Source organism: Pseudonaja textilis, chromosome 2 (genome assembly GCF_049901715.1).
Source record: "Pseudonaja textilis isolate UNSWEBS1 chromosome 2, rPseTex1.2, whole genome shotgun sequence".
NCBI lineage: Eukaryota > Metazoa > Chordata > Lepidosauria > Squamata > Elapidae > Pseudonaja > Pseudonaja textilis.
Window position 1 is genome coordinate 202,776,303 of NC_141991.1, and position 227,585 is coordinate 203,003,887.

The 227,585-nt window shown below is 36.1% G+C and overlaps 1 protein-coding gene across 1 annotated transcript; it reads left to right on the forward strand.

Annotated features, from left to right (window-relative positions):
- Window positions 1-108,448: 108,448 nt before the first annotated feature.
- FBN2 (fibrillin 2) lies at window positions 108,449-224,614 on the forward strand. The gene is made up of 65 exons (XM_087926889.1): window positions 108,449-108,785; window positions 111,093-111,175; window positions 115,695-115,793; window positions 117,471-117,566; window positions 122,148-122,243; window positions 129,929-130,126; window positions 134,542-134,667; window positions 140,719-140,844; window positions 142,853-143,005; window positions 144,168-144,374; window positions 146,046-146,183; window positions 147,839-147,958; window positions 149,384-149,509; window positions 149,831-149,953; window positions 150,818-150,940; window positions 151,447-151,599; window positions 152,752-152,805; window positions 153,533-153,658; window positions 155,835-155,960; window positions 161,209-161,328; window positions 162,671-162,808; window positions 164,909-164,959; window positions 166,715-166,840; window positions 168,865-169,092; window positions 172,969-173,094; window positions 176,238-176,366; window positions 177,590-177,715; window positions 180,482-180,607; window positions 181,467-181,589; window positions 182,697-182,822; window positions 184,410-184,535; window positions 185,741-185,863; window positions 186,848-186,970; window positions 187,267-187,392; window positions 188,858-188,980; window positions 192,410-192,532; window positions 193,918-194,079; window positions 194,306-194,374; window positions 195,184-195,309; window positions 196,300-196,425; window positions 197,369-197,521; window positions 199,174-199,242; window positions 199,566-199,691; window positions 200,601-200,726; window positions 201,094-201,219; window positions 203,627-203,743; window positions 205,271-205,399; window positions 206,086-206,205; window positions 206,774-206,899; window positions 207,450-207,602; window positions 208,002-208,067; window positions 210,691-210,816; window positions 210,936-211,055; window positions 211,790-211,912; window positions 212,303-212,434; window positions 213,691-213,816; window positions 214,158-214,364; window positions 215,280-215,405; window positions 216,115-216,237; window positions 217,209-217,325; window positions 217,794-217,922; window positions 218,890-219,009; window positions 219,279-219,510; window positions 220,567-220,732; window positions 222,727-224,614. The coding sequence occupies exons 1-65, from the start codon at window positions 108,568-108,570 to the stop codon at window positions 223,090-223,092; spliced, it is 8,661 nt and encodes a 2,886-aa protein (XP_087783015.1). The 5' UTR covers window positions 108,449-108,567; the 3' UTR covers window positions 223,093-224,614.
- Window positions 224,615-227,585: the final 2,971 nt, after the last annotated feature.

Here is a 227,585-nt window from a genome sequence, read left to right on the forward strand (position 1 = left end):
CCATTAAATTTTCACCCATTATCTCTAAATAGGCCCAGTTTCTCTATATTTTGTTTCTGTCCTTTATAACTTCTTTTCCTTTCTTTCTTCCCTCTCATCTTCTCCCTCCCCCTTTTACCCCCTTGTCTCTCTACTTCTAATTCTCTCTTCTGCATTTCCCTCTTCTGTTGCTTTCTGATTTTATACTTATTTTTCACTCTCTTTTTTTGTAGTTTTTTTCCCCAATCTTAAACTTTCCATTCTCTTTCCCCCCTTTCCTGTTTTCCTCCCATCTAAGATTACTTGTTCATTAAAGATGGCTTCTTTTTTGTCACAATCTTCTTGTTCTGCAGGCATTTCTTGTTGTTTCTCATAATTCCAAATCTCCATTTCTACAAACTGAAATACGAAGCCAAAAGAACCTCTCCCTTCTTGTGCATCTTCTTTTTAAGTTCCATTTTCAGTTCTTCTAAAAGTGGAGCCATTTTAAACAGTTTTAAACAACCACCTGATTGATTTTAGTCATTCAAATACAATAACCAAAAATCCAGAAACCATCAAGTAATCCAAATAGTCCCAAGTTATTTCTTCTTATTTCTTTTTCCACTTTCTCTTCCTGGGGTTTTTGTTGTGATATTTCAGTTAAAATGTATCTTTTGGAAGTCTTGTTGAGATTTTGCTGTAAGTTCTTTTTAATTCCAGGCAGTCTCCTCCCTTCCAGATCCTGCCCTTTTATTCTTTTTCTCTCCTTTCCTGTTTTCAAAAGCTTTTGATTATCAGAAATCTTTATTATCCCTTTGACTTTTTATTTTCAGCATTAAATGCCTATTAATGTCAAAGTGGATTTTTTTCCACTTTCTTGCTTAAGTCTCTTAGCTGTCAGTATAGGAAAAGGAGGGGGGGGGGGAAACTAAATCTTTTCCCTTTTCTCTCTCCTTCGCAGCTTAAAAATCTTCTTAGGGAACAATGTTATTGTTTTTTTTTAATAGTTTCAATTCCAGAGTACCTTATTTGTTGCTTTTGCTGTTTGACCCAGTCAACCAAAACTTTCTCATCTTCCTCCTGCACATTCTTTTCTAGTGGACTTCTTTGTAGTGGCCATTTCTGACCACCGCTACAACCACCTTCGGGAAAGGGAGTAATGGCCAGCTGGGGAGGAGAGATGCGGCTCTCCTCAATCCTGCAGGCAGTCTCCCCCTTCTTTACCACCTCTACGTGGTGGCTTAGCCCTGAAACCAGCTGGCTCAGGGAGCTCCAGTGGCGAGCATGGATCGAAGCCTCGCAGAGACGAGATTTTGATCTGTCACCAAAGAAGCGCAAACCAGAAGTCCCCCAGGCTTCCATCCTTCTGAGGTCAGAAAAACTAAGACCCAGATTTTCCGCTAATAATCTATAAATCACTTAGAAAGGGCTATAAAATGCTATAAGTCTAGGTGCTATTGCTATTGCCAATAATTGCTTTTTTCTGTTTTCTTGATATTTCAATATTTTAACAATAAATATATGGATACAAATGGAGGAAAATTGATACTATCACAATCAATTTGCTGAACTACCACCCAATAGTTTAACAAGATTCAAGGGTCCTAGACATTTAAATTAAATTTAAATCATATACTTTAAGCTCTCTGCGGCAAGGGATTTATCTACAATTGTAGAGAACAGAACCAGCCTACAATGTTGTGGTGCCTGAGCAGGAGACCTGAAATGCTTTTTCTGTAGGCCTTCATGTGTGCCAAAATTATGAAAGGTCTCAATTTACCTTGTTTTTGTTCTATTCTTTAGATTTTCAAATCCCTTCCCTTGCTAGTCTTTTCCCCATGAGGAATTCCTGTCAACGTATTATCATGCACAGTGGCAACTGTGAATTGTTATCTGCCTTCCTTATTCAGGCTTTATCCCCCTGCCATGTGGTTTTCTTAGGCATTCACTGGTTTGAGAATCAGATAGAATGTCTCCACATGTTGCTTCAAAAATCTGCCTGTAGTAAGGTAGTGCTTTGATTTATCCTAAAAATCCAGCAGTCTTTCTAGCGACTAATGAAGTATAAAGATTGCATGGAATCAAACAAGCTTGAGAGCTGAAATCTCAGCTCTGACTGCACCTCTCTCTTCTTTCATTTCTTTTGGCACCATTGTTATACCTCCCCATGACTTGTTAGCTGTTACAATTCCCTGTTCATTGCAGCATGTTAAGGCATACATTTGTTGTTGTGAAGTCAATATCAATATATTCTATAATAAGCTATCTGACAATCAGCACTGTAACAACATTTACAGACCAATAACGTCATTATCAGCTGTGCAGTTCAGAGTAACAGGGCTTGTTGACTTTCCCAACTGCCAATAACGTTTGCATGATTTTTGTGGTCAGTATCTGCATGATCTCATTTTAATTTGTTTTTCTGAAGTAATGAATTATGAAGATTTTTTTGAATATCAACTTCATTCATTAATACATTCTAGAGATTTATATGGACAACTGGTCACCAAAGGACTCCGGGTGGTTTACATCAGTAAAATTAAAAACAATATTACATTAAATCAAATATACACAAAACAGCAAAACCACCACATTGCATACAGTGCTCTCAGAAAACAAAGCAAACTATATAATCATCACATCAAGATGAGTTCATCCAGCAGCTTAGTCCAGTGCTCTGGGAAAAAAAGCTGGGTTTTTACAATCTTACAAAAAATACAGCAAAGTCAGGTCCATCTAAATTTGGGAGATACTCCATTTCCCTGGGGTTTCTGAGGAACAGCACTGAACTTAACCATCAGCTCCACAATTTTAAGAAAGTTTACATTGTTTAGTACATGCTTCCTAAATCCCATAAGATTGCAATATTTAAGGGTCTAGGATTATCTCCATCCCATCTGAACTGATAGGACAGGTAGAGGTATTTAGGAAAAGGTGGTGCTGTAGATAAGCTGTTCCTGTGCCATACAGGGCTTTAAAAGAGATAACCAGCATCTTGAGTTGCATCCAGAAAGAAACCGGGACCTAGTGCAACTCACACAAATAAGGCGTTATATAGATACCTCCATTGCTATATGTGGTGCCGCTTTCTGAACCAAATACAGCTTCCAGGTGGTCTTTAAGGGCAGCTCCACATGTAACACATTACAGTAATTCAAGGCATGAGTGACCATGAGTAAGGTCTCTTGGTCCAGGAAAGGCTTCAATTGGTGCAGCGGATGAATCTGTGCAAAGGCCGTCACAGCCATGAATGCTACCTGCTCCTGAAACAGATTGTGCCAACTCAATCCAGAGGAGTGTCACCCCATCCAGAGGCAAAAATGAAATACCTGGACTCAGAGCCAGTCCATCTTGTCAGAGTTGAGTTGAAGCTAATTCTTCCCCATTCAGACCCTTATAGCCTTCAGAGGCTCAGCCATATCCTATCTGGTGGAAGCATACAGTATATTTGAGTATCATCAGCATACTGATGACCTCCCGCCAATAATTTCATTTCCCTCTTCCACCAACACTGACTGGAACTGGCCATGGAGTAAAAAAGAGAACCACTGTAGTGCAGTATCCCATTCACAATCCTTGAAGCCAGTTCAGAAGGATACCATGGTTGATAGTATAAAATGTTACTGCGAGGTCTAGGGGGGGCATCCAAAGGTCATCAACAAGTGCAACCAATGTTGTTTCCATGCTTTGTCATACTGAAAAGCATCCAGATGACCCACTTCATCCAGGGCCCTTTGTACTTGCATGTCAACCACTCTCTCAACAACCTGCTTTAAAAAGAAAAGATTATAGACTGGACAAAATTTGTCTAATATTGTTGGGTTAAAGGATGCATTTCTAAGAAGGAGAAGCATCACAATATCCTTCAGAGCAGGCAATACTATCCCTTCCTACAAGAGACATTAATCACCACTTGGATCCAACTACATACTATCTCTTCACCAACCAGGAGAGACCTGCGTGCAAGTTGCCATTTTCATGGCCCTAAAGACTCTGCCTACTTTTTCAAGAGTAAGTAAATCAAATTCTTCCCATATAACAAGGTTCAGGTGTGTCTCTGTTACCTCCAAAGATCTGCTCAGCCAGAGCCAATTCTGAGTGAAGTTGAGCAACTTTATCTGTCAAATGCTGAGAATATTCCTTAAAGCAACTGAGCAAGAACACTCCCAGTTCTTCCTTACCCTGGAGCAACCTGAAGATGCAATAAGGGCTAAGAAATTATTACATTTTACCATCCTTATCACTACAAAGTATGTCCTAATATGTTCTTTTACCTGTCCCCACCTGACCTCACTCTTTGTCTCCTGCAGTGGTGCTCTAGATGTCTTCTGTGTTGCTTCACCTCTCTGAGCTGCATGGGGCTATATGAGATCTACGTACACAGGTTTGCACAGGTGCAATTCAGTTCTTGGCCCTCACCATTTGCTCATTCCAAGGTGTGACAAGAGCCTTTTTCCAAAGGATGAATTTCAAGAAAAACCCCAAGCTCTCTATGAAACCAGCTGCCTGGGGTGGCCAAACAAATAGAGCCTATCTTTCTTCGGTGGGAGACAGCTGTATAGAATTCTAGGGCCAAAAGAAAGTGGTCTGTCCATGCAGGGACTGATGTTAATGCCGAAGCCAAACAACTACACAACTGCCTGTAGGCAAACATCAGATCTAATGTGTGACTCCCTGTGTGAGTAGGGCCATGAATGAGGTTGGCCAGATCAACGGCTGCCTGGAACTCCTGCACTACCTCTAACCCCGAGCTTAGAAAAGACTGAAGTTTCCCAGAACCATAAACCCGGGGAACTGCACTGCCAGCCCAGGGACGCCACTGCATTGCAGGAAGGTAGGTTAGTGACCAACAATCCTCACTGATCCCTATGGCCCAACTTCACAAAAAGGCTTTCACATCCAGTGTTGTCTGAGATTGAGATCCTCCTGGCCACCAGAGATTGACAATTACAACAGCAGCAGCACCATCCCTACCCTGGAGTTGTAGTTGGTGCCACGCTCAAAATCCCAGAAGGTACACTTCAGAAATGGGGACCTTCTCCTTCCATGCCCAAAAAGGTCTCAGTGATACAAGCCATGTCAAGTATTGTCATCCAGCATTAAGTGAACGAAAAAAGCTTTATTACTAACCTTATACTTCTCTTATACTGTAATGTTTTCAGACTTACATTTTGTTTAGAAACACAGTATGTATGGGTATTTCTTCTTCTTTATTATTATTATATTATTGAGTTACAAATATAGATGATGAAGTTCACATTGAGGCTAGAAGGCCCACTGTGTGCATTTCTGCCTGTGTATCTCTGAACAGCTTTTGCCTGTCTAAGAGAGAACAGCTTAATTGGCTCTTTTTTTTTTCATTGCTGCCCCAGAGGAATGTTTCTTTCAGTCGTGACTGCTATTTGATGCCTGCATCCCATCGAAGAGGATAACAAGAGGGCTGGTAATAGGACCAGAGGGAACAAAAACTAGCATCTTAAAGGCTTAACTGGTTTTTACTATCTCTTCCTCTGTCACTGAGCAGCTGACCGATTGTTTCCCAGTGGGTCAAGGGAGCAGCATTAGAAAACAGATATGTATGCAAACTCCTGGGTAGTTGGTGTGAATTAATCTAAAATATAAGGGGTTACTAGAGAGGTATGAAAAGATTGTGTCTCCTGTCTCTCGCTGCTCCTTCTACTGTAGTTTATTCTCACAAGCTTCCTTTCTTGCGTGGCTATGATGTGCTATCCTTCCTCCAGCTAAACATTCCAGTGTCTCCATGCTTCTCCAGCAAGAAAACTCACATCCACCACTAGCACATACAGTTTTCTATATTATGGGTACTATTAGAGATCCTTTGCCTGTAAACTCCATCTCTGATACTTGAGCCTGACAACTAAGGTTTCATCTTTTGGTACAGCCAGCCCAGCTTGAGAAATTACATATCTTAATAACATTGTATAAAAATAGATAGTAATAATTACATTTGTTGTCTTGTAGTTGTATGAAGGAGCAATCATCCCTCAGGTTTTGTTTTAACAGATCATTTTCTGTCCTTTTATCATCTACAGAGAGGAAGTTTAGATAAATGGGGAAAGTATTAATCATTTTTGTTGCCATTTTCTTCTCAAAATCATATATATAGAAGATAAATCTTGTAACATTGAATTACACATTATATAACTGTACTTGTAACTCAGAGGAAGCCTGTGATTCGGGTCTCATTCTTATGTAACAATCTTAAAAGTTTAAAGTATATATTTGTGGCTATACCCCTATATGCTGATATAAAAATGAGTTCTAAAATCCAGTAACCCAACTTAGAAAACTAAATAGAACATCAATTAATGGCTGTTTTGTGCAATCAGATACAGCTCCTCATTTTATCCTGTCCCCAGCCCCATTTTTAAATATGTCTTGAAACCGTTTTGTAGTAATCTTTGGAGGAAGCTATCACAAGAAAGAAATGTCTTAGACTGATTCTTCTGCTGCTAATGGGTACTTTGCTACTGAGCAGTGAAGAGCAACCAAGCATTCTAGATCAATAGTAGATTGCGTTGTCAGCTTGTTGTCTACAAAAGTCATTAATCATGCCAGCCATTGATGCCTGACCTGGATAACATTGACATTTGCTACAATTGCTCATGCCTGCAAACCATGGTGTTATTGTGATGACACTGACAATAAAGCAACAGGGAGGAGAGCCAGAAAATGAGAAAAGGTTTGAACATTAATAAACACAGGTTAATGTGTGAATCTTGTTGCAGTACTTGGCCAATTTTGTCAGCGCTTGAAAGCTAAGCACACCTGAGCTTGAACATAACTTGGGTACTACCACAGCAGGTTGAGATGCAGACTAGATTGAAAATTCAGAAAATATCCTTCAAGTGCATATCACTTCCATATTGTTGCCTTAAAAAACCTGATTAAATATGTCATATAATAACCTGGATTTAAAGCCAGTTAGAGAATTTGTTTATCCTGGAACATATAAGGATCTGTTTTATGGTATTTCTGCCATTATATTAACATTCTATGGTACCCTGCTAAAGATAAACAGTGCAGATTCAGTATTTGAAGTTGGCAAGAATGTGGACAAAAATACTAAAAAGCATATAAAACTGGGATTAAATTTTATTTTATAGCATTTAAAAAAATCACAATCCCTGCAACCGGGAAGAATGTGCCATCATGACAGCCTAGTTTTTCCTATCTCTTCTGCCCCAGAAAACCTACTGCCAAATGCCTCCAGGCCTCAAGGACATTGCCAGCTCCATTGCTGCCACTGCTCTATTAGCTACCAAACATGATCAATATGGCAGCTATCCCTTTATGGGCTGCAGTTATTGTTAGGTTATTTACGTGGCCCTTCCTCCACAAAAAAAAATTGTTTATGCTGCTTAACAAGTGTGTTGTTGGGTGAATTTATATAAATGTATAATGATGGAGCAAAATTAAAATTATATTGATGAATAAATTCTCAAACAAAATACAAAATAAAACAGTGATGAAATCATTACTCTTCTTAACCCTATTATGCCACCCATTCTTTAATTTTGGGTTGATTCCTCTTAAAATTATAACTAAGGGGGGGAAAGGAGGGTTTAAAATAGAAGGAAAATAGCTTTATTGCATTTATATGATGACATCTGCTGGCAGGATTTAGTAATGCTCAATAAACAAAAGATATTTGGTTAAACTCATCTTCCCATTGAAAGTAACCCCTTGTAAACTTAAAGTATATAACAAATGATATTGAAGTATATTTGGAAAATACTTCATAGCCAATGCAATATGAACCACTTATAAGAAATAAGGACCATATAATAAGCATATGATTGCAGTGCATTAGTAGAGGCAGCTAGTAAGATCTGCTACAGTGTGAATATTATTTTCCTTCAGATCCATGTGCTGCTTTCTATTCTTCCAGCCAGACATTTTCTTTTAATTAGCATTGCTTAAACAAGTGTTTTATTCATAACATTTTAGCAATGACTATTCTTTGAATAGTTTAAACTCATAGACACATTTGTCATTCAGAACTCTTTACAAAGTAAGAAAGTTTTCAAACTGACTGCTTTCCAATAAGGCTCCCAGATCCAGACTGTAAAATAAAATCTGGATAACAATTAGAAAACAGAAAAGAGTTAATGTTTTCAATACCTCTTTGCTACCATTTGATGATTGTCCAGATTTTTGCAGGCAGACTATGCTATAAACATTCTTCCTTAACATTCTGCTTGGAATTTTTTTTCAATAGCTATAGTATGGTGGAATCAGAATCATTTTATCAGGCTTTCCAGATATTAAAATTTTCACAATTGATCATTTTCTTAATTTTAAGTGCCCCTGAATAATAGTATGAAATCTCTGGTAATCTATATCTCTCTTTTAAAAAACTTTTTAAATTATTGCTGTTAATGTAGAAACAGAAAGAAACATTACTCAGACAGATAAAATAAGAAACAAAAATGGACCCTCACAAAGAATAGAAAATAAATAAATGCATATTAAATAGAAAGCGCAGCTCTTAAATAGCAAATTACACATTCATCCCTTTGAACAATATTGACTGAATTTTCAGAAATATTGATGGAAAGCTAATTCATACTTCCTTTACAATAACTCTTTTCTTGAGGAACTGCACCTTCTGGCTGTCTTCTTCATTTCTATCTCCCCCCACCCCAAAAAAGAAATTTTCTTGCTGGGTTGATTGGAGATGGGATGGAGAGTGCATCTGAGGATCAAGCAGCTAAAATTATTTTAATGTTGGGTGCCAAAACATTAGCTAGTCAAAAAGAACTGAAGCCATCCAAAGGACAAAGAGGATAGAGGTGATTTCTCTATTGATGGAAATTTTTTCATTTACTATAATTCAGATGACCAAGTAGGGTTTAGGAATCTAGAAATAATATCTTCACCACAGAATAGGGCTTCCGCTCAAGATGCTCTCCCAAGGAAAATTCACATTAGATTGTCTTATCTGTGCACATACCACTCAAGAGTTACCTAGTTTCAATATATTTATTTAAGACATTTCTCTTCCACTGTTCTCCAAAAAGGTGCTCAAATTGGCTTATAAAAGTAAAAGAATTAAACATCGTAAAAATGCATAGAAAACAAAAAACAGCAGCAAAGAAAAATAAAATCAAGCAACGTAATTCAACAACATAGGGTACTTGATGGAACACACACACACAGAGAAGATATCATAGGAAAAAAGTAAACTAGAGTATTTTATTTTATTTATTTGATTTGTCAAATCGCTTACAAGATAATAGGTATAAGGCTAAACATAGTTATGAATACAAGAAATGAGTACATATAAGAAAAATAAAAGAAACAATAGGACAGGGACAGTAGGCACGTTAGTACGCTTATGCACGCACCCTACAGACCTTAGGAAAGGGGTGAGGTCAATAGTAGAAAGTCTAAGGTTAAAGTTTTTGGGGTTTGGGGAAGAAACCACAGTCAGGTAGAGTATTCCAGACATTGACCACTCTTTTGCTGAAGTCATATTTCCTCCAATCAAGTTTGGTGTGGTTAACCTTGAGTTTGTATCTATTGTTTGCTCTTGTATTGTTATGGTTGAAGCTGAAGTATTCATTGACTGGTAGGACATTGCAATGTATGATTTTATATACTATACTTAGATCGGACCGAAGATGGCATAGTTCTAGGTTTTCTAGGTCTAGAATTTCAAGTCTGGTGGCATAAGGTATTCTGCAACGAGTAGTAGAGTGTAGAACTCTTCTTGTGAATATTTCTGGACTTTCTCAACTGTGTTAATATCAGATATGTAATGTAGGTTCCAGACTGATGGACTGTATTTGAGTATTGGTCTGGCAAATGTTTTGTATGCCCAAGTTAGTAGTGTGATATTACCAGAGAAAAAGCTACATAAGGTTAGGTTAACAACTCTTAACACCTTTTTGGCTATGTAGTTACAGTGGGGTCTAGCACTTAGATCATTAGAGATGAGTACTCCAAGGTCTTTGACAGAGTTTGGATCATCAGCAAGGTCTTGACTGTTGTATTTTATTTTCTGATTATTATTTTTTGCCAATATGTAAGACAGAGCATTTATTCGTTGAGATTTGAAATTGTGCCATTTGTTTGACCATTCTGATACATAGTCGAGGTCTTTTTGAAGGGTAGCAGTATTGCTCTTAATATGATCGCAGAGGTCATTTATGTTGCCACATTTATGTCATTTATTTATGTCATTTATGTTGCCACAGAGGAAGTCTTCCTTCACATGGTAATAAATGATACCACTGAGGAAAAAGTGCATGTCTAAGAAGGGCACAATAGTTGACTTTATAGGATTTTAAAGGTTAAAATTAGCATATTGATTTGCCCTAGGAAATATGCTATCCATTGCAAATTACCCAGCATATAGCAACAGAAATCTATTACATTGCTGGAACAGCATTCTGATTTAGTTGAAATTCCAGCCACTCATATCTTTCTATCTGGCTGTTAAAATATAGCTTTTATCCATCTTCTGACCTTCCTCTCTTGTCTGCTATCCTTTCCTACCCTACATGATTGCAAAATACATGAAAAATTAAAATCCTATGGCAGCCATCATCTTAATAGGCTATGTATATAGCACAGGGTCGCCAACCTTTTGGACCTCAGGGACCACCAAACTCATAATTTTAGATCCCAGGGACCACTAACTGGTTCTGTGGGTGTGGCCTAATTTATGAGTGTGACTTGGTAGTCTTGTGTCTGGCTGGGCATGGCTTGTATGTAAACATTATAAATATTTATATAAATATTGATTTTTTATTAAAAAAAGAGCAACTTTTACTCAAAATCAGGCAAAGCAGGCAGATTGAGTTGCTCACAGAATCATTTAGTGATCTATCTATCTGCCATCGGCTAGCTCAGTCTCTCAAATTTGCTTGCCGTGAGTCTGCACTGAATTTGCTTGCAAGCAAACCTTCAATCCTAAGGGAGGTTTGCTGTACTTAAAAGCAGAGCCGAAGATCTAAAGATTAGCTAGAAAGCAAGAAATCCAACCATTTCCCGTTTCCTAGCTAATCTAAATCTCCCGGCACAGCATAACAGATGATGGTCGGAAAAAGGAAAAATAGAAATTTAGCAGGCAAGTTTGCAAGATAAGGAGTGAGTGGGCGGGGAGGATTCCTGCGGGCTATGTGGGAGGCGCAGCCTTGTGTTTCTGTGCAGCCTGGATTAATTGCTTTGGAAGGGTGCTCTGGGGTGAGATTTCTCTACAGCCCACCAAAATTTTCTCACAGCCCACCAGTGGGCTGCGGCCCTCCAGTTGGCGACCGCTGCATTAGCACACTAAACCATGTGCCACAGCTACAATCAGATTGTCAGTCTTGTTCAGAAACATCCTTTTGAGCTACTCTAAACATTTACTACATATAGCCTGATACTTCAGTTGCATGACAACTCCTAAATTTAGAAGGGCTTTGTCCTTGCCTGGACTCAGTACCCTTCAATCAGCAATTGTTTTTTTTAAAAAAAAAACAAGTTTTATTCGTTTACCACATTTTAACATGATTACAGGTTTCACCTTACATACAAATATGACCATAATTACATATGCAATTTTTGTATTCAGTTTCTTATCTTAATAATACCTTTATGCATTTTCTATTTTATTATATTATTCCAAGTGTTTTTTTATTATTTAATTCACATATATTAACTTCATAATTATTATACTTTAGTATTTTTAACTGTTATATTTGTTTAGTCCTCTTAAATTTTAGTTAATAACACTTCTTCTGTAAATTAGTTTCCTCTCTAAAATATCAGTTTAAGTGTGCCAGCTCTAAGTTACATATTCATTAATTATCTCCCCTTTTAAATCCCATTAAGTGTTAATTAATAATCCCATTTAAAACTAATAATCCCATTTAAAACTACATCACATATGTAAATCAGATTCTGCATGGTTTCCCCTTTAAGTTCCATAAAGTTTATCTACAATTTCAGAAAAAAACAAAAGGACATATAATCTACTCATTTAATCCTAAACCTTGATGTTAACCATTTCAGCTCTCCTCCTATATCATTTCATTTATTTCAATATATTTAATGCACATATTCTATTAATTATTCCATTCATATTTAAACAAGAAGAAAAAAAATCAGCATTCCAATCCTAAAAATATGCCAATATATTTAATAAATATATTCCATATATTTATCTCTTATACATAAAGGAAAAGAGCATTACCAAAAAATAACAATTCCATTTTCCATCTATATATTCCTACTTCACAACTACAAATATATTTATATTATTCCCCAGCACCTTGCAGAATCCCCTCTTGAAATATCATTCAACCGTTATCTCTGTGTCTAGTTAAGCAGCTTCCCCCAATTTTTTAAAATTCCCATATTTCTTTGTTCCCAAATCCTGTTTCTTTTCCCTTCTTTCCCCTAACATTTCCCCCTTTTTTATTTCACACCAGTTTTTAACCCCTCTCTATTTATAACTCCCTTCCGCCCTTCAAATTTTTGCTGATTCTTTTCTCCTTTATTAATTTTCCAGATGTTTCCCTCTTTATTCAATCTCCCAAACCTCCGGTCTTTATTTCCAACTCTTTTTCTCTTTCTTTCCAATTTCTTTTGTTCTCGATGATAATTAAAAAAGGCCCCTTCTAAGATTTGCTCCTCCTCGTCTTCTGTCCTTTGTCTTTGTTGTTCGTACTCTGCAATCATCTCTTCAAAAAATTTGAAAACAAAGCCCAAAGTTTCACCTCTGTCTTGTAAAGTTTCTTTCGTGTTTCTAAGTTCCATTTCAAATTACTCCAAATAGTATCTTTAAAGTTAATTTTCAACAGTTTGCTTTTATTTTCTTCCTGTCAAATTTTAATCCTCAGATAATCCAATGCCAAGTCCATATCAGAATCAACAATTAGTCCAAGGGCAGAATCTTCATGTATCCTTCTTTGCTTCAATATTTCAATTTTTCCTTGTTTTATTGTATCAATTTTCCCTGTATTTTTAAGAAACAGAGTTTTTTTAACTTTAACTTTTAATTTTAACTCAGATGACACTCTTTGTTCTAACAAATCTACACCTCCTCTTTTCTTTTCCGTCCCAATTATTCACAGGTTTTTAAACCACAATCTTCCAAAAAGGTCAAATCCAATTGATATAAATTTTTTCTTTAACGATCTATAGTTTAGCTTTATTAGTGCCCATATAAAATCAAAACATACTTATCCAAGTTGATTAAATAATTCCTCTTCCAGCTTCTATCTCTCTCGGTCCGAAGCTCCGTTGCTATTTTTCACTCTTTCAATTCGCCACTTTAAATCCTTTCTTAAAGATTCTTTAAAATGTCTAGAGGGTACTTTCCATTTAATTATATTGTCCCATTCCTCCTGCTGTTTGCTTCTTTCTCTCTCTCCCGCACAATCTTATTCCAATTTAATCCTCCCCTTCAGGGTGGCCATTTTAGACCACCGCTTCAGGAGTCTTTGAGAGGGAGCAGTTGCCAAGCTGGGGGAGGGATTTGCGACTCCCCTCTACCTGGCTGATGGTCTCCCCTTCCTCTGCCACCCCTATGAGGCAGCTTCTGCCCCAAAGCTGGATGATCAGGGCTCTCCAACACCGAAGCATGGACCAAAGCTGCACACGATCATGTCTTTGGGGAGGCTCAAAACCGGAAGCCCATCAGCAATTGTTGAAGGGAGATATTGAAACAACCATTTTAAGCAGACATTGTATCTATGCAGTGAAAAAGTGATTGAAACACTGGAATATGTTATATTGCAATGCTCTTTCTAGGAATGATTATTTCTATTTATCACCAAACACTCTGGTCTCTCTAATTATTATTTTTTATCTCTAATTGCTATTAACAAACCAATCTCATTCTATTTTGATGAACAATGCTATGGAGATGGTTGACTGTTGTAGAGGGGACTGCTAATATTCAGAGATAGACTCAAGGTTCAAAAGGACATTGATAAAATTGAACACTGGGCCATAGCCAGCAAAAATCAATTTACTAGAGAGAAATGTAAGATTCTGTACTTAGTTAGGAAAAAACATATGCACAGGTAGAATATACATGATGCCATACTTGGCAGTAGTATTTCTGAGAAGGATCTAAGTGTCATGGTAGACTATAAATTAAACATGAGCTGGCAGTATGCTGCAGCTGCCAAAAGAAGTAATGCATTCTTGGACTGCATCAACAGACATGGTACGGAGATAAAAGGAAGTGATAGTTCTACTCTAAACTACATTAGTCAGACTAACCTGGAATATTGTTTCTAGTTCTGATTATCTCACTTCCAAAAAAACCCCAAACCCTGAAAAATTAGAAAGTGTTCAGAGAAGATCAATGAAGAGTTGGATGTTGGAAGCTACATGCTATGAAGTTAAAGCCTTATATAGTATGGGGCCCAGTTATCTGATCACCTGTTCCCAATTACATCTATCTCATCAGATCTACCAGCAGAAGCATGCTGTAGGTCCTGTCTGTAAAAGAGGCTCACCTGACAGGACCTAGGAGACTAGCCTTTTTCTGCCATGACACCTGCCCTCTGGAACATTGTCCCTCCTGAGATAAGATTAGCTTCATGGCCTTCTAGAAAGTCCTTAAAACATGTTGGCTTTTTTTCCCCCAACAAGCCTGGGGATTGTTTAGTAACAGAGAATCTATGCATTAGTTGTATCATATTTAATGTTTTCCCTCTTGTTATTTTGCTTGGTCTATGTTTATTGCTTTAATTGTTTTGTAATAGATTTTAATAGTAGGTTTTATTGTGTACTGCCCCGAGTCATTTTGAGTGAATTGAGCAGCCATATAAATTTGACAGACAAACAAATAAGGAAATGAAATGAGTTCTTTAGCCTAAAGAAGATAAGGCTAAGTGGAGATATGACAACAATCTTCAAAGACTTGAAGGGCTGCCACAGAGAAGAAGGCATGGTTTTATTTTCTGCTTGAGCAAGGATCAACAAGTGGAAGGTATAATCCAAACCCCAAATAAGGAGCAAGTTCCTGAGAACTATTAAGATGTGAAAATATTAAGAAATGGAACGCTTGATCCTCCATCACTTAAGTTTTACAAACAAAATTTGGATAGTATTTTACTTATGAACATATGATTTTGCTTTGGATTGGGCCTTTAACTAAATACTTTAATTTTTTCTTCCAGCTGTATGATTCTGTGATCAGCTACCATGAGGTCTCCCTACACGGTTTCCACGTATGTCTTCCCTAACTTTTCATGCCCCAATGGCAGTCTTCCCCAATAGTGTTTCCTTTCCCATTACACCTCATTTTTCCATGACTTGCTTCAGATTACTATTGTTTCTCTTTTCCCCTCCATTTCCCAATAGCATTACCAAGCTGATATAACCTAGCCCAGTTACTTCCTTTTTTTGTTTGTTTTTCTGGAAAGTGAAATATTCTGTGGTCAGGCAGTGAAGTAGTTGCCTCAAAAGGCTGACAATGAATGATAGGATTCACTGCAGAGGTGGTATTCAGCAGGTTCTGACCAGTTCTGGAGAACGGTAGTGGAAATTTTGAGTAGTTCTGAGAACTGGCAAATACCCCCTCTGACTGGAGATTTTACAGTATCCTTCCCCTGCTATGCCCACCAAGCCACAGTAACCTGTAGTTAAAAAGAAATTGAATCCCACCACTGATTCACTGTTCTCTGATGACAGGCTTATAGATCCCGTAGAACCTGCTCTATACCTATTAAGATGCACTGCAGTACTCAGGTAAAGTGAAGGTTGTTGTTTAATCACCAGTGTCAAAGTCTGGTGGGATGGAATATTTTTCAGCTTGTCTTTTATCCTAGGTAGCAAAAGTGCATGAGGGGATCTAATACACTCATTTTGATTTATCTTTTCCCTGCCCTTGAGTTAGTGAGCAAACTCATTAAAATGTGACCGGGTTTAAATGTACATACACGTTCTGCTTAATGTACTAGAAATTATAACATCATCTATTGATTTTCTGACAAATGAGAAACAAAGTGGAGATTTAAACTTTGAAATCTTAAGGCTTGGACTGTTTAGGTTCATATATACTCACAAAGAAAACTTCCGGAATCAAAATATATAAATCTACTAGTAGCTCTGACTGTTTGTTCAGAACACACCAGCCATCTCAAATTTAATTTTGATTTACATAACAGTGACATTCGTTAAAGTATTAGATCATGTCTGTCAAACTCTATAATAACTTTTCCCTTTTAGACTTCACAGTCTGTTACTTGCAATACAGTACAGCTCTCTGTAACTGGAAACAGAAAGCTAAAAAGGTAATTACTTTCAAAAGATTCTAATACTGTTGGAGCCCAAGCCTGACACCATGTTAAGCAACTTCTTTTCATTTCTCTTAGGGAAAGAGGCAAAGCAGTAAATAACCTATTGTGGAAAACAAGTGTCTAAAATGATTTATTGTAAAAAAAATTCTGAAAATTTAGAACTTTGGGTTTTTCTTCAAAACAATGAACACTGCAATCAATGTAAAAGAGAAATGAAACCCAGATTTTTTACATTTTGAATCTGATATAGTATTTCATTATTTTAAAAAACTTTATGTAATTTATAGTCATTTTCACATGCACTTGATTGTATAGTTTGTTACATATACTCCAGTGTACACATATACAAATAGTTCTTGACATATAACCACAATTCAGCCACAAATTGTCATTTCTAAGCAAGACAATTGTTAAGTAACTTTTACAAACCTTTCTTGCCAGAATTGCTAAGTGAATCATTGCAGTTGTTAAGTTAGTAACACAATGGTTAAGTGAATCTGTCTTCCCCATTGACTTTGCTTGTCAGAAGGTCGTAAAATCCCAGAATATTGCAATTGTCATCAATATATCTTGGTTGACAAGCAGCTGAATTTTGATCACGTGACCATGGAGATGCTGCAGTGGTTGTGTAAAAAATGGATATGGCACTTTTTTCAGTGCCGTTGTAACTTCAAATGGTCATTAAACAAATGTTATAAATGAAGGACTATCTGTACTTTTTGCAAGCAGTCTCCCTTCTATCTCTGATTTTTTAGGATGTATGACAATATGATCTGACTAGTATGTCTCCTTGCTCTACCTTGACAAAGGGACATGGATTGGTAATCTATCTCAGCCATTCAGCTAGCTAGGGTCTTCTCCCCATATATTTTGGATGTAGAAAAATTATTGTTACCAACCCACTAAATAGGATGCTTCTTTATGGAAACACTTAGAAGAGCCACTCAGATCAATAATATGAAATACTCTTTGAAGATCTGCTGTGTCCTATTATTTTTTTCTGCAGATTATTCATATTTGCATTCAATTTTCTCTATTAATTTTTGAATCTTTTAAAAATGGAAACATATAAATTAATACACAAACAAAATGCAAAACCTGATGCACTTGGAATTAAAATGGCACCCACACAATTTTCACTAATATCGCTAATTGAACCCAAAATTCATGGAAAGTTCTTTAATCCAGTAGAAGGATCCATGACTATCCAAGTTTATTTATGTGGATTCTGATTTCCTTTATAGTTTCCTGGGCAAAAATTATTCCAGTTACTCTCAAAAATACATTATTAATCCTACACTTCAGATCCCTAAAACCTAAATTATCATCATATACCAAGAAGATCAAATACAACTTTTCTCTATGAAGGAAAGAAACACTGCTTAGTTTACATATTAGTTGCAGATGTCTTTGGATTCTTGATTTTAAGTTTTGTGTTATTGGAATTTTTGGTATCATTCACATTATTTAATAGCACTGATTTTCTATATATGACTAATGTTGGGTATCATAGTCACACATTCTGTTTGGTGAATGATTACAGAGTTGCTAATACTTTACTTTTATCATCTCCCAAAATATAATCAAGTATAATCCATGATTACTAGTTTAGAACTTGATTTTATGTGAGATAGTATGGCATACCAAGTTCACATTTTTAATTTTTTTTTCATCTGTTTTAATCCAACTATTCAGTGGTTTGAGAATTGACTCATGTAATAATAGCTTCAATTTATCAATATAAATATGTCTGCAAATATACATGTATGGCCATTGAGATTAGAATTTTTGTTATTAAACAATGTGATCATGGTCACATCACTAAACAACAACAATCCCTGCGGTCATAGTTGCTGTTCTTAACTAAGTCCCATGGATATTTGGCAAGGAAATTTCCTGCCAGCTTCCCACAATCAAAGTCAGTGGGGAAGCCTGCAGGGAGTTGCAAGTCCCAAGTATTCAGGTAGTTAAGTGGCTCTGCTGAGAGATAAGAAAGGAATGTACAGAGATGCAGGGGAGGTTCAGAGAAGATGCACACGGATGCAAGAGAGGGCTTGGGAGGGCACATAAGTAACAATATGAGTGCAGACTGGTGGTGGAAGAGAGGGTGCAGGTAGAAGTGAGGAACACTTCTCCTAACAACTTGCAATGTTCCCTGCTGTCTTCCCCATTGATTTTCTAGGAAAGCTGGCAGGAAAGGTTGCAATCACCTGATCACAGGACTTTGCAACAGGTTATACATGTGAACCTTTTACAAAGTGCACAGATCACAATCATATGACTATGGAATGCTAGGATGGCCAGACCTCCAGGGACCACCAGTTGTAACCATCACTCATTCAGCACCATTGTAACTTCAAACAGTTGCTGAATGAATGGTTGTAAGCCAAGGACTACTTATATTCCTTTTTGTTTTCCTCATTGTTTTATATTCAAATACTTTACAAAAGGGGTTAATATTTTTTGCTGCAATCTTACATTCAGAACTAAATTTCACTCATTTTAATTGAATTATTCTGGAACACTGAAAAGAGAATTACAGCTTTAACTATGAACTTCTTGATTAAATTGCAGCATAATAATCAAGTTAGCTTTTGAATTTTTACCTTTTTTTAACCTACACTTATTATTTTTATAAAGAAGATCAAGACAGCAAACACACTAACACTCCTTCCTCCTCCTATTTTCCCCATAACAACTCACAGGTTTCTAGCTTGTGCCTTAATCAGTCTGAAATTTAAGAACATATTAATGCTTTATGAGGCTGAGATTTAATATTCTTATATTTTATTTAATCTTCATTTTTCAGATTTTTCAAGCAAGCTGTGGATGTTGGGTACTGTAAAAATAATGTAATCAGGTAATCTTTCACAGAATATACATATATAAATAATCATCTTAGAAGAAATTAATCCCCACACATCCAATTTTCCCTGTGCGATTGATGACAGTAATGTTTCTTTCAGTTGCTGTGTATAATTCACATATCTTGATGTCACCAAATTGGTATAAAAATTCTTTCCAGACATCTGTTTTTAATCCATTCCCAACTGTGAGGCAAATTCTGATTCTTTTATCCTCTTTCTACAAGACACTTTAAAATAACAGACACTTAAAATGAACCTGTCACTTCTGAATGTATGATGGGTTTCACTGACTGCTACAATAACTGCTATCAAGAGTCTGTCCCGCATCACCAAATGGAGTAATGAATTCATTCACTCTGTAAATCAGGGCTCTCCAAACTTGGCAAATTTAAGACTTGTAGACTTCAACTCTCAGAATTTCTCAACCAGCCATCACATTGACAGACCCACAATCTGGATTTTTTTTAACCCTTTCATATTTCTTTCCCACTTTCCTTTATATGAGGGCTGTTCAAACTTGGCAAATTTAAGACATATGGACTTCAACTCCCAGAATTCCCTAGCCGACACCCCTGCTGTAAATGAACGCACACATGGAATCTGTTCCACATTTCAAATGTAGAAGTCAAGGAAATATCTCCATTCCAAAGAAGAAAGAAATCTTTTTTGAAAAAAGATACCACAATACATATGTAAAAAATAGGAAAACTTTACTTTGCTTAACCAATTTCAAACTTTCAAATTTGACAATTTTAAGATGTGTGCAGTTCATTTCCAATTTGGAAAAAAAACTGCACCAGAATCAATCAATCGGCCTGGATGGAGAACAACAGGCTTCTCTGAAGGAGCGTAAAAAAGAATCAAAACAGGGAAAAAAATCATAAATTTCCAACAGCTGCTACTAGAATTAATTTCTTTAGTAAGAGTGGCAAAAATATATTTCTGAGGCTGTGGATGCTTTGTTCAAAATAGATAACTTTTCATAAATAGGGTTTTACCATAGCTCAAATTCAAAAGGCATAACGTTGTTTAGCAGTAATAGGGAGCATGACCTAGTTCCCAGATGAAATTCCTTAATACGTTTCAAACTTGGCAACTTCAAGATGCATAGATCTAACTCCCAGAATTCCCCAGCCAGCGTTCTGAGAATTGAAGTCAATGCATCTTAGGGTTGCCAAGTTTCAAAACACTGCCTTAAAGTAACCAAAGTTTCTGTCACAGCTGCATGCAATCACAGAAAAAGATATGTTTGGTTTAAGGAATTGGAGATATGTGTTGCATTTCTACATAAACATTCCAGTGTGCTATAAAATGTTGCACTGTATTAAAACACATTCCAATGGTCTTACTATGTGACTCAGATTTGTTATAATCAAGCAGTAAAAATATAAGCATTGTGCAATTTTTAAAAAAAAACTAGAATCGTAAAATCAAAAGTGCCCACTTTGGACCTTCCAATCCAATTCCTGGTAAATATTGAAATCCAACTTAAATAATTCCTGGAAGATGTTTTCAGCAGTTTAAATACATGCATAAAGAGGATCCTACCATTAGTCTGAGTAATTGAGTTTTCTGCTGCTTTCATTGAAAAAGGGTGTTTGCTTGTTTGTTTGATTTCTACCACATTTTTGTTTTGTATAACTCAAGGTAGCATATCTATAGCTCCTGCTTTCTGTATTCCCCACAACAACCTTGTGAGGTGAGATGGACTGAGAAAGGGATTGGCCCAAAGCCACCCAGCCAGCTTGTTCTAACGAAGAGAATCTCCCTTTCTACAACTTAAATCCATGATTCTAGCAAAAACCTCGGCCTTTTGAAGGAATCAAATGCCTTGTTTTCATTACCAAATATCACAGCTTCTGAAACAGTACATTTACTACTTGACTAAGTTTACTGAGTACTTTATGTAAATCATCCCTTATCTACCGACCCTTATCTAATTTTTTTAATGATTTTTATTGCACTTTTTTGTTTAGCAGTATGATCAAAGAAAATAGCCCAACTCAGGCTGACTGGTTCATTTGTGGGTTTCAGGAAGTTAAACTCTCTAATAGTCAACTTAACATCTAGGTAAACTCTGCTTTCATTTCTCCCTTTCATTAACAAAAGAAAATATTGTTGATTATAGACATTCCACTAGAACTCAGATAAATTCAAATAGTTTCTGTAGCACTCTTTCCAGTCTTCATTATGTAAGTTCACAGATGCTATTAAAAATCAGAACAAAGCGATTTTAAACAGTTCAAACATATCCTAAGGCACAAATACTTTGAACCAGGTTCAAAGCCACTGAGGAAAAGAGGTGTATATAGTGCAGAACTGCAGGAAAGTATTATTTTTAGGGTCAGGCAAAAACATGGGGAGAAGGGTACATGTTACCCAGATCCAGGACTCTGGTAGGCCCCAAACTAGTTCATTACAGTGAAGAAAAAAATTATTATAAGGTGCATAATTGAGATAATGTATAGGAATGTGTGTATATGTGTAGACATAGTGTCTGGATCTTCTGGGATTTGTTTCACAAAAAGCAGAAACATTCTGAATTGTATTGCTGGCTGTGACCATTGTCTAGAATGGCAAAGTATGGCTTTATTTAAACAATAACAGTAAAATAAATAAAAACATATGTTCTTTCCAATGTGACTCCCTCCCCCTTTCTCAGAAATTACCAAATTTGTTGTGCATGGTTTGGCAGGAGAAATAACTCGTATGAAGGAGAAAGCATTGAAAATATTAGGTTAGAGTAGGATGACCATGTTCATTTCTTGACATAAATACAATAACCTTTTTGAAGAGTAAGACATTCATTACGGTACAAATGGTTATGCACCAAAAAAAAAAAATTTCTTCTATGTATCACACTGAGGCATAATTTTCTCAGTTGTGGTTTAGATTTGACTAAGCTTATGGCACCATAAGCCATAAATTCTACTGTATCTAATGTCTGGGTTTAATATTCCACACTCATGCAATGTGTGAAGTGAACCGAGCCCATATCTTAACTTCAGTTGGCAGAGATATGAAATTCATGGCTATCTACTCCATCTGGTGAATGGATGGCCATGTTATTGAAAGCAAATGCTGATAATACGGATATAACGCATATATTTACATGTGCAAGAGCCCAACCCTCCCACAGAAAAGAAACTATGACTAGCATTAGTAAGCAGAGTAGCAGAGTTGTTGAGAGTCACCAGAAACCCCACACTGGGATCCTCAACTGCTACCATCCTATTAAACCTGCATCTTTCAGATGAAGTCTGTTATGTCTGGGAGGACGGTTCAAGAACGGAGGCAAGACTCAGATAGTAACTAAAGCTCTTTATTTGTGACTTCAGATCTGAGCAACTAACCCCAGCCGCAGCAGCCCCTTATATAGGGCTGGCTGCGGCTAGGCAGCCAATGAAGGCGATTTGAGTTTGCCGCTATTGGCAGGGCCAATCGCGAAAGCCCGTTTACTGGCCAATCACATCAGTCTATGGCGAGCAATCACGATCGGCTTTCAGCGGGCCAATCAGATTTGCAGGCTACGAGCCTGCTAGTCCGGAACACCCCTCCCCTCTCGGTTCTGTTTAAGGGGTGGAGTAATATAGTCTCGCAGGTAGGCAGGTCTTCACACCTGTCTGCCTGATTTACGCAGTTCCGCTTGACCCTGTTCAAACCCGGGTTCAGATGGACTGCTTGCTGGATCAAACAGGAACGGTGAACCAGTGTCAAGGTTAGGGCTGTCCTCTGGTGCTCCCGGGGTGATGGAGTCCTCAGCCTCGCTGTTACTGCCATGGCTCCCGGGGCTCGCTGAACCTGCCTGGTTGCTGCTTCTTGGCGAAGCGTTTGACTGTCCAGTCTCAGCTGCAGCTGGTGAGTGTTGCCAACCATGGTGCGGTGATCTCGGTGTTAGCTCGGAATAAGCAGGTGTTGGTTCTAATTCTGAGTTCACTGCTTCCCCTCCCCCCCAGTGTCAAAGTTAGGGTCAGGGTTGGAAGATGTGGTTAGGCTGGAGCGCAGTTGGTCAATATGGCGTTTCCATGGTCTGCCACCAGTGGTGAGTAGACAGTAGGAGCGGGGACCCGCAACTTGAGTTATCTGGGCAGGAATCCAAAGGGGGTCCCCAGAAATTTTTTTTGCGAAAACAAGGTCTCCTACCTTGAAAACACGGTGCTTGCTGCTGGAACCCAGGGGCTTTTCCGGGGTGTAGAGGCGATCTGAGTTTCCTGGCCATCAGGAGTTCAGCTGGGCTCTTGTTGGTCGTGCTGTTTGGTGTGATGTGTTGCAGGAGCACCATTCTAGTGACTTTGTCGTGGATGTTGCCTTGATCCATTTTCTGCAGGGTTTTCTTTGTAAACTGAACCATTCGTTCAGCCCTACCATTCGCCGCAGGATGAGCCGGCAATGTGAGTGCGTGTCGGATGCCCCGTTCCGCTAAATACTGTTCAAAGGCTAAGGCAGTAAATTGGGGCCCATTGTCAGAGACCAGGACATCTGGTAACCCGTGTGTGGTGAAGAGTCTGTTAAGTTTTTTAATGACCGCCTCAGTAGTGGTTGCTTTCATCTTATTGACCTCAAGCCAGTTTGAGTAGGCATCAACAATTATTAAGAAGGTGTGGCCTCTCGTAGGTCCCGCAAAGTCAATATGAATGCGAGACCAAGGACCCCTGGATGTTTCCCATTCTGTTGGTGGGGCTTTAGGTGGAGCTAAGTGATTTTCCTGGCATTTGTTACAAGAGGCGACCCAGGTTTCGATTTGTTTGTCTATACCAGGCCACCAGGTGTAACTTCTTGCCAGCGCTTTCATACGCACGATGCCCGGGTGTCCATCGTGTAGCACTTGCAAGACCCTTTTTTGTAACTTAGTTGGTACGACAACTCGGTCTCCCCACAAAACGCACCCTTTTTGTGAAAAAAAGTTCCATTTGTCTGTTTTTAAATGGCTTAAACAGTTCCTTAGTGTCGTAATCTGGCCATCCCCTCTCCACCTAGCCAAGAAGTCATGCCAAACAAGAGTCTTTTTTGGTTTCAAAGGCGATGTCTTGAGCCGTTAGTGGAGGCGATGGCATTGTCTCTATTTGCAGTACCGGGAGTGTGGGAGCTGGGTCTTCCTGTGGCTCGGGTAGCAGTGAGCAGCTCAAGGCATCTTCGTGAGGAATAGATTTCCTGGGGCAGTATTTTAATTGATAGTCCTAGGCGGCGAGAAATTCTGACCATCGTGTCATTCTGGGGGAGAGAATGTGTGGAGTAGGTTTGTCGCCTGCCAGGATCCCAAGTAGTGGCTTATGATCCGTTATAATAGAAAACGGTCTCCCATAAACATATTCATGAAATCGTTTTATTGCAGAGACAATAGCAAGGGCTTCCTTATCTAATTGGCTATAGTTTCTTTCTGTTTTTGATAGAGTTCGTGAAAAAAATGCAATTGGTACTTCTGAGCCATTTGGTAGGACATGGCTCAGGATGGCCCCGACCCCAAATGGTGAGGCATCACACGTGACAGTCAAAGGTAGTGTCTCGTTATACTGAATTAGTACTGCCTTTGAGGTAAGGAGGTCTTTTACTTGCTGGAAGGCGTGTTCCTCCCGACGTCCCCAAATCCAGGATGCCCTTTTATCGAGTAGTCTATGGAGGGGCTCAGCAACAGTCGCCTTCTGGGGTAGGAAGATGTTATAAAAGTTAATAAGTCCCAGGAAGGCTTGGAGGTCGGTTTTGTTTTTGGGACTTGGGGTGTTTTTGGTAGCTGCCAATTTTTTTTCTGTGGGGTGGATTCCTTGCTTGTCAAGGAGGTAGCCAAGAAACTCCACCCTTTCTGTGCAAAGCTGGCACTTTTCCTTCTTAACCTTGAGGCCAGAGTTTTTGAACCTCTGTAGGACTGTTCTGAGATGTTTTTCTAATTGGTTTTTTGTGGGTGCTGCTATTAATATGTCATCAAAATAGGGCACGACCTCTTTTATCCCTTGTAATAGTCTCTCCATCAGGCTTTGAAATATGCCTGGGGCTACGCTTACACCAAACTGGAGCCTTTTGCATTTGAATGCACCACGATGTGTGACTATAGTTTGGGCTTCTGCAGTCTCGGGATCAACTGGTAGCTGTTGATACGCTTGGGCCAGATCTAATTTTGCAAATATTTTGCCAACCCCAAGTGAATGCAGGAGATGTTGAACAACTGGCACTGGGTAGGCGCTCTGCTGTAGCGCGTGATTGAGGGTGGCCTTGTAGTCACCGCAGATTCTTATGGACCCGTCAGGTTTTATGGGGGTGACAATTGGTGTCTCCCATTGGGCGTGGTCAATAGGTTCTAACACGCCTTGCGCAATTAATTTGTCCAGGTGCTCGTCAATTTTGTATTTAAGAGCAAAGGGAACTCGGCGTGGCTTTAGACGAATGGGTGCTATGTCGGGGTGAAGATTAAATGAAATAGGGGACCCTTGTACTTGCCTAGGCTTTCGTTGAACACATCTCGGAAGTCGTGGACGAGGGCCGCCTCCCAGTCATTGTCTTCAGTATGATGGATGCCAGCCATTCCGATTCCTAATGGCGCGAACCACTGAAGACCCAATAGACTTGGCCGGTCTCAGTCTACGACGGTGAGTGGTAGAATTGCCTTATGTCCCTTGAACGAGACCTGCACATGGCGGGTACCTGTGACTGGAATTCGGTTGCCTTGATAGTCTTTTAGTATGAGTCTCTGACTGCTGAGGTCTTGGCGTCGGATGTTGGGGATTAGCTGCTTGAGTGTTCTCCAGGATACCATGGATAGAGATGACCCAGAGTCGACTTCCATGTTGCATGGTTTGTTTTCAATTGTGACCTCTACTCGGATCTTTTTAGCGTCAAGTGATGAAGCGTGGCCGATGGTGATGGTTTGATGAGCCTCCTCTCGTCTGGGGGCGTCATTAAACTATTGGGGTCTGCTGTACCGGTTCCACTGGTTGCTAGGGCAGTCCCTCTGTGTGGTGGCATTGCCATCGTTTCTCTTTGGGCTGCTCCCTCTCCGTCTGGGGCTGGAATTTCTCTTGTTTCTGCATACTTTTGTGATGTGTTCCCGTTTCTCGCAAAAACGGCATATGGCATCGAAGAATCTGCATTCGGATCTGGGGTGGTTTCCCCCACATCCGGCACATTGGTAGTTGGACTTGCGACCCCGCTGGTCCCGTTGCTCACGTTCTGACCGGAGCCTGTGGACTTCTTCTTCCTCTCTGTCTGAGGATGACTCGACGTCTTCGTGATGGGTGGTTGATGTGTACTTGTCTGAAGGTTTCCCAGCATCGTTGGTGGGTTGGCAGTTGGTCCCGCTGGTTTGACGCATTCGTGCTGCCGATTTATGAGTGGCTTCAGCTGCTGTGGTGTCTGCTATGGCATCTGCAAGCGAGATGTCCCCCTTGGCCATGATCTTGCTCTGGACGGTGGGGTCTCTGAAGCCAAGGACGATGCGATCTCTCATGGCTTCTTCGAGGTTGGAGAAGCCACACAAACCACCCAGGTCCCTCAGGTCTGCCACAAAATCCCCAACGCTCTCACCTTCACGTTGGTCCCTCTGGTAGAACTCATGCCTGCGAATGAGAGTTGGCACGGCTGGGGCGTAATGGTTGCGCAGGATGGGAGCAAGGGTGTCCCAATCCATGGTTTTAACTTCAGTTGGCTTGGCTAAGGCTTTAGCCATCTTAAAAACGGCTGGTCCACAATGGGTTAGAAAAACGGCTCGTTTCTTGCTGGGCGTGGCATCTTTGAGGTTGTTGGACTCCAGGAACATTTGAAATCTGTCCATGTATGAGTCCCAATCTTCGCTAGCTGGATCGAATGGTGTGGGTGGTATAGCGCTGCTGGCCATGTCGCCGTTGTTGCGCTCTGTCAGCCACGTGCTCCTTCGGCTAGCTCAATTTCAATAGCTTTCGTTGCCTCCTCATCCCATCCTCATCGCCAGTGTTATGTCTGGGAGGACGGTTCAAGAACGGAGGCAAGACTCAGATAGTAACTAAAGCTCTTTATTTGTGACTTCAGATCTGAGCAACTAACCCCAGCCGCAGCAGCCCCTTATATAGGGCTGGCTGCGGCTAGGCAGCCAATGAAGGCAATTTGAGTTTGCCGCTCTTGGCAGGGCCAATCGCGGCAGCCCGTTTACTGGCCAATCGCATCAGTCTATGGCGACCAATCACGATCGGCTTTCAGCAGGCCAATCAGATTTGCAGGCTACGAGCCTGCTAGTCCGGAACAAAGTCTATTGGATTTAAACCTATCCTGAATTTAGAAAATTAATCTCTATTATGTATTGCATATCACCAAATTAAAATAAGAATGAACTGCCAGTCTCTCTTTTGCCCATAAAACAAATAGTAATATATTTCCTACGTTAGCAACCAGGCCATGAAAATTATTAAAGCATGATAGAAAAGCCTTAGAGTGGGTTATAGCATGATTTCAGAAATGTGGAAGTTATAATTTCATGATGTCATTCATGAGTTTATATTGTGTCATGCCCCTGTTGGAGCCTGAATCTGCAGAGGAGGACAAGCCAGAGCTGGAACCAATGGAGACTGAGGGGGTGACTTAGTTGGCTTTGGACGAATGTGGGGAAGAGCAGGCCGAGACAGCCCAGGACCCTCAGGATTGGGATGGCTTGTTAGGAGGAAGGAACAGGGGCAGAATGACCAAGAGAGGGCAAGCAGTGGACATGAGGAATGATGGAGCTCAGGTGATGAGCAAGGATCACCCTCTCCTGATCCCTGAGCACGGAGAACGGAGAGAACAGCACGAGCCAACCTGACAACTCCGGAGAAGAGTGCCGCACCCCTCTTCACAAGGCACACCTGGGGACTGAGATTTAGGGGACGTGCATTTGTCGGGAACAAACGCTGAATTTGTAGAGTTTAGTGTGCTGGTACAGGCATTTGGAGTTTGCAAGACTGCTTGCTTCTTCCTTACTTTGCGGACTCATTGTTTGTTCCTTGGTTCGTGGACTCATTTTCCTGTTCCTTGGCTTTGCTGGACTAGGAGCAGCCAGAGGCTGGTGTGTGTGTGTGTGTGTGTGTGTGTGTGTGTGTGTGTGTGTGTGTGTGTGTACATGCTTTGCTCTGGGACTTGCCAAGAATGTGGGAGCATTTTGGGGAAAATTTGGGAGCATTAAAGCGGAGTTTGAACTCTCAGCTTGCTGTGTGACCTTCTGCCTTGTCATGGGTCATCGCATATTGTGGACATGGTGTAATATTGTATAGTAAATCTCTGGAAGACGATCCAAATGATACATGGCAGTTAGGGACATCTTGATAATCAAAATACAAATGATAAAATTAATAAAGAGCAACAGAAAGAAGAGGTATTTCAGAATGGGGGCAATCAGGTCATTCATTAATTTGGTTGATGTCCCAATGAGGAAGGTTCTCAGAATCTTCTCTCCATTCTAGACTGAATCTACCATCAGTCTGTCAGACTCACAATCTAGAATTCTTTTATACTTTCTCACTCCTTCCCATTTTTCTATATTATTTTACATATTTTTTTAAAAAATGAAAGAGTGTTTGACTCTCAGTTGAGCAATACAGATTTTCTCTTACCATGCCTTTTCAAGGCAGGCAAATTTATCCAGTTATAGAACTGTACTTAATAACTCTAGAGGGCTGCCTAAAAGGAAGCATATTATCGTAATAACATGTGATAAGGATGTCATTGTAGTAAAAATAAGAAAGAGACACCCAACTTTCAAAGGATACTATTTTTATTATGTCATAAGATTTAACAGATTAAAATCTATTCATAGACTGCAGCTAGCAAATCACATTATGGTTCTTACAGTTTCAAGTATTACAGGACTTCGTTCTTCTCACATCAGCAGTTGCCCACAGCTAAAATCAGTCCTTAATATGGAGGAAGCTGAACTATTTAAGATCTCTTCTTTCTGGTAAACAAATCAAAAGTAGACCCTACAGTTATTCAGAATGTCTGTGGGACAAATTTAAAGTCACGTTAGAAATAAGTTACACACCAATGTCTAACTGGTCTAAATCTTCCACCCAAAAAAGGTAATGGATAACTGAAAATCATGTATCAATCTTATTATTATTGTTTTGTTTATTCATTTATGTTTATTCAGAATATTTTACCATGGAATTTGACTACTTAAGTATATTTTATCTGCATTATTATAATGTATTCTATGAGAGGTATCCACAGGGTATGATATTTTCATCAAAATGATGAGAGCATTTGTCATATTTCAAGCTCCACCTTTTACATACATCTATCTGATGTCATGATGTATATACAAAAAGGTAAACTACTGCTTTACAAATTAAAGTTCATAGTGGGCTTCTAGTTGCAATTCAAGTTGCTGGTTTCCATCTAGAAATCCCTTCAAGCCACAGGCCAAGTTGCTTGTAGGACATAGTAATGTTTTCCATATTCAAATAGACAACCTCTGTTTCAAGGTAAATATCAGGTCTAATATGCAACTCCGGGTGTAAATTGGGACTGAGATAATCTAGGACAAATTCATGATTGCAACAAAGACTATAAAATCCAAAGCAGCATCCAAATTCATTTTCAAGGCATGGAACCTTGAATTCTTCCAACAATATCAGCCTAGATACTGCACTAGCAACACAGCAATGAAATTGAGGAGCTCTGGAAACTTGATGCAAGGAAGCATGCTGAATGTTACACCACCAATAGTCTCAGATTGTCCTTGCAGCGAGATCCTTTAAAAAGCACTTAGTCAGGTACTATGAGCAGATCAACCTTGATGCTATGTACAATCAACACATCCCTAGCATTGAGGCCTTGACTGCTGAAACATTAAAATATAGGGAAGCAAATATCTTTAAAAAGGCATATTCTCATCCCTGCCCAACTCTGTTTCAATAATATATGCCAGGTTTCCCTCCGCAGCCACTACCATATCATCGGTATCAGATTCCATTGAATAGACCTTACATTTACCAACAGTATCTTGATTTCAGAAATACAGTTCATTTCATATCACCGCTAATTCTATCATCATCAATGTTATACAATGAAACTGAAGCAATAGTATTCAATTGTATTAGCTAGGAATTAATGAAATAAACAATAATACTGTTACGAAGTAATGGTATAATACAACAGGCATACTATCACATTTTAAAAATGAACAGTACTGAATGGGTCCATATACGATCTAGTATGGAACAAGCCAGTATCTTCTAACTATTTAGGCATGCAGGTCTGTCAAGCTGGTGGCCCACAGGCTGGATGGACCATGCATAGGTCACACCCACCTGGCACTACAAAGGCAAAAATTGTCATGATACGTCACAATACGTCATGTCACGTGATTGAGTTTGACACTCGTGCTCTAGTGCATATATTGCTTCACTGCACAAAACATCTTGCTACTATAGATGTGCCACAAGCTACTGCTACTACCTAGCAATTCTACCAGACAAAGCTACCAAACTGGGGTTGCAAAATGTGTCAGCCAGTTAGAAGAAATTAGATATAAGAAGTTCTATTTAGGGGGTTATTTGGATTTTTACCCAAATAACCCCTAAATCACCTAATTCCTCGGCATATACATGTGTTTTCCCTTTTTTGGTACAATTACTGATTTTTAGTACAATACACAAAATCTAAGAAAGAACACCATACACTTCCCTGATCAAGGGGTTTGCAAGAGTCCTTGCACCACGGGATCAAGGCAAAGTGGGAAAAAATTTGTTCCATTCCTTCTCTCCTCTTTCTTTTGCAAACAGCCACGTGAAAGAGACTAACAATGAAATCATACTAACAGAATGAGGAGATGGGACCTTATAAAAATATTAAGTTATAACCAGCTGCTAGAGTTCATAACCCCTAAACATGGATGCACAGTAGGTGGTTGTAGCTGAATGAGAGAGAAGAGAGTGATGTCATTTCAGTTCTTTGCCAGTTCTTATACTTTTCAATTTCCTGTCCACCAGGAGGTAAAAGTAACACACTTCCTTCTTATAGATAGCAATGGAATCTGTGTAGAGTTAGAGCCTGTGCTGTTGTATGGGTCCAACAAAATGTTTGGGCAGGCGTGGAAGTGTGGGAGGTAGAATGCTTGGCCTGTGCCAAGAGAAAGCTTCGTTGTGTGGGAATGCAGAGTGGATGGGGAGACAATTTAGACAAGACAACGCATTCACATATAACAAAGGGGATATGAAGAGTTGATAATTAGAGCAATGTAGCATTGCATAAGCATGTGTATCCTTCTAAACTACCATATGTTTGTCTTTTTAAACTCTGGGATTATAGTCTTAAAGAGCTACACTGTCTGCAAGCAAAAAAAAAATGCATCATTTCTAATGCACTTTTAGGGTGGGTTGAAAGATGAGAAGCTGTTCTGTATTTTGTTTTGTTTTTTTATCTCCCCAATAGGAGTTAGCTACATATTCTATGCCAGTTGACCATGAGTGTACCTAGATGCTGAGACAGAGATGGATTAATTCTGTGAACACATAGCCTCTGTTCTGGCAGGCCATGTGGCAAACCTCCTTTTGCCTAATTCTGATATTTGTTGGAGTAGAATAATGACAGAAGAATCAAAAAGAGGGTGGTTTTTTTTTTTTTTTGCTAAACCTTCATAACAAAAAACCTGACTAGTCCAAAGGCTCATTTAGATTGATTGTTGCCCGGGCACAGAATTGTAATTTTCATTGTATAAAAATGTGCAAATGGTTATACCGAAAATTTCCATTCCCCTGTAAAAATACAAGAAATCTCCTTAAGGACTAAACTGCAAAATGGTAACTAAGCCCTTTTTTGCTTAGAAGTATAAAAATAGATAATCGCTTGAGAACAGTAGCTGACTTCCAAATCAATACCACTTAACAGTCACCAACAATCATTTTCCCATCTGGCCACTTATGAACTGTTTTGTCTTTTACTTAAACAAAACATCCTTTGCTAATCCTTTATTACATAATTAACAACTACATCAGGTGATGTTTTAAGATCTCAAAATATGCCTTAGAAGGAAAAATTTTATTGTAGCAAGAACTGTAACATGTAGAAGAGGAGGCCAAAATTAAACGACTGCTTATATCATAATTATCTTGGCGGATGTTTGAACATTTTGAGTGAACTATTTAAATATCTATCAGATTTAATTATCACTCAGAATTTTTAGGATCTCTAAAACTCACTACAACACAATTCTCTATCCCTGGACAATATGTACAATTGCTTCAGTCCTTTAAACCATAATAAAGTCTTGCTTGCTTGCTTTCTTACTTGTTTTATAAATGGGGACTTCAGAACTTAGAGATTAAGACTTTTGATCATCTCTAAGCTACTTATTTAAGAAAATATAAATTTATTTTTTTAGTTTCACATATTGTCACTTTGGGGAAGATGAGAATTTTATCTTCTATTTCTAATTCTGATTTCATCACAATGGAAAATGATGGTAATACTGTATAAACAATGTGTGATTTATGAGGGATTAGCTATTCATTATGTTGAAGAGGTTTTCTTGCCAAATAATTTCATTTGGATTTGGTATAATAACTGTATTTATGTTCTTGATGAATTATGGTGATCTGTGGTGGTTTTTATGCCAAGAGACACTGGATGTATAGCTGTTAAGGAAAAGTTCCTGAGCACAATAGCCAAGATTTTAAAAACAGGCAAAGACTTTACTGGAAGCACTTACAACTACATTTATAATACAGTTAAACACTGTGTAAGTATTTTTAGGGTTCAAAATATTATTCATATCTCAGAACTGTTATTTCATTCTCACTTTGAATGTATATAGAATATTGTTAATAGCAGTGCATTTGATTTTTATATTTGGGTTGGTTTTTGTTTTGTTTTTGGCAGATTGTGTTCATCAATCTGAACAGTGTATCCTGCACTTATGAGAACAACAGTAGGAAAATAATAAAGATGAGCATGAGTACATTTGAGTTTTCTCCCCTTTGGTTAGACCAGGATCCCCAACCTGTAGGCTGCAGCCATAAGGAGATTACAACCGGGCTGTGGAAAAGGCTGGTGAGATGGTGAGTGCACACACCCATACACACCCTCACTTACACAAGAACCCATATACACCCTCATTTACACTCATTTGTGTGACTGCAAATGGAGTTGTGTGTGTGTGCACTGGCCAGCAACTCACATAGAACCATCCCCTCTCTCTCCCCACTGGTCCGTAATCAGAAATGTTGGGGAACTCTGGTTTAGATTTTCCATCTCGTGTCAGTCATCAAAGTTAACTCTTCCATTAATCTGAAAATATTGTTATATGATTATTCTTAATTTTAAAAAAATTATCAGGAACACAAACCTATTTGATAACGTCTTCTCTATAAGAGTAATCTTAAAACAAATAACATTCAACATGATTCCATTAATTAACATTCAACCACACTTTGATTAATTTGATTCCAAAATATCGAACTGATTTTCCTTCTCCTTTCTGATAAACAGCACATCATCCTTCCCTCCAATTTGGTTGAAGAAAGAAAAAAACCCTGTGTTCTTTTTTAAAATGGCTGGCACCTTTTGCAAAAGCATCCCCAGAGTTATCTATCTATATTACTGAACAGAAAAAAGGCAATTTATTTAGGCATTCAATTATGGCCATGTTCCATCCCCCACCTGCCACATTTATGTTCTGTTCCCATAACAGCTGACAGTTCTAAGGCCACATTCTGCATGCATTCCTGAGTCCTGCAGCTATTGAACACCTGAGTTGGCTTTCTGTAACATGGGAGGTTCTTCCACAGGTACTTCATCCATAATGCCTAATTCTTGAGTAATTCCTCAAAGTGAAATATTGGCCAGAAATCGTTTAGGCAGGCCAGAATCTGGCAGGAGTTGGGCAAGAGACTGTAGTCTAATTAGCCTAATATAGACCTGTCTAGTCTATATTTTGAGATGGTGATCTAAGAAAGACGTTTTCCAAAACTCAGCTTATATCAACAGAACCTGACATGTATTTTTACAATTCCCATGTTCACACCATGTTGTTCAGTGATGGAATTCTAAAATATATCTATTATTTTTCACTCTGACAAGTCCTTGTCTAGCACTGACAAGCTCAGTTTGGGTAATGGGAAACAAACAAGCTCAGGGGCATCAAGGACCCTCATTTTAATCATGAGCTACAAATATTCTCCTTTATTGGTATTGTTCACTCTCTTGCTTAGTGTTCTTTTTTCCCCTTTTATTAAACAAATATTTTCTCAAATTAAAACATGTGGTCTTTTATCAATAGCAGGTGTCAGCACTAACCTAAATTACAGTTAGGGTTTCAACTTGTCAGAAGAAGAAAGAAGAATTCAGACGTGAAAGATGAGATCCATACATGAACATCCAATTAAGCTGTTTTATTGCAAAACAGGCTGTGCACAGCAGTCTTCTCAACTAATGGCTAGCACCTGCTTGGAATTAGATAAGGGTCCACAGAATTCAAGGGGGATTGGACTTAGTCTGTTTATGGCTATGTAGAAATTCTAGGCTGATCCCTCTTTCAACTCCATCCCCAGGTTCTGCTACTTCTTCTCTGATATTCTTTAAGTTGCAAAATAAAAACTAGAATATAAGATTTTTTTCCTGGACTTTTCAGACTAAAAATTGACCTAAACTATCACTAGTATCATTAGTGACAAACCAATTCATTCAATCAAAATGTTGTTCATTCTGAACAATTAACTAGGTTAATATTGTAAGTCATTTTTAACTTTCTAAGCTAAAAGTATAAGACACCATGGAATGCCATGTTAGGGTAGACGCTGTAATCCTTCTGTGATCATTTTTATGATCATTTTACTGCATTTGCCACCATTATGATATCTTGACTGAGGTGCCGAAAGTATAACTTTATATAGCATTTTACACAGTTTTAAAACAGTGCCACACTGTGGGAGTTACAAGAAATCAGGATTCTGAGTTCACCTTTTCCAGCTAACACATTTTCCTAAAAAGATGTAACTTTTTGTAAGCCCACTTCAATAGATATAACTCATAAAAACAAGTGTTCCTTTTGTTTGTTGTTACCATAGACCAGGGGTCTTCAAACTTGACAGCTTTAAGTCTTGTGGACTTCAACTCCCAGAATTCCTCCCCCAGTCATGTTAGCTCAGGAATGTTGCTTTTCACTCCTGGAGTGTGTTACTGTTATAGATATTCTAAATATAATAGAGGTACTTCTCAACTTACAATCATTCATTTAGTGACCATTTGAAGTTACACTGAAAAAATAACTTATGATCGTTTTTTAAAACTTATCATTGTGGGAGCTTCTCTGTGGTCACCTGATCAAAATTTGAACCCTTGGCATGTATTTATTATGGTTACAGTATTCCGTAATCATGTGATCCCCTTCTGCTACCTTCTGACAAGAAGAGTCCATGGAGAAACCAGATTCACTTAACAATCATGTTACTAATTTAAGAACTCCAGTGATCCAACCATGTTGCTAATTTAAGAACTCCAGTGATTCACTTAACAAATGTGATAAGAAAAGTCATAAAATCTGGGCAAAACTCACTTAACAAATTTTTCACTTACCAACATAAATTTTGGGCTCAATTGTGGTCATAAGTTGAGGATTACCTATATATCTAATTTGCTTCAAACCATGGCAACTTTCTTTTCATAGCTATTCAAGGCTGCTAATTCATAATGTTATGTTTTATCCCTGTTTAAATTGTTTCATTTTCACACTATGTATTATGCTCATAAGAATTTAATATCTTTGTCTAAGAAGTCTGCAATTAACTCTGAATGGTTTGAAAGCAATATACCTTAGCTTAGACAGATGTATAAATTATTGAATGTTGAAGCTAAATTGTGGCTTGTATTGTTTAAGAATACTCACTGTGTGTGTATCAAACTATGAAGATATTATGTGAGGAAATCATTAAAAAGTATTTGCTGAAATTAGATGTCCCATTATATTAAAGAGAGGACTAGCAAACCCTGTATTTTTCCAACAGCAATGATATCTGCATTAGAGATTATACTAATGTAATTGTCTTACATAAATAGCTACATAAATCTACCATATGTTAAAGGCAATTTCCCTTTTTCATTTCCCCAACTGCTATGCTGAGTCTGCCAAAATATTTGCCAATTAGTCTACTTGCATTGGCAAACTGGTGAGATAAGAGCCTTGCTGAGAAAGACCACCCAGGCATTTCACTGGTTGCCGAACATCTGCCAGGGGATAATAACCTTCCCTCACTTCAAATCTGAGCTGGATTCCAGCTCAGCTTTTGCTTTCAATGCCAGTATTTGCTATTTAAAGCAGGAAATCAAAGTAGAAACGGCTATTACATACGCTACTGAAAATGTTCTTGTTTTGTTCTTTTGTTTTGCCCCAAACCTCTGATCTGTTGTATGTTTATTTCCAAAAAATATGGATCTAGGTTTTATGAAGGCAGACAGACGCACGACCATTTTTAAAATGTTATTGAACCAAAATCTAGTGAACTTTAATTGAAAGTTGAAAATTTCACCTTTGATAATACATCAGGCAATACAGGATAGAACAAGTACACAATAGATCCTGATTCATGGACTGAATCAATGCCACATACGTTTGTGCAAGAGATGAAAAATATTGAATGCAAAATTCAAACATGACTCCATGAATCTTTGACATTATGTAGGTACATTGTATTTGTTACCAGTCAAACCAGTAGAGGGCACCCTTGTGTTAAAATCAAACATTTGGATGGAATGACGGAAATAAAAAAGGAAAGGAAGGATGGATTCAACCTGTTTTATTATGAATTTTGGCTGATATTTTTGGAATTCAAAACATCAAATGTAAAGAAATACAAGTTATTATAGCAAATATCCTTCCTGTGAATTGTGTGAGAATTTAAATAATAAAAACCTGGAAGACAGTGACTATCTGACTTTCATTCTGATTTTCCCTAGTGCTCACATTTTTAAATATAATCTCAATTTTCAAGAAGCTTCATATATTTTATCACATCTTTACGGAACAGTAACAGCTAATTTCACTGGCAAGCATGAATTAATATATCACTTAGCACAACATCTTTTTACTTGTATTGTCTCTTTTGTAAATTAACAAGGCCAAAAATACATGGCCTTTTGGAGTTTTCCTACCTTATGCTTGTTTTACAAGTTGCATGTATCCTATTAATATTTTTTGCATCTGGCACAGGTAGTTGTTGCTTAAAAGAAGTCACTGAACTAATCCAAGATTACTGCTGAGAATTGATGCTTTCATTACACCATTCTAGATGTTATACAGCAGCCTATGCTTCTGCCAATGTACCTAACTTTTTTTTCTTATTAAAGATAATTAACTAAAAAGAGAGAAAAACAATTGCTTCAAAATCTGTTGTGACTGAATGTTCTGTGGACCTTACAAATAGAAGATTCCTTAAAGAAGCTTGCTGTACCCTAGGAAGGGAGTTTAATAGGGTCATGATCACAAATATAAACCACCAAATATCTTGGGAACATTTCCAGTCATAGACATTAGGCCAGGGGTTGGATTCCACTGGTTCAGGTCGGTTCAAGTAAACTGGATGTTAATTTTTACATCCAGTTCAGTGAACTGGTAGTTCCAAAGACCAGCTGGTCCTGCCCCAACCGACCCCGCCCCTCGTAGGAGTCCCCATGTGCCTGGTCCTGGCTCCCAGGTAAGTGCAAGGAGGTTTGCTAGGCCCAAAATGGGGTGTGGGGTGCGACATGCCCCCCCATGCCCCATTTTGGCTCTCCTGGGGCTCCAGGGAGGATTGCTGGGTCCAAAATGGAATGCAGGGAGGTACGGTGTGCTCCTCCCCCATGCTCCATTTTGGCTCTGCTTAGGCTCCAGGGAGGATTGCTAGGCCCAAAATGGGGCACAGGGATGCATTTTGGACCTTGGAAGGCTCCCTTGAGCCTCCCAGGAGCAAAAATGGCATGCGGGAGGTTGCAGGGAGGCTTGCTAGGCCCAAAACGGGGCACAGGGATGCAAAGAAAGAAAGAGAAAGAGAAAGAGAAAGAAAAAAGAGGAAGGGATGGGAGAAAGGAGGGAAAGGGAGGGAAAGGAGAAAGAAAGAGAAAGAAAGAAAGAAAGAAAAGAAAGAAAGAAAGAAAGAAAGAAAGAAAGAAAGAAAGAAAGAAAGAAAGACGGAGGGAGGGAGGGAGGGAAGGAAGGAAGGAAGGAAGGGAGAAAGAGGGAAGGGAAAGTGAATGAGATAGGGAGAGAGGGATGAATGGATGGAAGGATGTATAGAGGGAGGGAGGGAGGGAGAGAGAGAAAAGGCAGAGGAAGGAAGGACCACAAACCCTGGCACCAGATGTAGTTTCAGAGGATGCTTTGAAACAGCACAGCAATGCAGGGCTGGAAGGCACCTCGGACATCATCTAGCCCAACCCCCTGCTCTAACAGCATTGTTAAAGTGAGTTTCTCTCTTTTGACCCACCTAGTCACATGACCACCTAGCCACGGCCATGGAACAGGTTGTTAAAAATTTTGAATCCCATCCCTGCATTAGGCTTGTTTTGACATAGATCACCTCACTTCTTCCCAAGACTGTACTACTTTTTGGTTTTGTTATCTCAATAAGAATAGGTCTTCAGGTGTTTCGCTGGAATTTCTTTCATTTCTGATCACTGGGCAATGCTGGCTGGTTGTCTGGCAGATGCCAAATCTAAAGGCATCTGGAAGGTCCCAGGTTTATCATCTCTGATTTATGGTTTTGCAAAAGCTTTTTAGGTTAAATGACACTAACATCAGTAGATTAGGGTTTATCCCAGATTCTGCCATGTGAGATCTAGTCCTTTTTATAACAAGAACAGGAAGATGCATCAACACAAGGCTTCCATATAATAGTCCAAAAATCATTTTCCCCCAAATGCTGCTGCTGCTGCTCCTCCTCTGCTTGATTCAGAAAGCTTTTGTGAAAATCAAAATCTAAAAATACTTTTTTTTCTGTAAATGCCATCAGATTTTGATTTTTAGCAACCAAATTGATAAATGTTCTGCAGGACAATCTGTCTCCAACTTGGTCCTTCAAATCTTTCAGTAGTGCAATCATAAGCTCTATAATTGACTTTATCCCAGTTGTCTGTTGGCCATCTTCTTTCTGTCTTTCCAGTTTCCCCAGCATTATAAGTTACTCAAGAGAGCAAGGTCTTCACAATAATGTGTCCAAATATGGTAATTTGAGCCTGGTAATTTGTGCCTCAAATGAGATCTCTGGATTGACTTTTTTCAATGAATAAGTAATTATTAATATTGTAAATTTTAAATGCTATAGCAATAATTGTTTTCAATTCAACTTAAAATGTGTAAAATAGTCTTTATCTGAGCAATCCAAGAGTTTCAGTACACTGTGATATGATATAAATATGAGAAATAAATAGAACATTTTAAGGAATAACAAAAAAAAACTGTAATCCTATGAAACTGTGTATTCATGTAATTTAATCTCCAATCAATCTGGATATTAGGTGGATCAATGCAGAATCGTTTTACTTGGATGAAATAAGGAGGAATTGTCATCTGACTAGCAGATAATGTCTTGTTAAGGCAAACAAGAAGACACTAAATAGAAAACATTATATCGGAGCAGAAATAAGATAATGCAATGTTATAAAATGAGGCTGCAAGGTAGCTTGAAAAGAGAGCATAGCAGGAATTATTCAATGCTAATATATTCATTTATTTCTTTAACAAGTTTAAAGTTTCAGAATTCTGTGTATATTGTCTTACATTTTCAAAGAGTATGTGATACCTACATTATTTTGATGTCTGGATTACAATATGGAAACATTTTTATCTGGATTCCTTTTGGATCATGCTGTAATTATGTTTTTAAGTCTCTATAACTATGCAATTACTTCATTTTGTTTGTTTTAATTGAAAGCAGATATTTCTCTTTTATAAAAGAATTACTTTGGGATTTAAGGCTTTTAGAAATCTCCCTGATTATAAGTCCTGAGGATTGTCCATTTTGCCCATTTGGACAAATGTTTGGATTCTCTGTCAAAAAGTGAGCCTTTCTGTCTGGGTTGTCTTCTGAATGAGGTTTTTTTAAATAAAAGCAAATAAATCAAGGCTTGAACCATACACCTTCTCTCCCTTAAATCCTATGCATTCTTTTGTATGAAGAGAAGAAACATCCCTGGTTGGATGTACATAAAGCAGATTTTTGGTACTACTTCTGGAATCTGTAATGAAAATATTTACTAATAATATATACTAAGATATATGACTGAGGTGGTTGGGTGACCATTTCTATAATAGAAAGAGGAAATAAAGATGAAAAATATGACTGAGGTTTATGACACATCAAGCACAAGATAAAAACCATCACCACTACCATGATTTGCAACAATTAATGCTAAAAAGAGTTTGCCATTTACTTCTTGAATAGTCTTCGAATATTCATTATATATACATCATACCCCATCTTTTTTCTACTGTATTATGAAATGTAATTCATAATCTTGGGGGGGGGGGGAATCCCAATATGTCACGCACCCACCTATGCTTAGCCATGACAATTATTTGATATTACAACTCCCCAGGCAGAATCCTCTAACTAACTGCTGTGAAAACCTCCTCCCAAGGTCCCTCTATCTATTTGTGAATAAAAACAAATATTACAAATCTATACAATATAAGTAGTTGCTGCAAAGGTGCAACAAATCTAGTGATCTCTACCTATTGTAACAAAGAGAGATCATTAAGAGAAGTCTTTTTACCCAACTGTACAATAGTAGAAAACACAGCATGAAGCTAACTGCATAGCTTTTGGTTGAAAGATCTGACTAGTTTATACCCACACATTGCCAAACAAGTTAACAAGATATTTATAAGTTAATACGTCATGAGAATGAAGATCTTAAAGTCTAAACTCAGTAGAAGAAATATTATCAAGATAATTAACACCTGGGCAATTCTAGCCATTAGAAATACAACTTAAATGGTGAACTGGACTCAAGCAGAACTGAAAATAATGACAATGAATCATGCCCTTTTTCCATGCAGTGACATTAACAGACTCTACTTACCAAGGAACTTAGATGGATGTGGAATGTTGCAAGAACACCAAACAGCTGAAGAAGAAAAGAGGGCATTTAAAGTATCTGAAGGTAAGTGAAGAAAATGCACTGAAGCTAGTATATCATGATGGCGTATTGAGTATTGGAAAGACTAAACTTCCCTACAACAAAGACCAAATGAATAATAGAAAAGAGATGTGGTAAAGCAAAATATTACATGGCTAGTATATAAAAATCCTAGTAGGCAAAACAGATAACAACAATAACCTGGAAATGGCTCAGACAGGAAAGGTGAAGACAGAGTTGATAATTCTGGCTGCATAAGAGCAAGTTTTAAGAACAAATGCATTAAAAAGCCAGAATTGAGAAGATAGCAACAGAAAGTAAATGCCGCCTCTGCAAAGATCTGCCTATCCCAGAACCTTGGGAAAGATTTAATAGTCAGATAAAAGTGCCAAATCCAACCCAAATATCTGCCTGATTTTGTCCAACAATAACAAGAAATAATTTATACAAACTATATTTACTTCTGCAACAAAGAGCATGGCTATCCGATTCAGGTTTCAAAAATCCACATGACCATTAAATGCAGATAAGTCTAATTCCTTGCTGCTACCAAGGACTGTCTAGTTTTTTGCATCACAGATTTGGTGTCACTAACCAAGAGAGATCTCATCATTCATGGGAGAATTCTTCCTCATTTTATTTCATTCCTTTGATTCTACCCATTTTCTTTCCTAACAGAATGTACTGTTTGTTATATATTCCAGTGTAAACAAAATCCCAGATGCTTTATCACGCTCGTCCAAAGCATATACTTTCTGTTCTTTATTTACAGATTCTAGCAAATATTTTACCAAGGAAATTGGTGAATGTTGACTAGTTGGAACAAGATTCTATGCTACACTGCTAATTTCTTTGTAAAGTTTTCTTCATTTAAAGGGATTTTGCTTTCTGACGACAATGACAAAATAGTAATAGCAATATGACTTATATACTGCTCCATATTGCTTTACAGCCCTCTCTAAGCGGTTTACAGAGTCAGCATATTGCCCCCAACAATCTGGATCCTCATTTTACCCACCTCGGAAGGATGGAAAGCTGAGTCAACCTTGAGCCTGATGAGATTTGAACTGCCAAATTGCAGGCAGCCGGCAGTTAACAGAAGTAGCTTGCAGTACTGCACTCTAACCACTGCACCATAGTGGCTCAAAATAATTTTTAAAAGAGAGTAACTCCTCCTATTCACCCAGTTCTTGATGTTATTTCACCTGAGAGAAAAAGAAAAATATAATCATCTGGCACAGTGTTTCATATTAATGTCAGTTGCTTCAGTCTGAATGGATAAAATAAGAACAGAAATGTCCCTCCCATGATGTTAGCAGGCCAGTAGAATCTGCCTTGGGTCCCCTTGTTCCCACAGAGCACTGTACCATAAACATCAGTTCAGATAATAAGTCAAGCTTGGCATATGCTAAGCATGTGTGAAGACTGTCACTGTCTGCAGACTTCAGCTCCCTACTGAACTCTGAGTGCTCCCATGCTTGCTGTATTTCCCTCATTTCTTCTGTTTTGATTGCCTGATCTTTCCCTTGAACCATGAGAAATTTGGCTTTTCTTCATGAGAAATTACTAGCAGAAATAAAGTCATGCCTCCAGTAGTAGAAGTGGGATGTACAACCAAATGCCAAGATTGCATCGTGTCATCCTCTTCTGACTCAGCAACAACCAACATTCTATGATATCTTAGCGTGAATTGCCTTTTCCTCTCTGACCATAATACCCATCATACCATATGTATGCAGAAGATCAGCTACTGAAGAACACCGAAATCAAGCCATATGTATAGGACTTGCCCCAGGCTTGCAATTCTAGGTTTTTTCCTCTCACCCTTTTGAGTCAACATAAACTTGGACATTTTCTTCCTGGCCTTAAAACTGGGAAACATCTGCTTAAAGTTTATATAACTGTATTGTGTATCCTAAGATCTGTTGCTTTTCACCTCACCAGAGCAAAAATTAAAGATTTACCTTCTCATAGCTCTGTCAGAACTGAATAATACTAGAGAACTATGGTGATAGGAAGCAGAACACAGGAAGAAGCTGCTGGCTATATTCCAATTGGGTAAGAAAATTCCTTTGATGTCATATGTAAGAAATATTACATATTTTTTCCAAATTGTAAAATGCTAAATTTAGGAAATATTGTAAATTTGCTAGCATGTCTGTCAAATCCATTTATACGGTAGCAGTTTACCATAGGCCCAGGTACTATTCCTCAGTGCGAACATTGGGGAAGTAATTAACAAAAAAAAATTGCTATACATTTTATTTTGTCTTTAACAGAAATAAGTATTCAGAATATATTTAAAGTTGAAAGTTATGCAACAATAAATAATCAAGAGTCCTTTTTCTTTCGGGAGTCATAATGATCAAGTCTCAAGTCAGCTGATAATTCTGAGCTGGAGAGATAATCCCCAGGTGGAAATTTTGAAGTCGAGGAGTTCCTGTTGTCAGAGGTTCATCCATAGCACACCATTACAAATCCAATAAACACTCAAGAGCTAACAATGGAAGAGTCAAGGACAAAGCTCAGATAATAAGTGGCTTTTATTGCAGACACAATGAATCATAATAATGGAAATCAGCTACTGAAGAATCTAGCCTGCTATATTTAAAAGCTCAGAACTGACTGCCAAGGTAGGTCCAGAGGAGGAAGCATCACACTGCTAACATCCAATAGATAATAGAAAATACAAAACAGTTGCAAAAATACATTTAATATTGCAGATAATGATATATAAGAAGTTTTATTGCATAGGCCAGACAAATTGTGAGACAACTTGGGTATCTTCTCCCAATCTATCTCTTGGAAGTATTTGTATGATAATCAGAAACAAGAGTCAGAATTGCTTTATTATTTATTAGTATTATATGCTGTCCAATTCCCAAAAACTCTAGGAAGTTCATGAGTAAGAACATTAAAAAACTAGAAAAAAAACAGACAACAAGAATAGAAAATGAGAAGAATGAGAAGAGAACATAAACCAATTCACATGATTCAAAGTAGGCCTCACCAAAGTCTGGGTGAAGATAATGACATATGAAGCAAGTAAATGGTTCTAGATTGGGAAGGAGTGTTCAATGGTTGCATATGATTATTTTATTTATTTGATATGCAAAGCATTTCATTAGAAATTCTAGACTAGAAGAAATAGACATTTGAATTTTATAAATTCACAATCTCATTTATGCTAATAATATCATTATAATTGCTGAAAGTGATCAGTTCAATTTCTTGTTGAAATTGAAACAAGCCTAAAAAAAACAAAACTCAATCTACATTTTTTAAATTAAATTTATAGGCCACCCAAATATATCAAAACTCTGAGTGACTTAAAGAATAAAAACAAAAATATATGAAAAATATATGAACAAAAAAATTCATGATCTCTGAGCTTGGTTGTTTTCTTGCAGATGTTTCATTAGCCAAAGTAGGTAACATCACCAGTGCTAGTAAGGAGTGGGGTTTGCTCTCAGTTTATAGTATATTCTAGTGCAGTGGTGCCCAATCTTTCTGGCTTTACAGACCAGAGGTGGCAGCAGTGGTGGCGGGGGAGGGAAGGAGACAGGATGGTTCCATGCAAGCAGCAGGCTCGTGCATGAGCATGAGCATTTGCTGCTTGTGCAAATGGAGCTTTTCACGTGAGCGTATGTGCATGCCCACTTGCCTGCTATTTACATGGCCTGGTTCCCACTGGGCCACAGCCCAGTACTGGGCTGCTGCCTGGGGATTGGGGATTCCTGTTTTAGTGGTTGCCCTGTCAGTGTTCATGGGGCTGGTACTAGAGATTCTTTGGTTGGGCCATTTACTGTTAGCTTGTTTGGCAGTTCCTTTATTGGGATATTGTTTACTTGATTGTTGGTATGATCTTGGAGTTGCTCTATGCTCATTTGGGTGCTAATTGCTAGTGGGGAGGTGTTTTGGTCTTTTTGTTCCCTTTTTGGCTTATTGATTGTCTCTTTTGTCTAGTATGTAGATATTGCTTATGGCTTTGTGGCTAATGGTGGCTAATTTGTCAGAGTCTGACAAATAAAAATAAGAATTCTTTAACAAGGAGTTAAGAATATTTTTTGCTACATTTCTTAATTTTGCAAATCAATTTTGCAAATTCTGTAGTCTTTGTCAATCTCTGTCTCCATATCACCTTTATCCAATTCCAAAATACTTCTTAAAGGCTGAACAACCTTTTCTCTTGTGCCTTCACCAGGATCCTTGGAGGTACTCTTAAGTCTCAGGAAAAAATATTTTTCACTCAATTCCAGTAATGCCATTTTGTCTAAATCCTTTTCCATCTCTATTATTTCTGCTTTACTTTCTAAGATTTCAATTTTGTCATTGTTTTACTTCTCATGTAAGTTGTCCTATAATTCTTTAATTTTTTTGTAACTTTTTCTTTCATCTCCTCTTTACATCCCATTCTTCCATTCTCACTTTAAAATCACTTTTAACAGATTTGACAGATTCAGATAATTGCTTTTCCATCTCTTCAAACATTTTTCGTAATATTTCTGAAGTCACCCCCTTTCTGTCAGTTGCTCCAATGATTCTCTTCTTCCTTTACCAAGCTTTGCTGGTGGTCACCATTCATTTCTTTATCATCCCGGAGTGAAAGTAACTCAGTTACAAATATAAAAGTATAAAGCAATTTTCTCTTTCTCCTCTTACACTTTTCCCTAACTCTTCTTAAGGCTTTAATCCAATCTTTCTTTCCATGGTTTTAATGGCACAATCCATCTCATGTTATACTTATGTCCTTAATTTGTAAAAATCCATCAATTGTCTTTTCCCTTTGATGTCAGACATTCCCATGTAGGTCTGGGCTCTTTATTTAATTAATTACAAACAACTCCAAAAGCACTTTTGCCAAAACATTAATATTTGAATGCATATAATTCATTTTATCTGTTGTAACTTTATTGGTCAAAATCTTGTTAAGCTCTTTGCTGTCATTATGAAATCGTTTAACAATGTTATTTTCCTCTTTATTTTCTGTAATTCAGAAGGAAGGCTGGCTCATGAAGTGCTTGTTTCCTTTACTCTGCTTTTTTTAAAAAAATACCTCTTTCCAACTGTAAATTTATAGTATCCAAAGGCAATTTCAAAAAGTGAGTGTTTGGCCAGACTTAGTATCAAGGCATTATAGGTACACACACACACTGTATCTCTCTTATCCCCCAGCTGTTCTACTCATTAGACAACTGCAGGATTTTCATCCTATGATTTCCTCATAAGAAGCAGCTGTCCAGGCTACAAGTGGACATTTTATTGATCTCTCCTTTATTTGAAAAGACTTTGCTGGCCAGAAATCACTGATGGACAACATGCACTTCCAAAGAGCCACCTTCACTCCTTTTGAGACATCCAGTTCACCATAGAACTTCACCCAGTAGCCTAACATACTGCGTTCTTAAAGCAAAACAGTAGCTTATCAATATCCACCCACTATCCTGCATAAAGAAGTAGAAGAAGCCAGTTTACCATATTAAATTTGTTACTTAATCTAGATAACTAAGGTGATTATGACCAAAATATGTAAAATCTATGTAACTGAATTTAGCTAATACCTTTCCCACTTAACAATTAGCAGCTTGAAGCAGAAGACAGCCACTTTTGAATATCATTATATAATGAGCCCTCACTTTGGAATGATTCTCTTTTTCTATTCATTTTTTAAATTTTAATTATAAGAATACAACACGGTTCATCCGTTCTGGCATTACAATTGTTATACATCTATAGATTTTACTTCACCATCTTATTTGATACATTGTTTACTAATTATTCTAATCATCACTGCTACTTATGTTCCGACCTTGTCTTCTTCTATGCAACCACTGATAGAATTTATTCCACGTTTCATAATACTCAGATTCCCCATTGTTTTTTAATTCTAGGGTTAACCTGTCCTATTGTGCATAAGCCTTAACTTTCCTTATTATCTCTGTTTCTGGCGGTATGCTTTCCTTCTTCCAGTATTGCACATATATTATTCTAGCTGCCATCAATACATCAGAGGTGGTATTCAGCCAGTTTGCACCTAACTGGGAGAACTGGTAGCGATAATTTGGTGTGGGTCACCGAACTTCTGGCTGGCCACACCCCTGAACCAGTTCCTGGTCATAGCTTCCTCACTTGCCCCACCCAATGCTAGCCCCGCCCAGTCACTCCTCACTCCATACTGGGTCCTTGTGGCTTAACCTGCTTTCCCACATGGTGCCTGGCCCTATGCCCCAACTGGGCAGCTCTGATCTTTCTGCTGAAAGATAAGCCTGCGAGTCGCGCTAGTCCTCCCACAACATCCCTGGAGCTTGCCTTCCCCTCCCCCACTGTCCCCTGAGCTTGCCAAGGGCACCCCACCATTCCCGGGCTCACTTTGCTCACTTCTTTGCTGGCGCGGCCTAGGTAGCTGTTCCCCCCCATCCCTGGGCTCATCTGGTGGGACTGGGAGGGCAGATGTCCCGGAGTGCACATGTGCGCAATTTGCTGTGGCCATGTCTTTCTTCATTTCCTCCCTCCAGGAGAAGGAGGATGTGGGCAATGGAGGCCAGAGCAGCAGCGTCACTTGTTTTTTTCCTTCTCCCAGGGGATGCGCCGCTTCCAGCCTGGCCTGGCCAGCAGGTGGGTAGCCTGCTGGCCCTTGAGGAGCATCTCTACTGTGTTGAGACTGAGAGGGATGGTGGAAGTGCCCCTGTGCAGCAGCTCTGGTACTTCTGCCCGCCCCGCCCTCCTGGAATACCACTGCTATGGATGTTCACTTATTTCCTTTTGTCCCTTGAGACCGCTGCCACCCGCAACCTCCTTCTCCCTGAGGGAAAGGAAGAAAGGCACGGGCATAGCATGCTCAAGCCTCCATTACCCTCTTCCTCCTTCTCCCCAGGAGGAAAGGAAGAAAGGCACAGGCGCAGCATGCTTGGGCCTCCGTTGCTCTCATCCTCCTTCTCCTTGGGGGGAAAGGAAGAAAGGCATGGGAGCAGCATATGTTTGTTTTCTTAAGTTTTTTTATATGTATGGTATTTTATATGTATGGCTTTGTTCGGGTATTTTCTCACGTCATTATAGTTGTGCTTTTAAAGTTGTAGCAACGTTTCGGCAGAATCTCATCTGCCATCATCAGGCTTCTGTATTATGTTCGTCTGACACAATTTGTATTCAAATAAATATCTATACTTTTATTAATTACTTTTATTAATTTATCATCGGTCCCTAACAGAATCTTATCCACAATGGTTAACTCTTTATTAATGCCCCATGTTTTCCTGTCCTGTGTGTATCTTGTTTGTATTTGTAAGTAAAATCACCATTCTACATTCATCTCTTGTGCTACCAATTCTAATCTAGTTTTCAGTTCTCCCTGTTCATTCAGTATGTCTCTATATGTTAAGATTTTCTCCATATTTATCAAATTTGGGTGTATAAATGCTTTTAGTGTGGAAAGCCAAATACGTGTTTTCATGTAATTTTGATATTTGATTTTGTTTCAAACTTTTAAAAGTGCCTGGCTTAAGTAATGCCTCTGGAAATATTTTGGTGTTGTAGCTTTTTCGTACCATAAAAAGGCATGACAGCCCGCTTCAATATCTTGGCCTTCTAGTTTTAACTTTCTTTTTCATTGTGGACTATTGAAGCAATGAACTGTGGCTTGAAAAGATATAGTCAAGTATACAGGGCATAGGCTGTCATGTGTCACTAGTGTTTGAAGCAGATAATGGTAGCTAGGGACAACATTTAGAAGAGGAAAAGGCAGGTTTATATATCAATGATTTCAAAACAGCAGGTTTTTAAATCATTGGATATATATGGATATGGAACCTGGCTTTTCAAACCCAGATATGCTATTTTCCTTTGTGTTAAGATGGAGAATATTTTGGAAACATATCAGGAAACTTGTCTGAATTTTTACTTTTCTTTGGAATAATGTGATTATCCATTTGGTTCCTGGTAAGAGAAGTTGGCCAAATATTTTGTGGCTTGTACTCAGTAAGTGAGGCCAGTAAAAACTACAATAGAATTGGTTTCTATTGTAATTTTGAAACAACACTGAATGCACAGTGCACACCTCCTCCTTTAAACACAAAAACTCCTTGCAGATAACCTGAAGCAATAGTGCTTCTAGGGATTTGCTCATAGAAAACTGACAAAAAGATACGAAAAATAGCCATTTAGCTTAAGGAAAATGGGAGGACCATGACATCCTGAGGTTTGGGACAGTTAAACTATACTAATCTTCACACTAGGGCCTCCTGGCAAAATTGCCAAGGCATCTGGAGTAGCCAGTGGTGGAAAAAGCCAGAAGCGTAGCATGGAAAGAAAGCTAAATATCAAAACTAGGTTAAAATTATATTTTCTGTATTGGCAACCATAACTTAATGCATGCCAAGCACATCTAAAAATGGCCACACATGCACTGATGACTGTGCCAGAACATATCAAGGAACAAAATGAAAATAGGAATACATAGTAGATACTGCAACTAGCAAAAAGAAATATAAGGAAAGTACAGTTCTGGAAATAATGTAGAAAGATACCTTTGCATTTCTATTTTCTTGTAACTTCCTTCAGCAGCAGAATTAATTAATTAATTAATTTCATTTAATCAGAAAGGACAGTTATTGTTAGTGAATCCAAATAAACATTAGTTTGGAAGTGTAACTGGCAGAGGCCTTGCCAATCATAAAACTCAAACATAATAATCAGATCTTGATCAGAAGATTGATTATTTTCCGTTTTTAGATTCAGCTAGTGCCTATTGTGAATCCAACCATTTGTGGTGAAAAGTTAAAAAGCAAAACAAGCCACCATAGAAGTTTACTATTATAATAAATAATGTAAATTTTTCAAATACTAGTTCTCAGCTAGAATGTCTGCATGTGTGTATACAAGCATAATTATGTTTGTAGCAATATCAGTTTCAGTTTTTATTAATAATCATTCCTCACAAGACAGAACTTCAGTGGAATTGTTTTATTATATTGTCTGAGTTGCATTTGAATCACAAGAATCTGCAAAGGCAAGTTCATATGGATCTAGTTCATACTGTCTCTCCATTGTCTTTGACAGAAGTTTTTCCTATCATTTTAATACTTTAACTCAGTATAGCCAGCCTTGTGCTCTTCATCAACCTCACTTAGCATGACTAATACCAAGGAATTATGGGAACTTTAACCATAACTTTGGAAGGAGATATGTTGCCTACCTCTGCTTCAATATGCATGTAGTGTAATATTTATTTCATTGGGTACTGCCTGACTTCAAATGAACTACAGGTGGATCAAAATATTGAATAATGATTTCTCATAATTCTGCTATATTTTTTACAACTTTTCCTTCCTCCTAGTGAGATCAATCTAGTGAGGAGTGTTAAGTTCCGAAGAAAGGGGAGACCACACCAGAGCATTCTGTAACACGCTTTATTCGAGGGAATAAAGGGGGCTGTCGCGTCTGCAGCTAACAGCAGACTAGCTAGCGAACAGCGACTGGCTCGACCTAGCAGCCGGCTTTTATAGCCGGCTGTCGAAGGGAGCCAGCCAATGGGGGTTGCAAACGCCCCCACCGGATGGACGGACCTGATAGAGAACTTGTGTTAGCCCCGGGGACATAACAAGGAGTTTGCAGAATAACAGAGTTGGAATGGACTTTGAAGGTTTTCTAGTCCAACCCCCTGCTCAGGAAACCCTATACCTGTGATGGTGAATCTATGGCATGTGTGCCACAGGTAGCACGCAGGGCCATTTGTACCAGCATGCGAGCTGCAGGCAAACTTACCTCACTGGGCATGTGCATGCCTCACAGCTGATTATCGGCCAAAAAGTAGACCTTATGGTATTTTTGGAAAAAAAACAGGAAGTGACAAAACGGGGCTAGTTTTCGGCCCGCAAAGCCTGCAAAAGCCTTCCTCAAGCCTCTGGGAGGCCGAAAAAGACCTCAAACTGGCTAAAAATCAGCTGTGAGGCGTGCAGTGCAGGTAAGGAGGTGGGGGGATGGGGATTACATGCGCATGTATAGCGGGCGTGGGGGGTGCGCATTACCTTCTGGGCGCTGGTACATGAGTGCAAGCATGCAAGCATGTGCACAATTTTTGGCACAGGAGCCCAAAAAGTTTAGCCACCACTGCCCTATACCATTTCAGACAAATGGTTGTCGAATCTCGTTAAAAACTTCCAGTGTTGGAACATTCACAGCTTTTGGAAGCAAGCCACTGATCAATTGTTCTAAATGTCAGGAAATTTCTCCTTAGTTGTATGTTGGCTGCCTCCTTGATTAGTTTCCATCCATTGTTTATAGTTCTGACTTCTGGTGCTTTGGAAAATAGGTTGGCCGTCCTCTTTGTGGTTTGAAAAATTAAACTATCAGTCTCTTTGGATTTAGCTTAAAATAAGAAAACCTTTTTTAGAAAAGACCAAAAATATGAAATTGTGTTTCTCACACTAGTCTCATCCAAGATTAAGAAACTGTTATCAGTGAGATTCTATTTTGTAGCATTAAAATAAAATAGAATTAGCTTATCTGGCTGTGTGTTCCTAAATGGTCCGCCTGGTCAACTGACAGGTACAAAGGCAGCATTTTTCTTTAACTAATATCCTCCAGCAATCAATATTAAGTCACATAGTGTCCCCACAAGATGACTTGATATGTTAACCAATATAATTTCAAACAGTAGTGAGCAGCCCCTTTCTTCTTCAACCCATGCCAACAGGATAACTGAAAAGCCAGTATCTGTAACAAGATTGTTTGAAGCAGGAAACATAGTGGATTCGTGGATTGTCTAATGGGGGAGGTTTCCTGCTGATATAGAAACCATCATTTATATGCAAGAGCTCCCCACCTCCCTTGCAGATAGTTACATAGTAGTCTAAAGCCTAGATCACTGTTTCACTGCAACCTTCACTCTTTGCTCCAGCAAGATTGCCTCCAATAAATGGAAAGAGCTTCTCATTTTAGTTCCCATGTCCTATCAAAGTCATAATAAAACACCAGCAAATTAACTAATTTTAGATCTCTTTAGACCTCTCTAATCTGATGGCCATTGTCATTAACCATGTGTTGTGTAAAGAATTGCATCTGTCAGCAGGCTTCTCACATAATTTGTCTGCAATTTGTCTACACTTTCCCTTTGCTGCAATTTAGACGTGTGTTCTAAGTTTGTTCTTTTCCTTGGCAAAAGTTATAACTGGGAGATTTCAACAAAGAATGCAAAGTGCCAGAATGGAGAGATGCAAACATGTCGGATTATGTCCAATGCTTGTCATATCATCCTAAAACCTTCTGCCAGTATAAGATCCATGTAATGTCCTTTTTATAATAACTAATAAATAGGGCAGTAAGATCCCCCTTGCAATTTTCAGAAAATTTCAGAATACATGTTTGCCCAAGTTCTAACAATAATTCATAATCCAATAATGTAATCCATATTTGAAACCTCTTCAATTGATACTTAATAGTATTGGTCAAATCATTTGAATAGCACTAGTGGTAGTCCTCAATTAATGACCAGTCATTCAGTAACTGTTCAAAGTTACAACAGTGCTGAACAAGTGTTGATTATGTTCAGTCCTCAAAATTTTGGCCATCCCAGCATCCCTGCGCTCATGTGATTGAGAGCTGGGAACTTGCCAACTGTCTCACACTTACAACAGTTCAGTGTCTCATTTCATTTCATTGTAATTTGTGACCTTCCCTGACAGATTCCTATAAGCAAATCAGTGTTGAAGGGGAAGGTCTCTCCCACATGAATAAACAAAATCAAATGAAACAAGATCTAAACTAAGAGCTGTGGTGGTGCAGTGGCTAGAATGCAGTACTGCAGGCTATCTCAATGCTCACACCAGGAGTTCGATTCTGACTGGCTCAAGGTTGACTCAGACGTCCATCCTTCTGAGGTCAATAAAATGAGGACCCAGATTTTTGAGGGCAATACGCTAACTCAGTAAGCCGCTTAGAGATAGCTGTAAAGTACTATGAAGTGATATATAAGTCTAAGTTCTATTGCTTTTGCTAAACTAAAATAACTTTAACTGTACAGTATGTTGAAATATATTATCGTTTTCATCCAACACATTCATGTATAATTTTATGCCAAAATATCCCTTAATTTTTTCTTAAATCTACGTAAAAGTATGTCATTGAATATATGAAATGATTTGCAGTAAATTTAGTTTCCTGGAATAACCACACTGTTAATTTGAGCTGAATGTCCTAGAAAACATTTGTCTTCATTTACAAACTTGTAAGAAGACTGGTGGACTAAAATGAACTTTTGTTCTGGCAGTAGACTTGTGATGTCACAATCATGTGACTTTCAAAGTTGGTATCCCCCTCTTTCATTACAATATTGACAAAGACGAACAGCAACAAGAATTTAGTTCCATTACACTCCCAAACACAATTGGTAAAAAATCCTTGTAACAAACTGTTTTTCAAAGCCATAGTTTTTCTGCTGAAGCATATTAAAATTCAAAAGAATGATATAAATAGTCTATTTCTATTACTGTATCAACAACACAAATCTTTTACAAAGCAGAAATGCTGTTTAAATACCTCAAATCTAAAATTACAAGCATGGGATAACGGATCATTTCCTGTGTCTCACCATCCATGAAAAAAAAAATGACCGTAAATGTAAAGTTCAAAATAGCAAGATTTGGCCCCACTCTGAAAAATAATTTGAAATGATGCGGTCTATAACATTAGCCAACACAGTTCTAAGTGGAGAGGCATGCTAAGTGTTGTTATTTACTATTCTCATATGGGTACACATTATTAGTTGCTCAAGTAGACCTATTTTTAATTACCTTTCAGGCTGCTTTATTACAGATTTTATTTTATCATCTGTTACAGTTTCACTTAATACTGATTGTCTCCCTTAGTGGCGGGATTAAAAAAAAATTACTACTGGTTCTGTGGGCACAGCTAGGTGGGTTTGGCCATGTGATTGGGTGGGTGTGCGACCCCATTTTTGGGGCCTTCCTGGCCTCAGGGGAGCCTCCAGAGAGGCGTTTTTGCTCCCAGAAGGCTCCCCTGGGGCTCAGGAAGAAAAAAATGGAGGGGGAGCTGCACCCCCTCCCTCCATTTTTTGCCTTCCTGGGCCATAGGGAAACCTCCTAGGCAAAACAGTAAGAAGTGAGGGGAATCGATTGTCAGGAGATTAAAAAAAAAAAAAAGAAATGCCTTAAGGAGTGACTGGGCGGGCGAGCATCAGGTGGACGGGGGTGAGCAAGCATTGGGCGGGCGGGGCAAGTGAGCGAGCGGTGACTGGGCGACTGGGTTGGGGGCGTCGCCAGCAAGAAGTTACTACCAGTTCTCTGACCCATGCCAAATCTTGCTACTGGTTCGCCTGAATTAGTGCGAACTGGCTGAATACCACCACTGGTCTCCCTGATGTCATTTGATGAGGGGCAAATTATAACTATTTAAAATAGATTTTTCTAATTAAAATGATTATCTATTTCTAACCTCAACAAGGGAAACTTGTATAAAATTCTGCTACGGATTTTAGCTTTATTTCTGTTTATGATTCTATTATGATCTTGGAATCTCAGGCTTAGAAGTGGAAGTTCTTAGAACTCATTAGATTTGTTAAAACAGCTTAATTGAGGACAACATGGAGGGCCCAAACGTTGAACCATAGTACTGTCTAATGTGATGGCCCAGACATAGAATGTTAAATCAATGCCTAAGTTCCCACAACATACTGAATTACCTGAACCAATTACAACCTTATTTAGTATGTAGTTCTAGGTTTCATCCATTTATGAAAAAACCAGCAAAATATAACAGATGAGAATTTCATCCAATACTTTGCAATGGTAATCAGATATATACATTTTGTGCTAAAAGGTCAATATGTATTAAAAAATCACACATTTCTCTTTCATGGGAATTAGTGGCATTTCAATCTTCAAAAAAAGTTCAAAGTATTAGCACAAACTATCTTTCTCTCTTTAACATATTATTTAGATAAACGTTAGGCCAACAATATGACTTAAACTGCTAACAAATTTAACTCATACTTGGGATGTATGTTTGGGTGTATTTCTGTCCCAATACAATTGTGTTGTTATTGGCAACAATTACTGCTAATTATTTTTAGTGGCCTGCTGGGGAACATCTTTAAGAATATCATCTACAAGTTTTTGTTTTTTGTTTTTGTTTTGTTTATTTAAGTACTACACTGAAAATAAAGCATCTATCTTTTTGAACAAACAAAAAAAGATTTTTTTTGCCAGTGCAATGCAACTCATTTATTTAAAATGCATGCATTTAAAATTAACATATCAGATTAAGTTTCTGAATGTTTTTCTGTGTTTTGGGGTTTTAATTATAAGGTACTGTTCCCTTGCTAGCAATTGGTATGGAATTGATTATAACTTGGAATCGTGCGGTATGATACTTCTAGGGATATACTTATTTTTTTCAGAAATAATACATCCTTGATGTGATATAAATTTCTAAGAATCTTGCAAATAACAATTCTAAAGTGGAGGTTTTACTTAAGACATTTTCTGATCACAACACTTTAATATTTAAGAGAAAATCTATAATTTTTAGATGGAGATTAAACGATATGTTATTACAGAAAGACTTGATGGTGGATGACTACAGGAAGATAACAACTGTATTTTTTTAATGACATTTGAGATAAATAGATGGATTTAAAAATTGTTTCGGATTTTATGAAATGCTTTTTATCCAATATGATCAAAATTAAAAAAGAAATCTCAAGAAAAATTATACATCATTTTGGATGAAATTAAAAAGAAAAATTTATAAAAGACACCAGTGAGCGCAACTATTTTATATCACACTAAACTTCTACAATTATCTATGCTAAACTACTATCTATGCTAACTGTAAGAGAAATACAGACAAAATTGTAATGCATGAAATAAAAAAATTGAATTTGTAAATAAACCTGGAAAATGTTTTTAAACTGAGAAAGACTAAAGAAAAAGAAATAATATTGAAAATTCAAAAAGGAGATAAGGTATTAGTGGTCAATGCAAGTCTACAGAAAACTTTGATTATTATTATTTGATTATTATTCCAATTTGTTTCAAATGCAAATTCCCTCAGGAAATATTGAGAAATAAGTTAAAAAAATAAAATTTATCAAAACTTTCACAATCCCAGAAACAAACTATAAACAAATTATAAATTATATACTACTCCTGTATCTACCGTGTTTCTCATATAATAAGGCCAGGTCTTTTTTTTTTTTGAGCCCCGAAAAAATGGCTAGGCTGTCTTTTCGGGGGTGACTTAATTCTACCCCCTTGCATCTTTGGGCGGGCGGGCGGGCAGCGATGGCTTGGATGTTGACCTCGGCATTGGTGGGGCACTTCATATTGGGGTCAACGCAGGCAGCACCATATCTGGGTGTGCAACAAAAGTGCTTCCTAATGGCAAGCCCCCCCACCATTCCCCCCCCAATTTCGCATGTTTTAATATAGGCCTTAATTTGGGAAGAGGGACTTAATTTCATTTCATGCCTATAAAACATGCTGGGACTTCCTATTGGGGAAAGCCATACTATTGGAGAAACAGGGTAGTACAGAAATATCAGAAGTTATAAAAAAAGATTAAAACAGGGAGAGCAGCAGGAATCCTTATTATAAATGTTTTTATAATTTTTATAATCATTTCAGAAAATGAAGAATTCTATTTTACAAGCATTCTATTAGATGTGCCATTTTAGGGAGGATTATTGAGTTACTTTTAAAAGTAAAAAAGGCAGGATAAAATTCAATCAATCAACCAATCAAATAAATAAATAAATGGTTGGCTCAATTCCTGTAATTACAAGGATTTGGCAACAATATAGAAGTGCTTCTCCTTCTCTTCTTCCTCATGTAGGATTTTCCTGATGATTCATCACAACTGAGCCAACTCAATTTAGCTTTTTTGAGATTAGACAAGGTAAAATATACTATTGCCAATAGTGACATAATGCATTCTAAACAGTCTCTCTCCAAGAATATGGCCAACTGTACAAGAAATTAGGAATATTTTTCCATGTTTTTTATAAACCTCCAATCACCAACTAATACCCCAGAATGCAAAGTACAAATACCACAAGGCAGCCTTGCCTCCTCTTTATACTCCTTGCACTGAAGAAGCTTCAGGGTAAAATGTCTACAGAAAACTTAATTAGTGCCTCAGAGCAGGAAGAATTTGAGTACAAGGTATGTACATCAAACTTGGGCTGCCTCTTTCAGGAAATTCATATCCCAAATGAGTTTTAGGAACCTTTCTGACACTGGAGAACAGTGGTTTAGTCAAAAAATGGAGCACAGGAGACCCTACATTCCATTTTTGGGCCTCCTGGAAGGCTTCCCTGGCCCAGGAAGGCAAAAACTCGAGTGTGGGGAGAGGGCAGGGGGTCATGCCCCCCGGTGCTCCATTTTTTGCCTTCCTGGGCCCCGGGGAAGCCTCCTGGGTGAAGCAGTAAGACAACGAGGGGGATCCTGGCCCAGCTGATCATCAGAACAGCTGATCATTGGGAGGGGGGAAGGAAATACTTTAAGGAGTGACTGAGCGGGGGTGACCTGGGAGGGGAAGAGGTGGGCAGAGAGGGGCAGGGCCAGCCAGGGGCACGATTTGCCAATTCTCCAAACTGAGCAGAATCATAACAATAGAACTGGTCCAAATTACATTCTCATGCTTTATATTAACTTTTATACTTTTTACATATATACATACATTTTTATATGCAGCTTTTCATGATTTATTTCTATTTTATTTTTATGGGTTTGCCCCCCACAATGACTGCATCCCATCCTTTAAGCTGGTGTATAAGCAGAGTAAAAATTTGATTTAATAGGTAGCTACCGCAGAGATGTTTCCTTAGGGTAATCACTCTCTAGAAATCTAAGGCTGTTCTCCATTGTTTGGTTATGCCAGGTGCCAAAAAGTGCCTTATCTGCGGTTTGCACAAATATTCAACAAGTAGAAGGGGGTTACTTTCAAGGAACAGGAAACTGTCTCTTTATGGGGGGAAGATAATAATGCTTGCAGTCAAAGGAATGAAGGCTTGCAGACAGTGATGCAGAAGGCTGCAGCTGCTTTTGTCTATTTGGGGCAGAGCGAAGACAGCTGTGGGTTGGAACTAAATATTTTTCACCATTTGGCCTAATTATCCTTATAATGTGATATAGAAGGTATGCAAGAATGGAAACACTGCTTTTATATTGAGGAAGGAAGTAAAATGGTTAGGCAAAGCTATCAGAAATGTATAGTAAATTGTTTCCATTTCATTTTGAATATGCTTTTGTCTTTATAGTCGTACAGAGTCAGACGCTTGGTTTCCTCCTGGGGTGACTGTGGAGAAAGTGGCTATGTTGGGATAGGTTACTTCAACAAATAAACATTGTTGTAGACTCTCTCTTTTTGCTCAGTGCCAAACCTTGAGTTGCCCGTCTTATAAGCTGTGTCAAGGCTGTGCAATTGAAACATGCACATTCTTTTGGCACTGTTCACTGTCCCCCATTTGGCAGTCAGAGAGTTTAAGAATGCTTTGCAGCTGCAACAATAAAAAGCCCAGGCAGGAGAGCCCTAGATTTTTACTTTTTTTTTTTTTTTTAAGAAAGCTTGATTTGTACCATTCTCTGCAGATCTTCAAGTTACTTTTTCTTTGGTACCTCCAGGCTGTGGAAGAATAATGCTTTCATTCTGGGACTATTTCTATTTTTCTTTCTGGATTTTGCAAGGCCAGGTATTAGCACTTCTTAAATCATCAATAGGGTCACAGGTATATAAGAAAATATAAATGGATATCAAGTAAGAAAGTACTCAGATTAAGATTATACATGAAGTTAGTTTTTTTTTTTTAATTCTATATGGCTAAGGAAATTGCTGGACGGAATCTGATGAGATAACTTTATGCTATTTTCATTCCCCTTTCCTTAAGTATTTATTATATTTGCAAACTACTCTTTCTTCTAAAAGGGACGAACACAGTTTTCATTTGTCTGAACTGATACAGGGTTTCTTGCTTGAGAAGGGTTTCTACTAGAAGACCTCCAAGGTCCTTGCCAGTTCTGTTATTCTGACACAGCTTTCCATTTTCATCATATAGATATCACTACAAAATGTTGCTTCTTTTGAAGGCCTGAACAAGATCCTTTAAGAAAAATAATTATTTTTGAATATTAGCCCATAGGCTGTCTTCTGAAACTGAATTAAAGTAGGTTTATGATTTATATCATAAATTTGTGATATGTCAGGCTGGCAGTTTTAACACAGATAAGTACTAATGTTCATGTACTTTCCAGATAATATTATAACAGCATCAGTCTTTTTAAAATCTAAATTACAGTAAATGTACTTAAAGCAAATTTCTTTAAGATAAGTTGATTTAGTGTTACCGAATATTAAATTACTTTTTGGCTCACATGATGGTGTGTCTTGTTATATTCAAGGACACACTGACCTAGATAAGATTTAAGAATTAATATCCTATCCAAAGTATATTTTTATCATCTTCCCAGACTATGAACTTTGCTTAGGGGGCGGATGTGATTAGAGAAACAGAGTTAAGTAAAATAATGTTTAGCCTAGTTTATATTCAGATTTTAACAGAAACTCTACATTTTATGGAGTCTAATGGCTGTGAACATCCAGTCTCTCTTTCCATTTTATTTTAAAACATTTATTTTTCCTGGAAACAATAAAAGAGAATAGTACATTCTATACAACAAACAATTTTATCTGGTGTGTCCCCCTTCTCATCATGGAACCCCACCATCCTGAACAACTTTTGTCCAGTCTCTCATCTTTCCATTTTAGGAGAGATGGTTAAGAAGATGGTGGCATTGCAATTCCAGAGGATTCTGGATAAAATGGATTATCTGGACTCTTTTCAGTCTGGTTTGTGTCCCAGAAACAGCACTGATTGCACTTTTAGATGAGCTCTGGCAAAAGCAGGATGGAAGTCTGCATCCATCCTTGCTCTTCTTGACCTCTCTCTCCAGCTTTCAGTATCATCAACCATGGTATCCTTTTGATCCAATTTACAGAGCTGGTAATAGATTGTACAGTATTATTCACCTCGCCTCCTTCCTCAGAGGCTGGTCCCAATTGGCATTGATAAGGAGTAAGAGGTCCATTTCATGGCCCCTGCTTTGTGTGGTGCCACAGGGCTTGGTGCTCTCTCTGCTTCTTTTTAAATCTACATGGCTGAGATCATCCATCAGCATAACATATCACTGGTATGCTGATGATAACCAGTTATATATCTCTGTCCTGGGTTAAATAAGTGATGCTGGGGATGTTCTCTCATGGTGCTTGAAGGCTGTGGGGATCTGTATGGGAGATCAATTCAATCAGGTGAACCTTAGTAAGAGACAATCAAGGTCCTTCTGCACCTGAGAATTTATCATCTTGGGTCCTGGATAGTGTTATAGTACTCCAGACAGACCGAATATGGTAGTGTTCCTGAACTGAGGACTCCTGCTAGAAGAACGAGTTGCAGTTTGTATCTAAGAGGGCTTTGCTCAACTTTATGTTGTTTGCTGGCTATGACCTTTCCTGGATATGGAGATTCTTCACTTAGTCACTCATGCCTTGGTCAATTCCTATCTGGACTATTGCAATTTACTCTACCGATACATAATGTGGCTACATGAGCATTCTTGAGTTCCCCAAGAATAGTGAATATAATACTTCTTCTGTGTGAACTGCACTGAGTGCTGGTTCGTTTCCAAGTCCAATTCAAGGTGTTGGTTATAACCTTTAAAGCCTCATATGGTATGGGGCCAGGTTACCTGAAGAACTGTTTTCACCCCATTACATCAGCCCATCCAAACCGGTGAGGCAGGGAAAATACATAGAGGACCCCATCAGTTAAAGAATTTAAAGAATTTTGACTGGCAGTTTCAATGACAAGAGCTTTCTGTGCTCGGCCTTTTGGAAATTTTAAGACCTATCTCTGCTCATTTGCTTCAGGCTGACAGAGCAGCATGCAGCTTTGGGGTTTATTAGAACATTGAAGGCCTCCCATCTTTTTAACTTTAATAATTTTAATTATTCTATTTTGTTTTGATTGTCTCCTAATATAATATTTATATGTTTTTATGATTTAATTGTATATTGTCCTGAATCATTATGTGAGTGTGATGGTCAGTTTTAAAGTTTATTATGAAAAGAAAGAAAGAGGGGGGTAGGAAGGAAGAAAGGTGTTAGCCATTTGATTTCGTAGGAATTCTAGCAATGAACTATATTACTCACAGGCTTTTTGTGAATAGGTATGTTTATTGTCACTCATTGTCCTTCAAACATGGCAACAACGGTTTTACCAGATAAAGTCAGCGCTGAGATCGTTCGCATCTCAGCACAATTTATCATGAAGCCCTACCCCGTGCAGCTAACTAACATCCACCCTCCCCATTAGTCCTACGCGCCTCCACCCCGCAATTCTAAATGCAACTAATTAACCAAGCAGTATGTGGTTTAAATCTTGAACTGAGACTTAATTCCCCCAATTCCACCCCGTTTCGGGAAATGAGATGAGTCAGAGCGATAAACCTCCTCTCACACCCATCCTTGTCACATGTCTGTAGCGATACAGGATAGATGAGTTGAGCCAGGATGGGATCTGCAGGAGTGGAAAACCTTCCTCGACCAAGTCAATATGTTGGAAACAGCAAGATCAGACGTTCCTTCCCCAACCAAGATAAAGTGTTGGGCTTCACTCCAGGGGATAAACCGGTAGGATCGTTAAAGCCGAACAGAAGGCAGGCAGGCAGGCAGGCAGGCAGGCAGGAAGGAAGGAAGGAAGGAAAAAGAAAGAGAAATTCAGCAATGGAGACTGTTGGGATTGCCATTGCTAAATGAGGCAGTCACGTGATATCATACTTTAAATGTGTTTCACAATGGGAATTCCAGCTCTTATTACTGTTTTAACCAAGAACCAGCTGTGTGGATAGTAGCCATGTCTGAGGCTTACAAAGCTACATGCGGTAGAGGGAAAATAGGTGTTTTTTAAATCTCATGATATTAGTACATGGAAGACTTCTAATAAGATCAGTTGAGATTAGGTACAGTCTAGAACAATGGTTCCCAAAGTGGGTGGTACCGCTCCCTGGGGAGGTTGAATGCCTTGGGGGGGTGCTGAGAGGCAAGGGGGCTGGCAGTGGGGCGCTAAGAGGTGGCAGGGGGGCACTAAGAGGTGGCAGGGGGTGCTAAGAGGTGGCAGGGGTGCGCTGGGGGTGAGCAGCAGAACACAATTCAGGGGTGAGAAAAAATCCCCCTGCCATATTCGAGGCAAGGCCCCGCAGGATCATCCCATTGACTTGCACACTCTGGTGCAAGGAGCTCCACCCCGAACACAGTCTTGGGAAAGGAGAGCAAAGCCAAAATGGCTCTCCTTTTCAAACATCCCATCACCATGTTCGGGGTGGCGGGGCATCGCCCCAAACGCTGTGTTGGGAATAGGAGACCAAAGCCAGAGTGGCTTTGCTTTCCTTTTCAAACATCCTGCCGCCGCGGCATTCCACCCCATTGAGCCCCTTGCACCGGAGGCACCTGCCCAAGCAAGTCCAAATGGAGCGGTGCACAAAGTCAATGAGGTGAGCCTGAGAGAGGGAAAGAGAGAGAAAAGAGAGAGAGAGAAGAAAAAGAGAGAAGGAAGAAGAGAAAGAGAAAAGGGAAAGAAAGAAAAAGGAACAAAGAAAGGGGGAATGGAAGGAAGGGACAGAAAGAAAAAGAAATAAAGAAGGAGGGAGGGAGAAGAAAAATAATGAGATATCTATTCTAGTCAAATCACCTGCTCCAGCAGGGTTAGAAGGGACTGTGTGTGTGTGTGTGTGTGTGTGTGTGTGTGTTCTTGTAATTTACCAATACATTTTGGTTTTGCCTTCTTCAGAATTGGCACTGTAATATATTGGGAAAAAGTAATTTTTTAGGGTGGAGATCTGGTCCAATGGATCCTGTTTAAAGCCTCTACAAAATGTGACAGCTTCCTGATAGTCTTGGCCATGTTTCATCCACAAAACCTTTAATTAATAGAAGCCAAAGATGTTTCAATGTGCTGGCAAAGATGCTGGCAAAGATGTTTCAGTGTGGAAAAGGGCCTCTAAACTAGGCCTCATTTCAATCTGATGCATCAGGTCTCTCTCTCTCTCTCTCTTTCCCTCTCTCCCCCTCCCCCCTCCATCCTTCCATGCCCTCCCTTTCTTTGTCCCTTTTTCTTTCTTTCCCTTTTCTCTTTCTTTTCTTCCTTCTCTCTTTTCTCTCTCTCTCTTTCCCTGTGCCAGGCTCATCCCATTGATTTGGTGCACCGCTCTCCTCGGACTTGCTTGGGCAGGTCCCTCCAGTGCAGCAGGCTGAATGGGGTGGACCTGCGGGGCCGGCACCTAGAACGCGACAGTGCCGGCACGTTTGAAAAGTAGAGCAAAGCCAGAGGTCGGTAATTTTTGCTGCAAAGAATCACAAAAGCTTCTGGGTTGTGCACAAGAAGGGACACACGTGTCAATGCAATTCAGCAACATAAAATATAGAAATACAAATAAAACAAATCAACAAGAATCGGCAAAGCATCTCTGATTAGATTTTATTTACTATTAGAATCTAATCAGAGATGCTTTGCCGATTCTAGTCCAATGACCTGCTCCAGCAGGGTTGGAAGGGAGTATGTGTATACGTGTGTGCATGGCTGTCAAAACTCCAAAAACAGGTCAAATAGTTCTGGGGAGGCCAGTCATAAATTAGAACACTTGCTAAGCAACCGGCCATTAAGTGAGGACCACTTGTATTTGGTTTGCCAGTCACCAAACCACGCTCATCCAGTCACGTGACCAGCAAGCCATGCCCACCCAGTCATGTGACCAGAAAGCCATGCCCAACCAATCACTTTACCAGCAAACCACATCCTCAAATTAGGCCCATGCCCACAGAAATTTGAATCCCGCCCCTGGGTGGGGGGCATTGAGGATGTTTGTAGCACCAAGGGGGAGGTGGACTGAAAAAGTTTGGGAACCACTGGTCTAGAACAAGGGAAAATATTTTTTCACAAAACACATAATTAGCACCACCACAGCTAATCATGATGGCCATTATCAGTGCCTGCCCAAGACACTTTTCTGCCTGAATTCCAGATGAAAATTCCTGCCTCTCAGGGGTCTGCTTATGCTGTAATCTTACCACTTCATTAAGATTGGGCTTTCTGCATTCCTTTGTCCTACCCCACTACAGAGCAACGATCACATTGCAATTCCATTCTATCTGAGGACTTGGGTTTTTAAAATTCACCAACAGTTACCATATGAGAAAAACTTCTACACCAAAACAGAACCTTAACTTTGTATACTTCTATGTGGGTTTTATTATTGATGCCACCATAATTTCTAGTGTGGTCCTTTCACCCCAATACAGACAGTGTCATACATGTGTCCCAGAACCAGAGGTTTATTTGAGTGTTGAATCCAATACAGATAGTCTTTGACTTATGCCCACAACTTATGAGCCCAAAATTTATGTTGCTAAATGAAACATTTGTTAAGTGAGTTTTGCCCCATTTTACAACCTTTCTTACTACAGTTGTTAAGTGAATCACTGCAGTTGTTAAGTTAGCAACATGGTTGTTAAGGGAATCTGGCTTCCCCTTGACTTTGCTTGCCAGGAGGTTGCAAAAGTTAATCTCATGACCTCAGGACATTGCAACCATCATAAATATGAACCAATTGCCAAGCATCTGAATTTTGAACACATGACCCTTGGGATGCTGCAGTCGTCGTAAGTGTGAAAATGATCATGTCATTTTTTCAGTGCCACTGTAACTTTGAACAGTCGCTAAACAAAATGTAAGTCGAGAACTACCTATATTTTAATCCTGCTTCGCATTTATTTATGTTGATTTTCTTCACTTTACTTCCAATATGCTGACTGACCTGAAACAATGCAAGTCATACAGAACTGATATGTTAATGATTCCTTTTTAGGCTTTTTTTTCTTAATTGAACCTCATATGAATAAATGCATTCCATATAAAAGAACATGCTTAAGTACAACAGCATACACAGTGGGGTTAAAAAAAAAGTCAAGATGGTTACCTCATGATCAAAGTCCTTTGTTACACTTTATGTCTCTCCTAGGGATGTTCCTACTTATAAGATAAATACTTAGGAATTGAAAAAAAAAAACCCTGCATTTGCAAGATTTGAACTTATTGAAGATAATTTACTTCATCCGTTAATATTTTGGAACATATGACATTAAATTGTAGGTTCTTGTCTGATTTAGTTATTGATCAGATTACATATTCATGGTAAGTTTGAAATTAATGTTACATTAAACATTGGTAATACAGAAGTTTTCAATGTGCTTTTCATCAGGCCAGTATGCTGTTTCCTTTATTTACATTGATGTTTTATATTACACTTAATAGATGTTTTGGTTTAGCTTAGCAGGTAGCTTAGCAGAGTTTTCCTCCTGTGGTTCTTTAGATTTAACCACTATATTTCTTATTTTTTAGAATCAGCCTTTGAATAGATAGCTGCTTTTATGGTTCATTTTTTAATTTATTGCAATAAATTAAAGTTCTGATTCGATACTTCTGAAATCTTTCACATTTCTCCTACATTTATATAAGCAGTGCACTTATTGGTTGTAATGTTAAGCTATCATTTAACTCTCTACCCCTGAGAAGTTTTTCTTTTTAAATGTCTTTTTGGGGGTCTATGCAGGGGTGGGATTCAAATTTTTTAACGAACAGTTCTATGGGCATGACTTAGGTGGTGGGTGTGGCTTGGTGGTCATGTGACTGGGTGGACATGGGTTGGTGGTCATGTTATTGGCTGGATGTGGCCAACTCAATTTCACTCACATCGAGGCACGCATCTCCTCGCCTGGCCTCTCATGATGGTGGGGATGCTGCAACAGTCATAAGTGTGAAAAATGGTCAGAAGTCACTTTTTTCAGTGCCATTGTAACTTTGAATGGTCACTCCACACAAGCAAAGTACCAGCAAAGGAGGGGGAAAAAACTCCAGAGACATTCCTGAGACAGGAAGTCTTAGTCCTGCCAAGAATGTAATAAGGGTTAATGGAGAGGCAGTTTCTGTAAGCAACACCAGAATGTTTCCTTCCCGCCTTCCTTACAGGATTAGGCCAGTAATTTCTTCTAACAACCAGTTCTCCGAACTGCTTAGAATGTTATCAACTGGTTCTACCGAATAGGTGCGAACTGGTAGAATCCCACCCCTGCGTCTATGATTCTTTATGTTTTTGAAGAAACAGTGATTGGGCTTTGAAAAGTGAAAAAAAAAGCATGTCAAACAGGAGAATCTTAATGCATGAATTATTCTCCTGCTTTATAGAAGCTACACTGCTTTGTACCTTTTGAAAAACATATAATAAAACCACAAATATTTAGAAAAACAGAAAATTTAGCCACCTCATTTTACTGGTATGATGGGGGATACTCTTAAGAACTGTAAATTTGAAAGAAGCTTCACATCTGCAGGCAATGGATTGGTTTACCTTGATTTACAGTTTTAAATATGACTCTCACCTACCCTATTTGTTCCTGTCCTTTCACAGCACAAAATTGGAAAAAATTGTTCTATTTCAGGATTTTCATATGATTCAAATCTGAAATGGAGCCGATGTTAACTAGGGTTGGTGAAAACAAGTTAGCTTTATCACCAACCATCTGAAATGGACTTGTTTCCACTAATTATTATTAAAATTATCCGTAATTTGCTTGGGTTTCAGTGTACAAACTGTGGACATCTAATACAGAAATCAAAGCTTCTGAGCTCTTGCTCATAGCCAGGTTGACAGAGGGATGGAAGACACATGTGAACTTGGCAAGAGGTTAGGTTCATTATAAAGACTATATTATAGTTTAGCATTATGTTTGAGCCAGGCAGTTGTTGCCTCTGAAGATGATTATTATTCAATATAAAGATTTCTTCCATCTGTTCTTCATAATAGCATATTTCTCATTCTTTTAGTATCAAGTATAGATGTATCAGTTTAATGTAGTCAAAATCCAGAGTATGTTATATAAACATAAATGACTTTTCCCAAGTAATACTGCACATTACTTGCATCTTTGTTCGGTTAAGGTCTTCAATGACAAGCATGATTACTCTGTAGACTTTAGAAAATTCCAGTATAAATAAAATGGAATTTTTTTTTTTGAAAATTGTACTTATATTAAAAGTTCATCAACTGGCCAATCACCATCTTGATATTTTATATGTATTTCTCCCCCTTCTCTCCTGTTCTCTCACTCTCTCTCCCTCCCTCCCTTTCTCTCTTTCCCTTTTTCACTCTCCCTCTCTCTCTCCCTTGCCTTTATTGTACATGTATATATCCATAAATAGAATATATATGTATATATATATTTTAATATACATGATCTATTAAATCCCCCAACATTAACATTTTTAAGTATGTGCACATTTTATGGAGTACCACTCATTTTGCCAACCAATTTTTTTTTTAAAAAAACCCCATGATTAAATCTCTTATGCTTTTTAAAAAAAAACAATACATTTGGATTCCTCCACCTTTTATTTCTTTAATTTACAGTCAATGTGGTTCTATTCAAAGGCATTTCTTTTTGACTAGTAAAGCTAATGGTCTTTTTAAAGCAAAGCTGATTTTTTAAAAAAAATTATATTATGTAACTACATGGTAAGGAGCTATTATAGAAAATACAAAAACAAATAAGCAGTGCAGTGAAGATAAGAAAATCTTTCTAATGTATTAAAAAGGGATTAGCTAAAGAGAATATTCTTTTAACATTATATTGGGTAGCATTTCTTCAAACATTCAATTTTGTTGTCCTAGAGCTCCTATATATTATTTACGTATATACACAACTTTGTCTGTATATGTGATTGTGTGCCTGTGTCATAAGAAGTAAGATCTTCATCCTTAATTATGTTTCAGGATATATTTGCATATGATAACCAGAATACCTTGCTGTTATCTAAGTGTTCTGTAAGGTACTACAATGAGGTAAATGCATTCAGAACACATTTAAAGGTCCATGTAAAAATTACTTGGGCTTGAATTTTGTATCTGATTAGTTTATCAGCTCTTACAAAGCACATAACCTCTAATGTAGCTTTTCCTTAAATAACAACTATGGTACCTAATGGATTGCACATGCTTGGTAATGAATAAATGAATGAGAATCTGTCCAAAGAGACAATAGATGTATTTATCCAACAATGCTAGAAAAGATATGAAATGAATTGTAATATTTTCCAGATTGGAGTGCTAGAACTCTTCAGTAAATTTAACCAGTAACCATAGATTAAGATAAATAATTTTATGTCTTTTTCTTATTATGCAGGTTACTGATATTGGGATCAATTCAGGCAATGTCTTGCTAATCTGCTAATCCAATCTGCACATGCAGAGAGACTCTAGTAGTTGATGGTTCTCTCCCTTTCTGAGGCTTATGTGATGTAAACCAAGCTTTCTTGCTTGACAACTCTCCTACCCCCTTGGAATACTATCTCTTTGGAGTTCATGATAGTCTCAATCCTGCCTACTTTCTGTAAAGAAGATAAAACCGTTTTGCTTGAATATGTTTTTGGTCCACTGCTGTTCTTAGATGCTTTATGCAAGTGTATTATTTGTTGTGGGAGAGGTTGGGCTGAATGTTTTATGTTACTCACCCACAGTATAACAGGATTAGGACAAAATATAGAAAACAGAACAGAATAACAGAGTTGGAAAGGACTTTGGAGATCTTCTAGTTCAACCCCTGCTAAAGCAGGAGACCCTATGCCAGAAGTGGCAAACCTATGGCTTGCATGCCAGAGGTGGCATGCAGAGCCCTCTCTGTGGGCACACGAGCCATTGCCGGCTGCTCTTCTGGTTTCAGGTGCGCACATGCGCGCCAGCCAGCTGGTCTTCACAGGCACTGCAGTGCCCGAAAATGGCCCCCAAAACAGCCAAAAAACAGGCCAGCTGGTCTTTGGGTTTTCAGCACTCTGGCATGTGCACATGCATACATGCACACGCATGCGCACATGCACACACATGCATGCGCTTTCCAGTTTGGGCATTCGGTGCCAAAAAGGTTCGCCATCTCTTCCCTATACCATTTTACACAAAAGCGACTGTCCAGTCTCTTCTAAAAAGCCTACAGTGATGGAGCAACCACAACTTATGAAGGCAAGCTGTTCCATTGGTTTAATTGTTCTCACTATTTTGCATCAAAAATTATAGTGATTTCTATCCCAGATTGAAAAGTATTAAGTGTGATTAGAATAATTGAAAGATTGTGTGTTTATTAACTAAGTCTAATTCCAGTTCAGAGACTGAAATGTTTTATTTTATATTGAATGTGAAAAATGTTATTTCATTTGGTTCAAATAAAGTTGTGTTACTTTCCTTTTCTGTTCCATTTTATTTCCCAGTCCCTTTGGCTTTTTTCCATAAACAATTGCCATGAAGTGTTATTTAGTTTTGAAATGGGAATATTCCTGACCAGCTGAGTCTAATACATGGTTTATAGAGTTTTCCAGAAGTAATAAGAATTTCATATTTAGTAGGTATCAGGAATAAAATACCAGACCCTGTATTACCTGTAGTCCCTATTTGGGGTAGAGTTGGGGCAACTGGATGGAGCTGAACATTTAGAGGCCAGATCCCTTCCTAATACCTACATGGAGTTTACATCAGATATTTGAATAAAATTGAGATTGCTTCAGTGGTTGTTTCTGTGGTTGTTTCAATCATTGTTTCAGTGGCTGCTTCAGTGCCACTGGCTTCTGCTATACTACTGGACTGCTCTGCAGTCATATGATCTTCATTTTCAATGTGTTGTGACAGTTTCCCAGCCAGTCTTGCAATCCCTCACATCCTCCCACACTCAGCAGCAGCCACTTTTCTGTCTGCTGAAAGGGAAGGGAGGAAAAGAAGGAAGGGAAGAACAGGCAGGAAGAAACATACTGGTATCTTTCTCAAACCATGCCACTTTCCCCATGTGGCATCACTTGGGCACCCCACACACATTCTTCCCGACTTACACCACCCTGCATGCATCTTCCCTGACTTGCATGGCACCTCTTGCATACCTTCAGGCACGCTTCTCAACCCACATGACTCCAACCCACCATCTCCAACTGGTGCAACACCTCTTTCACACACACACCTGCAATCCCCATGCACTCTTGACACATTCCACCTCATTATGTGCCCAACATGATTTATGCGCTACCTCTTACACAACCCCATGACCACCCAACACTCTTAATCCATGCTATCCCCTTGTGCCCTCCCCCAAATCCACACAGCATGTCTCTCGCATCCCTGGGCACTCTTCCTTACCTACCCATAAGCCTTTATGCAGCATCTTTGGTGCACGCTCGTATACCTTTTTCAACTCATGTGGCATCTCCTGTATATTCCTACGTACCATTCCTGACCCACACAGGACTTCTACATACTATTTCTGACCCACACTCCCTTAATCCCTTGTCCACCTGGCAGCAGCCATTTATCTGCCTGCTGGCCTTGGATTTGCAACTTCCTGATGCCTTCCACACTGACTTTCTCCTAGCAAACTTCCCACAAGCAAAGTAAATGGGGAAGCCAGCAGGAATTTGCGGGAGGGAGGGAGGGAGGGAGGGAGAAGGAAGGAAGGAAGGAAGGAAGGAAGATTTTGTTTCTCTATTTAGGCAAGAAAACATCTCTGAAATGATAACACAAGGGGGCCTAAATTGGGTAGTGTAAAATTGTAAATGACCATATTCATCTTTATGACTATCAGTTTACAAGTCTTTTTAAATACAACTTGTTTCGCCCCAATCTGTTAATTAGGAAGCTGGAATAGGAGTTAATTTAAATTTAATTTAAAATTGCTCCCACTCCATGGGTACTTTTACCATTTTTCATGCTGCATCGGGGTCCACCTAATATTTGCTTGGAATTACTGGTAGACTCTCCTTTTCACTAGCTTTCGTGTGGATTGCTTCCCAGTAGTTTTTTTTTATGGGCATAAAGCAGCCATTGCAAGATACTTAGACATTCTATGTTGTTTTGCATGTTGGTGATATACATAGGTGAGTGTATTGACTGGGGAAAGAATAGCTGGAACATTCAATTTCTATAACAGAAGTTCTTAACCTAGATTTTTGATGGTTTATAAATTCCGTTTATGCTATTTTTCACATATATTTCAGGCAGTCCTCAAATTACAACTGGTCACTTAGTTGTAAACTGGTCATTTGAAGTTCCAGGGCTACTTATGACCCAGACCTGAAGTTCCAATGGCTGGGTCTACCCAGCATAATCACATGATCACATTTTGGGTCCTTGGCATCCAGCCTGGATTTAGGGCAATTTGCAGTATCCTACAGTCATGTGACAATGATTGTTGACATTTTTTTGTTGGAAACCAGTGTTTATTTCTTTTTTTCTGGAAAAAAAATGCCCTTTGTGGACAATGTATTCCATTAAGAGCAGCAGCATTTGCTTCTCAACCACTGCAAAAATTGGATGTGGCCATGTGGTGGCCTCTTAATGACCATAACCTCAATTGAGCATTTCAAGCTCAATTAAGGTCGTAAGTGGACTACAACCCGTACTGTATTATATTTTAGCATGATTGGTGTCCTTTGTAATATAATCTATATCTTTATGTATTTAAATATATGTTTTCTGAGAAGAGCTCTGTAGGTTTCACAAGATCTTCAAAGAGACTCATGGAACAAAAATGTTAAGAACCCCTATGCTAGAATATTATTTTACATAACCAAATGGTCCTGATGTTTGTGGCCATGGGTGATAATTTCTGCCTTTCTAACAAGTGATCTATGGTATTAGTTGTATTGAAAAATGTGCTGTGCATACTAAATGGACTTCATCATGGGACCTGTTGAATGATGCTATCGTAGATGGCTTATGTGGGAATGTTATTGGTAGAGATGTCATTAGTGAATGGCAACAGTGTTGCTGCAGAACCTATGAAAGTACATTTTGTTGCCGTCTCTTCTGTGGAATCTGTCTTCCTTTTGATGTTCCTGGGGAAGACTGTTTCCTGTTACACTACCACAAGCTTAAATGCAGCAGTTCATATCTCATCTCAACATTGCTCTGCCCTTTGGAAATGTCTGTAATCTAATTCTGTAATCTACTTCTGCTCAAAGAAGTGAAGCATGTATTTTTTTTGAAGAAATGCCAAAGAAGTTAAAACAGGCATTTGTTGAGTGTGACTGTCTGAAAAAGAACTGTATGTAATGTAATGCCAAAGATAATTTGAGGCAGATTTAAGGATAGACAGACAGAATGCAGTACTGATGTTTAGTTATATTTTTAAACACACATACACATATGTGTATGTTGTCATTGGGAGAAAAACAAAATTTCAACTTAATCTCTTACTTTTTTTAGCCTTTGCTAAATGCATTAGCTGTCAGGTCAGGCAATTAATAATTTATCCAGACATAGAGGATTGAAAAAGAGGTTTCAATAATGTAGCCATATTACTTCCATATGTTAAATTAACTAGTCTGACGCATTTTTACAAGGTCAAGAACTCAATGTACTCAATGCTAGGTGAGTTAACCATCTATTCGGCTGGAAAAATATATGTGTTGAGTTGATGTTGGTAACCTGCCATGAAATCAGATCTAGCATCTCAGTCATGGTACAGTACAGACACAACAGGAAATAAGATTATTTTGGAACCTTGCTTCCAATCAAATGTTTGTAAAATGTAAATTATTTATATTTGCAACGTTTTTAGTTCCAGAGTTGATTGTAACAAAAATGATTTGGCCTTAGTATAATAAAAGAAAGTTTTCAGAGAGAGAAAGAAAGTTCTTTTTATTTAGAGGAATAAGTACCACATTATCTATTCACTCTTAGAAATAGTGAAAGTTTCTCCTCTTGAAACACCAAACTTAAAATGGTCATGCCAACTTATGTTTCATCATTTATCTGTAATATTCATTTCACTTTTCATTTTCAGAAAGACCCCCAAGCAAAAGATGCAAAATAAAACAATAAATGTCAATACATTTTTAAAGAACAGTAAAAACAAGTTTAAGCAGTGCAGATTCAAACAACAGTGTGAGCACACAAATATATCTTCAACTGGCAATGAAGATTTGTAACAACAGAGCAAAATAGAAAAACCCTGTTGCACTTAAACATTCTAGCCTCTTATTTTTCCCCAGGGGTTTTCTGGAATCATCAGGCAAGTTGGACTAATCATATGATACCGTAGTTGCAGGAAATTCTGGACAAAAAAGAAAATCTTTACCGCTGATTTAAGTAGATTAGTCTCTTTCAGCATAGGAGGAGCAGGAACAGCCCTGGATTAACCATTAAGGGAAATAAGTATGTGCTTAAGGAACTATGGAAAACAGGGCACCACAGAGTCCCCCCCCCCCCAGCTGTCATGCAATAACCCTTTCACTGCTACACCCAGCTTTAATTTTCAGCATTTGCTGAGTCTTGATGGCTTGTGAGTAGGGGAGGGTTTCTACTGGTTCTGTCCACCTCTATAGAACTGGTAGCTCTGAAGAGCAGCAGACATAGAACCAGTTCTATGTCTGCTGATGTTTTTGCCCACCTGGGCTGTTACCTGATCTTTATTTCCTGATTTTTCAACTTCAGCTGCTGAATGAGGCACAGCTGCAGTTTAAAAAGCAGGAAAAGAGGGCTGTTTCAAAGGCTGCTTCTCTGCACGCAGCGTGCTGATGACGATTTACAGGCGCGCACTCGCAGTGTGCAGGGAAGCACATAATAAATCACCGAACCTCGTAAATCCTGAACCGGTAGTTAACCCTGTCATATCCCACCCCTGCTTGTAAGTTACATAATGGCCAAGAGGCACCATTGTTCAGCTGAGTTTAGGGCATCAGTTACATTATAGCCATGTGCAGATCTGTACATTGGGGAAACGAAACAACCACTTCATAAACGCATGGCACAACATCAGGACTAAATTCAACAGTGCTTTTAAAAGACACAGGCCACTCTTTTGAAGACAACAAAGTCCACGTTTTTGACAGAGAAGATTGCTGGTTTGAAAGAGGAGTTAAAGAGGCCATCTATATCAAAACTGAACAGCCCTCTCTCAGCAGGGGGGAGGGATACGACATCATCTATCTCCAATCTATAACACAGTCATTTCAACAGTTCCAAGAAGGCTTCACACCAACTTGCACCACTCAGGTGACCTTTATAAACCTCTGGTGACCTTAATAACCTGCTAAAAGAATAAAAATGTCCAGCTGTCTGCAAGCAATATAAATCCTTCCATTCCCCACAATTCAGTCAGAGCTGAAGAAGCTTCTTTGATGAGAAGCGAAATGTCTTCAAAGAAAAACCAAAAAGTCCAGTTGCTTCTTAGAAAGAAAAAAAAAACACATTGGGTTCAGAATCACTTATCAACAGTGCTTCTTGGCTCTCGATTAACTTCTTATTTGTCTAGGATACAACTGTTCAGCCTTCATACAGTCTCTCTTGATCCAGATGGAGTTTATCACCATATGATTATCCTAGATAATTTCAACAATCTTTTGTATGGTCTACACAGATTCATATAACCTTCCCCACTCTACTAAGAAAGCAAAAGCTTCCTATTACACTGAAAGGCTTTACTAGTTTATTCTACCCTTAAAAAAACCAAAATGTCCAAGCTTTCTTGGCTGTAGAGTAAAGGGGGTCACTTTTATGGACAGTCATAAGTAATAGCAGGTTAAACAACCTTAACTCAGAAGACCTTCTGCAGTCTTCCAAAACCTTGGCTTCATCCCCAGGATTCCACTAACTGTTGCATCTGAGTTCCAATTTTTCTGTGATATAAGGAAAAGTTATTGAATATCTTGGAAGTAATCATATGTAACTTTAGTTGATTAACATGAAAAATTAAATCAGAATTGTTTATTTTGCTGTTCCCCAGCCATGATTTGAAGTAAGCTTACCATTCATAGACCAAAATTGGACTCCTGGCTATTCTAGAATGCGGCCTTATGTAAACAACACATAAACACGTAGTAGCAATAGCACTTAGACTTATATACCATTTTATAGTGCTTTATAGCCCTCTCTAAGTGGTTTACAGAGTCAGCATATTGCCCGCAACAACTTGGGTCCTCATTTTACCCACCTTGGAAGGATGGAAGGCTGAGTCAACCTTCAGCCTGGTGGGATTTGAACTGTCAAATTGTAGGCAGCTGGCTGCAGAAGTAGCTTGTAGTACTGCACTTTAACCACTGCCCCACAGAGGCTCTATAATACAGTATATACATAATACACAATATTTTTATAGACAACAGTGTTAGTTTGTTTGACTATTCTCAATAATCACTGTATGTACAGTAAGAGTCGTGTGCTATCAGGTGAAAAAGTCTCTTATGATAGCAGCATTTTAGCACTTTCTGTTTTCTTCTAAATACTGTATTAGATGAAGAGACCTTAACAGATGTGAAGATAGAAATGAAATGGAGTTCTTGTTTATCTATCCAGAACAAAGTGATATTTCTACCCAAAGCTATTTATTTAGTATGTTTTGGATTAAACTAATCTAGTCCAATTATGTGTCAGTGGAAATGTGAATCAAGCTACTCTAGGAACTGGCTGGGCTTCTTTACATTTTTAACTGAGTCTGTGCCAGCCCTGGCTTATTGTATGGAGCAAAGCAAAGACTGATCCAATATATCCAGCCGTAAACATTTTTAGATGGCAACTTGCCAATATATTGTAGAGCTTTTTCCCACCATTTTTTGGTCAAATCCTTGTTGTTGTTCTTACAGAAATTTATAGTAAGGGAACTTTATGTTCAATTTGGGGATAGTACAAATGTCACTGCAGTTTCTTTTCTTTGGCAACTATTAACATTTGAAGGAATCAAAATATTCATGTGAATCCTTTCTTACCCCTAGGGGTGGTATATATATTCTTCAGACTAAAGTCTTTTACAAGAGAGCTGAGAGTTTGATAGTTCTGTGTAGTATCTTAGCTGTTCTCAGCATTTTACTCTTCTGGACAGAGAGCTCTGGTGTTGTTCCTGAGATCTGCTGAAGTCACTCCCCCAGCTTAGGAGTTACAGCCCCAAGTGCTCCTACCACCCAGGAACTACTTTAGCCTTTCCTTTCTACAACTTTCTGGTTCCTCCTTTAGATCCCGGTACTTCTCCAGCTTCTCATACTCCTTTGGCTGATGTTGCTGTCACATGGCATTGCTATATCTATCACCACTGTTTTCTACTCCTGTCTATTACCACAGCATCTGGTTGATTGGTCAGTATTGCCTGAGCATCTATATTGGGATTCCCATAAAATCTTAGCCTTGTTATCCTCCATGACCTTCTATGGTATCTTCCATCTGGACTTGTGAGGATGTAGCCCATACACTGCACAGATGGTCCTGTACACAGTTCCGGCTACTTGGTTATGCCATTCAAAGTATGCTGTTCCTGCTTTATCTTATACCCTGCCATATGTGTTGCATAGTCTGCACTTCGGGTCCTAACTAATGTGATTTATCCCTGCTTCTGTGGCTCTGATGCTTAGTACATATTCTTGTGCTACTATGATCAGTGGCTCAGTGTTGTCTTTTAGTTCAGTCTTTTCCAGCCACTGATAGGATTTTCCAATATCTTCCCCCTCAACTATTTGTTGATGATACATCCCATGCAGGATTTTGTCTTGCCATGGTACTTGCTCTGCTTGATCTTTCTCTCATGTCTGCTGTTGCCTTAGGCATGGTCTCAGCAGCTTATCTTTGGGTACCAGTTGCTCTCCAGATCTTCACATTCATGATCCACTGTTGGATGTCTGCTACTGTGGTGGTAACTGGTTCCTATTCTGGGAGATTACTGTGTCTGTTCCAGTGGTGGGATTCAAATTTTTTTACTACCATTCTGTGAGCATGGGTAGGTGGGTGTGGCTTGGCATGGCTTGGTGCGCGTGGCAGGAGAAGGTTACTGCAAAATCCCATTCCCTCCCCACCCCATTAGCCTGCTTTCCACCTCCGTTCTCTTGTGCAGGGCAACAAAAGATGACCCATCCAATCAGCTGGGACTCGGGAGGCAGAGAATAAATGGGGCGGGGCCGGTCAGAGGTGGTACTTGGCGGTTCTCCTAACTTCTCAAAATTTCCACTACTTGTTCTCCAGAACTGGTCATAACCTGCTGAATACCACCTCTGGTCTGTTCTCAGGTCCGGAAACCATTTTTGCATTGACAGTATGTGTCTTCTCTTTCTCTCATCCTTTCTTCCAGTACTATTCAGTTTATGCTATTGGTGGCTCTAGAGTTTTTCCTGCTTTCCACTGCAGTTAGTAGTAACCCTTGGAGGGTTCATTGAAAAACAGGACATATATTTTCTTGGCCTGTAGTGTATCTTTTTAACTTTGGTAACCAGTACCATGAGCCTTAATTTAGCAGACTTTAGGTCTTCAGATGGCCAGGCTCTTATATTTTTTTCAATAATCAAGTCTTATTCTTAATTTTCACTTCTATAATTCCACCAAATATCTAATCTCTTTCCAAGTTGCCTTGCTCTTAACCTCTGTGTGTGTGTGTGTGTGTGTGTGTGTGTGTTGCTACGTACTTCTGTTCTTCTTGATCATGTAGCCAAACACCTCCAGAATTACAGTGGTTATAACATATACCAGTTCATTGGTTTGAGTTAGGGTTGTAGTAGGGATTGTTGCCGAGGTTGTATTGGCATCTTCTAGCATACCAGCTAATGGTACTTCTCCACTGAGACTTGAAAATCAACCTCAAGGGTTGACTATAGCTAGTTTATTCATGCTTTTAGTAAAACATTTTATTAGTAATATTTAAATAACACCTAATCCTGATATAGGTAGATTACATATTTTCCAACCTCAAGAGATCATCTACAGCTTGATTACAAGTGATTTTCCTGACAATCAGTTATAAAACCTTGAGCACAGCATTTCAGAAAAACATAAAAGCTTTAATTAAAAAGAAGAAATATAAATAAGTATATGACAAAAGCAGATGGCCAATTGTTAGGAAAGAACTTTATATAGGTTCCTTAATAGAAAACAGCCCCCGCTCTCCCACACAAATCCATCCCATAAACAAATTACAGGAAGTCCTTGCTTAACAACCATTTGTTCAGCAACCATTCAAAGTTATAATGGCAGTGAACGAACAGTAGTTAAAACTGGTTCTCAGAATCACAACTGTTGCAGTGCCCCTGCCAACGCATAATCAAAATTTGGGCACTTGGCAGGCCACCCACATTTACAACTGTAGCATGCACTTCAAATTCCCCCTCATCCTGTCCCTTTTCCATGGCCTTCACAAGCCCTTGCGTAGGCTGTGTGGAGGCCTTGTGCAGTATTGTGAAGGCCTTGAAAAGGAACAGCAGCTGCCTCAGCCAAGATTCTGAGTCACAAGGCCTCATAAAGAGCCAGCAGCTGCCTCAGTGAGATATAAGGATAGGGAGAACTTGCACGCTATCATGGAGATCTCACAGGGCCTTAGGAAGCCTGCCACGGCATCACAGAGGCCTTGCACGGCTTCACAAAGACCCAGCAGATTGCCTTGCAGGATCTGCCTTGCAAAGACTTTACAAAGGGCCAGCAACTGCCTCACTGAGCCACTGCCACAAGGAGGCCTTAGGGAGACCTGGAACTGTCTCAGTGAGACACTGCCCGAGGGAAGTTTTGCCCGCTGTCATGGAAAATTTACAAGGCATTAGGGAGGCCTGCCATCATGTCACACAGGCCTCGCATAGCCTCACCAAGGCCAACAGCTGCCTCAGCTAGGCAGGTCTTATCAAGCAATGGGACAAAGAAGATAGCAAAGGTGAGTGGGTGGCATTTGGAGTAGGCTGCAGCACCGGAATTCAGGACATCCCAAAGAGCAGAAATGAGGAAAGATAGATGGGTTGGCAGTGTTGAAGCAGAGATGAGCGCAGTAAGGCAGGAGAAGCATGTGATCCTCACCTTATGATGCTACAGTGTTTCGTTTTATTTCATTTTTGTATATGTTGGCCTTATTTAACTCAGCCATTATTTCAGCTTCCAATTAATTTTTTATTTCATTATTTTTTGGTATCCCACCTTTATTATTTTTGCAAACAACTCAACACAGTTTCCTCCTCCTCTTTTCCTACAGCAACAACCTTGTGAGGTGAGTTGGGCTGAGAGAGTGACTAACCCAAGGTCACCTAGCTGGCTTTCATGCCTAAGGCAAGACTTAGTCTTGGAGGGCTGCATAATATTGTAACTGACTGAGGAGAAGGTTGTTTCACAAATGCTATGCTAATGTTAAAACTGCTCCTCAGTTGTTACATTATGGAGTTCCTCAGTTTAAACAACAAACATGCCCCTACAAGAAAAATTTCTGATGGGTGGGAATTGGACTGTTTGTTTCTATTCTGAAAAAAAAAGTTCCATTCTGGCAATGGGGCAACCAAGCAATGTAAATAAATTTAGGTAAGCCATAAATCTAAGCAACCTGAGTGAAATTTAATCTGAATCTAAGTAGCTGGACTTGAAAACAAAAATAAATAGATCTTTGCTATATTATATGGGTGGTAATAGAGCAAGATTTATGCAGAGATTTTTAAAATAATGTAGGGCATACTTTCTAATCTAGAACACAGTACTCTTCCTTCAAAAAGCCTATACAAAGAATTTATTGTCCCTGGTACCAAAGGACCAGTAGTACATAGCACTAAATTTTTAATAAAAAGTGTAGATTTTGCTGCATTAAAATAACAATTCCATATGAAATACTTGATAGAGAAAATATTATTTAATGAGAAATAATTTATCAGATGTTGTAGTGACATTCATATCTGATATGCAACCGAACAACAAGCTGAAAGATCTTATAGATAGGAATTGATAAGTGGCATTAAGGACAAGGTATTGGATCTTATGCAATGGGATTGGGACTTTTGAAATTATAGCATCAAATGAATACAGTGAAAAAGAACCTAAAGATTCAGTAGTTTCAAGCTTAAGTATAAATAAGGTACATCATTCTCCAGAACTCCTTTGATTCAGATGATAAATCATCATCCTCCACTTTTATTTTACAAATTTTTGATGTATCAAAACATAATTAAATAAAGAATTCTCTCTCTTGTTTTGAAAATTTTAAGTTTTTGAAAACGTTTAAATTTCATCAAAAAATAAAATATAAGAAAACAAAAATAAATAGAAAATAAAAACCTCAGAAAAGAAACAAGTTACGAACAAAAAAGAAATGGTAGAAAAAGGAAAAGAAAGACTTTCTTTGGTACAGATACAAATATAAAATGTAGTAACCCTTTAGATTCATATTAACAATAATACACAATATTTGTATAATCATAACCATTTCTAATCATCAAATGCCAAAATTAAAGTTTCATGTCTTTTGATTTGAAAAAAAAAATCTAAAAGTGGTTTCCAGGTAGAAACACAACTTGTAAATTCTTTTTCTTTAATTAAAATAGTCCATTTCATCATCTTCATCAACTCAAATAGCTTCATCATCTATTCTTCTATTGTGGGAATCTGTAAATCCTTCCATCTATGTGCATACAAAAGTCTTGCTGCTGTTATCATATATAAAAACAAAGTTCCATTTTTTTTCAAGCTTTGTGTCCTAGTTTCAAATGTACATTTGCTCCAACAATTATCTGAATTAAAGTACATATCTAATCTCAAAATTTCTTGGTTTTTTTTACATGTGCACCAAAGATGATTAAAAGGCATCTTTAGCTTGATTACATTTCCAGTATATAATTGACACACCCTTCTACATCTTTGACAGCTTATCATGCGTTAAATACCAATGACATATTTTATAAAAATTCTGTTTCAAGTTATAATTAAATGTAAATTACAATCCTTTGCTCTACACATTCTTCCACTGATCATTAGAGTCTAGTCATACGATAGCATTATATTCAGAAAAAATATTCAGATATTTTAGCCATAAATTGCATTTATTTCCCATATATTGAATAATATCAGCAATATTCCCTCTGCTCCGAAACACATTTAATTGGACTGAAGTTAAAATGGCTTTTCCTTGAAATAATTAAGGAAGACAGAGCAATGTAGTGGTTAAGTTGCTGGACTAGTAACCTCGAGAGCCAGATTCTAGCTTAGACATGGAAACTAGTAGGATAACCTTGGATGAATCATTCCCCTTCAGTCTTTATCAAACTGTGGGACAAGCTGACTGAAAAAGAAATCTCCTTATCACATCAAGTACTCATGAGGTTTGCTGAAGAACTAGAATGAGCATGTGCAAAACAAGTAATCTTGCAACTAAGCAGGAGCTAAGAAGAACAAGAGCAACTTGCCTGAAAGTGAATGTGTTTGGGGTTCTGTTTAAAATACTTTGAAGATGACAAGTGCAATAAGAATTCTGGTTATTCTCTGCTCTCTCCCAGAGGTTAATTTGAGCCAGAAAGACCAAAGGCTTAACTCCAGAACCTGTTTTAAATACCATGGGCATGCAAAGTAGAAATAGAATACATATGTGCATATGAACAATGGCATTCTTTGCCACTAAATAACCACAACATCTCCCAGACATCTGGATTTACAGCCATCAAAGAGTGCAGCTTCTTGGCAAGACCATTCTTGAACCACAGCCCCTTCATTTTAGAATTCAAGCGTTACTCCATGAAGTCTTCTCAGCATCAAATATAACTTTCCATTATTTTCTATCCTATTTTTTAATCTTTGTATAAGCTATTTGCATTGCATATCTGTCCACTATTTACTTTCTCCCTTTTAATGAACTGGAAAATCACTAAGTATGCTTTTATTTCCAAGATATTGGGTGAAAAGACTATTTGTGCCACTTAGCAAAACAAAACATTTCTTTCCCCCAAATTCCAATATAGAGTAAAATAAAAAGGCAAAGCATCAACTCTGCTCTTGATCTAAGGCAGATTTTTCCAACTTAATACATGTTTTAGGACTGCAGTTCTTAGAAATATCTAGAATACCATGTCAACACGCCCTTTATTAAAATAGACAATTTGTTTACAGTTAAATAAATTTTCCCTGGGCCATTGTTTTCCTATGTATTTTTTAAGATTCTTCTAAAATGCAACTATTTTACTAAAAAATCCAAGCAGGTTTATAGAAATAGAATTGGCCTAGAAGATTATTAGGTAATATTAGCTAGAAAAATAATCAGTTTCAGGTAGGCCTCACTTAAAAATTGCTGTTTAATGACTGAAGTTATGACAGTGCTGAAAAAGTAACTTTACAATCACTTCTCATTACAATTATCACCGCATCCCCGTTTATCATGTGGTTGATATTCAGGCACTTTGCAGGTTTTACGACTGTCCCAGTATTCCTGTGGTCATGGGATTGCATTTGCATTCTTCATAGCCATCTTCCACAGAAGCAGAATCAATGAAGAAGTCCACAGTAAAATTATAAATTGCAATCACATGATATCCTACTTAATGAGCCATCATTGTCATATGATGTTTCATTTAGCAAGCACCTCCTTTATCAATGGATTTGCTGATCCCAATTGTGGTCACTAAGCAGGGATTATCCGTACTTTCATTTCCTAGTTTCCAATGAAGCAATAACTTAGAATATTTGATTGTGATGGTTTAAATATTGTGTTGCATTGTCCCAAAGGTGCTTTTTCAAGAGATGACTGGAGTTTCCGGTTTTTCTAAGAAACTTCACCTCAGAGCTGAAGAAGCTTCTTGGATTAGAAGTGAAACGTTTTCAAAGAAAAATCAGAAACTCTAATTGCCTCTTGAAAAATCATTTTTGGACAACCATGACCTGGATGACTAAGAATCTCTATACACATTAAGTTGTATTGTTCCGCTTTAGTTTTACCCCAGATTAAAACCTGTGTAGAGGTAAGTATGAATAATCTTGGGGAAAAAGAGAAAGAGCCACGACATAGACAACAGTCTTATAAATGAAATTTGAATCAGAAGGAGGAGTGGCAAAAGTGTCTCACAAGGACCCTCCCTGGTTTTCAAGAGTGTAAACATGAGGGCCAGGAAGGTGTCTTTCCGTTTTTTAAGATTCTGTTACTATAACCTTATAATAAAGATAGAGCTAGTACTTCAGAACTCATTTTTCTGGTATTTCAATGCAACTAGCAAGCTGGTCTTGCAATGAATGAAATAAGATATAGTGTAAGTAGTGTAACTGAGAGTAAATTTGGATAGCAGCTGATGAAATGGATAGGCAAGGTTAGGTAACCATGTATTGTATATTGGAGATGGAGACCCTTTGAGAGCTATATGTAACAAAATTTCATTTTAATGAATGCTGATTAGTGTATATTTAAAGTGACAATAAAGTTATTCTAAGTCTAAGTCTTCTAAATCCTTGGTCCCATTCTGGAAAGGCTTGAGGGAAGTTCAGAGTTCTTGTAATTCAGCTACTTGGTTAGGACAAGTATGTACAAGATGAAACTGCATGGGACAGTCTGTGTTCTAAGTATAAAGAGAAGTGAAGAGCCACATACTTCCAATGTATTACAGTTAAGCCTTATTTTAACAATCTGAGAGGAAAGGGTTGACTGTATTTCCCCAAAAATCTATAAAATGAAATACTGCATTATTGCAATGATGGAAATTATACAAAGTACATCATTGCTACAAAACAAATAATACAAATCATTCAATTTGTATAACCAAAATTATTTGCATAAAAACACAATTATGTCAATGAGACAATTTGAGGTCCATGCATGTGAAGTTCCTTGCACTGAAGTGAGGAAAACTGAGCACTGGGTTACATTCTTCGTTGTTGATGATGTTGTTGTTGCTCATAATATACGTATGCTTATTGTTTAATTCACAAAAGTATTGACACAAATGCTTGGAAGCAAAGATGTCAGTTTGCTTAGTACTAAAAAAGATCTTTTGCTTTATTCTTTTGGCAAAATTTAATTTCTTTTAACTGACCAAAATTTCATTTTATGTTCTCTGTTTTCACAACAATGGGAAACACATGAATTCATTGTGTCACGTAGCTCCTAGCACACATTAGATATTTTGCAACAGAATATATGGTAATAAAAAACATAAGCAATTAAGCAAACTGTATTTCCAACTGGTGTGACTAACAAAAGAATTTTCATCCATTGTTGTGGATGAAATATGAGCAAATCTGTTAAATTTTCAATTCAATCTACAAACTAGATTAACTGGAAGATTTGGCTTTATTCCAAATTCGGAGGGATCAATCAGCTGAAGTTGAGTAGATAATTTAGACTTGATTATCTCTGAGATTCATTTCCTTTATTTTTTTTTATTCATATTTTGGAATCTCTGTTTACAGATTGATAGGTAAAATTGTCCTTTATTTTCTCTTTGAAAGCTTTTTTTAAAAAATTACTATGAAATGTGAAAAACATAGTACAATCGTACAGCATAACCAAAACAGTACAGAAGGGTAGCATTAATGCAAGTTATTTTATAACCATGTTTGTTTGTTTACTGCCCTTATTATTTTTACAATTAACTCGAGATGGCAAACATATTTTCCTTTCTTATTACATTTATAATTTGCTGCATTTTGAACAACAGTTTAAATGTAAATTTTGGCATATTAGCTTAATGGAATTATACAATATTGTCAATATCTGATTTAGAAAGTATAATTTTATCTGAACAAGCTAACCTATTTCCTTACATTTCTAAGTTGCCAACATACTATAATTGCAGACTTGGCATCATCTTCTGACTTTTTCAAAATGCCAGATGAAATGAATGCTTTTATAAAAGTCAAGAGTTTTACTACTAGAATTTCACCCTATGGAATGCATTGCCTTTCATAATGTAGATCATTTATCCTATACTGTAGTTTGTTATTTGATCCTGTTAGATCAGAACAGTAATACAAAGTATTGATACAGATCATACAAAAAAAGTGTCTATACAATTTGCATCAGAGCTGTGTAAACAGTGCATTGTATAAGAAAACATACAAACAGTGTGTGAAGAACAAACTTTATTATTTTGGTAGCAATTACTATTTTGCTATGTTGAGAGAAGTTTCTATGAAAAATTATTTACAAGCTAATTTTTCACAGAAAAATAAAAAAAATATTGTACATCTAGAAAACTGACCTGTATTTTAATGACTTTTGGATAATATTTACTAATTTTTTTATTCTGTTAATAAAAAATGCCAGAATATTAAAAGATCGAATTATTTTTAACTCCAGTGATATGTCTCACCATAATTACTCATACCTGTGCTCACAGCATTAATAGTACATCAATCAATTATATCCAACTAAGTTGTCAATAATAAAGCCATGCATGATAAACATTTCTAAAGAAGTGCCAACAAAATCTTACTGCTATGCCTAATTCAATTTCTCTTTTAAAGGCTATGAATAAACTATAAAAATGTGTAGAAATAGCTTTTTAATTTTGCATTTCATATTCATGACTCCTTCCCAATCTTTGGGAAATCATTAGTGCTAATGTTCTTTATCAGAAAGGTTAATGACAACATTTTTAACAATGTGAGGAAACCTTGTTTCACTGATTAATTGGTGGCAGAGGTCCTTGTTATTTAGAATGTCCATTATATCATCCTAGCAATTGGTACCATGGTGATGTTACTTATGTGAATTACTTTATAATATGCAATTTATGCCATTCATAAATAAATAAGAGGCCGCCCGAGGCAGTGGCCCACCCATCTGTAGACAGGGAGGCAAGGCGACGGCCTGCGCCACGTCCTCCTCCGAGCTGAGCCCCGCCAAGTCAGGGCCTCTGCTTGATGCCCATGCCGCTGCAGCGTTTGGAGCTGCCGGTGCATTTGGAGATGCGTGGGGATGGGGATGGGCTGGGTGAGGGGTGGAAAGGATGGGCAGCTTCGGGCTCTCTCCGCCGGACCCACCGGCTAGGGAAGCAGCACTGCCATTGTCTCGCCTCCCTGTCCACGGACGGGTGGGCGCTATCACTGCCTCGGGCAGCCTCTCCCGGTGGTCCTTTTGGGTTCAGGCTAGAGGGACTTGGGAAGGAAGCCAAGCTTGGGTCGGCCTGGCTCTTTTGCTTGGCAGGCTGGCGCGCACCAGCAACTTGCTTTCCCGGCTCTGCCAGCCTGCACAGTTCTGGCGCAGCCCTGGCAGGATGAGTGGAGGGCCTGGAGGGGAGGCACTCACTGCCTTGGCAAGAGCTCTGCCACCGGGCAGGAGGGCCCACCTGTCAGCTGCACTGAGTGCCCCAGGCGAAGCTCTTCACGCTCTGCCCGGTGCCAAGCAGGGATGGTGGCTGGGCGCTTCTCCCAGGGTGGGCTGATCCTGCGCTGCAGCCCCGGGAGATTCGCCTCCCCACGTGGAGTTGGGCTGCCCTGTCGGGCAGGGGAGGCTTTGTTGTACAGGTAGTAGGGCGTCATTTTTAAAAGAATTGGCTTTGCCTTTGAAGGCGAAGGGAAGGCGGCAACAGGAGCACCTGAAGCCAAGTATCTCCGCTGGGCTGCCGTTGCAGGGAGGAGCCCTGGCTGGCCGTGCATGGATGTGCCAAACGCCACAGTGTTGCTCTAAACACTGCGGCAGCATGGGAGAAGGGAAAGCAATGGTGGTGGAAGGTCTCCTGATACAAAATGCCCCACCAACGCCGAGGTCAACATCCAAGCCGCCACCGCCTGCCCACTCCAGGATGCGGTGGGGGGGGAAATTAAGTCACCCCTGAAAAGACGGCATAGCCATTTTTGTGGGGGTCAAAAAAAAATAAGGCCCAGCCTTATTTTGTGAGAAACACGGTAGTATTGATTATATTGGGAAATCATTTGCTATCTTAAATATAAAGCTGCTCTTATAACAACTTGATATATAGTGGAGGGCAAGCTCTTTGTACAACTTCATTTATTATAAAAACAATAAATTAATTTGTATGCCTTTTAGGGAGCAGCTGCTGGACACACACACACACACACACACACACACACACACACACACAAATATTTCTGCAGATTTAGTAACAGTCCCTAGGCGAAAGTTTATTGTGATCACAATGAGTGCTATATATCCTGTCACTTTAATTCTGTATCTTAATTTCAGAATTCTCCAAGTATTTTGAGCCAGGAGAAAATGCATTCTAGTCCTGTGTTGGCACAAAGCCAGCTGAATGACCTTGGGCCAGTCATAGCTCTAGGAAGAAGGCAATGGCAAGCTAATTCTGAAAAACTTGTGAAGAAAACTGCAGGTACTTTTCCAGGTAGTTGTCAGGACTTATGAAGACTCAAAAGCAACAATAACAAAAAATGGAATTTTTTGCTGCAGTAAATCTTACATTTTCTATAAAGCATATATGATAGAGTAGTATGCAAGAGTGCATCTTTGTGTTTTGCCTTTCTAGTGTATATCACTTTAGACAAGTGCCCTACTGAGATGCATTTTAATCTCAGGCTAGTTTTGCTGTACACTTAATAAATAACAGAGCACTTCTGATGATGCCATTAGCTTCTGCTATAGATTTATACTAGAAATTAAATCAAAGCCTCAAAGATACATTTAAATATTGCAGTGTATTTTCCACCAGCAGATAGTTTCAGACTCTGGATCATTATACTGTATATAGTAGCAACAAGCCTTCCTGCTTTGATCTGTGTTCAGTCAGTCTAACAACTTCTAGTACAAAGCCCTGGCATAGTTTTTCTCCCATCACTGATAGTGCTTAAGAAACTGGATGTAATTAACTGGGTCATTTTTTTTCTACCCTTATTGAAAAATAGGAATCTCTTTATAGATAAAACTGGTACCTATGTAAAATATTTGAATATCTGCTTAAGAAATATTTTATTTATACAAAAATTTAGAAACATTTAATTGGTAGAGGAATTGCTGAAGTTGTTAGGAACAATGAATAATTGAACTACAATCAAGAAGGACAGAGACAGGAACTGGAAGAAAAAAATGACAGATGTAGGAGAGTAAGACTGGATAATTAAGATAAGTGAAGATAGAGATTAGTTATATGAGGAATACTGAGCTGAAACGCATAACTGAGGAATCTGTGAAACAATACTGATGTTTAATTAAAATGTGTGTTTTATCACTTTCTTTCTGTAATGCTAAACAATGAGTTGCTAGCTTGTTTTTATAAAAAAAAAGTTTGACTGGACCATCTGCTGACCTAAAACAGTATTGCAATGGCTTACTGTAATGTTTATGAAGTGCCTATTAAGCGGCACTTGGCAATATTAAATTAACATATTAAAATAATTAAACATTATTTTGTTATTTTTCCACCCCAGTAATTTATGAATGGCATTGTGCTATTTTGCAATTGATTTTTTACCCCAAACAATCACACTGGAAATCACTGTTGCTTGTATTATACACAAGTGAGTTTTAAATGTCTATTGCGTGCTGCACATTTTAAAAAATAAGCCAAAAAAAAATTCTTCACTATAGACCGTTTCAGCAGCTGTATTCAGTAGTTGGCACCGGTAGGAGAGCTGTGCAACATTAAACATTATGGCTTCCTAAGCATTTCAGGTGCTATTCCATTGTATCAAGCTTTCCATTATTTTTGGCAGGACACCTTAGGAATGTCTACTTCGTTCAACTGTAACTTGGATGCCAAGATCATGCTGGGGCATGATCTTTCTACAGTAGAAAGCAAAGCAAAGTAAAGCAAAGCAAAACAAAGCAAAGCAATACAAAGGAAAGGAAAGTAAATTCACTATTTTCAGGACCATGAATTCAAATAATCAGATTGTGATCAATCTGGCAACTAAGAAGATAGAACCTGTTTGCCAGACTGAATGGCTTCTCAAGGTCACTGCTTTATTTACTTGGATGTAATACTCAGAAAATTGTCAATCTATGGAGATAAAAACCAGACTTTACTTATGCCTGTGTTGGTATGAGGAAAGGAGGCAGACTGAGTATAAATTTAAGAAATTGCTTGTCAATAAAACACTTGCTTAGAGCACTTCTATATACTGTTGGCTGCTTAATAAACTTAATAACTTATTAAAGGTTACTAAAATTATAACTATAACTTGTTTTTAGAGAACAATTAAAATATTGTTAAAAGGAAAACCTGAACCTTATCTTCAGATTTACATCATAACTGGCACCCTTTGTTTGATATGATGCAAAAATTTTATTTAATCGTAGTTTCAATGTGAACTTTTGCTTAAATGCCCATGACATGTGGATCTTGTGTACCCTTTGCTTTAACACAGAAAGTATGTTTTCTGGTGGTAGTTACATTAGTCTGTGGTAACTTTATTATTTTGTGAGTTACGTGAAATGTTAGTTTGTGATTTTTATTTCATGTTTTCAAGAGAGAGAGAGACTACAAATAACCAACCAGTATTGTATGTCTAAAGAAAACCACTTTGGTCTAGTAATTAAGGCACCAGTATAATAACCAGGAGACAGTGAGTTCTAGTCTTATTCTGGAGACCGTGTAGTCTAAGGATAGAAAGCCAGCTGGGTGACTTTGGGTCAGTCAGTCTGTCTCCACACAATGAATCAGGCTCAGGCAACAAGCCAGTTGGTCAATTCCTTTGCAATCAATGGATCAATTCTTGGTTGATCTTGGGGGGGTGGTGGGGAACCAGGTTCTGCACTTGTGGGAAAATGCTAGGAAAAAATTGAATGAGGTCTAATGGTAAAAAGTATTAGGTTGTATTCAAATATTTATTTTTTGAGGTTCTCTTTTAAAAGATTAGTTTCAGGTCAGTTTCAATTGAAAGAAGCTTCTTTCACTCTGAAAGGGGAAACCAGACCATAGTGGCAACTGAGGACTATAATTTCAGCAGTAAAAGAAGAAAAGAGAAATTTGTAAGCCTACCGATTAGCATTTTGTATGCCTTCAGTTAAGAAATAGAGACATAGCATTTCTCAGGTGTATATATTCAAAACTGGAGTGGAAATGATGAATAAAATCCCTATCAGAAATTTCATCAACTTCTATTAAAATGAACCCAATTCTACTACATCCATCTGCGTGACAAAGCCTCTGTGCATCATGGCTGTTGCAAATCTTTAATATCAAAAATCCTAAGTGCACTGTGAGTTACAAAGACATTATATGGATCCTGATTATATGTGAACTGCCCTATGCACACAAAGCTTTTTCCTATTCTTCATTTTATTTGCCAATAACAGAACATTGTTTCTTCCAATAATTTATCATAGAAAGAAATTTCAGAGTTCGAGAGGACTTTTTTTCTCATACATCCCAAGATTCTTCTAACAGGCATATAATGGAACTTCCAAGCATGTTGATGACTTCTGGTTTATTGAAAGAGGTACCAATTGGAAAGTTTTTTTTTAAAAAAAATGGTTCTTCTGATTTGCATGGCAATCAATTTGTGCAACTGAATTGTTCAATTGTGTTTGGGATCAGACTTTAAGCTAACCTTTTAGTTCTAAAGTGATCCCAGTGGTGGTAGGAGCACATGGATCTGTGACTTCTAAGCTGGGAGAGTGGCTCCCTCAGATTCCAGGAACAATATCAAAGTTTTCTGTCCAGAAGTGTACAGTGCTTAGATACTGTTTAGATACTGCACGGAACCCTCAAATTTCCAGGCCTCTAGTAGAGGACCTGAGATTAAAGAAGACACATACCACTCATAGAGCTTTATTTTTTTAAAAAAATACATGTTTTTTATGTATTTACCTTATCTTTTATATTCTAAGGTCCTTTTTAAACTAGAAATGTGGATAGAGGATGAGTTACATTTGTACAGCTGCACTTTTATCCTGTCATCTAATCCACATCATATTGCAAGCCTACGTGTAATGTAGATCACAGATGGTTAGGTCTCAAGTCTATCTTTTTTAAAACAAGAAGCCCAATGTCCTGTAGGCTGTTACAGAGTTGAAGAACAAAAGTATACTGAACATATTATGATTCTGTTTGCTTTATCAAACATATTTTTTACTCTCATTTTTATGCAGAAATATTCCTTCTTCATTTTGACAGCCTAATTTAGATATAAGTAAGATATATAGTGCTTGCTTCAGTTAAACAAGTAAAAGTCAAAAAACAACTGTAATCACCCAGAAATTGCCCCCAAATCCACCTGTTGTCATTACAGAGTATGACAGATTTTCACAGAACATTTCTTCTCTTTTTGTAGTTTTGGTCAGACAAAATATTAAGTGGAATTTAATTGTGAATCAGAAGCATTACTTCTGCAAGCAGGATCAGTAAATCCTACTCTGGCAGAATAGAACAACAGGACAGAACAGCAGAATTGGAAAGGACCTTGGAGTTCTTCTATTACAACCCCCTACTCAAGTATGTGGTTTGCTATGTTATGTTTATGTGCAAATGGGACCTCTGGATTATTTCTCCTTGAACAAACCAGAACCAAAAATATGTGTTAGCGATGGCACTTCTGCTAGTCCCATCTGCTAGTGCAGTTAGGTGAATTGTTAGTTGCTATCATTAGTCAAGAACTCATGCTTCTCCTGCCTTGATACTGTCACTTCCATTTCAACTTTCTCTATCCATCTATCTCTATCTCTCCTCTAACGTTTGGCTGCCCTTCACTTCTCTGCAACCTACCTCTCACCTCTGTCATGGCTCCAGCTGACTATCACTATGTTCTTTATGTTAGTGATGAGGTGTGCTGAGCAAGGCAGCTGTTGGTCCTTCAGGAGGCCACCCCAGGAAGAGCAAGAAGTTTCCTTGGCCAGGTACAGTAGGAGGAAGAATTGATGAGAATCAGCTGGGGTTAACAAGAGGCAATAGATGTAGGTGATGGCAGAGTGCACAGCCGCCAAATGGATGGGGATAGGAGCAAGATGAGTGAGGCGGTTGAAGCTCATGTTATGATCATAAGTATGGCTGGACTGCCAAGTGAGGTTTTGTTCACATGACCAGACAGGCATTGCAATAGTCATAACTTCAAGAATGGCCATAATTACTATTTGTTCTATGCCATATTAATTTCATATAGGAAAGCAAAGATATAGTTGATTCATGTACTATAAACTAGTGAGCACAGGTGTGAGAAATGTATGTTGAGACATATCAGTGGAATTAAAAAGAATTTGATTTTTTTTAATATTTTGGCTTTTTATATCAAAAAGTTAAAAAGTTACTAAATATTATCCAAAAGTCATTAAAAATACAGATTAGTTTTATAGATGTACAATATTTTGTTTGATAAACATTTGTCAGCTGTAAAATTGTGTTGTTAATATTGGTAGAAAACTTATTTTTTAATGTGTAAACAACAATTCAATCTGTCATAGTAAAACTGTTATGCTTTTTCAACTGTTATGTTGAAAAAAATGTATGAAATCATAAATACTTCTGCTCTCATGTTTATGTTCAAGTCTTGAAATAGACAAGGCTGATAAAGGAAAAAATGAGTAAGGAGTAACTCTACATTTCATCTCTTTTCAATCTAAATGTTATAGCAGTTATGATTTTTTTTATTACAAATATAATTTACTTTTCTTCTAAGATTTTATTAGTGCATATAAATTAATAAAATTTAATCCACACATTTGGTGTTCAAGAATTACTTATCTCAAACCGCTCTGCATAATTTTATGTCTCAATTTTAGTTTTGGGGTGCCAAACACTGTTTGCTTGTTTTGTCTATTTTTTGATTCAGGAGTCCCCTGTGTAGATATAAGAACATACATCTAATTAATTAATTTGTACTAAAATTTGGCTCTTTATTTTTCTTAATGTTATGCTTTTAACATTTATTTTTCTCTATTGGAATGAGGAATGGTTAAGATGATACAGTGCAGAGACTAATGAATTCCATACGCTTGGGAGAGTCTTTAGATTTTTTTTTTCTTTTTTGTCATTGGAACAAAAGTGTTCTTTGTGGCATGAATAGTTGTTTACAAACTTGCACCAAGTTGTATCAGATGCAATCCTTCTTGGATAGACATAGCCATGCTTCAGTCATCCATGTCATAACAAATTCTTGTTTTAATTACTGAAGTGTGTTGCAATGAGGTTGCAAAATTTTTATTAATGCAAAATATGAGACCTAGAATCCGACTGGATCTGGATATTGTGCTGTATACCATCTCCATTGTCTTCTAATTTATTTGCATTTTCTTTCTTATAAAACTCCTTATTGGAGTATGTTATCTGAAAATATGATTCCTCTTTTATAGCCCTAAAATCAATTGCAGCAGCTCTCATATAAATAGACAAAAATGTGGCATTTTGAGTAGCCACTTGAGTAGACTTTTCTCATGATAGCCTTTGTGCTTGGCAGTATCTTACTAGTCCTTCCTTAGGCATGAATGCTGGCTGCGTGACTTTGGAGTTCTCTCCCCGCCTCCCCACTCCCTCCCTCTATTTCTTTTTCTTCCAATTCTTTGAAACTATTTTTAGCCTGTTTTTAGTATAGCATATTTGTATTTTTCCTAATTAAAATTTTATAGCTTTCACTCAGAGTAATGTTACTAGCATCAAACATTTAAAGTTATGACAGACTATATAGGAATTTGAAAGTATCCATGTATAGATTAGTTTTACTGAAAAATAATTTTACCCTTTCTGATCTTAGGCTGAAAAGCTAACTTATATTAAATAAATAGAAATGCTGTAGTTGAGAGTTTTGCCTTTTTCCCACATTAAATTTTAATATTACTATAATTCATTCTGAACTTGAGAGAATGCCTTTACAAATAGTTGAGAGAAATTGCAATGGAGTCGGTCTCTTTAGATCTAGATAACTGTTATCTCTGTTTACATAAATATCTATATTAAACTCTTGGTATTTGCCAAGTGATTTTATATGAGTGGCTTTAAAACTACTGGGCTCAAGATGAGGAGAAGTGCATATAGAAGATGAAGTCACAGTGATAAATGCCTTGTGCCTGATCTTCTTCCAAGCACAAATTATGGTTGTTGATTTTATGTGCTGAAGCAAACCACTCTTTAAAAAAATATATATATAATTTTTAGACAAACAAAGACAAACAAAACATAAAAACATCAAGCTATCTTCCATATATGTACATACAGTGTGTCGGTTGGTTTACAAATTGTTTTGTGCTTCCACTTCGTAGTCTTCAATTACAATTACATTGTATATATTCTCATATTGTCAATCAAATATTCCTAAATACATTAATATCATTATTAATCAATCATTTTACTATACTATTATTCATTCATGTTTTACAAGATAATCCATATTTTATTTAATTTGTTTTGTGACAGTTCATATTATCATCTCAGATCTATCCTACAATCATTTTGTAGATATAATAAAAAAATACATTTTTATATATTCATTATGTTCTAAAAATCTACATATTTCATTACCATGTTTTATTGTCTAACCATTGATAGAATAGACCCCAAATTTTATAAAATTGTTTATCATCTTGTTCTCTGATTTCAGATGTCAATCTACTCATTTCAGCACATTCCAATATTTTCTTAATAATTTCCTCCTGTGACGGTACTTTCTCATTTTTGGCAAATACAATCCTAGCCGCTGTTAATACATTTACAATCAGGTATTTCAATTCCTTGCTATATATTTCAGGTAAAATTCCCAATAAAAATATCTCTGGTTTCAAGTCTATATGCTTTTTTGTCATTATTTCCAACCATGTGTGGATTTTAGTCCAATATTTTTGGCATCTGCACAAGTCCACCACATATGGTAATATGAGCCAGGTACTTGATGACATTTCCAACATTTTTCAGATTTGTTCTTGAACATTCTTGCTATTCTTGTTGGGGGAAGATGCCACCTGTAAAACATCTTATACAAATTTTCTTGATATGCTGTTGACAATGTCATTTTATAATTTTGAGACCACAATTTTTGCCATTTCTCTAGATCAATCCTATATCCAAAATTCTTCCCCAAAACAATCATTGTTTCTTTAACTTGTTCTACTAGTTTAATTTCTAATAGATATCCATACAATGTTTAAATCACCTTTTCATCAGTACCTGTCAAAATCTTATCTAAATCAGTCAATTTATCACAGAAACCTGTTTTAGAATCTTTATCATCCCTTGAATGTATTTGCACATATGAAAACCAATTCATCTTTATACCTTGTTCTTCTAATTTTTGCATAGTTTTAAGTTCACCCTTTTCATTCAATGTTTCACCATATCTGTTTGTTCCCTTTTGTATATTATAGGATAGGAAAAAGCTTCAATAGTCGGTAACCAGACTGGAATTTTCAAATAACATTGCCTTTTAGTCTTCTCCCAGTTTAACCACAGACTCCCGTATATAATGTCTTCTAAAATACCCCTGTGTTTTAGTTCCTTTATACCATAAAAAAGCATGCCACCCCAACAACACATCATGTCCTTCTAATGTCAACAATCTAGCATTTCTTAATGTTATCCATTCCTTAATCCACATCAGATTTGTAGCTTGTTAGTACAACTCCCAATCAGGCAAACCAAATCCTCCTCTTATTCTAGCATCTTGCAAAAGTTTTAATTTTATTCTCGCTTTCTTACCTTGCCATATATATTTCAACACAACTTTATTTAAATCTTCAAAATAATCTTTTCCAAGCCTAATTGGAATTGTTTGGAACAAATATAAAATTCTGAGTAATATATTCATCTTGGTTGTTGATATTCTCCCTATTAATGACAGTTGTAAATTTTCCCATTTCGCCAAATCTAGTGCTATCTGCTGCTTAAGTTTAATATAGTTATTCTCTTAGTGTACTACATCTTGCTGTCAAATGTATCCCGAAGTACTTGATCTTATTTGTGACCTGGATTTTTAATACATCCGCTAGTTCTTCCTTTTGTCTTGATAGCATATTCTTTGTCAAAATCTTTGTTTTGTCTTTATTTATTTTCAAACCAGCCACCTTCCCATATACCTTTATCTTTTCTATCAATTTTGATGCTGTTTCTAGTGGGTCTTCTAAGATGAAAACCAGATCATCTGCAAATGCTTGCAATTTAAATTCTTCTTTTTTAATTTTCATTCCTTTTATGTCCTTTTCTTCTCTAATATTTCTGTTTAGAGCTTCCAAGGTTAACACAAACAACAAAAGTGACAGTGGGCACCCTTGTCTTGTTCCTTTTCTTATATCAATAGAGTCCGTTAATTCTCCCTCTATCATTACCTTTGCTGTTTGCTTTTGATATATAGCTTCTATTGCTTGGATGAATTTTTTACCAAAACCCATCTGTTCCAGCTGTAATAACATGAATCGCCAATTCACATTATCAAATGCCTTCTGTGCATCTAAATATATCAAAGCCATTTGTTTTTCAGGGTGTACCTCGTAGTATTCCAAAGTGTCCAAGATTACTCTCATATTGTCTTTAATTTGTCTCTTTGGCAGAAATCAATTTTGGTCAGAGTGAATAAAATTATTTAGGTATTTTTTAAGTCTTTCTGCCAATATTGAAGCAAAAATTTTATAATCTGCATTTAGTAGGGAAATAGGTCTGTAATTCTTGATTTGTAATGGGTCGACCTCCTCTTTTGGGATAAGTGTAATATAAGCTTCTGACCATGATTTAGGTATCTTCTTCTTTGACATAACTTCATTCATAACTTCTAGCAATGGAAGATTCAACTATTCTTGTAGAGTTTTATAAAATTCCGCCGGAAGTCCATCTGGGCCTGGTGCCTTTCCATTGTTTTGCTTCTTAAGTGCTTCAGTTTACTCCATCATCGTTATATTGCTTTCTAACATTATTTCAATCTCTTTAGGTATCTGGGGTAGGTTAGCATTCTGTAAATACTGTTTAACTGTTTCATCATCAATATTCTCTTGTGTATATAGTTTCCCATAATAGTCTCGTATAATTTCCTTCCTTTCCTTATTTCCATAGCAAACTTGGCCTTGATCATCTATTAATTGCAACATTTTCCTTGATTCTTTCTTCTTTCTCAGTTTATATGCTAACCATCTACCTGGTTTATTTGCATCTTCAAAATAGTTCTGTTTTGCGCCTCTGATTTTCTGTGCTATTTCTTCTTTTTCCCTTCGTCCCATTTTATGTTTAATTATATCCATTTTTAACTTAATGTCCTTTTTCTGTGACATTTTCTGTAACTCTTTTTCAAGTTCTTTATACTCATCCTCTAATGTCTTAGAGGCTAGACTTTTCATGGTATTTCTTTTCCTTGTATAGTCAGTCTATTGTCAAGCCTCTGGCATATGCCTTCATTGTATCCCATACATTCTGCACTGATGTGTCTTCTTTTTTATTTTCTTTAAAGAAAAAAGCCAGTCCTTTTTCCATCCTCTGTATGAAGTCTTTTTCTTTTAATATAGTATTATTTAACCTCCATCTAGATCTTCTTCTTTGTCCTTTCCATTTAATTGTCATTGGATTATGATCTGCCCAAATACTTGTTTCAATATTTATTTCTTGCCTATTGGCTAACAATTCTGTTGACATCCATATCATATCTATTCTGGGCCAGAAGCAAACCACTCTTTTTAGCAAGCTGGTTTTGGATAGAAAAATAATCCATGTAGGCAATCACTGGTATTGATTCTGATTCTATGCATGCAAATGATCTTTATCTGGTCATTATATTATCAGTTCTCTAAAGTTTGTGAATATTTCCTTGGGAAATATCATAAAATACCAATATAAGCTTTTCACATTGCCAATCTTAAAATAATTAAAGACTAGTGGCATCATGCGTGAGGGATCAACAGTGTCAAAATATTTGGTGCAATTGGGCAATTGAAGTTTTCTGCCTTTTTTTATAGGCATGCAATGCAAATGACACATTTTAAAAAAAGAACTGGGATTTCAATTGTCTGGTTGCAGCTGTCATTTTGATGCCACTGATCCCACCATCACAAACACGCAGATGCCAATATTCAATATGAGAATGGAGGAATGGGATTAAGTGATTCAAACCCAATCAAGCTATGAAATCCACCTAGATTTTTAAGTCGGGGGTTGTAAGAGAAAAAGAGCATTAAAGGCTAAAATGTATACTATATTGATGGAAAATAGACCATTTAACGAATATTTTGGAAGCAACAGAAGAAATGAAAATATACACAGAAAAATGTAATAGTTGGAAATGAAACAAAAGAACTAAGCAACAGAATGTCATAATCAAAACTAGCATCTGGATAAAAGCACTTGCTGGAAGAATCCTTCAGCTTTCTTGTCTGTTTAATTTATTGTCAATTTTAGTAAAGTACTTCACACTTGATTGATCATTCTCCACATCTACTCCAAGCTGTAAAGAGGAATGCTGTTATTTCACCAAGAAAATGTGGTAGCGAATGTGTTGGATAGAGTTTTGGGCAAATTTCTTATACATTTTTGTTGCTTGATAACAATAAATTAATAGTAAATATTTTGATTTGCAACCAATGAATCAGTTCTCCAAATAAATCATAAGTATAGAGCTGGGGGAAAATAGATATTATTCTTTTGGCTAATGGCACTGATTGAGCCCTCAGTCATTTAAGCCCTAGTCATCACACAGCTGGACTATTGCGACATGCTCTACATGGGGTCTTGAAGAGTATTCCAAAGCTGGCACAAAATGCAGCTTCACAGACAGTTCTTGGGGCCCCTAGGGTAGCTCATATCACACCCTGTTTTGCAAGCTGCATTGGTTGCCAGTTGCTTCTGGGTCCAATTCAAGATATTTACCTTTACAGCACTCCATGTCATGAGTCCACGTTATCTAAGGGACTGTCTCACCTCAATTGGATTGGTTAGCAAAAAATATCTCCAGATCTGGGCAAGAGGTATTCTTCAACTTATATTAGTGAAGCAATGTTAAATCTAAAATCACTATAGATCCCAATAGTTGCACCACAAGCAAGTCTAGCCCATTGGCTTCCTGCAACTTTTAAAATTCTTTCCGTTTTTTTATGCAATTCAGTTCAGTTTTGCCCATAGCACATGGAACTGGATGTACTCCTTCAACACTATCTTACCTTTGATATACATGAATACTAGTTTCATTCAAAGGTTCTTCATATCCAATTCCATCTTCAGTTTATTCTTGGTGGTCTCTTTGAAAGTAAGCATAACATGCTGACTATTGATGGAATCCTAATCCAGCAGACTTCTTCATCCAATCATGAACCCAAAGTGCTGGATCACTTGTTTTTGTAATATATAAGTCTAGGAATATACAGTACCTTGCTAATTATTATATTATACCAGGGGTCCCCAACTCCTGTGCAGCCTGCTAAGAACCAGGCCACACAATTGGATGTGAGTGAGCGAGCAAAACCAAAATTATCCCTCCTCCCAGGTCCATCGAAAAATTTTCTTCTACAAAACTGATTGAGTAGTGTGTGAGCACCCATTCTTCCTCAAAATAATACTAGTACTAAGATGAAATTACTATTGAATAAAAACACACTAAAATATTTTTGTTAATTTTTCAGTCTTACCTATTTCTAAAATCCTGTTTTTACATAGCCCATGGTTACCCAGCTGACTTTGTGCCTAAAGAGACACTAGAACTCATGATCTTCCTGTTTCTAGCCTCATGCTTTAACTATGATCTCAAATTGGCTCCGTAAACAAGTGTTAAAAAGAAATGAAGACAATAGAATTCTGCATATTCAGACAATAGAATTCTGCATTAAAAGTGATTATCTGGCCCAGTGTATTTAGATTTGGAAATACTGTTATTTGCTTTTTAAAATATATTGAAAGATGACTCGTCTGCATAGACCCCATTTGTAATAGCAGTTTACTGTGTATGTAAAGGAATTCAGAATATTTCTTTTTGCTTGAATTATGATCGGCTTCAAACACAGATGTAGAATTTAAAGAATTTTAATATAAAAAGTATGGAAACAAAACTCAATATGCTACAAAATCAAACATATTGTTATGGAAAACTGGGACATAGTTCTGCCAAATTTTCTTTTATCTAGAAAAATTAATAATGGGCACTTAATCAAATAGCTAATATATAACCATTATAATGATTTATAAATAATGAGAAAAAAGATGAAGGAATATATAATGCTCTTTATGCCTTACATTTTAAGGACATATAGTTCTCTTTTTTTGTACAAAATAGTATTGTAATATATTAATTTTTCTGCAATGAAGCTAAACAAATACTTACACCATCTGATTCTAAACATATTTTTTTTTTCAGCCATCCTACTTCTTTCATGATCATTTTTCAAGAATATATGTTGCTGCTGCTGCTTCAGTCTTAATTTAATGGTAATGAATCTGAAATTAATTATCACTGAGATATCTGAGATATTTGCAGGGGAGGTAAAAAAAAGTCAACGTCACAACCAAGTCATAGAACCAAAGCTCCATCCCTTTTTATGCATTGTGTATATATTTCTTTTTTTTTTAATCCTCAATGGTTTAAGTTACCTAAACATTAGAATGTTAATAACCTTTAATCAACACTGCACGAATACAACTGTATCAAAACAATATAATATATTAAATAAGTTTAGCAATAATATAATAAAAATATTACTATTTAAAAATGTTCTGCTGTGATAAATCTCTCAGCTAGAAAGATCTCCTTCATTGTAAGCTCAGCATCAAAAAGAGAAAGAGTTTCAAGCAATAAGACAATTGGTTACTGATCCATTTTTAACAGTTTTCTTAATTCATCTTGAGACAAAATATTGTTCATTTATTTTGGAGTGATCTTGCTGGGGGGCACTTGTTAGCTCTCCTGAAACAAAATGATTGATGAAATGGGTTTGTTGTGAAGCCAGACCTGCCTTCACAGTATTCTAGAGCGTGCTGGGCAGACATTCTGAATCCACCATTTGTTTGAGTTTGAATGTAAATAATTCAAAGGGACAGAGTTATTCAATTATTAGATTACCATCCTACAGGTGAAACTCGAAAAATTAGAATATCGTGCAAAAGTTCATTTATTTCAATAAAGCAACTTAAAAGGTGAAACTAATATATGAGATAGGCTCATTACATGCAAAGCAAGATAGTTCAAGCTGCGATGTGTCATAATTGAGATGATTATGGCTTACAGCTCATGAAAACCCCAAATCCACAATCTCAGAAAATTAGAATATTGTGAAAAGGTTCAATATTCTAGGTTCAAAGTGCCCCACTATAATCAGCTAATTAAGCCATAACACCTGCAAAGGGTTCCTGAGCCTTTAAATGGTCTCTCAGTCTGGTTGAGTAGGAATCACAATCATGGGAAAGACTGCTGACCTGACAGTTGTGCAGAAAACCATCATTGACACCCTCCATAAGGAGGGAAAGCCTCAAAAGGTAATTGCAAACGAAGTTGGATGTTCCTAAAGTGCTGTATCAAAGCACATTAATAGATAGTTATGTGGAAGGGAAAAGTGTGGAAGAAAAAGGTGCACAAGCAGCAGGGATGATCGCAGCCTGGAGAGGCGCACACTGCAAGATGCTTGAAGACCAGTGTGAAGTTTCCAGAGTCTGTGTTGATTTGGGGAGCCATATCATCTGCTGGTGTTGGTCCACTGTGCTTCATTAAGTCCAGGGTCAATGCAGCTGTCTACCAGGAAATTTTGGAGCACTTCATGCTTCCTTCCGCAGATGAGCTTTATGGGGATGCTGACTTCATTTTCTAGCAGGACTTGGCACCTGCCCACACTGCCAAAAGCACCAAAATCTGGTTCAGTGACCGTGGGATTACTGTGCTTGATTGGCCAGCAAACTTGCCTGACCTGAACCCCATAGAGAATCTATGGGGCATTGCCAAGAGAAAGATGAGAGACATGGGACTGAACAATGCAGAAGAGCTGAAGGCTGCTATTGAAGCATCCTGGTCTTCCATAACACCTCAGCAGTGCCACAGGCTGATAGCTTCCATGCCACGCCGCATTGAGGCAGTATTTACTGCAAAAGGGGTCCAAACCAAGTACTGAGTACATATGCATGCTTATACTTTTCAGAGGTCCGATATTGTTCTATGTTCAATCCTTGTTTTATTGATTGCATGTAATATTCTAATTTTCGGAGATTGTGGATTTGGGGTTTTCATGATCTGTAAACCATAATCATCACAATTATGACACATCATGGCTTGAATTATCTTGCTTTGCATGTAATAAGTCTATCTCATATATTAGTTTCACCTTTTAAGTTGCATTACTGAAATAAATGAACTTTTGCATGCTATTCTAATTTTTCAAATTTCACCTGTACCTTTCATTCAAGAGCTCAGAGCAATGCACATTGTACTTCATCTTAACTTTTTCCAAGAGAAGCCCTGCAAAATAGGTTGAACTGAGAGGGATAAATTGACCCCAAATCATCCAATTAGCTTCTGTGGATATGCGTGAACTAGAAATTGGTCTCCCTTGTCATAACAGAAACAATAGTATGGTGGCTCTGGGTGGCTTACAAAATTATAATATTCAAACCCTTTCGTCTTTCTTATTGTCTCTTCACTTCTCAATACCATTTTTAGATTCTGGAATGGGACCCAGGATTCCAAACTTTGCTTGGCTAAGACAAAGCAGACTGGGACATCACTGATTTTGAGGAGAACTCAATGCTCCTGCTAATACCTCCCAAAATGACACTTGCATTATTTATGGTAGTGGCGGGGAAGAAATAACTGACCCATTGATCCTTTGTTGTTTTCTTTTATTTCTAAAGCTTACATAGATTTAGTGTAAAGTGAAAAACTGGCAATTTAAAATTTTACCTGCCATTAAAAAATCTTAATTCATTATACTGTGATTTCTTTTGTAGCATCTGTAGTGGTGTTAGTGTCAAAGTGCAAGTATTTGTAGCTTCTTTTGGAAGTAGGGTTTGTTTTTTTAATGTGACAGGCCTTAGAATACACAATATTTTGGGTTTTTAATTTTCTATTCTATAACAGTAAAGTGCTATATTCTCTTTTGAGTAGCACCCATAAAAGTTTAATCTACAAAGACAAACAGGTCAATCACACTAGAATGCTCATAGGGCAGCTAAAATTATGTACTTACATGATGTAAATAATTTTTTTTACACAGACATTTAAAAACACCTAAACAGATCACAGTTCTTTTCTATTAGCAATTTTTACTAGCTTTCTATTTCAACATATTATTCTAAACATAGCCAATTGCTTTTAAAAGTTAAAACTACTGTATATAATTGGTAAATGTCTATGGAGATTCTCAGTCATCCAAATCATGGTTGTCCCAAAGGGGTTTTTTTCCAAGAGGTGACTGGACTTTCTGGTTTTTCTTTGAAGTTTTGCTTTTCATCCAAAAAGATTCTTCAGCTCTATAGCTGGTGTTTCTGTGTAGACAATAATGATAAAAATATGTAGCTGTTAAGTTTAATTCTACTGACTTCAGTTTTAATTGGACCTTTAACATTATTTTATATTTTTATTATAGAATTTTATGAAACATTTTCCTTAATTTAAATTATTTGGGAAGTTACATTTACTTCAAGGAATATATTCTTCTTCTTCCTCCTCCTCCTCTTCCTCTTCTAAAAACCTTTTTATTGAGTTTTGCAGGTCTTTCTCTTTGATGATTGGTGGTAGTCCATGCAGTAATGACAATTGGCTGTGCATGGTTTTAATCCTTCCCAAATCAAACTACGCATGGTGTTTACTTTGCTTTTTTTGTATGACATAGTATGCCTTCCACAGGATGGGTATTTGAGACATTATCTACCTCTTGATCACTTCCTGTCTACTTTTGCTGGCATTTTTCCAGAATGTTCCTGGCATCCCCAAATTCTTCCTTATTGATATTTTTTCTTATTTCTGATTATTTTTTCATATTTCCAAGTGCTCTGTTAGAACTTTTGCGTTGCTCTCTTGTTCCTTGCTTACATGAATTTGTCATTCTGTTTTGGTTTCATTTCATCTGTCTCATGACATTGCTTTTAACATATCCATCGGGTAATAGATTCAGTGTGCTTTGCTTGGCACATAGACACTTTTTTCATCTAAGACAGCTGTAGATTAAATGGAGAAGCCTTCCTCCAATGGCTGTACTCAATGTTGTGTAATATAACATTTTACTCTTTTCTTCCCTGATTTTGGCCCCTTCTCCCATAAATGGTATTGGTAACTTTAAAAACAAAGAATGGCAGGAAAGAAAACAGAGACAATTCAAACATATTCATACTCAAAATGTATAACATATATATGGGAACTTTAATCATGCCATGGTAACCAGCTATAACTTTCTTGTTATGTATATATGTAAACTTTGATCTTGTAACCAGATATATCTTTCTTGTTTCCATTCTAAAGATCAGCTAAGGTTGTTATGCCATACTATCAAAAGAAATTTTAGGATATCTAAAATTTGGATTTCTTCAAAAGTAATACCTATGTTTGCAGCATTTTTATAAATCAACCAACTTATGGAATCTTCCCAATAAGAATATATTTTAAGATGCAGTAATTCCTTATTAGGATTCCATCGGTGAGAGAAATGGGCAATTCCAAAATGTGATAAACAAACCCCTAAAACAGGGGTTTCAAACTTGTAGCCCACAGGCTGGATGCCTCATGTGCTGGCCCCGCCCCTGCCCGGTTTAGCAAAGGGGGAAAAAGTCCCGATATGTCATGTGACACCTCCGTGATAATGCGAGTTTGATACCCCTATATATGGGTTTTGGAATAAAAAGCTTGGCTTCCCATAAATGGGATCTATGTCCTTCCTGATTAGTTCAGACTTCCTTGGAGATGAAGTATAGTTGGGCCAGGACATGGTGAATTCATCCTTGACAGACAAGGTAGTTCTAAGGTTGGAGATAGTGGTTTACCTTCTCATCAAAAAGTCATCACTGTCCCTCATCATCTTTCTCTTTCTAGAGAAGGCTGTTGAGAAAGTAATGATGCTACACCTTCAGAAAATTCTGGAGGTTGATTATCTTGCCCCTTAAATTTGCGTCTGGGACCTGGATATGAGATGGGAATGGCAGTGATTGGATTTGAGGATAAGCCTGGGCAACAGAAAAAAAAGGATGGTTGATCTCTTAGCATTTTTAATGACATCCTTATAGATCACTTGAAGGAAGGGAAAGTTCCTCTGGAACCAGTTTTAGTATTAAGGGGGAAGATATCTACATTTGCAAGATAGCTCAGGATCAGGGGTGGGATACAGCTGGTTCGGGCCAGTTTGGGCGAACTGGATGTTAAATTTACATCTGATTTGCTGAACTGGTAGTAGAACTGACTGGCTGGTCCCACCCACCCTGCCCCTCCCCTCCCAGGAGTCTCCACACAGCCTGTTTTGGATGCAGGTAAATGCAGGGCCCACGCCGAGGCTCTGGGAGGGTGAAAAACGGCCCTCCTAGAAGTCCAGAAATGAACCTATTTCTGGCTTCTGAAGGACCTCCAGAGCCCGGGGGAGGATGTTTTTGCTCTCCCAGAGGCCCGAGGGAAGCCTCCGGACTCTGGGGAAGATGAAAGACGGCTCACCCTGAAGTTCCGGTAGGCTATACCCACTATGGCCATGCCCACCCAGCAACCGGGCAGAGAACCAGTTGCTGGGATTTTTGAATCCCACCCCTGCTCAGGACTCAACACTAGTTCTCACAATAACTTATCTTGTGTCATCCAATGGTACAAGATGAGGCATTTGTTTGATAATTGTATCCATGTTTATATTTACACCCCTGGCCAACCAGGTGATACTGTGGAAATTGTTTTTGGCATCAGTAGATTGTGGCAGTCTGAGCGAAGAACAGCTTCCCTAGCTAAACTGAGGGGTTTGAGGTTTAAGGCCCCTCTAGATCCAAGGATTTTCCTTCTTATTTTAGATAGGGTTGCACCATCCCATACTTAAAACACTGTTCAATTTGGGTGTCATCCTGGAATTGCAGTGGTAGCCATGACCAGAAAGGTTTTTGTCCAACTTCGTGTACTTTTTCCTAGACTGGAACCTCTGCTCAAGCTGATTCATGATTTGGTCACTTCCTGAGTGGGTTACTGCAATGCACATTTAGCTGCCTTGAGGAGCTTCTGGAAGGTGAGCTGAAGGCCAGCTTTGGAAGGTCTTGCTTTTAAATAGGCCAGATGCAGGTTGGCTCAGTTATGGTGTTTACATGTCTTTGTTTCTTGAGGAAAGTGCTTCGGTCTGATTTTCTGAAACTCCCAATGTATCCTAAAACAGAATAATCTGCTAGGATTGGATTCCTAATAATCTAACTCAGGGGTGTCAAACTCACATTGTTACGGCATGATCACATGACATATCGTGACTATTCCACCTTCGCTAAACCAGGCATGGACATGGCCAGTGCGTAAGGCATCTGGCCCATGGGCTGCGAGTTTGACAGCCCTGATCCTCCCATGTCTGCATGCATTGGTTGCTTCTTAAATAAATCTCAGATAGCTGATTGCACACTGCACACTGCACCAGTCCCACTCTTTAATTCTAACAAATTAGAAGTTATAATATATGAGGCCAGTCCCATCCTAATGAATTTAATCATCTGAATGAGAAAAGTTAAGCAAGCAGATGTTGCTCCTCTCCACATGCTTTGTCCACCTTCTCAAGAAAACAAGATGAAAATAGCCTGCATTTATTTATTTCTCGTTTCAGAAAAAATAAAAGCTTGGTTTTATTCCCCAGGCTATAAAGACCTTTGTGTTTGTATTATTTTATCACTTTATTACTAGATTTTTAAAATATTCTATTATTATCAGTTTTAATATCTCTAAATTATCTAGAATTCAAGAGGATGGAAGCACTAAATTGTATATGACACGAGAAATAAATTCTATTCAGAATGGAAAAATGTTGCTGGCAATGGTGCAAAGAGAGAAATCATTGTCTCATCATTGCATCCATTGGCACGAGACTTCAGAGAAGTCTTACAAAAGATCTCATTCTGATTTGACCCATCCTGAAAGTTCCTAATTTTTGTTCAGCCCTTTATTTTCAGCTTCATTGTTCTCTGCTTCCCATTAAAACAATTTTGTTCTGCTAAAAAGAAGGGGATGCTTAGGAGTAATAGCTTAAACTGACCCAGATATCTCATATTCCAGAGATTGGCCAGGGCTTGAGCAGGACTGCTGAGAAAAGATTCCTCAAAAGCATTCTGGAAACTATCTCTGAGCAAAATATCCATTTTGGGGGGAATAATACTGTCCTCCTTTAATGCTTTCTCGAAGTTGGACTAAAGGCAGTGGCCAAATATTTTCATATCCTTCTTTTTCAAGGAATTATTCTGTTTCCAAGATCATTTTGCCAACAACAGAGTTCTGGACATGGATATTTCTGAAACATTGCAACAACAACAAAAAATCCTCCCTTGTTTCTGTGTCTGCAGCTGCCAGCTTCCCTAATCAAAGCTGACCCAATGCTCTCATTGACATCAGTGGCAAGGGACCATATCTTGAACCTGTCAGGTTACTGAAGAATTGTTATGAAATCCCCCTTGTGCGTGTCAGAGAGAGACACACAGATGCTGACAAACTACCACACGCCAATTGTGTAGCCTAAACATATTTCGTTCAAACTCAGGAAGTGAAGGGCAACACAAAGTTTTACTGGCAATCAATCCTATCCATCTTTTTTGTTTTGATGGCAGTTGCTCTCTAAAAGAATTGAGAGAGGAAGAGGTGAAAGCGGGAGAAAGCCTCCTTTTTGTTGGGTACAAAAAGAGGATGCCAAGGTACCACGGCGCGGTACCGCTGTGACGGAGGAACTGACTGATTGGCGCCCACCTCCTTTTCCCTCCGTCAGTCTTCTCCAGCGCCCCCTTCCAATTTCCCGGCCTCAACTCCTCTCGCATCCCGGTTTCCAAAACTCCCCCCCCCCCTTCAGCCGATTACCAGGGCCGCGCGGGCTTTCCTTTTCCATCCTCCGCCCCCACTCGACTCTCGGCGCCCCCTTGGCGCAGCCTTCTTCCCGCCTCCAGTGGGCTCCTTTCCCACGTGTTTGGCGCGCCGCCGCTGCTCCCCACTGACAGGCAGGCAATCGCCTCCCCCTTGCCCTTTCTTTCCTCCCTCGCCGAGCCGCGCTTTCCTCCTCCCCTCATTCTTCTTTCCGTACACCGGATCGCCGCCTTTCCTCGCTCCTCGGGCGGCAGCGGCGTAGCAAGAAGTTCCTGGTTTTTTTTGTTTTGTTTTTTTGTCCCTGGGTTCGTCCGGGTGAAATCGGCTCGTGTCCGCTGTGGTTATTAGTAACTTTAATGTTTTATTTTTGAAGTGGACAATTCTCTTTAATTTTTTTCTTTGCAAAGCGTAGTTTTGCTCACTGAGGATTCTTTTCAGTTAAAAAGACTGGTTCAGAAAACGTTTCCCGCCCTCCTCCCTTTTCCTCCCCCACCCCGTCCCCTCGAAAGAAACTGGAAGCCTCACTTGTTGCTCTGACCAACTTTTTTGGGGGGGTGGGTGGGTGGGTGGGTGGTGAAATTTGCGCGCTTTCCAGTGGCTCGGGGGGAAGGGGGTGTGTGAGGAAGATGCATCGTGGAAGGCGAGCAGCAGTCCCCTTGACCGCCGCGACCCGCAAGGCGTCTCGCTGAGGGGGCGGAGGGCCAGCAGCAGGAGCGACGCTCGCCTTGCCGAGAGGAGGGCAGCGGGCGAGAGAGGAGCAGCAGCGGGCGCTCCCCTAGGAACAAGTCGGACTCGGTGCCGACACCTCAGGAATTCCTGCCGTCCGCGATGGGGAGACGGCGGGCGCTTTGCCTGCAGCCGTATTTCCTTTGGCTGGGGTGTGTGGCGCTCTGGGCGCATGGATCCGCTGGGCAGCAGCGGCAGGCTCGTCCGGCGGAGGGTGCGGATACTAGCCGCTACTCTATCTTGGGGAGTCTGGAAGGAGGCACAGCGCCAGCCGCCGCCAACCGCGTCCGCAGGAGAGGCCAGCAGGACATGCTCAGGGGGTAGGAAAGCAACTTTTGCTCGCACCCACGTCCGCCACAGGTAGGCCTGTTTCCTGCAGACAGCAGTGGAAGGTAGCATAAACCTGCGCTTGGATGGGATCACTACAGACGGCAGGTAGGGGGTGGCATGCTAAAATGTGCCTTCCCAGGGATTAAATCGATTCAATCCCTGATCAAAGAAAAGGAGGGGACTAGGACTGTAGTCTACCTACCCTTCTTGGCTCTGCTGCTATGTGCAGGAATTTCTTGGCTCTGTTCTCCCCCTTCCACTTAATGTGACCCTCCATCTCTGAAAGGGTTGTCTGAAGTGGTACAATTCAGCCACAGGTTTTCTTCCTCAGCTGCTGTTTGGGGAAAAATAGGCCACGTGTATATAATTATACAACAGTAATTATGTAGTTGATCACATCTTTCAAGTTTAGATAATGAACTATACAGGCCTTAATAACTGAAGGTAACTCACAGATGAAATGGTGTTGTTTTTCTGCTTCTGTAACTAGTCATCTTCCACCTTTAAGCATTATTCCCCAATACCAATAGTACAGGAATTAATTTTGTTCCTCCTTAAACTCATTGTGACATAGTTTGTAATATAGACAGACACTTTGTCTGTAATCATTAGGTCCTTCATCTATTTCCACTTTTCTAAAACTTTTCTTTAATTTTCCATAGCTTTAGGCAGGTAATTCACCTGCTTGAAATACAGTGACCATCTTCATTCTTTAGCCATGTAAGCCTGTTGGCCATTGATCAAGTCTGTGTTTCAGGTATATCCTCATTGGCTAAAATGCCATTTCAAGATTGTAGCCTTTAAAGGCACAGCATACTATTTTATTCTGTGTCCTTAAAGACTAAAGTAGTCTTGAAATCTACTACTAGTTACAGACTTACAGTCCATAAGCCTGTCTTGATGTCACATTTCTGCCAAATTATGTTTTTACTTCTAAACCCATTGTCTTTCTTTGATTTGATTATTAACCTTCTCAAGATCATGGCTAGGCCTACATGATACAGGAATGTCTATGTACCTAACTACCTCAGCGACCTGTGTCCAAGCAATTCATTTACCTGTAGGTGGCATCAATTCTAGGGCAAAATCACATTGTTTAAAACACACACACCTTGCTTCTCTAACAAATCTGTATGTCCAAAATTGGATTGTACTTTGATTTTAAATAGTTGTTTAAAGTATTGCCACATTGGCAATACTTCACTCAGTATTTGTGTGATTTCATGACAGAATCTTACAGCATTAAAAATAATTTTCTCTTATTTCACTGTTCCATAGAATTGCATATGATAAGCACAGTTCCTTATTTTAAAAGTACTTAAGTAGAAAGCTTGTTCACAAGTTTAAATTGGAAGTTCCACATATAATTTCCTTTCCTTTATTTCTATTTGTTAGTGTTCATTTTAATTGTGTTACAACAACCACTTCTTTAACTTGTTTTCTCAGTAAAATGCATCATATCTTAACATGTTCCCGTTAAAACTTTTAGTCTAAATACTTGGCAGGTATCTCAGTTTTCCTTTTGAACACTGCAATATGTCCTTTCCCATATTTATAATTGTTATTCCTTTTTAATTTTAATTTTGGTCCTTGTTGGAAAGTTTTCATGTGTCTTAAGGGTCTAAAACAAAAAACAACTGAGGGGTCCTTGGTTCTTTCTGAGCTTAGTTGTTTTCTTGCAGATGTTTCATTACCCAAAATAGGTAACATCAACAGTTACTTTTCTAAGAGCCAGTTGGTAATATCATACCAACAAGAGTACCAAATGTAGCAGACATTATCAAGTTTTAAAAGGTTTTGGTGTAGTAAAGTTGAAGAATCATTTCAGTTAAAACCTGATAAAGATACATGCTTTTTCAAAGGAAAGAAACTTAAAAGTGCCAATATATAAAATATGTGACAAATCCTTTCCATTTAAAGTCTTTGTAATAGCTTACTTGCATACCAGTTTGATAGACACTGTAATTCTTTCTCTTAAGATAGAAATGTTGCGTCAGACGTCTTTGATGTTTCACTCTTAATAAAAATAAAGTATGCATGAATTTGATCTATTGCTCACTATTCACAGAATGGTTTAAAACGGAAAACTTGTTGTTCATCTCCCCCTTTTTTGCTAAGAAGCAGGTTATTAATTTTAAAAGGATTTCTAGGAATCTTTTTTTAGAAATATAAAACCTATCTGAATTTGTCTGTCATTGCTCTATAGCCAATAATTTTTTTATTCTGTGGAGCAAATATTTGAATGGCTGCTCCAAATGACCTGTGTTTTTGTGTATGTATTTGTTTGCATGCAACAGACCAAATGTGTGTGGCTCCAGATTCCATTCCTACTGTTGCCCTGGATGGAAAACACTCCCTGGGGGGAATCAGTGTATTGTTCGTAAGTCTTCTGGAATATTCATTTTTAGTAGATACTTACATTTAAACAAAAATATGAATTTACACTACAGTAGATGAATTGCTAAATTTAGGCTTCAACTTTGAATTTAAGAAATAGCAATTGCTTGACAATTTTTAAAACCTAAGAACTGACAATATATACTAAAGTTCAAAAATAATTTGATAAAAACTCATTTTTGAAATTCATAAATAATATAGTACATAAATGATATGAATTGTTTAGGATATTTATATTTTTGTTATACTTAAGTTATAATAGATTTAGATTAGATGTGATAAGTGTATTTTAATAGATTAACAGTCTTGTTTGGCCAATATTATTTTTGTCCTGCGAAATGTGACTACTGATTTGTCTTGGCAAAATGGAATTTAGTTATACTATGCTTGGGATTCACCAAGCTAGACCTCTATAATCTGTGGCTGAGATCAGCTTTCAGCTCTAGAACATTTGAAAAATCATAAGTATTAGACAAAAACTGGACAGAATATTTTTGATCTCTTCTGTTTTTTCTATTTATCTACTATCTATAGATATATAAATTATATCTATTTTGTGGTAAATTGAATATTAACAGCAGTTAAATCCTATGTATATTTATTTATAGTAATTCTTATTAAATACAATAGAACTTATGTCTGAGGGGCAAACAATGGAGTATATTAAATTATGAGAATATGGTTGCTCTCCTTTTAAAAAAAATTAAACACAATGGATTGACTTAGATCAAGGCCACTGCATGGGTGGGGAAAGTTTTTCCCACAGACTTGACCTTTACTCTTCTCAATTATATGATGATTAAAATCAAAGATTCCCTTGGTTCCAGTAAAACTTTTCACCTCCATGTGTAGATAGGTACACAAAGATGAATTTTCAGAAATGTAGAATATGAGAGGATTAGTCTTCTTTATATGGTGCTAGTTTCTGATTGAGAAATAAAAATCCCAAAGGCATTTGTGTGCTACCCAATTAACATATTATATAATTAACCTGCTTTTATGGTTCATTGTTGTGGTTATAAGAGAGGCCTACCAGTTATTTCTCACAATATAATAACAATTCATGAAGCAAATACTAAGCTCATATACTAGCACAATCCTAATATTACCCTAAATCAAATAGCTTACAATCACACATGATGCATAAGTCTCAAAGAATCTTACAATGTCAATCAATAAAAGAGATCCATCACCAGGAAATAAATAAACATACAGTCCAGAGCAATGCCACATAACAGCCTCTAATCTACTAAAAGTACTCTCCATCTTAAGTTATGTTCATCAGTTTGCAACCTACCAACCCATTTTAGCTTCTCTCTCCCCTTCAGGGTATGCTTTAAAGAAAATGTTCCAAAGGAACTTTTCCAAGAGGCAACTGAACTTCCTTTGTTTTTTCCTTGAAGACATTTCAATTCTCATCCAAGAACCTCCTTAGATGATAATTGATAATTTTCCTTGTCTTCAAGGAAAAAACAAAGAAAGTCCAGTTGCCTCTTTAAAAAGCACCTTTGGGACAACCATGACCTGGATGACTGAGAACGTCCATAGATGGTCAGAAGTGTTGAACACCAATTATCCAGAGCTGTTTTCTAACTATACTTATGTTACCCAGAGTTGAGATAAAGGATGCATTGGAGCCCCCTGGTTAAAAATAGAAAAATAGAAAACTGAGGGAGATTGAACCTGATGGTTATCCTGTGAACATTATATTCCAGGTACAGAAACAGATTCAAATCATTCATTCATTTTTGCTCAGAATCCCTCTGACACTGCCCAGAGTCCCTCTGTGAGGGAGATGGGCACTTTTTAATGTGATAGATAAATAAATAAAATATATAGAGTTCACCTTTTTTTCCAGAAGCTCATTGCATTTAGTCCTCTATTTTTATCTTTGAAAGATCAATCTTGTGAGATTAGTTGGACAGAGGGATAAAACATGGCCTCAAATATATCAAGGAGAGTGGATTATAACTTTGATCTTCCCAGCCAGTCATTTCTTTCACCAAGATGCAATAATGATTCTCAGTGTATATATTTCCAACAACTCTTGAGAAACTCTAGGATTATACCTTTTGTAGGCATAATCATGCTAATTTATTATATCTCAAATTTGATATTCCATGCAATTAGGCAACTATTACAGAAAGAAATTGATATCATTCTGGCCTACCTCTTATGTTTCACTGTTTTTGTTTATCATATTACTCTTCTGATCTTAATATTAAATATGAATCAGTTTTTTAAGATTATAGGTTACGCTTACAAAAGATTGTTCGTTTAACGAAGGTTCAAAGATGGACTAGAAAAATGACTTTTAAAAAAGTTTTCTGTTGTATCTCTCTTGAGATTACGTTATCATGATTAGAGCACTTGGCAGCCAACTCACATTTATGACTGTTGCAGCATCTTGTGGTACTGTGTTCTCGATTTGTGACTTTCTCTGTCAGCTTATGACAATCAAAGTCAATTAGCGAAGCCAGATCATATGAATCACTTCACAAGTATGTTATTCATTTAGCAACTGTGGTAAAAGTAGTCATAAAGTTGAGTCTGATCACATGATACTTGTTTAATGACTACACCATCTAGTGACTAAAATTTTGGTTCTAATTGCTCATAAATAAATACTTGTAATGATATTAAATAATATTCAGAATATTAGAGATGATAAATTGAGATTTATCTCAAGATTTCATAGCAATTATATAACCGCACATATCAAAATACCCCATGATAACAATTTGTAAACAACAAGGAAGCACAGCATATTTTGTGATCCATGATGAACAATTCATCTATAGATAATGGAATATAGATAAAATAGTGTTTATAAAGGTCATCAGTTAATTATATACATATTGGATATGTTTACACAATATATTTCTTGTTATGTTTTCCTTATGTTTTTAATATTAAATTATAATTTCTCAATTGAAGCTAATGTATTTTTTTACACAAGGGATTGCAGTATGTATTCTATTTTTTTTTCTTTTTGGAAGCTCTGCCTCATCAGAAATTGGGTGTATGTTTTTTAGCATAGAACCATCACAACAACAAAAGTTAATTTTATGATTTTTTTTTTCCTATGTGCATTCAAACCAGTGGTTTGGCAACTATCTGGATTAAACTTTTTTAAAATGTGGTTTGCCATTGCCTTCTTCCTAAGGCTGAGAGAGAGTGACTGGTCTAAGGTCACCCAACTGACTTTGTCTATAAGCAGGAACTAGAACTCATGGTCTGCTGGTTTCTAACCTGGCATTTTAACTACTACATCAGCCTGGCTCTCAAGATAGATTTGAAGCACATCCTTTTCACAAATGTCCATAATTTCTTTCCACCAAAATACCAGGCTTGTCAACTTGTTTGATGTCATTGCTTAATGTGACTCTCATTGTCTAGCATTTAATTAAAATATTTCTGGCATGGGATATCTTGAAATAAACCTCTTTGAATTAATAAACTTCTTTTGAAAAAATAAAGAAATCAACTGTGAAAGAAAGGATGTATCTATAGTATTCATTGATGTATCACCTTAGCTCTGGTAATTTACAGTTTGCAAAGGTACAGTTAAAGCAGAATTAAAATCTCATTTTAGTATTTTTGTAACTGTAACCTGTTAACCAAGAAAAAGATATTGTTCTCTGAAATGAAACTAGAAATGCATTTGCAATTAGTGCATTGAAACAATGTCTAAACCAGGGGTGTCCAACCTTGGCAACTTTAAGACTTGTGGACTTCAACTCCCAGAATTCCTCAGCCAGCAAGGTTGGACACCCCTGGTCTAAACCTAGCATATCTCCAAAACACATGCTTTGGTTAGGAAAATAACATTACTGAAGATTGTTTTTTTTTAAAGATGTCATCAGCTGGAAAGCAGTAGTTTGGTCCTGCAAGGCTAATACAGATGTGATGCTAAATGCAAGAATCTATCAATAAATCTATTCAATTAGCAACCATGAGCTTGTGTGGAGAAATAGAATTAGAATTCAGATAAATGGGAACTAATTGCAGTTGACTTCCCCTTTCATATCCCACTTCTGATAGAAATCTTTTTATCCTGAAGGTGGAAAACTTCCATTGCCTAGCATTGATTACAGTAGTAGCTTAGGGTAGGCTTATTTGTAGACATTCCTGTCCTACTGATCTCCATATTTCTCACTCCCAAATTACTTTGACAGTAAAAACTTGATACCTATTTTTATCTATATAGATGATCTGGATGTTTTTGATTTCTATAATGACTTTGTATTAGCCATATATAATTTGCATGGAGTAGAATTTTGTGTGCTTTGTCCCACATTGAACATTGTAAAGATATTGAATGAAGATTATTGTTTTCATTCTGTTTGTTGGAGCAATAAAAATAATAAAAATTCCTAATATAATTTCAATATACAGGAAAATGCCTATATTCTATAGTTTTGAAACTTTTAAACATATGTTTTACTATTTGTTTAATAATGTATGATTGCAAGTCTTGTAATATATTACTTTTTCCACAGCCATTTGTAGAAATAGTTGTGGTGATGGATTTTGTTCTCGTCCTAATATGTGTACTTGCTCCAATGGACAAATATTGCCAAGCTGTGGACCAAAATCTAGTAAGGCTTAAATAGCATCCTTTTCATTTTATTATACATAATAAAGGTATTTTCTGTTTAGGGTTAGAAGGATTTCATCTGTTCTCTTTAAAAATAGATAGTCAATCCAGTTACCGTCTTTTGAAACTTCTGGTATGTGTCCACAGTTTTCCTACCCTTCAGTTATATCTCTTCTGTTGGCAACCCTATTGGAAGAAGGGCTAAACTTGCACATTGGTTACCCATACCTAAAAGCACAACAAGCATAACACATTATTTGGATTTGTTCACAGATCATGCTGAGTCAGGATACACTGTTAATTTATTGAACATTTTAAATAGCTATGTTTGTGCTGTACAGTAATCACTAAACCATGATTGAGAAACAACTGTGGATTCACTAAGTCAGAAGTGAACAAACTGCTTTACAGTATGTAAATATGGATGAACATGGTCTGATTCTAATTCTAATTTCACTGATTACCTAGTTTCTTCCTAAGAACCATGGCAAGCAAGATGTTGACTTTTTCCTATGTTTAACTATCTAAATAGTAGGGCTGTGCAAAGTTTCAAACACATATTTTGTTTTGATAGCTTGTATGAAGCACCCCTTTGAAGTTATCTCATGGACTATATCCCCTTCTCCCTTCTTAAAGCAAAGTGAAGTAAAGCATCCACATAGTTTTCCTTCCTGTTGTTTTGACCCCATTCATTTTTGCTTGTGATCATTTAAAATATCCCATTGTTTTACTGCATTTTTATATTGGTTTATAATTTTTATGAGCCACATTGTTTTTTTTGATTGAAAAATAAGATATCAACTGTGTTATGTGGTAAACAACTAAAATACGTAACTTGCATGCTTAAAATAGCAATAATATGTTGGATGTATATTGGAGTGAAGTTAATGAAACAAAGTGGAAATTAATTGAAATCAGAATGATAAGTTTTAAAATAAAATGAATGTAATAAAATAAAAAAGCTTCAAAGCATTAATACCAATTAGAGATGATTATAGATCAAGATAAAGTAGTAAAAGGAATTCGTGGAGGAAACCACATTCTAAATACAGAAGAAAGATTATAGTTAGATTAAGTTTATTAATGCAGAATTCAGATACTCTAGTATTGGCAAAGAAATGAAATATTAAAATGGCATTTGAGAAGCAAAGAAATAGATGAAGCATGTGTTAAGGACAAATGTATGTATACCAAGGAAGAGACATTAATGGAAAACTGCACAAAAAATCTGAATAAATAGTCCTCAAAATTATATGTACAGTAGCATTTTATAAAGAAGCATTTATTTATTTACATCCTGCCTCTATTGTTTTTATAAATAACTCAAGGCAGAGAACATAGATCCTTCTTCCTCCTATTTCTCCCACAACATCAACCCTATGAGGTGACTGGCCCAAAGTCAGTAGGTTTTCATGGCTAAAACAAGACTGAAACAGTGTCCTGATTTCTAGCCTGGTGCTTTAATGACAATGAGCCACTTATACTAGAACCTTAAATCAGTTTAAATTGAAATGTTAGGTCACAAAATGCTAACATATGTTATATATTTTACATTATGTATTTTAATGATTTATTATGTCTACATTTTCGCATTATTTCTCAATATTTGTGTCTTTTTTTGCTACCTAATATAAAATGACAATTTAATGCATAACTAATTGTCTGCATTTTTCTGTAGTACAACAGTGTAACGTCAGATGTCTGAATGGTGGTACCTGTCTAGATGACCAATGCCAGTGTCAAAAAGGATATATTGGCAGTTACTGTGGGCAACGTAAGTAAACATTTGGCAGTTGTGATTTATTTGAACGATTCCTGTCATGAATGTAGCATAAAGTATAGGTGTTATATAGTTTTCTGATATTTTTGAATGGTTGCTATTGCATCTGGATATGGGAATTGTGAATTCAGTGCATTTTTCACCTATTAGGTTCAATGGATAGTCATGAACAAAACATATATTATGTAGATAGGGTAGTTACAGGGAAGACATATTTCTCTCAGAGAGATGTAATTATTATAAAAATACAGAGATGTTTTTATAAGAAGCAGTAATAGTATTAGTTTGTTTAAGCACCATTAGAATTGTGAAGTAAAGTACTGGCAGTAAGCAGGAACATTTTGAATGAAGTTTTACATTTCAAGGAGTCCTTAATTAAGCAAACTTTTTAGTTTATACAGAAAAACAATGACATTGTTAAATATTTTGTGTTTTATGTATATATTTCATCTGAATTTATGCTATCCATTTCAAATACTACAGCCATACTTATAGTCAAGTTCATATTCTGGTATTTTTCAGAAAAGTGATCTAAGAAATAAGTCCTGATGGTTTTGTTTTGTTAGTATGGCACTGTAAAGTCTACATAACAGGCATTTCCTTTGGGGAAAATTTGGCATGTGAATTGCATTAAAATGCCCCAAATGTTAAACTTATGGCACTTGTAGTGTACATGTAATCTTCATTTAATGTCTACCTACCTTTATAGTGAAATGGGAATGACTACAATATCTACATGTACTGATGATGAGTCTAATACTTGAAAAATGGAAGTCTGAAAACTTTACATTTCATAAATTACAGCCTGCTGCAAATGAGAAACTGTGACTTAAGGAAGCACAAGGAAATTGGAGTGCTTCTTCATTTACTGAATTTATAGCTCAGTCTCTGAAACAGCTAGTAATTGATAACTAATGAAATAATAAAAGGCATTTTTTTCTCAGAAAGGATATAAAATTTAAAAGTTTCCAAAACTGGTATAGGAGCGGTTAGCAATTAATCTGTTAGCAATTAATTTCGTAGAATGTACAATATTTTTTAATGTATTTGCTTAGTTGATTGTGTAGAGCAAAGCAATTTAAGGTATCTATTCTGGAACATTTAGAATCTTCTTTCCCATAACATTGTTGGTAAGCAGGACCTATAAGATATATTCTAAGATAATGCCAAGCCATGGTTGGATATTACTTCAATAAATAGAACATGACTTCAAAGTCTTATACACCCTCTTTATATTATAAATTCAATGTTTACTTTTAGGTTCTTGATCAGTCATTAATTGCCCTTAGACCAGATTCCCAAACCACATTTTAAGAGCAAGTTAAAGTTATGAAACAATAATTTGCAGGTTCTGATAATAGTGGCAAATAATCTCTGTACAAACATTGAAAAGCATTGTAGAAATGATGGAGCATAAGAGGAAGACTAGGGGATGGAGCTGGATTTTTTTAAAATCAAAGGGCTGATTTTGTTTCTGAAAAAAATACCAATTAATGGTTCATTGTTATTTATTCCTTATTTATAAGAGTAGAAATATAAGATGTAAGCAAAATACAATTATCTATTGCTTGTCTCAGAAGATCCTGTATCCTGTATTTGTATCTGTTCTTTTTTCAGACTTTTTTCTTTTCCTAGGCATAATATTTGTATTCCCACTTCTTTTATTTTAGCTGTTTCATGCTTTATTTCTCCATTCCTTGGTTCTGATTAAACTGTGCATCATTTCATTACATTCAGTTTCCTATTATTATATCTATTTTTGATTTTTTGAGTTGGAGCACCATTTTTTAAATGAAAAATGTACCAAAATTGCACAAATATGGTCTTAACAAGTTTGTGAATTATCATTAATTTAATTTACCAAATTGATTGTGACCTTCTACACCATTAGGCATGACAATTTACAGAATTCTAAAAAACACAATATTAAAAACATGCATAAAAACACAGCCTAAAGCAGAACAATAAACCATACAATGCAACAAAGGCCTCATATATGCATTAAGGAACACATTAACCTAGGCCTGGGAGCGGAGCCAGCTCTTAGGGGCTTTGTGGAATCCAAGGAGATTGTTTAAGGGAAGATAATTCAGTGAAGAATCAACATTGTTTATCTGTAAAATTTTCCCGAAGAAGGGCATGGGTGATTAAAATGAGATCAGGATAAAATTACACTAACTTTTTTGTGGCAAGTCCCATTTGGAGTCATCAAATTTTAGTTCACAAGTATTTGGAGAGATAATCTTTAGATTATGTCAATATATTCATTTGTTACATAAATTGTGCTGTCATAGTTCACTGTTCTACTACATATAAAATTAATTGTATAGTAATTAGTAATTGCTGAAGAGCAATAATTCATTTAATGAGATCTAATAAAGTAAGGAAAATTTTGGGTACATTTGTGTTTTTACTTGAAATATAATAGTTCTGCTACATTATTTCTGGACTCTTTTTTCCATGCTTAAATGTTTTTTTTTTCTTCTCTTTCTCCTCATCTGTTTTTTTGGAACAAGAGAATGAATCCTTTCAGTAGCTGATCATATGCTGTTTGAGTCTTTATTTGGGAAAATTGCCTAAAATACTCAAATCAAATAACCTTTAGCTTTTTCTTAAGGAAGTTATAAACTTGTTCTAAATGTATCTGTTTTGTAACAGTGAAATACAACTATTATGTATGCATCATTTTTTCATACTTTGTAGACTTGGTAGACTAGTAGAGCAATTGTGCATACTGCAATGAAGGATTAATTTTGAATTTAGAGGCAAGTATTGCCTTTTTTCAAAATCTCTTAGAATGCAACATATGTCTACTATAGAAGTAATACAAATTTGTCAAGTTCTGTTATTCAAGTTTAAATGAGCTAACATATACACACTTGGAAAAAAAGCTGATGCCTGTTCAATTCACACAATTACCCAGACCACAGTATGTCTGTGAACGAAAATGTGTTGACCATTTTAACACTGGTTTCTGCATATACTTAGAACTGTTTATAAGTCTATGTTTTTAGACTTCTGTATATTCATTAGTTTACTCACCCCCGCTTTGGAAGATTTTATTACTAATGACTTACATTATGCCAGTAAGAGAAATGTATTTGTTATATTTTTATCCATTCATGACAAGAGTTTTTCAGGCTGGTTAGTGTGTTATAGAAGAGTAAATATAAAAATACTAACACAATAATAATACAGTAAGCAATAAAATATATTTTATTAGTAGATAACCAGTTAAACAAAAGAAGCATTATAATAATGCAATCACCCTGATACAAAAACATACAAAATAAAATATGCTATCCAAGTATAATAGGGACAGTATAATTTTTCATTCTCTTTTTACAAGCACTTTTTTTATAGATGAGATAAATAATCTCAAAGTTTTGTAGCCTCAAAGCATATGATAGAACAGCCTTTAAGCTATTGCCATTATTTTTTCAACTCTGTAGATGAATTATGTTGCTTTTTCACATTTTGATCTTTTCAACACAATATTTTCCTTAGTTTCCTCACTTTGAGTATTACTTGTCTCTTCTAACTATCTGGATGTATGCTTTTTTCCCTTCTTTTCCCAGACTCTGTGGCACTGCAAACAAATGTCATGTCCCCTGAGATGTCTAGATCTGCAAGAGAAGGGAATGGGTTCTGCTGAATATAAATGCTTGTTTTCTTAGAGGCCAGGTCAAAAATCTTAGGGAATATAGAAAGCATAACAAATGGTGCTTTAATCGTTGTATGGTAGAAATTCTTACTTCAGACAGATGTTCAAAATCCATTATTACAGAAAATTCTTTCAGATTGTACTTGGCACATGTAATTTCTGTATGTTATATTTAAAAAGTGATATATTTGAATATGATTTTCAGTGAAACTGTATTTTAATATTTGTATGACCTTTTTTCTCCCAAAGCTTTAGACACAATTTATATAATTAAACTTGTCAATAAAGCAACTGACTTCCACCCACCCATCCTTCAGGTTCATGAGAGCAGGAAGTTTTCCTTAGTATGAGTGAAGAGAAAGCTGGGGCAATCCACCAGTTGCTTTTTCTTTCATTTGTCTCTCATTAAAAGTGTAGGGACAACATCTACCAGTCATTTTAACGTGATCATGAGGAAGAACCTTAATTTAGGTGTTCCTCCAAAATCCGTTTACATTTTCAATTATGTCTTGTCAGCACCTATTCAAATGACACTTGTTTGAGTTGAGGGCAAGTACCAGGTATCGTAGCATATTTTGGACTCATCAATGAAGCTGTGTCATCTAGTGGGATCCATGAATTATGCCTTTTCTGTTGCAGTACCTTTCCTCTGGAATGACAGCAGGGCAGAGACCTAGATGGCTCTCAATCTGATAATGTTCAAGAATTAAAGACTTGGCAAAGAAGTTAAGCCATGTCCCAGGCTTAAAATTGTACTAATTAATTAATATAGGCACATTTTCCTAATGCATTTTCTTTTAAGGCTTCTCCATTAGGAACACTGATTATTATAAATATCCAGTTTTTTAATAATCCTCAAATGACTATTTTTACTTTATTATATACATATAATATTTTTATTCAAAACACAGCTGTCTGTGAACATGGATGCCAGAATGGAGGTCGCTGCATCGGGCCCAATCGTTGTGCATGTGTATATGGATTCACAGGCCCTCAATGTGAAAGAGGTAAGAACTACAAAACAAAATGAAGTTTATCCCAAATCTGAATGTTTTCCATTAAGTGCCGTAGTGCTAAATAAGAGGCATGTGGAATATCACTTCCATTTGCAAGCAGTTAGAATAGCAGTTCATAGTATGATGTTGATATTATTCCAGTTGGGAATTTAAGATTTTTTTTAAAGAACAGGCAGATAGCAGATCCCTGCATTTCTGCATCTCAATATATAATAGAGAGCTGTACAATAATCTGAGCATTGAGAATGAATCAATACAGGTAATCTTCGACTTATAATGGTTCATTTAATGACTGAAGTTAAAATGACACTGAAAAAAGTGAATTATGACCATTTTTCACACTAATGACCATTGCAGGATCCTTGTCATGTGATCAAAATTTGGGCATTTATGGTATGTATTTATGATGGTTGCAGTGTCCGTCATGTGATCACTTTTTGCAAACTTCTGATAAGCAAAGTCAATAGGGAAGCCAATTCACTTAATAAATGTATTACTGACTTAGCAACTGCAGTGATTCACTTAACAAGTGTAGCAAGAAAGGTTGTTAAATGGAGCAAAATTCACTTAACAAATATTTTGCTTAGCTACAGAAATTGTGGGCTCAATTGTGGCCTTGAGGACTGTAAAGATATAACTGAATTAGAAGTCTTCATGCTTGGTTAGTTTATGGTTCAGTGTATTGTGTCCCCTGCAGCAGTCCAAACTAAAGAATTCCTGACAAATGACTACTTATGCTTGAATATATCTTTCGGTGGAGCACAACTCAATTTTTGTATAATTGATTCCAGTGCTGAATTTATCTTCCTACTAGAAAATCTTTCATCCTGTTCAAATGGAATCTGCTTTTCTAAGTTAAGTCTGTTTTTTTCACATATTATACTCCAGGATAATAAAGAAGAGGTCTTAACTTTTAGTGACATTCCTTGAATAGTGTATCATGCACCATAAACATTCCTAGTCCGTCCATTTCTCTTAATAGAATTTAATATATGGTCTCCTGATGGTTTCTATTCCCATTCTCTGAAATAGTTTCAGTTTGTATTAATCTTCCTTAATAATATGGTGCTCAAACTGATTTTTTAATGTGGAGTCTTATCAATGCAGAATAAAGTAGATGCAAATTAGAATTCTTTGAATATAACAAAAAGAGCATTTGTCTTTTTTTGCACTGTTGATTTATACTGTTTTATAATTAATTATTGTTCAGAGATCTTTAAAAATTTTGTAAAGCTAACTATTACCTGTTCTAGACTTATTATTTGATTTCGGTTACTTACATGGATAATTTTGTAGAGTTGGCTGCCGAATCTCGTTGTACTATTTTCAGTCTATGTCTATTCAAAATTTGTTATGAATTCTACTTTCTTCTACCATCTTTGTTATCCCACCCAATATTTTGTTGTCTTCAAATTTTGTAACTATTTTTTTCTCATCTAAATATAGGTAGTTCTCAACTTACAACCACAATTGAGCCCAAAATTTATGTTGCTAAGTGAGACATTTGTTAAGTGAATTTGGTCTCATTTTACTACTTTCTTGCCATAGATATTAAGTAAATCACTACAACTGTTAAGTTAGTAAAATGGTTGATAAGTGAATCTGGTTTCCCCATTGACTTTACTTGTCAGAAGGTCACAAAAGGTGATCACATGAACCTGGGACACTGCAGCCATCATAAATATGAGTCAATTGACAAGTGTCTGAATTTTTATCACACGACTGTATGGATCCTGCAATTTTTGTAAGGGAGAAAAATTGACATAAGTCACTTTTTCAGTGCTGTTGTAACTTTGAACAGTCACTAAACAAACTTGTAAGTCTAGGACTACCTGTAATTAATAGAAACCTTGACTGTAAAAGGCCAAACATTAGACGTGGTAGCATCTTTCTTGATTATCTTTCCCCAGTTTATTTACCTGTATATGCATTCCAACAATTCGTTTTGGTTCAGTGTTGTAACAAACAATTATGATATACTTCTGAACATATTTTTGAGGGAATTATACAGTAATTTTTTGTCATACTTAATAAGCTTAATAAGCTTTTCCTTCCTTTCATTGCCTTGTTCTAACCTGTCCTGGGGCTGGTTAAGCCAACAGGAGGCTAAATGAAGCTTTATTGTACTCTAAGCAAAATTATTGGGGGGGGGGCATAGTTCAAGTAGAAAAAAAGGAGGCTGCATGGTATTCTAGAAGGTTGAGAGGTTTCTTAAAGTCAGTCATGGCAATGGTTGGTCCTCGTTTCCATATTCAGTGTTAAAAATGTTATACCATATTAGACTAAACCGAAGAAAACCCCAGCTACATTCGTTCCAATCATGTTACTGTAGAGTCAACAGAAGATTGGGAAGCTCATATTTATGCTAGCAGAATCCTACATTGATATATCTTTGGGGTTAAACAAAGGAAAATTGTTTTACAACCAGCATACCTTTGATTTAGGCTTACACGCTTACTAAGTTGCAAAGAAGAATGGTATATCTGGTAATAAACTTCAACAATAATTTGTGCATTTTCCTAAAGAAAGATGTATGTTTTATATCGGGTCCCCTACCCTGGGGCCGTGGACGCACCAGTCCACACTGGCCCAGGAGCCAGGCTGCACAAGAGAGTGAAGCCCCCATTCACTCATGGGCAGGATCCAGTCACTTCACAAAACCACACACCTTGGTCTGTGCAAAAACTGCCCTCCATGGAATTGGTCCCTGGTGTCCAAAAGGCTGGAGGCCACTGAGTTAGATTGCATAAAACAGTGAAATTAGGTGCTAAACAGTCAGTAAAACTATGCTGGTAACTTAACTATATTATTATTCAGTAATGTACATTACAATGTGTACAGTATAATTTGTATATTATATAAGATGCTCTGCTTCTTAATGTCTCTATTCAGAATTGTACATTTAAATAATTTATCATAGCAACATTTATATGTTATATTTAAGTATCAAACTTAAGTATTTTATAAGATAATTGGAATGAAATATTTTACTTAATATATAATTGTGATGGTGAACCTATGGCATGTGTGCTACAGGTGGCATGCAGAGTCATTTGTGTGGGCATGCAAGCCCCAGCCTGTTATGGTTTGCTGGCAGCAGGTTGGCTGAGGTCTTGGAGAATGAGGACTCAGATGAGGGGCCTGCGTGTGAGGCAGGGATGGGGCCAAGACGATCAGGGAGTGGAATGCTGCCTTTGGAGATTGTGGAGGCTGGCAGCAGTGATGAAGAGGTCCCCAGGAGACCTGTGCCCAGTAGGCGTGCACACAGGACTGCTTGAAACTGGAGTTCTTTGCAGGACGCAAAAAAGATTTTGCACTCAAACCTTGTGGACATTCGGAATATCTTGGTTGGTGTTTGGAGACTCTTTGTGTTTGAAATATTTCTTAGTTACTTTATCTAGTGTTCTTGGCAGCCTTGCACCACCTTGGCAAGACTCATTCTTATCAGAGACAATTAGTTTGAAACAGCCTTTTAAACGTGAAGGAACGGAATTCGTAAAGAATCATTAAAAGGTTTTTCTATTACCTCTGTTTCGTGTTTGTTTCCTTGGAACAAGGTTTCACTCAGAACACAGCCAAGCTTACCTGCACTGTGCATGCGCTTGCCTCCCAGTTGATTTTTGGATCGTTTGAGGCCATTTTTGGCCTCCCAGAGGCTCGAGGGAAGCCTCTGCACCCTCGGGAGGACAAAAATGGGCCTTCCAGAAATACCAGTAGTGCCAAAATGGGCCCGTTTTCAGCCTCCTGAGGTTCCAGAGACTTCCTTCTGGAGGGCGAAAATGGCCTGTCCCAGGTCCAGAGGCCCTCCGGAGGCTGAAAACAGGCACTTCCGGTATTTCCAGAAAGCCCGTTTTTCAGCCTCCCGAGGCTGCAGAGGATTCCCTTGAGCGTCTGGGAGGACAAAAACAGCCTGAAACGGCCCAAAAATCAACTGGGAGGCAAGTGCATGTACAGTGCAGGCAAGGGAGCGGGGTGGGGGTATTGTATACACATGCACTGGGAGCGGGTTGCATTGCATTGTGGGTGTTGGCACGCGCTAGTGTGTGCATGCACACTTTCCGCACACCACAACAAAAAGGCTCGCCATCACTGATATATAATATAGCGGTATGTAGTTTTCCTTCATAATAGCGTCTTAGAATAATAATGTTCTGACCCAGGCTTCGTCAAACATAATTAAACACAAACTTGTTTCAAAAGCAAAACCTATTTTATTGCAACACCGGGAATTACTTTCATTCCCAGCCAGAACTTATTTGTAAACAGTTCCCTAAGATAAGCACACACCTTTCAGTGCTGTGGAATCCTGCCAAAAACATAAGTATCCAAATTAATTATAACAGAAACCATCTGAAGTACCAGAAAAAAACAACCAGAGTACACAGAGGTTCAAGGAAGACTTGGAATCTATCGAACTACTTTACTTCCTGCAAATCTTTCATCATTGAGGTTTGACTTTTATCCCTTACGGGAGGGGCCATCACCTCCCAGCCTTATTCCCCAGTCACCCTTTCTGTTTCAGCTACTCTCGCCTTCTAGCAGCTCTGCGCACACGCGCACTGGGAACAGGCTCCCCTGGGTCCTCTGCTTCGATGCTGCCAGACTCTGAAGGCTCCCAGATGCTCCTGCCCCCATCCCTGCATCGGACGCAGGAACCTCGTCCAAGTCCTCTCCAGATTCTCTGACTGTTCCCCTTTCTACCTCACTGTCTGACTTCGCTGCCGTCTGCACCAGGTGCCGGCGAATCACAACAGATAATGCATAACTGCTTATTCAGCTATCTTGGTTTCCAGATGAAGGCAGAAGGGTGAAAAGTATCTAATCATTGAAATTACAATATATTTAATTGACATGTTACAAGAAAGTAGTTTTGGGGGACTTTCCTAGGTACATTTTTCTTCATAAATATTTATATTCATTATTGAACTGTTGGCTGTGGTTAGCTCTATTCTTGGTGTAAAAGACATACATTCTGTTTCTTCAGAATAAAACCTAGAACAAAATGGAAACATTCTTTTTAAACAAAAGGTATCTTATAAATATAAATTTACTGTAAGATATAAATTTCATTTAAATCATGAGAAAATACAAAAGGTAATGGAATTTTTTTCATTTTAATTTGCTTGGGAAAGTGAAGGTTTTAAATGGGTGCCAGAAAGATTGTAATAGAGATGCCAGATACATTTCTTTAGGGAAGACATTCCACAAGTGGGATGTCACCCTCAAAAGCTTTTTCCTTAGTTGTTTCTTGGCTTATTTTCAATAAGCCTTTTCTTTCATTTACTTATATTGGCTGCTTGTGACTCAATATAATTCAAGTTATAGTTCCAGTTATGTATCTTACTATAAAGAAGCCACGATAAACACCAATAGCAATCATTAAAGGTTGTGAAATATTTCTTTTAACATTTTGTTTTTCCAATGCTTGAAATCCTAATGAGTGTGAGCATGTATCATCTATATGTGTGTATAATTTTTAAGTAAATAATTGGAATTTCTGAATTTAAAATGCTATAGATATTCAGTACCCTTTATTGACTTTTCTGTTCATAACATATATTTTATCAAAATAAGATATATTTTTAAAAAATGAAGGAAACTGTATTTCATAATAAATATTTAAGAATTGTATATGAACATGGTTTAATGAGTAAGATAACTAACCTTATATGACAATGATAAAAGTTAGAATTTCTAGAAAGTAATGCTTGCAACTTAAAACAATTTTGTTCCTCAAGTTCTATATCTATATTCAGAATTATTATTTATAATCCTACAATCACCCTTATTTACCTTCTGTAAAGACATCCGATGACATCCGACTTGTTATGATAAAACAGCACAAGTTGAGTAGAGTGAAATGTCCTTTTATTTTGAAATATACACACAAATGTGCGCACGCGGGCACGTGTGCACACACACACATCTTGCTGATTCATAATATATTTGTAATTTACAGTTCTGAGATCCTTGTCACAAATAGTATTGTAAAGCCTTTTCATGACAGGCCACAACTTTCAAATCGTAGATTTCCATCCTTCCAGGGAAATAGTGTCACATTTGACCAATGGTGCTTTTATTTAATTTATTTATTTGGCATATATTGACTCTTGGAATTTATCAGTATTGTGAGGAGCCTTTTTTCAGCTCTTCTAGCTTTTTGTCCTTTATAGTTTGTTTATTTTGACAAATGGACACAAACAATTCCAGTCAGAACCCTTCCTTTCCCCTAATCAATTTTACATATGGACAAAATGTACTGTATATTCCTTAAATTCAAAGATTCCAGGGATAACCAGCAGACTAAGTTTTGTGACAAACTGAAGAGTGCTACCAGGAGCTGCTGCATTAAATAAAGCAATACCTAGTTAAAAAGTTAGTAATTGTTAATATACTTGAAATAGAGTCTTAACTAGTTCCCAGCTATAATTTGTACTGCTGTCCTTAATCATGTATTAGGACTGAATACCTGAAGAAGAAAAGAAAGCCTATGGGTGTTTCATGTGATTGACTTGCCTCATTCAGTCCATAAAGTTCTAATCCATATTGCCTGGAGAAGGCTTTAGGTTACATGTTCAATCTTGGTATTATTTTATGGTGCATTCAAGACTGGCCGTTTGTAAAAATGTATGCCTTTTTCCATAATTTTACATTTACAAAACTTTAATATCTATTAGGTTTTTTTAATGTATATTTCAATATAATATTAAAAGTGTTTTTCAAATGAAAAGCTAAAGAGAATAATGTTAGGAAATCACATTCATACCCTCAGTTTACCAGAACTTTACAAGTCTTGACTCTTAGCTAGTCATTCAAAAATAAATGAAGATTATTCAAATGGTATAATTCTATAAAATGAATAACCACATAAAAAGGAAATTGAGACTGAATAATTCAATCTGATAATGTGATCTTCAGTTTATTGTAAACCTAATCATGGGAGATATCATCCTGGGAAATATACCCATGTTGATTTGAATATATAGAGACTCCATCTAATGATGGAGGAGAATGTATTTCAGTTAAATTATTAACTGAATTAACTCTTTTTTAAAATCAAGAACAGGATAGAATGTTAAAATAATCTGATTGCAATTGTAAAACAAATTTTCTCCTTTAATTATGCAAGTAAAGATATTCCTTTATTTGTTAAATTTCTGGTCTTGCAAATAGTTGAATAACATTATGGCTATACTGTATTTTTCCTCAGGTGATAACTTTTTGCACATGATCATTTTCTCAAATATCTTCTTTACCTGGACTATCTTTAATCTGTTTACATTTGCATGTGTTTTCTGCAAATTGAAATAGTAAAAAAAGCAACATATCTGAAATTTGGCAAACTAAATTTGTCTCTCTTAATAGAATATTGTATGTGTCTCATAATAGGATATTGTATAGTAGAGATTTTTATTAAATCCTTCCATTATTTGAAAATATAGACAAGGTACTCTAAGACTAGAGTTTCAGTTTTAATATTTTTGGTGGTTATAAAAAATATTTTAAAAATCATGCCCTTGAACCTTAGAGATCAGTGGTTTATTGGGACAAGAGCATAAATGGGGAACAGATTATTGCATCGGATAACAGAACTAAATTGAAAAATTCCTGTGTGTTTAAACAGATGGGATGGAGAAACACTGCCTGTGCATTAAACTGTGCCCTTTAATTTCCAGATTATAGAACAGGCCCTTGTTTTATTCAAGTCAACAACCAGATGTGTCAAGGTCAGCTGGCTGGCATTGTTTGCACGAAGACACTTTGTTGTGCAACTATAGGACGTGCATGGGGCCATCCTTGTGAAATGTGCCCTGCTCAACCTCAACCATGTCGTCGTGGTTTCATTCCAAACATCCGCACTGGAGCATGTCAAGGTGGGCAAAGTAATTTACTAACCTTTAAAGTTTCCCTGCTATGAAATATCTTAGAATACATTATTCAAGACAGATGATATTTATTCCTTTTTTGTATACTGTTTACTGTATGTTCAAAATAGCAAATATTAGTATCAAGTACTTACTAGATTGCATTATGTTACAATGAAATTAATGTCTTTGGGAAAGAATGACATACTACAAAGAAAACATGAACCCAAAAGAACTGTATTGTCCATTTGTCAATTAAGAGACAGGTTTAATTTCTACATTAAAAAGTTGTACAGTTTTCTTGGATGTTAATTATTAGGGATGTTCAAAATGTTTCAAATGCAAATTATCCATTTCAGGTTTTACCTATGTTTTTGAGTTTGAAACAACTTTTTGCATTTGAAATAGATTATCTCAATCATTTCGGATATGCTAGAACTCTATTTTGAATTTCTAAAATTTGGAAACTGGAGCAACTATTTTGAACTTAGAAAAGTGTTATTTTTAATAAGTTTGAAATAGAACATTACTGTGCATTAATTCATGTTCTCTTAAGAATATTTTTCTGATTTCAGCAGTTCCAAGTTGTCAGTGGAGGTACAGAAGAAGAGAGCAACAAAATAACCCCTTATTTGTGTAATGTAGTTATACGTCTCAAATGCTTCAGGCAGTGAAACCCAACAAACTTAAACATACATAAACAAGTAAAAGTGTTTTGGAAAATATACACATAAGAAACTAAGTGTCTTTAGTTTTGCAATTTTGTTTGCAGTAAATATATATTTGAGAGAAAACTTCCATGTTTTAATACATCTTTTAATATATTTAATATATTATTTAATACATTATGTTTAATTAAATGTTTATGTTGGGAATGGGCCATGCAAGTGGTAGGTAAGAGTGCAAAGCTTCATTTGTGTATGTGTGGGGTTAGGTTGCACATACAAAACCTTTGCCCACCTCTGGTACCAGTCCATGGAGCCAGAAAATTTGGGGACCGCTATGCTAGCTTGTTTATAGGGAACTGTCCTTACAAACAGAACCATAAAATCTTCAGTAGCTATATTTTTATATTGTCTGTACTGTATTTCCAGCTAGAAGATTTTTCTGAGTTTCTTTGGATAGTTTGATTAGATCTTTCGGTTACAGCTGGAAGCTTTATTTTCCTTCATAACAGGGTATCACATTTAGAATAATTCCATGCAATCTGAATCTTTAATTAAAATGTGAATTGTTTCCTTTTTCTAATAGTTTTCAGGGATTGTATTCTCTGTTATTGACTTGGTTTTCTTTTCTTTTTTTCTTTTGTATATATCCTGATGTACATTCTTAAATTTCATTTCTTAAAAACTGTAATAGCCCATGTTGCTGAAATACTGAATAATGCCATTTCTTTTCAATTACACAAATTATTTTGCATTTAACTAAGAAGTATACTATTAATCAATATTCTCAGTGGGATTCAAATTTTTTTACTACCAATTCTGTAAGCATGGCAGGTCTACCAGCCACATGGAAGGGAGTAGGGAAGGCAGGCAGGGACGGTGTGGGGGGCAGCTAACTAGGTTGAGACTCGCAGGCTTACTTACCCAGGCTGGCAGATCAGGGTCGCAGGCACTGTGTGGGAAGGCAGGCAAGCCGCAGAGACTGTGTGGTCAATGCAAGCTAGGAGGCACACAGTGTGCTATGCCAGAGTGGCAAGATGACAAGTGATTGGGTGGGGCGGGGTGAGTAGGAGGGTGAGGCTAGCTGGCAGATAGGGCAAGCAGTGGGTGGGCGGGGCCAGCCTGAGGTGATATTTGCCCATCTCTGAACTACTCAAAACTTCTACCGATACTCCAGAACTGGTTCGAACTGGGTGAATACCACCTCTGAATATTCTAATCTTTTATTTGTCAGACTCCTAAAGTTTCTCTAATGTAATCTGGTTTCTCTAACGTAATCTGATACTCTCTACCAGAGTACTTTAGGAAAAACTTAATTTAGAAATTACATTAGCTGATGAAACAGAATGCCATACTTTGCAGTTGATCATAACATTGATATACAGGTTGGTACTCAGATTATAATTAATCTGAGATCCAGTCCCAGATAACCTGAGCCTGTAGATAGTGAGGAAGAATAAAGTAAGAATAAAAATAAAATTGAATTAAAGAAACCAAAAAAATCCACAATTTATTTGTATTTGGCACTGAACAATCATTAGCCTTCAAAGGTAGGCTAATTGTCATAGGACAATAATTTGATATCTGTCTTATATTAGATATAAATTGTTACAGTGGTGTTGCCAAGGAGTTCAGCTAGTGGAGAAAACATCAGAATAGATTTAATAAAAGGAACTATAGAAATAGATAACTATACGAGGGGAATTCCATTTATATTTATCCATTTATATTTTCTAGTAATGCTTTTCTGTCACAGCTATTGTGAATATATCATTCTATAAGTCTATCTGATATATGCAGATATACTTCAGCCCTAGTTTATCTCCATGTCTAGTAAGGTATTTTCTAACTTCAGGTCATAATATAGGAAAACTATTTTTTTAAAAAAATCTTGATTTCTTTTCAGTAGATCAGTCTTAACATAATGCAGCTCACTTGCCTTTCCTTATTTAGAAAACATTTTTTATTTTTATAATTTGGTCATAGACTGAAAATCATTAACATTTCTTCAATGCAAAAATATGTTTATCTCACAGCATATTTTTGTTTCCTGTGAATATAAGGGATCCTTGCAGATTTTACTCAGCTAATCGTTGCTAACTATACGGGGCGATGCTCATCTCTGTTTCGAGGCTATACATACAAGAATTCATTTTAATGACTTAATTATTTCATTTCATTAAACGGTGAAACGGCTTCTTGTGAGGGAGTCAGACAGAGACTTCTTTGTAAAGTAATTGTCACTAGAGAATTCATATATTGCTGTTTGCACATTAATTTGCTGCTCAAAAACATCTGTAAATTGTTAGTACTAGCTAGTGCTTTCCTGACACACTTGGCTAAATTGAACAATAACAGAAGCAGATAAAGAATGTACTTATACTCAGTAACTAAATATATTAAGTATCCATTGAAGCATGAGTCCAAAAGAACATAATTTAAGAAATGGAAATTGTTAGTTTTTGATTGATAAACAAGCATGTTTGCATGTTTGGAATCATAGAAATTTGCTTGTGATTTAATCTTGTTTCTAGTTTGTTGATACATAGAACAACTGAAAGGAATTCAAGTAAATAATGGTCCAAATGGCATTGATCCTAGCACACTGCACCATTATATCAACTTTGACAAGATGCACAAGAAATGAAACTATTCATTTTTCAGGCATAATAGAATAAAATGGGGTTTGTTCATAGGTGCTCAATGATTGTTAATTATTACATTACCAATTACTCACAATTCTAAAAACCTTGGTAGCAATATTTCCAGATATTCTGTGGTAAAGACAATGTTTATCAAGTCATTACTGTTGTAACTACTAACTCACTAATTGAAGAGCTAGTGAGCTTTTTCAGATAATTCTGTTGTAGACCACTTCAATGTGTAAAATTATCTTCTTAGAAAGTACATTAATTTTATTAATCTATTCTGAAGCATATTAAACAGCCTAGATTGTGCACCAAAATGGAAATGTATTAAAATGGTAAGCCTTGAAAAAACAGGATATGGACATGGCTTTATCTCATTTTTAATCTAAATGATACATAATGAAGGCTAAAGTATTTTAAATAAAATCAGTGAAACATGAACATTTCCTGTAATTATTCTAAAAACTAAAGCTTGATATTCAACTTTTTTTATTCACAGTGTACATTCTTTTAGATTGTTGGATCTCTGAAAATATTTCTATATTATTATTTTATATAAGTTTGTTTACTTTAACATTAAAGTATAGTAACTGAGGGAAAGTGAATTGCAACCATTTAAATGTACATTTTAGGATATACGTGCACAGAAATTTAAAACAAATAGCATGTTGTAAAACAAAAAAAACCCTCTCAATAGCATTTTTTCTAAGATTTAGAGTAATCTTAGAACTTGGGTGGCATGGTGGCCTAGTGATGAAGATTCTTGCCTCCTACTCGGAAGATTGAGCGATCAACCCTAGGTAGCAGCAGATGTTTCTCTCCTAGGGCACAAAGAAAAAATATCTGCTGCAAACTGCATGGTGTCAGGAAGGTCATCTGGCCAGTAAATGTTTAGCTCCATCCAGTTGCCTGAACCCCAATTTAGAGATTACAGGATCATAAAAAGGGAGAATTTTTCCATTGAACTTTGAATAAATTTATGTATGAGTTTTGTATTCTAATTGTTACCAAGAGAAAAATCCTCTATCTAGAAAGTCTTGCAGTCAAATAAGACTTATTTTGAAGAACAATGGAAGATAATTTTTTAGAGTTTATCTTACTTAATTTACAGATATAGATGAATGTCAGGCTATTCCTGGAATCTGTCAGGGGGGAACTTGCATCAATACAGTTGGATCATATGAATGCAAATGCCCTGCTGGTCATAAACAGAATGAAGCAACTCAAAAGTGTGAAGGTAAGTATAATGACTTAAAATATACAGTAGTTGGTATATACTTCCTTTTGAAAGCACAGACACTGGAAATCCTGCAATTTTCATGTTATTTGGAATGACCCCAAATAGCAATTGTGGGATTCCTAATAGTAAATAAAAACAATAAACAACTTTTAAAGTCTTTTTAATAATGCATATTACACTTTTCAAACAAAAATGTAATTTGCTTAAAAATACAAATTTGAAAATATAACATTGACATAATTGAGACTAAGGTTAAAAAAAATATTTTTTACATGGATTTCCTATTTTCAGAGAGGGAGAGAAGAAGTCAATAGATGAATATTTATTTTTTCCTTAACATAAATGATCTCACTGGCAAATATCCTGTCTACTCCCTTCCTTTCCTGATACGAGCATAAAGCCAATTCAAATATTGCAAAGGGGCAAAAGTGTTATAGGCTATTCCTAGGCAACATGCCAGATTTAACATATGACTTTGACATTAATGATCCATATTTCTTAAGTGGGAGGCCTGCAGTTAAGTTTTAGCATGCTTAAAAAAATTTTTCCTATCAATAATCTGAATAAGTATTATTATTAAAGTTTGTTAACTAAAATTCCTTTAAAAAACACTTTTACTCTAAGTTAGTTCCTACAAGGACAAAGTCTATCGTATTTCTGTAATTGTATGCAATTGTATATTTTCATTTTTATTACTGAAAGCTTTTTATTTAGTTACTACTTATGTAGTAGTATTGAAGGAAAACTATAGAGCCTTAAAGGTTTGTTAATAGTCCCTTATCTTACATTCCATGTACTTTTAATTAAAGACAATTTCTTATTGTCTTTAATTAAATAGAATACACACATGTGTTTATGTGTGTATGTGTATGTGCATATGTATTTGAACATACACACATACGTACATGTACATAAATACAGATGAAAGACTTGACATGTGTTATATATTTAAACAGAGTTTTACACAACATTTCAGTTAAGCAGTGACTATATAACTGTTCATACATTGCCTCTATAAGCATTTTATTTATAAATTTCAAGTGAGGTCAAATCTTCAATGTATTATGTGATCTGAGGGCTAATTTATCTTTCCAGTATTATTCAGATACAACTTCAATTGATTTTAGTATATCCTACTTCTAATAATAATGAAAAGTTTTGTTAGCTTTAAAAATAGCTACAAAATCATCATATGCAAAAAGCATTCAGAATTTGCTTCATAGTTTCAACTTAAATCTATATAATTTTCTTTCAGTTCTATAAAACTGTTATTATTTATATAAATAATAACAGTTTTATAGAACTGAAAGAAAATTATATAGATTTAACTGTCTTGACCATGTCAAACTGGAATGTTTATAAGCTGCACTGTCTTTGGAAAGTTTTCAAAGACTGCACAGTAATTTTAGCCACTTTGGAAATGGGGTGGGGAATTTGAAGACGATGCAGCTTTAAGCATTTGCTGGAGAAACTAGGTCTGAATAGGACACAGAAAAGGCAGGAAAGCCCTGGGTGAAAAAGGTTGGTGTGGGGAGATAGGAGAGAAAACAGCTGGGTGAATGAATGTTTGCTGGTACTTGATTTGCTTGCTAGTGCAGGCTGAGTTTGGGAGATAAAACAGCTGGATAATGGATGCTTGATGGTGTTTGCTCGAACTTCCCATGGTATAACAAGAACCATGACGTTTTGGAGCTGCTTGCCACCTCATTTGTCTCTTGGCTTGGGGCAAGTGTTTGTGAGGTAGTGCTAGTCAGGGAGGGTATGTGGGGTGATGCAAAACTACTACATGGGTCAGGGAATGTGTGTGGGGTGTGACACAGGTCGGAGAAGGCACGTGGAGCTGTTTGACCTGGGAACTTGTTCCCTCCTCTCCCCTATAGCCACCTATTCATTCACTGAGACTTTTTGAGTTATTGTGATTTGATTTGAGATGAAAAGTGTGGGAGATATTATTCTGGAACACAGCATTTCATTTCTTATTGTTAATGCCCAAAATTATTAAAGAGAAATACTCCTCTTCCCAGATTAAGGAGTTCAATAATTGTTGATCAATGAGGAACAGCACTCTACCACAAAGTATCCATTAATTTCAGTTAATCTAAAAATATTGATTATAATGATGTTTTTTAGTTCAATCTAATCTTCACCAGTAATCCTGGTGACAACGAAGACCTGAGTGACTGAGAATTTCCATAGACCTTTACCAGTAATGGTTTCCAAACTTTTGGACTTTCCTTATGAATTGTTAGTACACAGTTTTAGGGACAACCAAGTTCAGAATGTTGGGTGGCTCTTTTTCTGGTTTTATTAATGCATAGAACTATAAGAGTAGACTTTTTAGAAGCTTCCAAACACGAGAACATATAGTTTAAAGTGCTTTATTAATAATACCAATTCTACTAATAATAAAAAAGAACATTTATTCATTTGTATGTGTCTACAAAATTGTTCTGGTATATTTCTGGAACTATTTACTAGATACTTATTACTTAGATATTTTTTCAGTGATAGTATTTGAGCAAATAGATGCATTCTTACTTATATTCCTTTATTTCCCCCTTACTTTACAAAGAGGAAAACTATTTTTTCCTGGCAGACTGGCTTTTTATTAACTTATTCCATAGCTGGGAAATGGCAGTCAGTTTTATAGATGTGTCTACTCCTGTTTTCGATGCCTGATCTTTAAACATCAGTTCTTACATCCCTGGTCTTGTTAGGTCTTAGAACAATGACTCCACTATATTTTCCTCAGTTAAAAAGTTTCTGAATCCTTGTTAATCTTTAATAAATAGTTCCATATACATTTACTTTGGAGGTATTGTATAGATGATAAAAAAATCATACTAGGGGCCATTCTAGTGTAGCTAATGGATTCATTACTTCCACATCACACGTTTTAAGTGAATACTGCAACCTTTGAAAGAGCGAAGTGTGAAATTTAAAAAACTGCATCTACTAAGACATGTTTGTCAGAAGTTTTTTTAAACATGACTTCTACATATTTATAATTCAACTTTTATTTTCATGCATTATTAACTGTAGAAACAAACTTCCATATGAATCTGCCTTTAATAAGATCTCTATTGCTCATTCTTCTATGCATTCTGCCATCAAGAAGACTAGATTTATGGGAATATGGGACAAGATTCTTTTCTGCATAATTCATAATTCATTTTATAATGAGTTTAATCTTTTATTAAACAATGTTAAATGTATGAACACTATTTTTTAGAAATTTTCCTTACTAATTTTGATATGTAGATGTTTGTTATTTTATTTATTTTATTTTTATTACAGATTACAATTTCTATTTCTTTTTGTTTTTCTAATTAAAGTTTAAAGTTCTTAAGTGCATTTAGTACTATGTGATTGTTCAAAAATACTGTTAAATAAATAAATATCCCTCCTGAACTCTACCTTACATGTTAAGTTACTGGCTAACTATATATGATTTTTCTCATTTTTAAAAGAACAAAATAATAGAAATATTATCTTAAGAGTAAAGTTGGGATAGAGGACAAGACTCTATACTTTTACTCTAATGGAATCACTTCTTTGATTCAATAGTAATTGTACGTACTTCTTGAAGAAGGAAATAGAAGCAGTTTGTACTACAGAAACTTAAATATTTTTTTCCTCAGCTTTGTTTCCAAATCCTACAACTGCTTAATGTTTCCTTCCATCATCTAGGTACAGAAGCAGCCATGCACGTATTACACTACAACCATACACTACATTGTTTAAATTATGTATTTTTTGGACTATAAGATGCTTCAAATTATAAGACACACCTAGCTTTTGGGGAGGAAAACAAGACAAAAAATCTGTCTCTGCCTCCCAGCATTTTGCTTCCTTGTAGCAAACAGCAAACAATCTTGTCAGCTTCAGCACAGCATAATTAGCACAAGCAGCTGATTGTCGGTTAGATCAGCCTTCCGCTGATCAGCTGTTTCAGTCTCCAGGGATCGCCATCGCCTATTGTTGCCTCCATTTTCAGCCTCCACATTCTGTTTTCAACCTTCATGTGCCCTGTTTTCAGACTCCGTGCCCCCCATTTTTGGCTAGTTCCAGGCAGCGGGGATCGGAACAGGCCAAAAACAGGGTGCGTGGAGGCCAAAAACGGAACGCAGAGGCCCAGAATACATTGTTTTGTCTTTTTTCTATAAGTCTTTTTGATATGTATATGTGGGATTTCTATAGCCTAAAAATATTTTAAAATATAGAGGACCAAAAATATAAATAAATTGAAGGCATTATTTTGAAGAAAGCTATAGTGTTTTGACCCTCTTGCCTGAATTGACTCCTTGTCTTTTGAAAATTGCAGTCACATTGTTTTTACACCTGGCTAATGAAACGAAACACTGTGTTCAAAGACATAAGATCAGGCAGGCATTACTATTGATATGGAATAAATAAAACAACAAATATATATAGAAGCACCAATATGGTTATCCATACTGGAAGCCTTAATGCATCCAAATTTGCTTCGCCGAGGAAAAATTATTACATATGAAGATATTCTAAATGAGACAGGAGAATTGAAATCAAGGCAAGAATTGAAAGAGCAAGGAGTGGATTGGGAATGGTGGGCTTACCTACGAGTCCAATCACGATATAGAAAAGACATGAAAGATCAGGGAATTAGCAGACGGAAAACAAAATTAGATGAAATACTACTAAGAGCAGATGATAAATTGATAAGGAAAATTTATAGAGTTCTATTGGAATATAAATTAGAGGAGGATCAAGTAAAAGAAACGATGTTGGCGTGGGTGAAGGATATTGCACATATTAATTTGGACAAATGGCAAATTCTATGGGAAAGAAATAAAAAAATAACATTGGTCAGATCGTATAAAGAAAATTTATACAAAATGTTTTATAGGTAGAACATCCCTCCAATAAAATTAGCTAAAATGTATCCAAATTTATCTCCTATTTGTTGGAAATGCTCCTAGGAAAATGGATCATATCATCATATATAGTTGACTTGTAGGAAAGCCCAGGATTTTTGGCACAAAATTCAGAGTTGGTTAGAGGAAATGGGTGAAATCAAACTTGAATATAAACCAGAACTCTTTTTATTGGGAATTAACATAGAGAGGTACAATAATGATGTATCTAATAACACATGTGATTACAGCTGCAAGATAAGCGATGCTCAAAACTGGAAACTTAAGGAAATTCCAGACAAAGTGGAGATAATTAAAAAGATATGGACATGTGCAGAAATGAATAAACTAACATTGGAATTAAAAAATAAAGACAAGATTGAATATTATAAAGTATGGGATAAATTTTACCATTGGTTGGGAAAAAGGAAGACTTAAAATCAAAACTAAAATGAGATAAAGATGTTAAGATAATAGATTAGGAAGATAGAGAATTGTTGGAATATATACATGTATATACTATGTAAATATGTATTTGTCACCCAAAATAGTTATGTATGACAGATAGATATATCAGGATGATTACACCATGTTCACTGTTTTTAAATGTTTTATTTTTTAATATTTTTTTTAAAAAGAAACAAAACATTGTGTTTTTGGTTGTAGTTGTAACAAAAGACAGACTTCCCGCCCCAAGCCTATCTTCTGTTACAAATAGATATTTTGTATCAGTGAAGGATTTTTGCATAGAAGAGATGCATTTTTGTTGATGAGATTTAATATACATTTTATGTTAAAGAGATGTCTTATCTCCCCCCACATGCAGTTTAGCTTTTTTCTATATACATTTTCTATAGTATAATTACATTTTGTAACAGTTGCTGATCACAAATTACATAGGATTTCTTATACTCTATTGAGTATGGCCCATTACTTGCTATCTTTTTAAATATGCCTGCTAATATTAGTTCTGGAAATCAGATATAAAAGTGCAGGAGAGTTTAATATTTATAGACATACATATCAAATAATCAGAATTCCAGCTTGCATATAGAGTCCAAGACAGTGGAATCACGGATATCATATTTAATAATGTTAAAATATCTTTAGAATAATTTTATTTTGTGGAGAATCATTCTTTTGTTTAAATCTGTAGATATTAATGAATGCAGCCTCATCCCAGGAATCTGTGATGCTGGTGAATGTTCCAATACTGTTGGAAGTTATATTTGTCTTTGTCCACGTGGCTTTGTGACATCCACAGATGGCTCTCGTTGCATTGGTAAGTTACCATACCCTTTTCTGTGGATTTTTCTTCTTTATGTTCATTTTATTTGTAACTAGTCTCTGGAGTAACTTTCTAATCTTGGCCCTATTCTGCAGTTGAAATTACTTGATTCTGAAGATCTTGTTCAGAGAACATTATATCAGATGGTATGCAGTATTATGTTCTCAGTTATTTTGGGAAGAGAAAACATTATGGTCTTACGCACTTTTACCTTGTTTCTACACTTTTTTGTAAGATATAATTTTGTACTCTTTATCCTGTATCAGAAAACCAACTCAGCAGCGGATATGCTAGGTATCAAGCTCAATAGCTTAATAGCTCAAAAACTTCAGTATCACTTGCTGATATTTTCTGCACTAAAAGGAAAATTCCATGAATGTAAACAAGTATCCATCATAAATAGACAGCGTGGAGACTAAGAGAAGAAATCCAAAGCTTTTCTTCTGAAAGAGGGGGCGTAGTTCTTCAAGAGGGCACAGAAACCCTGAAAGTAAATTCTGGGCACTATTCTATCGTACTATTTCTTGGAAACTGAACTCTATCTTACTGTATATGGTTGTCATTTCTGCTGAACAATAAAGATATACTTTCTGGCCGCATATTCATCATGGGAGCCTAGAACAACAATTAAATGATTTATCCCAAGGAAATTTCTATGTACAGAAACCTTATAGAAGGGTGCCACAGACCTTCTGTTATAGATGCCTGCTAATTCATCCAAGCGATCTCCTAGATACAAATGCAAGCAAATTCACAACCCCAAGTTAATTTCTAGCCACAAGATTCCTGAAAACATCCATTTGATAAACCTGATAATCTAATTCAATAAAAGATGTAAAAAATAAAAGTAGATTACCGTGCAAATTACAAAAAGATAATTAAATGTAATTAATGTTAAAATCATTATGGAGATAAATTCATATGTCTCTTTAAAGATTGATCTGAATATGTTATTCTTTAAATAGTTTTCTTGGTTGAAAATAAGTCTATAGCACCTGCCTCATCCATCATTGATTTTCATTTAGAAAATTCAAATTACATTGTGATCTAAATAAGGCAGAAGAGGATAAATGTATTGGGTGAAGAATCAATTAATTAAAGGTGAGGGGGTAAAAAGTGATGACTTTTTTTATTCCAGGCATACACATGTTGACCAGACTCATTTTCCCTACAAGACTTGCCAATTTAAACCTATGACACTTTCCACAAATCAGTAATTTATAAAATGTGGCTAATTTGTAAATTGCTATTTTATTATTTCTCACCTTGACAATTTTAACTTCCCTGACTTCAACTTCCATAATTCCCCAGCTAACACTGGGTTCTTTTGACAGCTTACAGTAATTTCCCCATGTCTTTGAATCCAGATGGTTGACATCCCAATAGTTGTAGCATATTTTAGTCTAGTCATCATTTCAATTAGTCATCATTAGTTTTTAATGTTTTAATAATAATTATTATTATTATTTGTGAACAATTGGTTTTTTTAAAACTTTATTGAACACTGCCCAAAGTTGCTTGTTTTGGGAGATGGATAGCTGTATAAATTTGAAAAATAAATAAATACATTTTATGGTTCCAGTTAGTTTTTAAAGTACTGTGTTGGGGTTTTTGAGGAGAAAAAGGGGAGGATTTGTATTTATAGATGACTTTTTTATATCACTTAGGGTCACTTCATTAGAAATGGGTGGCTATATAAGTGCTATAACTAAATAAATAAATCATTTCTTCTTCCCATTGTGAGTTGCAGTGAAAAAGGAAAAGTGAAGTAGTGCCTAGTACGGATTCATTTGACTGATTTGTGGTATAGATATAAATTTATTTGCATACTTTTGCCTTTTTTTGTCTGTGCCTTCCCAAATGTTCTTAGCTATAATTCACCACAATGGCAGTCACAAATTGCAGATGGTAGTGTTGCATGTTTCACTGATTATATTTATAATAGGTAAGAAAATGTTTTTACTAAGTGCTCCATTAATAATTTTTTGAAATTAATATCCAGATCAAAGAGCAGGTACTTGTTTCTCCAGTCTGCTGAATGGTCGCTGTGCACAAGAGCTTCCAGGCAGGTTTACCAAGATGCAGTGCTGCTGTGAATCTGGGCAGTGTTGGGCTCTTGGTTCCATTCCAGAAATGTGTCCTGTTAGAGGCTCTGGTAAATATCTTAGCATGTTAAAATTACTAGAAAAATTCATTTTAATATCAATCCTGAAACAATGAAAAGGCTTACTTTAAAGTATTTATCAAATTAAACCTTACTGCTTCTGATTTGTTATTGATTGAGCCAGTTTTTTCCTCTTGTTATTTGAAATAATTCTTCAAAACAAAATTTATTTGAAGGAATTATTATTTTTTTGGATTTAATGAAGCAACTTTCATTTAATTACATTGTTAAATTAAACTGATAACTATGTTTTATATCTTCATTCTGTTGGATCTTCGAAGGGTGAAGTTACATACAGAAAGCTTCAACCAACAGAATATTTCTGAAATAAAAAAGCAGCAAGAAAATTTATTTATATGAGCTGCTTGTCTGCATAGAAAAATGATAATTTCCTATATTGCACTGTATATGTTAGAGTTGTTCTATATCAGGGCTGTCAAAATCCCAGCCCACGGGCCAGATGGATCACGCATTGGCCACACCTGCGCCTGGTTTAACAAAGGGGGGGGAAGTCCAAATATATCACGTGATGACGCTGTGATGACATGAGTTTGACACCCCGTTCTATATAGAAGTCCTTTTTTCCTTTAAAATAATTGAAATACAACATCTTCAGTTAGTAACTTATTGACTTGGCTGAGTAGGACAACAACATTTGTTGTGGCTGATAGAGAATATTGAAGTGGAAAATAATTCTGAGTTATTCTTCATTTTAATGTTGCCTCTATTATCTTTATCTATTATGCAGATTTGTACTTGCTTTGATTGTTTATTTTGATTATTCCATTTACTTTGAATGATATTTTCCTTATTAAAAGCCTACATCATTTCCTGAGAAATGTTTTATTAAGAGCGTGATTATATTGGAGGTGACTTAAATTTTATCTAAATGTTCACAGTTATCACCAATATTTATCATATAATGAATTAGAGAACTAAATTGTGAATTAATAAAATGTATAGTAATTTTATACTAGATCTACTCAATAGTTACTTGTTTTTGTATATGATGAATAATAAAATTTACATTGAAATGCCATTTTTCAAATCAGTGCATTGATGTCTGTTAATATCTTTTGAAAGATATGTGCTCATATGTACTTGCATCTTTTGGAAAAATATGATGATAAATGTTATTTTTATTTTTTTATAGATGAATATCGTGGGCTTTGCATAGATGGCATTTCTGTTATAGGCGGTTCCAGGCCTGGTGGCACAGGAGGAAATGGCTTTGGCCCAGGAGGAACAGGATTCATCCCTATTCCTGGTGGAAATGGGTTTTCCCCAGGTGTACATGGAACTGGAATAGGGACCGGTGGCCAAGGTCCCACAGGAAATGGCCCCATCATTACGGGACTGAGTAAGTTGCTTGATTTTATAATTATAAAACTGAAGGCTCTTGCAGTAAATATTTGTAAACCTCTTTTTCTACTTCATGGTTAAAACTAATAGGGTTTTTAAATGTCTGTTTTATCAATGAAATATTGCTAACAATATGAACTTGATTTTTTTAGTTCTTCCACTGCTTCTCCAGTTTCTTTATATTCCCAGCATACTCCAATTAATTTATGAGACATTCAGTATGTGCAGAATTATGAGTCCTCATTTTTTTTTAAAAAAAACTTCTTACATTTTTAGCCTATACCCACAACCAATGACTAATTCAATCACATAAAATTTCAAATTTATTATATATTCTAAGTAATGTTTGATAAAAACATTAATTGATCTACATTTGGCCTTTCCATGTTCTCATGCATTATGGGCTCTCTTTCCATTTTTTCCTGATAAAGAATACAACCTGGCAGTGACATCCACACTCTCTAGCTGCTCTAGATTAATGATGATGCTTTAGATTAATGAAAGAAGTATCGCAATGAAAGATGTACCTCTTTGGGGCATCTGGGAAAACTCTTGCATTGCAATGTTGTGATGCTGCTTTCATCAGTCCCCATTGGTGGATGCCACTGGAACCTGATTTTGATCTCCCAAACTCTAGATTTCTTTACTGCGGTACAACCAAGTATATGTAAGGAGTGAAAAATGATGAATCTCAATGTTATGTGAGAGAAATCTGCAATTCTGCTAAAATTAAGGGGGTTACTTAAATTAAGTAACCAAGCAAAAACCAATAAGAAAATTACATATGTGCAACCAATCACTTAGTGACCAAAGTTGGGATAGCTACCCCCAATCTACTTACAATCTGGTTTCAAACTTATGCCCACCGCAGTGCCCCGTTGTCATTCGCCCTTTTGACTGCCTGCAGGTATGTTGCAGAGCTGTCTCCATCTATCTCCCTCACCCATTCCGGCCAATTGGATTTCTGCAGGCCTTTTCCCCGCTCCCAAGCTAGCTACTCAGAAAGCCTCAAGTTGCAGAGGGTACCAATGTATGTTAGGGTGTTGAAGCTTGCAGGCCTAGGGCTTGTTTCCTAATCAACCACTCAGCCACCTAGGGCTTTGCAGGACTTGGCCTGTTCTTCAGCTAGTTCCAGGACCCAGCAGCACTCAACTGATCTTTCTTTTTTTGCAACTTCTGAGAAGGCGCCCAGCAGATGTGAAACTGAGCTTTCTTACAGAGGCAGCTTTGTGATAGCCTCCTCTTAATTCTGCAAGTATGTGTTGTTCTTGAAATCTTTTGGGAATCTCAATTTTTAAGGAAAAAGGAACCTCCTTAACATGAAGCCTCCTTTAAAATGGAATTCTCTATTGTGAGAATATCACTTTCTTTCACAAGGAAATCCTATTTCCATCAAAAAGAACTTCTGAAATAAGTAATAAGCCCTTACCTTGGCTGAGCTGTTTGAAACCCTTGTTTTCTGGTCATGTTAAATTTGAAATGTTTCCAGCATTTTCCTCCATTCCATTCTAAGATAGATTCCACTGAAGTCAATAGAGTTGACTTCAGAGAACCTTAAGTTCACCTAATAATGCAATATAGATTTTTATTTAATATTTAAAAAGTGTTTTTTTTAAAAAAGAACTTTAGAGATAATAATCCAAACTTCTTATCTCACGTCTTTTTATAGCAATACTCAATCAGACAATAGATATCTGTAGACATCATCCAAATTTATGCTTAAATGGGCGTTGCATTCCAACAATTTCCAGTTACCGGTGTGAATGCAATATGGGATATAAGCAGGATGCCAACGGAGACTGTACTGGTGAGTGCAATTTCCAGTTTCACCTTTTTTCTTATTATATATCTTAGTATATCCTTCTTTAAAAATCAGATATTTAGAAATGCAATGTCTCTGATTATAGTGCATTTTTGCAAGCTCTGATCTATCTGAAATGTATATTGATATGTTTTAGATGAACTGATAACAATAAAATGATTTAACCAACATAAAGCCCTTAAAAGACATATATATCAAAGGAAATGTTTTCTGTTGGAGATGTTTTTTTACAAAATGTATATAAATGAATAACATTATTGCTAGGTAAAAATAATTAGAATATAAAGATCTTCTCTAGCCCTTTGCTTCTCAAGACCTTTGAGAGAAAAATGTCAGGAAAGCGTTTGCAATATCTAGGTAGTCAAATGCTTGAACAAATTCATATAGGAAGTTTATATTGAACTATTAGAATATGCTCAGAATCAACTTCTAATACATACTTCAGTTATCAGCTCCAAATTTTCAACTACATATTTATGAATTCATTTATAAAGCTCCATAGAAATTATTCCGAAATAACTGGCTTTTGTGGACAAAACAAAAAACATATTTTGTAATAAATTCCATTTAAGTTAAAATATTAAAGAGAGTACTTGGGAGGAAAGTGTTTAGAAAACACTGAACAATCATAGGGTAGTTTGAGTAGTATGGTTGGGAAATTAAAAAGATGTCAAAACATAATGTGATTTTATACAATTTTGTCTGGGTAGGTTTTTTTTTTTACTTAAATGACACAAGGTTTGATCTTATTCTGTATTCATTGATTTGAATAGAAAGAAAACATTCTTTCTGTCAAATTCAGGGAATAAAGTACTATACATATAGTATGCCCCTTTTTGGACTTAGCATACATACTATTTTTTTCTAAGCATACTTTAGAAATTTAGAAATGGGCACATTGCCAAACAAAGCATTGGGCTAGTCACATGTAATCTTTACTTTCAAAGAATATCTAAGGAGCCATTATTTTTTGTTCCATAGTGCTTCTTGGCAAAAATACTGTTGGGGGAAAAAAAGTGCTGGATTCTCTAATAATTGCAGTTTGCTCTGCAGAATGCTAGTTACTTCATTTACTTTAAAAAAAATGAAGCAGCTTAATTTTTAAAAGTCAAGTAGAACAGTAAACATGACAGTAATGTAAGGAAGTGTCTGCAAGCACAGTGCAGCTCACAATTACTTCAGAAATAGATTCCTTATAGAACAAGGACCTATGACTAGGGAATACTTTAATGTTATTGTACTTCTGTGATACTGTGTTTTGTGTTGTTTGTTAATCATATTTTAAAAATTCAGTATATTTAAATCTGTATAATAAGATTATTAGAGTCAAAACAAAAAAATGAGAATGTAATAATGTTAATAATTAGCTGTATAAAAAGGTCTATATTTCCTTTTTGAAGATTTTATTTACATGGAATTAAATATTATTTTCTATTTTGTAAAAAGCAAATTTATACTTTCTATTGGGTTTCTTTTAGTTAGAGAATTGTGATTTTTTATATTTTAAAAATGGTGAGTTGAATTAGCTTGTGATTTATGTAAGCTAATTGTATTTGTTTATGAAATGCTGTATTTTATTCAAAAAAACCTAGTATGTATAAATTATGAAATTTGATAGCATTCTTTTCTGATTCCAACAGATGTTGATGAGTGTATATCAAATCCATGCTCTAATGGAGACTGTGTGAACACACCTGGCTCTTATTATTGTAAATGTCATATAGGTTTCCAAAGAACACCTACTAAGCAGGCTTGCATTGGTATGGAAATGTTATTTGCAATCTCAATTCAATCTATGCTTATATTTGATTTGAGTCTGATACTCATTCAACTCTGAAAACAAGATTATTTTGTCTGTTCAATAAACCATGACAATGAGTTAATGTTTGCAGGTATTTAATTAAATTTATGGTATAGTGAAGCAAAATTTGACAAATTGTATCATCTTTAACTCAGGTGATCTTACACATATGTATCTCATTTGAGAATGAATCATGAAAAAAATAAAGCAACATTCCATGCATACAGTTCTAATAAAACAGTTACTGGTTCTGTTAACAAGATTTCAATGGTCCTTTTTTTCAAATACAGTTTTTAATTTAATGTTTGCCAGAAAAGCACTAAAAAAAAATCTGAAGAAGCTTCTAACCCATTTTGATCCTAATGATAGCATTAAAATTATAGTCCACAGGCCTATTGATTCCTAGAATACATTGAACTCTATTGAACTCAGGTGATAAAGAGTATTCTGGTGACTAATAGAGCTCAGATTTATATATCCAGGATATTCTGAGGCTTTGAACATGAAAAGCTGTAACCCTCTTGGCTGCTTGAGTGCTTCATTTAGATAATGAAAAATAATGAATACATTGTAAGTTTGCATTGTAAGTTTGTAAATTCAGCTTCTTTTTTGGTCAGTTATGATTAATTCTGGAAATTTTCAATTAATATAATTTTTCATAGGTGTGTATACAATCCCAGCATATGATTACTAGAACAAAAATTGTTCTAAATCCAGAAATTGCATAGCCAGAGGGGAAATTCATACTCACCAAGGTTCAGCCGAAGTTCCTGTTCAGGACAAGAACAATTGTTCAAAATACCCCCTAACTTACTATTTCCACTGGGAGGGGGAACGATTTTGGGGGGAAATATAGCAATCCAAGTTAGGACCTCAATATCAATATGAATTAAAGAGTCCTAATTTAATGGTGTACGATGAACCAAGCATTATTTTTAAGGCAAAAAAGGCAAATGATATGTGGAGAACAGAGTCTTGATTGTCTTAATCCTTGGCCGGGGTCAAAACTTAGTTTCGTAGTTAATTTTATTTGTATTAGAAAAAGATATTTGTGCTGTTTCTTAATCTGCCAGTAACTTTTGGTCAGTGGATTTAAAATTTGTAGTTTTAAAAATAGTGACAAAGTGGAGGACATACGGAATAGATTTATTTAAAAAATTTAAGGGGTTTAAAGCATGTGTTTTTTATATTAAATATCCATTTTATGCTTAGCTAAATCAATTTTGTTCCTTACTGCTCCACCTCTCACCTCTGTCCACATCTGGCTCGAGTCACAAAATAATTAGGTTCCCATGATTTATAGATGAAGAAAGTAGTCTTAAAACTCTTGCAAATAAAATAATAACTGGTTATTGAAATGTTTACTTTTATTTGTTTTTCTCAGACATTGATGAGTGTATTCAGAATGGTGTCCTTTGTAAGAATGGTCGTTGTGTAAATACTGATGGTAGTTTTCAGTGCATTTGCAATGCTGGCTTTGAACTGACAACTGATGGGAAAAACTGTGTTGGTATGCATTTATTTTATTTTACTTTTTAGGCGTGGTTTTGTTTTAGTTACAATTGCTCACATTTACTACTAATGGAAAATCAAATTTCCTGAGAAAAGCTTGCAAATTGTCCTGCACTCTATAGATTAAGAAATTATATTGGATTCTGTCAAGTTTTGAGGTGGGGGTAATGGGATTGGCACAAGGAGGAAAATTAGTTTTTTTTAAAAAAGGTATACCTTTTTGCCCTGCGTTAGATAAGAATCATATTTCTGAATAGAAGAAAAACATCTTTGGGGATTTAGAATTTCATATTGTAATCTCTAATGCTTTATTTTTCAGATCATGATGAATGTACAACTACCAACATGTGTTTGAATGGAATGTGTATCAATGAGGATGGCAGTTTCAAGTGCATCTGTAAACCTGGGTTTGTCCTGGCTCCTAATGGACGTTACTGTACTGGTATATATCTATTTTACCTATCTTGATGAGATCAATATTTGTATAAAAAGTTCTATACTTATATAACAACAATACTAAATTTAAGTTTCTATGCCACCTGACTCTTAATTGTGGTGTGTTTTTTGCATTTGAAAGTGTTATGGAAATCTTTATTATTATTTATATCATGCATATGGATGATATATTATTTTGTTGTTAAAATCTTTAATATAATTGCAGAATTAAAACCAGATACATCACTGTAGCTACACATAATGTTAAGCCAATTTGTTTTCAATAATAGTTTTTGAACAATCATGGAGAATTAGTTACACATAATACTCATTTATAACATAAGAAATAATATTTCAAAGAGACAATCTTTTTGTGGACTTTGTGGGATTCCACCACTTGTATCTCACTGATAAAATTTAGTAGAAAATCAATGGCACTATTTTTTATTTTGGGTAATGAATAAAATACATTCATTATGATGTTGGTTAAGGTTAAACATAAAATAAAACAAAGAGAGAAAAATGGCTCTATTCACTTCTCATTCCTTTATGATAATATGGACTTGCTCTTGGCTGCCGAAAATATTTTATTTTTAAATGGATCTAGGTTGTACATGCAAAACCATAATCTCCTGCCACTACCAGTTTGTGAAGCCAGAAAGGTTGTAGACCACTCGGTTATATGATTGTGAATGTAGCATAGCAAACATTTTTTTAAAATGATAGGAAATATTCATTGACTGATAAAGCTATATTAATTGTTTATCAAACAATCTACTTAACAGGAGTCTTGGTTTTTTAAGCAATGCGATCTATTGGCGTTCACACAGGGAGTACTAAATTATATGTACAATTTACTTTTTTCTAATAGATATTGATGAATGTAAAACTCCAGGTATTTGCATGAATGGCCACTGCATTAATACAGAAGGATCATTTCGTTGTGATTGTCCACCTGGACTAGCTGTTGGAGTTGATGGTCGAGTTTGTGTTGGTAAGTATTTTTTTCCACTTTCCAAGAAAACGTTTTAGGTCTAACCTAAAATCTCAAGTCTAGCCTTGAGATTTACTTGTAGTTTACCATCTAAGTGCAAATTGAGTCCAGCCTTGTTTAACTTTTTTTTAGTTAGTCAAGCTCAGCTCAATATTACCACCTGTTGCAACAAATATTTCTTAGATTAAAACAAAGTAATGTTACAGATAATAGAACATGGATTCATTCATATCTGAAATAGCATGTTTTTCTTCAGGAAATTAATTGATAAACTTTAGTATGCTACTTAAGAAATAACTTGTAACATAGATAGAATACCCACTTAAAAACAATAATTACATTAAAACACAGCTAGATGTTAATATTTGACTGGTATAGAATTCTTGGGTTTCATATGAATCCATAAATTTTAGGTGTAAAAATTGGATTCATTTTTAAAATGAGAATGCTTATTTATATCATTATGGAGTATTAATTTATGTATTGTTTTTCCCATCTATTTTTAGATACTCATATGCGAAGCACATGCTATGGTGGAATCAAAAAGGGAGTATGTGTTCGCCCTTTTCCTGGAGCAGTGACAAAATCTGAATGTTGCTGTGCCAATTTAGACTATGGCTTTGGTGAACCATGCCACCCATGTCCTGCCAAGAATTCAGGTAATGGGATATCATTTTGGACTTCATAACTGGCATGAATAGTAAATTGTAAACAAATGATAGATTATAAATCTTGTCCATTTTTTAAAAAAGCAGGTTTTTAAAATTATGAATAACTTACTACCATTTTTGGTAGCATTGCAAACAAAGAGAGGGAAAGTCTTCTTCTTTCTGTTTCCCAAAATACTATATTATATGTCTAGAACATTTGTTTTCAATTGTGCTTCAAATCCATTTCAGATCAAAATATATCTCTTTGTTTTTCAGTGAGAGTTTTAATAATTATGTGTTTTCTTATGAAACATTATTTGTCTTTAAACCATAGATAGTAATATAGATCCCTGTTCCCCTTTAAGATTTAAATTGCTGAAAACGTTACACACTGCTTATATGCAAAAAAATGGTTCGCATGAAAAATTGAGAATGGATTGAATTCAATTTTACTAAATTAAAAAAAAATACAGGATAGCACAAAACAAGAACGTGGAAAGCAAAGTGCATGTGCACAGGACATTCATAATAAATTAATCCAAAAATTAAATGCAGTTGAATTGAATTAGATCTAAATGTTGAGCTGGATTCTGTTCCAAAAAGCTTATTTGCTCATATTCTGTAACATGCAAATAAGTATAAAAATAGAGGATATCGAATATAAAACCAATACTTTGCAACTTGTTTTTATTCCAAAAAAACATTTTACCAACTTTGTCAATGGTAATTTGTCAGTTGAGATACTGCTGTATTGCAGTGTAGTGTACTTGTTTAGGAATTTTAGAATCTGTGAAGGTGATGTATATAGCAAACAATAATACTGTGAAGATAAGCAAGATAGTATTCTGCATTGTAAATTAAGATATAACCTACTAATTGAAAAAGAAGGTTTGTTTCTATCTAAGTAATTTGTATAAATTTGACATTTATCTTACTTAAAAAATTATAGTAACATTAAATCAAATTATGTTGTTTTAGGAAGTCTTTCTGAAGTTATATTATTTATAAGTGAATGAAATTAATTATGTTGAAGTGTGTATGAACAAGAGCAGAATTTTCAAAGAATTTATCTTCATTCAATAAAATATTTTAAAATATTAAAACTTAATATAGTTGCTCTAATTATATTGTATTTCACTATTTTTATTTTCTCATGAGAAGCTGAGTTCCATGGCCTTTGTAGTGGAGGAGTAGGAATTACTGTGGATGGAAGAGGTAAAATATGCACATACAGAAAATAATGTTAAGTAAATGTAGTCTTTGACTTACAACTGTAACTGAGCTCCAAATTACAGTCAAGAATTGTGCTGGCCATTAAGTGGACATGAGTGCATCTGGTTTTTGTTTTTTTTAACTTTTTTGTGGTAATTGTAAAGTGAATGCTGTGGTCATTACACAAACCCATCATGTGCAATGACATTTTTTCTGGAAGCTGAAAATAAATGCTGGTTTCCAGGAAAATATGTTGTAAAGTGCTGCAGTCACCTGTAAATGTGATCCAGTAGCTTAGTGCCCAAAATGTGATCACATGACCATAGGTGGGAGTGGCTGTCAGAACTTTGAATCCAGATGATAAGTACCCTTTTTGGAATCTATAGTAACTTTGAATGGTCACTAAGTGACTAGTGATAAGTCAAGAACTACCTGCATTGTTATGCATGTAAATTGTTATAATGATACAGACTTTTCTTTAGAACCACATAGTATTGGGTTCATTCTGTTTTAATACAGAAAATACATTGTATTTTGTTGGATATTTTGATGATGCCATTTTTAAATAACAATGTATATGTCTCTAGATTTCTAACCAAGGTATTTTATTTTAATATCAATTAATGTTCATATTGAATATAAACTTGTGCTGACCTTCATGAATAATATATCCTTAATATTTAATAAAAGGTACTGCAGAATATACGCTGACATTATATTGTTATTGCAGATATAAATGAATGTGCTTTAGATCCTGATATTTGCTCTAATGGGGTTTGTGAAAACTTACGTGGCAGCTATCGTTGTAACTGCAACAGTGGATATGAATCAGATGTTTCAGGACAAAATTGTGTTGGTATGTTATATGAACAATATTCATTCTGAAACTGTTCTAATACCTTAATATTTTGATACGCAGAAAGAATAGTGACCTCTACTATATCCTCACTTATATCAATAAGTTATTGACTATGTATCATATAACAGTTATGACCAATTTTAAACTGCATATCATATATATTTAACCATATAATATCTACCTTCCAGTATTATAGGGAAATCATTTTCTTGTCTAATTTATTTTAGTAATTTCCATTAAACATTGACATTTTTGTGACAATTACGAAATATGTTGCTACTTTAGCTATTTATTAGATTTTTGTATTATAAATACATTTCCTATACATAAAATATGAGATCTAAAATCATAGAGAACATCTTATCAATCCATTATTAGCATAGATAAAAAATAAAAATACAGCATTAAGAAAATAATTGTTGTTTTTTTAACAGAGAACAGGTAAATGTTTAATGACCAAAAAAGGGGCTTACACAGACACTCAATTCCAGAAAATAATTGTTAGTTTTGATTACGTGCCATCAAATTGGTATCACCTCTTACGCCCTTATATGGATAGTTTTTCTCCATCACAATCTGTTATTATCTTCATGACAATCTGTCCCTAGCCTGGTCCTTTAAGACTTTTAATTCTAATCCATTGCCACAGTAACTGAGGTCATATTTCTCCCTCATGTTTTTAGAGGGATAGGTCCTCACACAATGTGTCTGAAATGTAATACGGTAGTTCGAAACTGATCGTTTGTGCCTTGAGTGAGAATTCTCAGATGATTTTTTGGGATGATCATTTTCTTGCCTTTTATTCTCAGGAGTCTTTTCCCAACACCAAAACTGAAAAGCTTTAGAACTCTTCCTATCCTGTTTCTTTACAATCCAACTTTCATCTATACAAAGTGTTATAGGAGATACCATTGCTTGCATTATTCTGAATTCTGAAAGGTAGAGGCAGCACAGCATTTATCAATTTATTTTCCAAGGCCTTTGGGTCTCCTCTACTAAGTTTTAGTCTGCAGAGTATTTCTTGACTATTTGTTACTTCATTGTGGATAGTTGAAACACAGAAGCTATCATTCACTTCGGTATCTACCTTGTCACTCAATGGCACATGGTTGTATTTTTATCAGTATCACATTGTCATCAGTATAACATTGATTATTGATGTTTCTTTGTCCAAATTTTAAAATCACATTCATCTTTTTTCATGCCTGTTGTATGGCAACTAGACACCTTGAAATATCCCCAGCTCTCCTTCGGTAGCATATTGAGTAACATCCAACCTGAGGAGCTGATCATCCAACAATATATTGTCATTCATTTTATATTTTCTATCCATGTGGCTTTCTTAGTAAAATCAGAAATAGTTTTCTGCATATTATGACTTGATGCTTCATTATTGTCCCTAATGTGACTCATGTGACTCCTGTATCTTCCTATATCGCTATATATCCTCTCTCACTGCTACCCAATATAAGCACCTACTTGCTTTAGCTAAGCAGTAGAAATGACCATCATGCCTTATATAATGTTCTGTTATCGAAACATTTTGTTTATGTTTATAGCAATTATATTTGTCTTGTTTTTTTTAGATACATAGCTATGTAGAAGTCTCACTTTACTATAATGGTTGATGATCATGTTATTGGGAAATAATTAATTGACTCCAGAGATTGAGCTATGTATATTTTACCCAAAATCTCTTCTAGTTATATGGAGGCAGGACTCTCCATATTTCTATACTATTACACCAGCACAGGAAGCTGCATAAGAAATTGTATCAGTGAATTTCTAGTTCTGCAAACAGAATTCACCTTTAATTTGCATTATTATAATAAATCATAATAATTTGCATTTTAAACAGTGTCAACTATATTTAATGGAAAGCTTACCCTATTCATGAAAAAATGTTTAGTTTCTCTATTTATATAATATCTACTGCAGTAAAAACTAGTTTGGTTAATATGTACTATATAATACGAAAAATTAGCCCTAACTTTGCACATCATTACTAATTAGATTAAAAGGTACACTTTTCTTTTCACAATTATATTCTAGAGTGAGACAAGTATTACAGAAAAACTTAGTAATGTGAAAAAGAGATGTAGGTATTGCTTTCTCATAGAAGAACACATTCTCTAGCACATAAACTAATTTGAATTATTTATTTCTTTTCTAGACATTGATGAATGTTTTGTGAATCGATTATTATGTGACAATGGCCTTTGTCGAAATACACCTGGAAGTTACAGCTGTGTGTGTCCAAAAGGATATGTATTCAGCAGTGAAACTGACACATGTGAAGGTAATAATTTTTAACTAAAAATAGGCATTCTGTTGTTTAATCAATTCTCTCCTTAATTTAAATTGATAATATTAGTAAAGTATTTAATTACAGACTTCTTCATTTAAAAAAATGTAAAGTGCCAAAACTGTTAATTCTTACAATTTTTCATTATAAGCTAATTTTTTTAATTTTTGAGACATTAAAGTAGACAAATCTTAGAGTCTGATTCACTAAATACTAATAAACTTTTCTGGACAAGCAGGACTTAACTGGAGCTAAATTGATAGCTAGTAAAGTTACATAAATTTTTTAGTTGTTATGGGCAGATATTTTACAGATATTTAGCTATTCCTCTATATGCTGTGTATGAAGGTGGCAAATGCCATATTTGCCTAAATATTCTGGAAGTGTGTTAGGCTATTAAATGAGAATTATATTACTGGGTTTGAATTTTGGGCTATAATCTTTTGAAAATATTATCATGTACTACAAAGTTAGCCTAATCTAGATAACTTTTTAAATTATTATATAACATTAATATCTGCTGAACTGTTACAACATGTAAAATCTGAATAAAAGCAAAATATGATTTGAATTATACATATACACAGCAATAATTTTGAAAGGTGCTGCTTCAATTCCAGTTGATTAACTGATCTACTATGAGATCTATGGAAAAGTAAGGCGCCTTTGGTTGATAATGATGAGGCAAATTACCCATTGTCCAGTTTCAGAAGAAATGTGTTCTGTGCATGCTGATGAATGTGCAGAAAATCCGCAAAATCTGAAGTGTTGAACTCAGTGAAGTGGTGGCAGAGCAATTCTGTTACACCGGTAAAAGTTGAGTTGTACTTTGTACAGCCAAGCAAGAACTCAAGTGCTCCTATAAGAGTATCAATATTTGTAAAGAATATAATTTCAAGTTCTGAAATAACTTCATGATAGCCAGTGGAATCATAATCTTATACAACATGTTATAACAAATTTAAAATGCCCAGTTGGAATCCACTTTTTTGTTAAAAAGAACAGTTTGGCTGTTTATCAGGAACATACTGTAGCCAATAGAAATTAAAAATTCACTTCCAGGGACACTTTAATTTTATAAATGTCCCAATAAAGCAGCACTTCTCAGAGCTTTCCCAAAAGTTCAGTGGAAAATTTGCTCCTGATTTTTACCTACCTTATGGTTAACATATACTCTTTCTACATATCTACATTTTGGTTCACTCTAAACAACCAATTTCCATCATACTCAACATAATTTGAAATCTTATTGAAAATCTTGTTAGTATTTTTAAAAAATCACATTTCTGTTGTATAGCCCGGATACATGAATATATATGTGTAAAAATATATTGATACAACAAATAACATTGCAACAAGGGTTATTTTATATAACACAATTCTGTTCAATTGGAAGTAGATTTTGTTGAACCCTGCGAGACTTGCATTAAATAAACATGTTTAGCATTGTAGTGCGTGTCATGTTTTAAAAGCTGTCCACCAGATGGATAAAATTCTTTTTATAGACCCCCAAATCTGGTTCAGAAGAGTTGGGGAAAACATCCAGGATAGACTTGGTGCATGTAGAAGACAATAGGGAGGAAGAGCTAAGGGAAATCAATTTGCAGGATATTTGAAGTTATCCTTTGTCGGGAGTTCAAATGGTTGCGTATGTGTTTTAATATTTTAGTACTAAGGAGAATTTATTAAAAAATGAAGGCTGAAATAGTACAACAAAGAGATGCTAACTGTATCTGTTTATCTTGATATTTAGCTTCAAAGAATAGCTGTAGCTATAAACATGTTCCTGCTGTTATACATGAATCCAGAACACAAACAACAATACATAAATCATTGTAATGTAATCACAAGGAACATTTAAAATGTTGGCTTTGACTTTCAAGAAGAAACAAATAACAAGTTACTTTTATAAAAGGAGCAAATTCAGCTAAACTAAATTTTTAATGTGGAAATTACAGTGGAAAATTGTTTATAATTTTATAATCTTTTTTTCTTTAACATTAGATAAAAAAATCCCCCAAAACCTGTCCTAAGCAAAGTTAAATCCAGATGACTGCAAACTCCTATAAGTGTATTGAAATATTAAATAATCTGGTCTTAAATCTATGAAAAACAGAAATGAAAGTTGTCATAAGTTTTTATTTTAAATAAGGTTATTTAGTTCTTACTTAGACTGTTGTAGCAAATATATAAAATACTCAAAGGTGCATTAAAACAAAGAAAACAGAGTGTTATAAAATGTAACACTATAGTCCAAACCATATAAGAATAGGAGTTGTCTTTAAAAGGTTTACATACAATTGCCCTTAGTAAATAATAATAATAATGATAATAGTAGCTCTACTAGGAACAGCTTACATCATGCAATGATACCTCTAAATATCAGACATCACCAACCCAACAACCCTACTACCTTGAATCAAGCAGGCAGATATTATATGAGACAGAGGTCCCTCAAGTAATTAGGCCCTATTCTATGTAGGCCTTTGAAAATAGCAACCAGCATCTAATGGCACGTAGAAGCAAAATTTCAACCAGTACAACTTGCAAACCAATGGTGTTACATGGGCACACAGAGACATGTCCATATCTGACCGTGCCACTGCATTCTGGACCAGTTAAAGCTTACAAGTGGTCTTCAAGGGCAGTCTCATTAGAGTGCATTGCAGTAATTGAGCTGTAAGATGACCAGGGCATGAGTGTCTGGAAGCCACTCTCTCCCACAATCTAAGTCAGGGGTGTCAAACTCAAGGCCCGTGGGTTGGATTTAGCTGCAGGGTGCTTAGATCTGGCCTGGGGGAACCACCCTGGAAACAGTGAAGGACTGGCCTGCAGTGCCTCTGCCATCAATGATGGAGCTTTGGTGGGCCACACACGGCCCTCCCAGGCTCTGTTTTCAGGTGCGATGGCCTCCCTGCAGCCCTTTGCCAGCAAAAACTGAGCTCCCAGAGGCTCCAGGAGGCCATTGTGGTCAAAAACGGAGCTCAGGAGCCCATGTTCGCTGGCAGAGCACTTGGGCCACCACAGGCGTCCCCAACATAAGTGACATCAAGCTAGCATGACCACCCTGGCCACACCCACATCGGCTCCTGATGCAGCTCTCAATGAAATCGAGTTTGACACCCCTGATCTAGGGCATAACTGGCACAACAGATCAAACCATGTAAAAGTTTGTCTAATCACCCTTGAATGGGAAAATGCTAAACATGGAATGTTCCTAGCTCTTGTTGGTTCTAACACCACCACCCACTTGGGCTTGGTAGGTTTATTATAATTAATAACATTTCTAGAAATATAAAGTTACAAGAACACAGACATTTACAGTTCATAAACAGTGTACATATTTTAAAAGGGCAAATTTTCTCCACACCCCTGGCAACGTCTTAAATTTATGAGAGTTTCTAAACAACTAAACATGTGTAAAGTTAGCAGAAGAGAGTAGGAGAAGGAAAACACTGAAAAAAACCTCTATTCATTTGGCACCCCCAAAAAGGTGACTTGGCTAAAGTCACAAGGCACACTTTCTAATCATTAGATATGACTGCTGTACATAAATTCAGATTCCCCATTTCCACCTACCCTCTTGAGAAATTTTCCAGCATTTTTATTGATTTAAAGTCTTTATAGGAACTCAGATTCATTTAGATCAGGTCTGTCAAACTCCCGGCTCATGGGCCGGATGGTTCACACTCTGGCCATGCCCATGCCTGGTTTAGTGAATGGGGGAAAAGTCCCAATATGTCACGTGATGCTGATATGACAAAGTGAGTTTGACACCTCTGATTTAGATTAACTAAAACAGACTTTTCAACACCTTGTCCAAGTTAATTTCCTTTCCAGATTGAATTGCTAATAGAATTTTGGTGCTGGGTAGATAGGTAGATGTGTTAATATCTGGTACATTAAATAATAAATTTGTTGTTTTGATTTTCATTGTCATTTAGGGTTTATCAAAATATTCTGAATTCAAAATGGTTGTTTCAAGAATTTTAAACTCAGAAATCTCCTCCCCCATAGTCTAGAATTTCATACAAGCTCAAGATAAAATGGGACAGGATTTGCCCTAATTGATCAGACAGTTAAAAGCAATAGGAGGTCCTTTCCAGGTTTCTGTCTTTGACCATTAAGCTATTGGGGATTCTTCCTTGACTTGTCTGACAAGGTCTTGTCTTGTTCCTCAGACAACATCTCTTTCTCTCATTCATCAAATACATTCTCACGTACCATTACAGGTTGTTCCCAATTGTCTGAAGGTTGTCCATTGTGCCATTTAATCATGTGGACTATTATAGACATGTTCAGCCTAGAAGTCAGAACAATATACTGGAAAAAGGGGTACAGGTATTCTTGCCAATAAAATCATATAATAGTGTGTTAACCTTCCTAGGTATACCAGATATAAAACACACCAGATAAACTACTGTAGTGTAATGCTAATTAACAGAATCTTAAAAGTATGAATGTATAAATCTCCATTGTTTCTTTTGAAGCCTGTGAAGATAGGGAGGGTGTCTTCTAAGCCTCTTTCTCCACCCTTTATGCAGCTGTGGCCTATATCCTCTCTTATCTGATTGTTCTCTAGGCTGTATCTCAAGGTCTTTTTCATATACCATTTACACAATGTCCATAAAATCACTAAGAACTCCCTTTCTTTACCTCTTACTGCAATTAATATCAGCTGTCAGATGATATGTCTTCACATGGAATTACTTAAAAACAATTGTGGAAAAAATGGAGAAGAATGTGAAAAAGAAAATAAAGATTATTGCAATCACACATACCCTTCATTCTCTTATATAGTATTATTTTCCAAACTGGCTGAGTCAGTGGAGTCATAACACAATTACATTTAGTTTCTATAGTTTTTAAAAAATATCTTAAAGCTTTATGAGCCATAAATGAAAAAACAGTTTTTGGACATATTGTTGTACAGAACATGCTGCTTCCATTAAAAAGTATTCTTGATCTCTCAAAAGACAGTTATTCTGGAAAACTGCTTCAATTGAAATTCTAAAATATATTTCCAGGTTATTTGAGGTAACCAATTAATTATCACTTACAAAATTATGCAGGCACTGTTATCTACCAGCCATACATTCTCTGCATTGAAGACATTTAACTCTTTTCTCAGATCAGTGAATACATTTTCCAGACATTCTGGCATAATGTTGTTCATGGCAAGATTCATACATTATAATATTTTCCAGAAAGTGAGTCTAACATGTTTCCTTCTGGATTATAGATATAAACGAATGTGAAAGCAGTCCTTGTGTCAATGGTGCTTGCAGGAACAATCTTGGGTCTTTCATTTGTGAATGTTTATCTGGCAGCAAACTAGATTCTACAGGTTTCATTTGTATTGGTGAGTCTAATGGTTTCTTTTTAAAAAATATTATGAATTCTTTAATTTGTATTTACACAATAGTCTTTAAAAGAGATAAGAAGAGCATATGGTAATATCCAAGAAATAATATAGCTGAACAATAGCACCATACAATATCTTATCTGGAAACATTCTGATTAAAATTCATTTTTCATCAAAAAAATGCTATCAAGCTTCAAAAAAAAAATCAGAATATAATGTTACAAAAAGTATTTGTCTTTTATTTAGTGAATCTTAAATATACCTCACTGAAAATATGTTGTAATTCGCAGTTGATACATTTATTACATTTAGAAACATCCTGATTAAGATTTTCTGTTGTTTGCTGTTAATAGAAGAATAAATTTTTAATTAGGATTTTTCTAATTAAGGTTTACTGATAAGGTCTCCTCATGAACTGTGCATTTGGGTGGCTCACAGTAATTGAAAGCAAGAAATTATAAGAAGAACCAATTAAAGGGAATAAATAATATTCAAAAATGGCATGAAGATCAGGCTGGATAGAATGAAGCAAGGGGTTGTGCTGTCCATGCCAAAAGTCTGAGTAAAGATCCTGGTTTTCGTGGCTCTTCTAAACAACAGAAGAATGTTAGGCCATCTAAATCTCCACTCTGCTGTTCTTTAGAAGAATTATAAAGCCAGAGGCCTTTAATGAGAGAGTAAAAACCCCTTGCTTTGTTCCATTTGATCCAATAAAGGTGATATTTTCTTTCAGTGAGAACAATTGATCTGTGGAACAGCTAGCCTCCAGAAGTTGAAATGCTCCACCTTTGGAGGTTTTAAGAAGAGATTGTCCAGAATGGTATATAGGACTTCTGCTTGGATAGGAGGTTGGACTAGAAGACCTCCAAAGTCCTTTCCAATTTTCTGTATTCTGTATTTGATCTCTCATAATTATATTAAGGCGTTAATATGTTCCATAATGAACAAGCGTTAATTTAATATTATTGAAAATAAAAAAGTAAAAGTTCAAGACCTTGCCCTAGTGTCAAAGGTATAAATGCATTTTTTATACTCTCCCATTATAATCTATATCTGGTGTCCTAATTGAGAGAGATGGGGATGCTTTTGTAATTATGCTGAAAAAGAAAAGAGTATCGTAAAGACAAAATTGCTAGATGTATTATGCCAAATATTTTTTTGTATTTAAATTATTGCCTCATTTACAGCAATACTATAGTAGCAAAATTTGACAAGCCAGTTTGAAAGGCTCTAGCAGTAAATTTCTACAAAAGCAGTAGTTATTTTGTATTTATTTATAATGAATATGCTTTACCACAGAAGAATTAGGAAAGCCTTACTGTGTTTTAATTTACTGTAGATAGTCTGAAAGGAACATGCTGGTTGAACATACAAGATAATCGCTGTGAAGTGAATCTTAATGGAGCTACTCTGAAATCAGAATGCTGTGCTACTCTGGGAGCTGCTTGGGGTAGTCCTTGCGAGCGTTGTGAATTTGGTATGGTTTCTACTTCATAATGTTTTCTAAATTCTATACATATATATTTGTGTGTGTGTAATTCGAGTTCAGCTTCAGTAGAACATGTATACCACACCAGGTTTACTTTGTGTTAAAATTATTTATTATTCTTATTGTTTTGTTTTATTACTTTAATGTATACTAGTTTTAATGTTTGTCCAATGTCATTATGGTTGTAAGTGATGACATTATGTGACTGCACCAGATTTTTTTTACATCTTTTGTAGTAGCTATTAAGTGAATGGTATGGTTCTTAAGCAAATCACTTTTTCCCAATGGACTTTTTTTCTACTGGTAAACAAAACTAAACACTAGAAACTATAGAAAAACAGCTATAAATCTGCAAACATGTTCACATAACCTTTACACACTGCAAATGGCCATAAAGTGATTGTGTGACCGAGGTAGGGGTAACCATCAAAATTTAAAACTGGGTCTTAAGTAACCTGGGAGTGTCCATGGTAATTTTCACAGTTATTAAGACATACGTTGAGGACTACTTATAGTTTTTATGTGTTGATATTTTTTTTATTTCAAGTGCAATTTATGCCGCTTTAATCATTCTGACTTTTGGCAGCTTATAGCAAGTCCTTGATTTAGGACTGTATCCAGGCCAGAATCACAGGATTGTGACTGTTAGGCAGGACACTATATATTTTTTTTTGTAGCGATCATTAATTGAATAAAGCAAATACATTTTACCCAATGGCTGGAAAGCAGAAGTAAATACCTGAAATCTGCAAAAATAAATTTAAAAACTGCAATCATGTGATCACAGGACACTGTAAATAGCTATAAAGATGATTTGGATGCCAAGGAACCAAATGAAATCACAGGATTGTGGGGGAATTGTAATTTTGAAATTAGCCTGTAAGTAGTTTTTGGAGGGGTCTGTCATAACTTTGAATGGTCACTAAGTGACCTGTCATACATTTGAGACATTTTGATATTGCTGTACTACAGATATGTCAAGGACTATCTGTAGTACGGCAATATCAAAATGTCTCAAATGTGTGTTTTTTTTTAACTGAGTTTTTGGCAGTTTCTTAAGAACCAGGAATGAAGCTACAGGTCTTATTTCTGGTATATGGGTGTTCCTGAAAAGTTTTGTCTTCTTTCCACTGAATCTGATTGGATATGGTGACTGTCAGCAAACTTTCTTCAAACATACCTTGGGTGGGCAGATTCTATCTGAGTACATGGTCTCACAGGTCTTAAGACACTTGTATCTCGAATCAATTTGTAGCCAAGAAAACATCTCCTTTACAAATGTTTATAGATATATTAAAGAGTCCCAGTTGACCTCCACACAGTCGCAGTTATATATTTAGCATTTTCAGAATAGCTTCAGGCTGACATAGTGTATGATGTGGCTGAGGTGATAAGATCATGAGTGACCATTGCCAGAGCGTGTGTGTGTGTGTGTGTGTGTGTGTGTGTGTGTTTGTGTATTTGTATGTATGTATACAGAATTTTGCATTTAAAGAGAAAATGGCATTTGTCAGTAATTCCATAAATCAAAAACATCTTCCTAGGATTGTACAGCAGCTGCATGATCCTGATACAGGCTACAGCTGCATTAAGGGTTATTGACAGATGCTGCATATACAGGATATTTTTCTATATTTATGTTATGTATTTATAAATGTAATAAAAAAAAATTTCTCTTTGAATTTGAAGTCCTACCTAACCTGGATGCATGTACGAACACCCGTACTTATAAAAGTCTGTCTTTAGTAAAGTTATATAAGATGTACATATTAGGGGAAAATACTGAATGTACTTCCAGTTTTTCTTTTGAAATGGGAGAAATGGGATAATGAGTAAATACATGTAAATCTGACATGGATTTATTAATATATTGTTAGTTCATAAAGCATGAAATATTTTGTTATTAGGATAGTGGGATTTGCAATATTGGTCTTATTTTCTACTACTCCAACAATCATTCTCTAAGTATATTTTTTCCTTAATATAGTTGGTAATAAATGTTTCCCTTTTAAAAACTGATTTATCCCGTTCTAAATTAAGTGTGTGTGTGTGTGTATTTCTCCAAATGTTTCTTCTTTTCTCTTACAGATACTGCATGCCCTAGAGGATTTGCAAGAGTCAAAGGTGTTTCTTGTGAAGGTAAGCTTGTTACTATTTGAGTTATTTTAACTAACAAAATAAAATGAAAGTATCATATGATCCAAATTGCTTTTGAAGTCAATTTATTCTCCAATGAACACTACCTTTTATGTTAGAATAATACTATTCTAAATTTTCCTTTGAGTTAATTTCAACTCCTTCAGGTTCCAGTTATTTTCTGGCAACAAAATAGAAATAGTTCTTCTGGGAATATTTTCCAACTTTTCAATCTAGTCTAAAACTATTGTATTTCTTGGTTGTATCCCACTTAATTATGGACCATTTCGAATCCTGCTTAATTTCTGAGTTCCGCCATGGTTGGCTACGTCCTGCTGCTTTACTAAAGAAATCATGGTGGCTTATTCAAGCACACCCATAAAGTTCTCTTGCTAGCAACATGGAATTCCTAGTATTGTTTTCCTCCCACTTACTTTTGGAAGTAATAAAGCGATTTTCCTCTTAATTGTTTTCATGATAGAAAGCTTTCTTTTGGAAGAGGTAGAAGGACTTAAGGCAACGATACTATTACAGCAAAATGTATTTATTCAGTTATGTGTTTATTTATTGAAGAAATTGTATATTATTCTATCCCAAGTCTTTGAGTACTAAAAACATTAAAGAATACAATAACGCAACTAAATTAAATGATTAAACCAACTAGTTCAATAAATATAAATGTGAAAATATTCTCCAAAACTAGTCTAAGGCAACTGCAAACATTCAGTTAAATAGAACCACTTTCTGAAAGTTCAGTGGGATTGATGTCAATTGTCCTTCTGGGTGAGCTGTTCCATAGCGATAGAGGAACAACAAGGCATGGCTCTGGACCTACTCTCCATATTTCTTATAAGGTCAGATCCTGAAGCATCCCTTAAAGAATTGCAGAGAATGTTCTATTCAGAGGCGATGGTTCCAATAATAACCAGGAATTAAGACTTTATAGTGCTCCCCCACCATTTTGAATTGTCCTCAGAATTCTGCTGTACCCACAGAACTGGGGTTAATCAGCTAAAGCAGCTGTCGCCTGTCTGCAAGTGAGGAACTGCCTTCTGCATTGTTTGTGCTTTCTGAATGATTTTTAAAGGCAGAATGTCATAACATTCTAATATTAAGGCGTAAGGTGAAAAGTCACTGTTGCAAAAATTTATTGGCTATAAAAAGAGTCACAAGTGAGCCACCAACCAAAGCTGGTCAAAGGACCCCTATCCATGGCCTTAACCTTTCGATCAACTATCCAGTCCTGTTCTTTCCGGTAGGGGACCAAATCTTCTAAATGACTGACATTTTAAAAACTACTTTAGCTACCTATTCTTTGGATTAAGAAATATTTCCTAAGTGTATGTAACCGAATTCTTTGCAGTTCAAAAGTTATATGCAAAATCCATTTTGAATCCTGATTTTAGCTGCAGTCTATAGAAAACAAAAAACTATGAATCCAACAAAGTATCTGTGGTCTTTATCACCACAGATACTTTGACAATCACATTTCATTTTTAAAAAATAAATCAGTTCAATTATGACTGTCCAATTTTACAGCTAAATATTCAAAATAAAGTTTCACTGCTTAGTAGAGCTTCCTCAAAAATAGGTATATATAGCATTGTATCCTTATTTGTACTTGCATTTTCTTACTTCAAGAAATATAGCTGGATAAAGAAAACGTAACTTATTTTTAAGAAATATACTATCTTATAGTTCTGATACACAGTATGTCTATAAGAGTAGATTGTAAACTCCCTTTTATGTATATATCAGATGTAAATGAGTGTGAAGTTTTTCCGGGGGTGTGTCCCAATGGGCGGTGCATCAACAGCAGAGGCTCTTTTCATTGTGAATGTCCCAGTGGTCTGACATTGGATGGAACTGGCAGGGTGTGTTTGGGTGAGTATTTCCCTTAAGTTTCTATCGATCTACATAAGGCACTACAAGTTACCCTGAAGGAGATCCTCAACTTTTATCATTCATGCACATTAATCTTTTCTAGTCTGTTATCATCCAAATGCTGTAGATCTGAAGTCTCAGAATCTTAAGACATCTTTGTTAACCAAAGAAAAATGAGATAGGACAGGTGTTTTTTGCATTTATTGTGCACGTGTTGAGGTTTAACTTCAGATTCAGAGAGGCTAAAGACAAGAATTACATACTAGAATTATATGCACACATACACACACATATACCTATATACATACATACGTGCAGATATGTTGATCATAAATGTCTACAGTGATTCTCAGTCATCCAGGTCATGATTGTCCCAAAGGTGCTTCTTTCAGGAGGCATCTGGACTTTCTGGTTTTTCTTTGAAGACATTTTGCTTCTCATTCAAGAAGCTTCCTCAGCTCTCTGGCAGGATGGTGCGGGGATGGAAGGATTTTACAAGCCACTCTCGAAGACAGCTAAGTCCACATTTTGGACAGAGAGGACCACTAGTTTGAAAGACGGGTTAAAGAGGCCATCTATGTCAACATTGAACAGCCCTCTCCCAACAGAGGGGGAGAGATACAACATCATCTATCTCCAGTCTACAACACAGTCCTTTCAACAGTTCCAAGAAGCCCCACACCCATTTGCACCATTCAGGTAACCCTGATGACATAAATAAATCTCTGGGTGACTTTAATGACCCGCTAAAAGAATGCAAATGATCAGCTGTCTGCAAGAAGTATAAATCCTTCCATTCCCCACCATCCAATTCAGCTGAAGAAGCTTCTTGGATGAGAAGTGGAACATCTTCAAAGAAAACCCAGAAAGTCCAGTTGCCTCTTGAAAAATGCATCTTTGGGATATATTGATCATATTTATTGGAAAGGAAGTCTGCTTAATACATGGAAATTGTTTCCACCTAAGACCTCTTCTAGATATCACAGAATGACTGAAATGCTCAGGAAAATATATGTAATGCAATAGCCTCTGTTTTGTTTTTATTGGTTCATTTGCAGATGTACTTTCCACCCACTTCTTGGAATTTCACATTATATTTGTACTTGTTAGATGCCAGCATTTTGTAATGCATCTGTAAACATATTGAATTAATTTTACAAAACAACTAAATTGCAGTAAAATTAAAAACAGGGCTATGCTTCTCTCACCATAAAATAACATATATAACTTTCCTAACTCTATTATAGTGTTAACATGTATTCAGAATAGGTAATACATTTAAAATTGCTTTTAAAAAGATAAACCTCTGCAGGAATTTTGTCAGGCTGAACAAAGCAGCATAGTGGTGTTACAATTGCAGGTTCTAGTCCTTTTGTACATGCATGCAAGATTATAGTGCAGTGATAGCTAATCTTTTCGGCACCAAGTGGCCAAAGCAAGCGCATACCCACGCATCCCCCAAATGCAACACACGCACATGCACCATGCCACTGCATATGCATGCGACCCATGCACGTGCCCCTCCACACATGCACCCACGCACATGAGCTCCATGTGCATGCACCTCCCCCACGCATGCACAGCAGAGACCTGAAGATCAGTTAGCCGGCAGGAGGCGCAAACACACGCACACATGTGCAGCATAGCTGAGCTAAGATGATGGCTCTGCTTGCCACCTCTGGCATGGATGCCATAGGTTTGCCACCACAGTTTAGTGCATATACAAAAATTTACAACATAAATCTACCATGCTGTTTTCATCCTTCTGCCCTCTTGTATATATGCTACTTTGTAGTAACTTCTGTGATATTGAGAAGACTTTTTTCTTTAAGAAGTAATAATCGTCTTTAATCTGTTCTTATTTTTAATCCATAAGAAAGACTTTCAAGCATAGTTGCGGAAGAAATAGCGTTCTTTTGAATTCATATTTAATTTGAATTAATTATAATATTTATTATATTTGACAAGTGCAAATGGGAATCTTTCGTATTTATCTTTCCGATTAATTTTAATGACACATGTAGATATCCGAATGGAGCAGTGTTACCTGAGATGGGATGAAGATGACTGTGTTCAACCTGTACCTGGAAAATTCCGTATGGACACGTGTTGCTGTGCTATAGGTGCTGCTTGGGGTTCCGACTGCGAGGAATGCCCCAAGCCAGGCACAAAAGAATATGAAGACTTATGCCCCAGAGGTCCAGGCTTCTCCAACCGTGGGGATATTTTAACTGGAAGGCCATTTTACAAAGGTAAAGAATAATATTTCAGACAAACCTTATGTGCTTCATTAATATATATATATATTTCTTAAGTTTTCGCGGGTACTTACATGTATGGCATTCAGCTTTGTTTGGGTATTTTCCCATGTCATTAAAGTTGTGCTTTTAAAGTTGTAGCAACGTTTCGGCAGAATCTCATCTGCCATCATCAGGCTTCTATGTAGTGTTCATCTGTGAGTCAGACTTTTATATGAACCATATAAAAGGGAAAATACCCGAAGAAAGCTGAATGCCCCCCCCACACACACATACACTGCTCAAAAATAAAGGGAACACAAAAATAAGATATCCTAGATCTGAATGAATGAAATATTCTTATTAAATACTTTGTTCATTACATAATTGAATGTGCTGACAACAAAATCACACAAAAATTATCAATGGAAATCAAATTTAGGAACCCATGGAGGTCTGGATTTGGAGTTGCACTCAAAATTAAAGTGGAAAAAAGGCTGATCCACTACAGGCTGATCCAACTTTGATGTAATGTCCTTAGAACAAGTTAAATGAGGCTCAGTAGTGTGTGTGGCCTCCACGTGCCTGTATGACCTCCCTACAACGCCTGGGCATGCTCCTGATTAGGTGGCAGATGGTCTCCTGAGGGATCTCCTCCCACACCTGGACTAAAGCATCCCCCAACTCCTGGACAGTCTGTGGTGCAACGTGGCGTTGGTGGATAGAGCGAGACATGATGTCCCAGATGTGCTCAATTGGATTCAGCTCTGGGGAATGGGCATAGCATCAATGCCTTCATCTTGTAGGAACTGCTGACACACTCCAGCCACATGAGGTCTAGCATTGTCTTGCATTAGGAGGAACCCAGGGCCAACAGCACCAGCATATGGTCCCACAAGGGGTCTGAGGATCTCATCTTGGTACCTAATGGCAGTCAGGCTTCCTCTGGCAAGCACATGGAGGTCTGTGTGCGGCCCCCTAAAGAAATGCCACCCCACACTATTACTGAACCACTGTCAAACCAGTCATGCTGGAGGAAGTTGCAGGCAGCAGAATGTTCTCCATGGTGTCTCCAGACCCTGTCACGTCTGTCACATGTACTCAGTATGAACCTGCTTTCATCTGTGAAGAGCACAGGGTGCCAGTGGCGAATTTGCCAATCTTGGTGTTCTCTGGCAAATGCCAAATGACCTGCACAGTGTTGGGCTGTAAGCACAACCCCCACCTTTGGACGTCGGGTCCTCATACCACCCTCATGGAGTCTGTTTCTGACTGTTTGAGCAGCCACATGCACATTTGTGGCCCGCTGGAGGTCATTTTGCAGGGCTCTGGCAGTGTTCGTCCTGTCCCTCCTTGCATAAAGGTGTAGGTAGCGGTCCTGATGCTGGGTTGTTGCCCTCCTACGGCCTCCTCCACGTCTCCTGATGTACTGGCCTGTCTCCTGTTAGCGCCTCCATGCTCTGGACATTACGCTGATAGACACAGCAAACCTTCTTGCCACAGCTCGCATTGATGTGCCATCCAGGATGAGCTGCACTACCTGAGCCACTTGTGTGAGTTGTAGACTCTGTCTCACGCTATCACTAGAGTGGAAGCCCCGCCAGCATTCAAAAGTGACCAAACCATCAGCCAGAAAGCATAGGAACTGAGAAGTGTTCTGTGGTCACCACCTGCAGAACCACTCCTTTATTGGGGATATCTTGCTAACTGCCTATGCTTTCCACCTGTTGTCTATTCCATTTGCACAACAGCATGTGAAATTGATTGTCAATCAGTGTTGCTACCTAAGTGGACAGTTTGATTTCACAGAAGTGTGATTGACTTAGGAGTTACATTGTGTTGTGTAAGTGTTCCCTTAACAAGGACTCATAATCCAGCAACTACAGGTAGTCCTTGACTTGTAACAATTCGTGTAGTGACTGTTCAAAGTTATAAGGGCACTGAAAAAAGTTACTTATGACCATTTTTAACACTTATGACCATTGCAGCATCGCCATGGTCAAATGATCAAAATTCAGATGCTTAGCAGGTGACTTTTGTTTATGACAGTTGTAATGTCCTGGGGTCATGTGATCCCCTGCGACCTTCTGACAAGCAAAGTCAATAGAGAAGCCAGATTCACTTGACAGTTGTGATATTAACTTAACAACTAGAATGATTAATTTAACAATTATGGCAAGAGATGCCATGAAATGGGGCAAAACTTAGTTAACAAATGTCTCACTTAACAACAGAAATTTTATGTTCAATTGTGGTCATAAGTCAATGTCTACCTGTACAATTTTAATAGATATCTTTTGATTAAAAAAATGAAATCCTTATATAAAGTACACAATTGTTGAAACAATTAACATAAATCTCTTCTCTCCTCTGCTATGCTTGGAAGATCTTCTCCAAAACATATGAAATATATACTATATATGATGTAATTGAAGCAAAAACAAATAAGCGTTTTCTTTTTTTTTCCCTCTCTTCTTTTGAAGCAGCTACAAAGGACTTTGAATTTGGTGAGGAATGAAAGTTCTTTCCCCTAGAGATATTTTCCACTCAAAATCATATTTCAAAATCATATATTTTCTCTTTCAAATGAGAAATAGCTGAAAAAAGTGTTTTTGACTGGGAAAATGGTTAGAGAAGAAACATTTAAGCAGCTCTTCTGCACAGCATTCCTAACAGATGTTTTTTGTTACAGATGTTAGGAAACTACTAAATGCATCTGCCTTGTAAGGTCTAGTTTTACCATTGTATAATTTAAAGGAGAATGTGGAAAGTACATCTTTACTACTTTATCCAGGATGACAAAAGGTTCTTTCAAAAGTTTGAAATATGCAAGTGTTATGCAGTCCTATACATGGCATTGAGTAGCACTTATCCAAGTCTTTATGTAATGAATTGCAGCCAAAGAGATTTTGTTCAGTTAAGTATTTTTGTCTCTAATGTTTGAATCAGATATAACTATAAATACAATTATATTTCTTTATTGAGTCAACTGAATTATTGAGCCTAATTTTCTGTGAAAAAATGAAATTATTTGGTAATACACATTTATAATTCTCAGACTACTGCCTGAATAATCAAGGAGCCCTCTCAGAAATGCAAGATTGGCCATGCAATCTATCCCTTTCAAGGCAGCATTTCAAGGCAGCATTTTCAGACATTGTTTACCAATGCTTTCTTTAGACAGCTGAGAGGCCAAAATCACTGATTTGGCTTCTGTACCTAAAGCAGCCTAGAATTGAAGTCTCTTCACTCAAGTCCAGTGCTTTAATCATTAAACCAAGCTGTTATTCCTTAGGATTTTGTTTGTTTTGTTTTTGCATTTTATTAAGTCTTAACTCCTACTAACTATGTAGACAAGCATGTGCAGTTTTCTAGGCAATATTATGAGAAATGGTTTGTACAAAAACATCCCTTTTGTATATCGGATGTTATTATTTTAATTATGACTTCACAAACTTGCTTGGTAATTTAATGATTTTATTGCCTACATCAAAATAAATCTATATCTTTTCGTATTTAATCTGACATGTTATTAACTGCCAACCACAAAGAAGCACAATTCCTAATTTCAGATAGTGATATCTTTCCTGTTCATCATATTAAAGCAAAAATGAAAGAGCTTACTATGCACTTTGAGAAAATATGGTTTCATAACTAATTCATAGTGGTCTGAATTTTCTTTGGAGAATTATTTTATGATGAAAAGATCTACAAAATAAGTATAAGGCATTCAAATGAATGGAAAATTAAAACCATTTATCACTTATTTATAATCATTGTCCAGATGTATTCCTGTGCTTTATGATGTTTTTAAGGGTGTATGAGTACATTTTTCTATCTGATAACTAACCTCTTGAATCTATAAAGTATGCATTTATTTTCTTGTTGCAGATATAAATGAATGTAAAATGTTCTCTGGCATGTGCACAAATGGCAAATGTAGAAATACGATTGGAAGCTTCAAATGTAGATGCAATAATGGATTTGCGCTTGATATGGAAGAGAGAAATTGCACAGGTAAATTGTACATATAAAGGATTGTCTTTCACTGCTTTATCAGTTGAGAGACTTCTGTCATTAGATTCTCACTACCGATCATGTGTATCGATCTTTCAATAAGTAGTTTGAAAAGTATTGATATCAACCTCTAATGTTCATTAGAAAACTAAAGCATTGCTTTTCTCAACATTCCTACAATCTAAATTTTGAATGGCTAAATAACCAGATTGTAAAGATTTGAGTAGTTTTGTTCCACCTTCCATTTTTCTACCCAAACTAACCATTTTTGTACACTTTTCATTTTAAAAATATTCTGAAAAATATCAATGTAATAGCCGGTCCACAGGTGTTCAAGATCTACAATGGGGGAATTAGATGTTTGTAAGTAAGGTTATGCATGCTTTGAAAATGATTCAGAAGTGTTTTGGACCTCTCATGTAAACAACCTATTTGCTATTCATTAATGCAGGCTAACTTTTCAGACTCACATGACAGTATATTGCTGTAAAAGTGGGAAAGTTGGGCTGTTTTAATGAAAAGCAGAAAAGAATTTCTTTCAAATTTTCAGCCTTAAAGGTAAAGCAACTTTTACATTCCAGTAGTTGCTAGCTCTGGGGTCTTCTTGCTTCATTTTTTCTATCTGCAGGCATTGTTAATTCTTTGATCTTGAATAAATTAATAATAATAATAATAATAACAATGACAACAACAACACAGAAGCAACAAGTTTTTCTCCAGTTCTTTTGTTTCTGATAGGTTATGCTAATATGAAGCAAGCCTTTAGAAAATATTTATCTCGATCTATTTTAACACACAATGCCACAGTTTAAAAATGCTAAGTCCATTGCTTAGAGTGCTAGGTCCAGCGTTTTGTTACTAATATACTCAGTGTGTCTTTTTAAAAATACAGGTAGTCAAGTTACAACAGCACTGAAAAAACTGACTTATGACCATTTTTCACTCTTATCACCATTTCAGCATCCCCACAGTCACGTAAATAAAATTTGGATGCTTGACAACTGACTCATATTTATGACAGTTGCAGTGTCCTGGAGTCATCCTTTTTGTGATCTTCTAACAAGCAAAGTCAATGGGGAAACGAGATTCACTTAACAGCTGTGTTATTAAATTAATAACTGCAGTGATTCACTTAACAAATGTGGCAAGAAAAACTGTAAAATGGGGCAAAACTTGCTTAACAAATTTTCAGTTAGCAACAGAAATTTTCAGCTCAGTTGTGGTCGTATGTTGAGGACTACCTGTAGAAATCTCATCTTTTTTACTCTTAAGGAGAAAAGCATAAGTAAGAATCTTGCTGACAGTAGAGTGCTTGCAAAGATTTCTTAAAATGCAATTGTACTACTGCATTTAAAATAACAATAATACTAATGTAAAAAAAATTGGAAAACTTTCAGAGTCAAGAGAAAAGACAGGTTATTTAAATTATCATAAACTGGCTAAGTTTGTTTGAATATGCTTCAACATTTCTAAATAAATCACTGTCCAACATTGTTCTGAAAGGAAAAACAATTCTTTAGCATCTAAAAAATCTGAGATTTAGTTAGTGACTTTATACATCTGTGAAGGATAGTTGGTTACATTGTGGGTGGCTGCACATTTAAAGTGAAAAGAAGTTTGTTCTGGAACGGTAGAAATTAAATCACCAGAGTAATGTAAAATGTGTGTGGCAAGACATGTAAATCAAGGTTTTCTTGGTATTAATACTGCTGCAGTTATTTCCTTGTTTATATAATGATTGTTTTCCTTGTTTTTATAAAGATTGTATTCATAAAAATGTTCTTGCCAAACTTAACTTAAAGTTTGGAAAGAAAATGTTACCCTGAATTCTTATACTTATCATGTTTAAGGAGAATTTCCTTTTCCTCTAATATAGAGTCACTTCATCACTAGGAGAAAGGTCAATTCTCTCATTAGGGGAGCAAGGCCAATTTCCCAGTCATTAAATAAAAAAATAGAGTCCCACGTAAGTTTATACTCATGCTATCACATTTACCTTTCTTTCTTTTCTCTCATAATGTGTAGTGAGAGATTAGAATGTCAACTGAGTAAGTCAGGAAGAGGCTTGGCGTGCTGTTCCAGGAAGGCCTTCTGTTCTTTTTTGTGTCAGAAACATGCATAAGTTAATGTTTTCTTCCGTTCTGCTGCTAGATTGGAAAGAATATACTTGAAATCTTCTTTCAGTCTTAGAATTTTGATTGGCTTATCTCACTTCTTTTCTAGTCCAGCCAATTTGAGAAGTAACTTACGTTCCTGTCCTCCTATACATTCATTAATAAGGGTGGGCAAGCTTTCTGCCATTTTTTTCAGTTTGAAGCAGAAAAGAAAATGCAGGAAGAGAAGACTTATTGGTTGCCATATTTGCCAGCCAGCTGTTCTGGAGATCTCAGAGCAATGTGAAAGAAGTGTATTTCAATATCAATCAATCAATAAAGCCTTTGGTTTCCTCCTGGCAGTATCTATCTATTTGTCCATCTGTCTGTCTGTCTGTCTATTTGTATATCCATCCATCCATCCATCCACACAGAGCAAGTTATACAATTAAAATGCCTGTTACAGATATGATAGAAAGTATAAAAAATTATGAATATCAACATAAATCTAATTCTGGTTGTGGTTATTGAAATTCAAATGCTGATTAACATGGCCCCCAGTGTGAATACCAGTTCATGTTATCTGTTTCCAGATTCATGATGTAGTCTTTAAGTATGAAGGTGGACGGCATAACATAGATCAAGACTACCATACTGCATTTTCCATGGTATATCTTCTTGAGACACTCGTATTATTTTCCATAGTGTAGACAGTAACCTAGGAATCTAGTAAGGTTAACTTCTATCCTCCTTATGAGGTCATTTGCTTATAAATACTTTCAGTAGAAAGGGAGAAATTTGAGAAGAATGAGAAGGAATAAATATTGATTTATTGTCAGTGATTGTAGAAATTGCTAGTTATAGCAGTGCATTCTTTCATTATATAAATATCACCTTCTTTTTCAGTCATTATTCTTCCAATCAATAATTGTAAGGTTCCTGGTGCCTCTGCATTTGAACCGTATTCTTGTTTCTGTTCTTTGGAGAACTAATTTATTTGATACTTGTGTTAACGATAACATAGTTTCCTTTTTTTTATTCTGGAACTAGATATTGATGAATGCCGTATCTCACCTGATCTTTGTGGAAGTGGCACTTGTGTCAACACTCCAGGAAGCTTTGAGTGTCAATGCTTTGAGGGCTATGAAAGTGGATTTATGATGATGAAAAACTGTATGGGTGAGTGGTGGAACTTTTGTAGGGTTTTTTTTTTCAGCTTTAAATTCTCCACTAGCGTTGGACTGAGAATTTTTACAGTTGGGGTACAACAATTCTTTATCTACATATTCATGTACTATGCTATAGTATACTATACTACACTACGCTACACTATATTATATTACAGGGGTCCTGAACCCCTGGGCTGCAGTGTACTACCAGAACTTCAGCCGTTCGAAACCAGACAGTGGAAGTGGTGGATGAGTACACATGTGCGCATTCCCACTTGCATGAGCAGAGTTGGAGCACGTGCACTCATGCTCCGTTAATGCAAGCAGTGGGCACACATGTCCACCACTTGTGCAAATGGAGTTGCACGTGTGCCTGCTGCTCGCATAGACCCATTCCGTCTCCTCCCCCCCCACACACACACTTGATGGTCCACACAGTCAGAAAGTTTGGGGAACTCATTATGTTATGTTACATTATGTTACATTACATTATTCTACTATACTATAATACACTATACTATATTTTACATGCATTTTAATCCTGATTGCCATTTAATTATTTTAGTTTGCTTTAGTGATATGTGCTATTTTTATTTTGCATTTTTATTTGATGATTTGGTATAGTATTCAGAGTCATGATACCCCATAATAGTACAAATAAGTGCTATGGGACTAATGGAAGCCACTAACACTGAATCTAAAAATAAAACTCTTTCTCTTTCAGAACAACTAGCAATACATTCAACTAAATAGTAGTCTAAACTACAGAACAAGGTTTTTCAGCAGTAACAAAAGATCACATACTACTTATGAAAAGTACATGGGTCTTAGCACTTATTTTGCTGCTTATAGTCTAGAACAAATCTTTAAAAAATATGGTGGGACATGATCCTTTTGCACATATTAGAATATATATAAGAACTTCAGAAATAGCAGTAAAAGGAAATCTTAATATATTGGGTTTTAAAAGTGTCAATAGGATTTTGTAAGCACCAAATTACCCTTATTCCTGTAATATCATTGTTTTGTTGCTTTGCCATATACACTGAGAGCTTCTGCACTGTAGACAAATTCCTTGTGTGTCTAATCACACTTGGCCAAATAACGTATTCTATTATTATTACAAAATGTAGAAGAGATAAGTTGCCATTGTTTTTATAAACAGGGTCTTAGAATGTAATTGTTTCTTGTTGCTTCCATGTCCATTTAACATGTCCTTTCAAATCTTTTCAGACATAGATGAATGTGAACGTAACCCCCTTCTTTGTAGAGGTGGGAAATGCTTGAATACTGAAGGAAGCTTTCAGTGTGACTGTCCTCTTGGGCATGAATTGTCTTCATCACGTGAAGAATGTGTGGGTAAGTTTCATGCATCTATGAATAAATTGTTCTGTGAATAAATTATCTATGATGTTGCAATAGCATAATATAAATTCATCCACTAATGCATTAAAAATGGTTTTACCTGGAACATTTGGATTACCTATATACCCTACATACTGTTTCCTTTTGGAGAAAGGAGTCTTACGCAAATTTCAGAATAGAGAAAACAAATAACAAACAAAGAAAATAAAGGCAAGATATGAAAGAAAATGAACTAACTAAATCTATCTTACGCTAACACCATTCACTGTAATTTTCAACAATTTCCTATCCTTGATGCCATTCTTTGCTTCCACCAAATGCACCACCAATTCATAGGCTATCTTTATAAACATTATTTTGTAATAGTTATTAAACCCACCATCCAGTTACAACTAGTGAAGTTTTTTGGGTGAGAAGTGAAATGTTGTTTTCTTCTTCCTTGAGGAAAAAACCAGTGCAGTTGCCCTTTGAAAAAACACCTTTGAGATAAGCATTCCATACACTCTCATACATTCTTTTATCTCCATTATGCTCTGCTTTTACCCTGCTCATTAACCGACCTTCATCTTCATATTATTCTATAATTTGAGCTTTTCATCCTGTCTTAAATCTAGAAAAAATCGATTATCTTTCTTAAATAATTATGATAATTTTCCTTAATCAGTTGTGTATAATTGTATTTATACAAACATTTTACAATGACCTGTTGAAAAGCAAAATCATATATATATACAGTGCATCTTCCCAGTATAATATTTCATTGCAATTCGCAAAGTTTAATCTGGTCATTCCTTGTATATTTAATCACAGTTCTGTCTCACCATCTTCCCAGTCACACTTAAAAATATAACAACATATAGTTTTTACATTTATTCTTAATCTTTCATTTTAAATCTTTGTTCCACCTTAAGTCGAGGTGCAGTTCTCAAACATAAATACATTGTATAGTCATTGTATAAACAAACTGCATCCATATTTTTGTAGTTATGCCAATTACACTTGCAACATTTTACATCAGTTACAAGTTTCTTCTCATCATTTTATTCTCAAACATTTACACATAAAGGATATCAGGTTTCTACCTACCTGGTTATCTACTGTAGCTTCTTTGTCAATGGGATAACTGTCTGAAAATAGAATAGAACACGATCAAATTTAATGTGGTGGGAGAAACAGCAAAAGTAAGATAGAGTGCACAGAGGTAATGGTTGGGATGTTCAGAATAATTCTGAAAAAAAAAAAGCTCATTCTGAGCTCTTTTACCTCCATGGATTTTTTTGAATCCATGACACCCCCCCCCAAAAAAAAAAATCATATGCAGCCATTCTTAGTTGTTGTACTTTACCAAATGGCCTTGTCACCTTTTGTCTACTTTCTTGTCTTGTTTCTACCCATCTATTTATGCCTCCCAAAATAATAACTTGTCTCTGAAACTGTATTCATTCAGAATGATACACAACTTTTTTTCACCAAATTGATCCTTCATACTTCCATTAGCACCTTTCTATGGTGAATAACTTGCAAGTGTCACAAATGTATGACTTCCTGCTTTTATATTAATCAAAACCAAAACTTATATCAAGCAGATTTTTCATGCTTTTAGCATTTCATTGTAATGAAACTCGAGTCTGTATTCAGTATCCTAATTATGCAAGTTCAGACCACTTTCATTGATACCTGTTACAGCTTTCCTCTTTCATTTCCTTTCACATTTTAAATTAAATATGTAAAATTAAATTCTTCACATTTATTTAGAGATCACCCTGAATAATCTATCCTGAAAATACATGTGCATGTTGATAATATTAAGCTTTTAATACTTAGTTAATATTTGATAATATTGTCATTTATCTTTGTTAATTAATAAATCTAAAGGAACACTTTAGATTTATTCCCCATTTTCCCCATGGAAAGGTTGGATATCAAATAATAGCTATGTCAGATATGTGCAAAACTGCATGAGAATTTTTCCAATTTCCAAGAAATAGTGTGCATGCTTAGCAACTAAAACCAGAAGACCCTGAAATTTTCTGACTAAAATCATTAAGTTTCCCAACATAAACAGAACTTTAGTGTCAGTTCGTTCATTTGTTGATGAGCGGTCATTAACAGTGTGACTTTAATTAGGGCATGATGGCAGGGTTCTTATCACTGGATTAAGAACATAATTTATATGAGGATTAGTCTCAATTTTATTTTTTAAAAATAATGACATATTAAGAAGGGTTATAGATATTCAAATTGGAAAAGGAAACTAGACATTGTTTTGTAGACATTCGCTTGGAAAGCTTGCAATATGGGTAAACATTTTCTAATTGGAGCTAAGGACACCTCGCATTATCACTGTGTATGATCTCATAAACATTGATAAAGATGACAAGACTGCAAATAAACAAATCTATATAGCTGCTCATGTACAAAAATAAATTCTGAGTGGTAGACAAAATAAAAAGATTTCTGATTTCTCCACTTTGAAAGCTATAATTGGTTTACCTTTAAGATAGTTCACATTGAGGTACGTAAGATACAGTAAGGTAAAGATTTATTTTTCCTTCATTATCTTGAACATATTTTTAATTTGGAAAAAAGGTATTTGTTGCTTCTGTTGTTTTTGTGAACACTTAAGCTATTATTATTTGCTTTCACATTCTTGAAGTATCTGTATGTATATTATTTTCTGATTTTCTTATTGCTAGATTTTTGCCTGTTAAAAACCTGAAAGAAAGACAAGAGCTGAAACAAGCAAATTTTCTTTTTCAGATATCAATGAATGTTCTCTTAGCGATAACTTATGTAGAAATGGGAAATGTGTGAATGTGATTGGAATGTATCAGTGTTCCTGTAATCCTGGGTACCAGGCAACTCCAGATAAGCAAGGCTGCATCGGTGAGTACTAGAAATTTTAACACCTGTCAGTTTTATAATATTTTTTAAATGTGTTCTTTTCAGACTTTCAACTTCATAAAAAACTAGATCGATACCTATGCTTTGCTATGAAACTATGTTGTCGGGCTTAGTTTTGGGGGAGGAAAATAGTGGGGCGGGGGGGGGGGAATCTGCCTTTGCCTACCAGCATCCATTGGTATTCTTCAGGCTAGCATCCTGTTAGTGTGTGAGAGAGTTGAGGGCTGTTTGGAAACTGAAAGAGTATTTGCTCTGTGAGCAAGAAGGAGACAGCAAGGAACCTGAATGTGGCTTAGGTCAATTGTTCTGTACTAAAGCTGCTTAGTGCTGTGAAACCAAGCAGATTTTTTTTCAAGTGAGGAGTAGAACTCCTTAGCATCAGAGCGTGTTAATAATAATATACAAAATACTAATGCTCTGATATTCATTTTGAAAAATCCTTTCTTAGTGAGCACCTAGAAGCCAAGAGGAACATATGTGCCAAATTTCAAGTTTGTAAGTTTTACGGTTCTGGAGATTTTGTAATGATGCATGAGTGCTATTTCATTTTTATATATATAGATAAGATGTAGCTTGAAGTTCTATAAAGCTGTGCCACCCTGAGTACACCTCAGCACAAAAATTACACTCTGTTACTTTTGTTAGTTTAGCTTTTGTAAATTTTAGCTTAGTTTGATAGGTTACATCACAAAATATTGACTCCTAAAAGCACTTAAGTTCTTCTATTGATAGAGATAGCAAAGAAATGTGAAAACTGGGAAATAAAAATGCAGGTATTAGAAACAAAAAAGTGATGCTTTATAAGATACATTTCTCATCTGTTCCAAATATACTCTCCTAGATATTGATGAGTGCATGATTATGAATGGAGGCTGTGACACTCACTGCAGTAATTCAGAAGGCAGCTATGAATGTAGTTGCAGTGATGGATATGCTCTGATGCCAGATATGAGGAGTTGTGCAGGTAAGATAAAGAGGTTTGACTTTATTTCTTATACTGCATCCACAACGAGAACAATGAGAAAACATTTAGCTTCAACAATAAAATTAGTATGAATTATTATTCCAACAAATGTATGGTTCCAGTAAAGTACAACAAAATAGCAGTATACACCATCAGGTTAAAAAATAAAAATGCAGAAAGGAAGGACAATCTCTGCAAATTGTTGCAATTTTTGCCAAACTCACAATGTGTAGCATCAAATGGTGCTTTATTTAAAAAAAACATGAATAGATCTCTCTCCTATCTTTCTCTTAAAATCTGTAAATTAGAAAATATTTTAAATTTCTGAAAAGGAAAATTTGTTTAATATCTAAGCTAATAGTTTCTTCACAGATTTCAGTCTGAGCATTAGAACTATTCATTTTCAACAAGAAACTCATAAGGAAATTTTTTTTAGGCATCAGAAAAATGTACTGAAATATCAGGGGAAAGCAAGTCAGGAATGAAAATAGCCCATGGGTTAAATGCATAGGCAGCCACAATTTCAGCTGCTTTTATAAAAATGACAAAACCAATGTCACATAGTCGATGTGCAAGTTCTGCCCCTTTGGAACATGCACATAACATAAAAATACATATGTAGAATGGCAGGTTTTTGGCATGGTGCTGCTGGATTAGTGATTGCTTCATAAAAGGAATAAGGGAAGTATTTTTATAGTGTAAGAATCACTCCAGATTAGCCTAGCCAGACCTGGGCAAAGGTTTTCAGATCCCTCGATATTAGAATAAAATAGAAATGATGGTAAATGTTTTACAGTAGTTCAAAGAAATAAGTAAATCCTACGGCAAAGTCACTATGCAGAAAAATGCAGGCAAGGCAGCAAGTTGGGAAAATAAAATATGCCTGGAAGCAAGAGGATTTGGGGCATTTTAATACAGTTAAAGACTACAAAATGTTGGCATCCTACAGTTATGCTGAAAAAAATGTGTGGCCCAACAAATATTTCATAGCAGATTATATAATGATGCATTGGAACATTTTTTCCAGTTTTATTACTGGGAAAAAATTCAAATTTATTAGGCAAATGAAAGATCAAATGTGATGATATTGAGTGTTTTTTTTCCCAGATATTGATGAATGTGACAGTAACCCAGATATCTGTGATGGTGGACAGTGCATTAACATTCCAGGAGAATATCGTTGTCTTTGTTATGATGGATTCATGGCTTCTGTTGATATGAAAATATGCATTGGTATGTGAGATAGTTATAGATTTCAGAGGTTCCCTTTTATAAGCTAAAGTTATAAAATGGTAACATACAAATAGGGGAAATGAATTAGATTTTTTTTCCTGTGCTTAAATGTAGTTTTAGTTAAGATAGAGATTTAATTTCAGCTTGTGAAAATGCTGGGAATATAATATATCTTGACTTTATTTGAACCTATGATATTCTAACAAACTAATTTTGGATGGGAAGATGGCATATATGTTAAATTGATTCATTGCTGGTCAGAATTTTCTTGAATGGTTCCTCATCAAATTGAATAAAGATATCAAATGGAATAGCATAAAACGTAGTACTCAACCTAGTATATTTAACCTTTTTATGTATAATTTGAATGAAAAAGCAGAGGAATTGCTCATCAGATTTGAAATTCACACAATGTTTAGTGAGATGATTAATACTTAGGAGACATATATAAAAAATATGCTGAAAAGATGCTTCAAGAGGTGTTTTGCTCTAACCTTCATGAAATAAAAGCACCCATTTTATACCATACCAGGCATGATAATAACATTATTGAAATATGTTTGGGAATTGAAAATGATCAGAAGCTGAATTTGGGGCTATTGTAAATTGTGGTGTAAAAGGGCAATGCAATCTTAGATTGCAACAATACAAATAAAGTTTCCAGTTCTCATGAAGAAATAGTTATGATATAGTATTGCTCATACTCCATTTTGACAGAGAGCTGTTCAGATGCTAAATTTAAAAAAGATTCAAAAAAGCTAGCATATGTTTAGACCAATAACATTGTGATAATAATGTACCTGGTCAAACTTAGCCTTGATGTATGATAGTACTTTTCAGGTAGCTAAAGGGTTGTTTCAATCATCATTCCAAAGAGAGAGAAAAATAAAGGTCCTGGGTCATAAGGCAGTGTATGTGGATAAATACTTAGAAAATCCTCCAACAATAAGATGGCCAAAAAGAATAGGATCAGGTTCCCTTCTCCAATGTATTCAAGCAGAGGCTGGACAGTCATCTGTTGGAGATAAAATGAAGACCCAGATTGTTAGGGGTGATATGCTGACTCTGTAAAACTGCTTAGAGGGGGCTGTAAAGCACTGTGAAGCAGTGTTGTTGTTATTAGTTGTGAAGTCGTGTCCGACCCATCACAACCCCATGGACAACATTCCTCCAGGCCTTCCTATTTTCTACCATCCCCCAGAGTGCATTTAAGCTCACGCCAACTGCTTCAGTAACTCCATCCAGCCACCTCATTGTCTGCCATCCCCTTTTTCTTTTGCCCTCAATCGTTCCCAGGGCTAGGCTGTTCTCCAGTGAGTCCTTCCTTCTCATTAGGTGGCCGTATTTGAGTCTGAAGCAGTATATAAGTCTAAGTACTATTGCTATTGCTATACTTTAATTTGAATCTCTGTAGTAAGCAGCAGAATGCACTTGCTGGTTTAAATGTCGTCTTCCAATTCTATAATTCTGCATGGTATTAAATAATATATTTAAGTAATTTATTAATATATAACAATTCTTTGATTTTGCTAATCAAACTCTTAAATGTTAGCCAAAATGTAGAAGACATTTTACCTTTTTATACAGATGTGAATGAATGCGATCTAAATTCGAACATTTGCATGTTTGGAGAATGTGAGAACACCAAAGGATCCTTCATTTGTCATTGCCAGCTGGGTTATTCTGTCAAGAAGGGAACCACTGGATGCACAGGTATGATATTACAGTACTATTTTTTAAAAACAAACACAAACAAACTTAGATTTGCCTCTGTGGAACATTTTTCATAGTTAATGATTTGGGCTTCCTTCTCATGCTACTAAAAAGGGGGAATTCTGCAGATAAGTGGATGTTTTCAAGTGGATGAGGTTATGCTGGGTAAGCATAGTGTGAGCATGACTGATCCTAGATGGGGGAGGGCGTACAAGTAGCTCATACAGTGCCATGCGACTGGGCCAGGGCAGTGAGTAATGCTGGGTGGGTGGGTGGGGTGCAAGTAACTTGCTGGGGTGACTTGTGACTTTCCCTGCCAGTTTCCCCATTCACTTTGCTTGAATGAAGCTAGCAGGGAAAATCACAAATTCAGTCACATGCCCAGGGTGTGTGTGTGTGTGTGTGTGTGTGTGTGTGTGTGTGTGTGTGTTCTGTAAGTATGATCCAACTGCCAACTACCCAGATTATAACTTTGAAGGGTTGCTAATGTCATCAACTGATGACTACCTGTAGCTGAATTTGAAATCCCAGCACTTGAAATTCTTATACATTGTTTTCTTTAAAAGCAAATGCATGCTCATCAGAAAAATATTATAAGGAATTTATGATTTCCACATGCTTGTTTCTTACCTAATTTCCATAGATACGATGACAGCAGTAGAAGTCAGATGAATGTAAAATGCTTTCTATGAAATTTGCACAGCAGTTTCTTTCTTTACCTTTAATTCATCCTTTCTTGCATGTAATTCAAGACATGTGATTTTTAGTTTGTTTTGGATGGTTTTTTTTGTATTTGATTTATTGATATTTTTATTGGAATTAAATTGTACCTCTTCTGTCATATCAGGAACTCCAAGAAAATGTGACACTGAGAGGTGTGGCAGGTTTTCTTTTCATGTTTTATTGGTTCTTTTATATATTTTGATACTTTTCTATAATCAATTGCTTACAATTCTATGTCACCGTATTTCTTTCTTAGGTTTATGAACATAATTTATATTTAAATTTATATTAAATCTATGTTTTGATTTATAGGAATTGTTTACAGTTATTGTATCAGTTGCAGATGTTATAAAAAGAGAAATAATCATGGTATTTAAAATATGTGGTACATCAAAGTCATTATCATTATTACCAACCTAGCTAACACTTAACAAGTTAGTTAAAAGTGTCAATGTTTGAATGTTTAATGTTTGTTTGTTTAGATGTGGATGAATGTGAGATTGGTGCCCACAACTGTGACATGCATGGTCTGTGTTTCAATGTTCCGGGAAGCTTCAGATGTAGCTGTAAGGAAGGATGGATTGGAAATGGAATTAAGTGTATAGGTGAGTAAAGATATATTGATATGGTTGTTTGCCTCATAAAAAGGCAAATGTAAGTTATGTGTTCATTTTAAAATTGATTCTATAGGTTGATCAATAAGGTAACTAGCTAACTGACACCACAGTAAGAAAACCAGTTGTATATATATTATGGGGAAATGGATCTAAAAGAATTTCAACAAATTTCAGATAGAATCTCTCTTCTCCATATAGGCTAAATCACATTCTTCCATTTTGCATATGGATATATTGGTTATTTTGAGAGCAAACTTTATAAACGATCATTTAAAATTGTATATTTATCAGGATTTCCTACTCGAAAAACTAATTTCAGACAACTGCTGTAAAAAGAATTACCTTCACTGTCAGCTGTAAATTAACTCCCAATTCCCAATATTGCTTAGCCTGTGTATTTATGCAAAAATTAAAATGTAGCTCTGAGAATTTCAGTAAACTAACCCCATTAGCACCCCACCCCCAAGATATGAATGAATTATATCTATTGTTGTTTTTCGCAGTATCTTCTCTACAATTTCAGATGGTCTTTTGATTCCAAATCTTCCTGTCCTCACCAGTATTTTAAAATATACATCTGTATATTTCATTGTTATTAACTATTCAAATATAACCATTATCCACAAGACAGGATAGTTTCAGATGAACGCAGTGAAACTTGTGTGATCTCTAGAGTTTCCTGAGAGGGTACCACCTTGTGGGATCATAACTACTCTCATAGTTCACCAAATGGCTTTATGGCCTTTTTAGAAGAACTGAGATAGCATTTAACCAATTCATCAATTTTCTGAAGTTTCAATAACAAATATCAAGTTAAACTTTTTGCTTTTTCAAGAGAATTATATCATAATGATTGAAGCCAGTACTAATAGCCTTTAAGCCAACTTCTGCTAGCTATTTGCTTCTGTAAAGCCAAATAATGGTTACTATTAATATGTTTATGATTTTTCTCCTTCTTATTTGCTTTAATAGATCTTGATGAGTGCTCTAATGGAACACACCAATGTAGCATAAATGCTCAGTGTGTGAATGCTCCTGGGTCATATCATTGTACCTGTGCAGAAGGATTTACTGGAGATGGATTTATTTGTTCAGGTGAGAGAAAGTTTAAACATATTTTATGAAAGAATTATATGTAATTTAGAAGTGGAATTCAGAACTTCATGGGACAATGGATTAGTTCAGCATTTACTTTTATGTGAACCTGAACATGGAGTTTCATCAAAATCCTAAATTTTCTCATATATCATTTCGAAATACAGATTATTTTGAAAATGGTATATATATTCCTTGGAAAATACATTTTTCCTACTAATAAATTTAAGAAATAGTAAACAAAATGAATTTCTAATCTATAAATGCTTAATGCTGTAACATTTCCAATTCAATAGATATTGATGAATGTGCAGAAAATATCAATCTTTGTGACAATGGACAATGTCTTAATATTCCTGGTGGATACCGTTGTGAGTGTGAGATGGGCTTCACTTCAACTTCCAATAGCCGAACTTGTCAAGGTAATTCTAATCTCATTTTGAGTATCTAGATTGTGACTGAGCAGTTTGGGCTTGTTGGTCGGAAAGCCGATAGTCCAGATTCAAGACTCGAGTGTCGCATGATGGGATGAGCGCTTGTTCTCACCCTAGCTCCTGCCAACCTAGCAATTTCAAAGCATTCAAATACGGGTAGCTAAATAGTTACCACTTCGATGGGAAGGTAAGAGTGCTTTGTGACATCATGTTGGCTGCATGACCGCAGAAATGTCTTTGGACAGCTCTGGCTCAACGGCCCTTGAAATGGAGATGACCACTGCCCCTATAGTCAGCAACAACTAGTGGAGTTAAATCCACAGGGACTCCTCCCCCCCCCTTTTTTTTGTGGAGAATTTGCATCAAAAATGAGGAGGTAAATTCCAAATACTAGCAGTTTTTGTATGGTGCAGAATACACACCATAGGATACACCATATAAAGCTAGCTATTCTTCTCAGGCAAAATGACTTTGTTTAGATGAAGATTTGCACTAGAAGTTTTTATGGCTTTGCACAAATTGTTGCATTGAATAGTGGATTGACTATTTTGGGCAATTAACAAACAACATGTAGAAAAAAATGTTCTGGTTATAACGTATGTGTAGGGAAATATATTAATAGGGATTTTGGAGAAGTAAACATAAGAATTTTATATTTGTGGTAATATATTTTTCAGTAGATTTCAAAGTAAAATGAATGATTTAATTTAGTGACATGGCTGTGGTCTCTCATGGTTCAGATATATCATATCCATCATGTTTATCTATACTGTGATATTTTAAACTTATTATTGTAGCTCCAGTTGTATTATTGTGTTTATTGCAGTCTTTATTTTAACACTGTTCTTAATTATGATTTTATCAGTTTTTTTGGTATACTGTTTAAATTATTTCATTTTTTTATTTTAGATGTTTGGAATGGAAAACAATATGCAGCATGGATACAATGTGATATGCAAATATTTTCAAATAATCTCCTTTAAAAGTTCCCATCATATACAAATATTGTATTCTAAGATACATACATTCTTTTCTGTAGATCCAATCAGGCTTGGTCACTGGGAGCAGAGGTTTTGTCTTTCAAGCTTTCGGACTAGGGCCGGAGCCATCTTTAGGGAACTTCTCTCTGGCAGTGTGTAGAGTTTCCTAAGGATAGGCTCTCGCATACGTCCGAAAACTTGGAAGACAAAATCTCTGGTCCTGCTGACTGATCCAGATTAGATTCTGCAACATTATCCTGGGATACATATATTTGCCTTCATTCATGACATTCTCTTCTTACTGTATAATAAAATTAAAAGAGCCAACTTCCTCTCAGTAACCATATATGTATAAAATTAAACCTTTCAAATATAGGTTTGCATTTGATGAATTATTAAGAAATAAATTATTAAGTGTATGTATTGTATTTATACATAGTGACTAATCATTTGGGTATTATCCTTTGTTTCAGATATTGATGAATGTGCCTTTCAGAATATATGTGTGTTTGGTACTTGCAATAACTTACCTGGCATGTTTCACTGTATTTGTGATGATGGCTATGAACTGGACAGAACTGGAGGAAATTGTACAGGTAAAAAAATATGTCTCTGTGTGGGGTAGGTGTATACCGTATTTCCCCATGTATAAGCCACCCCTTTTTTCCAAAATTTTCAAGCCCAAAAAGTAGGGGGGTGGCATATACAAAGCAGGTACACTTTTTATACATGAAAAATGCATAAAATAATAAAGTAGGAATGAACTGGTTTTCCAGCAGTATGCTATACTTTTTTGTAAAAATTGTAAGTGATGATCGGCCTGAATCGGCCTGAATGCTTCGTTCCTACCGTACTCTCGTTCCGATGCGTAGATTGTAAGCGTCGCCCGCACCGCTTTCGACGTCATGACCGAAGTTGTAGATCTAGACGTCGCGGACGACTTTCATCTGAAGCTTTTTCGCCTGTCGCCACCCGTACGGACGCCACCCGGGCTTGGCGGTGACCGTCCAGTCGACCTGCCGGCGATCGCGGGGCAGACGGTGTTGCAGCACCGTCGTTTTTTTTCGTGCGACTTGCAAGATTGTACACAGTATTCATTACTGTGTTATTTTGAAATTCTAAAATGGCTGAAAAATGAAGAGACAAGCTTACACTGCAAGCTTTAAGTTAAAAGTCATTAAGTTTGCCAAAGAATTTGGTAATCATGCAGCTGAGCGGGAATTTGGACCTCCACCAGATCGGAGGGCAATCATCAGATGGAGAAATCAGGAAGAGAAACTTCGAAAAATGCCAAGGATGCAAAAGGCATGTCGTGGAAAGTCTGCCAAGTGGCCACATTTGGAGAAGGAATTGAAGACATGGATAGTTGAGCAACGTCAACATGGTGTAGTTATTACAACCAAGATGATTTTGCAAGAAGCCAAAAGAATAGCAAGAGAAAAAGAAGTTGAAAACTTTACTGGTTCAGCAAATTGGTGTTATCGCTTCATGAAGAGAGAGAAGCTGTCAATGAGGACTCACACCAGACTTGCTCAAAGAATGCCTGAAGATTATGAAGCAAAAATAGTGGATTTTCATAAGTTCATCATCAACCTTAGAAAGCACTGGAATTACGATGTTTCTCAAATTTATAATATGGATGAAACTCCAGTCACATTTGACTGTCCAAGCAACAGAACAGTCGATCTGAAAGGTGCCAAGACAGTTTCCATAAAGACAACTGGAAATGAGAAGAACAGATACACTGTCGTCTTGGGTTGTGCTGCTGATGGAACCAAGCTAAATCCAATGTTGATTTTTAAGAGGAAGACTTTCCCTAAAGAAAAAATTCACAACGGAATACTTCTTCACATGCATGAGAAAGGCTGGATGGATACTGATGGTATGCAAATTTGGTTCAAGAAGATATTTGGATGCCGACCAGGAGCTCTGCTTAAGAAACCAGCTTTGCTTGTCTTCGATTCCTTCAGGGGACACTTGACTGAGGATGTTAAGAAGATTGCCGAGACTATGAAAACCCAACTTGCGGTTATTCCAGGTGGCCTGACTTGTCAGCTTCAGCCCCTTGATGTTTCCATTAATAAAGCTTTTAAGGTGGCACTACGAGAAGAATGGAACCACTACATGACGACGACAGCAGGAGACAATCTTACCAAAACTGGTCGACTGAAGAAACCATCAATTGGAGAAGTTTCGAAGTGGGTAAAGAAGGCTTGGGACAGTGTGAAGATCGAGATCATTGTCAAAGCCTTTAAAAAATGTGGAATATCTAATTCTCTTGATGGTTCAGAAGATCATTTGATATATGAAGATGACGATGAAGATGACACAGAGGAAGAAGAAATGTTAGCTAAATTAGATGCCAATAATATTGAAGAAGACGTGGAATGTGATGGAGCAGATAGTGATGATGAGTGTATGAGTGATTATTATGAATCTTGAATTTTGTTTCTTTGTAAATTTTCTTTCTTCATAACTTGTTTCTCTAATAAAATATTTTTTTCAAAACTTCACAGTCCAAAAATTGGGGGGGTGGCTTATACAAAGGGGGTGCTTATACATGGGGAAATACAGTATATGGAAGTATGTGTATAATCAATCCCCTATGTAAAGAGGTCAAAACAGGAACATTACTGACACAAAAAGAAAGTTATTATCAATGGACTATTGTTCGTTAATAATATTTTTTTCATATGGAGTGTCAGCAAATATTTCCAAAAATACAAAATTAGATATTCTTCTTATGAACAGATTATGTGAAAGCTGTAATTATAAACAATCTTCAAAAGAAAAACACCAGCATAAAAAAGTTATATGTACTAAAGTATAATTATATATATATATACATATACATATATATATATATATATATATATATATATTTCTTAAGTTTTCTACATGGTACTTACATGTATGGCATTGGCTCAGGAGCGCCAGGTATTTTCCCGTCATTGTAGTTGAGCTTTTAAAGTTGTAGCGAATTTAGCAGAATCTCATCTGCCATCATCAGGCTTCTGTATAGAAGCCTCTATAGTATAGAAGTTCTGTATGGAAGCTTCTATACAGAAGCCTGATGATGGCAGATGAGATTCTGCTGAAACGCCGCTTCACTTTACAACTTAAAAGCATAACTACAATGACGTGGGAAAATACCTGTTAAATGTCAATGCCATATAGATAGATAGATAGATAGATAGATAGATAGATAGATAGATAGATCGATCTTTGGTTGTTGAGGTTTCTCGCGTAGATTCGAAGTATCTGAGCAACGTTTGATGAAGTCTCATTCATCATCTTTCTGTCTCCGGCTCTGTGCTTCTCACAGAGCCGGAGACAGAAGCCTGAAGATGATGAATGAGACTTCATCAAACGCTGCTCAGATACTTCGAATCTCTGGAGAAAACCTAACAACCAAAGATCCACATACAAATACCCGAACCTATATATATATATATATATATATATATATATATATATATATATATATATATATATGCCATAATAATGCTATAATAGCGATGAAATTTAGTTATATTTTACATAATTAGATTTTGGTTAAAAGAAAGAATTCTGACTTCTTTTTTCATTATACTAATCATTGTTAGAATATGAGTGGTGCCTTGGTCTAGAGTGAAGACATTCACCTCCTCCTCAGAAGGTTGAGAATTTAGTGCTAGGCAGCAACAGATGTTTCTCTATCAGGATGCAAAGAGAAAATATCTGCTGCGAACTCCACATAGGCATCAGGAAGGGCATCCAACCAGTAAACGTTTAGCTCCATTCAGTCACCCTGATAAAAGGGATTATAGGGTTGTTAAAAAAAATCATTTCTAGAATATAGCCATGGAATCAAAATATAATGAAGTGTTGATTGGTTCAGTATTTCAGAAACTGGCTGAGATTAATAGGTTGCATTAAGTAAGCAGTTAAGAAGGAAGTATGTTTATTTTTTTTATTATGAAAAAACCTAATGAAATGAATATAAAGGCTTAAGATTAATTTCAGATGCATGTTTTTTACTTCAGATATTGATGAGTGTGCTGATCCTATAAATTGTGTCAATGGCTTTTGTGTAAATACTCCTGGAAGGTATGAATGTAACTGTCCTCCAGATTTCCAGCTGAATCCAACAGGAGTTGGCTGTGTTGGTATGTAGAATTACAGATAAAATTATTTTATATAAGTGGAGAGGGAAGACTACCATATAGATGTCTATTGTAGGAGACAAGTACAAAATGATAATGAAATGTTTCATGTTGCAGATGATTCAAATTCATTAAATGTGCTAATCCAGTGGGATTGGCTGGCAAAAAGGTTAATTTCTAAATGTGAAGCATTGTGTTCAAAGTGGTTCTCAAGGAACAAATTGACAAGTTGGAAAATAGGTTATAAAGCAATTAGAAATAACCATAATTATAGTTTATGACTGCACTGTAATTGAACTTTGGAAAAAAATTATTATTCCACACTTAAAATACTATACATTTGGGTATGTGATATATATTTGTATTATAAACACAGTTTTATTACATGGTGTGTTTTGTGATATGCCTGGTGACTTTACTTGAAAGATAACATATTTTGAGGTTTAGTATCTAGGTTAGGTGAAAAAAACAACCTGATAGTCATAGTCAGTGCTTCATAGACATTACAATAAACAAGCTGTACTTCACTTGTTTATATAAGTCTTCTTAGATTATTCTCTAAAACATTTGTGGAATGCCTTTCTAAAACATTTGTGGAATATTGAATTCCTCTCCCTACTTCCAAATTATTTCGTTCATGGTGCAGTCATAACTGCTGTACTTTCCATCTCTATTCTGGTGCTGTTAGAGCTATAGCTAGAAAAACCAAAGACTGTTTTCTTTGGGCTAATTACCCATAGTACTACTTCCAATGGCTATGGAGAATTTTTTTTGATAAATACATGAATACTGAAAATGTAATTTTGTTTGAAGGACTTTTTGGGAGTGTGCTGGGTGCAAACCGAACTAAGAATTACCCATAGTCATTTTCCAACATTTCGCTGATAAACATAGGCTAATTTATAAAACCTGAACTTTGTTTCATAATTTTTTGGAAATAATTAAATTAATTTATTGCATCTTAATATGAATGGAGCACACAAGGGGCTGCAGGAGTAAAATATATCACATTTTTAATATCATTTCATGAAGATAGCCAGTATCTACAGTATATAAATACTGTAACTATATATTTACTGTGTGTGTATGTGTGTATAAATTATATACTGTAGTATATTTACAGTATAAAATAAATGGAAAATTCATTTATCCATTCATTCTGCCTTTAACTCAGTAAAGAATATTTGTGGTGTTAACAGTCTTATTATGAAATTTTAATTTAATTTAATTGGATTTTACCTGAAATGATTTCCTAAGTAATAGAGATAAAATTAGAACTGGTTACCATAGTCATATGTTGTTCGTTTTAATTTGTTCACTGCTCTGTACATTGTCATTTTAAAAGACATGCTGATCAACACCTCTTTATTTTCTTTTATTCTATCCAGATAATAGAGTTGGCAACTGTTATTTGAAATATGGACCAAGAGGTGATGGAAGTCTCTCCTGCAGTACTGAAATTGGTGTCGGAGTCAGTCGTTCTTCTTGTTGCTGTTCTTTGGGAAAAGCCTGGGGGAATCCCTGTGAGACATGCCCACCTGTAAATAGCAGTAAGGAAACGACTCTGTTAGATGGGAGGACAGATATCTAATATAGCAGATAATGTAGCTATATAACATAAGCCATAAGGCTTTCTATAAACCAGTGCTTATGAGGAAACAAACATTTCTCTTAGGTGATACATCAACTTGTCAAAGCTCCTTGCCGTGCTTCTATCACATGTGAAACTAATGCTCATGACTTGGTTTTATTCTTGGTTGTTTATTTAATCCCTAGGTGAATATAATACCTTGTGTCCCGGAGGCGAAGGCTTCAGACCAAATCCCATAACAATTATCTTAGAAGGTATTTTTCTTTCTTTCAGTACATGGGTTTTGCTGACAGTAGTTAGATGTAGTAAAATATCTCTGAAAGAGAGATTTACAAATTGAAGTTAGAGAGAAAGTACTTTCAAATTTAGAATAAATTTACAATAACATTTTAAAATATAGATGGGAAAATTGATAAAAATTAGTTCATGATGATAATTCAATCATCTCCATTTATATAAGTTTTCCACCAATTCACAATTTCCTTTTGGAATGCCGAGGTCCTCAGAATTTGATTTGGCAGGTCTTACTCTTAAAAAGGAATAAAGATGGTAATATTAGTTGCCCAAATTTTATTACTTTTGGTATCTCTAAAGAATTTCCATCATCACTTCAGAAAAAGAATAATTAGAAATATGAATTGGCAACTCTGTACTTGATTGTTAGTTCCTGCTGAAGGACAAAAAAAAAAAGACTGAAAATGAAGTTACTGAATATGTATTAAAATATACTGCAAAAAATCTAAGATTGGTTAAATCAAATTAATAAAGCCAGAAATTAATAGAAAGTATGATTTAATTGTAATGATTTTGGTAGGAGAATCAAATGTGCTCAGTATTTTAATATTGTACTTAATATTTTTCCATCCAAAATTTATGAGAGTTAAATACTCTCTTAACTTTGCATGGGTAATCGTTTATTTGCCGCTTCCCCTCTCCCTCCCAGATTTCTGTAATAACAAAGTAAGCAGATTTATAATCAAAACTAAAGGCATAAGTTAATGATTTTAAAGTAGTCTTTCATGTAATTTTTATCAGCCAAAAAACATGGCCTTTTTCTTTGCAGACATTGATGAATGCCAAGAACTGCCTGGTCTATGCCAAGGTGGAAACTGCATCAATACTTTTGGCAGCTTCCAATGTGAATGTCCTCATGGGTACTATCTCAGTGAAGAAACACGTATCTGTGAAGGTGAAAAGTCTTAATTTTCCTTACAGCAGGAATGGAAAAACTATATTCTAAAGCAATATTTTGTCCCACAATCTCTTGAGAATATTCTATATGTATTTAATGTGGAGTCATAAATTAAAGCTTGTGGGTTCCATTACTGGAACTGTAGATTCCATTACTGAATTTCTTATAAATAATAGAAATTGAATCCTGACTTCTTTGAATCCTGATTAACCCAAATAATCCAATGGGATACAAATTCTGTCCTTTCCCACAAAATTCCTTCAAGAATAGGTTCAAGCAATAAGTTCAAAAATGTATTTAGATCACTGTATTACACAAAGAAAGAGACAGACCTCCCCAGAGTTACTTTTCACCCAGATTCACAGTTTCAACACCTGTCCCCCTGTGGACACATGGTTACATTTAGGGCACTTGGTAACTGGTCTCATTTACAGCCATTTGCAGTGTCCTATGGCCCCATGACCATGATTTATAACATTTTAAATTGAAATTGATATTTATTGGTTAGCTAGTTTTCAGCAAGAAATGCCATTGCAGACGATAGAATCACTTAACAAATATAGCATTCACTTAACATGTCAAGTCATATGATGAGCTTCTTAAAGATTCTAGGCTCAATTATGGTCATAAATTAGGACTACCTGTGTAGGGCCTATAACAGAGAGGGAAAGGATAACTTATATTCTGAGTCAATGTTTTTCCAACCACATATCTGTCAGGTTCACATAGTGATTTTCAGTGAGAATGTAGCATAGGAAAAACATTGTGCTATTGATGTACTTTGTGGGTCATTTAGAAAGATGAGTAAAATTTCAAACACAGGATTAAGAGATCCATTATTTGTACCTTGAGAACTTTGTAATAGAGTATGAAAGTTTTCATTTCTTCAATCTATTCTATGTTTAAATTGTTGGTTTGTTATTGTCATTTTTACTTATTAAAATTAAAAATTAATTTTGGTGGTTGATTCCCCCCCCCGCCCCCCAGATATTGATGAATGTGTTGCACATCCTGGTGTATGTGGTCCTGGGACATGCTATAACACCTTAGGAAATTATACCTGTATTTGCCCCCCGGAATATATGCAGGTGAATGGAGGACACAACTGTATGGGTATGTTTTCATATTTATGTACTATATTTACTTTTTTAAACTCTTAAAACATAGGGCCTGTTTACACTGATAATTATTTCTATGCATTATTTTTTAATTTTATTTATGTCCCACCATTATTATTTTTTATAAACAACTCAAGAAGGTGAACGTATGTTGTATATGAAGATTATAAGTATGGTTTGCATCAAAGCAAAACATTTATATAGGAGCATCACATGGAAAATCTTATTTAAGGCAAGATTTCAGAAGTGGTTAGCCTGTTTCCTCAGGCTGACAGAGCTAGCTAGGTCATGGTCACAGGCAAGATTAGAACCATGGTTTCCTTGTGTAGTAAAGGTATATATATAGTAAAGGTTTTATATATTTTATAGGGTTATTCATATTTATTATTAGTTGGTATGCCAACGTATATGTGCACATACAGGCCCAAACTACACATCAGTTTTAGATATTCTACTAATAAATTAAACCAAACTAAAACATTCTATACTTCCTTCTGTCCAAATTACTTTTGAAACAATGAGTATTGGAAAAATGTTTAAAGTAGAGTCAATAATATAAGCTGTCCAATATTAATGATGCATTTGTAATTATTTATTCCTACTTTCTTTGATTTTGTAATTATGAAACATTTTGGAGCTTGATCAGGTCAGATTGATCCAATATAAAAAGAAAAGTTACATGAATCTCAGCTTTCTTAATCGTGTTTTTCTTCGAGAAACTAAAAACAAAAATTATCCAGTTTCCTACTTATCCTGTTCTTTTCCTCACCCGCTTTAATAAATAATGGGATATAAATATGGCTGACATATTTTCTGCTCTGTTTCATATAAAACTGAGCTTTCTTAGGTCAAAATATCTTAGCATGATAAATACTGAACCAAACATTTATTGTACTCGCCAAGATATTTTTAAAAGTATGTAATTTTTATATATTTAGATATGAGAAAGAGCTTTTGTTATAGAAGCTACAATGGGACATCTTGTGATAATGAACTTCCCTTTAATATTACCAAGAGAATGTGTTGTTGCACTTACAATGTTGGGAAAGCCTGGAACAAGCTGTGTGAGCCATGCCCAGCTCCAGGGACAGGTAACAATTTATTTAAATTTTCGTGAGCAATTTATATTCAAATGATACATTTGAATGTCAGATTGGTATCATGGTAGCTTTAGCATGTTAGCCTCACTTTCAATTTCGCAACAAGGAGGAAAGTAAATTTTAAAACCTTTTTCTCTCTCCCCAGTATTGTGTTTTGTTCCATGTGCAATTAAACTTGTTAAAAATAAAAGTTCTAATACTTAGATAGCAGTGAAAGAAGGCTGCCCTCCTTCAGTTATTTATTTAATTATTTGTTTGTTGAATTTATTTGCTTGTTTATCTCACCGTGAGGCTATTCTAGGCAGTTTACAACAGTAAAAACAGAAATGAAAAGCAGTGTAAACCAAATAGTAGCAAAATAATGAAACGATAAAATAAACAATAAAAATACAGTACTATGAGATTAACAGGATGGGTAAGGTGGGGAAATTAGTAGCCACCTCCAGTGTGGTACAGCCCCATTAGATCCTCAGGCCAATTGGTAGAGACAGATTTCTTGCAGAAGGATAGGAGGATAGAGACAGATCTTACAGTGGGAAAGTAGGATATTCCAGAGAACAGGATTAATGTTTTCCTCCCCATTGCTGCATTTTGATAGGAAAACTGAATAATTCAAAAGGTAGGAATTCACAATTACCATCTCCTTCTACAATCCTATCTTGCAGTGTCTAATCAGTAGTTAATAACTGAATTGTTTTGGCTGAAGGAAATATTCCTATATCGAAGACAGAAGTTTATAATGCAGTATTTTCTTCAGAATTACTGATTTTTATATTTCCTTTCCTAGTGATTCTGGTGTTTCTTTTACTAACCCAAGGCAGGAAAGTACTAGATTAGTGATATGAAACAACTATTTTTTTAAAAAAATACTGAAATATAATTGTACTATTTTTAAAAATAACGGTATGTTTGTCCAAGTCTTGCAGTGAATTTTATTTATTTTCTACAGTATGCATGTTCTTTTCTAGCATAATAAATATGTTATTTTAGTCAACTTAGGGAATACTATCTTTGTTAGTGTTTGTAACAAATAAAATAAATCATTTTAATAATAAACAAAAAGAATTATAAGTGGCTTGAACAAAGAGAAGGAATAAAATATTATACAGATGTGAATTTGACATATCATAAGAATAATATGGAAATCCTCTGCAGTGGTTTTATGAGGTAATATATTGTGCAAACATAATTTTTAAAATTAGTTATAATTTAATAAATACAATATACATATACAATCAGAAGGGTATGTCTTTGAAGGCTTTATTCATATATATGGAACATCACAGATCTCAAAAATAAGGGTGATCTTTCTCTTTGGATTATTCTGGAAGTAATCTCAGTTTCTCCTCATACCAAATAACTCAGACATTTTTTTTCAAGTTAGTTCAAAACAGATAAATACCATACAATAGCAGGAAAAGAACAGGAAAAAACTTTCAGTCTAGAGAAGAACTTGAGAATTAAAGATGAGCTTTTATTTGATAAAGTTTCTACAGGTCTCTGGAATATATAGGCTTGGCTCAAGAGAATTTTGATACCAGTTGATAGTTATTAATTAAATACAAGGATTGTAAAATAAAACTATGATGTAATTTTAAAAGATTTGCCATAAATATAAGTTTTTCCCCTTTTTGTTACTTAAGTTGAATTCAGAACGTTATGTGGAAATATCCCTGGTTTTACCTTTGACATTCATACTGGAAAAGCAGTTGGTAAGTCTGAAAGCTGTGTGTTTTTTAAACTACAGTTAATAACGTAAGAGACTGATAAGTAAACCTCTTCTATTTTTAATTATCTTTTAAAAATCAAGTCAGTAATAAAATTCTGACTTTTGTTGCTTGCTGTTTTGGAAATTGCAATGTTTTCTCAAGAATCTCTCCCCAAATTATATTTTGAAGATAACCTGAAACTCATTCGGATATTTACATATATAGATATGCACGTATCTGTCAGCTTAGCATCCCTCATTAAAATGAGTCACTCATTTGCAATAAAATACACCAATACATTAGATTAATGAATGTTCATTTTTCAGATATTGATGAATGTAAAGAGATTCCAGGTATTTGTGCAAATGGTGTTTGCATCAACCAGATTGGAAGTTTTCGTTGTGAATGCCCCACAGGATTTAGCTACAATGATCTGCTCTTGGTCTGTGAAGGTGATGTACTTTCTTATATAGCCCGACCATTACAGCAGTTGTATGTGCTTCAAGCTGGTGCAAATGATTAGGTGTATGCATTGACAAGTGTATGCAGATTTTATACACTTGCATTGTCAAATTACCATTATCTCACAATCATTCTACTGTGTTTGAGTGGGCCAGAAAAATGCTTGTGGAATGATAGTGCATATTCCTTCATAGTTTGGAACTGAGTGAATGTTTCCTTAAAACAGTCCAATTGTTAAAATATATAAGAATGTTAATGTTTATTGAAAAGATAAAAGGAAGCTTGTCTTTTAAAAATTGATTTTATTTCGTTTCATTGAATATTTGGCTTGGTTTGTGCAGGAATATTAGTCTCCAGATTGTTAAGTTTTAAACTTTATGAGTTACTATTCTTTTCCTAATGTATAATGACAGTTGTATTTTGTCTTATTTCACAAGGTAATGTTTATCTTGTTAATTTGATGTCCTACTTGCGGGGAAAAGAGGATAATGACATGCTTTATAAGCATCAATGTTGCTTATGAAATGTTATGTTAATTTTCCTATTGTTTGCTGTATTATAAGCAAAATGATGTATTTATTCAATAATTTTTAATACTGATAATCTATTACTATTTGTTTTTATTTATTAACAAGCAAATTAAAATATTTATGTCTTAATAGCATATAGGTACTGTAAAATACTAGGCAGATAGATTGATCTGAAATGTATTTAGGTTTTAGATTTTAGCTGGAATGTACAATACATATTTACAATTGTTTGATTAAAATTAATGGAATATAAACATGCTTTACCTGATTCATATTCACTGTTCCTTGTTCAATATAGAAAATATCTGACAGTTTCATTGCGATAAAACGCATATCTTGATTCTTAATAATGGATTATTGATGTTACAGATATTGATGAATGTAGCAATGGTGATAATCTCTGTCAAAGAAATGCAGATTGCATCAATAGCCCCGGTAGTTACCGCTGTGAGTGTGCTACAGGTTTCAAACTTTCACCCAATGGTGCTTGCATTGGTAAGGAGTCAGTTATGGTCAGCATGTTGCTTAATTTTCATTTTACATATTTTCCAGTTTTCTATACTGAATTTGCATTTAATTCACCCTTTTTAAAATTCATAAACAGAAAAATGTAGTTGGGAAATTGGTGATGTAATTTCCTTCAATATAGCCAATATGTTGATTTTAACATGCACAGAAAATAAAGCTTGTTCAAAGCTTGTTGATTCCGAGAATAGAGCTTTATCATAGAACAATTTTGACAAGGGAGTAGGCGTTGACTCTAATAATCATTAACAGATTCTAAAAGTGGAATTATGAATCATAGATAAATCATAACACCATAGATAAATATATACATCATGTGTTTTATGTTTTGTTTTAGATCGCAATGAATGCCAGGAAATACCTAATGTATGTAGTCATGGCACATGTGTGGATAAAGAGGGGAGTTACTACTGTATCTGTCAAAATGGTTTTAAGGCATCCCGTGATCAAACAATGTGCATGGGTATGTGAATAAATATATAAAATTCTTAAATAAATCTAGAGTATTGTGATGCTGAAGATAGGATGGCAACAGTAGAGTATAATAGAGAATTATAAGTTTTATATGTACAGATAAAATGTAATAATTAACGTAATGATGAAATATGCCAAGCTTTGTTACTTATCAGAGGTGTGGAGATTACAACTGTCAGGATTCTCAGATAGACAAATATTGGTTAAGACTGTATTATATGAATAAACTCAAATAACACTATTGGTACTGAACATTGATTGGCATGAGAAGATCAGTAAATTGGTAATACTCAGTTACATTTTCTGATGTAACTATGAATCCAGCTGAAATTGTCATAGTCTTTGGAGGATTTAAGGGAGAAAGAATGGGCTTATCCTCAATTCCTACAAGCTATAATGGCTCTGGATGCAAAAAATAATACTGTAGTTTCTAGTAGCATTTCTTCTTTAGTCCCGGGTGATTTTGTATTCCGTCATATGAAGCAGCTAGGCAGTTATTCTTGGTCTCATGATTCCTGCTAAAAGAGTGGATGGAGACCCTGACCATCGCACAGCCTCATATTGTACACAGGGGTAGGATTCAAATTTTTTAACAACCAGTTCTGTGGGTGTGGCTTGGTGATCATGTAACTGGGTGGGCGTGGCCAACTCAACATCACTCAAGTCAAGGGGTCTTCTACTCACCTGGCCTCTCATGAGGGTGGGGATGCTGCAACGGTCATAAGTGTGAAAAATGGTCATAAGTCACTTTTTTCAGTGCCATTGTAAGTTTGAATGGTCACTAAATGAACTGTTGTAAGTCAGGGATTACCTATACAAAAATACAAAAAGCTTCTTTGCTTGGAAAAAGCTGCTCCAAATACCAATCATTAGATTAAAAATACCTGCAAGCTGGAGACAAATCAGGAAGGGTGCCAAGGCACCTTGAGGAATTAAAATAGTTAGAATACAATGATAACTATCAGCAGCCAACTCTTGCACATAAAGTGCATAAAGTTTAGCAGAGAGGTCATTTAAGCTCTCCAGAAAGAGCACACCTAGGAAAAGCAATCCTTAGATCCATTTGCACCACTTAAAGATACCAGCTGGTCTCACCTCACAAGATATCCTAAGGAAATCATCTAGATTTAAGGAACAGTCACATGTCCCCCCAGAAAGGCAGTAAAAAAACCAGTGCCAAGCTTGCATCCTGCCTCTTGGAAGTATACCCCAAAAGGACAGTGCCAGATACCACTAAAGCAGTGAAGGAAGACCCCCTCCCCAGATAGAAAAAGAAACCATGAGGCAGGAAAAAATTCAAACACAATACAAATAATTAAATCACAACAGTAGCTGTTGCTTGTTAAACCAATTACCAGAACAATAAACACAGGAACTAGTCAGATTTTTCACACCAGTTTCTTTTCAGGAATAGAGATTAATCTTTTTCTTTCCGAACAAAGCTGAATAGGGAAAATTATCCCATCAATAAACACACCCTATAAGTACCCATAAACTACTCTGAAAGACATGACCTCACAGAAAGTTCAGACAAGAGACTCTACATAACACACATATTAATAAAAACATAAGGCAAATAAAAATATGCAATTAATACAGCCTATTTATACAAAAGATTTGAATCAAGCTAAAACCTCGGTGAAGTACAAAGCATCGTAGCAAGGCTGATCAAGGATAGATTCAACCTAGAAATAAGGAGAAATTCAGAAGCTGTGGGAGTTTCATCACTGCAGGCTTTCAAGAAGAGATTGGACTGCTATTTGTCAGAAATGGTGCAGGCCTCCTGCTTGGGTGGGGGTTGGACTAGATGACCTACAAGATCCTTTTCAACTCTGTTAATCTGTAATCTGTAAAGCTGTAAAAATCTATAGCCCTACAGTTCATAATACTAGGATAATCCAGTTCAAATTTAAAGCCTTGATGCCTGAGGACTTGGATATCTGTAGGACCAATATCTGCTTGCCCAGTAAGACTAAGCAAAAAAGTCTTGCTGTGGGGCCCAACTCTTAGAGAATGTGACAGTCAGCTTTATGATTGCATGAATAGCATACCCATGGAAATAAGGATGACTTCTTTGATAGCTACCATTTCAGAATAGTATTTAAAGCGTGGATGTTCTACAAGACTTTTGGGGATATATGGTTTTTTAATTGCTCCTGAGGTATAAGATACTTGTTCTATTAATGAGCATAGTTATATGACAAATTATGACAATCATGATTGTTGCTATAGTTTTGTTGTTCATTTATTAATTTTTAACCCAAAACTGTAATGAGATCTGTAAGCCGCCCAGAATAGTTTTCTGAGAGCCATATAAACTTAATAAAACACATAAAGAAAAAGAAAATTAATTGTACCGTGAATAATTTTTTGGTATTAATGTTTTCCATCTATAGATGTAGATGAATGTGAAAGACATCCTTGTGGGAATGGAACTTGTAAAAATACAGTTGGATCATATAACTGCCTCTGCTATCCAGGATTTGAGCTAACACATAATAATGACTGTATGGGTAAGAGAATGAATAAATAGTACATATCATCATTTAGAAAAAGTGATGATATATTGCATTCAAAGAGAAACATGGAAATGATATAATATTTATTTCAGTCATGCAATCATTAAAAATATGATAATCTTTTAATTTCATAAATTTTATTGAGTAGTGTAATTATAATTATACTTTTAACTAATCAGAATTTGCATCAGTTTTCGTTATCATTTCTCAGTTATTTCTTTGTTGTTGTTTTACATGGCCTATTGTTATATTTCAATTCTATCAGTTTGTAGTCAAACAAAGCTCTTGATAAGAATGGTAGAAAATATGAGGACATTCTACCAACATTTCTTATGAGTCAAACTGATGTAAGTCAAACACAGAAGATCTTTAGTTGGCTCACACTTGAAATAACAAATATTCTATTTCTTTCCAAAAATGTTTTTTTTCTGGATTTGGAGTTTTACTTGTAATCAAATACAAATAAGTCTACTTAATGGGAGGGGGGCAAATTATCCAAGAATGTGGTTGCTAAGCAGTTGCTGTCTGGATTTAGACAGATTTGAGAATAAAATTGGCCCTAATTGCCTGATAGATTTCCTTTTGTTGGAGAGAAATAAAAGGAGTGCAATGCTGATCCTGCTTGAACTTTTAGCACTAAGCACAAAATCTTTGGAATCATTTCTGTGGTGGAGATTGCGATGTTTTACCATGGATGGTTTCAGAGAGTAGAATTACATGGTTGTACTTCTGGCATCTCTATTGTAGAATTCCACAGAGTACTATCTCCACTATTGAGTTACAGTGTTAACCTCTTTTTCATATATCAACATAAACTATATTTGTACTCCCCATTGCCAGTGAGGCCCTGTCTCTGTTGCATCTATTTAATATCACTGCCAAACTGAGATGTCTTGGTTTGTAGGTGTGCCAGGTAGCTAGACAAGGTGATTGTGCTTATCCTCTGATTTGCTGCCATATCCCTCCAGCTTATTCCCAGCCGGTAGTTAAAATATCAACCAGAGTATAATAGTGCTATCCATTTGCTCAACCAATGCCTCCCCGCAAATTGGAAGATTTTCTTTCTTCTGCTAAACTGAAACACTCTTCTCATTTTCCATTATCCAATAGGTGAATATGAATGGACTGTTTCAATTCAATTTAACTCTTCCTGTACCTAGAGTTTTCTTGAATTGGATAAAGTACCTGATGCTGGTTATTAGGGCTATGTACAAAGACTTGAAAAATTCCTTTGCTTCAGTCAAAGACTTAGTCACTCCCTTTGTCATTCTGCCATAAAGTGTGGCAGCCATATTGGCTTTTGTATATGCACTAAAGATGAAGATAAAATTTATATACAAATATTTCTGGTCTTTTTGAATAGATTTCTTTGATGTATGAAATATTAAAAAATAAAGTTCTGTCTAGTAATATTTGTTCTTAAATAATCCATATACGTTAAAGTGCTCGAGAGATTAGTTTTTTATATACAAGGACCTTGAGCTTGTGAGAAATCTCTAACTTTTTCTTGGTTATTTATAGATATTGATGAGTGCAGTTCCTTCTTTGGGCAGGTGTGCAGAAATGGAAGATGCTTTAATGAAATTGGTTCTTTCAAATGTTTATGTAATGAAGGTTATGAACTTACTCCAGATGGCAAAAACTGTATTGGTATGTATAAAAGCAATTATGGAGTGCCCTATGCTACTACAATGTGTAATGCACATTTAATCAGCTGCACTGGACATTGTGGAATATACTTTTATATATATATTATAATATTCCTCCTGATTTTTAGGCACCACACAAAAACTGTGTATTTTATTTATGTGTTGATTTAAATTTATTGGCTGCCCAACATTTAGCTATTTGGGATGCAGATTTGAAGTAGCTTAATTTCTGTAGGATATATATGCCATTAAATTTCCATGCAAGAGATTTGATTATGCACTATCTTCAGGGGCTGCTTTTAACATTAGATATACTTTTTTCACCTGCAGATTTAACGGTTCTTTCAGCTATGACTCTTTCTTAGATGAACCTACTATAAAAGAATTCAGTGAATCAGTGATAGAAATTGGGAGAAGTTCGATGAATTTGTGTACAATTGGCTATTGTGCCTATATATTTTATGGTGCAGCAGTAAAAATACTGAACTATGACTAGAAATTAACATTTATCCATATCTATGAGACCCATTAAGTGATTATGGGACAGTTCAGCTATATCTATTTATGCTTCTGTTATGGACAAATAATGAATCTTGCTTTCTAGGATGACAGACAGAATATAAATTTAAGAAATAAATTCAACTCTGAATCCTTAAATTGCCACTTTTTCCCCTCCATTCTATTGAGATATTAATGAGTGTGTAGTGCTACCTGGCTCATGCTTTCCTGGGACATGTCAGAATTTGGAAGGATCATTCAGATGTATCTGCCCACCAGGATATGAAGTAAAAAGTGAAAGCTGCATTGGTAAGGCTGCCTTTTCTCTCTGGAGGCGGTTTGCATGGTAACAAAGCTGTTTATGGAAATAAAATTTAAGTATTGTACTATACACACAGGCATGTGTGTGTGTGTGTGTGATTGTTCTGTGATACCAGGAACATACTGATCTTCATGTTTAAGTAACATGATCTTTCAGATGTTGTTCCCATGCTGAATAAATCTTATGGAAATTGTAGTCAGCAAACCTTGGATCATCACAAATTTCCTGTTTGGTCTGTACTCGCATTATTTACAAGTGACTTGTTTTTTGATGGTGACTTTTTGCAACTCAGGAGGTTGTAACTAGGTATTTTATAAACCTATATGTATGAGATGGTTGCTATTTTTATATCCAGCAAAAAGTGCCTTTGTTAATTATCTTTCAAAACAGTATTTGAAGCAAACAAATAAAACAAAATGTTTTTAATCTAAGATACATGTGATATTAAAATTTCATTTAACATATGGTACCTTGACAATTACAACATTTTCCAGCCACTCTCTGGCACAAAGGATTTCAATAAGAAAATATTTAATGTTTTAATTATATTTTCAGATATTGATGAATGTAATGAGGATCCTAACATCTGCCTGTTTGGATCCTGCACTAATACTCCAGGAGGATTTCAGTGCATCTGCCCTCCCGGTTTTGTAATATCTGACAATGGCAGGAGATGTTTTGGTAAGTATATTGTTTATAACTGGTAATAATAAATAAACTCAAATAATATGAGTGATTAAATTAACAACAATATGGAATCTTGATTCTTATTGAATAATACCATTTCTATCTCCCCTTACTATTTTAAAATTTTGATAAGACTAATTAAAAGGATCATTAAAATAACTAATTATATAGTTACGAAGAGGAAGCGTAACAAATTCAACTGTCATGCCCTTTTAAAAATTAAGCAAATAAACATTTAAAAGAAATCTCAGCAGGTTTCATAATATAGGGTTGGATAAAAAAGTAATTGTTACTAATTAAGTATGTACTAAATAACTATAATTAGGACTAAAGTTAATTGTGATTAGTGCAAATTATTATCTATTATTATCTGTTATTATTATCTATGTTAGGGCTTGATCAAAAACATGGCAATGTATGGCGAGTTACTATTTCCTATTGATGAAAAGAGTCTTAAATTGGAATATTTCCAAGTAAGAAGCCTGGATTAATTCATTCTTAATATGGGATTAATTACAGTGGTATGACTTTTGCTTTCTCTCAGATACTCGACAGAGCTTCTGTTTCACTAACTTTGAGAATGGGAAGTGCTCTGTGCCAAAAGCATTTAATACCACCAAGGCAAAATGTTGTTGCAGCAAGATGCCAGGAGAAGGTTGGGGTGATCCATGTGAACTGTGTCCTAAAGAAGAAGAAGGTAGTAAAAACATTGCAAAGCTTTTCAAGAAAAGCAAAAAATGAAACATGAAGCCAATAATACATAGTGACTCCATTTATAAAACCACATCCTAAATTAAAATACTGGATCTCACTCATCAAGTCATCATATAAAATTGGAAGTAGAAAAACATGAGTTGGAACCTATCATAAAAAAACTGTCTTCATCTGTTTTTATTATCATCTTATACTAGATCCTGAGTAGTATTACAGCTATAATTACTGATTACATTATGAACGTACTCTCTGTTTAGTTGAATTCCTTATATAAAAGCAATTGGAAAATTTGTTGAAAAATTTAACTCACACTAAAGAGTTTAAAATATTGCTTTGTATATTCTCTCCTTAGTAGTGGTGTTCCAAAAATTTTCTTTAACAGTTGCTTTTCAGGATCTGTGTCCATTTGGCCATGGAACAATACCTGGAATAGATGATACACGAGAAGGTACTAATTTCTTTCATTATCACTCCACTAAATATCACTATTCACCTCTTGTTTTATATAATAAACGAAATTGTGTATTGGATGGAACTCTTTTAAAATATTATTGATATACTTAACTGAGGGAAGTGAACATAAATTTTATTCAAGAAAGCTTCTCTGCCTCTTAAGTACAGAATTATTATAAGGTAGTACAATGTTGTTTAGTATTACTATAGCTAATGCTGGATTATATCATTCATAAATAAATTGTTATATCCCATTTATTGTACTAAAAATTAAAGTTGCTTAATATAAAATTAAAGTCTAATGTATAAAACAAATTTAATAAATACTTAAATATATATATACCGTGTTTCTCACAAAATAAGGCCAGGCCTTATTTTTTTTTGACCCCCCCCAAAAACGGCTAGGCTGTCTTTTGGGGGGTGACTTAATTTCCCCCCTTGCATCCTCGGGCGGGTGGGCAGCGACGACTTGGATGCTGACCTTGGCGTTGGTGGGGCACTTCATATCGGGAAACCTTCCGCCACCCTTGCTTTCTCTTCTCCCCGTACTGCCGCGGCATTTAGAACAATGCCGCGGCATTTGGCGCAGCCATGCGCACCCAGCTAGGGCTCCTTCCTGCAACCGGAGCCCAGCGGAAATACTCCGCTTCAGGCGCTCCTGTTGTCGCCTTCCCTTCGCCTTCGAAGGTAAAGCCAATTCTTTTAAAAACAATGCCCTACTACCGGTATGACAAAGACTCCCCTGCCCGAGACGGCAGCCCAACCCCACGTGGGGAGGCGAATCTCCCGGGGCCACAGCGCACGATCGGCCCAGCCTGGGAGAAAGGTCCAGCCGCCATCCCTGCCTGGCGCCGGGCAGAGCGCAAAGAGCTTCACCTGGGGTGCCCAGAGCAGCTGACAGATGGGCTGTCCTGCCCGGTGGCGGAGCTCTTGCCAAGGCAGCGAGCGCCTCCCTGCCAGACCCTCTGCTCATCCTGCCAGAGCCATGCAGGCTGGACAGAGCCGGAAAGCGAGCTGCAGGTGCCCGCCCGCCTGCCAAGCAAAAGAGTCAGGCCGACCCAAGCTTGGCTTCTTTCTGAAGTCCCTCCAGCCTGAACCCGAAGGGGCCACTGGGAGAGGCACCTGAGGCAGTTATAGCACCCACCCATCTGTGGACAGGGAGGCAAGGCGATTGCCTATGCCTCGTCCTCCGAGCTGAGCCCCGCTGAGTGAGCTTCTCTGCCCGATGCCCATGCTGCTGCAGCCTTTGGAGCTGCCGGCGCATTTGGAGATGTGTGGGGACGGGCTGGGCGAAGGGTAGAAAGGACGGGTGGCTTCGAACTTTCTCCGCCGGACCCGCCGGCCAGGGAAGCAGCGCTGCTGATGCCTCGCCTCCCTGTCCATGGACGGGTGGGTGCTATCATTGTCTCGGGCAGCCTCTCCCAGTGGCCCGTTCGGGTTCGGGCTTTGAGGGACTTCGGAAGGAAGCCAAGCTTGGGGAGGCCAGGCTCTTTTGCTTGGCAGGCAGGTATGCACCCACTGCTCGCTTTCCCGGCTCTGCCCAGCCTGCATGGCTCTGGCGGAGGGTCCAGGAGGGAGGTGCTCGCTGCCTTGGCAAGAGCTCCGCCACCGGGCAGGAGGGCCCGCCTGTCAGCTGTGCTGGGCACCCCAGGCAAAGCTCTTCGCCCTCTGCCCAGTGCCAGCCAAGGATGGCAGCTGGGCGCTTCTCCCAGGGTGGGCCGATCCTGTGCTGTGGCTCCGGGAGATTCACCTCCCCATGTGGGGTTGGGCTGCCGTCTCGGGGAGTCTTTGTCGTACCGGTAGTAGGGCATCGTTTTTAAAAGAATTGGCTTTGCCTCCGAAGACAAAGGGAAGGCAGCAACAGGAGCGCCTGAAGCCGAGTGTCTCCGCCGGGCTCTGGTTGCAGGGAGGAGCCCTGGCTGGCTGTGCATGGCTGCGCCAAACGCCGCGGCAGCACGGGCAGAAGGGAAAGCAACAGCAGAATGTCTCCCGATACGAAGTGCCCCACCAATGCAGAGGTCAACGCAGGCAGCACCAAATCCGGGTATGCAACAAAAGTACTTCCTAATGGCCAGCTCCCCCCACCATTCCCCCCCATTTTGCATGTTTAATATAGGCCTTAATTTGGGGGGGAGGGGCTTAATTTAATTTTATGCCTATAAAGCATGCTGGGACTTCCTATTGGAGGAGGCTGTATTGTTGGAGAAACATGGTATATATCCTTGGTCTAGTTAACATTTGATACCAAAATGCTAAACAGTTAACATTTCACATTTTAAAATATAAATCTATAAAAATACTGCACCAAAAGTTAGCTAATCACATGTACATCCTGTGTTAACTTCCAATCAAATTTAAAATATTTTCAAAAATGTCTAATGAGAATAAATCTGGCAAATCCCTGAAAGGATATTTTTTATGCTCTTGAAACTTACTTTATGAATAAAAATGTAATGAAAATGATGACCAGATAATATATTTAAAAATGTGTAGTATATTAAAGCTTTTTTCTTTTTTACTGACTAATTTTAACAAAAAACATGAAATTCCATTATTCAGTAATAGTACACTGAAATTTTGATAGAGAATAAAGATTTGAACATAACTTTTTCCTTTAGATGTCAATGAATGTCTGGAGAATCCTGGTATTTGTTCCAATGGACACTGCATAAACACTGATGGATCATTCCGTTGTGAATGTCCCTTGGGGTATAACCTTGACTACACTGGAGTGCAATGTGTAGGTGTGTGCTAATTCTATACTGCACGTTGTTTATATATTGCATGTTTTGTCACCCCTAAAGTTTATAAATTTGGCTTAAATTTCAGTTTTAAAATACTTGTTCGGCGTATTATATTTTAGATACTGATGAATGCTCCATTGGTAATCCTTGTGGAAATGGCACATGTTCCAATGTGATCGGTAGTTTTGAATGCAATTGCTTGGATGGATTTGAACCTGGGCCAATGATGAATTGTGAGGGTAAGTTAGAGTATGATTTTTATACACGTGAAGAATGTATTTCAACAGCTAGCCTGCTCCCGGTACTTATATGTAAAAGAGAAAAAGAAGAAGATAGGACTGTAGCCGGTTTCTAATTAATTGTATTGTTATAACTGCCTGGAATTAATCAATTCAGCTTCTGATGGCCAGAACCTCCACAATTTAGCAGGAACACAAATAGCAGCAATGAATCACACGCCTCTGCATTTCTGCATGTAGAATGGGCTTGAGAAAGTAAAATGTATTAATCTTCATCAGCCATAAGGCCTAGGGACTTCAGGAGACTGGTGAACTAGTGAGATCTGTCTATTATTACTAGGATAGCACTTAGAATTATATACTGCTCTACAGCCTTCTATAAGTGATTTACAAAGTCAGTATGTTGCCCCCAACAATCTGGGTGCTCATTTTACCAATCTCGGTAATATGCTCTTCTCTATTTTTTTGTTCTAAATATGTTTTATTGTTTTAATGTTTTAAATAATATTGTTAGATAATAATGCTAGTTACTTTATTCTAGAAATAATAAATCCATGTGTGACTAATATGCTACATTTTGTTTGTTGAGAAAGTACTTCATTAAATCTTATCCCAAAATCTTTCCATACATAACTGCACCACAAAGAGCATTAGGAAATGTATGAAAATGATTAATTATAAATTATAAGTATATTATTAAATGCAAGTGTATTATTCTGTTTTGTCTTGCTTAGATATAAATGAATGTGCACAAAATCCTTTGCTTTGTGCTTTTCGCTGTATAAATACTTATGGGTTTTATGAATGCACCTGTCCAGTGGGATATGAATTAAGAGAAGACCAGAAAATGTGCAAAGGTCAGAATCTCTTTAGCATATTGACACCTTAACAGTACTTTTGCCAATAGAATTTTATAGAACAATGTATTCTGTAAAGCATACATTTGAAGCATGACAATTTAATTTAGAAGCAAACACTATTGCTATAATTTTGTCATCTTGTATGAAAGATGGAACTGAGTATTAAAGAACGTACGCAGAATGTATAAAATAATAAAACATAGAATTAACTTTGGTATTAATTAAAAATATTGTTGCTCATAAATGATTGAATTGCTACATTATATTTCAGTTTGGCTGTTGATAAGGCTACAAGAATGTGGATGCCATTCAATTTCCAATTAGCTCTGGTATTAAGAAAACATAGGTCTGTTTCCTAACATTTATATTATTTTGCCTTCTGGAAAGATCTTGATGAATGTGCAGAGGGTCTACATGACTGTGAATCAAGAGGCATGATATGCAAAAATCTGATTGGAACCTTCATGTGCATATGTCCCCCTGGAATGACTCGAAGACCAGATGGAGAAGGTTGCATTGGTAGGTACCAAAACTAGGTACTTTGTTCTCTGTAATTAAATTAAAAGCAAACAGTTTGATTTAATATTTCATTCTTAGACAGTGATAGTTTTTAATATTGTGTATTTTATTGTTAGGCATTATAATTGTGTACAATTATAATTGTGTACAATTATCATCAATTAGATGATATTTATCATTATTAGAGAAGCAGCTAAAGAATACAAATATAATATAATACTAATAATATAATATATAATATATTATAATATAATATAATATATTATAATACAAATGCAAAAAAGGCTTTTTCATAGGCAGTAGCTGGTAACAAGACTTCTACAAGTTCCACATTTTAGAAACTAAGGCCAGACCTTAAGGATTTAACATGGTATAATTGAATATACTGATATAGTTTCATGCCAAGACTATGTATAATTATGCCTGACAACCTCTGGGGTTTTAATTCCCATGACTACTAGGGAGGAGAACATTACCAAGTCAATTTAGAATTGTAAAAATAAATAATCTATATTTCACAAAGGAAACTCATAATAAAAGGCTTACATATATTATGGTTAGAATGTATTGAATCATTATAAATTGTCATGTGAGAATGAATTGTAATAACATTATCGCGGTGCTGTTGCTGGAAAACAAACAAAACTGGCATATTTTATCAGCTCTTAGTAGATTTGTACCTTGTAGTTTAAGATGCCTGAAAAAATAAACATGAAAATTTTGTAATATGTAAAATGCACTGCTTTTACTACATAGCTATAAATATCATGAAAAATGGTCAATTTAAAATATTTTTATTAGAAATTACATGATCTTATATTATTTACATGCTAAAACAAAATTTATATCTATTTAATCCAGCTAAAGCTTCAAGTAGTTATTCAAATAAGTGCATCCTTCACTCTAATCTGACTATTTACCATTTTTTTCAGCAATTTTACATTTTTTCAACAATTTTACATATATTTGTATCAAAGCAGGTGCAGATCCCTGTCATGCAGTAATTCTTATCTCTCTCTCCTTCCAAAAAACCCGCTCTCATTGAAATGTTAGAAATATAAACTTATAAGAATTAAAATCATATCATATTTTTACACTCAATATAACTGTCTTTCTCAGGCTTAGAAATGTATTTTAATTGGCTATAATCAGAAGCGTAGCTTTCATTTTGAATTGTTTGAATTGTGGGAATTACTGTTACTCTTTTTGCTTTTATGCTATTTCATTTTTTATTTGTTTATTTTCTTGTAATCAAGATGAAAATGAATGCCACAGTAAGCCGGGTATCTGTGAAAATGGTCGTTGTATAAACATTATTGGAAGTTACATATGTGAGTGTAATGAAGGTTTCCAGTCAAGCCCATCTGGAATTGAATGCATTGGCAAGTAAATTTATATTCCTTAATTTCTATGTCTGTTTGTCTATAGTTTATAGGTGCTTCTAACAAGAATAAAGATATCTGTTTGCAATATAAAATGGGTTTTTTTCCCACAAAAATCAATCTTTACTAGCTTTATTATTAATAGCATGCTACAATCATTTTTTAAAAATTACTTTGATGTAAGAGATATAAATTATCAAATGATTTGAGATAAACAATCAAATGTTTTGAGTTAAAAGTTATTATATATAAACTGCTAAGCTGTTATCATAGCTAAAAATCTTCATTTTATTTCATAAAATATATATTTAGATGCTGTTTTTATGAAAATATTTTTCCAGACAACCGACAAGGTTTCTGCTTTGCTGAAGTCTTGCAGACAATGTGTCAAATGGCTTCCAGTAGCCGTAATCTTGTCACCAAATCAGAATGCTGTTGTGATGGTGGAAGAGGGTGGGGCAATCAATGTGAGATTTGCCCACTTCTAGTAACCACTCAATATAAGAAGCTGTGTCCACATGGTCCAGGATACACCACTGATGGGAGAGGTACTCTTCATGGAACCTTCAGACAAGTTTCCTTTTTCTAACTATAGGGTGGTAGGTAGCTGAAGAGGTATTAATATTGCCTTAGTATCCCTAAGGATACTCCATATTTTGAAAATGGAAGAATATTGTGGTGTACTTTAGCTGTATTCCTTCGCAAACAATTTCACTTGCAGTGAAATTTTCCTATTTAATTAGTAATTAAAATGGATTGTTTCTATTGATTTAGATTATAGAGATTATTTATTGATAAACATAGAAAATCTATTGTTAATAAATTGTCTAACCTTCCCAATCTCAAAAGAACATACAACATGTTTATAGAATACCCAGTAGACTGCTGCTACTGGTCTTGGCTTTTCCCTGCTTTCCCCCCTTCAATCACTTCTGCTTAAAACATGCTGTTTCTCTATAGAAGTGAACCATCCAAAATTGGCATTTCTTTTGCATATCTCTTCCATGTTTTAATATTCTAGTAGCATTTAAACAATTGATACTAATTCTTGTGAATCAAACTAATAGGTATCATATTGAAATACTATAAAGTGAAATTCTTAAACAATTTAGGATAATCTAGGCTATGAGTGAGACAGAAGTAGCAAAGTTCTGCTGAGGTTTTGGGGGAAGAAAGGACGGTTATACTGAGAGTATTTATTTATAAAAAAAAAATATCCTGAATTTTTCAGAAGCTTTTTAACTTAGTATAGCCTCATTTTCAGTCTGGCTAAAACAGTGCTGGCTTCTCTGCTGATGAATCATTTTGCCTATAGACAGAAAGGTATTACACTTTGACATCTACAAAAAACTCATAGGATTATGGCTATTTAATTAATTTATATTTGTTTAATGGCATCATATATTTAACTGCAAGCTATTACATGCCAAAATAAAAAACACAGCGTATTTTTTATTCCATAGATATTGATGAGTGTAAGGTCATGCCAAATTTATGTAGAAATGGACAATGCATAAACACCATGGGTTCCTTCAGATGTTTTTGCAAAGTTGGCTATACTACTGACATAAGTGGTACTTCTTGTGTGGGTAAGTTATAGCTCTTATTGTTACTTCTATATTGTATTACATTATATTATTATATCTATATTATAATTTGTTACAGTTTCCATTTTATTACTTAAAATATCGTGCTATAAAGCCTCAAACTTTGTATTTATTTTTTCATCAGATATAGAAATTTCCCTTCAATTATATTTCTGATTCAAGACTGTCTCATGTCAATAGAAACAGTAACTTAACGCCTTTTAACATAGTGTTCTTGTTCTGTAGAGACCCAAAGCTTGGAATTGGCAAGTAGAATTAATGCCATAAATTACTTTAAGCAAGGTAGTATTTTCTTCCAGTGCCTTTGGAAATACTTTTTTTATGAAAGATTGGAAGATGTGGTTTATAATGTGAAAATTTGGGACTTAAACTTACATAACTTCCTATATGAATTGTAAAATTGATATTGTGAGTTTAAACTTTCATGAAATATTTTTTCTCAATTTTTTTCAAATCTAATTGCAAATGCAGAACTCTGAATTGAGCTGAAAGATTTCTTTTCATTACTAAGTAAGAACTTCAAAATTCTTACTGACTATCAAGTTGATTGACCTTTTTGCACTGATGAATCTTGTCTTTAGCCATATGTTTTAAATAATTTTTAATCTATTAGGCATTGCCCCCTAGTTTTATTTTGAATCCAATGCAATGGAATAAATTAAACCTGAATATGAATTATTCTTGTAATTAGATCTTGATGAATGCTCCCAGTCTCCCAAACCATGCAATTTTATCTGCAAGAATACTGAAGGAAGCTACCAATGTTCATGTCCACGTGGCTATATCCTCCAAGATGATGGAAAATCCTGTAGAGGTAAAAGATTGAATAACTTAGTGGATTTTCTAACCAATTAATTTATTCTTATGTGATACAGTCATGTTTTATATCAACTATCAAAACAATAATATTAAATGTGGCCCATTTGATTCAATCCCAAAGGTGCTTTTTCAAGAGGCAACTGGACTTTCTGGTTTTTCTTTGAAGATGTTTTTCTTCTCATCCAAGAAGCTTCTTCAGCTCTTCATCTTCAGAGAGTTGAAGAAGCTTCTTGGATGAGAAGCGAAACATCTTTAAAGAAAATAATGATAAAATCATGGAGTTCAGTTACACCTATATTGAATTCTTTATATATAATCCAGCTCTATGGGCAGATGTGTAAAGCCTGTGCCATTATTCCATTCTTAGAAATTTTGTGGGTATTAAAGATGCCTCTCTATACACAAATCCTAAGGAAGTATTGCTCAGGGAGCCCTGCATTTTTTTATGCTTTTGCGGGGATGCCATTTCCGTCACACCTGACCCATTACAAAGGGAAACCCTCACCAAACTCACTATCTGCCCAAATGACAGCAGGCCAATTGCCAGTATCCACTTCTCTGAAAACAATACAGGGCAACACACAATATGGGGTAGTAACAAAATTAGGATCTTGAGAATTCCCAAAAAGGACAATTTATGAGAAAGCCAGAGAAATTGGATTTTTCTACACAAAATGGATGAGGAACATATCTATGGTAGAGTGGGGGTGGCTACTCAAATGATGCAATCAATGAGTGGCCTACCATTGTAGGACAAGCTCCAGCCTTTTGGTATATCCATTGTGATTCTGCATGTACGGGGTGGCATTTACATTGTAGAATTTTTTGTGTTGAATCAAAGAGAGCCTTTTAGCTAATTCACTGCATTTAAAAGCAACTTAGATTGCTCTAACAGTGTTATTAAATATTAGATTAAATAATTATGTTGCCTTCATTTTTAAAGAAATAAACACCGTATTTTTTCAGATCTTGATGAATGTCAAACTAAACAACATAACTGTCAATTCCTTTGTGTCAATACCTTGGGGGGATTCACATGTAAATGTCCACCAGGTTTCACGCAACATCATACGGCCTGTATAGGTAAGAAGTTAACATTGTTGGTTTTTGTTTGATGAAAAACATGTTACATTTCTCATCTCCTTAGCAACAAACAGGCCTAGTAATAAGATTAATAATCAAATTAATATGATTTAATAAGAGAAACATTAAGATAAGAATTGGATCAATTCCACTTGACATATATCTTTCCATTTATTGATCTTTATCATATATCCCTTGCTATTTGTAACTTCTTTCATGTGGAGGGAAATTGTGAAACATTCTCAAAATGAAACCATAATTTTCCTGTATTGTTTGCATCAATAGTATGCAATAGGTACAATAGGTATAATGAATGTTAAAAGCCTTGATAATATTTAAAATTGAGAGCATGTCTTTATGATACCAAGAATATCAAACATGAATACAGTTGCACAAAAAATTCAAACATAGCATTCTTTATTTTTCTTTTGGTATCTGATTTATAAAAAATGAAATGTCATTTTGTAGATAATAATGAATGTGGATCACAGCCTTCACTTTGTGGATCAAAAGGAATCTGTCAGAATACTCCTGGAAGTTTTGCCTGTGAATGCCAAAGAGGTTTCTCTTTAGATTCCACTGGATTGAACTGTGAAGGTAATCAATCAGTTGTGAAAACTGTGAGTGTCATAAGTTACATACTGAAGAGGTATTTCTGGAAATTGCCAGTCATTACTTAATAATCATATTTGTCTCTGTTAGGTTTATCATGTAATTATTAATTCTTAGTGTAATTGGAATTTTTTCATTTAGCTACTGAAATATAGATTGGAGATCATTATTGAATTTTTGATTATGTGCCATCAACTTGTCTTCAATTTCTAGCTTCCACATGGATAGATTTTCTCTACTACATAAATTGATGACAGTCTACCCTAACATGGTCCTTCAGTTCCCATAGTAACTGAGCCCATCCATATTGCTGTTGGTCTGAGCACTGTGAGGAACAGAGTGTTTTTGCTTCTTAATGGATTGCTTTAGTTGTTTTGTATTTTACTGCTAATTTAATTTCATCAAGCTTTCTAGAGTCCTCTAGAATGAGATGTCCTACTAATTCAACAAAAAAATGAATAAAAGAGAAAAAAAATTAAAAAGTGGCTGAAATGTACAACGTATGTCATAACTCTTCTATCCTTTCATTTACCTGAGTGTTGTCCTCTTTTTCCATAGCCAACAAGTAAAGTAAACTGAACTTTCTAGCTAACCATGTACAATTGTTATTCCCATCCCCACCCTCAATAAAGCAGCTGCTTCTCCTAAATACTCAATGGCTAAGGGTAGGGCTGTCCTCCTGACCTTGGATTCATAATTATCCTTAAGTGGGAAGAGAAAACTGAAGCGCTTTTTCCCCTGCCTTATAGTGGTTGCAGAGGATTTTTACAGCTTGAATCTACTTTGCTACTAATAAAAACTTTAATAAAAAATATTTTGCATATAAACTCACAAGAAAATGTCATTGAGTGATATAGAATTGTTTTTCTAAACATATATACACAAAATTTAGCAAATTATTTACTACTGTATTCTTTTATCTTTTTCTTTGTATTAATATCTTTACTTACAGATATGGATGAGTGTGAAGGAAATCACAGATGCCAACATGGTTGCCAAAATATTCTTGGTGGCTACAGATGCAGCTGCCCACATGGATATATCCAGCATTATCAGTGGAATCAGTGTGTAGGTAAGAAACTCACTTTGCATAAAAAGTGCTAGAATTAATGATATACGGCAGAGAATAAAAATGCTATACAGAAACACCAAAATAGTTTATTTTATATCATTTAATCCTTCATGTTGCTAGTTGTTATGCCAACAACCCCTGTATGCCAATCTTAAAAAAGAAAACTAGGAATTACATTTATTAGCCTTGGAAATTAGTCACTATTGTAACAAGCTCTCCCTTTATAAAATCTGTATACTTAAAAAAGTATGTTTTTAATTGCCCAACAGATGAAAATGAATGCTCAAATCCTAGCATTTGTGGTTCAGCTTCATGCTACAACACTCTTGGAAGCTACAAATGTGCATGTCCCTCTGGATTCTCTTATGATCAGCTCAGTAGCGCATGCCACGATGTCAATGAATGTTCTTCTACCAAAAATCCCTGCAATTATGGCTGTTCCAATACTGAAGGCGGATACCTCTGTGGCTGCCCTCCAGGGTATTACAGAGCAGGGCAAGGGTGAGTAGTTGATGATGGCAAACTCTTCCTGCATCTTTTACAAAACTGTGAGCAACTAATATATTTTTGTACGAAGCAATTTCTGCTATCTTGGAAGAGTCAAATCTCAATTCATTAATAAATAGTTAATATTTTCTACTAGGGAAATCTCTGATCTGTGATCTCTGATTTCATGTTATGCTTTCATGAAAGATTGAATGTTAAAAACAATAGAGAGAAACTATATTTGTACCTCCACAAAAAAGGAATATATGTGTAACATCTGTCCAAGTCAATCACAATTCAGTGCTGATTATCACCACTTTTTAAAGCAATACTACCAGCCAGTTAGACACATTTGCTCCAGTTATGTTTTTGTAAGACAAATCATATACTTCTTGCTTAAACATGAAATATTTATGAAACTGAATATGATGGTAGCCATAGTGTTTACATTACAACTATACAGAGTTTACAGTGTGTAATTCAGATTGGATGAAAATGAAATGTATGGATCAAATCCAGTATAAAACCACCACTGACAAAAAAGCTGGAGGAGTAGATTTAATCAGAAGAGTTTTTTGCTGCCTAAACTATTTTCTGAGGTATCCTATGTCTCCTCTCCACCATTGTTCCATGAATTGAATCATTCTGATCCGATCCTAGAAGTTTCTTTCCTTACACCATGTCCACAGTCATCTGATCACTTTTCTGTCACTGCAAAAAAAAATTGGAAATTTATTCCTTTGCCTTACAAACTTTTGTTCTATTTGTATTTGTGACGCTGCTTTTGTTTTGTTTTGTTTTGTTTTGTTTTAATACGTATGTAATATACATAAAAATTTAGAAAGGAATAAATCCCTTCCTGAAGCTAACTTACTAACAAAGGTGAAAAGTAAAAGATTGAAAACATTGAGAAGGAAATGCACAGTTAAAGTATGCATTTTGTTTGTACAAAATGATAACACTTGTGTTTTTATCTGCCTAACAAATCACTCATTTCTCTTATGAACTAGCAACCTGGCAACAAAAACGTCTTCTTTCTCCAGGTGCTAATATTATGACATTGTTTATCAGGCACTGTGTCTCCAGTATGGGATTTAGTAAAGGCCAGTATCTTCCAGTGGATCAAGGTGAAGAGAATGCTTTGTCCCCAGAAGCATGTTATGAGTGTAAAATTAATGGATACTCCCAAAAAGACAGCAGGAAGAAAAGAAGCCTCAATCAACCTGAGCCTGCAGAGGTAAGCGAAAACTGCACAACTGATTTGCACTTGTTGTTCTAAACAACAAACCAGATCTAAGCAAGATCATCCACTGAATTTGTCAGAATCTACTAATAATCTTACATTATTAACATCAAGAGCGATATCCTTTTGCCCACTGTTTCTGTCAATAGCAGTTTCTTACATGAGTTTGCGTAGTACTAATGTAGAATAGTTCTGCCCTTCCAATTTCAAAGAGATTTTGTATATACAAACAGAACAAAATAATTGGATTGAAATAATTGAAATTAGATTGAGCAATCAGTTGCAATTTATTGAGTAATCAATCAGAGAAAAAAAACTCTTACTACAGAATATTGAGGAATGCTGGAAAAACTCTTTCAAATTAATCTTCATATGATTACTTTATTAAACTTGATATAAGCCACTTAGATTCATTTTAGAATTATGGCGTGTGAGTCTCAGAAATTAAAATAAATCCAATATATGATTTTGTTCTTGTCTATTGAATCCCACTCTCAATTCTTGACTGTTTTTTCATGCTTCACGGTTATTCGCACCATTAGTCATCATAACTGCAATTTATGTATAATGGAATAGAATTGTATGCAACGGATCAAATGTTCACTGCAATTTGTATAATTTGCCTAATTATGATTTTGGTAAAGGTATAAATGTCTTAATGTATGCAGAGATCATCACACAAAAGATGCATCACAGTTGATGTAAATCTCCATAGTGATAGGCTTTCCAATTTATCAGATATTTGTGGATATTACACACGCTTTCCCCACAATTGTTTTATGAAAATAAAAGAAGAGTGAAATGAGATTTTCTCATCAGGGGAGGGAATTATGCCATGCTGACCTCCCTCTAGATCACGGGTGACACACTTGCAGCGTCACGTTGCCGTCACATGATGCTGTCAGGTTCTAAGTAATGCAATCATCATAAAATGAACTCAGAGGCATTGCAACTCTTCAAAGAACTATTTTATTTAATTACACATCTTGGCACGAACTGGTGGAAGCCAGTACTGAAAGTTTCCTGGGCTTCCATGTCTATAGCTAGAATTTTCTCATTTTTCCAAAACAATACGTCACATTGTCCAACCAGGAGATGCAATAGTTTCCTGGCAACTTCACCCCTTCTTCTGGCCGAGCAGCAGTTGGAATGCAGCTGACTCATCACCCAGCTATGTTGTTTTGGCTGGAGCTTCATCCACCTCAGTTCTCCCCCACTCCATTTCTCAAGTGTGTCAAACTGAATTCATACAATTTCACCACCAAACTAAATTCAGACTTGACAGATGTATTGATTTTTTTCCCTCCACAGAGCTGGGTTGGGCGTGGCCTGCATGTGACACATCCGGCCCATGGGCCGCCAATTTCACACCCCCAGTCTAGATAAACTGGACTTCATCTCATGTATACTTTGTTCCTACTAGCTGACAAAACAGGAAATGAAATCTCACACATCCGAAGGTCTGTGTGTGACAAAGGTTGCTTTGGTGATATGATAAAAGTATGTTGAACAATGTCTGTGAAAATTCTCAGTCATCCAGGTCATGATTGTCCCAAAGGTGCTTTTTCAAAAGGCAACTGGACTTCCTTGTTTTTTCCTTGAAAATGTTTCACTTCTCATCCAAGAAGCTTCTTCAGCTTCTGTGTTGATCAATATTTCTGATCAGGTCCTATGCAAATTCTATATTTTCCTATTGAATAAATTACCCAGTAAATTAGCAGAGCACAAAAGATGTTATTTACACTGATTTCTGTAAAATCTATGTTGGATGAAATATTCTGGAAGAATGGTAGATGTCCACTAGCTTTCCATACATGCTCTGAAATGCAGTTTCTGGACCGGAGATCTTGATACCATTCTAGAGCCAGATAGCAGCAATGATGGAAAATTAGAATAATTCATAATCTATGGTTAAAAAAAGTGTCTAAACAGAAAAATTGAGGTTTGCCTACGCCTTTTGCCCTTACCTTTTATTTCTGGTTTAACAGATCAGTTTGGAAAGTTTGGACATTGATCTTCCATTAAAGATGAGATTCAGCGTAACTGGCCTTGGCAATAAAGAACATATATTAGATCTCATGCCTGCAATACAGACCCTCACAAATCACAACCGCTACATTATCTCCTTTGGTAATCACAACAGCACCTTCCGGATACACCAGAAAGATGGGTTGAGTTATCTTCAGGTTGCTAAGAAAAAAGCCACAGCTGGTATTTACACACTGGAAATAGTTAGCATTCCTCTGTACAAAAAGGAAGAGCTAAAGAAATTGGAAGAAAGCAATGAGGACAACTACCTCCTAGGAGAACTTGGAGAAACTCTTAAAATGAGACTCTGGATTGAACTCTATTAAAACCTTCCTTCCCTCATGAAGGATTCCCTTCTGTTCACGTATCGTATCATATACTTTGGTTTTGAAAGCTTTAAGGGGGTCGGGTAACTTACTTTTTCAGAAGACCCAAAATTGCAAATAGTGACCTCTGCATCCTTCTGTCCTGAATAAGACTGAAGAACAGACCTCAACCTTTCTGTTACCAAAAACCTTGATTACAATGCCAACAATAATGATTACTATATTGTCTATATAATCTCAATTTTAAATATATATATTTTTTAAAAAGAAAATGTGGTGCTTAAAAAAATCATATATGGCACTAAATGGCACAAAATGTGAGTTACTTTTCCTATAAGCACTCTAGCATATTGATGATTTTGCTGTAGTTCCTAAATTAAAAATAGAGATTTTATTTATTTTTAATGCAATAATATATGGAGAAATTAACAATCTGTGTTAAAAGGGAAAAAGAAAACACTTGTTTTCCTTTGCAATTTTATGAATTTGAGTTATTACATGTATTAGGTATTTTAGAAAAAAGAACAGAAACAAATAGATTGAAAAAGTTTTCTCTCAGTCTTGTGCCTATTATCCATAAAGCATTAGAAAACAAATCATGTGATCAAATGAGCACTGTGCTACACTACCCAAGGGCTTTCTTTTCCCTAGGCAAGATATTAAAAATAGTACATTATCTTAAATAACCATGATCAGAATTTCAACTTTAAACTTGGTGCTGATACTTAACATACACATCATAAAAACTAGATTTTTCTATCAGAGAAGACTATTCATGGAAATGATGCACAACCACTGTAACAAAATACCTGGAATGCTTGTGATATCCTTGGTATTGCAAGCCAATCCGTACTGTATTTCCTTCAGGTAACCTCACTATATCACCTCATTAACTACAACAAAAGGTGCTTGACGTATTTGCATTACTGTAGGCAGCTGATTACAAATCATGTATTCTTAGAAAGAAACACTTGATGTTTCATTCTAAGTGGTGCTGGCTTGAATTCATCCTGAAATAAAGACGGCTGAGCTATTGCAGAATTGTCATATGTGTACACTATTCATGCTGCATGGAAAAAACACATATTGGAAAATAAGAATGTTGATTAATGCTGTAGTTATACACAATATGTCTCGTTTTATCATAGCCTATTTTATAAGTTACCTTTGTACAATGTGTTGGCATTTAGTTTAGTGTGTTTTTTATTTTTGTCATTTAATAATGGTGCTATAAATAATAAATTGTACTTGTTACAGGTCATATAAAAAAGCCTCACATGTGAACCAACACAAAGCACATTCCATGCCTGCTTTTCCTCTGTTTTTTTTTTAACCTTACTGATCAAAAATTGCCAGAAGTTATGCTCATTGTTTTGGTTCATACTCTATTTTCTGTGTATTTTCTTTTATGAAAAGAGAAAACCCTGTAAATTGCATTTAGGAAAAAAAAACCAGTATTATTTTGTTGGTCCTTGTATTAATACAGCATCACTTTTCCTGAAATAAAACTTATTTTCCGGTAGCTGCATTATTTTGTTTTGATATGGAAAGATGGTCAACCTTATAGCATTAGGAATGAATGATGATGATGTATTTTCTCTCCTTTTCAATTTTGCAGAACTTGTACAGGATTACCATTGTTTCCTGAGTGAATTGTAGCACTTTTCCTGAGACAACTGAAAAATGTTACTGTGAAAAATAGGGCAGGTGGAAAGTATGAAAAAGGGCTCCATTTGTACATTGTGGGTCAAAGTATATTGGGAATCTGAACTCAATTAATGACGTGGTAATTTTATTTAACATACCGTGTTAAGTGGTGCCCCTAAATTAATCTAATCCACACAGGTAGAAAGAGCAATAATTCCCAGGGCCTGAGACTTTTTCCCTGCAGAGCACAGAGGAAAAGGCAGGAAGAGTAGGGCTAAGGAAGGGAGAGGAACAGAATAACTCACCATGGCCAACTCACACCAGGACAACTTGCTGTGGGACAATTCAACAATCCAATTTAAAATAATTTTTTAAAGTATTTTAATTTTTGTCATTCACATTTCATTTTGTCCTTCCTTTTGCATCGTTTCTTGAATGATTCTATTCCACCAATTCTTAAATATTATGTAATTCTTGTCCTGCAGCAAGTTGACCATGATGAGTTAGGCTCAGCATGTTGCTGTGGCTAATTGGCCAGGCTGAGTTGGCTGCAGTGAGTTGGCTGTGGCAGTTTGTCCTAGACCCCAAAGGGAGGCCCTCTGCCTGGACTGGAAGTCTCAACATGCCTTGATCCCAGCATTTAGTGGCATGACAATTCTGCCCCCCCCCCCATATGTCCTACAAGCTCATACCCATATAGAAAGGTCTTGGGGATTCCCATCCCATGAGGGCTTCTTGGTGGCTGTCCTGACAACCTGATTTTTAAGGACCTTAAAAACAGGTTTTTACTCTGAGATCTTTCAGGGTACCAATTGTCTCCTTACAACACTTACGTTTTATTACATAGGATTCTAAACCTTGAGCCCTATGAAAAATAGATAGTGTATATAAAATGGCTATTTCTGACAAAGCATTTTTAGAGAATTCATAAAGCTTCTGCTAATACTTATATATTCTGATGATTAGCAGAATCACAGGCAGAAGGATGTGAGTTATGTGGGGCCTTATGTTTATTGTTTAAAAATGGTGATAACAGATTGAAGCTAGCCATGCCTCCCCCTAAACAAACACGTCCTTTGTATTCTGGAGAAGGAGGCAAGATAAAGCAGGCATCAAGGTCAGCTATTTTCTTGCACTAGCGTTCTCAGTTTGGCAGGAAAATGTTTCCTTAATTATCAACAACAGATTTAATGGGCTTTTACTGATTAACACTTCACCTCTATAAAACATACTTAAAGTTGTAAAGCTTGTCATGAAGAGAGGCCAAAGTATATCATAGAAATTATTGCTGAATTTTCTAAGTTACACTTTCTAAATACCTGGTTTTTTTAAAGAACATCTAACTTTATTGTTTGGGACAGAATATGATCAAAGATGCTGTGGTTCTGGATATTTACAAGATTGCTGCTTTTGTCAAGATAGCTAAGTAGTGTGGCACTGTTGTGCTGTGAGCTCTCCCCTTTTATAGGTACATGCAAAACAATGCAATGTCAATGTGTTTGCTTACAAAGGCCTGGTGTGGTTTCCATCTTTCTGCCCCGCACATTGCTCTCCTCCCAGATGCTGGCTCTGAGTGTAGTCCAGAGAGAACACATTGGAGACACAAAAATTGAAAAGCCAATTTGGAAAGAAGTGGATTTATAAGGAATGATGCAGATGAACTGATCATCAGGACTTAAAGCAATGTAAGGAATCAATTATTAGTCTTAAGGGGTCCTTGGTGCTGAGTTAGTTGTTTTCTTGGAGACATTTGATCACGCCAACTAGGTAAGATCATGCATGTGTCCCTAGTTTGGATAATGAAATGTCTACAAGAAAACAACCAAGCTCAGACCCTAAGGATGCTACATTTTATCCCTGAGCTACATATATTCCCCTTTATTGGATCTCTAGTCTTTTCCAAAAATCAGAATGAGGCAAAGCAAATGATAATCTTTTCATCCATGATCTTTCTTTTACTCCACAATCAATTCTTCTCATTGGGGCCCAATTGCCCCAATGGGGAGGGGGATTAGTAACCCTCCTCTTTCTCTATATGGCATTTTAACTACATTAACTAGATGCTTCCACTTTCAGTGCAGCTACTCTGGCAAATGACATTGGCACTTTGTAGTGTCTGGGAACTAGGCTTACAGGGTTTAGACCACTTGCAGCATTCCAAGCAAATGAAAAGCTAGTGAGAATGACCTTACTTTTAACCACACCTGTTGTGCACTTATGCTAGATTTCTTACGCCAGTTGTTATTGCACTAAGTCTGAACGTGTGCCTTTGCAGGTGAAACTAGCAAATTGATTATAGTTATCAGTACCTGTAGCACTTCCAAGCCCATTATTGCCAGCTAACCTGGCAAATTATCATGGTGGCTAAGGATTATGGGAAATGTAGGCCAACCTAGGTGGACACGTATTCCTTACATTCAGTTCAGTTTTCAAATTGTATCTGGTAATGCAGAATCAGGTTCTACCTCATTCTTCCCTTCTTCAAAGACTGTTAAAATAGTTGGCTGCACTTGGCCCTACCTTTATTTAATGAGTGCCTCCTTCGCTTTTGAAAGCAACACAAGAAGGTTGAAAAAATGCTGGCTTTGGAATTTAAAGGCAAAGAATCACCAGCATTTTCTCAGCAAATGTTGGGGAAGGTGGGATGAGCCGCGCCAAGTTATCTACACCACAAATCATCTTGAAAATTCAGTTCTGAAAGAATGGCTGTTTTATTTGGATTAAATATTTAATATTTATTAATTTTAATGACCCTTCTCCCCAGGGCTTAATCTAAATACACTGGCAGAAATTCTTCTTATATGACTTCAGATCTTTTTTAGCCTGAATTTGAATACATTGATAAT

Bases quoted from the DNA above. Each gene is read 5' to 3' on its own strand.
- FBN2 (XM_087926889.1), top strand. From the start codon at position 108,568: ATGGGGAGACGGCGGGCGCTTTGCCTGCAGCCGTATTTCCTTTGGCTG. The intron at 196,426-197,368 runs GTATGTTTTCAT...TTATATATTTAG, and splicing joins TGGAGGACACAACTGTATGG to ATATGAGAAAGAGCTTTTGT. The intron at 220,733-222,726 runs GTAAGCGAAAAC...CTGGTTTAACAG, and splicing joins ATCAACCTGAGCCTGCAGAG to ATCAGTTTGGAAAGTTTGGA.